At 39.8% G+C, this 288,358-nt stretch overlaps 1 protein-coding gene and 1 long non-coding RNA gene across 4 annotated transcripts; one reads left to right on the top strand and one right to left on the bottom strand.

Annotated features, from left to right (window-relative positions):
• Nucleotides 1-141,597: 141,597 nt before the first annotated feature.
• On the bottom strand, nt 141,598-153,408 carry LOC138848484 (uncharacterized). The gene is made up of 4 exons (XR_016229079.1): nt 153,273-153,408; nt 145,243-145,358; nt 143,049-143,109; nt 141,598-141,936 (listed from the first exon to the last, which is right to left on the bottom strand). It is a non-coding gene; the product is annotated as an uncharacterized LOC138848484 (long non-coding RNA).
• A 1,228-nt stretch (nt 153,409-154,636) lies between these two features.
• On the top strand, nt 154,637-285,635 carry FAT1 (FAT atypical cadherin 1). 3 transcript variants are annotated; one of them, XM_070068424.2, is made up of 28 exons: nt 154,637-154,949; nt 169,632-172,917; nt 213,618-213,932; nt 234,158-234,219; nt 234,425-234,754; nt 235,520-235,730; nt 238,209-238,348; nt 244,739-245,014; nt 245,149-245,359; nt 251,142-255,209; nt 255,692-255,888; nt 258,480-258,633; nt 259,682-259,915; nt 260,962-261,351; nt 262,470-262,684; nt 262,922-263,059; nt 266,063-266,206; nt 266,762-266,959; nt 268,167-268,968; nt 269,103-269,234; nt 271,346-271,503; nt 272,133-272,595; nt 275,014-275,167; nt 275,326-275,436; nt 277,167-277,798; nt 278,470-278,607; nt 283,133-283,168; nt 284,197-285,635. In XM_070068424.2, the coding sequence occupies exons 2-28, from the start codon at nt 169,650-169,652 to the stop codon at nt 284,823-284,825; spliced, it is 13,806 nt and encodes a 4,601-aa protein (XP_069924525.1). In that variant the 5' UTR covers nt 154,637-154,949; nt 169,632-169,649; the 3' UTR covers nt 284,826-285,635. The 3 variants fall into 3 exon arrangements, with proteins under 3 accessions (XP_069924525.1, XP_069924524.1, XP_089181956.1); XM_070068423.2 differs by lacking the exon at nt 154,637-154,949 and adding an exon at nt 156,455-156,861; XM_089325830.1 differs by lacking the exon at nt 154,637-154,949 and adding an exon at nt 157,319-157,457.
• Nucleotides 285,636-288,358: the final 2,723 nt, after the last annotated feature.

The raw sequence follows: 288,358 nt of genomic DNA, 5'->3' as shown, positions 1-288,358 counted from the left end.
TTCCTACCCAGTTCTCTTCTAATACATCTGAGAGAACAGCAGTAGATGGCCCACTGGAGATCCAGGTGGAGTTGCAGGCTCCTGACTTTGGCCTGGCCCAGTCCTGACCATTGTAGCCCTTTAGGGAGTGAAACAGCAGGTAGAAGATCCTTTCCTTTCTGCTGAGTATCTCTGTAACCCTGCCTTTCAAATAAATAAATAAATCTTTAAAAATGAAAAAACCAAATTGCATATTTTTCATTAGTTGTGATGGGTTTGAAATCATTGTCAGTCTTCATACTGTCATATGCTACTTAACATTGCTTTTATAGTTAACTCCTTGACAGCACTCACTGAGAAAGGATACTGGAAAATTCTAATATAATTCTTGATGTATCACGACACTCCAAAATCATACATAGCCACTCTATATTTTGGTAACTAAGAGCTTGGTTTTGGAACTAGACTGCCTTATTTAAAATTCTGACTTTTTTACTTACTAGATTTATGAACTTAGGCAACTTTACTAACCTCTCTACTTCAGTTTACTTAACTATAAAATGGATACAATAGGAAAACCTGTCTCCTAGTGTTGTTCTAATGATAAATAAATTACTACATGTACATTTCTGAGAAAATGGTTTCATACACTGAGTAATACTAAATACTAAGCATTTGTGAACACTTGTTTATTATCTATCATTATATTGGACTATATTCCACTGGTTTTTTATTTAAAATCACTGCTGTATATAGAATTTCATCTCACCACTGTGTTTAAATTAATTTTTCCTAAGGAGAAACTTAAATTTACATTGGTTTACCACATTTCACAAATCCTATAGCGCTGTAAGAAATACAGTGGAAAAAAAGCATTATATTTATTCTGGTAATAATCTTAATTTTACTGGTTTTTTTTTTTCCACAAACACCGTTTACTATCTAAAAGCAATATTACCTTAATTGGTAAACAAACAATTGAAGACAATCAAACCTCAATTGATCTCCAAGAAATAAGACAACAAAACCCATCTTGGATTTCCGGAGGAGCTACATGGGAGACATGAGATCTTCTCTGGATTGTTTCTAGGAAGCAGGTGGAAAATATATCTTAGAATTTCTGCTGTTAGCCAAACATAATGATTCAACAAAGCAAAAAAATGAATGTGCATTACTTATTATGTCATATTCAGCGTTCATATGATTTTCAATAGCTGTTGTCAATGCCCTACGTTTACTACCCATGTGTTGCAGATTGAGTAAATCTGTAATGTATCAATCATCTCTGACAACTATTGAGAAGATATATAATTATTGTATATATATATATATATAACTGGGCAACAGTCTGCTTTATTTGCTGCCACTTTTCATAGTAAATATATTTATATTATTCCTATTTGTATGAATTTCACCATTTTTATACCTGTTAATATTCTTCTGTAGTATAGAAAAAAATATTTTTCAGCTTTATCCATCAGCTTCCTACTGACACCTGATGAATTCAGCAAGACCTCCTTATAGCAAGAATTCAGCATTATCCTCCTAACAGAGTTCATCAGCTCCTAACAGAGTTGATGACAAGATGATAGTTTAGAAATAATTATAGTCTTCTTGGAAGGTCAATACAAAGAAATCTTATAGAAAATATTTCAAACATTGTCCCAGATGCAGATGGTAAGAAGTTTTGGAATATTTGTTGAGCACAACAGTTCTCAAAACTTAATATGCAAGGCATTTGTCTAGGAAATATATTTAAAATGCCAGTTTCTAAACTCCACCCCCTACAGAATTTGATTTAGCAATTTCCAAGACACTGAGTCCCAAATCACCATTTTATCAGACATCCCAAATATCTTTTATAAGTCAGTCTCAGACACACAGATAAAGATTGTGCTAGCTAGCTAGTCACAGTGTTTCTACAACACTACATCACACAGTGTTGATACATGAATCTGTGGAATCGTTTTCTAACTAGGTTCTCTAGGATACTTGGCTGCTTAATGTGTACTATGGTTTGGATGCGGTCTGAGTGTGTCCTTCCAGGGTTCATGGTTTGGGAGCTTGGTCAGCAGTGTGGTGCAGTTAAGAAGCCGTGGCACTTTTCAGAGACTTAATGAAAGGTCATTACTGGCCCCTCCACTCATGTACTGCCTGGCTTCCCATCTTGCCATGTGATCACTCCCTCTCACACTCCTCCTCACCATGCTACCATCTTCCACAATGTGTTGTAGCTAGACCAGCCCTCACCACAGCCAGGGCTATGTCATTTGAGCATTTAGCCTCTAAAACTGAGCTAAGTAAACCTTTTTTCCTGGTGTTACCTAGCCCATATATGGTAATAGTGATGGAAAGTGGACTAAAATACTTGTAAGGTCTGGTGAAGGCACACAGATTCTCTCAGAAGTAATCTTAGAGTTTTTTGGTGGCTTTCCCAGCATCCATTACCAGAAAGAGCAACCTGAATTTCCTTGAAATGCAATGAGTAGGGGATTGATCTTACCTTCAGCTTCAGGATTGGTAGCTGCTTGGCATAAACCAATCAGCAAATGTGGTCTCATTAATCACAGAGATTAATTCAAAAGAAAGGCTAGCCCATAACTCAAGTAAGGCCAATCAGGGCCAGGAAAAGTCACTTATGGGATTTTATTTGAGACAACAGACAAGCAGACTCTTTTTCTGAGTTGGAGTGCCAGGAAGCATGTGGTTAGGAGCTACTAGTGCCCATTTTGGGAATTCTGTCTAAGATTTTTGCCCACACTAAGGAAGCAGGCCTAACACAGAGAGTGAAACCAAGGCCAAGTCACAGGGTTGGAGTTCTGCATGATGTCTTTTATGTGGAACTTTCAGTTTTGTGAGTGCCCGAATTCCCAGTTTCACTTCAGGAGATTTGATTCAGTTTTGTGTTGCACACAACCTAGAGCATCCTAACTGACACACTTGTGTGAAATGAGGATATTCTACTAGATGACTATGAGACGCCTGTGTTGTTTAAAATTCCTCTAGAAAAGAACTAGGTTGAGTAAAAGACACGGTAACATCTGAAAAGTGCTATGTACATAAATTGAATAGAAACTATCTTCTGTTGACTTGTAAATTAATCAGGAAAGTTTTTATTGGATATTTTTGGGCAAATCTTCTTGGAACAGCTTTTAATTGACAACAGAACCAAAACAAGTGAAATGGTGTATTAAAAAAAGCATGAGGCATTAAGGTCAACTCAATGATTAAATTCCTATATCATCTTCACCAAAGGGAGAATTTGATCTTGATAAAGGATTACATCATGATTTGAGTAAGATGGGACAAGAAGGAATTTTAGCAGGGATAAGTCCACTGAATTTAGCACAAGAATATATCTTAGTGTACTAAATATGGTCATTTTACTATAAGGAAAAGACAAGATGTAAAAGCTTTCATTCAGGAAACATAAAATTATTTTCTTCCTTTTTAAAATATGTCATTTCAGTTCAGTTCAGCTAAACTTATTGTCATCTAAGATATGTGACATTTAGAATTTACCAAATTGTCATTGATTACATTTTACATAATAAAGATACAACATTAAGTTACTGGGATTAATTAAGTCATTAAAAATAACACATGTGCCCATACTGCTTTCTAAATTAATGCATTATTACACGATATATGATATATTCTGGTCAACCCTTTTGAATTCATTAGCACTATGAGCACTCAGATTTAGAATCATCATTACAAAAGAATTTGTCCAGTGATATGAAGCGACATACAGTTAGATCTCATAAAACTAACACTTTTCACCTCTGTAAATCATAATTTCAGTGTTTGCAACATTTTGAGTGCAGACACCACAGGCAGTAATAACTGGCTTAAATGCCTTCACGGTACAGCTGTTTGCAACAATACCTCCATTCATAACTCTCAAAAAATGAAATGACAGCTACAAGTGCCTTGAAAGAATATGTGCTCCTCTTTTCATTGTCCTACAGGTTAACTCCCAGGGTGCTCTCAACTCCACACAATAGCAATCATAAAGGGAAGCATTACACCCAAAGTTATTACACAAAACCGTAGGTAACTACAAACACCTCAGTGTTTTCTCAGTGGGAATCCATGTTTGAATTGCAGTGTGAAACCACTTCATGTGTCTTGCCAAATCTGTTCATATTAGCACAAAAACTTTTAAATATCTGGTTATTGGTAAGACTTAAGAAAAAAAAAGAACAAGAAAAAGAACTTACCAGAATTATAGTCATATTTTGTTCTACAAAAGAGATTGCATTAGTGAGGAAGATTTTTGATTGGACGCGTTAGCAACCCAGCTGGCTTAAGGAAATGTAGTGATTTGGTGACTGGGAAGTCCAGCGGTAGATGCATCTTTAAGCCTGGATGATCCAGGGCTAAATAACGTATTCACATCTCTGTTTCTTTTCTTTTCCACCTTTCAATGATGCATATCTCTACTTGTTATATTATGGGTAGACTGTTTCTCTGTGTTTGCTTGTGTCAGGCAAGATGGCCTTCATCAGCCTCAAGTGTGCATTTTCCCAGCTTATCAATCACAGTGGAATTAGATGTCCACCATCCACTGGAAGCCTTGTATCAACTTCTAAAGAAGGGCAATAATTTATCCTTGAGTCATATACACATTCCTGGATCAACACTTGGCACTCCAGTAGAAAGGCTTGGTCACATATTACCCATAGAGTGGGAATGGGCTGTCCTGATTGACATCACCATATGGTCCACTAAAAATGGAGAGCAGTACTGAAGGAAGATGGGGAATGATGCTGAGCAGACAAAAACTATGATTTCCACCAAGCACTACAGATTACCTTCTACTCCCCTGATGAAATTACAGGCCCTAAAGCAAAAACTTCCACCATGTGGGAAGGATCATTCCAACAAAGGAGATAAAAACTATGAGTTCATAAGTATTCTCTTATGAAACTTTTGAACCAGTCAGCAATGAAAGATCATTTCCACCGGAATCAGTGTATGAGTAACAATTAGGATATTATATTATTTATGTGGATGGATGACTTTTTAACATTTCCTAAAATTTTAAAATCATGTCCTTAATATGAAGTCATAAATTCAGAAAATACAATGCTTAAATAGAAAATAAATTAAGTAAATCTTTTTTTAAAGATTTATTTTATTTATTTGAAAAGCAGAGTTATATATAGAGAGATATCTTCCATCTGTTGGTTCATACCCTAAAAGGCCCCAACAACTGGTGCTTGGACAGGCAGAAGCCAGGAATGCAGAACTACATCAGAGTATTCCATGTGGGTGGCAGGGATGCATGTACTTGGCCATTTCCCCTGCTTTCCCAGGTGCACTAATAGGAAGCTAGATTGGAAGGGGAACTCATATGGAATGCTGAAACTGAGGGCTACTGGTCAACCCACTATGCCACAATACCAGCCCCAATTAAGTGGATCTTAATACTTTACATCCAAAGCCAAGGGAGTAAAGTTATTTAAATTTGGTAACATTCATATTATTCTACTTCATCAATTTCAACATAGTCCTTCCGTTTAATTATGAAATTTTACACAACATTATTTTTAATATCAATAGTCACCCTCCTCTCCCCCTCTTAAAAAAGGCATAAATACTTAGGTTCAAAGCAAATTCCATGTCATCCCTACCCTTAAAAGTAGATGATTTATCTCTTTTCATTATTTAAAAATTCTTTAGATAGTCAATTATTTCTGTATATGTTTTCCAAATTCATGTTAAAACAGCCAGTGGGAAAGCAATATGATATTATCAGGGTGAATTTAATTCCTACTGACCAAATGAAGATAGAAAAAGACATAGCTATTCATCAAGATAATTCTCTAAATTTTAATAAATTTATAGACTTTTGGCCAGCACTGTGGCGCAGTAGGTTAATCCTCCGCCTGCAGTGAAGCATCTCGTATGGACACCAGTTCTAGTCCTGGGTGCTCCTCTTCCAATCCAGCTCTCTGCTGTGGCCTGGGAAAGCAGTAGAAAATGGCTCAAGTGCTTGGGCCCCTGCACCCATGTAGGAGACCCGGAAGAAGCTCCTGGCTCCTGGCTTCAGATCGACTCAGCTCCAGCCATTGCAGCCACTTGGGGAGTGAATCTGCGGAAGGAAGACCTTTCTCTCTGTATCCCTCTCACTGTCTGTAATTTGACCTCTCAAATAAATAAATAAATAAATATTAAAAAAACTAATTTATAGACTTACAACTACAGGCTTGAATATACCCACTGAACTCTAGTGCTTAGGAACGCAATTCTTTTAACTGTAAAAAAGAGGGTTTCTTATTTCTGAGGGGCAAAAAAGAAAATTCTGTACCTAAGAAAATTAATTTCCTGCATACAAAGCAAATCTCTATATTTTGCCTGTTATATGGCCTTGATATCCTTGTGGAAAACTTGTCTGGGAGAGAGAAAATAGTTACAAATCAGAAAATAACTATAGAAATAATTAGAAACAAAACATTTGACTATAAATTTAAAATTGCAAGTATCACAATCTGTGTGAAAAAGTACAATGGACAGGTTACAAATTACTATGAAAGAGTGTAACTTAATAAGTTTACAGAACCCAAAATTTTCAGAAATAGGTAAGAGTTTTTACTAAACTCATGTGTCTAGAATCATTCATATGTAACTTGAAAGGTATTTCTTCAGCAAGGGTTGAACCAATAGTGTAGTTTATGTCACAGTCTTTCAAATTCAATTCACGAAATCCTTATAGTACTTTTTTATTATTTCTGAGAAATGACAGGAAACTCTTCTAAGAATCTTAGTCCTGTTTTCATGACACAAGATAAAGAGACTCACACAATTTCTTTCAAGCCTTTGGTTCTTTGCTAAAATCCAAGTGAAATTACAAGGCAGTCATTTCACGTTTGTCTGAAGTTATCCGCCACCCCCCACCAACTTCCTGTAAATCCTTTCTTGGTAATTGGTAATAGTAATTATCTGAACTTTTCTTATTATTTACTAAAATTTTTTCTTCTTCTCAACCTTCCAAGATATAGAAGCTTTAAATACAATGTTTTTAGTACTGTTCTTAAAAAAAAAAACAATTCATTGAGCATTGCCTTATATATAGTTAATTTATTAATATTTACACATATTTTGATTTAAATTAAATTAAATTTAAATTAAAACAGAAATCTAGGATTTAGTTTGCCATATAATTTATTTACTATTAAAGAAAGCATGTTGACTAGCCAAGTTTCATTCAAAACTCTCAAGCATTTTTGATGTATTGAATCAAACTTCTTTAATCTCAGCAGTCTCATCTAACCAAGTAAATATTGTTTCACTTCCTTAGCTTATTTACCAGCAAATCAAACTAAAATACAACTAGAACAGGATATAAAATTTATAATGGTTAACAAGTACAGAAGGTACACTTTAACTACAGAACATTTTGATCTTTAATTTCAGCTTACCTAGAGATTTGTTTTTAGGGTGTAGGACCATGCCGTAAAAAGTGTGCAAAATATGCTATGACTCAGTTTTACTACAAGTAAACCCATTCTGCCTATGGCATCTAGAAGCTAAGTCTGTGCTACATAAGTGAAAAATTATCTTCCATGACTGAACTGCAAGAGATTCTAATCTGTCTAGGCATCTCTATGACACTGAAAAGTGTAGGCATGAAGATGCAGAAGCCTACTGGGAAAGCTTCATTGCTTTGGAGCTCATCTTACAAGTATAAAACAAATTTGAAAGAGGAATTTGTCTTCCTGGATCTTCTTCACCCTCAAACACCTTGTGGCTTTGGCAATATAAAAGGTGCTAGTTACGAAGGCTGGTGGAGCAGCTGCCTGGGTCTTGTGCCATCCAAGCAATAGTAGAGAGTCTGGTGCCTGCTGGAATAGCTGCCGAGAAAAATCCCAGAACAGCGTCAGTGCCAAAAATCGTTGCATCTTTCCAAAGAAACTGAGAGCCATTTTTCTTCTGGCCCATGACCATGAAATTGATTCGATTTCTCTCTTCCCAATGATTGCTTGAAGCCAACTTCTGCTTCTGGCAGTCTGCTAGACCAGATATCCTGAAAATCTCCAACAATAAAAATGAAAAAATGTTGAATTAAGAAAAAAAAATGGATCTTTAATTACATTACTGAACCGGGACAACATTAAAGGAAGAAGAAGAATCATCATCCAGAGCGGCCAAAAGCAAAGTAAAAGCAAATCAGAAACCTAGAAGTTAAACAAGGGCCAATGCCTGTTTTCCACTCTAAGTGCTGTGCTAAGCCCCCAAAATCTTGAGTTTCTACCATGGCAGCAGGGATTAGTGTGAAGGACAGGAGCTAAACATCAGTTTAAGGTGGGAAACAAAAAAGGGAGCTATCCCCATACGTGGAGTTGGGGATGCTGGATGCTGGGTGCATGGTGCTGACAAAAATCAACACGCCCTCAAATTTAAGATAAATTAGAATTAAGTCAACTTTCTAGCAGTGGACAGCACAAAAATTTGCCTTTGTCAAATTTGGAACAAAGTAGAAGAGATCTATAGAATTTACACTATTAAAGCTACTTATATAATTAAGAGAACTTCAAGCAGAAAATTTTGTTGAAAGAAGTCTACCCAGCCGGCGCCGCGGCTCACTAGGCTAATCCTCCGCCTTGCGGCGCAGCACACCAGATTCTAGTCCCAGTCGGGGCACCGGATTCTGTCCCGGTTGCCCCTCTTCCAGCCAGCTCTCTGCTGTGGCCAGGGAGTGCAGTGGAGGATGGCCCAAGTGCTTGGGCCCTGCACCCCATGGGAGACCAGGATAAGTACCTGGCTCCTGCCATCGGATCAGCGCGGTGCGCCGGCTGCAGCGCACTGGCCGTGGCGGCCATTGGAGGGTGAACCAACGGCAAAGGAAGACATTTCTTTCTGTCTCTCTCTCTCACTGTCCACTCTGCCTGTCAAAGAAAGAAAGAAAGGAAGAAAGAAAGAAAGTCTACCTGAAGAATTTGCCTAAGATAACTGAAATAAGTGAATGCAAACTCTCCTTGGAGACCTTTGCTTAAATCTAGATATTATTGAATTTCATAGTTAAAAGAGCATGAGCTCCCACTAAAAATAGTCTTATAAAAGATCAAGAAAACATAAATTAGATCAACTAAAACAGCACATAGCAGAAAAGAACCACAAACACTTCACAAATTGGAATTTTTAGATCCAGAATGTAAGATCATCTTGCTTTCAACCTTCAAGAAATAAAATAAGAACTTGAAAAGAGGAGCCAGGAACATGAAAGTATAAAAAGCACCAAGAATTATTTCTAAAATAATCAATAGAATTTTTAAAATTAAAAACTTAATGAACAGATTAAATAGAATGCATGTTGCTGAAGAGAAAATCGGTATGCTAGAACACAGATCCAAAGAAATCATCTTGAATTCAGTTAACGGAATAAAAGAGAAAAACACCAAAACATGCAAGCGACATGAAGAATAAAACAAGAAGGTCTATCTTATGTTCAACCAGAGTTCCATAAAGGAGGGACTGGTTGAGGAGGCAATATCAAAGTGTTGAGGCTTAGGAAGTTAAGCTACCACGTGTGATGCCAGCATCCTATGGGAGTGCAGATTGATGTCCCTACTGCTTCACTTCCAACCCAACTCCCTCCTGATGTGACTGGGAAAGCAATGGCAGATGGCTCAAGTGCTTGGACCCCTGTCACCCATGTGGGAGACCTGGGAGAATCAACTGACTGGCTTTGGTCCAGCCAAGCCCTGGCCATTACAGCAATTTGGGGAGTAAGCAAGCAGATGGAAGAGCTCTCTCTCTCTCTCTCTCTTTTTCTCTCTCTGTCTCCCTTCCTTTCTCTGTAACTCTGCCTTTCAAATAAATAAATAAATCTTTAAAAAAGAGAAAGATAGAGAAACCTTCTAAATGGTAAGCACCGTGAGCAGAAAACAAGGGGGCATCTTAGTTCTTGTATCCTTCAGAAAGAATAGGAAGGTGAAAGCCAGACTCATTCAAAATTAATCATAGCAAAGAAAGGTGAGGTCCTTATTTTGGTGGCTGGACTAGCCTCAGAGGCAGCAGGTACGGAACTGTGGGCAGAACACTTTAAGTGTAGTAGTTTCTGAGGTTACACCTATGCTATACAGCAGACCCAGAAAAACCCTGGAATAAGTCTGCCAAGGCCTCAGAAAGACACAATGAAACTGAATGCCTACAATTTTACTGCTAAGATTTAGAACTCAATGTCAGATATAGTAACTCAAAATCTCTTGATTATACTGTTCCATGTGGTCAAAAAGTGGCAAGCAAACACTGATATTCTCATTCTCTCTCTCTCTCTTGTTCTCTCTTTATTTTCCTTGTACCTAAAATGCTCCTTGACATTTCCCCTAATAATCATTGCTTTCCAAATGCTGCTTTTATCTGTTCCCAGAGCATTACATGTCCATCACAATACAGAATGTTAATCTTATAACAACCTGGTCAACTCTCCTCTCCATTCCTAACTTCAAACTCTGCAAACCTGCAAGTCACAGACCTGACATTATCTGTGTTCGTATCCTTACATTCTATTAAGTTGTATATAGTTCAACATTCTGTTGATGGTACACATTTATTTATTTATTTTAAAGGGAGAGGTAAAGAGAAAGAGAGATCAAGCTTCCATCCACTGGTTCAATCCCTAAAATTCCCACAAGAACTGCCTGGTGGCAAGGACTCAAGCACTGAGCCACCACTGCTACCTCTCAGGATGGGCATTAGGAGTAAGCTGGAATTGGAATGGATCCAGGACTTGAACCCAGGTATTCCAATATGGATGTGGGTATCCCAACTCGCATTTTAACCACTGTGGGGAGCAACTCGGACTAGACTGTTACTGGAATTAAGACTTATTCTAGGCCGGCGCCGCGGCTCACTAGGCTAATCCTCCGCCTAGCGGCGCCGGCACACCGGGTTCTAGTCCCGGTCGGGGTGCCGGATTCTGTCCCGGTTGCCCCTCTTCCAGGCCAGCCCTCTGCTGTGGCCCGGGAGTGCAGTGGAGGATGGCCCAGGTGCTTGGGCCCTGCACCCCATGGGAGACCAGGAAAAGTACCTGGCTCCTGGCTCCTGCCATCGGATCAGCGCGGTGCGCCGGCCACATCGCGCTGGCCGCGGCGGCCATTGGAGGGTGAACCAACGGCAAAGGAAGACCTTTCTCTCTGTCTCTCTCTCTCACTGTCCACTCTGCCTGTCAAAAAAAAAAAAAAAAAGACTTATTCTATGCATCTGCTCTCCCACAATATGGTGCTGGGAGAGGAGTAAACAGCTTCTACACAGCTGCCTTTCACCAACTTGACAAGCTGCAGGAGCTGCTCCTGATTGGAGGAGAGCAGCGTACTCGGCGTGTGGGTAGCAGAGTTGGGATTGGTGGAAGAGGACTATAAAGGAGGAGAGAGACAACATGCACCAGGAACATCTAAGGGGAACACCTGAGGAACACCTGTGCAGCCCCCGAGAGAGCCGGCCGGCGGTGTGCCACTCCCCCGTGGAAGTGGGGAAAGTGGCAGGGGGAACCGCCCTTCCACGGAGGTGGAAGGGACGGTAGCCAACCCGGGAAGAACCAGCAGCAAACCCGGGGAGGGCCGAGCAGACAAAAGAACAGCACAGGGTCCTGTGTCGTTCCTCTGTGAAGAGGGGGAGCGACAAACCACAGTTCCTAAGGCTCATCCCACAAATTTTTTCATCAGAAACACGCACACACAAACACACACAAAGGGACTTCAAAACTTCAATTCACTGAAAAGTGGAATCAAAAGATAGATTTACCTTAAGGGGCCAGTGTTTTGGCCCAGTGAATTAGGCCACCAGTTGGAATGATGGTATTCCAAATCTAGTGTCTGTTTGAGTCCCAGCTACTTTGCTCTGGAACCAGTTTCCTGTCAATGCACCTCAGAAGCAGCAGATGATGGCCCAAGAAACCCACAGAGGAGAACTGCATGGAGTTCCTGGCTCCTGACTTTGGCTTGGCCCAGCCCTGGTTGTTGCAGGCATTTGGGGAATGAATCAAAAAATGGAAGATATTTCTATCTCTCCTTCTCTTTGTCACTCCACCTTCCAAATAAATACGAATAAATAAATAAATCTTTTAAAAATAAAAGATTTACCTTGAAGCAAAAATTTTTGAAGTTTTTCCATTGTTTCTTCATAATATGTATTTTTGTGAACTTTTTGAAGATTGTTCATTTGCGTGAATTTCAGAATAAACGTATCTATTAATTTTATTTCCATTTTTTTGTGTATTTATTTTCATCAACTTGGAAGGCAAAGGAACAGAGAGAGATATAGAGTCAGAGATGGAAAGAGATCTTCTATCCACTGGCTCACTAGCCAAATGCCTCAACAGCAGAGCTAGCCAGGTTGAAGCTAGGAGTCTTCACCCAGGACTCCCATGTGGGTGGCAGGGGCCCAATCAGTGGGGTCATCATCTGCTACCTCCACAGAGGCATTATCAGTAATCTGGAGCAGAAGAGTAAATGCGAGAACTTGCCACTCTGATATGGAATGCAGGTATCCCAGGCAGTGGCTTCCTCCTCTCTGCCACTACACCTACATCACCATGAAGCTTTTGTAGTTCCCTCAAATAAAATGTGTTTCAATCTCACATGCATACACACATATATTGCTAGTTATTACACCTTAATGGGTCACAAGTCTGATCTTCATACTTTCAAGTGTAACTGAAGTACAACTAAAATTTCATTTAATGGAAAGGAAAAGTCAGAAAACGCTTAAGAATAGCATAAAAGACTACAGCTCAAAAGAATTAAATAAGTTCTCATATTTGTGTTCCTATGCTGATTTCAATGATTTTATGAACTAATTTTACTTCTAAAATTATTTAAGGATAAATAACATCTTTCATTTTCCAGAGCACATAAATTTTATAAAGCTCTTTCTTTTCATTCTCCCAGGCCTCTCAGTCCTCCTCAGTTGGATGTGCCCTGCCTGCATGCCCTCACACATTAATGCTCCTGTGAGCTGGTGCTGACATTCAATCCACATAATCTTCATTCATAATTAATAGTGCACTACTCACATTCCTCATTAGACTTGGCAGAATGTTTTGGAAAAATTGGTGCTCTTATGGTATGTTATTTATACTTGAAGAATAGAGTTAGAAAAATTGTAGATTATAATTTCGTATGACATGAAGCCATAAATCATGCCCTAAAGGAGTTAAATATTATCATGAAATAAACTATACATTTACTATGTATTTTATACAATATAATTTCACTTATTTAAATTGATAAAATGTTATGAAGTCTAATGCAGACTTTATTCATGCTTGCTAATTGTTAATATTTGCCCATGCATTAGTCTCTCTCTCTTCCCCTACTCCTGCCACTTCTCTCTCATATGACAGGTAGCTGGATAGATACATCGGTGATAGATTCCCAAATTGTATGAAATGAAGTTATCAGATTATTCCCCTTTATCCTTAAGTATGTTGGCATGGGTTTCCTAAGAATAAAGACATTATCCTTTGTAACCACAGTGCAGTAATTACAAACCAAAAATTTTCCATTGACATTATTATCAGTATTCTTTTTTAGCTGACACATAGACACATAGACTGTTGTACATATTTATGGAATACAGTGTGATAATTTGATACATGCATATAACATGCATTGGTCAAATCAATGTAACTAGCATTTCTGTCCTTCAACATTTATCATGTCTTTGTGTTGGGAACATCTGAATTCCTTTGTTCTAGAAAATCTGTAATAAATTGTTGTGAACTTAAGACTACAGACACTAGAAATTATTCTCCTTATATAAATATAGTTTGGAACCTACTGCCCAACCTCTCCCCTTCCCCCATCTTTTTACCCTTCCCAGCCTCTCATAACCACTATTATACTCTATACACTATGAAATACAATCTATGAACTTTTCCAGTTATCCCAATAATATCCTTCGTAGTAATTTTTTTCACCCAAGTCCAGAATCCAAGCCAGCATCTCTTTGGTCTCCTTTCTTACAAGATTTATTTTTTGGTTTAAAAGGCAGAGCTAGAGAGAGAGAGAGGAAGAGACATAAATAGACATCTTCCATCTGCTGGTTCATCCCTCAGATGGCCACACCAGTCAGGACTCAACCAGGCTAAAGGCAGGAGCCAAGTACCCCCACCCTGGTTTCCAATGTGGGTGACAGGGACTCCAGTACTGAGACATATTCTGATGCCTTCCCCAGTGCATTAGAAGGAAGCTGGATTGGAAGCTGAAGAACTGGCACTTTGAGATGGGATGCTTAACCCTATGTACCACATTGACCTCGTTTGGTCTTTTTTTAAAAAAAGATTTATTTATTTATTTATTTATTTGAAAGTCAGAGTTACACAGAGCGAGGAGAGGCAGAGAGAGAGAGGAAAAGAGAGAGAGAGAGGGTAGTCTTCCATCCGATGGTTCAATCCCCAGATGGCCGCAAAGGCCAGAGCTGCACCGAACCAGGAGCTTCTTCCAAGTCTCCCATGTGGGTGCAGGGGCCCAAGGGCTAGGGCCATCTTCTACTGCTTTCCCAGGCCATAGCATAGAGCTGGATCAGAAGTTGAGCGGCCAGGACTAGAACCGGCACCCATGTGGGATCTGGTGCTTCAGGCCAGAGTGTTAACCCACTGCACCATAGCACCAGCCCCAATTTGGTCTTCTTTAATCTGGAATGGTTACTTGGCTTTTCCTTATGTTTCTTTTTTTATCTTTTTTGATTTTATTTTTTAAGGAATACAAATTTCATAAGTACAACTTTAGGAATATAGTGCTTCTTTCCACCATACCCACCCTCTCATTCACACTCCCACCCCTTCTCCTCCTCCCTCTCCCCTTCCCAGTCCCATTCTCCATTAAGATTCACTTTCAATTGCCTTTGTAAACAGAAGACCAACTCTATACTAAGGAAAGATTTCAACAATTTGAACACACACACACACACACACACACACACAAAACTAAGAACTACTTTTACAGTTAACTCTTAATACAACTCATTGAGGACAGAGGTCTTGCATGGGGAGTTAGTGCACAGTGACTCCTGTTGTTAATTTAACTAATACGCTTATGTATAACATGAGTGATCACCCAAGGCTCTTGACATGAGCTACCTAGGCTATGGAAGCCTTTTGTGTTCACAAACTCTGTCAGTATTTGGATTAGGCCAAAAGTAAAATGAGAGTTGGCTTCTCCCTTTAGAAAAAAATGCATCCTTCTTTGATGGCCACTTCTTTCCACTGGGGTCTCACACACACACATCCTTCACGTAGAACATGTTTTGCCACAGTGTCTTGGCTCTCCATGCCTGAAAGATCTGGAATATATCTCACCATTCTCTCCAAGCCTGTCAGGTTTCTGTTGAGAAATCCACTGTGAGTCTAACTGGAGGTCCTCTGAAAGAAATCTGGCATTTCTTACACATACATTTTAGAATCTTTATGTTTTACTTTAGTGAGTTTGATTACAATATGTCTTTCTGAAGATCTTTTCTGGTCATGTCTATTAGGAATTCTATGTACTTCTTGCACTTGGATGTCCCTTTCTTTCTCCAAATTAGGGAAGTTTGTTGTGGTGGATTCATTCTGAGAGGAGGAGCACGGTGGGGGCAAGAGGCGCAGAGTCACCACACAGACACCAGGAGTTGGGTGAAAATGGGCTAGAGGCAAGCAGCTCAAAGACTCGTTTATTTCAGTTGGCACAGTAGCTTATATAGCTGAGGCAGCCAATCCAGTCAAGGGGTGGTTTATGCCCTAACCAATCACTGCCTGTTGCCAGGCAGGCTCCTTTGCCAGTTGTGTTCTGAAGCCATTCCTGAGTAACTGATGATCACTTGCCAGCAGCCATCTTGGCATGGCCTTCTCATTCCACCACAGAAGTTTTCTGTTATTATTTCACTAAAAAGGCCTTTTAATCCTTTCTCTCTTTCCATGCCTTCAGGAACTCCTAGAACCAGTATGTTGGGTCGTTTGATACTAACCTGTAGATTCCCAAAAGTTTTTTTTAGTTTTCTCATTTCCTCTTCTTGTTCTTGGTTTGACTGTATAATTTCCTGTTTTTTATCTTCTAGGTCGGATATTCTTTCTTCTGCTTCACCAATTCTGTTGTTGAGGCTTTCCACTACATTTTTAATTTGTTCTATTGAATTCCTCATTTCATTTTGATTTCTCTTTAAGAGAGTAGCTCTGCTGGACAAACAGACTAGAAAATAAGTGTGGTATTAGAAATGGAACAAGAGGGGCCAGCATAGCGAGTAAAGCTGCCACCTGTGACTCCCACATCATATACAGGTGTCAGCTCCCTACTAAAGTGCCTGAATAGCAGTGGAGGATGGCTCTAGTGCCTGGGCCCCTGCACCCATGTGGGAGATCAGGAAGAAGCTCCTGACTCCTGGCTTGGGCCTGGCCAGGTCCCAGCCATAGTGGCCTTTTGGGGAGTGAGCCAGTGGATGGAAGATCTCAATCTCTCTCTCTCTCTCTCTCTTTCTCTCTCTCTCTCTGTGTGTGTTTGTGTGTGTGTAATTCTGTGTAAGTCTTTCAAATAAACAAATCAAAAAAGAAGAAAGAAATAGAACAAGAGAAAACTTATTATGGGGAGGTTTGGCAGATTGGGACATTTGTACATTAAGAAAAACAAGTTGCTAATAGTTTCAGGGAATGGATAATGTATTGAAGGTCTTTTTTTAAAAATTAAGATTCTTCTAAATTCTCTTTCTAGTACATCACTTGTAATTATGATTATAAATCATAACTGATTCATGACAATGGAAAACTTGGTTTGTTTCTGACAAGAAAAGATACATAATTACCTTTCAATTCCCTTTGGTTCAATAGCTTTTAATTTTAAAGTAGTTGAAGGAATCTGTCCCTATGACACAGCATTTAGTAGCAAAATTACACATACCTGAAGAGATTTATAAAAATACATTCAGTAGATGCATATATGTATGTGTTTAATGGTATACATATGCATATTTTTAAGGCATACATGTATATAAAATGAAAAATTTGCTTCTATCCTCCAGTAAATGCCAACTCACAAAGCATTAACTCAGTTAACATCACCTTTATTTGCCACCATTCCCCAGTCCTAGAGTTTCCACGTGTAACTGGAAGAATTCTGGTTTAAGGATAAAACTAAAATCTCCCATGGTAATTTTACTCCATCCTTGCAATTGGATATACTACAATGCTATTTAAGGTAGGAGAGAATTTCAATGCATTACAATGTGCAAACTGTAATTTTAGCCCCAATTTTCAGAAATTGTTCCGTTAGAAAAAATAACTTCACTGGACGGTTCAGCTCTACGCTATATTTATGAGACTCTCATAAACTGAAAACTCACATAAACTGAAATGCTCTGGATGCAATAAGAACTGATTTGTGTTTTGTTTTCTTAAGAACTTAGCCCTCAAGTGGAGAATGAAGACCTCCATTATTGTTTTTCTAAGACGATGCAGGACAAGGAGTTATCCTTTTTGTTTTTCTTCCTTATCATTTTCTGAGACTTACTGAGGATAACTCATGTAAAGGCACCCTGTGAAACTCTGCTATAGGACTCTAAGGAGACATTCCACTGTTCGAGCTATTTAATAGCTCTTAAGGATTGCGAAACACAATAAATATCAACAATTTTTGGATGGTGCTGCCATAAAGAATCATAATAATTCTCAATTGATTCCATGGGAGAAGTCATGTGAAAAAGATGTGTAAAATCATCAGAAGGGGGAGAGCAAGAGCAAGGGTGTGGTTGAGGAGACTTGTGTTTGTCCCCAGCTGAGAATCTTCCCAGACCTTTAATCTTGTGGAAAAGGATTAAAAAAAAAAATAGAGCTTTCTAAGACGTCATTGAACAACCCTCCTAGCCTTTTAAGCTTCTGCCATGGTATCAAAAACATGAAGTTGTTCAAAGGTAAGGAACTAGTTCATGACAGATGAGGAAAACTTCGAACATCCCTGTTCTTTTCTAACAGCTCTTCTTGTGCTAACTCCCTTTTGCACCATTCACTCTGCAGCCTACACAATTCTGCACTTTCTCTTTTGGTCATCTTTCAACCTCTGAGCCCTCATAAGTGTTCCCTTACAAAGGATTTATGGAGGAACAGTTGAAAGTAGACTTGGCCATGGCCCTGTCTTTATAGCTTCTGGCTCCGAAGAAGATAAGGAAACTTGGCCGCTTCTCCTTCATGTCAAATAACTTTATCAGATGGAAAGAATGAGTGGGTTACTCAAAGTTGCTTAGTGAATCATTGGCAGAGGAAGCAATAACTGACTTTTGGACCCTACTTGCCCTTCACATGTGGCCTTTCGTTTCACAGTCGTGAGTCTGTATGGGATGTACAGCAAAATCACTATTCAGAAAGCCAGCAATTCCAGTACCAGCTCATCACAATCCACAGCCACTTACAGTTCCATGGGAGCCATTAAAAATAGCCCTGTTTATACAGAAGGCTTACAGGAGAGTTGGTCATTTTACTCTTTTATTTTTATCTCGATGGAAAAGCAGGAAGTTGTTTATGTGAGAATCACTGCTTGTTGCCATGGGTGACAGTGAGCTTAAAAAGAGGATATAACAGGTTAAATCAGAGCAAGAGATCTAAATAAATACAAAAGATGGAGCAAGGGAAAGCGGCTTTCCCATCTTGCGTTTCTATTCAACGAAGAAATGTTGAAACTGCTATTGGTGGGAAACAAGAGTCTGTTAAAACAATTATTTTTACTTTTAGAGCAACTTCTCAGGATATAAACTTTGGTTTTCACGTACAAGCAGTAGAACTGGAAGAAAACTAAATTCCATGCTGCTTGAAGTGAGCTGAAATAGGTAAACCCTCACAGTTTTAGAATTAAAATATTATTATTTGGGGATCTGTTATATTGTTGCAAAGTGAAAATTATTACATAATATTTCCCTGTGACACCCTTTTCTTCAGTGTCATGAAAAGAACATGGACCTTAATTGATCCACATTGAGTATTAGTAAACAACTGATAGCAACAGTGTGTGGTCTGGGATCAGATATATTTCTGATAATGTACAAGTATAATATATGCAAGTCTCACTTTTCCAATCCAAAATGAAAGCCAACATAGAAAAGCAGCAAAAGACACAACTGAGTGAATTGGACTGAGCTCAGAGTACAAAAAAAAAAAGAAAAAGAAACTTAGACAAGAAGGGTTGGCTTTGAAGTGGTTGTTTCTTTGTTAACCTAAGGGACAGCCTGAATCTCTAGCATATTTTAACTAATCCTGGTTCTTACAAAAGTTTTGGATGTGACTCAGATATGGCAAGCCTGCTAAGCTTAGCATTTCCACAGCTGACATGATTTACTGGCTGGTAAGCTGGACATTAGAAATGTTTGCAGGAAAAACTCATCAGTGGTGAGGCACCAAAAACACTCAGTCTTCTCCCACCCACGCTCCTGGGTGACATAGCTGAGAGAACAGGGACCAGTACGAAAGAGACTGACTCAACCTCCCACTGAAAATTTAACCTCCAAGTCTGATTTTGAGCAAAAGAAAAGCAAGCAAAAACAAAAGCACAGTGACAGAAGCCAGCCCTTTGTGTAGTTTCTTTCAGTAACCCCTTCCCAGCAGGTTTAGTTATAAAAATGAAAAGCTGAAGACAACAAAATTATCTACCTTTGAGAGCTGGTTAAATACTTTATGCTATAATGAGCCCATTGGAAGCTATTCAACAGCTAAAAATAATTTAGTAAATTATATGTATCAATATGGAAAAATAACTAAGACATCACTCGAGGGTGGGAAACACATTTTAGATTAGCAGGGACAGAGTTTATCTGTGCACAAAAAACTGAAAAAAATATATGTATATATATATTTTTTAAAACTTTCTAGATAGATGTGCAAAACAGTACTACAGCCACTATGGGTCAGGACCGTGCAATAGACACTAAAATCACCTTGGGCTGGGTAATTCTTCATGGGGGGGGGGGGGAGTTTGTGCTGTGACCCTTCCACTACACTCAGTAGCAACACTTCCCCACTCCCGCCCCAGATGTGACAATGCAATGTGTCCAGATATTGCCAAGTGCCTCCCACTAAGGTAAAAGCACTCCAACCAAGAACCACTAGGGAGAGAGGCTGGAGGAGGGATTTCATTTTTCATCTCTGTTCCTCTCTGAACTGTTTGATTTGTTTTATGTCTTTGATTCTCCTACTACATTCACTACATCTATTCAAAAAAGGTTGATTTTTAATATAAGGAAAAAAGTTTACAGATCTACATCAAAACATTTATATGAGAAAAAATAAGGTACATAACTACAAAAATACTCTATATACAGCTGTGTTGCCATTTCAGTTGATTTAGTAGCTTCATGCAGTACATTTACTCCAAAGAACTTAGGGCTCTGTAAAATATAAAGATAATAATAATTCAGAAAATACATTCTAAAATTTTATAACCAAAAAATGACAGCAGAAAAACCAGTAAGGAAAGTGGCAGCCGAAATCAAGCTATTTAATGAATGCACTCCACTTTGGAATGCGCAGTGAGGAATTTCTTTTCTGCCTGGTAGAGCCAGCGCTCAGCATCACTGTAATGATATAAAATGTGTCTTCCCTACCAGGTTGTCTCCTCAGCCACTCCCCTCCATGATCAATTCACTCGTTCATGTACTCAAATACTGGGACTATATCAGACACCAGAGTTGCATCCGAAAAGCACCAACAGCTATGGTCTAAATTAATTTATGCTGTTCTCCTTATCAATGAACCATGCACTTTAACATACTCTTCACAGACTGAAAAGTTCTCCTGGGACAACTTCAGAGACTTATGAGTCCTGGCAGGAGCTCGGGGAGCAGAGTTGGCTGCCAAAGCACACCACTGATGCAGCTCCCTGGTGAGTCCAGGGGCAAGGCCTGACAGCTCCTTGGGAACAGATGTGTGGAATCCAGGAGGGGAGAGAACGGCCATGTTGTTTCACTCTGGAAAGACAAACTGGAAAGAGGCAGTGGAACCCAAGAACGTTGTGAAAGTGGAAAAGGAAAGTGTGTGGTTAAATTGGGAGGGCAAAGCAAGCAACAGACAGGAGGAAACAAAGAAGGGATGGGGAAAGATAGAGGGAGAGGGAAGGGTGAAAAAGAAACACCACCACCCATTGAAACTTAAAGAGGCAGACTCTCAGGAAAATGAGGATCAAAAGGAAGGGCCCTGGACGGACTGGGAAGGGGCCTCCAGGCAAAGAGTGTGTTCTTTACGCAGCGAAGTGATGGACTGTAAAGACTGGGTTGATCCTTGAACGTCAGAGACATGAATAAGTAGGTTTTACTTTTTTTGAAAAAGTATTTGTCTTTCTCAAGTCACTGCATTTTAATTTCATGGTGTTTATCCATTATTCAGTCTCTACTTTCAGCCAAGATTTGAATTGCCATTTCCTGGTTCTGTGGGTGGGTAGGATAATGAAGGGTGTTCTATGGCTTTGCTTCACTTCTGGAGCCCCTCCCTGTTTGGGAGCCTGCGCTCCCTTTGCTGTGCTCCATAAAAGATGCTGTCATATATGAACACTGTCTGTGTGTGGCCCTGGAGCCCCTCCAGCCAGATAATAACAGCAGCAGTCAGCAAAGGCAGAAAACGGATTACAAACCTCAGTGTTAATGTTAGGACTAGCAGTGGTCATGGTGCTGTGCTATTTTCTTTTGAAACGGGAACAGAAAGAATCAATGTTCTGGGCTTTATATGAAATGAGTCATCATTTCCAAAAAGTTTTCTTCCTTGGACCGCAAGGCAGTTAGTGTTGACTTTTGAAACAGTTTTTTTTTTTTTTTAACATTTGGAAAATCATAAGATCAAGAATTCATCATTACAAAATAAAAAAAAAAAAAACAAGATTTCACTCCTCTTTTCTAACCTTATTTATGCAAATTTAAATGATTTACCTAAAACTGAAACTTTAAGAAGTTCAAAATAGTCAACTATTTTACATAACTGCTTATAGCAGTGGTTCCTAATCTGAAAGAAATGGAGCTCCTTAAGCTATTTTCAATATCTAAGAGTTCAACAGAAAGTTGCTAGTTCATTTTCAATGCAGTTGCACAGGATAACTGAAATGTCAAGCACCTTTGCTTCTGTCTGAATCCTATTAATGTAGTGTGGCAACACTGTTATCTCTCACTGGTCAGAATTTCTGCTGCAGAGAAAAAGGAAGGGGAGGAGAAAAGGGGTAGAGAGAAAAAAGAGGAGAGGAACATGATTTAACTCCAGATCTGAACCAGTCTTTGTTGTATGAAGCAATTTTTAATTTCAACACACTCTAGTTTCCTTATCTCTAAACCGGACACAATGCTGAGTTCATCATGCTCCCATAAGCACTGAGAATAATCTGGGCCTCACTAAGGTGATGCAGTGTGGAACCACCATTATCTTTTGAGCGTTCACAGTCTCCAGGCACAGTTCTCAGTGCTTTTCATGCATTCATTTGAGAGAACATTATCAACTCAGTACAATTATTATCCCCTTTTTTAGGGTGAGGAAACTGACAGACAGCAGTTTGTAAAACTTGTCAAAGGCCAGACAGTGGACTAAGGTTTTAACCAAGCAATCTGGCTAAGCACTCCTGGTTCTTCATTGCAGATTCCTGCTCTTAACCATTCTGCCCTATTATCTTGACACTTAAAATGAAATCATGTGATCACTTCCATCCTTATTATTATTATGTGTCATTATTATAAAAAATGAAAAAAAATTGCTACCAAACACATTTATCAAGTTTAGTACACTAAATTCTTCAAACCACAGGATCTGGTATACTAAAATGGTTGATAATCGTTGTTCTGTAATGGAGAGTTTGACATTTTTATGATCACCTATAAAAATTATTTCATCACCAGATTCTCACATAAAATGGCCTTCCCATCATTCATTCACTTTTCCAATCATTCATTCACCAACTGCACATCTGACTCTATGCTATATGTAGCTATTTTGACAGATTGCTATATTATGAATTCAAATATTGTGTTATTCTGAAATCAGAATATACTATTTTATGTTTTATACTCATTAAATACAAAACACAGTTTTAGATTCCTAAGCTATGAAACCACAAATCCTTCATTTGATCTGCCTTCCCACTTTTTCCTGTTTCTAATTTTTAATTAAAAATCTATCTTCTCAAACAAATTATAGGTCTCAGCCTTCCTCTGAAAGAAGACTTAAACCAAATTGAATGAATGAAGGCAATATCAATAAAAAGGAAGAAAAAAATAACCCCAAAATAACTTTACATACTATGAATTTTAGTACAAAAGTATATAAGGCAAATAATATTCTTTTCCCCATGTCCTATTATATAGTTCTCATAAATCCAATTTGGAGAAAGTTTTCTTTTAAAAGAAGACTTCTAACTACAACCAATTAGAAAGTAATTAGCTGCAACAGATGACCCATCCCCAGTTGTCCAACAGCAAGTTATTCAGTTTATGGATTAACCATACTCCTGTTCTTCCATTTTCTCATTTTATGCTTCCTTGCATCTCTTCGTATAGCCTTGTACCTGTTCATTAACATGGGAAGATAAGAAGCTCGAAAAGCAGTTTTGAGATAGAGCTGAGAGAGGCTCTTTGGCTCTTCAGTAACAGTTCTTAATGGGAAAAAAGGAAAAAGAGACATCTTAATGAGTTACTTTAGCTCTCACATACCAAAATGAAGTAACCTTTCATTACATGACATCTTAACAACTAGAAATATCCACAGAGATCATGAATTTCTACCTCCTTATTTAACAGATGATGAAACAGCAATCCGGACAAAGTAGGTGACTTGCCCAAGGTCACTCAGTCATGCATCTTGGTCAAGTAGGAACCCAAGCATTAAACCATGGGCTTTGCTAATGCCTCAACCTGTTCTTTTCACTCTGCCATCATAATTTTCATCCAGATTCTTGTTTTCTCAGTATATTTTATTTCTTCATATTTCACTGGAGTAAGGAACTGGGTGAATTCACAGAAAACAATGATGTTAACAATGACAACAAAATTAACTTATTTGAATAACAATTTTGAGTGTCATTGTCCACTGGTCTTATCAATTATTTGCATATAAAGTCCTTCTAGTCACTTTCACAAAAAATAGAGAACCAGCATAATGGTTACAAAAGTTCAGTTTTTCCAACAACACAGTGTCAAGGCAAATAACTTGAATTCCTTTGGAATGAAATAGAAAAGCAAAGGTAGGAAGAGGGAAAAGGAGTGAGGGAGCAAAGATATTAATGTATATTAAGGATTCAATTCTTCAAAATGTATTTTTAAGACGTACTTACATATTTGAAAGGCAGAATTACAGAAAACACAAAGAGAGATTTCCCACCCATAGTTCACTCCCCAAATGGCCACGACGGCCAGAACTGGTCCCATCCGAAACCAGGAACCAGGAGCTTCTTCTAGGTGTCCCACAGAGGTGCAGGGGCCATCTTCCACTGCTTTCCCAAGCATGTAACAGGGTTCTGGATCAAAATCAGGACAGTAGGACTGAAATCAGCGCCCATGTGGGATGCAGACCTAGCAGGTGGCAACTTTATCCACTATACCACAATGCCAACCCCAAACATAATTTTTAATGCTGTAATTGATAATAGCTTTTATTTTATTCTTAGTAATTATCAGGAAAATCCATGATATATGACTATGACCTCCCATCTATACTCAGCTAAAATATGCCAATACATAAAAAGATACCCTTACTAGATATTCAGATAAATTATTATTTGTATGAAACATCAATCCCAAAACAAAATTAGTTTCCTGGAGTTGGACCATTGATTCATTTCTGCTTTAGGGGTACAGTATAAATAATTCAGTATTTTAAAAATTGCCTGCAAAATTAAAACAAGGTAAATGATTAATATAATTTAATGTAATTTAAATTTGAATTATACGGTTAAATATGTACTCATTCATATATTGTCTAGGGCTTTGGTGGTAATACTTTAATTGCTTTACTTTTACTTTTTGCTTCATTCATCCTTGGCCTGCTTTTATTCATTCATTTCAAAAGTTTAATCTTTCTGTTCACTTCACTATGTAATTGCTCTAAATTTTTGACATATGTTAATCTCTAAACTTGTCTTTGGTTGCAAGTTTAATGAACAAACATTTCTTCAAACATTGTATCTCTAGGCTTTTAAATCAATTCTTCTTATACACATGAAAAATATAAACAAAAATTGGAACAAAAGATATGCTTCATTTCTTAGAATAATGCTGCTAATTGTGTTTTCTAGAATAAAAATTTTAGTAACTTCTAAGAAGCCAAAGGACATTTAGTGCATTAAAAAAAAACTTTTTTCTGATAGTTTTTTTTGTGCAGCTGCTTTTAAAGTTGCATAAATCTGTTTCTTATGCAAATTTTTGTTTTTCCTGATCTACTAAACTACCTTAAATTATCATATAAACTAGCTAGTTATTCTGAATATAAGAAAATAAGTGGAGAAATAACTATGATAATACTATGAGTGTTCATGCTTTTAAAAATAAAGGGTCTAAATAGCTCAATTTAATCTGTTGACATAATTTCAAAGATTGATTTTACATATTTATATTTTATTGAAATATTTCTGGGGTCATTCATATTACAAATTCTGTGATAACCATTTTTCTTAAGTTCAGTTCTGATAAGCATAAATAGAACAACTTTTTAAAAATAGTTAAAATAAGTACTTACCACATCACAACCATTCTGCTAAGGACTTTTCATGCGTGTTTATTTCCTCAATTCTATGAAGTAGCTGTTTTCATTCTGCTCATGTGACAGAAGAAGAAACACACTTACAAGTTGAACAATTAGCTGGGATTGGAAGCAAGTTCTGTCTTTCAAGTCTTTTCACAGGTAACAGTGTGGGGGTGCAGGGAACTTCCCTCTTGCCCACTAAAGGTTTCATCATCGAATTTGCTGAAACCAACTGACAATAGACAGACTAACAGGAGAAAAGCCATACAAATGTAGTACACACATGGGGGCATCCTAGGAAAGTGAGTTCCCAACAGACCAACGAGACTTAGAAGTGTAACACTCTCCATAAAGAGACAGAAGTGGGTGGATGTAGACCATTCAGAGGAAAAAATAAATGACTTTTCAGGAAGATAAAGGAGCACAGAAGATAGGTGATGACTTGTGACAAAGTCTGCCTGAGCTTTGAGTGTGGTGTTGACACTGGTCTTCCTTCCTGCAATACGAATCAATCTCCCCAGGTTGATGAGTTATCTGGGGAAGGCACTGACAACAATCGAATATCTCCCGGAGGACCCAGCCTCTGGGGAGATAGAGGAACTTTAGAGAAAACCCATTTCTGCATTTGCTGCTTTCTAAACTCTTTCAGTTTGAAGTTATCATACTAAAGCATCATATTTTAGAGTACTGCTTTCTTAGTCCAACAACAGATACTGTACTTTGTCACTTGACAACACAATATATAAATTCCTTAAAGAATAACTTTATAAAATCTATATAAAGGTCAAAAATTCTTTAGGCTTGGTGTACCCAGGAAGAAAATGGAAAAGATGATCATTTGGACACTTAAAGAGGAAGCTTCTTTCTCCTAAATTGACTAGGCTATTTGAAGAGAATTTTTATATTATCAACTCAGGTGTCATCTTTGACATTTAATCGTTGAAATGATGAAATGAATTGGGTGATAGGATTTTGTATGCATGATACCAGGAAGAACTGGTTGAACTAATTCGATGAAGTAATTCTGGCTTTTTAAAGTTAGTTGACTATTTGAAGTATTTTTCTGATTCTTATACACAGCTTTTTTTAAAAAAAAAATCTGGATTTGTTTTGGTTTTCGTTTACCTACACTCATACTGACACTGTGTGTCCTCCATTGCTTTCGTCTTCGTCAATCATAAACATCCCTCAATTTCTCTTTCCACAAATTTCTTCCTTTTGCATGTCTTCATATTTAATTTTTAATTACTTTGTATAAATTAGGTAAAACAGCTAGTTCTATGTTAAATGCTTTACACATTAGAGATCCAATTTGCTCTGCAATAAAATAGAAAATTGAAAATTGGAGAGATGTGAGTCAGGGTGTGAGTAGGAGGAAAGAGGAAGGAAAACATTACCAAAGGAAAGCAAACTACTTAGAATTAACTTGAGATACAAAGACAAACAAGAGACTTCTCAAGAAATGCCTATAACTGGATTTTTAGGTTTTTCATTGCTGGAACAGTATCTCCAAATTTCCATGAAGTCTTCTATGCAGGAGTGCATTGTAAAATAATAGTGTAGATGAAAGAAAAATGCTGATCTCCATGTTTGGGTAAACAAGAACTCCCAAACCAAAGGGCAAAATAATGAAATGGCCTTGAATGAAGTCATTTGGTAGAGATAGAATCAGAGGAGGATATGAGAACATGAACCCAGAGGAATTCTTAAAAAAATCATAGAAATTGTCTTGCCATTTGTATTTTCTCTAAAAGTAGTGATTACACCAGTGTATCTAGATTTTTAAGGTGCAAGATGTCCCCAACTGACTTTGGGGTTGCTAGTTCTTTTATGAATAATTCATCCGACAATAAATTAATTTTGAAGTCTTTAGGGGGGAAGGGCAAATGAAAACACTGAGGGGATTTTTGTTGTTTTGAGAAGCAAATGTTTGCAAAGCAGTGACAGGAAGGCAAAAGAAATTGTTCTAAATATAGCTAAATAAATATCTTGTCAAATAAATTTAACTCCTAATAAAAAAATAAATGAGTGAATTGTCTCTCTAGAAAGACATTTCAGGCTATTTCCTCTAGCTAATATACTGGAGTTGGAAAAATAACTATTTTTGACAAATACTTTTCTCATTTTTACTACCTCAAAATGAAAATTTCTCATATAACTTGGTTTATTACTTTAAATGTTGCATGTACATCAGGAAACTTTATGTTTGATGATGGATATTCATGGGGTTGGCGTTATAGTACAGCAGGTTGATCCACAGCTTGAGACCTCTGCATCCCACACCAGAGCACTGGTTCCAGTCCTGGCTGCTTTACTTCTGATCCAGCTCCCTGGTAACACTCCTGGGAAGGCAGTGGAAGATGGTCCAGGTACTTGGTCCTCTGACAACTACATGGGAGACTCTGTTGGAGTTCCTAGTTCTTGGCTTCAGCCTGGCCCAGCCCTGGCTGTTGCGGGTGTTTGGGGTATGAATCAGCAGACAGAATTTCAATCTCTCTCTCTCTCTCTCTCTCTCTCATTCTTCCTTTCAAATAACATAAATAAATCTTTTTTGATTTTTTATTTAGTAAATATAAATTTTCAAAGTACAGTTAATGGATTACAATGGCTTCCCCCCCACACAATTTCCCTCCCACTCACATCCCTCCCATCTCCCGCTCCCTCTCCCATTCCATTCACATCAAGATTCATTTTTCAATTATCTTTATATACAGAAGATCAATTCAGTATATATTAAGTAAAGATTTCATCAGTTTGCACCCACACAGAAACACAAAGTATAAAATACTGTTTCAGTACTAGTTATAGCATTACTTCACATTGGACAACACACTAAGGACAGATCCCACATGAGAAGTAAGTACACAGTGACTCCTGTTGTTGACTTAACAATTTGACACTCTTGTTTATGGCATCAGTAATCTCCCTAGGCTCTAGTCATGAGTTGCCAAGGCTATGGAAGCCTTTTGAGTTCGCCAACTTCGATCTTATTCCCACAGGGTCATAGTCAAAGTGGAAGTTCTCTCCTCTCTTCAGAGAAAGGTACCTCCTTCTTTGATGGCCCTGTTCTTTCCACTGGGATCTCACTCACAGAAATATTCCATTTAGGTCTTATTTTTTTTCCAGGGTGTTTTGGCTTTCCATGCCTAAAATAATCTCATGGGCTCTTCAGCCAGATCCGAATGCCTTAAAGGGCTGATTCTGAGGCCAGAGTGCTGGTAAAGATTCATCTCTTCCCTCTACCCCTACTATTACTGCCTATCACACACACACACACACACACACACACACACACCCCTCCATTTATTTGTCATCAGAAACTACTCAAAGACAGAGTGTGGCTGAGACAAGAAGCTGTCAGAGACTTCCTACAGACAGATGGTTGCTACACAAATAACAAGAGTAAAACATGAGCCAAAAGGATGTGAGATAGGGCATGGGAAGGGTCAAATACCACCCACTCCTTGTCTCAGATCCACTCTGACATTCCATTAAAACTAGTCTATCACAGACTATTTTTAAGATATAAACTGGGGGTGAGTGGTTGGTAAAGCTATTAAAATCCTCCTTAGGATACCTGCATCCCATATTGAAGTACCTGGGTTTGAATCCTGGCTCTGCTCCCAATTAGATCACAGCTTTCTGCTGATGCACACCTTGAGAAGAAGCAAGTGATGGCTCAAGTACTTGGGTCCTTGCCCCCGACATGGAAGACCCAGACTGAGTCCTGCGATCTTAGCTACAGCATGGCCAGCCCCAGCCCCAGCCCCAGCCCCAGCTGTTGTGGGTATTTAGGGAGTGAATCAGCAGACAGGAGCTCTCACTTTCTCTCTCTCTCTCATAAATACATAACCTTTTTAAAATAATAATAAAATAATAATAAAAAAACAAAATAAATAAAACAGAGATAGGTATTCCTCAGACCTAACCCAGTAAGAATGCAGGAGGGACAGTGGAACAAGTGGCCCCTACTCCAACTGATTCTTCCTCCAGTTCTCATTCCAAATACACTTTATTCTTTGTCCTCACTTCAGCAGATCTAGCTTAATGATCTATGGGATTACATAATCTTAATCCCTAAGAAATCAAAGTTCCTAGTTGACTTATCCTTATAGCGATGGAGTTCATACTGGAAAGATTCCAAGATGGCAGATTAGGGAACAACATACAGCACTAGGCTAGAGATAAACAGTTAAAAAAAAAAAAGTATAGGAAGTACACTCTCAGAGGAGAATTGGAGAGAAAACAGCCACACTGGAAAACCTACAAAAGGAAGAGGAACACCATGGACCTGTGAGGAGGATGCATGAACATGAACACAAACACAACGTGCAATTGCAGCAGCCAAAAACCAGAATGTGCTCTAGCTTCGAGAAGGAAATAAGACTGGACTGCAGCAACCAGTGGTGACACAACTGGAGGAAGAGTGTGAGGTGAGTCTGGACTGGAGCCCTGGGGGCTAATGGTTGTTACTTATCAATAGTCAACTTGAATGTAAATAGCCTCAACTCTCCAGTTAAAAGATGCAGACTTCCTGAATGGATTAGAAAACAAGACCCATCTATTTGCTGTCTAAAAGAAATATACCTCACCAACAAGGAGGAAGTCAAACTCTCCCTATTTGCAGATGGCATGATTCTATATAGGGGATCCAAAATACTCCATAAAGAGACTATTGACACTCATAAAAGGGTTTGGTAAAGCAGCAGGATGTAAAATCAACACACAAAAACCAATAGTTTGTACACATAGACAATGCCATGGCTGAGAAAGAACTTTTAAGATCAATTCCATTTGGCTGGCGCCGTGGCTCACTAGGCTAATCCTCCACCTTGCGGCGCCAGCACACCGGGTTCTAGTCCCAGTTGGGGCGCCAGATTCTGTCCCGGTTGCCCCTCTTCCAGGCCAGCTCTCTGCTGTGGCCCGGGAGTGCAGTGGAGGATGGCCCAAGTCCTTGGGCCCTGCACCCGCATGGGAGACCAGGAGAGGCGCCTGGCTCCTGCCTTCAGATCAGCGCAGTGCGCTGGCCACAGCGTGCCAGCCGCAGTGGCCATTGGAGGGTAAACCAACGGCAAAAGGAAGACCTTTCTCTCTGTTTCTCTCTAACTGTCCATTCTGCCTGTCAAAAAAAAAAAAAATCAATCCCATTCATAGCTAGAAAAAAAATAGGTACCTTGGAATAAATTTAACCAAGAATGTCAAAGAATTCTGTGATGAAAATTATAAAACATTAAAGAAAGAAATAGAAGACATTAAAAAGTTGAAAAATCTTCCATGTTCATGGACTGAATCAATATTATCAAAATCTCCATAATACCAAAAGCAATGCAATCCCAATCAAAATACCAACAACATTCTTCTCAGATCTGGAAAAAATGATGCTAAAATTCATATGGAAACACAAGAAAACCCAAATATCTAAAGCAATCCTATACAACAAAAACAAAGCCAGAGGCATCAGAATACCAGATTTCAAGATTTATTACAAGGCAGTTACCAAAACAGCCTGGTCCTGGTACAAAAACAAATGGATAGACCAATGGAACAGAATAGAATCAGCAGAAATCAATACAAGATTGATTTCTACATCTACAATCAACTTATATTTGACCAAAAAGCTAAAACCAATACCTGGAGCAAGGACAGTCTCTTTAACAAATGGTGCTGGGGACACTGATCTCCACATGCTGAGGTATGAAACTAGACCCCCACCTTACACTTGACACAAAAATATACTTGAAATGGACCAAAGACCTAAATCTATGACCCAGTACCATAAAATTACTAGAAGATAGGCAAAGACTTCTTGGAAACTACCCCAGAGAGCACAGTCAAAGCCAAAATTGAAAAATGGGATTACTTCAAGCAGAGAAGGTTCTGCACTACAAAAGAAACAAACAGTGAAGTGAAGAGGCAATCAACAGAATGTGAGAAAATATTTGCAATCTATGCAACTGATAAAGGCTTAGCATCCAGAATCTATAAAGAGCTCAAGAAATTCAAGAACAATAAAACAAAGAATCCAGTGAAGAAATGGGCAAAGGACTTCTGCAGGAATTTTTCAAGAGAAGAAATTCAAATGGCCAACAGACATTTGAGAAAATGCTCAGGTTCACTAGCCATCAGGAAAATGCAAAAACAAAAAAAAAAAAAAAAACCAACAACAACAACAAAAAAACAACCACCTCACTCCAGTTAGAATGCCTCTTATAGAGAAATCAACAAATGACAAATGCTGGTGAGGATGTGGGGAAAAAGGTTCCGTGGTCTACTTTTGGTGGGAATGTAAACTGGTGCAGCCACTGTGAAAGACAGTATGGAGATACTTCAGAAATCTGAATAAATACCTACCATATGATCCAGCTATCCCACTCTCAAACCAAACCACTCCCACTACCCAAACCAAAAGTCAGTAGGTAAATGAATTATCTATACCACCATGTTCACTGCAGCACAATTCACAATAGCTAAGATATGGAATCAACCCAGATGACCATCAATTGTTGACAGGATAAAGAAATTATAATATATATACACTGTGGAGTACTATTCAGCTGTAAAATAAATTCAAATCCCATCTTTTGCAACAAGATGGACCAACTAGAAACCATTATACTTAGTGAAATAAGCCAGTCCCAAAAAGACAGATATCATAAGTTTTCAAGGATCCAAGGTAAATAATAGAGTACTTGAAATGTAATATATTGGAGTGAAATAAACATTTTGAGAATCATATATTTATAGCCTTTGTCCCTTCCATTGAGGAACAGTTCTTTTTTTTCTCTTCATAGTATTTGTTGAGCTCTTTTACTTAGTGTAGGACTATCTGTATGATCATTATGAAAACCGAAAATAGATCTTTGTAAAAATTAAGAGGGATCAATTCTAGAGAAAGTCCCATGCCCTGCTGAGAAGAATATATATACTGCAATTGTATGATGAAAAGTTCCGTAGCTATGTGCTAGGTACATTTGGTCTATAGTGTTGATTAAATCAGCTGATTCCTTGCTAATTTTCTGTCTGGTTGATCTGTCCACTGCTGAAAGTAGAGTATTGAAATCCCCCAATACTATTGTATTGTAAGTCTCCCTTTAAGTCTCTTAACATTTCTTTTAAATAGCCAGGTGCCCTGTAATTAGGTGCATATATGTTTATAATAGTTACATCTTCCTGTTGAATTGATCCCTTAATCATTACACAGTGCCCTTCTTTGACTCTTTTAACAGTTTTTGCGTTAAAGTCTATTTTATCTGATATCAGGATGGCCACACCAGCTCTTTTTTGATTTCTGTTGGCATGGAATATCTTTTTCGATCCTTTCACTTTCAGCCTGCATGCATCTTTGTTGGTGAGATGTGTTCCTTCTAGGGAGCCTATAGATGGGTTTTTGTTTTTTAATCCATTGAGCCAGTCTGTGTCTTTTAACTTGGGAGTTGAGACCATTTCCCTTCAAGGTGACTATTGATAAGTAATGACTTTAATATGCCATTTTTCCAAAAATATTCCTATTTTTTTGAATTTCCTTTGAACTTTTACTGAGACATTTTCTTCCATTACCTTCTTTCTTAGTGATGACCATGTTTCTGTGTTTCTGTGTTTCTGTGTGCAGCACATCCTTAAGCATCTTTTGTAGGGTTGAATGGGTGGTGACAAATTCTTTCAATTTCTGTTTGTTATAGAAGGTCTTTATTTCAATTTCATTCATAAATGAGAGCTTTGTAGGGTATAATATCCTGGGATGACAGCTTTTTCTCTTAAGACTTGGACAATATCTCATCATTCTCTCCTAGCCTGTAGGGTCTCTGATGAGAAGTCTGCTGTGAGTCTATTTGGAGATCCTCTGAAAGTAATCTGGGATTTCTCTTGTGCACATGTTAGAGCCTTCTCTTTATGTTTTACTGTGGTGAGTTTGATTACAATGAGTCATGGCAAGGATCTTTTCTGGTCATGTCTATTAGGAGTTCTATGTGCTTCCTATAGTTGAATGTCCCTTTCTTTCTCCAGATCAGGGAAGTTTTCTGTTATTATTTCACTAAAAAGGCTTTCGAAACCTTTCTCTCTTTCCATGACTTCAGGAACTCCTAGAACCCATATACTCAGTCATTTTATAGTATCCTGTAGAATCCCAACAGTGTTTTTTAGTTTTCTAATTTCCTTTTCAGGTCTTTGGTTTGACTGTATAATTTCCTATGCTTTGTCTTCTAAGGTGAATATTCTTTCTTCTACCTCACCAATTCTGTTGTTAAGGGTCTCCATTGCATTTTTATTTGTTCTATTGAATTCTTCATTTCATTTTGATTTCTCTTTAAGATCAATTTCATGGGAGAAATTTTCTTTCATATCCTGTATGGATTTCAGTAGTTTGTGCATTCACTTCTGATTACTTCTATTTAATCTTATGATCAATTTTTGAATTCCATTTCTTACATTTCTTACATCTCATCATCTTCACAATTTAGTATTTAAGTGTTGTGTTCTTTTGGGGGTGTCATGTTGTCTTCCTTATTCTTGTTTCATGAATTGGTACATTTGTTTTTGGCATTTGTGGAGATACTCATTGGTTTCTTCTTATTCATCTTCTTTTTTTCTGTTGTGGCTTTTATCTTTGTACTGTCGCTCTGTAGATAAGTGGAATATCCAATTTCAGTGACTATCTAGAGGCTTATAGTAGGTGTGGCCAGGGAGTTCTGTTCAGTTCTCCAGGGATAAGGGCATGCCAAGGTGACACACCAAGTTTTGGCGCAGTAAATCTTCTCTCTCTCTCTCTCTTTTTTTTTTTTTTAATCAGAAGGGAAATTTATTCTGCTCAACTGAATTCCTCTCTTCAAATGAGACCATTGCCTGAGTGCTAGCCCCAGTGGGTATAATATTCATTCACTCTGTCCCAAGGACCACACAAAGGATTTGTGCAGTCCTCAGTGTAGGTTCAGATTCCCCAGAAATGTCTCTCACCAGGTAACCAGGAAGCCCTGAACACGTGGAGTCTCCCACTGTGACTGCCCAGAGTCACAGCCACACTGTTAGTCCTCCCACACACCCTCAGTTTTTTTCACAGTCTTAGTACAAAAGTCTCAAACAGTCACAAGTTCCTAGCTCCTTGTGAGTTCTCCCCATCAGAGTCAGGAGCACTCTGCTGCTTGCCTGGCATGGACAGGAGCTGGCATAGCTGTTACGTATGTCCAAAACAGCACATGCTCAATTGGCTTGTTACAGGATGCCATTGTAAATTATCAGGGAGAGAGAAACGTGTAAATGTGTCCATCTTTTTTTTTTTTTTTTTTTTTTTTTTTTTTTTGTCTCCTCTAATTTGGCAGGTACACTATCCCCCACAGGGCTCCAAGCCAGGTTCCCTCTAGGCTCTTCCTGCAGCTTTATTGCCAGTGGCTTGGGCTGCTGTGGTCTGGTCTCACCTCACTTTCCAGCACTTGTGTGTAGGCTCTCAGCTGTTGGAGTCCCGATCCATGGGCGCCCACACCCTCCACATAGGTCCACCATGTCTCTCTAATTTTGGTAGAGTTTCTTTGACATTCTCTCCATAAATCTTCCCTGAGACTATACTCTCTCCACTTATTTTAAACTATCTTCTCCTGGACTAGAGCAGTAAGCTTCCTCCCTACTCTGCAATCTTGGAACCTGTCCAAGACTTCTAAAGCAATGAACAAAAGCCAATTAAACTTCTTAAGCATTGCTTCTCCATTTTGCAAGTGCTACGGCTAACACAGAAACCAATGCCTCATCTTCAGCCTACACCTTATCTTAATCCATCATCATGGAGAGTAATTGTGCTGCTCCCACATGCTAGAGCTCCCCTGTTCTTATCACTATATGACCTGTATATGATCTACTTCCTGATATTCATCATGAGGATCTGAATTCTAAGGTCACTTATTGTAACAAACAGAAAAAATATATGCAGGTGCTTTATTTGGGGAATTAATCCTAGGAAACACACTAAGAGGAGCAGAGAAAGTAAAACTGGAAAAAAAAAAGAAAATGCTGAATATGAAGGAACTTCAAAAGGATCTGGAAAATAGAATTCATTGTTAAATTTATTTTAGTGCAAAAAATTTGATATCCATTCATGGTTTTTTGATAGTATGTATTTTTCATAATTTTTTAAAATCCCTTTATGCCTGGATATTAAGTTTTTGCATCAAAATAAACTTAGCTTTTAATTCCATTATCCATGAACCTTTTGAAGAATGTTCATATAGGATTACAGTATCCAGATTGTTATAACTGATGACAGTTGAGCTTTCACAGCTGGGGACTTTGGAGGAGCCATTTGTACTATACCTGATGGAGGAGACCTTTAACATGAACTAACATCTCCACCAGACAGTGCTGTACTGACACATGGATTACATTACATAGGGATATTAACTCTCATCTGCTTCCTAGTTAGACATACATAAGTGTAAACAGCTCAGGCTGTGGTGTCAGAAAAGCTCCAAAGAAGAAAGTGAGATATACCAAGTGCAGTGAGGTGAAATAAATGCATAAAATTATGTAAAGCTGGGGGTAGCAATAATGGTGAGAGTAAAATATGGATCAAAAGGGTGGAAACCCAAGCACAAGAGATGTCCCTAGGCAGATGATTCCAAAGTTATTGTGCTCTGTCAGCGATCAAATTATAACTCACCAAAGTAGAAAAGACCATGTGACATACAGGTTTTGGAAAGAAAATTAACAATTGGGTTTGAGACTTAGACCACCTAAGATGACTCTTGGACATGTAAGTGTGGATGCTGAGTAGGCATTTATGTAGACAAATTGAGTGGAGGACCAACCTGGAGAAATAAATTTGGGAGTTGGCCATCTAGATGAATGTAAAAACTAAATGAGAAGATCAAAAGAGTGAATGTAGATAAAGAAGAGATTCAAGGACTATGTTCCATGATCATGCAATTTTAATGAGGACAAACACAACAAACTGAAAAGGAAGCAGGGTAAGTCGAAAGGAAGATCAAATCCTGGCAATCTGAAAGCTGAATGAAATAGTGTTTCAAAGCAGAGGGCGGAATTCATCTTGTCAAATGTTGAATAGAGGTCAAACAAGATGAGATCTGGTTGGACCCTTGGATTCCACGTGGAATTTATTGATGAGTTGCTCAAGAAGATTTTTCAGTGTACTGTTGGATGGGAGGTAGGGAAGGCCTAAATAGAGTGCAAGAGAAAACTGAGAAAAGGGAAAGCAAAGTCACAAGTACTGACAACTCTTTGAAAGATTTCAATATTCAGGGAAGTTGGGGGAATAAAGCAGTAGCTAGAGCAGAATATAATCAACAGAGCTTTGTTTGTTTTAGGATGGAAGAAATATTTCATATGCTGATGAGAATGACCCAACAGAAAAGAAAAGTGATGAGCGAGCAGAAGAGAGAGGAAGATTATGGGTATTTGATATCCCTGAGTAAATAAACAGAAATAGGATATGGTTTCATTTTCTATGGCTACCAAGGCAAATTACCACACGCTTGGCAGCTTGAAACAGCACAGACTGATTATCTCAGGATTTCTGTAGGTCTGTGGTGCTTGAGAATGTCTCTCTGCTTCCTCTGCTCGGACTGTGGTGTCACAAGGCTAACATCAAGGTACCGGGAAGTCTGAGCTCTTATCTGGCGTTTTTTGAGGACAATATGATTCCCAGTTCATTCAGATTGTTGGTGGGATTCAGTTTCTTGTGGTTGGAGGACTGAGATACCTATTTCTTTGCTGGTAGACAGGAGACTTTCTCAAGTCATTGAGGTCACAAAAATTCCTTATCATATTTCCTGCTTCATGTCAATCAGCAATTGCCTTTTGAGTACTTTGTGGGCATCAAATCATTTTACTTATTCTGCCTCATCTCTCTTCTTTTAGGCAGAGGATGCTCTCTGTTTTAAGGCTTCATATGATTAGACTGAATGCACTTATATCATCTAAGATAATCTTCTTGCTTTAATGCCTATAATATTATTATAATCATAAACCACTTTTTGCCAAATTAAAAAGCATATTCACAGGTTCTAGGGATTAGGTCATGGAAATCTTATGGGAGGCCGTTATGCCTACCACAGGAACAACTCTCATATCTGTTTTAGATAGAAGACAGAGTAGCACATGCAACTATACCATGCAGATAATAAACGCAACAACATAGGGTAGGGTCTACTGAAGTCCCCTTGTGATTACTCCTATTTCCTGATGACATGTCTTAGTCCACTCTGAGTGCCATAACAAAATACTGTAACTGGACTTATAAATAATGGAAATTTATTTTTTACAGTTCTAGAGGCAGGGAAGTCTAAGACCAAGATACCAACAGAATTAATGTCTGATGACTGCTCACTCTCTGCTTCATAGATGGCAACAGAAAAAAAAGCATTGAAATGAGAAGAGATACTGCAAGCTTTAGTGATTCAATGAATTTGTAGAGAAAGGAAAAGGAAGAAATCCTATCCAGGGAATGAGTAATATTTCATTTTTTAAGATTTATTTATTCATGAGCCAGCGCCGTGGCTCAATAGGCTAATCCTCCACCTTGCGGCGCCGGCACACCGGGTTCTAGTCCCGGTTGGGGCGCCGGATTCTGTCCCGGTTGCTCCTCTTCCAGGCCAGCTCTCTGCTGTGGCCAGGGAGTGCAGTGGAGGATGGCCCAGGTGCTTGGGCCCTGCACCCCATGGGAGACCAGGAAAAGCACCTGGCTCCTGGCTCCTGCCATCGGATCAGCGCAGTGCGCCGGCCGCAGCGCGCAGGCCGCGGCGGCCATTGGAGGGTGAACCAACGGCAAAGGAAGACCTTTCTCTCTGTCTCTCTCTCTCTCACTGTCCACTCTGCCTGTCAAAAAAAAAAAAAAAAAAAAAAAAAAAAAAGAAAGCACATTTTGGGACCAGCGCTATGGTGCAGTAGGTTAATCTTCCACCTGTGGAACCAGCATCCCATATGGGTGCCGGTTCTAGTCCCAGCTGCTCCTCTTCCAATCCAGCTCTCTGCTATGGCCTGGGGAAGCAGTAGAAAATGATCCAAGTCCTTTGGCCCCTGCACCCACATGGGAGACCGGGAAGAAGCACCTGGCTCCTGGCTTCGGATCGGCACAGCTCCAGCCATGGCAGCCATCTGAGGAGTGAACCAACGGAAGGAAGACCTTTCTCTCTGTCTCTCCCTCTCACTGTCTATAATTCTACCTGCCAAATAAATAAGTAAAATCTAAAAAAAAAAAAAAAAAGGCACTTTCAAAGGAAAAAAAAAGGATGTTAAACATGTAACAGATCTAATTTTGTGGAGTTTTGGGTAATAATAAATTCCAAAGTTAATGTACTATGTTTAATGGAGTTGTAGAGCACTTGTCAGCAAAGCAGGGAGGCAAGTTTGGAGATCAGAAAAGGGATAGGGCCCAGAGATGCAAAGCAGGAATTTTTTTTTGACAGGCAGAGTGAACAGTGAGAGAGAGAGACAGAGAGAAATGTCTTCCTTTTTGCCGTTGGTTCACCCTCCAATGGCCGCCGCGGCCGGCACGCTGCAGCCAGTGCACCGCGCTGATCCGATGGAAGGAGCCAGGCACTTATCCTGGTCTCCCATGGGGTGCAGGGCCCAATCACTTGGGCCATCCTCCTCTGCACTCCCTGGCCACAGCAGAGAGCTGGCCTGAAAGAGGGGCAACCAGGACAGAATCCGGTGCCCCAACCGGGACTAGAACCTGGTGTGCGGGCGCCGCAAGGCAGAGGATTAGCCTAGTGAGCCGCGGCGCTGGCCACAAAGTGGGAAATTTTGGGTTGCTAATTTGGAGCTAAGGGAAGAAGATGCATTTTATTTTATTTTATTTTATTTTAATTTTCCCTCCAAAGAAACCTTTTATTTAAGGAATACAAACTTCTTGCATTTCATAAGTATAACTTTAGGATTAAAGTGATTCTTCCCACCATACCCGCCCTCCCACCCATCCTCCTCATCCCTCTCCCATTCCCAATCCCATTCTCTACTATGATCCATTTTCAATTAACTTTATACACAGAAGATTAACTCTATACTAAGTAAAGAGTTCAACAATTTGCACCCAAAAAAAAAAAAAAAAAAAAAAAAAAAAAAAAAAAAAAACTGCTCCTGAACAGTCCAGAGAAGGACTGTTCAAAGTCATTGCATCTTGAAGTTAATTTCACTTTTTTTTTTAGAAACTTAATTAACTTTAAAGAAGCACCCAAGAATGATACAACTTTTGGGAACACTTAGACATAATTGTAATACAACTCTTTGAGGACAGAGGTCCAGCATGGGAAGCTAGTACACAGTGACTCCTGTTGTTAATTTAACAATTAAGGAAGATCCACTTTCTAATCATCTACCACATGGGTTTGTGCAAGGACTACAGAATAGATTTTGACAATAGCTAATGTCACTTACATAGTACCTTGTACAAAGGGAAAAATAATTATTAACTCAATATTAAATTATTTCTTTATTCACTCAATATTATTTTCATTATCATAAAATGGTAAAATGAGAATTTAAATTCAGTTCTTTATGACTGCAAATGCTACATCTCTCATCTATGCAAGACTTAGTTCAAACATACCAAGCCATACAATCCATTTCACATTTATACTATTTCTCTTCAGTTCATCTTTTAAAAAAACAGTTTTTGACAGGTAATGGAATTTCAAGATATTACTTATAAATATCAAAAGGACTAATTAAAAATGTGTGTGGTCTAATGAACAAGTTGAAATAATCAACAATCATTTCTAATTCAAATACATTTTGTACGTTTACTATGTGTAGCCTTTGTTTAGCAGAAAACATTAGAAATGTTGATACAGCATGGGCAAATGCTCGGCTCTCCATTCTACAAGCCATTTGAGTTTTTGTTCCTCAATAACTTATACAAGACATTATGGTAAGCAACGCCTTGGCTGAAGGATATACGAAAGCATGCTTTCCGTGGTCATCTTAAACAGCACAGGCACCAAAACATTTTTTTTCATTCTGAATTCCTCTGGCTGAATACTAACCACTGACCCATTATTCTCAAAAGGCATGAAATTGGGAATTTGTGATGCCCAAGCCAGCTGTGACATCACAATTTCAAACAGCCTGAGCATGAGCAGATTGAGCTCATTCCTGCTGAGTGTGCCAGCTGGCTTCCATCATGACAGCCAGCCTCTTCTCCATGGTCCGCTGTCATTCCACTTGCTGGCCCTTCTCTACTTCTACAGAGGTGCCCGCCAGTCCAAGACATCTCAAACAATCCCATCAGCTTCTGTATGCATGTGTCTTTCCCCTCAACCCTCTTAGGGGCAGATACTTGCCTGCTTGCCTGACAAACATCTCTTGGTTTAACACAGAGGTATTGTTTCAGACTTGCTAATGTATGGGAAACACATGGAGTTCAACACATTTGCCAAACAGATTAGAGCTTGCTTCATCCTGTGTGTTTGTGTATTTTTTCCAAATACCACTCCACCTGCATTTAATGAATTTCTACTTGTGTCTTTGTTTTTTATAATAATATTAAGAACATCCTACTATTCGTTCCTAAGCATTTCAGAGCCCATCTGGAAACAATTTATTATAGACTACTGCCAGGTGGATGGGCTGAGATTCCTCTGGCACCAAGAGAAAAGCAAGGTATCTGTATTCTCCAGAAGTGAAGCCTAGAACATTTTAGGATCTTCTTTTATTCTATCAGTCCAGGAAGTCCACCTTTTCTGTAGGAGCCCATTTTATCATTTTTATATGTGATTGATGATGGGGAAGAGAATTCAGTAATAATAATGAAGATGCCCAATGTCTAAAAGACCAGCCCAATTTTTGTAAAATATGTTATAAAATCTTATAGATACTATGAATTGTTTCTTTTCTAATAGGTGATTTTTTCATTTCCTTAGGATGTGTGTATGTGCATGTGATCTTAACCTCTAATATCTCAACATTGTCATATTTTTCTCTTATGTATACCAACTTAATTTCCAGATAAAATTAATACCATAGGGGTTAAAGTGAAAATGCAAATTAGAATCCACAATACTCTACCAAATGCATAGTGATTATAACACATGATTATAATGCCTTATGATTTACAAGGCAATAAAATACATCCCTATTTGATGCCTGACAGCCAAGGCAATATCTTTATTTTACAGAGGACAAAACTGAAGTTCATGAGAATAAGAAACCTTCCCAGCATTAGCGGATAGTATGAAATAGGACTATATGTAATTTACAACAGTCAACCATTTGTGACCTGTAATTTCATAGGGTTCAATTTAGTGAATTATAGTAGGACCCCAGTAGAGGGCACTTCCTCTCACACCTCCATGCTTGGGTCTTAGTATATGTGGGGTATTTATGCTATAATAAAGATAATGATTATATAATTGCTATAAAGCACTTAAAATAATATCTCTGGTAACTTGTTACCTACCTCATTTTTTTTATTTTATTTAATGAACATAAATTTCCAAAGTACAGCTTATGAATTACAATAGCTTCCCACCCCCATAACTTCCCTCCCACCCACAACACTCCCCTCTCCCACTCCCTCTCTCCTTCCATTCACATCAAGATTAATTTTCAATTATCTTTATATACAGATCAATTTAGCATATATTAAGTAAAGATTTCAACAGTTTGCACCCAAACAGAAACACAAAGTGTAAAATACTATTTGAGTACTAGTTATAGCATTAATTAAACACCTAAGAGCAATTGTGTATTTTTTTTTTTTTTTTGACAGGCAGAGTGCACAGTGAGAGATAGAGACAGAGAGAAAGGTCTTCCTTTACCGTTGGTTCACCCTCCAATGGCCGCTGCGGCCAGCACACCGCGCTGATCCGATGGCAGGAGCCAGGCACTTATCCTGGTCTCCCATGGGGTGCAGGGCCCAATCACTTGGGCCATCCTCCACTGCACTCCCGGGCCACAGCAGAGAGCTGGCCTGGAAGAGGGGCAACTGGGACAGAATCAGGAGCCCCGACCGGGACTAGAACCCGGTGTGCCGGCACCGCAAGGCGGAGGATTAGCCTAGTGAGCTGCGGCGCCGGCTTGAGTAATTGTGTATTAATTACAGAGTTCAACCAATAGTTTTAAGTAGAACATAAAAAATACTAAAAGGGTGAAATATTAAGTTCTTTTTTTTTGTTTGTTATATAGTTTTTTTTTATTTAATAAATGTGAATTTACAAAGTACAACTTTTGTATTGTTGTGGCTCCCCCCCCCAACCTCCCTCCCTCCCGTGGCCCTCCCCTCTCCCACTCCCTCTCCCATCCCGCCCTTCATTGAGTTTCATTTTCAATTACCTTCATATACTGAAGATCAACTTAGTATATACTAAGCAGATTTCAACAGGCTGCACTCACACAACTGCACAAAGGTATTGTTCGACTAGTAGTGTTGTTTTTAAGTTTCATAGTAGAACACATTAAGGACAGAGATCCTACGTGGGGAGCATGTACCCAGTGACTCCCATTGTTGATTTAACAATTGGCACTCTTATTTATGACGTCAGCAATCACCCAAGACTCTTGCTATGAGCTGTCTAGGCTATGGAAGCCCCTTGAGTTCACCGACTCTGAACTTGTTTAGTCAAGGCCGTATCACAGTGGAGGTTCCTTCCTCCCTTCAGAAAAAGGCACCTCTCTCCTTGATGGCCTTCTGCTGGGGTCTTGTTCACCAGGATCTTTCATTTAGATTGTTTTTTGCCACCGTGTCATGGCTTTCCATGCCTGTGAGACTCTCATGGACCTTTTAGCCAGATCCAAATGTCCAAGGGTTGATTCTGAGGCAGGAGTGCTGCCATTCTATGAGTCTGCTGTGTGTCCTGTTTCCCCTGCAGGATCATTCTCTCCCTTTTAATTCTATCCTTCATTATTTGCTTACACTGGTCTTATTTGTGAAAGCTCATCGACACATACCCTATCTTTTTGATCGGTTGTGTATTTATACTTATCACTTTACCAAGTGCGCTGGCATTGGTACCTGCCTCCTTGACCTACCTCATTTTGAAAACATGATCATAAGTTAAGAAGCTTTACACATTCACAAAAGCAAACAGTAAGGAAAAAGGAGGTAAAAAAAATCATGAAAGTTGTACAAAACAGTACAAAATTTTAAATATGATGGAAACAGAAATATCATGACTCATATTTTCATAGGAATGACAACTAAATAATGGAATTTCAGTACAGTGAAAAGGATGCTTGTATTGAATGGGAAAGACAAGAACTGAGATGCCAAACATTGGATTTATTAAATTCTTTTTTTGTTGTCTACTAGTACCTGCCACATACACCTTCCACAATAAAAAGTAGTAGAATACGATTTTTACATAAATTCCTAAGATATTCCATTGTTTTATAATTGTATTACTATAACCCTTGTTTATTATTCATGTATCAATTTGGAAAAAGGTATACACACACTAGAAAAATGCATAAAAAGTTTTAAATGAGTAATATAAATATGACAACATACACAAAGTATAGTACCAATACAGCCTGGGCTATAGTGATAATGATTAAATTTCAACTCAAGTTATATAACCACCATATCTGGAAGACAAGAACAGTAACTTTTTATAGACCCTGCAAGGCAAAAGGTTTTAAGTAAAATGATAAATCACAGTAATAGGCTATATTATTTCCCATGGATGAAAAAGGAACATTTATAAATTAAAATAAACAATTTAAATTGTTAGTTTAACAATGGATGAAGAAGATAAAATTTACTGGAATCCTAATCCTAATATTATTTGTAAAAATCACTTTTGCTGATTTTAGAGAGGCACCAATACGGCAGAATAAGGAGGGAGCTTACTGCTGTAGTCTAGGGGAAGATAGTTTAAAAAAAAAACGTGCAGAGACTGTAATCTCAGAGAAGAGTTAGGGAGAAAATGGCAGAGGAAACTCCACACAACTTAGAGGGACACTATGGATCTACGTGGAGGGTGTGGACACACACAATTCAGGATCCCAGCAGGTGAGAGCCTCAGCACCTGCTTTGGAGAGTGAGGTGCAACAGTCTGCAGCAGCCAAGCCACTGGCAATAAAGCTGGTATAAGTCTGGCTTGGAGCCCAATGGGGGACAGTATACCTGCCATTCTAGAGGAAAACATGAAAGAACTTTCCTCTCTCCCTGACAACCCAGCACCATGTCCTGTAACTACCTTAGCCAAGAGCAGGCAGGTGCCATTTTGGACCTGTTACAGCTGCACCAGCTCATGTCCACACTCACAGCAACCAGCCTAGAGGAGAAGCTTGAGTCTAGCTGGGAGAATTGGCAGGGAGCTGGATGCTCATGATTGTGGGAGCCTTGTGTACTGGAAATGCAAAAACACTGTGGCTACCTGTGAGGGTACAGGGTGTGTCTGGGTCTTTGGCTCCACATGCTCAGGGCTCCCTGACTCCCTGGTCAGGGTCACTGGTGCAGGATCTATGCTCACATCAAGAGCTACACAGATCTTTTGTGTGGTTCTTGTGCAGTGAGGATGAATATTGTACCCACAGGGCATTGTTCTCCTTGGAGGAGAGGAGGTAAGTGTGAGGCTATGTCAACAGAGTTGAACAAACTTCCCAACTAATAAAAAAAAAAAAAAAAAAGACAGAGACCGATTTACCACACCCAATCTGTGAGTCACCTTGAACACTCCCCTCACCCTGGAGCACTGAACAGAGCACCCAGGCCACACCCAGCACACGCATCAGGGTATTCACTGGAAAAGTAGACACTCCACTAATCCACAGAGGCATAGTCCAAAGATAAAAGCCATCACGGAGCGGGGGGGGGGGGGGGGGACACAACAAATATCTACAGAAATTCCTAAAAATAAACATCAATTCAAGAAACAAGAATAAGGAAAACAATATCATGCCCCCAAAGGAACACAACAACACTTCAATACTAGAATGTGAAAATGAAGAGAATGAAGAAATGCCAGAAACAGAATTCAAAAAATTTATCATAGAATTACATAGAAGTAATCAGAAGCAAATGAGCAAACTACTGAAATTCATACAGGACATGAAAGAAAATTTCTCCCATGAAATTGAGATCTTAAGGAGAAATAAAAATGAAATGAAGAATTCAATAGAACAAATAAAAAATACAGTGGAAAGCCTTAACAACAGAATCGGTGAAGCAGGAGAAAGAATATCTGACTTAGAAGACAAAGCACAGGAAATTATACAGTCAAACCAAAGACCTGAAAAGGAAATTAGAAAACTAAAAAACACTGTTGGGACTCTACAGGATACTATAAAATGACTGAGTATATGGGTTCTAGGAGTTCCTGAAGTCATGGAAAGAGAGAAAGGTTTAGAAGGCCCTTTTAGTGAAATAATAACAGAAAACTTCCCTAATCTGGAGAAAGAAAGGGACATTCAACTATAGGAAGCACATAGAACTCCTAATAGACATGACCAGAAAAGATCCTTGCCATGACACATTGTAATCAAACTCACCACAGTAAAACATAAAGAGAAGGCTCTAAAATGTGCACAAGAGAAATCCCAGATTACTTTCAGAAGATCTCCAATTAGACCCACAGCTGATGTCTCATCAGAAACCCTACAGGCTAGGAGAGAATAGCATAATGTATTCCAAGTCTTAAGAGAGAAAAAGCTGTCAACCCAGAATACTGTTCCCTGCAAAGCTCTCAGTTATGAATGAAGGTGAAATAAACAACTTCCATAAGAAATAGAAATTCAAAGAATTTGTCACCACAAATCCATCCTTACAAAAGATGCTTACAGATGTGTTAACACAGAAACACAGAAACATGGTCATCATTATGAAAGAAGCTGAGGCAGTTAATCTCCCAGTAAAGGCACAAAGGAAATCCAAAGTAACAAAAAGATATTTATGGGAAAATGGCAAGGCCAAGTCATTACTTATCAATACTCACTTTGAATGTAAATTGTCTCAACTCTTCAGTTAAAAGATAAAGACTGGCTGAATGGGAAAAAACAAAAACAAACAAACAAATAAAAAAACTAGACCTATATATTTCCTGACTACAAGAAACACCTCTCACCACCAACGACACATGCAGACTGAAAGTGAAAGGATGGAAAAAGATGTTCCATGCCAACAGAAACCAAAAAAGAGCTGGTGTAGCCATCCTAATATCAGACAAAATAGACTTTAACACAAAAACTGTTAAAAGAGACAGAAAAGGGCACTGTGCAATGATTAAGGGATCAATTCAACAGGAAGATGTGACTTTAATAAATGTATATGCACTTAATTACAGGGCACCCAGCTATGTAAAAGAAATGTTGATGGATCTAAAGGGAGACTTAGACTCCTACACAATAGTAATGGGGGACTTCAATATCCCACTTTCAGCAATGGATGGATCAACCAGACAGAAAATCAACAAGGAAACAACAGTTAATCAACACTATAGACCAAACAGATATCTACAGAACTTTTCATCCTACAGATGCAGAATACACATTCTTCTCACAAGTGCATGTAACTTTCTCTAGGATAGATCACAGGCCAGGCCATAAAGCAATTCTCAGTAAATTCAAAGGCATTAAAATCATACCATGCATCTTTCAGACCACAATGGAATGAAGGTGGAAATCAAAACTTGAGAGTCTCTGGAACATATGAAAACACATGGACTGAACCACACGCTCCTGAATGAACAATGGGTCATAGAAGAAATCAAAAAACTGTTGAAAAACATTTTTCTCATACTATTTATTGAAATATTTACTTAGTATAGAGCTAACTTTCTCTGTATAAAGTTAATTGAAAATAGATCTCAGTACAAAATAAGAATGGGAATAGGAAAGAGAGGAGAAAGAAGGGTGGGAGTGGGGGGTATGGTGGGAAGGATCACTAACACTGTGTTCTTAAAGTTGTATTTATGAAATGCAAGAAATTTGTGTAACTTAAATAGAAGGTTTCTGGAAGGAAAAAAAGATCAATTCATCAGAAATATATAAACAAAAAATTGCTGATTTTAAACACTGAAGAAAAAGTAGAAAATATTCTATACTTGTTCTTGATTTTGCATATGAAATAATATAACTGACCCTAAGAACACAGATCAAGAGGATTTTTCCAGTTCAAAAGTTTACCATGTCTTCTACCTTGATTCTTTATCTTGTAGCCTCCTGCATTATCAAAGTCTATCATCATTAAAGCTTGTGCCAACTAAATAGATATTAATGACCAAAATTTCATGGTTACGATTACTCACTTTTGCACTTTTTATCCTTTCTTCCATCCTTATCCTAAAGATAGGAAGAAAGGACCTTGGGAGAAAACTTCTATATCTCAAACTATTGCTAAAGGGATCCAAAACATTATTTCTTATGAAGAATTCATATGAAATATTTAAGAGTGTTAGGAAAAATATTAATATTACTCTTAGAATTAAATCACTGAGCTTGGGAAACAAAACTAAGGAAAATCCTTTAAGATAAGAAATGAAGCTAAAAACAAGAGTCCTGGAAAGTAAACAAGGAATTAAGCCATCAGTTGGCCTGGACACATTTATGAATTTCAGGTGATCTTGAATTTTGGTTTCAGGTAGGTGCAACGTCTGAGATCCCTGCATAATACCAGGATCCAGGGGATGGAGGGAAAGCCAACTTTTCAGAGACAGACAACCAGGCAACTCATAATCTTCTGCTTTCATTCTAAGTGAAGGCCAGAGGATTCAGATGAGTCTGAGAATTCATGTGGACCACATAGGGATCACAAGTTAATTTCATTTTTGACTGAACAATACACACAGAGAGAAAAGGGCACAAACACTAGACAATAAGTTGGTGAATTTTATCAAGAAACAGCCTCCGCAGCATTCTGGAAGCCAGTTGTGCAGGCCTTCTGCACCCCTCCACACTTCACAGCAGAGATCGGTTCTGCTAGTTTTAAGCTTGAGACCAATGGAATCATTCAGGATTTACTCCGTTGATTCTAGCTTCTTTCTCTAAATTATATTTACTTAATTGATCTCAATTGCTATGTGTGGTAAATGGTCTTTCATTCTCATCACTTTGTAGTTTTCCACTGAGTAAATGTATCATAATGCTTTGACCATTCTACTTCTGCTGGATTTTGATAAGTTTATGTTTTGGGACTATAAGAACAGTGCTGCCATATTTTTTGAGCATTTGTATGGATATATCCTCCATCTATGAAAGAAAAATCTGGGTCATAGGAAATATACAAGCAGCTTCACTAGTTAGTGCTTATACCAACTTAGACTCACACTGGCAAGGTACGAGAGATCTGGTTGGTCCACATCCTTGCCTACACCATATTTCCATCTGTTTTGTTTTGGCCACTCTGGTAATTAGATGATATTTTAAATTTAAATTGTAATCCTGTTTGGTAATGTGTCTAGATAGCTGGAGGAAATAAATCAAACATACTTTGAAGAAACATGCTCTCAAGAACAGCAAACAACCAGAAGAAATACCATGTAATTATCTTCATTGAAAGCAAAGTGCTTTATAAGTTAACAAAGCATTCTCAGATAATAAGAAGATCTCTGTATTCTGATAGGAGCAGCAGTATGCAGTAAATTCACACTTTGTGGGGGCCAGCACTATGGCGTACTGGGTAAAGCCACTGTGCTGCCTGCAGTGCTGGTATCCCATATGGGCACCAGTTCGAGTCCTGGATGCTCCACTTCTGATCCAGCTCTCTGCTATGGCCTGGAAAAGCAGTGTAAGTTGGCCCAAGTCCTTGGGCCCCTGCACCCACGTGGGAGACCCAGAAGAAGCTTCTGGCTTCCGATTGGTGCAGCTTCAACCGTTGCAGCCAACTAGAGAATGAACCAGTGGATGGAAGACCTCTCTATCTTTCTGCTTCTCCTTCTCTCTCTGTGTGACTCTGACTTTCAGATAAATAAATAAATCTTTTTAAAAAAATTCACACTTAGTGGAATGGTGATGAACAGTCTTGATTTGGGTCATTTGCTAATTTCCATTGAATAAATTACACCACACTGGCCAATTTCCAGATACCAAGGTGAGGTCATTCAACACACAGGAAGAAATGTGAAATCAGCTCTCATAAGCCCATGTGAGCAGGCTCCAGACCACGATTAACAGAAACTACAATTTATCAGTGGCATATATTGATTCTAATCTTATGCACCGAATAGTGTAGCTTTAAACTACTACAATTGGCAAATTCACTATCGTAGTAGATTTTTAATACTCCATCCTTAGTATCAGTCAAGACACAGAAGATACTTAATGGGCCTACATAGATTCCTCCACCTAACAACTGAAGAATACTTACTCATTTCAGGCACATTTACAAAAATTGTCCATAAAAGAAATTGCCAGGAACCACCGTAACACAAACTACATTTTTCTAACCACAATTCAATAAAGATAGCAAGTGCAAGTAGTAACAACAAAAAGGATTGAAAACCACAAGCATTTGGAAATTGACAACTGATAAAATTTCTTCTGAATGGCCCCTCCCACTCCATAAGAACAAATTTTCCTAAATACCACATCTGAAATTTGATTACACTGATTAATCTGTAAATTTGTTCTGAAGGAAATGTGTGGCATAAGCACAACACGTGTCTGCTTATGATTTCTCCAGTTCTAATGTTCTTTATGTGGGAACAAAATAAGCGTACTTCAAAATAGTTGTGGAAAATGGAATTAAAAGGTAAAGTTATGTCCATGCAAATATTTTCCAAATACATGCATAGTTTCTTTGTTATGTGTATTTTCTATGAGCTCTAGAATTCCTCATCTACATGCATTTCAAAAATTTTTGCTCCAAAAAACATCTTTGAATTATATTTCTGTGTGAAATTTGGAAGTACCCTCATGTATTTAATAGGTATGAATATTTTTCCAAGAAATGCAAATTAGTGTGTGAGCTTGACATTGTTTTTAGAAGACAAAAAGAGCAAGAACAATCATGCAGCATTAAGCAAAGGAAATCCTTGTGTCTCACCCAATCATACATATTTCTTTTTCCATCAACCTCCCCTTTCTTCTAATTCCCCCCAGTTTATTCATAGAAGTATTTCTACTTTCTCTAATGTTCTCCCTGAACTGTCTTACCACTATAGACTTTCTTGAAAGATTAAATAGTATAGTTAAGCTCTACTCAGCAAAGATAACCCATAATTTTAAACACTGTAAAAACAAAATCACTATTTTCTGCCAACATATCATCCTTTGCTCATTTCAACAATTATGTAATCACCCTACCCAGCTAGGTCAGTTATTTTCATTCAATCATTTACTTCACAAATATTTAATGATGTAAAGTATATGTTAAGTACCTCTAGCCACAAAAGACACAACAGTGAAAAATATATGTCTGACATATGATAGGGCTTACTTTATAGCAAGCAAACCTTAAATACACTGTGTATTAAATAAATATTTACTGAGGTGACTAAACATGATAAATCTGTTTTTAAAATTTCTTTTTCATTAAAAATTACAATAGAGAGAAATGGCACATGCATTGTATCAAACCTTGCCCAAAATCTATATTTACAAAGAATTAACAAATTTCCTTTGTATAGGAATAACTGATAGCCTTTTGATTTCACAATATATAATCACAATCACACAGAATAAAGCTGGAAACCTTTACTTGCTTAGCACAAATGGAGAAAAAGTTTCCTTTTAAAACACATACATTACAACAGGCTTTTGAAATATGATCAGCTAACTTTATAACTAAAAATGAAGTGCCCAAAGAAACAAATGACCCATTCTACTCAGAAATGTATTGTGCCCTTGTGACAGTTGTTATATGCTGGTATAATCCCCTTAGAGAAAACTACGAGGGTTGCTTTTTTTCTCTAAAAGAGAAAAATCAATTTGCACATAGTGGTTATTCAACTATGACCTATTTGGATAGCATAATTCCCAAGATATTCAGCTCACAAATGGGCCCACTTGTTGGATCTGCTGGTTGAAGCCAGTCTTTTAAAAGTTGAAGAGGGAAATCCTCCGGAGGTTTTTGTAAAAGGGAGAGAGGCAGAATCTAATCCTTCATAGCACACTGGCTGCCTGCCAAGGAGCTCCAGAGGAATTCAGAAGCACAGACCCCAGAAGGTAGCCCCATCTGGGGAGCTTGGCTGATGACACAGATAGCACCCTGGAGAGCCGCTGCTGCTCTGTCCACTGCCCCCAGTTACTCTAGAGACACTGAGGCCCAGGCTGGCGCAAGTGCCGTTTCTCCCTGTCCACTTCAAGGCACCCTGCTTTAGACACTAGAAAGGAGGGAGAGAAATGAAAAATGGCTTGTCTTTCCCAAGCAACATAAGCAAATGATTTATCTTAATTATTTTTAGATTGCAATATGTTGCCTCATATGTCAAATGTACATTAAAGAGCAATTAGCTTAAATGTCAGCATTAAACGATTCACTACTTAGCATTTCAAAAACAGAAGCAAAAATAATGAAAGCAAGTGTCAGTGTACACCAATCTGAAAAGTTTTAATAACTACAGACTCTTCTCTCAGCTTTGAATTTGGAATAATGCTATATCAAATCCCACACAAGTGATAATAACTACCAAACATACATCCCCCAAATACACACACACTCACACACACACAATGTCATAGTCACCAGTAAACTAAGGAAATAATAACTACTAGACATACATCCCTCCAAATACACCCACATATACACACAGTCACAGTGACCAATAATCTAAGGCCCATGGCCTACCACTTGCTTTGGTGTATAAAGTTTCATTGACACATGGCCACACCCACTCATTTACACATTATAATAGTTTCAGGCTATGATGGCAGAGTTGAATTGTTTCAACTCTGAGAGACCATATGGCCTACACATCCTAAAACATGTACCATCTGGCCCTCAACAGAAAATTATTTACCTACCCATGGTTTGTAAACTGTGTATCATCCTTCAAGGTGCATCTTTTGCACAGATGCCAAATACTGCAGCAGAGAAAGAACTATTGAAAACTGTAGAGTGCCTCCTTGAGTATTCAGCACCGTGCTGATCAGTGGCCAAACTGTCCAAGATTGAGAAAAAAGACCATAAGAAGAATAGAAAGAACAGTACCAAACATCACACAGATGCCAAAATAGTTGCTGTTTCTACAAGCCATACTGGAAAACGTCATAAATTCAAGGCACTGGATAAAAGGATGTTGCCTCAGTTGGGGGGAGAAAGGGAAATACACACAAAATGATATTAACAACGGACTAGACATTGCCAAAGAAAAAATTAGTGAATTGAAGACAAAGAAGCATAAACCATTGAAAATAAGACTTGCAAAGGAAAACTGAAAGAGCATCAGTGAACCAGCAGGCAACGTTAATACTATAATGAGTACTTGAAGAGGAAAGGGAAAAGGGAAACAGAAAACTTGAAGATATTTACAAATTTGATAAAATCTATAAAGCCATGGATTCAAGAAACATGAAAAAAAAAAAAAAAACTCTGCTAACGTCATCTGTTATCAGCATTTCCAAACACCATCATACCAGAGATTCTAGCCAGTGCAATAATGAAAGAAACAGAAGTAAAAATGTATCCAGATACTAAAGGAAGACGCAAACCTGTGTTGACTCAGAGATGACAAGATTGTCTGTATGGAAAATCCAACACAATCTACAAAAGAGGGCACTAGAACTAATAAGTAATTTTACAAAGTGGCAGGATGCAAGCTCAATATACAAGATCAACTATACACTGGAGATCATCGATTGGAAACAGAAATATAACAAACATTACCACCCATGAACAGTAGCTTTAAAAATAATAACTAGAACTAAATATCTTTCACTGCAACTATGAAACACTACTCAGAGAAATTAATGAAAACCTAAATAAGAGATGTACTGTTTTATGCGTTAAAAGGCCCAATATTACTAACATTTGAATTTCATCCACATAGAACAATAGATTTAAAATAATCTGGGAAAAAATTCCAGTAGACTTTTTGGAAGAATTTTAAAAACTAATGAAAACATTTACATAAAATTAAAAAGACCTAGAATAATCAAAACAGCTTTGAAAATGAAGGACAAAATTGGAATATTTACACTGCTTAATTTCAAGACTTCTTAGAAGTTACATTGTCAATGTGCTAATAAGTAGATCAATGAAGAGAATAGAATGCAAAAATAGACCCCTAAAAAGATATGCAATTTTTCAGAAAGGTGCAAAGGCAGTTCAGTGGAGGAAGGATGGTCTTTTCAATAAACAGTGTTAGAACAATTGGGATACTCATATGCAAGAAATTAACTTTAATTATTATACCACATAAAAAATTAACTCAAAATGAACAATAAACCTAGCTAGAAAGCCTAAAGCTAGAAAGCGTCTTGAAAAACATGAGAGACAATCTTTGTGAACAAAGACTAGGCAAAAATTTTTTAAAAAAACCTCCCAAATTGGCCAGAGTGACCACATCAAAATTAAAACTCCTGCCCTTTGAAAGAGACCAGTAAGAGAATAAAGAACAAGCTCTATACCAGGAGCAAATATTTACAAAGCATGTACCTGATAAAGGATTTATATGCAGAATACATAAAGAATTCTCAAAGCTCAAAGAAAACAAACAACTGAATAAAAACTGTGCAAGAAGTTTCAATAGACACCTCACCAGAGAAGATGTACAAGGGACAGAGAAGCCTATGAGTAAAAACAACATCATTAGCTGTTAGGAAAGTGTACATTAAAACCTGGTGAGAAACTAGTATACACCAATTAAAGTGGATAAAGTTGAAAAGTCTTACTATTCCAAATGATGTAGGATGTGGAAGAACTGGAACTACTATACATGATTGATAGAAATGTAAAATTAAATAATTAATTTGGAAAACATTTTTACAGTTTCTTAAAAAGCTAAACATATACATACTATATGAGCCAACCACTCTACTCTTAAGTATTTACCCAAAAGAAATATAAACCATATGTTCATATAAGGACTTTTGAATACTCATAGCACCTTTATTTTCACACCTCCAAAACCTCAGTGAATAAACAAGCAGTGGCTTGTTCATACTCTCCATACAGTGGAATACAATATAACAATAAAAATTAATGAACCAGGAACAGGTGTTTGGCCTAGCAGTTGAGATACTAGGCAAGACACTGGCATCCCACATCAGAGTGCCTAGGTTTGGTTCCCAGCTCTCAGTATTGAATTCAACTTCTTCCTAATGCAAACCCTGAAAAGTAATATTAATGGTCCAAATGATTGGGTCTTGGCCTCCCATGTGGGAGACCAAGCTTGAGTTTCCAGCTCCCAGGTTTGGTCCCAATCTAGATGGGGGAAGTGTTTCAGGCATTTGAGAGGGGAAACCACTGGATGGGAGCACACTCGCTCTTTCTCTCTCATTCTCTCTCTCCCTCTCTCTGTCTCAAATTAAAAAAACAAGTAAAGGAACTACTGATACCCTCAACAAGTATAAACCCCAACATCATTATATTAAATGAAAGAGCCAGGGGCCGACACTGTGGCTCATTTGGTTAATCCTCCACCTGCAGCGCCGGCATCCCATTTGGGCACCGGTTCTAGTCCCGATTGCTCCTCTTCCAGTCCAGCTCTCTGCTGTGGCCCAGGAAGGCAGTGGAGGATGGCCCAAGTGCTTGGGCCCCTGCACTCGCATGGGAGACCGGGAGGAAGAACCTGGCTCCTGGCTTCGGATCAGCATAGCTCTGGCCGTAGCTGCCATTTGGGGGCTGAACCAACGGAAGGAAGACCTTAAAAAAAAAAAAAAAGAAGAGCCAAACAAAAATAGTATATGTTGCAAAATCTCATAATATAAAACTCAAAAAGGTAATCAGTAGTAACAGAACACAGGCCAGGGATTGCCTAGGGCAGCGGACAAGAAGAGAGAAGAAAATGACACCTGAAAGACAAAGAGGCTACTTCTCTGTGAGAACTGCCAGGGCCCCTGCCTCCAAGGCCCCATTACCCTCCAAGGGTAATGAATGCATTCACCACTCTTGTGGTGGTGCTTTGATAAGTCTGTCTGTAGGTCTTAACGTACCAAACTGCACACTTTAAATATATGCACTTAAAATAGCAACTGTACCTCAATAAAGCAGATCTAAAATAGAATATGTGAAGACCTATATCATAAAAATGAATTTTGCCTAAAGCCAAATTAGTTGTAAGATAAACTAATACTTATTAAGTCCTTTTTTCTGTCAACTAGTTTACATAATATCACATTAAATCATCATAACATATCCTACAAGACAGGTACTATCATCTTCAACTGACAGATAAAAAGCAAAGTGCATAGTAGTTCGACAACTTCCTCAATGTTAAGCAGCTGTGTGGTAGCAACATAATTTTGAACTTCAAAAGCCCAAGAATATTCTCTCAATACTCATTCCACCACCAACAATCTCCCCTTAATAAACAATTATTAAATAATACATTAATTTGCTACATATGCCAAAATGTACTAGCCTCTCAACTGCAAAAGAAGACAAGTTTAAATTTCAAACCTACTTCTTGGAAATATTTACCATGACATTAAGTATGCTATATAGCAAAATGTTAAAAAGAAATTTGCTCATAATTATAGAAATTTAGAAAAGGAATGTCTTTGTTACAAGGCAAAAGGTTAGTTTTCTTGCTCTGTATGATTGGAAGCAGCAAAACATAACTGGATATCCATTTAAAGAAGGAATAAAGTTGGAACCATGTGCAAGCAATATGTAAAAATTAACTCAAATGGGCCAATGTAAAACTCTAATACTCTTACTAGAAAACACAGGGGTAAGGGCAGGGGAAGGACATTGTGGAGCAGCAAGGAAAGCCACCACTTGGGATGCTGGCATCGGTACTAGAGCTCCAGTTCAAGCCCCAGCCACTCTACTTCCTGTCCAGCTCCCTGCTACTACTGAGGTCTGAGAAGCAGAGGATGATGGCTCAAATGCTTGAGTTCTTCCCACACATATGGGAGACACAAATGGAGTTCCTAACTCCTGGTTTCAGCCTGGCCCAGCTCCAACTGTTGGGGCTATTTGGTGAGTGAGCCTGCCCGTGGAAGATCTGTCACTCTCCCCGTCTCTTTTTTCTGTCATCCTACCTTTCAAATAAACAAATCTTTAAAAAGAAAAAGTAGGGATAAATCTTTGTGATCCCAGGTTTGGCAACTGAATCTTAGATGGCATCAACTTAAGCCTACTTTATGGAAACATTTATCACAAATTCAAGCTCCTACATGTGGCAATGTGTTAAAATGAAATTTGACAATATTTATAGCTGCTTAGAGAAAAGAATGGCTGTCTCATGAAGCGATGTTACTGCTCTTATAATATATTTTTCCTGTAAGAAACTGGTAAATAATTTGGAATTCTATACTGTATTTCATGATCTTTGATTTACTGAAGAATTCATACTAGAGGACTGATACCATCTCTTTCTACTTGTCCTTTTTCCTGTCTAATCTGCTGTATCAGTTTAGGAAAATGAACTACAGAAACTTTGAGCCAAGTAAGTAGTTGCCTCCAAATTATAGAAAGTTTGCAAACCACCTCTTATTGTTGGCACATTATTTTAAGAAATGATATTTTCTGAAAATGCAATTAACCTGACCATATTGTGTAGCCTTATGGATCCCAAAATGTTTCAATAACCGAGGAGTTTCAAAAGAACAAAATTGTTTTGTTTCTATTTCAAAAAAAAAGAAAATAGAATGCAAACAAAATCCTTTATTTCCACTTTTACATTTCTTTAAGTATATATAAAATCCCTTGAAAGAAATCTTCTTTCTCATTTGATTCTGTGGCTACAATCTCTGTCCACATTCCGGAAATACTGTACTCACACTATCACAGCCTCCTGGAATACAAGTCTTCAGAACGATCTGGAAAGAAGTCAGAACCCTAGAAATTATTTCATCAGGCTATCTCATCATCTCACACATTAAATCAAAGCTGATAACAATATTATTAACTATTTTCCCCTTTCAGTTCATTCAAAAACTTTATCCTTTAATCCTGACAATCTTCCTGGATAAGACTATATCAGTTATCATGTCCTGATCTACTGCTATAACCTCAACAGCACCTAATATACCACATTAAACAAACATGTAAGTGTACAAAAAGTTTATATGTTTCATGACATACAGAGGTAAAGACAGACAAACAGGTAAAGTTGGACAGTGCCAGTTTGGGAAATAGATGGGTTCAGATTTAGATTTGAATACAGTTACCACTATGATGCTGAATTTATAAACTATCCAGATACAGACCAGGATTTATACACATTCCTTACATTGGAAGGAGATCTCTAAGTCAACCTTTCATCAAATGTAGGAATTTCCTCTTCAGTATCCCTCACTTTGGATTGAGTACTTTCAAGTTCAGAGCTTGCATTTCCTCAAAACCAAAAACTACTTGTTCCTTTTTGGAACAACTAAATTATATAGAAAGTTAATCATTATAGTTAGGTTGCAATCAACTCATTTTTTAGCCGTTGGCTTTAGATCAATTACTGGAAGCCAAAATGCCTGTTCTTTTATGGGTGAAGGAAGGAAGAGTCAGTCTGGTGGAAAGAAAAGCATAAAAAAAGAGTGTTGCACAGTAAAATACCCAGCGGGTAAACTAATTATTAATAGGCTGTATGCTAATGTGAAGGGGCGGTTTCAGGGAATAATGACAAGAAGGATATGTTTCATTAAGCTCATCGTGCTACTCTCTGGACTCAGGAGCTCAACTACAAAATAAAATGATAACTAGTCAAGGATTCTAAGATCAAATAGCTTTAAGAGGCAGAGAGGAAAATCAATTAACAAAAGAAAAGAAGAAATATTGGGGACTACATACAACCAAAGAGTCAGTATCCTTCTAAAGACCTTCAAAATCAACTTAGAAATCTTCCCTACTGAGAGCCAAACACAACAACCACGTGATCTGGCTCTCTGGTTGCCAGTTTTCTCCCCTGGACTAGACAGCTTTTCACCTTATCAGGTTTCTTCTACCTACAGGTTTCCGGTTAACTAACTCTTTGCCATTTTGGTTTTCTCTGAGCAGCCTGCTGTTTGCAGGTTACCTACACTACGATTTGTGTCCTGATATATGTTGAGATTTTGTCTAATTACTCATTCTTGTGCTCTTGTATACTTCAACATTCTAGATCACTTCTTATAGCCTGTTGCCCCCATCCTATAGGAACCACATAATGTAAAAACAGAATCCATTTTTCCGGGAATATCTAGTTCTGACATGGTATCTCAGGAGAACACTTAATTCAAAGATACAAAGCAAAAAAGATGACATTCCCTGTATATCCTATGCCAGTAGAATGTACTGAACATGGCACGGCAGAGTTATAGTTTTTTTTGTATCCTGAAAGTCCCAATATGTATGTGACTTCCTAGTTTTTATTTATGTACAATATAGCACCCAAAAAAACACATATAAAATTATTCATCTCAAGCCCATATTCGGTATGTAATTATCTGAATATTTGTCTGTGACTATGCATGTATTTATTTGTTAAATGTAACTGTGGCACACAATAAATATATATAATTTTATTTATAAATTTAAAAAACTCTTTTGAATGCAATGTGCTATCCAACAGATTAACATTGGGTTTTAGAGAATTAAATGACACAAGGTCTATCTCTGCCGTTTGACACACTGATCTTTTTTTAAGAGATTGAATTTATTGGGTCCTAGTTTCCTAACCCATAAAATAGAAAGCTTGTTGCACATCTCACTTCATTCATTGAAATGCTGTGAGAATGCAAATTAAGATATTGTATTTACTTTCTAAAATATAAGGAATTATATAATGCAACATGATTTAAGTTACCTGACCTCCACTTCTCTGAGGACATACCAGCTCGTGAGAGGCCAATGCTTCTGCTGCAAAAACAAAATAGAATTGTAAATTTTAAAAGAATATGCTCAGAAAGATGTTAACAGATCTATGGGAACCACAAAGGTAGCCAACTAACGTTCTAGGAAAGCAAAAACATCTTAAATGGATCTGGCGATCGTCAGCCATGTTTGCTCCTTCAGGGCGTTTGCTGACTGGTTATGGCCCAATCAGAGGAAAGGAAAAAACAGAAAAGCATTTAGCAGTTGCATTGCGTTAGCGGACAAACCGGAAATTTGAGGAGCTGCAAATAACACTCTGGTTTACCTCACGGGGGGTTCGCAGGAGGCTGTGAAGCTCTGCCTAAAGTTTCCAAAAAGACAGGATGACATTTCCTGCAGTAACACAGGTGCTTAGGACGGACACACACACACACACACACACACACACACACACCCCAGGAGAGACTGCCTCAAGCACACGGTTAGTGTCTCCCTTGAGACTTTGACCATGGCTTAAATGTGCTTGGGAAGGGTCACCTGAGAACTGTATTGGGAAATTCCAAAGTACAATCTTGATCCCTTACGGCCCCTTAGGACTGAAAAGACGAGTAACTGACAGGTTTTCAGCCGGAGTACCAGGAGGACCACATTCGAAGAACAGGAGCTAGTGACATGTCGATCGAATCCTACTTATACTGCCACCCAGTTCAACCTCTGAGTTAACTGAAATAATGATCCCTTTCCCTGTCTGTCTGCCTCCTCTTTGGTGGGAGAGAGAGTTATCTGGAACTTCTGTGATTCTCTTAATCACAAAGTACAACATAATAATCAAAACTTAATAAATATTTAACAACAAAGAAAATATGACCAATTATTAAGAGGAAAAAATAAGATAATAGATGCAGTCCCACAGATGATTTCAACATCAGAACGGGCAAATGCTTTTATAATCACTGTAAAAAAAAAAAAAAGAGACTTTCTAAAAAAAAAAAAAAAAAAAAAAGGAGAGAGAGAGACAACCACAAAAGAAATGCATAGATATAGCGGCCAAAAAAAGTCTGCTCATGTCTATAATACTATTCATAATCATTAATATGGAAATTATTCTAGAAACACAATGGATCAATGATTTGTGATATACTCACACAATAAAATGCATACTGCAAAGAAAGTGAAAATCTAAAATTACTCAAAATAATATAGACGGATTTAATAAATACAATGTCAAGCGAAAGAAGTCAGAATCAAAAGAATATATTCTTTATGAGTCACTTGGTGTAAATTTTTAAAAGTCAAAATTAAGGGGGCCGGCATTGTGGCATAGTGGTAATGCTGCCGCCTGCAATGCCAGCATCCCATATGGATGCCGGTTCAGTCTTGGCTGCTCCACTTCTGAACCAGCTCTCTGCTACGGCCTGGGAAAGCAGTGGAAGGTGGTCCAAGTGCTTGGGCTCCTGCACCTGTGTGGGAGACCCAGAAGAAGCTCCTGGCTCTTAGCTTCAGATCGGCTCAGCTCTGGCTGCTGCAGCCATCTGAGGAATGAACCAGCAGATGGAAGACGTTCTTTCTCTCTCTCTCTGCCTCTCTAACTCTGCCTTTCAAATAAAGGAATAAATAAATCATTTTAAAAATAAAAATTAAGCTATATAATAGAAATGAGGACAGTGGTTACTGTATGGTGTGGAGAAATGTCTGGACAGAAACACAAGCAGAGATTCTTAGATACTGGCAATGCCAATTTTTTTATGTGGGGCTGCATACTATGGAGAAAGTTGTGAAAATTCATCAAACTGTATATATTCAGAATATGTGTGTTTTTTTGTGTAATTCAGTAAAAATTTTTTTTTAACTTTTATTTAATGAATATACGTTTCCAAAGTACGAATAATGGATTACTATGGCTTCCCCCCCATACCGTCCCTCCCACCCACAACCCTCCCCTTTCCCACTCCCTCTCCCCTTCCATTCACATCAAGATTCATTTTCGATTATCTTAATATACAGAAGATCAGCTTAGTATACATTAAGTAAGGATTTCAACAGTTTGCTCCCACACAGAAACATAAAGTGAAAAATAATAGATGATTTTTTTTAATGATGATGAAATCAGATCAGACCTATTGTCATGTTTAATCCCAGTGAGAGTCAAGTTGGGAGTTGATAGTTTCTATTCAAAATTTTTAAAAACAAAAAAGTACCTGTAAAAGGCTATAAAAATCCCCAAACTGACTATATATGATGGTGCAAAGTAATTTCTCAAAGAATTTACATCAACCTAATTATTCTATGAAAAAAAATTGATCAACAACAACCTTTCAAAGGCAGCATTAGATGTTTTAATGTACCAATCCACCATTTCTTCAAGCCACAATGTCCTGCCTCCTTCGCAGTTCTTTATTATATGATAAAAATCTTCCTCTCCTAAAAACGTTTTCTTCTACCAGAGCATTTTTCATTCCTTTTAAAAGGATACTCCTTTAAAACTCTTAAGATCTTAAAGAAAATCCCAGCCCATGGCCAAATTTGTCACAGAGCATCTTGAAGGTAAATGGCAACACAGAAATGAATTTTTCTCCCAAGTATTTTAACTTTGTCATTTTGCCTGGCACTGTGATCCTCAACTAATAGCCTCTAACTGAAAATCATCCATTCAAAACATCATGAAAGGATTCTGTGACTGCAGTTGTAGCTGGCTTGATCTGGACCTGCAAGAAGTTGTTGACAGGGTGACAGCAATTCCTTCTATGGGGATACATAACCCTTTACAGGCTCAAAACTCACACTTCCTCACTTGTAAGTAACAGTACAGTTAAACTTGAAATGATTGCCCACTGCAGTAATCAAAAATACAAGTATATTTTGTATCTATTTATACTTATGTATTTTATATCTATGAGAGTCCTTCAAAATGTTCATGAAAAATATACATTCTCTTTTAGTTCCTCACATATATTCTACCAAAAAGATATTTACTACAAAATAAAACACATTAACAATGATAGCTGTCTCATAGACATTACCACATACTTGTTTTTTCAGAAAATACTTTATGCATATCAAAAAGGAACACTGTATGTTTAATTAAAAAATATTAAAAATCATGCTTCCACAAAAACCACACACAAGACTATTATCAGACTTAACATGCATATGAGCCACTTTTCATTACACTGCTCTAAAAGTCGTATTTCCTAAGCTGGTAACATTTTAGAATAAAATAAACTAAATAAATGTAAGGGCGACTACACTGCATCATGTGCTGTAGAATCTGTATTCTATTAGCAGGGTCATTGCCAAGATTTTTTTGTAATTAAAACTCTATTGACCTATCTCTTTTTGTTCCAAAGCTGAGGAAAATAATTTACTAGGCCATAAATTTAAAGGTCATCAGATCTAAGATTGTACAAATGAGCAGAGGACGCCAGAAATTTTCTCAAAACAAGCACAGCTATGATGAGATCAGGACACACAAGCAAGAGAAAGTACCAGGAACGTGTTACATATTTATAGCTTCATCATTAAATAAAAATAGTTGCTTACCTCCAGATTCAATTTTGTGCTGAAATAGTTTGAGGAACATTTCTGTGACTATGTAAATATAATTAACAAACACACAGTTGTCCATCAGTGAGTAATCTATGATGCTGCTTTTTTCCCCCCCAATTACAAAAACTGTAGCTTAGGGACTGAATGCCAAAATCATAACTCTTCTTTGTAGCTGCCACAGGGTAAGTCTGTGGCAAAATACATTCCTTAATCTGGCTCCCATTAGCAGGATCATTAGCAGATTTTATAAACAGCAGTTATAAGCTTGTTTACCAATTCCTTTTCTTCCTTCTGTATGTAAAAGGATCATTTATCTATGTCGTCAATCTTAAAGTTTTCAAATGTCAAGCTCAGAAGTCAAGCCTCACTTGAAAGAAAAGACACACATTGCAAAATCTTTCCTTATGTCTCAAAGTTTAATTTTCTCAAGCCAGAACAAAATGCCTATGGACTATAGAGCAATCTTCAATCCTTGACACTTCATAGAATTGGGGAAAATGCAAACTGCAAGGGTTAGGTAATTTTGTTGAATGTTTGCAAGTTATCTTTGTAACACTAAAAAAACAATTTGGACAACCTTCTAGAAAATGTTCTTTGGAAACAATCTAAGCCTAGAAGGATTTTTTCCTACCCAGCAAAGAAAACAAAGAGTTTTACCCTGAGAAGTAGAATTCCATTGATATATCTTGGTTTCAGTTAGCCACAACTTAAAATGTAGTCCCTTGTATGTCCATGATTGAGTTTACATTATGTTCCGCTATGAATTTTAAAGTATAATTAAAAATTGCCTTGACTTAGGCTCTGTGTGATTCATCTTACGACAAAAACTAATCTTAAGACAAATTAGATACATGGTTTTTGAAATGTAAGGCTGAAATTATCTTTTCTCTTTAGAATACATTAATCTGGGTTTATAAATTATATATTTTAATATAGTATTTTAAAATCCTTAGGATTGTGGGATCATCTTTGTGAGAAACAATTATTTTATGCAACTGAATAATGTTTTATAACAGAAATTAATTGTAAACAAATGTAGTATACTTTGAACATATTTATTTTTAATTTCAGACAATGGAGCAACTCACACAGCTTCTTTTAAGTGAGTGTCAACTTCAAATGAGTTGAGAGTTTTTGTTGTTGTTGTTTGAAGCAACAAGAATACAAAGTTCATGTGTAATGTTACAGTTAATGATTGATTTCTAACCCTGACAAATAAATTATTTCTCTCTCTCTCTCTTTTTCTCTCTCTCTTCTCTCTGGTATTGAACTTCAACTTTGAAGTGGTAGCTTTACAAAACCAAGTAAAACTGCACAAGGCCTCATTCAAGCACTAAACCTCCTTCTGGAACATTTCTTTTGTTTTACATAGGGTAATCCTTTCTTATCTCTCATTAATTCTAACAAACTCAGACAGGTGGCTGGCCTTCCAAAGGACTTGCTTTAGAAATATAACAAAACCTGTGTCTACACATATCAAGTAAAATAGAGAATTAAACTACCTTCTGTTGAACTCAATTAGTATGGACTGCCAACCTCAATTATGGAGAAAAAGGAAAAAAACACTTTTTTCAATAGGCAGTAAGATTTGGCTTGAATTATCCAGTACAGGGATCAGCAAACTATGACTCACAAACCAAACCTGTTCCTCTGTCCGTTTTTGTAAAGTTTTATTACAACATAGACTTACTTCTTCTTTTACATATTATAAATGTTTTCAAGCTATCATGGCAGAGTTGAATAGTTGCAACAAAGGCCATATGTTTACGCAGCCTAAAATATTTACCATCTAGACTTTCTACAGAAAGTAAAATTTCTGATGCATAAAAATGGATCTCAACTCTTCCCTTCATTTTGCCTCCATAGAAATAGCCAAAAACTCACTGATCAGTTCAAACTAACATTTTTGGTTGTCAAATTTTTACACCTTTATTTTAAAGGTGCAGAAGCAAATTATTTCAATCAGAACTTATTTTAATATACATGTATTTAGTATACATATATATATATGCATGTGTGTATCTGACTCCAGTTTTGCTATAGCCTCAAAGCACAGATGAAAATATTCTCCCTGAAAACTGCATCCAACTCATTGAAAAGGATGTTCTGGCTTGATTTGTGTAGTTTTTTCTTTAATTGCTTCAGGGATTTTAGTTGCAGGTGAATCAGAATTTAAAATTCTGAGCATTTTGCCAACTTGTCATTATGCATGCTATAGGCAAGTTAGTAGATTTAGTTATGCCAATGATTGCAAAAAGATACATTATTGCTGCATTATAATGCATAAACAGGTTTTATGTTCTTCTGCATAATATTAGAAACTCAAATTTATGGAGTCAAAGAGCTGTTATCATCATACAGCTTTTAAACAATGTAGCAACTGGTGATTTATATCATACATAAAGAAGTTTCCTTGCCAAGGTGCTTGCTGATCCATGGTATAATTTGAAAAAGTAGTATGAACCTTTGAAGGGTTCATTAGTAATTATTTGCATTCATGGGTTTTTAAAAAGTGGGATTTTTGCTGTTGTTAATATCAGGTGATACTCACCTGTTCTTTCTCAACAAACTGTAGTTGCTCAGAATATCCACTTGAATAATTTTTACAAGAAAATCCTTAAAATTAGAACTAGGAATGGCGCAGCAATAGCCGTTAACTTTATAATAAGACAATACACTGCAAGCTGTCTCCCAACTAAGGAATGTATTTTCACCTAAGAAATTTTGCTCCTTCTGCTACCACCATTTTTTAACCTGGATCTGATCTAATTATCAATTCATAGAAAATAACAGAAGGCAAAGCAACACTTTAAAACACACTGTAGGACTGCAACTGCCCAAATCCAGATTGGTGAAAATTTTAAAAGATAATAAACAAGGCCGGCGCCATAGCTCACTAGGCTAATCCTCCACCTGCGGCAGCAGCACCCCGGGTTCTAGTCCAGGTTGGGGTGCCAGGTACTAGTCCCAGTTGCTCCTCTTCCAGTCCAGCACTCTGCTGTGGCCCAGGAGGGCAGCGGAGGATGACCCAAGTGCCTGGGTCCCTGCACCCACATGGGAGACCGAGAGGAAGCACCCGGCTCATGGCTTCAGATTGGTGCAGCGCTGGCCATAGCGGCCATTAGGGGAGCGAACCAACGGAAGGAAGACCTTTTTCTCTGTCTCTCTCTCTCACTGTTTATAACTCTCTCTCTGTCTCTCTCTCTCACTAACTCTGCCTGTCCGAAAAAAAAAAAATAATAATAATAATGACCCAGTTTCCTAAGAAAATGAATTTCAAGGAAAAAAACTGAAGTGGAGTGCACAGCTTAATAGACAAGCATGTTAGGCAATTACTATGTGTCTTATTTGGGTCCAGACCCAAACAAACAGTTAAAAATATATTCATGACATTAAGACAATTAGAAATTTGAGCCTTGGGTAAATATGAAAGAATTGTTATTTTTAAAGTGCTACAAAGATATTGTTGATGTTAAGATTTTTGTAGCATACTGATTAAAAAAAAGAATTTTGGGGGCTGGCATTGTGGTGTAGCCTGCAATGTGTAGCCTGGCATTGTGGTATATGCCTGCTATGCCAGCATCACACATGTGTACCAGTTTGAGACCCAATTGCTCCACTTCCAATCCAGCTCCCTGATAATGTGCCTGGAAAGCATCAGAGGATGGCCCAAGTACTTGGGCCCCTGCCACCCAGGTGGGATACTTGGAAGAAGTTCCTGATTCTTGGCTTCTGTCTGTCCCAGCCCCAGCCATTGCAGCCATTTAGGAAGTGAACCAGTGGATAGAAGATCTCTCCCCGCCCCCACCGTGTGTGTGTGTGTGTGTGTGTGTGTGTATGTTTGTCTTCTCCCTGCATAACTGACTTTCAAATAAATAAATAAATCTTTGAAAAAAAGAATGTTCATCTTTAGAGACACAAACTGAAATTTTGAAGATGAGATGATATAATGTCTCAATTTTCTTCAAAATATTAAAGGGAGAAAAAGCAATTTCAGAAGTTAAAATTTAAAAACAAGGGAAGGTGTAGGGAAGGTAAAGTAAAATAAAATTGTTGTGAGGTAATAAATATTGATACTGAATTATGGGTACCTTTGGGATTATTATGCTATTTGTACTTTTGTATACACTTAAAATCTCCATAATAAAAATAGGAGCAGGCATTTGGCACATACCTGCATCCCATGCCAGAGTGCCTGATTCAAGTCCCAGCTACTCCACTTCTGGTCCAGCCTCCTGCTGGGAGGGATAGAAGTAGTGAACTACAAAGGATGGGTAACTGTCCTGATCCTGTTACTATTGCTCGTTAACATGTCTGGGTCAGTATTCATTCTCATCTCAACATATATGAATTTTGCAAAGGGAGCTTCAGAAAAGGCGACATAATCCGTTATATCTAACACCACTAATGTTTCCAGGGTTCCCTTCAAGTATCTTCAGTCACGGTGTCTTTGATGAGATGTGTGCATCCACTTGTCATCTCCAGTGCTGAGGCAGAAACGAGGTAGTTTAAGGAATGGCTTACTTCAAACATCTTATTTTTGACTGGACTCAGATTTAGAAGTAGACATCCTCAGAGAAGACAGCCCACGTCTCTTGGTAACCTGTTCCTGGCATTTTTCTTTGGCCTCCTTCATCCTCTTAGCCAAAAGTAGAGCATATTCTGCAGCTTTTCCCTTATTCTTCGTAGCACAGTTTCTTCAGAGCAATACACCCTGCATTGGCGGTGGAGGGCACATGGAGTAACAAGACACTGAGCCGTGGGTGCTTTGGTCTTAGGTTTCCTTCCTTCATTGTTTAAGAGCTTTCTTTAAACATATTGGTGCACATCTTCTTTAGAGATATCTAAAAGTTTGCAGATTCTGCCGGCTCTTCTGGGGCCTAGGTGCTGAGGCACCATGGTGTCGGTCAATCCAGGAATATCTTTCTCTCCTTTTTTACAACTACCAAGTTGAGAACACTCAAGCTGTCATGGCCAATGCAGCCCAGAAGATATTCACACCCTTCCTCCAGCTCTCCTTGGTCTATAACAGGAATGTCCCTTACTCAGCAGGAGGCAAACCCAGCCATGGATCAAGATACCTTACTTCATGGGAAAACCTTGTTTGTCATTCCCACCACTGATTCTGTAGCTGCTCATAAAAAGTACAAAATTTACATTCATCGTCCACTTCATTGAGTTTCTGCCAGTCAGTAGCTAGGAAGATCTTCATCTTCATTTTGAGGCAGCTGATCAACACATAGGTACCACCAGACAAAAAAGTGCTCCTTTATTTTTAATTCATAAATTACTAATTATTGGTCACAAAAGTAATAGGTAAAATTAGTTTAGCTACAGAATTAATTCTGGTACTACTATAAGAAGGAAAATAACTCGCTACTTACTGGATGATAGAATTTTTTTAAAAATCAACCTAAGTAGGGCCAGCATTGTGGCACAGCAGGTTAAGCCACCACTTATGAGACAAATATACTATATCACAGAGCCGGTTTGACTTCCTGATGCTCTGCTTCCAATACAATTTCTTGCTGATGTGCCTGGGAAGGCAGCAGATAGTTCCCCAATTATTTTGGCCTCTGACACATGTGTGGGAGGCCAGGATAGAATTCCTAGCTCCTGCCTTCCACCTGGCCCAGCCCTAGTTACTGCAGCTATTTGGGGAATGAACCAGCGGATGGAAGATCTCCCTGTCTCTTGCCCTCTCTCTGTCTGTCTGCCTATCAAAAGAATAAATAAACAAATTAACCTAAACAATTTTGTTTAATAAAGTTTTTTTTAAGATTTATTTTATTTATTTGAAACATACAGATACAGAGCGATGAAGAGACAGAAAGAAAGGTCTTCCATAATCCGCTGGTTCACTCCCCAGATGGCCACAACAGCCGGAGCTGCGCTGATCCGAAGTCAGGAGCCAGGAGCTTCTTCTAGGTCTCCCACACAGGTGCAGAGGCCCAAGGACTTGGGCCATCTTCTACTGCTATCCTAGGCCATAGCAGAGAGCTGGATCAGAAGAGGAGCAGCCGGGACTACAAACAGCACCCATATGGGGTGCCGGCGCTTCAGGCCTGGGCTTTAACCCACTGCGCCACAGCACCAGCCCCTCATAAAGTTTTAAAAGCATGGGGTTATCTATTTATTCCCAGTATGTTTTTATATTTTTTTCCTTAAAACTCAAAATCCTTCTCACAATCTCACTTATGTTTTATTCCAACAAGACTAATTGCAGGGCTGAGATTTGAAATCCAAATTTGCTTGAACTTAAATGGACTGAGTTCTATGCCTTCCTTCTCCATTACTTCCGCAGGAGGGGGAATATCTCTTTGCCATGGATTCATGGAACAACCACAAAGAACATTTATACAAGACTGCTTCAAAAAGTCTGTGGGAAAAAGTGGAACTAAAAGATAACGCACTTTTTTCATGAATTTGTTGGAAACCCTTTGTTTGCATAGCTCTATGCTCCACTTTCCCCACTGCATTTTATTTTCAAATCTCTAAACATTGCTCCCCACTCCCCTGTCAGGCTGCCTGTTAAAACCTACCTACTATGTATATGCACCCTGCCTCCCAGAATAAAGGTTTTAATGAACATTACTTCATATAGCCACAGGGCAAAATTAATCTGTAGTAAACCACATACACACACACGCCAACAAAATTGTGTTGATATTCATAATTCAGTTTTGTATCTAATAAAGTCAACCAAATTGAAGAGGAAGATATGTTTAACTCTTTCAGAAAAATTGTATCATGACAGTTAGACACATGTAAATACTAAGAAGAAGCCTTTTCGTCATACTCTAAAACCTAATTAACAAGGATGTGGTTTTCATGCCTTTTTTCCCCAATTATATTTCCCTCTTTTGAGCATGACTTTTGGACTTCTCCATTAATCCTCTTGGCCATAACTTTTATTGGTTAAGTTTTAAATGCTTTTCTGGAAAGATTCCATACAAGTTAACACAAGTGCTCATCAGAGCCATGAGCAGCTGGGTAGCCACCTGTTCCCCTCCATCACCTCTGACACCCGTGGAGTCCCAGCCCTCGTTCTCTCTGGCCTGGACGTTTGTAATGGCTTCCAAAGGACATCTTCCCACCTCTGGAACCTCTCAACCCTAAACCATACCCCACAGTGCTACTGGAGTAACTGGTAATTTCCCTGTTTAAAATCTGTCACTGTCTCCTCATCACTTACAGCTATTGATGTGCCAACAGCTCCTCAGCCTCGTCTCCCACCACCTCCCTGCCCAGCCCTCCAGTGGGCTTCTGTCCTCTCGTCCAGCATGCCAGCTGTTTCTCACACTCTGAGGGCCTAGATCTCTCTCTCTCGCTCTCTCTCTCTCTCTCCCTCCCTCCCTCGCTCTCTTTCTCTCTCACAGACACACACACATACACACACACACACACAGGGATTCCCATGCAAGCACACAGGCTATGCTTCAAGAACATGTGCAAATTCTTCAATATCTCACTTAGAAATAACACCTTCTAGTCTAGGAAATCTTTCCTGTCATCCACATACCATCACATCCTATTCACATCTCTGAATTCAAAATACAAAATACAAAATCCTATATATCCCATGAAAAAATGTAAGCGAATTTTCCTGCAAATTAGAGAAATAAAAGGGAAGATTTCATGGGAGAAGTGAGATAGGAGACTTGATCCCATGAATTGTTCAAAAGCTGTTGAATAAAATGCATATTTTGGGGTAAACCTTTACTAGTTTTGATTTATTTTTAATTTTTTATTTATTTATTTATTAGTGGAGCAGCCCAGACTCAAACTGGTGCTCATATGGGATGCCAGTGCTGTAGGCCTATGCTTTAACCTGCTGTATCACAGTGCAGGCCCCCAAAACTTTTTTTTTAAGATTTCTTTTATCATTTTAAAGGCAGAGTTACAGAGAGAGGGATAGATACAGAAATCTTACCCCCACTGGTTTACTCCCCAAAAGGATGCAATGGCCAGTTCTGGGCCAGGCCAAAGCCAGGAGCCAGGAGCTTTATCCAGGTCTCCCAAGAGGTCACAGGGGCCCAAGTACATGGCCATCTTCTGCTGCTTTTCCAGGTGCATCAGCAGGGAGCTTGATCGGTAGTGGAGCAGCTGGGACCTGAATCAGTACTCATGCAGAATGCCAGCCTTGTGGGCAGTGGCTTCACCAGTCCTGCCATAGTGCAGGCCCTACTTTTACTACTTTCTACTATCATTTTAGCTAACCTTCAAAAAAATTTTTTTGCACATTAAGAGTTTATTTTTAAATGCTTTAAGAATAGGATAGAGTTATACCATAAATTTAAAAATTACTTAGAGAATTAACAGATTTATATTGTGTATAGTTCTAAATTCAAAGAAGAGGGGACTGTCTACATATTATATAAAATAAAATCAAAATTAAAAAATGAATTCAAGCTCAAAAGATGAAGTCATTTACTTAATTTTAAAATATGAACATGAAGACCTCTGACCTATGCATATTCATTCCACTGCACTAATGGTGGAAAATACAAAGAGCGCAGCATTTCCAAAGAACCACAGATATTTTGACCATAATTATTTTGTTATTATTGTTTCTATTTTGTATTTGGAGACTTTTTTATGACAATAAGCTTAAGAATATTTTCAGGCACTAAAATTTGAGTAATCACAATGGTCTTCTTATGGGTCTACAGTGTTCAGAGATTCAATTCCAATGCACTTCGGGGTTTTCACATAAAACAAGAAAAAAAAGGAAATTTGGTTGAGAAGTAACAGTGATTTTCTTTTTTTAATTTTATTTAATGAATATAAATTTCTAAAGTACAGCTTATGGATTACAATGGCTCCCCCCCCCCATAACATCCCTCCCACCCGCACCCTCCCATTTCCCGCTCCCTCTCCCCTTCCATTTACATCAAGATTCATTTTCGATTCTCTTTATATACAGAAGATCAGTTTAGCATATATTAAGTAAAGATTTCAACAGTTTGCTCCCACACAGAAACATAAAGTGAAAAATACTGTTTGAATACTAGTTATAGCATTAAATCACAATGTACAGCACATTAAGGACAGAGATCCTACATGAGGAGTAAGTGCACAGTGACTCCTGTTGTTGACTTAACAAATTGACACTCTTGTTTATGGCATCAATAATCACCCTAGGCTCTTGTCATGAGCTGCCGAGGCTATGGAAGCCCCCTGAGTTCACCGACTCTGATCATATTTAGACAAGGTCATAGTCAAAGTGGAAGTTCTCTCCTCCCTTCAGAGACAGGTACCTCCTTCTTTGACGACCTGTTCTTTCCACTGGGATCTCACTCGCAGAGATCTTTCATTTAGGTGTTTTTTTTTGGGTTTTTTTTTTTTTTTTTTTTTTTTTTTTTTGCCAGAGTGTCTTGGCTTTCCATGCCTGAAATACTCTCATGGGCTTTTCAGCCAGATCCATGTGCCTCAAGGGCTGATTCTGAGGCCAGAGTGCTGTTTAGGACATCTGCCATTCTATGGGTCTGCTGTGTATCTCGCTTCCCATGTTGGATCATTCTCTCCCTTTTTTATTCTATCAGCTAGTGTTTGCAGACACTAGTCTTGTTTATGTGCTCCCTTTGACTCTTAGTTCTATCATTATGATCAATTGTGAACAGAAATTGATCACTTTGACTAGTGAGATGGCATTGGTACATGCCACCTTGATGGGATTGAATTGGAATCCCCTGGTATGTTTCTAACTCTACCGTTTGGGGTATGTCAGCTTGAGCATGTCCCGAATTGCACATCTCTTCCCCCTCTTATTCCCACTCTTATATTTAACAGGGATCACGTTTCAGTTAAGTTTCAACACTTAAGAATAACTGTGTATTAATTACAGAATTCAACCAACAGTATTAAGTAGAACAAACAAAAAAAATACTAAGAGGGATAACATATTAAGTTGTTCATCAACAATCAGGGCTATGCTGATCAAGTCACCATTTCTCATAGTGTTCATTTCGCTTTAACAGGTTACCTTTTTGGTGCTTGGTTAGTTGTCACCGATCAGGGAGAACATATGATATTTGTCCCTTTGGGACTGGCTTATTTCACTCAGCATGATGTGTTCCAGATTCCTCCATTTTGTTGCAAATGACTGGATTTCATTGTTTTTTACTGCAGTATAGTATTCTAAAGAATACATATCCCATAATTTCTTTATCCAGTCTACTGTTGATGGGCATTTAGGTTGATTCCAGGTCTTAGCTATTGTGAATTGAGCTGCAATAAACATTAATGTGCAGACAGCTTGTTTGTTTGCCAATTTAATTTCCTTTGGGTAAATTCCAAGGAGTGGGATGGCTGGGTTGAATGATAGGTTTATATTCAGGTTTCTGAGGAATATCTAGACAGACTTCCATAGTGGTTTTACCAGTTTGCATTCCCACCAACAGTGGGTTAGTGTCCCTTTTTCCCCACAACCTCGCCAGCATCTGTTGTTAGTTGATTTCTGTATGTGAGCCATTCTCATTGGGGTGAGGTGGAACCTCATTGTGGTTTTGATTTGCATTTCCCTGATTGCTAGTGATCTAGAACATTTTTTCATGTGTCTGTTGGCCATTTGAATTTCTTCTTTTGAAAAATGTCTATTGAGGTCCTTGGCCCATCTCTTAAGTGGGTTGTTTGTTTGTTGTTGTGGAGTTTCATCATCTCTTTGTAGATTCTGGTTATTAATCCTTTATCTGTAGCATAGTTTGCAAATATTTTTCCCATTCTGTCATTTGCCTCTTCACTCTCCTGACTGTTTCTTTTACGGTACAGAAACTTCTCAATTTGATGCAATCCCAATTGTTAATTTTGGCTTTGCTTGCCTGTGCCTCCCGGGTCTTTTCCAGAAACTCTTTGCCTGTGCCAATATCTTGCAGGGTTTCTCCAATGCTCTCTAATAATTTAATGGTGTTGGGTCATAGATTTATGTCTTTAATCCAAGTTGAGTGGATTTTTGTGTAAGGGGTAAGGTAGGGGTGTTGCTTCATGCTTCTGCACGTGGAAATCCAGTTTTCCCAGCAGCATTTATTGAATAGACTGTACTTGCTCCAGGAATTGGTTTTAGATTGGCTGTAGATGTTTGGATTGATTTCTGGTGCTTCTATTCTGTTCCATTGGTCTATCCATCTGTTTCTGTACCAGTACCATGCTGTTTTGATAACAAATGCCCTGTAGTATGTCCTGAAATCTGGTATTGTGATGCCTCCGGCTTTGTTTTTGTTGTACAAAATTGCTTTAGCTATTCGAGGTCTCCTGCCTCTCCATATGAATTTCAGCATCATTTTTTCTAGATCTGAGAAGAATGTCTTTGGTATCTTGATTGGTATCACATTGAATCTATAAATTGCTTTTGGGAGAATGGACATTTTGATGATGTTGATTCTTCCAATCCATGAGCATGTAAGATTTTTCCATTTTTTGGTATCCCCTTCTATTTCTTTCTTTAAGAGTTTGTAATTCTCATCGTAGAGATCTTTAATGTCCTTGGTTAAGTTTATTCCTAGGTATTTGATTGTTTTTTGTAGCTATTGTGAATGGGCTTGATCTTAGCAGTTCTTTCTCAGCCATGGCATTGCCTGTGTATCCAAAGCTGTTGATTTTTGTGCATTGATTTTATATCCTGCCACTTTGACAAACTATTCTATGAGTTCCAATAGTCTCTTAGTAGAGTTCTTTGGATCCTCTAAATAAAGAATCATATCCTCTGCAAAGAGAGATAGTTTGACTTCTTCCTTCCCAATTTGTCTCCCTGTAATTTCTTTTTCTGGCCTGATGGCTCTGGCTAAAACTTCCAGAACTATGTTAAATAGCAGTGGTGAGAGTGGGCATCCCTGTCTGGTACCAGATCTCAGTGGAAATGCTTCCAACTTTTCCCCATTCAATAGGATGCTGGCCATGGGTTTTTCATAAATTGCTTTGATTGTATTGAGGAAAGTTCCTTCTATACCCAGTTTGCTTAGAGTTTTCATCATGAAAGGGTGTTGTATTTTATTGAATGCTTTCTCGGCATCTATTGAGATAATCATATGGTTTTTCTTCTGCAGTTTGTTAATGTGGTGTATCACACTGATTGATTTGCGCACATTAAACCATCCCTGCATTCCAGGGATAAATCCCATTTGGTCTGGGTGGATGATTTTTCTGATATGTTGTTATATTCTATTGGCGAGAATTTTATTGAGGATTTTTGCATCTATGTTCATCAGGGATATTGGTCTGTAATTTTTTCAGTGCTGCATCTTTCTCTGGCTTAGGGATTAAGGTGATACTGGCTTCATAGAAAGAATTTGGGAGGATTCCATCTTTTTCAATTGTTCTGAATAGTTTGAGAAGAAATGGAATTAGTTCTTCTTTAAATGTCTGGTAGAATTCAGCAGTGAATCCATCTGGTCCTTGGCTTTTCTTTGTTGGGAGGGCCTTTATTACTGTTTCAATTTCTGTCTCAGTTATGGGTCTGTTTAGGTTTTTGATGTCTTCCTGGTTCAATTTAGGTAGATTGCATGTGTCCAGGAATCTATCCATTTCTGATAGATTCCCCTGTTTGCTGCCATAAAAGTCCTTGTAGTAATTTCTGATGATTCTTTTTATTTCTGTGGTATCTGTTGTTACATTTCCTTTTTCATCTCTGATTTTATTGATTTGGGTCTCCTCTCTTCTTTTTTTCATTAGTTGGGCCAATGGGGTGTCAATTTTGTTTATTTTTTCAAAAAAACTAGCTCTTCGCTTGGCTGATTTTTTGTAATGTTTTTTTGGATTCAATCCTGTTGATTCTTCTCTGATTTTAATTATTTCTCTTCTCCTACTAGATTTGGGTCTGGTTTATTGCAGTTTTTCTAGATCCTTGAGATGCATTGAAAGCTCATTTATTTGGTGCCTTTCCAATATCTTGATGTAGGCACCTATTGCTATAAACTTTCCTCTTAACACTGCTTTTGCCGTATCCCGTAAGTTTTGATATGTTGTGTTGTTATCCTCATTACTTCCAGAAAGTTTTTGATTTCTCTTTTGATTCTATGGCCCAGTGTTCATTCAGGAGCATGTTGTTCAGTCTCCATGTGTTTGCATACTCTCTAGGGATTCCTGAGTTGCTAATTTCCACCTTCATTCCACTGTGGTAAGAAGCTACATGGTATGTTTCTAATTCTTTTAAATTTGCTGAGACTTGCTTTATGGCCTAGTATGTGTAACCGTGATTTTCAAGGATGCACAGTCCCTTCAAATGCTGCATGACATACACAGCTGGACAGTCACCTCTATTGGTACTACACTTGCTTCACCAGTACATTTTTATCCTACAACCACTACAAGAGCACAGTAAGCAAATATACAGGAAACTGAAAGAAAATAAAAATAAAAAAAACTAAATATCATTACCATGCAATTTTAGCATGGACATTTTACTTAGAATAGAGCATACAAAAAAGGATGGCCTGCTTTCAAGATTTCTCTCTGAAGTTTTACATGGCAGCCTGACATCACACACACACACACACACACACACACACACACACAATACAATAATACTAGAGCAGGTAAAGGAGAAAGGCCAATAAATTTTATACATAGACTCATGTCTTGTGTTGTCACAAGTCCCATGATAATTTTGGAAATGAATGTTGAATTCCTAGAACAAGGAACCAACATTGAGATAACAGAAAAATGCAAGCAATGCATACAGATCCCAAGATACATGGGCTCGGGAGCAGAATTAGTCACAGTGTCATTAAGTGTGGTATTAACAACCAAAATAAGTAAAAAAAAAAATGGGGTGGAAATGGAAAAATAACAAAAACCCTTCCTCTCCCCCTGGCCTTAAAGGCAATCAACAGAACCACGATTTAAAACATCATAATTGCCGTCATCAATGTTTTCACTGTCCTTTGTATTCCTCTGGAGACTGGGAAGTCATGGGTTTATTAAAGTCACTAAAGTTACTTGCAGAAAAACCACAGTGCAAGTCATCAGGTAATGCCAGAAATGTTTCAACTGACCCAACCCTCAGGATACTTCAAAATGAAAATTATTTTCCAGCCCAAAGTCACCACGGCCTGGTCTGCACCCTGCCTGCATGCCATACTGTTCACACTCGTGGCTCTGATGTGACACATATCAATGTGGGCTGTAGGAGCCAGGCTCAGCTTGGAGCCTGACACACGGGACTCCTGAAAGTCACAGAAAACACAAAGCAGAGCTGCAGAACGACACTGCTCACACACAAGAGGCATCTGTGACTTGGGGATCATGCTGCTTTGAGAAGATTGGCCCTGGCAGCCTGTGATGAAGCCCTGCGTACAGGGCTCAGGTGCTGACAGAGACTGTGGATCTGTGACTACAGGAAGGGGATCAGAGGTTCCTGTCCAATAGCATGAGGCAGAAGCCTTCAGGAAGGCTAAAACAGGCATAAAGGAAACCATGCAGGGCCAGCGCTGTGGCCTAGCAGGTAAAGCTGTCGCCTTCAGTGCCAGCATCCCATATGGGCGCCGGTTCGAGCCCCGATGGTCCTCTTCCGATCCAGCTCTCTGCTATGGCCTGGGTCTGGGATAGCAGTAGAAGATGGCCCAAGTCCTTGGGCCCCTGCACCCACGTGGGAGACCTGGAAGACGTTCCTGGCTCCTGGCTTCAGATTGGCACAGCTCTGGCCATTGCAGCCATCTGGGGAGTGAACCATCGGACGGAAGACCTCTCTTTCTCACTCTCTGCCTCTCTCTCTCTCTGTGTAACTCTGCCTTTAGGTAGGTAGGTAGGTAGGTAGATAGATAGATAGATAGATAAGGAAACCATGAGGCCTTGAAATCACACAACCTCTTATCATTGGGAATGGTCCCAAGAGAGGTCACATAGACTCTGACTCAAATATCTAGGTTCGACTGACAGCCTGCATCCTTAGGTTTTGCTCAAACTGCAGCAAGATTCATACTCTCCAAATGAGACTGGTTTCACATTTGGCCTTTCTCCTGGCTGTGAAACCACCAGGGTACCTCCAGAACAGTGACCAGCCACGGTTGCAGTTCTATTTCAGCTTAAAATGATCTTGTAGGAAGAAACCTCAAAAGGACTCTAGTTAAGGCTGTTTTCACACCCACAGCAAACACGATGACTGGACCTTCTAAGGTGATACATCCCTGCTCTGCAATCCCCAGAGGTCACGACAGGGAGTGGAGCCACAGAAACAGCACGCTTGAAGCAAAAACTACACCACCACCACAGATGTTATCTACCCAACATTCTTTATGAGGAAAAGTGGGGGGCAAGGGGAAAGAGGCCTCGGATCATAATAATATTATCAAGAATAGGGACAAAAATTAAAAAGTCCTAGAGACCTTATTGAAGGCAATTCCATTTTTAAATCTTACATTTCTAATATAAAATCACTGTTCTCCCATGAACTTACCACGTACACACAAGCCACACAAGACACCAATGGACATTGCCTTTCAAATCCAGCAAGGGCCTGCACCCCCGGAACCCGCCCAGGGGACCCTCTACCCCTGCCCCCCTGGGATTATGCAATGCCCCTCACCACCCGGCCCATGAGGACCACCCCCACCCGGCTCCAAACAAAGAGCGCACTGAGGGGCGGTGCCACGTCCCGCCATATTGTCCAGATGCAGGGCGGTAAATATGTCTTTTTTTTTTAAAGATTTATTTATTTAAAGACAGAGTTACAGAAAGGCAAAGGCAGAGAGAGAGAATGTCTTCCATCCACTGATTCACTCCCCAATTGGCCTCAACGCCTGGAGCTGCACTGATCCAAAGCCAGGAACTTCTTCTAGGTCTCCCACGAAGGTGTAGGGGCCCAAGGACTTGGGCCATCTTCTACTGCTTTCCCAGGCCACAGCAGAGAGCTAGATTGAAGTAGAGCTGCTGGGTCTTGAACAGGTGCCCATATGGGATGCAGGCACCACAGGCTGCGTCTTTAACCCACTGAGCCACAGCATCGGCCCTGGCAAATATGTCTTACTTATAACATAGGAGTGAAAAGCTGAAGGAAAACTGGAGTAGTCTGACTGCCTCTTTTTAAAAAGAAAAACAAGATTAGAGCTCAGTTCTTTTCCAGTTTTACAACTCTTTCCAAAATGAGCTTCTGCCCCAGATTTTCAAAACCAATTCCAGAGATTGGTATTTGGTGGTAACTCTAGACACCCTGAAATGTGAATGGAAAACAATATTGAAAGACAAAAGCTTGCCTGCCTCTAGGACTGTATAGTATTATCATAAATTTGCTTCAAAATTTTCTATTCCCTATTGCTATTTTTAAAGAATTATTTATGGATGAAAATTAAGGTGAATATCAAACTATGTATTCCTTAACTCTGACAGTAAATGACTTGAAAATTGTTTAAAGTGTAGACAATACATAATGGTTTATTTCCATATGGCATTCTAAGCATTTGGCAAATTATAGGCTCATATTGGCACAACGTAACGTATGATTTTGGGGCCAACATTGTGTTGTAATGGGTAAAGCCACCACCTGTGGGGCCAGCATTCTATTAGGGTGCCAGTTCATGTCCCAGTTGTTCTGCTTCCCATCCAGCTCCATGATAATGGCCTGGAAAAGCAGTAAAAGATGGCCCAAGTGCTTGGCCCCTGCACCTGCGTAGGAGACCCAGAAGAAGCTCCTGGCTCTTGCCTTTGGCCTGGCCCAGCCCTAGAAATTGCAGCCATCTGGGAATGAACCAGCAGATGGAAGATCTTATCTATGCTCTCTCTGCGTCTCTCCCTCGCTCTGTAACTCTACCTTTCAAATAAATAAGTCTTATTTTTAAAAAATGATTTTGTATGATACAACTTTATGCAAGGTTTGAATCAGTAAATAAAACTAATGTAAACAGAATTCATCCAATCAATTAAAGACGTTTAGTGCCATCCATATATATGGCACAGTGGTACAGAAACGAAACAATCTTTTTTACTTTTAATACCTAAGTGAGGATTGAGATCAAGTGTTACATTTTATATTTGCAGGTAAAAATTATTTATCTAGAATACGACTCCACTTTGTTCATGTCAGAAAGTCCTGTCCCATAACTAGAATTTGGTAAAACTGTACAGTTTCTCTGTTTCATTGTGCATTACACTCAACACCTAGGTAACATTGCCATCCTGAGATGCTTGGAATTGAAAAATCCTTTATCTTCCTGCAGATGGTTAGATTTGTAAGTGATCTTCTGATGAAAACTTTAGAGAAAATTACATCTCAAATTCTTCATAAATCATACTCAAAACCAAACTTTGTGATATAATCCTCCAATTCTTACTCCAATTCAGATGAGTATTTAAACATTGGGAGAAGGTGTTAAAAACTTCTTGAGTCTTGGCTTTAGTCACACCCAGGTTCAAATAACATCATCTGCAAGTCACTCCTTGACATAAGATGGTAACCACAAGAGGAAACATACCTGACAATTTTCTTTCCTTGAGTTTTACACAAGTGGTGACCGTCTTCAGGGTAAAGGAAAAGTACTAAGATTTTGATGTATCACCAGTGTACCAAGCATAAATGTTGGATAGAAAATAACAGCCAGGAAGAAACTTGACGGGTGGTGAATTATCACCTATTTAATGTCAAAAATCATCTGTCGAATCTTTGAAAATATTTCTAATCTCTGTAGCCAAAGGTGCTCTTTTTCAGGGAATTCTGAAAGTAAATATTACAACCAACTTACAAACCATTTAGATAATGTCTATAGTTGTGGTAGACAGATTTTGAACTTCATCAATCAATACAATTTTAAATATAAACTTTGGAATTAATGAAGGGCTTCCAGTCTTTAAAGTTTTTATCAGATAAGAATATTTTGTAAAGAAAAAATCGTTATAGCAATGATCATATTTACAAACAAAATGTTCTAAAAGCAAAATAGTGGAAAGAGCAGATAAGTAAATTTTTCATGTTAAAAACGTCATCTAAAATCCATTGTAGTACCCTAACTGTCCTCCTCACTTCAGAACAGATTGATGAACAAGCTTATTCCCTGAAATTCAGAGTTAGTTTCTTCTGGTGTGACTATAATATTTCCCCCAGGAGCAATTGTTCAGTATTCACTAAATTAGTGCTCAAAGCACTTTGTATACTGTAACTGCCATGGGTAACAAAAATGGACTGAATCTGGGGTTCAGTTTAAGACCTGTCACTCTCCCATCTCTGCCATTCTGGGAATGCTTCCTAATCTCTGTGTGTCTTATTTTCATTGAAGGTAGAGTGGGGATAACAATAGGACCTAAAATAAAAGGCTGTGAGGAGAGTAAACTGAACTGTTCACAATACAATGACTGACACATAGTAAATGCCAAATATGTAGGAGATGTTATCTTTTAAATTTTCTTGTTTATTTGTTTCCTCATTGGTACAAGACGATAAAGTGGAGCAACCAACTCACTGGGTTCCAATGAAATCCTCACACTTAGCTTAGTTTTAAAGGAACTTCCAAGTATTTATTCTTACATGGTGTTCACTGTCTTAGCAAATAATAAAACAGGACCTAAGATATTTGGAACTAGATAATGCTGTGCTTTCTTTAAAAGAGTCTTTTGAAAGACATTTTAAGTGGCCTTCCTAAGGTATATTGGAGAGGAAAACCCCTGGCTTTTCATACTACTTGATTCCAGGGCATCAGTAATCATGTTCTCGGCTGAACCCAGGTCTATACAGTTTTCATGCATTCAGTACCTAAGACACCAAGTAAGAGGCAGGAGCCAAGTCCTGGGCATTGTCAATACCAAGAGGAGTCCTGACCTGCAAGTGACTGGAAGTCAAACGTGCACAGTGAAGTACAAGAGCTCAGAGTGACTTACTTAAAGCATGATTATGAACAGTCCTGAATAATACTGCAGAAATGTATCTTTGAGATTTGAATCCAAAAACTGTCTTTACGTTGGTCATTACTGTAGTGTACCCGAGACACGTTAGGTAATGAAATCAACAATAACAGTTACCCTGTCTAGCAAACAACATGCCAAAAGAAAAAGAACATGATCGCATATTATTGAAAAACATTTGAATACAGACAAGATTCCTTTTGTACTAAGCTTTCCTAAATATTGTAATTGTCTCCATATCTGTCTCATGAGACTAGTATTTAGCAATGCACAGGGTTAGGGGAGTAGTTACATAGAAAAATCTGCACATATCTTTTTAAGATATCAAAATGAGGACGATGAATAATACCAACCAAAAGAATACTAAAAGTTTATAGGCCACGCACCTAGTCATATGTCTGTATGTACACAAACCAAATTGTAAGTGCTATTGTTAGCAAATTGTGGTTTATATAATTCAGTAAGTAATTTTTAAAAGATTTACTTATTTGAAAAGCAGAGTGACAGAGGATAGAAGAGAAGAGAGAGAGGGAGAGAGAGTCGGAGAGCTCTCTCTTCTGTCTGCTGATTCACTCCCCTATTGGCCACAATATCCAGGGCTGGACCAGGCTCAAGCCGGGAGCCTGGAACTCCATCTAGATCTGCCACATGGGCAGGGACCCAAGTCCTTAGGCCATCATCTGCTGCCTTCTCAAGAGCATAAGGTGGGCGTGGATAGAAAGCATAGGGTAGCCAGGACTCAAACTGTCACTCCTGTATGGATGCCAGTATCCCCAGTGGTAGCTTAACCCACAGGGTTACAATGCCCACCTTAGCAATAAGGAATTCTTGAATTTTAGAGAACAACCATGGTATAAATGTTAAATATGTGTTACTGAGAGATCTGCCTTCACATCGAAGCACTTTGGAGTAAATGATAGTGGCTATTACATACCATATATAATGTAAATGTCTCAAGAACACTTTGGCAGAAATAGTACCATTTAACTTAGCAGACTTTTTGTCCTTCACACATCCACTGTTAAGAAATAAATTATTGTGCCAAAGAAAGGAGTTTGTGATATTAAATTAACAGACACAAGCTAAGAACTTCAGTTAAAAATGCCACCTCTGGAGTTATATTTTTTATAAATTGATATTGGAAGTTTTGAAAAATCAATTTAAACCTTGTACAGGAACTTGGAGCAAAATAATCATGAAGTATGAGAAGAAAGAAGGGAACCATATGCCAAGGAATAGAAAAAATGTGGACTTTAGGTGGTGAAAACAATAAATCCAGCTATATTGGTCCAATTTCCATAATAAATCAGCTTTTGATTTTTTACACTGTATAGACTTTCCCAGTATTATTACAACAATAAATAATATCCAGGAACAGAAGCAAAACTTGTGCCTTAAAAAATCCAATTTTATTAAGAAGAAATAAAATCTTGCTATTTTGGAAATGCAGGCAACTGTTTCACTCACATAAACATGTAGTGTTTGATGCTTAATGCTAGTAATTCACTTAGCCTTCAAAGGAGAATTTAGTGGTTTTATAAGAGAAATTAGTGAACCATTGGTCCTCCCTTAGTTTTCCAACAGACAGAAACATGTTGAAGCCAAATCATAAACAGAAGATTAAATTTCATCAGGTAACTTTGGGCACACAATTTGGAATCTCATTTTCTTCTCCCAAATAATTCAGAGACTGTTCCTAACCTCCTGGCATTGATCTAAGGATTAAATGAAACAATGTATATAAATGACTTATATAGTAGGCATTCAATAAAAGATCAATAGTAGTACAGGAGTAGCAACAGTTGTTCTAGCAAAGAACATGAATCTGAACAAGTAAAAGAACCTGAATTAAAAGTTTCATGGCACGAGGCATAGTACTGCGATTCACCTTTCTCACAAATATTATGATCCTGCCAATAGGATCAAACAGTCTGTGCACGGAGACATCCTGCAGTCTGTCCTCATTAAGGATGTCCTTGCTAATAGAATAGGAATAATTGAAGCCTGTTGACCAAAGGCTCTTCTGTTTCCAAGTGTGACTGGCTGACTCTGCCACTATTTGATTCTGTCATTTTCCTCTTTCTAGTCTTCCAGTGTTTTCCAAGCTCTCTTTCGCTGGCATCCTTGCTAGTCTTTCCTTGGGTATGTTAATATCTTCAAAGGACTTACACTCTCACAAATCCAAAGGTCATTTTCCTCTCTCCCTGTGATAGGAGTCATCAACTGAGGAAATGATTATATAGTTTAACATCATAAAAGGGTGTATTTTTCTCCCTATTCAAGTTATGAGGTTCAGGACTTGTTACCCTAAAACATGGCATGTCAGCACATGAGAAAACAGCAAAATGAGGGAAGGTCTCTCTGGCCTCCCACCCTTCTGTGAAGCAGACCACAAAAGAATTCTCTGACCTTCCCCCAAGGTAGATTGCTAAGACCCTCATGAGGGAGATACCCTCGGGACACTCAGAAGACACAGGGGCACAGGGAAGAACCTGAGCAAACAGGCCTTGCTATGTTCTCTCCCAGTTGATTAACAGTTGATCATGCCCCCTTTGTCCAATCACACTACTGTCTAGGTATAAAAATATACAAGTTTCTCTTTCTTTTTGCCCTCATATCCAAAAGCTCCCATGACACCTAAAACACACACTAAATAAATACGTATTATTTTATTTTGTTAATCTTGATATCCAACTGCCCTTTTTACTGGGTTTCCTCTTATTACCCCAAAGCAACAACAAAGAAAAATCAGCTTATGAGTCTCTCATTTTTTTCCCTAAAGGTTTGTTCATTTTATGCTTCATCAATGGACCAGGTCATCGTTTTTAAGCACCTGCTTTTTAGGACACAGCCGTGCATGCTTAGAAACCTGAGAGAGGAGCTGTAAACCACACGGCCTGGCCTGGGCAGAGGAGGGCAGCTCTGCCTGGCGGAACCAAAGGAACCACCACAACACTGGAACTTGAGAACGCTGGGCCTGTTTCAGAAGGGAGAGGTCCCTCAAACACAGAAATTTGGAATTAAAGTCCATCTGACCATGCTTGCTGCTTTCAGACTGCTTCAATCAATACTTGCCCTGCAGGCATTTCTAGCTACCAGCCTTCTCCTACTACATCCATTAAACTCCCTGACTCCACAACCAAGGAGGCACATTTGAAACCTACATCTCCCGCTTCCTTACTTGAGAGTAATAACAATAAAGTTTGTCTCACCTCAAAAGACTGGCCTCACAGACCACGACCAGGTGATAGGCAGAAATCCTAGAATAGTGTATTTTGTTATAGGGGCTTCAGCCATGATCCCAACCATGAGCGAGACAAAATATTACCTTATTTCCCATATGCAAGTTTAAGGGGACACCACCCTGGAAACCCCCAAAACCATCAAACAAGAATATCTGCAAAATACAATTACTTTTACTTTTCTTATATTTGATGTTGGTGTAGCATGACCCACAGTTTGAACCTAAGTTACACTAAGCTAGGATTTACCATGAATGCACATTCATAGAAGACGAATTAGATCAGCCTTGCATACCTCTACCCCAAGGTCAGAGGGGAGGGTTCCTTGAGATATGCTCATATTAAGGAATTGTAGACAGCTTTAGTATAAAGAATGGGCTGTAGAGGTAATTCTGAGTGTAAGGTAGTTTCTGTCACTCATGCTGTTTAGGACAAGTCCATGGACCAGCGCTGAAGTCCTAGAGAAAAGAGCTGCAATAAAACAGTGCATAAAACCCAAAAGAGCCATTTATTACAATCCCATTAAGAACAAAAGCGCTACTAGACAGCACTGCTCTATCATTTCTGCAAGAATGTAGCTCAAGTTAGGTGTCAGAATTATGGATGCAGGAGGCTGAGGACGGTAGCCGGGAACCCCTCTAGAAGAGCAGAACCCCTTGACAGAATGAATCGCAACAAAGACAAGGAACTACCCAGGAGAAAAATAAGTATATAAATAATAAAACCTCATGGAGTTTTCTCCATAGAGCATTTTCCAAGTGAATCTAAAAGAATTGAGCAGGCTGGGATTTTCATATAGCACTCTAGGGAGCCAGCAAAAACACTGTCAGTTCTGCAATTATAATGTTTTTACCTCCAGCCATTAGTGAAAGTAGATATGGGTTATATTAGCATATTATTTCAGACAATTTAAACCATTAGGCTCAGCTTTTTAAAACCATTCCCACATCTTTCATAGTAAAACACAGCTTGGACATAGAGATGGAGTCCACCAGTCTACAATGATTGAACACAATTTTCCATTCTTTCAAACTACAATTTTAATACATATTCTTAAACCAGGTAATAATTGTCAAGAGCAGAGACAATGGATATAAATTTGTGGGTTCAAATACCACTTGAAGCTCTTATAGCTAAATGATATTGGCCGGCACCATGGCTCGCTAGGCTAATCCTCTGCCTGTGGCACTGGCACCCCAGGTTCTAGTCCCGGTTGGGGCACCAGATTCTGTCCCGGTTGCTCCTCTTCCAGTCCAGCTCTCTGTTGTGGCCAAGGAGTACAATTGAGGATGGCTCAGGTCCTTGGGCCCTGCACCTGCATGGGAGACCAGGAGAGGCACCTGGCTCCTGGCTTCGGATCGGCGCAGCGCGCCGGCCGCAACACACTGGCCATAGCGGCCACGTGGGGGTGAACCAACGGAAAAAGGAAGACCTTTCTCTCTGTCTCTCTCTCTCTCTCTATCTCACTGTCTAACTCTGCCTGTCAATAAATAAATAAATAAATGATATTGAACACATTCTTTTTTGCTTTGAACACATTCTTTAACTTCCTTTGTGTCACTGTCCTTATATGTAAAGATACTTGTAGCTACCCCCAAGTGATACTGTAGTAAAAGTGTCAACTCATTTAAGTGCTTAGGAAAATAACTCCTTTAAGTTTAGCTTCATAAAAGTGGGCTAATAATAAACATGTATTTATTACACAATTTATGGAGAGCATACACATGAAAAACATTTCTTGGTACTTGGGATGCAGGAAGGAATAAAACATATCAGATTACCTTTTCAATGAGCTTATATTCTAAATGTTCTCTAGTCATAATCAATAGCTAAATACCCCAGGATACAATAATTAAATACATATTAGAAGGTATTCAGGGCTCATAGATTCTCTCTGTGACAAATAGTGCTACAGTGGTCAAAAGTTGGGCTCAGATGTTGAATACATTTTGGGATGGAAATCCAGAAATTGAAATATTAGATCAAAAGCTACTAACACTGTATTTTTTTTTATTTGGCAGGTAGAGTTATAGACAGTGAGAGAGAGAGAGACAGAGAGGTCTTCCTTCCATTGGTTCACTCCCCAAATGGCCGCCACAGCCGGACTGCACCAATCCGAAGCCAGGAGCCAGGTGCTTCTTCCTGGTTTCTCATGCGAGTGCAGGGGCCCAATCACTCGGGGCTATCCTCCACTGCCTTCCCAGGCCACAGCGGAGAGCTGGACTGGAAGAGGAGCAACTGGGACTAGAACCCAGCGCCCATATGGGATGCTGGTGCTGCAGGCGGAGGATTAACCAAATGAGCCACAGTGCCAGCCACCAACACTATATTTTTAAAAATCGTTCTTCAAAATAACTCAATTATCACCTGTAAAATGTAAATCTATGTAAATGCATTTCAAGATATAGTACATAAAATAGAGTTTAAAAAATATTCACTTTGGAAAGTAGATGAAATTATGACTCCCACCACTCTAATTTTGACCATGTTAATAATAAATTTAGTCTTTACAGAAGTGTAAAAAATCATATAACTAAGCTAAGTTTATATAGTTCAGTTATACTGTATCCTAAGAAGAGTTCTGCATAGTAAAATATTTTTTGGAGGGTGGATTTCATCTAGAAGTTATGCACTCACTGTGACTAGAAAAAATTCTGTGAATTTTCACCATTCAATTATACTTAAAGTCTTCAATAAATAATGTTTCAAAGCATAAATGACCAATATTAAGATAATTTTCAACACCTTGCTCAACTACAGACAACTTAGATTGGGAACACCATGTATTCAGGGGGTCAGAAAACTGATATTATTAAATCAGGTAGAAATTGAGTCATTTGAGCAATTATTTGGAGTAAGTAATTGCTCCCACTTGGAGTAAGTTATTTCCTTATATTCTCAAACTTTTATATTCTCAAAATTCTAACAAATACTACTTTACTAAAAAGTCTCCCCATGTCAAATATAAAAAATACTTGGTTAAAGACTATTTCTGTTTGCAACTCTAGAGTTTGAGGGCATTGTCTATTATTTCAGTTGGTGTTCCCTTAGAGTGCTATGATACATCACCAGTAGTTTGCTCTCCGGAGGTTACATGGTTCTGTTTAGGAAGAACAATAGAAACAACAGAACTCTGTGTTTTGTTTGTCAAGAATTAAGAGCTGGGCCTGCGCTGTGGCATAGCAGGTAAAGCCACTGCCTGCAGTTCCAGCATCTCATATGGGCACTGGTTCAAGTCCCAGATGATCCACTTCCTATCCAGCTCCTTGCTAATGCTCCTAGGAAAGCAGCAGAAGATGGCCCAAATCCTTGGGCCCCTGCACCCATATGGGAGAAGCTCCTGGCTCCTGGCTTTAGATCGGCCCAGCTCCAGTTATTGCAGCATTTGGGGAGTAAACCAGTAGATGGAAGATCTCTCTCCCTCTCTTTCTCTCTTTGCCTCTGCCTCTCTGTAACTCTTCCTTTCAAATAAATAAAAAGACTTTCACTGATTTGAAACTAGGAACCAGGAGCTTCTTCTGGGTCTCCCACATGGGTACAGGGGCCCAAGGACTTGGGCCATCTTCCACTGCTTTCCCAGGCCACAACAGAGAGCTGGATTGGAAGTGGAGCAGCCGGGACTTGAACCAGTGCCCATATGGGATGCCTGCACTGCAGGCAGTGACTTAACTGTACACCACAGCACCAGCCCCCATAAATAAATAAATCTTAAAAGAAAAAAACTTGGGCCTCAATTTGGGACTTACATGATATTATGATAATAAAATATATAATATAATAATATGGATATATTGTCTTTCTATTTAACTAAATTAACTTCTTATTTTCTTTTATTTTGTTAATTATGCATTTGGATATTCAAAGCTGTATTCATCACTTTTGGAAGATAAATGAGCTTGGAAGTCACATAATAGATAATATTGAGGCCAATTAAAATACTTATCAAGTCACACCGGTGAGTCTAGTCATTGTCCAGGACTTCTTCTTGACCCTCAGTATATTCTGACACTTTGTTCAACTAAACATGGCAGTAGAACTATTGGAGAATCATTTGCCACCAAGAAAATAATGACTATAATCTAGCCCCAGTGTAAAACAAGGTAAAAAATATGAGGGGAAGAAATTAATCTTTGCACTGTATATGGATATAAATGTGAACTGCCTAATTTGAGTTCTAGAACTACTGCCAAGAAAAAATATTTCATTCCTTAAGCAAGTAATTGCTCCCACTGAACTAGTAATTTAAAAATGGAACTAATATCTCAGGTTGGATACAATGCAGGGAAGCAGAAATTCTCTGATGAGTGTCAATTAGCACAACCTTACCAAAGGCCCCTTGTCCTAGTGGTTAGTAGTAAGTAGTTAACTCAAGAAGGCCTGCATTTCTGTTCTGGTTTTCTTACTTACTGGTTGTGTGACATTGGCCGATTTCTTAAATCCTTGAAACTTCATTTTTATCATCTTTAAAATGAATATTAATGATAACACTAAATTTGCAATGCTGTGAAGATTGAGTTACAGGACCTAGCACAATGTGGACATTCACATGCTGGATTGTATTATGAATTTTTTTCTTTAATATATATTATTTATTTGAGAGGCAAAGAGACAGGGAAACAAACAGAAAGAGAGCTCCAATCTGCTGATACATACCCTGAATGCTTGCAATGGCCAGTGTTGGGCAAGCCAAAGTCAGGAGCTAACAATTCAACCCATGTCTTCCACATGGGTGGCAAGAAAGGAATTAATGGAGCCCTCGCCTGCTGCCACTCAGAGGAACTAGGGCCAGGAGCCAGAGTAAAGTATCAAACTCAGCTACTCCAATATGCAACACGTCTTATCTTAACTTTCTTAACCACTAGGACAAATGCTTGCTCCTGTTACTAAGCCTTTAAAGTAAACATTACCTTTGGACCCAGAAATTCTGCTTTTAGAAATTCAGCCTAAGGGAATAATTAGAAACACCCGTGATGATATAATGCCAGAATATTGTGGAACTCCAGGGTTATAATTCAGAATACTAGTTGTATATGAGTACTGGAGATAAAGCTAAAAGGTACAAGGAGAGCCTAGAATGCCTTTAGAAATAGTCTCTTAGGTAAAGATGACTTTACCTGCTGCTTTCTGATTGTGAGTGAAATATAAAATTAAAAATTTTGATAGAGAATTTTGTTATTTGACAAGTTGGTGATTTTTATAGTATAAATGATACAACATGGAAGAATGGTCTTGAAATTTAAGGGGAAACATTTAGAAAAACAATCTTTTGGGTGAGCATTTTATGCTTTAGTTAAGATGACACTTGATGTACCCACATCATGTACTGAAATGCCTGGGTTGGAGTCCCAGCTCCACTTCCAATTCCAGCTTCCTGCTAATATGCACCATAGGAGGCAGCAGACGATGGCTTAAGTATTTGGGTCCCTGCCTGCCATTCATGTGGGAAACCCAAATGGAGTTCTGGACTCCTGGCTGTCCCAGCCCTGGCTGTTGTAGGCATTTGGGAGTGAATAGCAGATGGAAGCTCTATCTCTATTTCTCTATTTCTCTCTCTCTCTCTCTCTCTCTCTCTCTCTCTCTCTCAAATAAAGATAAATCTTCAATTTGAAAGTTTTTTTAAAGCTCTAAGTTTGGATTTTTTTCTCATCTCCAGTGAAGAACTGTTTTTAGCTGACAATAATTAATTAATAACAAGATTAGCTCTAGGGCAGTGTTTACTTGGTAGGGTTCCCTAAACCCTCTATAGTAAAATCCACTGGTTTGTTTGTTAAACATGAAAATTCTTGTGTCCATCCCAGGCCAGCTAAATCAGAATCCTGGCCAGGGGCTTGGAAATCCACATCCTTTGAAAGTACCCGGAGGTTAAGCTTTTGTTCCACTGCTCTTGTGAGAAGAAGAGCAGCAGTCTGTGTAGGACAGCAGTCCCAGGTCTTCTCAGGAGGGTCAAGGTTGAAGCCTGACATGGCATTGTTTGAAAACAGAAGCAAGGAGATAAATGACCTTTTAAAGAAAATTTTCAGACTGCATTTTTAATGCACTTCACTTGCTTGAAATGATGTACAGGATAATTTTAAAGAGTGTGTCATTTATGCCTGCATCTGTTTCTGTGCATCTGTGTTTGTAGTATATCCTATCTGCGGGTTTTTCCTCAAGAGTTTCATCTCCCAAGAATGTACATATAAGCCTTCCATTCTTTGAGGGGCACTTTCTTATAAACTCTCACATTCCTAACAAAAATATAACAGCTGTCCAGCTTATCTGGCAAAGGGTTTCATTTTTCTCTCTCTATTCTCCTTGTTGGTATAAACCTTAAATTTATTGTCACAGACAATTGCAGCTGAAAGATTGACTTTCAAAAGGCAAACACAAGGTCCAATCCATGGCTACCACTCTGAGGGCCAGAGGAATCCCCTCTGCATTCTTTCCACATTGTCAATTGTTTCTCATTTAGGTTGTTTGAACTAACAATGAAGAATTCAATAATTCATCTTTAACTCCTATTCAACTTTAAAAAAGGTGAGAACCCCAAATCATAACCCAGACTCTATGATGATGGACCCATTAATAGGAGGTGGATATTTGCTTTGGCACAGTCCATGTACAAGCATACCTCAAAAAGTTTACGGAAAGTGGAATTAAAAGATAAGTTTATTTGCCACAAAAAAATCCGAAACTCCCACATAGTTTATTCTTAATTGCACTTTTCAGGAATACTTTGAAGGTCTCTTAGGCAATATCACGGAAATCAGATGTTTAAGGATAAAATTGACTCCAGGAAACTGCCAATGGATGACAAGTGAAGGAGATAACAGTTCCAGCAAATATGAAATTTCTTAATTGACCAAAGATCTATATTATGTATGTGTACACAATTCATATTTGCCAGATATATGTATATATCTTCCTCTACACAGTATGTATACATATTATACCATATAACTATTCTGAACATATCCTTAAAATAGCCACATTAGTGACAAAAATAATTACTTTAAGCAGTTATATTTTTCTATATTATAGTATCCAGAATCTGCATCTAAAATGTAAAATATGAAATCATGTACTTTTTATTCATCTCAATCAATCTGGCGCCAAAGAATCCCATCCATCCCACCCTATCTCCTGGTTTTCTCGTTCACAAACACACACACAAATTCTCAATGCATAAACAGAAAAAAATGTCCAATGTAATTTCTCAGCAACTGGAATTTCCTCTATAAAGAGGAAATAAGCTATCTTATCCAGATGCTCCAAGGCTGAGTTTCCTGTGCTTTATAAAGAACTTCAAGATTCTTTCCATACAGCCAAAGCATCCTTAGAACAAGAGGCCAGTCTCCAAGCCTGGAAGAAAGAAAAAGCCTGGCCAGGGCTCAAGAGAGCAAAGAAAAGCCTAGAAGAATGTTCTCTGAACCATGCATCTGGCATCTTGAGGCAAAGACCTGACTTGTAAAAGGAGAGAACAGGGAAAGCAAAGGTGGAGGAGCAAGAGGGAGATAGTCTATAGGGACAGCTCGATGTGTAGCCAAAGCTGTCCAGATGTGTCCACAGGCTTCAGCATTAACCTCCCAGCACCTGCATCTGGAGATCATCCCTTCTAGGCAAGTGGGGAGTTTAGGAAAGAACATTTATCATATGTCTTATTCATCCCTTGAGCATGTTTTGAAAGATACATAATTTTTAAAGACCCCAGTGTCCCCAAAACCTGAATTTCTCATTTACAAACTTAAAGAAAATTGGAGATGGTCATAGGGTCTAGTGGTTAAATTGTCAGTTAAGACACCACCTGTGTCAAGCATTTGAGTACTTGGGTTTGTTGCCAGCCTCCAGCTCCTAATTCCAGCTTCCTGCTAATGTAGATCCTAAGAGGCGGTGGTGATGCCTCAAGTAACTGGTTCTCACTACCCCTGTGGGAGACCTGGATAACATCCCCAGCTCTAGGCTTCAGCTCAGCTCAGTTTTTGTCTACTGTAAACATCTGGAGGACTGAATCAACAAATGGGAGTTCTGTCTCTTTCTGCCTCTGAAGTACATTTTTAAATAAAAATAAGTAAAATAAATTTTAGTATTCAATTGGAAATTTAAGGGTTAAAAACAATAAAATAAACCCTTGGCCATTAACATATATTCTATGAAGAGTAAATAACTATTTAGAGCCTGCCTTATTTTAATTGAGAGGAAGTTCTGTCACTAAATACAAAACAAGAATTAAAATAGGAGTGCAGAGGTATGGAAACAGAAAGAGCAAGCCAAAGAAGAAAGATACTATCTCCACTTTAGTTCAGGATTTTACCAAGGGCCTACCTATCTCCTTACTGATGCAATGTAAAGATAGGTAGATGCAGTTTCGAAGTTTAGTGTTCTGCATGGCTGGGAACCCAGTGTCTTGGTCTGAGTTCTGCTCAGCACTGGCCCGGCACGACAAATTCCTGTACCCTGGGACATTAATACTGCCTGCTAATTCATGAAATCTCCTGCAACATTTATGTTCCTTCACAGAGAAGAGTAACAAGATGCTGTTATATTTGCTATTCATTTGGAAACTCTTACATCTCTATTCTCCCTCTGTTCCTCCAGTAGCCTACTTTACTATTTCCTCAGTCCAAAAACAGGAGCTCTGTGTTAGACTTCTCACTGATGCACTCTCCCAGGCCAATCCCATCTATTCCCATGGCTTCAGTTATGATCTTTATATCCAAGGCATCCTAAACCAAGTCTACGCTTACTGCTGCACTCTCATTAGTTACCAGACCCTGCTGTCCAACTGGGCCCCAGACAACTTCTTTTAGACATCCAGGAGATGCCCCAAATACTAGCATATGAACGCATCATGATTCCCTCACTCTTAGAGGCTGTGCTGTCTCAACACATGGTAAAGCTATTACCGCACTCTTACCCCAGAATCACCTGGGCTTTCTAACTTCATTCACAAAATCTATGCCTTTCTCTATGCACACTCAAAACAACCACTTGGTGCTGTCATTCTGCAGAATTTTGCAACTCTCCATGCTTCTGCCTCTAGCCTGGTCCAGGTTAAAATCATCTCTTTCCTCTGTTGAACCCCAAAATTTGTGTCTCTGTATTCCTTTCTGCCCACTTTGGCTTCCACTGGAAAGATTCAGAGTGTTCTTCCTAAAAATGCAAGAGGGTCCAGTGCTGTAGCCTGCAGTGCCGGCATCCCATATGGGTGCCAGTTCTAGTTCCAGCCACTCCACCTCCAATCCACCTCTCTGTTATGCCTGGGAAACCAGTAGAAGATGGCCCAAGTCCTTGGGCCCCTACACTTGTGTGGGAGACCTGGAAGAAGCTCCTGGCTCCTGGCTTCAGATTGGCTTAGCTCCAGCCATTGAGGCCATTTGGGAGGTGAACCAGTGGATGGAAGACCAACATCTCTCTCTGCGTCTGCCTCTCTCTAACTCTGCTTTTCAAATAAATAAATAAATCTAAAAAATAAAAAAGACCTGATTTTGAAGGCAAAGATAGCAGCTTTCTCACAACACTGAACGCTGACACCTTGATCCTGGTCTTCTCATCCTCTAGAATTATGAGAAAATAAATTTCTGTTCTTTATTGAATACCCACTTTCAGATGTTTTGTTATAATAGTATGAACATACTAAGACAACAATTAAACAAGACAGCAAATAATCCAATTAAAAAGAGAGTAAAGGACCTGAATATCAGACATCTCTCTAAAGAAGACATATAAATGGAAAATATGTATAGGAAAAAATGCTCAACATCATTAATCATTAGGGAAATGTAAATTAAAACCACAATAAGCTATTGCCTCATACCTTTAGAATAGCTATTAATTACCAAAAAGAAAAAAGTGCTAGCAAGGATGACAAGAGAAGGGACTACCTGTGCATTGCTAATGAGAACATAAATTAGTACAACCATTATGAGAAACAGTATAGTAGTGCATCAAAAATAACAAATAGAACCACTACATGACTGGGCAATTCAATTTTGATTATATATTTAAAATAAATGAAATCTATGTTGAAATGAGAATTCTCATGCTCACTGAAGCATTATTCACAATAGGCACGATAAGCAATAAATCTGAGAATTGATCAATAGATTAATAGATAAAGAAAATGTGGTGAAATAGAATATATAGAAACATAGATATATAGTATATATATATATACTATATAGATATATAGTATATATAGTATATATATAGAAACATACATATAGAGTAAAATGGTAGTCACCAGGGGTAAGAGAGCGGGAGAAATGAAAACCAATGATCACAGGATACAAAGCTCATTATGCAGGATGAATAAGCCTAGAAAGCTACTGTGTACCATGAGGACTGTGGCGAATAATACTACATTGTATACTGGAAGTTTGCTAGGAGAGTAGATTTTAGATAAAAAGAAAGGTAATTCTGTAGGAGAAAGGATATGTTAATCCAGTTGACTATAATAATTATTTCACTATGTATATGTATATCAAAACATCAAACTGTACATCATATATATATTATACAATAAAAAAGAAATGAAATATCAGTTTGCCATTTATGACAACATGGATGAACCTGGAAGCATTATGCTAAGTGGCAAAACTCAGACAAGAAAGACAACATTCTATGATCTCCCTTACATGTGGAATCTAAAAAAATAAATCAAACTGATTGAAGCAAAGAGTAGAACAGTGGCTATCAGAGCTTGGGCTTGGGGTGGAGTTTTAGGGAGGGGTGGGGACTTGATAGTGGAAATAGGGAGATGATGCTCCAAAAGTACAAACTTCTGGTTAGACAGCATCAGCCCCTCAGAATGGCTCCTGCAAAGAAAAGTGAGAAGTGCTGTTCTACCACTGATGACGCTACACCATCAAGTTAACAGGTACATCCAGGGGTGAGCTCCAAGAAGCATGCCCCTCAGGCACTCAAAGACCCAGAAACTTGCCACAAAGGAGATGTGGGCTCCAGGTGTGCACATTGACTGCTGGCTCAACAAAGGAGTAAGGAATACCTATACCACATCTGTGTAGCCATCCAGAAAATGCAGTGAGAATCAGGGTCAGCAAACAAGCTCTGTACCTGGGTTACCTTCGTACCTATCATCACTTTCAAAAATCTACAGTCAATGTGGGTAAGAATAAGTTGTAAAACTGCAAGAAATGTTTCAAAATAAATTCTGGAGATCTAGAGATCTATTGTACAACATGATGGCCATAGTTAATAATAGCATATTGAGAGCTTGAAAATTGTTAAAAGAATAGATCTTAAATGTTCTCATCACAAAAAAACATAAGTATGTGAAGTGCTAGATCTTTTAATTAGCTTAATCTAATCATTTTATAGCATATATACAAACATACACATTTTATAACATATATACACAAATACCAAAACATCACATTGTGCACACATTAATAAACACAATTTTCATTTCTCAATTCTACTTTAATAATGCTGGGTGTGTGTAGAGGGGTAGATGTGTCTTCCCAGCTTTCAGACTAGCCACATCCCTGTGGCAGATGTGACTAACTCCCTAAGTCAAATGCACTCTCCCTGTCTTTCATAATAACACAGCATAGATTTTGCTTAGTGCAGCAATGTAACCCACCAAAATACTTACCCTCTGCTTAAGAGTGGTCACGTGACCCAGACCTGGCCAATTAAATTTCATTGAAAGTCTCCCAGTGAGGTTTACAAAAAGGGTTTTTTTCTTTTTCCTTCTTTCTTTCTTTTTTTTTTTTTTTTTTTTTTTTTTTTGGACAGGCAGAGTTAGACAGTGAGAGAGAGAGAGAGAGAGAGAGAGAGAGAAAGGTCTGCCTTCTGTTGGTTCACCCCTCAAATGGCCGCTATGGCTGGCGCACTGCGGCGATCCGAAGCCAGGAGCCAGGTGCTTCCTCCTGGTCTCCCATGTGGGTGCAGGGCCCAAGCACTTGGGCCATCCTCCACTGCCTTTCTGGGCCACAGCAGAGAGCTGGACTGGAAGAAGAACAACCGGGACAGAACCGGCACCCCAACTGGGACTAGAACCCGGTGTGCCGGCGCCGCAGGCGGAGGATTAGCCTAGTGAGCCGTGGTGCCAGCCACAAAAAGGGTTTTTTAAATGGACAGACTCAACTGACACATTTCATCACTCCTTTGCTTTATGTTCTTTGCCTGCTTGTCTTTCTCTATTCCTTTTGCTTGGATTCCTAAGTAATTTGAGGTAAAACTGACATTTAGAGCATAAACTTACATTATGATGATGGATAAGGAAGATAAGAGGAACTCGGGCCTAGATATCTCTGGATCCTGAGATATTACGACAAACACATTCTCCTTTTAAAAGTTTACTTTGTTATTAATTACTATATGTTTCATCCAGCCAGACAGAAAATAAAATAATTATTGAAAGAAAGGAACACAAAAAGAGAGGAAGAGAGGAAGGGAGGAAGGGAGGGAGGGAGGGAGGGAGGGAGGAAAGAAGGAAGGAAGGAAGGAAGGAAGGAAGGAAGGAAGGAAGGAAGGAAGGAAGGAAGGAAGGGAAAAGAAAAGAAAAAGGAAAGATAGAAAGAAAGAGAGAGAGAGAGAAAGAGAGAGAGAGAGAGATGCAGATCCACAGTCCATAGAAGCAATACTTCCTCTAAGACTGTTTCTTCATTCCTTTCAAAAGTGTAGAGTTCTGAAGGTTCTGTGGATATGTAATTATAAATATCAGGATATAATTAACTAATATTCTCTCATTGATCATTCAACTGATTTGAGACCTTTAAAACCTTGGTTAAAAATGCAGACATATTACATGCATAGAGAAACAAGCTGGGTCATTAATATTAATGTTCACATCAGTTTACATAGTCTATTTATAATCTGCTTACCAGTACTGGGGAGAATAGATAAATGTTCCAGCAAACTGCAGAGAATAGGAAGGGGATGCCAAAATACAGATTGGAATACTATGAAAGGCTTCTGTAGTAGTATCTATATTAGACACAAACAGCAATGTTTCTTTAGCTCACACAGGACAAGGAGCTTTGGGTGTACATTTTGATCTCCTTTTATACTTGAAATGTTTGCAACACTGGCTTAACTACCAGAGGAATTTTATCATTTTAATTAACTGAAATACAGCCTTACAACTGCATTAAGAACTGCTATGAGATAGTGGTTCAAAGCTGTGGCTAAAGTGTTGGTAGAAAGGGAAATATTCTGTCTGTTGTAATTCATATCATTCATGGAAGTGACAATGAGTGACTGTCATATTGCAACTTCACATGGGACTATTTTTTGCATTACAGTCATCAATATGTCTAATGTGTCTTAGTCCAGGCTGCTATAAGAAAGTACCATAGACTGGGTAGCTTATAAACAAGAGAAGTTTATTTCTCACATTTGTGGAAGCTAGAAGTTTTCACCAGGGTGCCAGAACCATCAGATTCTTGGTTCACAAAGGGCTACTTTCCTTCTGTGTCCTCATATGACAGAAAAAGAAATAAGAGCAGTCTCAAGTTCTCTATTATGAGGACTCCACTCACGACCTAATCATCCGCAAAGACTCCACCTCCTCCACATCACAGTAGAGTTTGGATTTCAACATATAAATTTGGAAAGGGCATAAACATTAAACCCGTAATAATAAGCACAGTAGAGGAAAGTTAAACATAATAAAATAGTATCTTCTGAGAGACATTACTTACAAACCAAAGTTGATTATTAAATCAATCAATTTTCATGAAATGAATTCTTAGATTCTAAGAAGAGAAATTGGGCCTTACTGAACTTCCTTTGAAACACATGTCACTGGGACCAGCATTGTGCAACAACAGTTTAAGCTGCTGCCTGAGACATTGGCATCTCATATGACTGTATGTTTGGGTCCCTGCTGCACCACTTCCAATCCAGTTCCCTGCTAGTGTGCCTGGGAAAGCAGTGGAAGATGGTCCAAGTGCTTGGGCCCCTGCCACTCACATGGGAGACCAGGATGGAGTTCCTGGACCCTGGCTTCAACCTAGCCCAGAACTGGCTATTGCAACCATTTGGGAAGTGACTCAGCAATCTCTTTCTCTCTCTGTGTGTGTGCAACTCTGCTTTTCAAATAAACAAATAAAAATCTTTTTCAAAAAAGAAACACGTCACTAAAAATGTAGATAAGTAATAAGAAAAACAATACATATAGAGAAACAAAATAGGAAATAGTTGTAGAGTTTTCTCATCCTTTGATGCCATCTACATTTTTAAAAAAATCAAAATATACAAAAAGAATATCTTAACCCAATGACTAAAAAATACCAACACAGAGAACAATAAATCAGAGAGTTGACAGTTGACACATTTTAGAAATCATACATAAATCAAAGTAAATAAAATATAGGTTAATTGGGGGCACAATTTTTGGAAGTATTTGTTTGCCTTTAATAAGTGAAAAACCTCTACATGCAGATATTTCGATATCCTGGTTTTTATGTTTGGTTATTTATTAGCTTTCTCTTCTTAATGAAAGGAATTTCACTAATGTCCCTCATTTCCTGAACAATACAACAGTTTTGTTACCATGTTAAACACTATAGTCTGTGACTCAAAAAAGGCATGTAGAAACATAAACCTCTTTTTAACAATTGAAATACTGTTAAGTAGGAAAAAGGACAGGTTTAGACAAGACAGGCCATGTGTGCCATTTCTCTTCATTTTGGAGAAAAAGAAACAATTGGGATTGGTTGGGGAAAGAGATTGAAAATGTACGGAAAGGCAAATGGAAGGCTAAACGAAAATGAGATTAACATTTGTCCTTTTTATGGAAAGAAAAACTTGTATCTTCCATGGGAGAAAATTCAGCTCAAACTCCGGCTTCAGCAAGCCACAGTAGGTGTCAAAGATTGCTGAGAAGCAAACATTTGGAAAACTTTCTGAGATTTGCCCCTGAATCAGCTGGAAGTGAGCGAGTACAAGCCCTGGGGCCTGGCTCGCACATGTGTAACCACATTCTCTTCATGAGAAATGCTAAAGAAAGAGTCTCTCCAGAAGTTGTTTGCAAAATTATATTTCTATCTTACCAGCCTAACTATGCATACTTTACATTGACTTCAAAAAGGGATCTGTACAACTAAAGATGATACAGATTGATGGAATCATTCATGATTTAGCAATCAACAAATTACCTTCATACGCACTGCAATGTTATAGGTCAGGTGTAAGATTTATCTGGATGGGTACAATACTTTGAAAAGACTAATTGAGGAAACATCACCGACAAAGAAATATGTTGGGTTGGTTTTTGTTTTTTTGTTTGTTTGTTTGTTTTAGATTAGAAACTCCAGTGAAAGATTGATGATGCATATATTGCAAATTTCTAATTCTAGCAGGGAGTTGAGGCTCACTTGTTAGTCTAAGTCAGTCACCTCAGATGAGCCTTGAACACACATCCAAGCACAAAAGCAGTTGGAAGGATTCACCAGATGGATGTTCCCTGCCTTCAGGAAGTGTGCTGTTCTCTCCAATTCTCCAAACTCTTTCCCAGATCCCCACCCAGCAGAGAGGGAGAGATCTCTCTCTTGATGCTTCATCTCCAAAGGCCTCCCTGGGCATAAACTTTCTCTTGTGCAGTCAGGAGGTACAGAAATCTAACCAAATTAAGGTGGGGCAGCAGCCCTGAGGCACAAGCAGGGCAGAAGCAGTTTCCGCTTCACTTTCCTTTGTCATCTTCCCCAGGGAGAGCCACAGGCAACAAAACGATTAGGTCATATAGACTGGGCTGGGCATGACTCTTAAACAATGGTACAAAGTACAGCAGAATCATTCTAATTATTAGGCTCATCTACGAGGAATTTCCTGATTCCTTAGGCCCACAGTTGGTCATTCCCTACTAATTACTACCTCAGGATTTTATACCTACTTTTATTACAACACTTAATGAGTTGTAGTAAAATGATTTATTTACACGTCTATCTCTTCCCTCTGATAAATTATAGTCTGTTAAATTATGAGTCCTCCACTGCACCGCTAATGGCTTCTAGATGATATCTTCCTCTTAAAAGCCTTCCCTTGTCCCTAAACCCACAGTACCTAGCTCTAGTCTGGCGCTGAGTACAAAGTAGGTAAACATTTGTTTATTGGACAAATAAGCTAATGACTTATAATCTGAGTCAATACACTCAATGGAGAGAAATTTCCAAATAAAAGATCAAGAATGATCCTGACCCATTTTTGTCCCCAATTACTGGGATTTATTAACTTCTAAGTTAGGAAATAAATGAGCTTGTATTAAAAATTTATGGGAAGAAGCCGACGCTGTGGTATAGTGGGTAAAACCACTGCCTGCAGTGCCAGCATCCCATATGGGCTCTGGTTCAATTCCCAGCTGCCCCACTTCTGATCTAGCTCTCTGCTATGGCCTGGGAAAGCAGTAGAAGATGGCCCAAGTCCTTGGGCCTCTGTACCCACGTGAGAGACTCAAAAGGAGCTCCTAGTACCTGACTTCGGATTGGCCCAGCTCCAGCCATTGCAGCCATTTGGGAGTGAAGCAGTGGATTGAAGACCTTTCTCTCTCTGCCTCTGCCACTCTGTAACTCTGCCTTTCAAATAAATAAATCTTTAAAAAAAAATTATGGAACATTACAAGGACATGTGGCACGTGTGTATGCATTTTCCTCCTAGAATCATATTAGTTTGAGATGAAACATGCTTCTGAACAAAATAAAATACTATATTCTTGCTTATGAAATAATTTTTCACTGCATTTTTAATGGACTACAACACTACAAAACGTGCGTGTGATGGAAGACCCAAACCAAGAGCTAATGCTGATCTGAGATCAGCAGGGCAGCTAGAGAGCAAGCAAACAAAAGTCAAATAAAAAACAACAGAGAATGAAAATGCTCAAATAACTCTTAAAAGGAAAGTTGAGGGATCCAAGAGTGATTCAAGTCCAAATTATGCTACTCCTGCAAAATGGGTACGTGAGGGTCTTCGGCTCTCTCTTTACTTGGAACGGGAGAGAACTACTTTTAGCCTTGCTCAAAGAAATAGACACTCATCACACATCCTCAGCCTCCCTCCGCCCCGCCCAAATAAGGTAAAAACCACACAGCTGGGGAGTTGAGTCCTAAGAAACTGTTTTAGAAGATGGTATTGCTCAGAGGAGAAGACAGAATCTTACATCAACGCTGGAGCTTGGGATGGGTACAAGAGAGACTTGGTACTGTGTGTCACAGGGTGGGGATGTAGGGTTGCACCTAATCTAGTAGGTGGGAAAGTGACATATAGAAAGGTAACACCCAAACTCCCGTCTATGTGGGTTTCAGGTTCTGGTGCTCACATTAGCTTCTCTAACCTTCTTTCATCCTGGTTTGTACCATCATGTCAACATGTTTCCTTAAACTGCTGACCTGCTCTTTCCAGCTGTGCATTTGGTGCTGCCAAAATGAAGGATAAAGCAGAAAAGGGCAGAGGAGAAAAATGGAAGGGTCTTGCTGATAGCAGCAATGCACAGACAAGATTTCAGAAAATCCCAAGCCTGGTACAGAAAACCAGAGGAAAGCTCACGGGGCAGAGGTCATCTTGTGCAGGAAACACAAGGATTTATATAATTGGTGATCCTCATGGCTGAATGAAAGCGTGTCTACGGGGTTCTCCTGCAGCTGGCTTTGTGCCCATCAGAAAAGAACAGGATGGGGTAAGGTTGGGACAAGACGTTCGGGGGAATCTGACTCCCATTGCCATTTGGAAATTGTACTATACACCAATAGCCATTTACCCATCCTGAGTATTAAGAGTTAATATAGTCAAAATTTTTAGAAAAATATAGTCATATACAGTTCTAAGTTTTTATAAAAATATATGCTCCTTTGAACAAAATGCATTCTTTATCATTTAGGGAGACATAGATCAATAACTTATTTTGTTTGAAATGAATCTATTAGTGAAACAATTATAGATAAATCACTTGGTCTTTGATAAGATGATTTTGGCATTTAATTTTTAAGCCCCTTAGCAGAGATCAGAACGCCTGTTTCTTCTTGTTCATCTACCTCTTATTCATCCCTAGAGAATGCTAATGAATGCATTTTTATATGTCAGTTTGCCTCCTGCTGAACATTGTCTTCTAATCCTCTTTTAAAATTCCCTTATCCTAATCAACATCTCAGGAAATTTATTGTCTGAACAGAGGTGTTCTTGTTTTGATTTATAGAAATCACTGTGCAATATCAACAAATGCTTGGCTTATGATTTCAGTTGCATAAATTTGTCTGGAACTAATGAATACCATCCACCTATGCTCCAGAGGAAGTGACATGTTCTCTTGTGACATTCTCACTTGCACTCATCTTTGTTCTTTTCTAAAAATGAGAGAAATCATTTATATGTATCAAATATTTTAAGTACTTCAACATGAGAAACCACACACTTGTCTCCACTTCATTTCCTTCTTACTGTAGACTATTGGATTTATCATTTGAATATTAGGCAAAATAACAATTATCATTTTAATTGTTTTTGTTCTAATCAGTTAACAAATACTTATTGAGCAAATTCTATGTACAACTTCACTCCCATAATCTTTACAGCAAAGGATATAAGGCCATTATTCCTGTTTCTAAAAAGATTAAAACATATTTGGGAAAATAAGATAGTAATAATAGTAATGTTTGTAAAGGATTACTAATTTACAAAACTATCACATACTTAATTTAATATGGTCCTTTGAGAACCCCGAGATAGAATAGACATTGCTATCTTCATTTTAAAGATGGGGAATGAAGATGCAGTAGGCGAAATAACCTCTTTACCAAGTGATAAGGACTAGATTGGAGCCAGTGCTACACTATGTTGTTTCTATTACACCAAATAACAATAACTCAAAAGCATTGAAGAGTAACATAAGAGTACTTCAGATAATGTGCTGTAGTGTTTAGACAGGGTGACATTTCATCTGATTAAAGAGGTGGCATTAAAGCTAAACCTGAAGATGAAGTAAAAATTCATCCAATGGAGACAAGAGGAACAACATTCCAGGAAGTAAAATTGCCTAAGGAAAGCCAGAGAGATGATAAAGAATAGGGCATGCTGCAGAAAGATCAAGGGATCAAATTTGGCTGAAATACAAGTTACATTTTGTGCATAATAGGGTTGGAAAACATCTTGAAACCAGAACGCAAAGGGCCTTGGAAATCTGGCAAACTTGTCTTTAGTAAGCAATGGGAAACTATTGGAGACTTTTTGACTGGGGAAATGAGATGTTGAGATTTACATAACAGGAAAATTACTGTGAAAGCAGTATATGAATGGGGTTGAAAGGAAAGCATTGCAGTTGAGAAGGACAGCACAAAATCTCAGGAGAAAACAAGAAGGAAAGCTTACAATAAAGGGTTGGTGGAGGGTAAACACAAAAATCAATAGGGGGGCCGGCATCCCATATGGGCGCCGGTTTGAGTCCTGGCTGCTCCACTTCCAATCCAGCTCTCTGCTATGGCCTGGGAAAACAGTAGAAGATGGCCCAAGTTCTTGGGCCCCTGCACCTGCGTGGAAGACTTAGAAGAAGCTCCTGGCTCCTGGCTTCGGATTGGCACAGCTCCAGCCATTAGAGCCAATTAGGGAGTGAATCAGCGGGTAGAAGACCTCTCTCTCTCTCTGCCTCTCCTCTCTCTGTGTAACTCTGACTTTCAAGTAAATAAAAATAAACCTTTAAAAAAATCAGTAGGAAGATTATGTCAAAAGTAGAAACAAAAAGGCAGAAAGATTAAAGAAATAACAAATAGCTAAATGTTGGGAAAAGAGACTTGTTAAAACTTTTTCTAAACTTTCAAATATGGATGTGGGGAAAACAATGTTACTATGAACAGAAATGTGGAATAAAATGAGTTAGTGGTGGTTAGTGGCTGAGAGAACGGTGAATTCCATTTTGGATACATGGAACCTGAGTTGCTAGTAGGACAGTTATGTAAATTTATGAATTAAATATGTGACAGTTTACAGTTCAGCCCAATGAGAGAAACCTTATAGAAGAATCAAGGGAGAGAAGGAAGAAAGCAAAGAGTTAAAAGACAGATCTCAGGAATTGCAGAGTTGTTGAGCCAAGGAGGAATGAGATGAAGCTGAGACACGGTCACTTCACATGAAAGGGAATGGTCAAAGGCAGGAAGGAATGGACAAAGAAGAACACAGAGGTGGAACACAAAGATACAGCAATCAGTGCTGTACAATTCTTTGGAAAGAACACTCACAATAACACAATTGGGTCTGTGGTGAGTAAATAAGGAGAGAAGTTTTTGTATAAAACTTGGAGTTGACAAGCAAATTGTATGAAACTGGAGCAGGTGCAGCTGATACTTCTTCAAGAATTTTGAGGAAAATAAGGTAGGATAAATGAGGAAGAAAAGAAAAAGAAAAAATTTCTTAAGTTAGTAGCTTGACGTGGTGGTATAACTAAAGGAAAATGCTTTCCATAGTGAATGACAGACCTCAGTATATTTCAGGGCAAATAGAAAAAGACCAAGAAAGAACATATCCAAGACAGAGGAAGGGGAAAAATGAGTCAGGGTCTGAAGGGCATAGCACAAAGATCCAGGGTGAAAACAATTTATAGGGATATCTACTCACATTTAGAGAGATCTTGAAGTGGAGAAAAGTTAAGGATGCTTACAAAAATTGGCCCTATTTTTATTCTTACTCTTCCAACATGATATTACACATAGCAAAGAGTGTGGTACTTCACCAAGATTCAGTTCTATATGTAGCTGTCACTTACTTCACATTAATAGAATTAAATGGATTAGGTTGCATGTTTTGGGTATGGTTTGAGTGTATTCCCAAAGATTCATGTATTGGAGGCTTGGTCCTTAGTGTGGTAATGTTGGGAGGTGGCATAGGCCTTTAAGAGGTAGAGCTCAGTGAGAGATCCTTAAGTCACTGAGGATGCAGCCCTTAGAGGGGATTAAGGTAGTTGTCAAGACAGTGAGCTCTGGCACCATAGTATGGTGGGTTAAGCCACCGCCTGCAGTGCTGGCATCCCATATGGGCACCAGTTAGAGTCCCAGCTGCTACACTTCCAATCCAGCTAAGGCCTGGGAAAGCAGTAGAAGATGGCCCAACTCCTTGGGCTCCTTCATCTGCATGGGAGACCCGGAAGAAGCTCCTGGCTCCTGGCTTCAGATTGGTGCAGCTCTGGCTGTTGAGGTCACTTGGGGAGTGAACCAGTGGATGGAAGACCTCTCTCTCTCTCTTTCTTTCTCTCTCTCTCTCTCTCCCTGCCTCTCCTTCTCTCTCTGTGTAACTCTGACAGTCAAATAAATAAATTAATAAAAAAAAAAAAGACAATGAGTTCTTAAAGAGTAAGCTCAGGCTGGCGCCACGGCTCACTTGGCTAATCCTCCACCTGCGGCACCAGCACCCCTGGGTTTTAGTCCCAGTTGGAGTGCCGGATTCTCTCCTGGTTGCTCCTCTTCCAGTCCAGCTCTCTGCTGTGGCCCAGGAAGGCAGTTGAGGATGGCCCAAGTGCTTGGGCCTTGCACCCGCATGGGAGACCAGGAGGAAGCACCTGGCTCCTGGCTTCGGATAGGTGCAGCACGCAGGCCACAGTGCGCCGGCCATAGCGGCCATCTGGTGGGTTGAACCAATGGAAAAGGAAGACCTTTCTTTCTCTCTCTCTCTCTATCTCTCTTTCTCTCTCTCTCTCACTGTCTAACTCTGCCTGTCAAAAAAAAAAAAAAATGGCTTTTTGGGGCTGACATTGTGGCATTACAGATTAAGCTGCTGCCTGCAACACCCGCATCCCTTATGGGCGTCAGTTTGACTCCCAGCTGCTCCGCTCCCCTGCTAATGCTCCTGAGAGTGCAGTAGAGGATGGCCCAAGTCCTTGGGCCCTTGCACCACATTGTGGTGCAACAGTTACGCTGTCATTTCTAATGCTGGCATCCCATGTCAGAGCTCTGGTTCAAGTCTGGGCTGCTGTGCTTCAGATTCAGCTTTCTGCTAATACACTTGGGAAGTCACTGGAAGATGGCCCAAGTGCTTGGGCCCCTGTCACTCAAACAGAAGACCCTGATGGAGTTTCAGGCTCCTGGCTTCAGCCTGGCCCAACTCTGGATGTTGCAGCCACTTGGGGAGTGAACCAACAGATGGAATCCCCTCTCTCTCTCCCTCTCCAACTCTGCCTTTCAAATAAATAAAATAAATCCTTAAAAATAATAGCATTCCAGGTTGCTCTGGGCATGACCAGGACAGGAAATTCTCTTAAGGAAGCTAAGTGGAAGTAAACACATCTCTCTATTCACCTTCCTTTGATGTTGTCTATGGACGTACTTCATTGCTGGGGGCTGGGAAAATGTAGACCCCCCCCCAGGCAGTCTCCTCTGAGCTACAGTTCTTTTTTATTTATTTATTTATTTATTTGACAAGCAAAGTGGACAGTGAGAGCGTGCTGTGGCCGGCGCACCGTGCTGATCCGAAGCCAGGAGCCAGGTGCTTCTCCTGGTCTCCCATGCAGGTGCAGGGCCCAAGGACCTGGGCCATCCTCCACTGCACTCCCGGGCCATAGCAGAGAGCTGGCCTGGAAGAGGGGCAACCGGGACAGAATCCGGCGCCCCGACCGGGACTAGAACCTGGTGTGCCAGCGCCTTAAGGTGGAGGATTAGCCAAGTGAGCCACAGCGCCTCTGAGCTACAGTTCTATTGCTAAGGAAAAAGAGAACAGATGTTGGTAGCGAACAACAATAACAAAATTTTGCCACAAGAATCTTTAAAAAGAAAGTCTTAATTGTGGCTTGTGTCCTAGAACACACCCTTCTAAACCAGATTACTGAAGAGGCTTTGCTCTTGAGGAAATCTCTCTAAGAAAGAAGCCTGCAGAACAGCATTAAACGACAATTTTGTTTCCTACTAACTGAACTGTAGATAAAACTTTCCCTCCCTTGGAAGGACAGATAAAAGCCCAATAGATCATAGATACGTATTAATTATTTACATACCTAACACTTACAATCCCTCACTTATGTGATCTGAGTCTTCCCCGGGTGCAATTAATTAGAAATGAGATCAAAGCTACATACGCCTTTTGATGTCCTATTTATATAACTTATTTCTGTCAGAAGAGAATAATCATAATGTCATGTGCCATGTGAATACATGCAAGTGCTTTCAAACATTGTTGTTTTGAATTTCTTAGCTTTTTCTCACAAAGGCTATGTTCTGTGATGTGACATCTTGTCTGTTCTCACTGCGTCCTTTTATATATACAGACTTGGTGGTCTCTATGTAAGTCTTCTGACTTATTTTTACTCCATTGACGTAACTTTCTGGGCTTCACATTGCTCACTTATGGCTCCCGGGCCTTGAGACTTTTCTTAGGTAAACAGCACAGTTAAGGAGATCGTGGCACTAATTGCTAATGTGCTGAAATTGTAATTCTAATGATTATTACTTATATTCTCTGCCCATATATGTCTTGGAATTTGTGTAAGAATGAAGTATACATTTAAAAAGCTATTTAGACATACTATTGAATATTTGGAAAACCAGTTATTTCTAATCTAGTAACAAGGTAATAACCTACCAAATGTTCTGAAAGCAGTCAATTGTGTGTTAACAACAAAAACACACTTTTTGAGTCCATCAGCATGAAATTGGTTTTTGGCCTGGCCCTGCCAACAGGTAGTTTTAACATTTGAGCTAAAACTCAGTTTAAACTCAATTCTGGCTCCAAGGAAATAACGTTTTCCCCAACTTTTCTTATCAGGTGTTTAGATATAAAATAAATAATGGCTGGCGTTGTGATGCAATGCTTAAGCTGCCACTTGTAATGCTGGCATCCCAGAGCAGAGCTCTGGTTCAAATCCAGGCTGCTCTGCTTCTGATCCAGCTTTCTGCTAAAGCCCCTGGGAAGGCAGTGGAAGATGGCCCAAGTATGGGGCCCCTGTCACCCAAGGGAAGACCCTGATGGAGTTAAACACTCCCAGCTTTGACCTGGCCCAGCCCCAGCTATTGCAGCCATCTGGGGAGTGAACCAGCAGATGTCCCTCTCTCTCTTTCCCTGTTCCTCTCTCTTTATGTCTCTCTACCTTCCAAAGGAATGACCGAATATTTTTCGAAAATAAATAAATAATCAGAGTACATTAAAAGATAAGATCATAGGCATCATTACTTTAATTCCTTAAAGAGATTTCAAGTGCATTGATATACCCAAAGAAGAGCTAGAAATAATAGAAGAATTAACAGTAAGAGATTGCATACACACACACACACAAATCACTGAAAAAAATTCTCTTGTCACTCTAAAGATTAGGAAAGTCATATTTAAAGCTCTTTTTCTTTCTTCTAAGGCATAGAAAAGAATATATCCATATTAAAATGAAGCAGGGGCCAGCGACGCGGCTCACTAGGCTAATCCTCTGCCTTGCGGCACCGGCACACCGGGTTCTAGTCCCAGTTGGGGCGCCGGATTCTGTCCCGGTTGCCCCTCTTCCAGGCCAGCTCTCTGCTGTGGCCAGGGAGTGCAGTGGAGGATGGCCCAGGTCCTTGGGCCCTGCACCCCATGGGAGACCAGGAAAAAAGCACCTGGCTCCTGGCTCCTGCCATCGGATCAGCACGGTGCGCCGGCCGCAACACGCCGGCCGCAGCGGCCATTGGAGGGTGAACCAACGGAAAAGGAAGACCTTTCTCTCTCTCCCACTGTCCACTCTGCCTGTCAAAAAATTAAAAAAAAAAAAAAATGAAGCAGGGGCCGGCGCCGCGGCTCACTAGGCTAATCCTCCACCTTGCGGCGCCGGCACACCGGGTTCTAGTCCCGGTCGGGGCACCGGATTCTGTCCCAGTTGCTCCTCTTCCAGGTCAGCTCTCTGCTGTGGCCAGGGAGTGCAGTGGAGGATGGCCCAGGTCCTTGGGCCCTGCACCCCATGGGAGACCAGGATAAGTACCTGGCTCCTGCCATCGGATCAGCGCGGTGCGCTGGCTGCAGTGCGCTGGCCGCGCCGGCCATTGGAGGGTGAACCAACGGCAAAGGAAGACCTTTCTCTCTCTCTCTCTCTCTCACTGTCCACTCTGCCTGTCCAAAAAAAAAAAAAAATGAAGCAGGATTTAAGAGGGAAAAGATACATTTTCCTAAATCTTTCAGAAGTACTCTGGTATCTGTTAGCATTGTATTCAAAATGAAAACTGAGAAATGTTAAAATTCTTTACTTTTTTAATTATTTACTTATTTTCATCTACTTAAAAGACAGACCAACAGAGAGAAAGAAAGAGGCTAAGAGAGATTTTTTCACCTGCTGCTTCACTATCCAAAATGCCTACAACAGGCAGGCCTGAGGCAAGCCACAAGCAAGAGCCCAGGACTCCATCTAAGTCAGCCAAGTGGGTGAGAAGGGCACAAGTACTTGGCCCATCATTCGCTGTCTTCCCAGAGTGCATTAGCAGGAAGCTGGATCAGAAGCAGTGTAACTGGGACTTGAACCAGCACTGTGATATGGGATGCGAGCATCCCAAGTAGTTCTTAGCCACTGTACTGCAAACCCCTCCTCTAATTCTTTTTGAAACGACATTTTATTAGTTTTCTATATCTGTTGTAACAAATAATCCTAACAACACAACAGTATTAATTTGAAGTTCTGGAATTCAGAGTTCTAAAATCAAGTAATTGGCAGGCTGTCTTCCTTCTGCAGTCTTGAGGGGAAGAATCCATTTCTTTGTCATTTTCAGCTTCTAGAGGCTGCCTACGTACCTGGATTCTGACCCCTTCCTTACACTTCAAAGAATATCATTCGATCTCCAATTTTTTCATTACTTCCCCTTTTTCCATGGGACACTCCTTTGTCCCACTAATAAACATGCTGGTGATCATACTGCAGTCACCTAGACAATCCAGACCATCTTTCCATCTTAAGACTCTTAATCACATCTGCAAAGTCTCTTTTACCACATAATGTACTTATAGATTCCAGTGATTAGGATGTGGATATCTTTGAAGGGCCATAATTCAGCCTACCTCAAACATTAGTAAAGCCATTAATGTTAACATAAATAAAATAGATTTCTATGTAAAAGTCACTGTGTTTTCCCAAACACAAGTTTAGTGAAAAGAGTGACATTCTCTTACACTATGCAAATATCTTCAATGACTACAATAAGAGGAGACAGCTGAATTATCATACCTGATTCTGCATTCAATATAGCATGAGGTATTGTTTTGGTTAAAGTTTGTGAAGAAAATCCATCTTCACACAGTCACATGTTTGTATACAGGCTGATATTTCAAAAAGTTCTAGTATAATCACAGCTATCCTTTTATTTAATACTGCACCAAAACTTGACAAGTGCTAGATTTTTGAGTGTTGTTTGCAATACAGAACCTGAAACAATATCTACAGACATTCTCTATTTTGTCACAGAGAAATTCACCGGTCTGTGTTGCATTGAACATATCTTTTACAAATGAAAGTTTTATAGCATTATGTATTCATCATTTTGAAAATATTGATTTACTAAATTGCACATCCTTTAGATTTTATAAAGTATTATACAATACTGAAAAAAAATACATAGGCCCTAACATTTAAGATGGCAGTTCAGAACCTGTGTCCCACATCAGAGTACTGGGTTCAATCCTCAGCTGTGGCTCTTAACTCTAGCTTCCTACTAATGAGGACCCTAGAAGGCAATGGTGATGTCTCCAGTAACTAGGTCCATGCCACTCATCTGGGAGACCTGGTTTGCATTTGTGGGTCAGTTTCAACCCTGGCCCAGCCCCAGCAGTTGATGACATTTGGGGAGTGAACAAGCAAATGTTAGACTGTCTAACTGTATCTCTTAGTCTCTCTGCTTGTCAAATAAATAACAAACAGTAAGAACACAACACTAATATGCAATCTCATCAGAAAAGTTTTCAAATACTGGGAAGCTATCAAGCTCATAATGACAGTGTATTTAGTCAGCTTTGTGTTACTATAACAAAATACCTGAGACAGCTAACCATACAAAGAGAAAAAATTCATTTAGCTCGTAGTTTTGGAGACTGAAGTCCAAGACCGGGTGGTCCATTGGTTTGACCTCCAGTAATGACAGCAGAAGAAAATGGTAGAGCACATGTTGGGGCCAGTGGTCATGCCTTGAGCCGAGAAGCAGCAACTAGTCCCAAATTCAGGCTTTGATAACAGCCGTCTCACAGGAACTCAAGAGGTAACAGCATGACCTTCCAAGGACACATTGAGTAGGTCCTCCCACAAGGCCCCACCTCCTAAGGGTTCCACCATCTGCCAGTAGGGCCACTCTGGAGACCAAACCTTTAACAATGGGCCTCTAAGGGACACCCAAACTAATATCCAAACCGCAGCAGACAGGTGCACGTTTTTCAGTTCTTATTTTCCTTATGGATCCTGAGTTTTATCCCTGGCAATACACACTGACAGTTGTTTGCCTTGAATCAGCAGGCTTATTTCATTCATTTTTAAGAAAACATTTGTATTTTGACACAAGTATTCATATATCTTTAAAAGAACCATGGATTTTCCATGTTACTCATTTTAGGGGTTGAGTTCTACTGACAAACTTCCACTAAGATGGTGCACATATGAGATTGGAAATAATAATATTAATATAGTAGAGGCATCCTTACAGCTAGGACTTACTCTGAGCAGTGATTGTGGGGTAAGGAGAAAAGAATGGGGAGGGCGGCAGAAAAATCACACTTTTATATAGATACAACTATACTAAAATAAAACTTTGAGAAAAAAATGAAATTGTATGTATTTCTACCTTATCCTCTCCCAGTCTTCAAGACAGAAGCTAGCACTACCATGGAAAAGAACATGGGCCTTCACACAAGAGAAAGGCCAAGTTCTTTTCATAGTTTCCTCATTTGTAAATGATGATTTTAAAAAAATCCACCTCACGATAATATTATGATAAATTAAATATTCATAAAAAATCTGTGTGATACTTTCACAGGCTAATTCAGCTAATTCACAGCAATACAAATCACTAGGTAAATATGTGAATTTTTGTTGTTATTAGGAATAAAAGCTAAAGCTGTTGTCTCTGGCTTCCTAGTTCCAGCTCTACTGTTCAATGATTAATGACAATGCCCCCCACCCAAAAAAAAAGTCACTGCCCAACAGGAGTTAGGCAAATATCCCTAAGTAATTAGGTGAACAATAGACTTCCCAAGGTCAAAATTTTCTGTGCCAAGGTAGATTCCATTCCCAATTTGTCTGAATCCTGTGCCTTTGCAGGCAAGTTTTAACAGCCCTTTTAGGTCATGTCCCTTGACACACCCTCCAATCTTTCCTTATGGGAGAATCAAAACAGTGGCTGGTTAGTTAAGGGACAGATAGGAGGAGAATCTGACAAGTGCTCACTAACCAGTCCCTGAGAAAGTAAATACTAATGTCCCTGAGTTATTTACTTATCAGAGGTCTGTCTGCTTAGCAGTTTTCGTGCTGCCACAGAAGTGGCCTGGGGCAGCTCTACTGCTGCCCCAGGTGCTTATCAAAGTCCAGGCAGGCTCTACGCCTTTTGTTAGTGTCAATAGAGGAAGTATTTACCACCTGTTCCATTGTTGCAGCACACTAGGAACCACAGGGATAAAGAAGAATTTCTTCTCATTTGCTGGGTTAGTTTCTGGATTTAACAATGAGAAAGTGACTACTTTGATGATTTAAGAGAAGCGGGTCTTTTTATGAGCTTAGATGCAGGGATCTGATACCGTGTTCTCTTAGGACTCCTGGCAAGGGCAGAGTGCAAGGGCATACAGAAGGCACCCAAGACAACACCTTTCATCTGGGTGATTGCAAGAATACAGGGAGGGTGCAGAAATCCTGGAGCCTCACAGCCTGCCACAACCACATTCTAGTACATCCAAGGGAAGCCAGAAGGGGCAGCATCTGTGGGCCTGTGGTGTAGTAGGCTAAGCCTCCACCTGCAGTGTGGACATCCCATATGGGCCGTTTCTAGTCCTGGTTGCTCCTCTTCTGGGCCAGTTCTTTGCTTATGAGCTGGGAAAGCAGTAGAAGATGGCCCAAGTACATGGGCCCCTGTCACCCGAGGGGAGACCTGGAAGAAGCTCCTAGCTCCTGGCTCCTGGCTTCAGATCAGCCTAGCTCTAGCAGTTGCAGACAACTAGGGAATGAACCATCAGATGGAAAATCATTCTGTCTATAACTCTACCTCTCAAATAAATAAATCTTTAAAAAAAGAAAAAGGTGGGGTGTTGGAGACAGCATTTGAAGGAGGCGAAGGGCTGACCAGGTTTCTGTGATGCCACAAAAAAACAGCAGGGGAGGGAGTAGAGACTAGGGTTGGGTGGGTTTTGTGCAACAGTAAAGCCAAGGCTTGAGATGATCACATCCTGTATCAGATCACCTGTTAATGCACAGAGCCAGCAGGTAATGGCTCAAGTATGTGTGTCTCTGCCACCTATATAAGAGACCTGGATGGCGTCTGCGGACTCCTGGATTTGGCTTGGCCCAGACCTGGTTGTTACAGGTGTCTGGGGAGTGAACCAATACATGGAAGATCTACCTCTGTCTCTTTGTTTCTCTGTCTCTCTCTCTCTCTCTTCCCCTTTGCCTTTCAAATAAAAGGAAAATAAATAAATATTAGCACAGAGAGAGAGAGAGAGAGAGAGAATTAGTCCAGCTTAACCTTGAGAGCCTTCAGAATGAACAAACAGGCCATGGAGTACTGTCAATCATGTAGTGATTCATACTAAGCATTTATAACAGGAAAAACTACTGTTTCTTGTGTGCTATTAAAAAAAGGCAGCACGAGGTACGAAAGGTCAAAAATAATTTCTAAAAGGAAAAAAGCTTAAACTTATAAGATAGTGGAAGATGGCTGTCCCTCCTGAGTTACATGGGGTGTGTTGGAATGGAACACACAGCTCACATAAATGCCAACATCCATAGCTTCTTTTTGAAGCCTCCTTCCTAGATGCCATAGCTCCATTTCTCTGTGCAATCAAAGATGTGAGGCAGAGCTGTAGGCAGACAAGCCACCCATAGACTCAGTAAATTCGCAGGTGTAACTATTTTCATCAGCCAATGCAAAGAACCCCTCAGGAATCCATGTGTGCTGGCAGCTGGGCCCACTTAGGATTGTTGAAGTACTAGGCAAACAACAGGACGTCAACTTTCTCCATTGAAACTTCCTGCCTTTACTAAAAACGCTGTAGTATGCCAGCAACAACCAAAGGAGAGCTTATTATGGTATACGTCATCTGTTCAATGATACTATTTATTCATTATTTCATAATGTAGAGAATAAAAATAAAGAGGTTATAAAATCGAAGTTTCTGAAAGCAGAAAAGTCAGAGTACACTAGAAAGCACAAATACTTTAGAAGTGTTTACCACTTGTTATACATTCCTGCAAAGTTTTAAGAGAGTCATGTTTCATTAATTAGTCCTATTTAAAAAAAAAAAAAAAAAGAAAAGTTGAAAGCTGGAGAGAGAAAGAGAGAGAGAGGGAAAGAGAGAATCTTCTATCCTGTGGTTCATTCCCCTGAAACTACAAAGGCCCAGGGCTGGGCCAGGCCAAAGCCGGGAGCCAGGAGCTTCCTCCAGGTCTCTTACATGGGTGGCAGGGCAGGAGCCCAAACATTTGGGTCATCTTTCATTGCTTTTCCCATGCCATTAGCAGGGAGGTGGATCGGAAGTAGAAAGCGGGGACTTGAACAAGTGCACCTGTGGAATGCTGAGGTTGCAGGCAGCCCTGAAGCCAGGACGCCAGTCCCGATTTCTTTTTCTGCTATTACGTTTTCTCCTACTTTCCTTGGCGAATACATCTAGCTTGTTTTAAAACATTGCAACAAAATGAAGGGTCCTTTCCTTCTGGCTGAATTGAAAGCTTTCAAACTTTTCCCCTCTTTTTTTTCCTATTGTTTAAAAACACTCACTTAAATAGTAAACTTAAGATAAGACTCACTGACAGTTCTGAACCCACCAGATACACATTGATCTGTAACAATTATGTTTGGATTTTTCCTGCTAAACAGTTATGTTTTCTGGAAATGTGAATCCTATAATTTCTTTTCATGCTCCTTCTCACAGGTGTTCATTTCTCTGATTAGAGATCAAAATGCTTACTTTATTCAGCCCATTGCTGTCAAATTATTGGTACTCAGAAGCTTATTATTCACAACTCATGCAGAGAGAGTACCTCATTTTTACCTTACCTGAAATGGAAATCACATAGTTTGAATGAAATTTTCATCAAGATTAGTAATTAAGTCAACATGTCATTATTTTGGATTTCAAAACTTTTTTCTTTTCTTTTGAAACACGATCTATAACTACTCTATGAAAATCTGTGAAGCAGTTGAAATTACACCCAGACGTCTCACTTCCCACTGACAAATTAGGAGTCCATGACTCCGCACTATTTTTCCTGGTCTCCCAGATACCTTAGAGTAAGTCTCCACCAAGTCCAGGTCCACAGAGTTTCCCATTGCCAGTTATACCTTCACTTGAAGCTGGTAAGCACCCAATTAATGCCAGCCCATTATTATTATGATCATAATTATTAGAATTAAATTACTAACTCCATCCCCTTTCTCCGAGCCCCAAAGCTAGGAAGTTTGCTAGTCTGAGAGTCAAAATCCAGACTAATTAACATTTCAACGGGTGCTATTAGGATCAGTAGTTTGTACCTTATTCCTACCATTAAAACTACACCCTATTATATCTTATATGTCCTACATTTAAACAGTAGGAATTTCAAGTTCACTCACAAGTAGGAGTTCTACCTTGGCAAATGTCCCATATATCTAGGAATAATCATGGCAATTGTTAGTGAACCACTGTGGTCTTTAAGGGTCATGCAACATTTGTAAGACCTCTGACAGGTCTACAAATGCTTCTCTCAAAATACTGTTCAGTCCCTAAGTGACACAAAGGGCATCCCCTTGTTTTTCATGGCCTAGAACATACGTCTACTAGCTTTCTTATATTCTCTATCAGAATAATATTTGTCTCTCAGGAAGAATATATTAAACATTTGTAATTCCTTTCTTTGACATACTGCATATACCTCATGAATAATTAAGTAATGATTCGCAACTGACTACTTTTTCTTAACTCTTTTATACTTTGTAGACTTTAAAGGGCATTTGTATAGGTCGAAGGTGAGGCTGATGGTAAAAATCAGTCAAAATTATTTAATCACTCAATATATGGTTTGGGGGGCTGGCACCATGTCATAGTAGGCTAGGCCTATGCCTGCAGCATGGGCACCCCACGTGGGTGCCAGTTCATGTCCAAGCTTCTCTTCTTCTGATCCAGCTTTCTTCTTGTAGCCTGGGAGAGCAGTAGAGGAAGGCACAAGTGCTGGAGCCCTTGCATCCATGTGGGAGACCTGGAGGAAGCTCCTGACTGCTGGCTTCGGATCGACCTAGACATTTTTGTCTCTCCCTCCTTCTCTAACTCTACCTCTCAAATAAATAAATAAAATCTTTAAAAAAATGGTTTTGCTAGGGAGGAATTCATTCTTCAGTCATGGTGACAGAAAGCCAAATCTTCAGCTTCAAATCTTTGAAGGTTTTTTAACAAATCTTTATTCACTTCAACTCATAATTCTGAATTCTCTCTGTATGTGCTAACTCATCTAAGTCAAAGTGTGCGTGCAGTTACTTCAGTTCATTCCCCTCAGTAGCCAACGCTGCGTTCTCCTACTGAGCAGTGCTGTGTAAGTGGAGCTCAGATTGCCCAAGATTGAAATACATATGTTATAGAGCAGCAGTACAGTGTATGCATGCATAAGGAAATCGAGTCAGTTTGCTTTACAATAAAATCTATAGTTCATAATCCTTTCTGAATACTTGGTTGAACTACTTGGTTTTTAAAGCAGAAACCAACCTATATGAAAACAATCATGAGAACAAGTCTTCGGTACATCAATTCCTCTTATTAATAAAAAAAAAAGTGAATCAAAGTACTGAATTGAATCTAATTCTAGTGGTTACTAAAACAGAGCACACTTTAGAAATGTGTAGCAGATATTTATTTATTATTCATTATAACAGATTTGGCCTTTAGTAGGTCATGTTCAGTATGTAATTATTTTATGAGACTTTTGGATCTGACTTAATTTCCCGTGTTTACTTACTTAACCCATTGTTCTTATTAAAGCAAATGCTGTGTTCAGCCTCCATGAATAGGATTAAGTTAACTCTTCTGCAAAACCATGCTGGCTCAGGCTCCCAGGTCACACATTGGGAGGGATCTGAATAGGGATTGACATGGAGACTTGGTTCCCAGGAAACTGTTCTTAAACTAGTGCAAAGGTATCTTAGATAAGTCTAAGAATAGCAGAGGCGTTGGTGCTTAGCCCTTATGAGTAAACTATCAGGACTTTTCTGCTAGGATTGTCATACAAATTAAATGCTGAAGCTCCAAAAATGACACCCCAAAGTATGGTGCTCTTGTGTGCAAAGGACTTTGAACCACAGGACAAGCAGATTCAGAAAGCAGTCTCTTTGACTTTCTCCTGCCCTCCCGCCTTCCATTTTTTTATACGAAGTCAGAGAAATCAGAATTCCTCTTTCTCAAGGTGGGTCACACAAACAAGAACCCCCCCCATCACCTCCCATCCCCGCAAAGGAAGCCATAAAGTGTTCCTTCTCTGCCTTCTCCCTTGAAGACTCCCATTCAAGAAGGCTCCTGCCCCATACCCAGAAGGAAGGAAAGTTAGACTGAGAAGCCACAAAGAATCTGCCCAGACAGGACTGGCTGGGTTTCCTCCTTCAACCTATTATCGTTACATCACGACCTTCGTCCTTAGTCTTATCTCTGCATGGGTGTCCATTCTTCATTGAACCTAAGCCCAAAAAATGCATCCGTGGTGTTCCCTGGATCTTTCAGTTTTTGTTTCTGACGGGTTCCCATGTCACAAAAAATTTTGGTTGAATAAATTATACTTTTCTTTTGTTAATCTGTGCTATAGCAGTAACAGCTCTGACCCTTATGATAGATGAGAAAATGTATAATGCCTTTTGCACCTCAGTGTTATGCAGATTAAATGAGTTCATTCACATAAAATGATAAGAATGGTGCCAGGTCTCTGGACACCATTCTACAAATGATAGCTGATATTTGATTCATGTTATTGTTTTGGCCCCAACCCATGGAAGAACAATTAGAGAAAGCAATTTCTAAGCTTTAGCACTTGCTGAAACTAAGGTCCTATTTGGCAAAAATACTTCCAATGAATTGCACTTAAATAAAACATTTGATTTTTTACCATCAGTTTTACATAAAGATCTCAAAGCCTTCCTTATAGCATAAAATAATATTGTATAGTAATTATATGAATAAAGATAGTACATAAAGAAGTTCCTATGCCAAACTCAAAACATAACCAAGAAAAAGTATTTCAGTGTTGGTGCTGTTTTTATTCTAGATGACATTTTGGCCAAAGCTGATGTAAGAAGCTGCAGAGAAGAAAAGATGGGGAGAAAGAAAACTGATATAAATTTAAGGAGAAAGGAATCCATATAATTTGCAGTGGTACCTTGATAGGACAATATTGCTGTGTGTATTGCATTTCAATACCATTCACTCTGTATTTTCCAAGAAAACCAATTCTGAATACTAAATTCAATTTTTACTGTCCTCAAAATTGCTCAATGCATCAAACCATGTATTCAAATATTGACTAAATCTACGCTTAGTCACTTTATCATCAGGAGATCCAATTTCCCACCTTCTCTTCCCCACCACCCCAATATAAAATATAGATGATCCTGATTTACAATGGTTAGACTTATAATTTCTCCATTTTATGGTAGTATGAAAAGCAATATGCATTCAGTAAAAACTATACTTTGAACTTTGAATTTTGATCTTTCCCCAGGTATTGTGGTATGAGGACAGCACCAATGAGCACAGCTCCCAAGCAGTCCTGCAATCTCAAGGGGAAATAATTGCCAGTCAGCTGTGTTGCTAAGTATGTTTGGTAGCTTAGGTGTATTAAATGCATTTTCCACTTGCTATATTTTCAATTTAGGATTAGTTGATTGGGATGTAACCCCATGTGAGTCCAGAAGCACCTGCAATTTTGACATTCAATCAATGGGTGGAAGAAACTTTCATTTCACAATGAATAATATTTGGGTCACATGCATATTTGAGTACCTCTGATTATCTCAGACTTTAAAATTAAAATTAAATTATACATTTCTATATTCGGACTGTTTGCAGGATCCAGCAATGAATAGCAGTGAACAGCACAGATAGGCTAGGACTAAGTGGTGGTAGAGTAGGGGTGATCCACCACAGAGCGGGTAATGGGTCAACAAGAAGCATAATCTTAAAGGGCAGGGATCCAAGACAAGGTTGTCCAAACATTGGCCCTGAACAAGAGTGGTGATTGAATAGGAGTGAGAAGGTTTTGAGACTTGAAAGTAGGTAGTCCTTAATCTGTATAAGACTTAAATTAGAAATCCAAAAGCAAACAGAAATTTCTATACTTAATGTAGAACAAAACATTCTTCAAGATAAAAATTTTAAAACAGATAAAGAAAGTCACTATATAAGGATCAAAGGTCCGGCATTGTGGAGAAGCAGCTAAAGCCACTGCCTGCAGTGCCGGCATCCCATATGGGCTCCAGTTCGAGTCCCGGCTGCTCCACTTCCAGCTCTCTGCTATGGCTTGGGAAAGCAGTGGAAGATGGCCCAAGTCCTTGGGCCCCTGTACCTGCATGGGAGACCAGCCAATTGGGTAGTGAACCAGCGCATGGAAGACCTCTCTGCTTGTGCATCTCTGTAACTCTGTCTTTCAAATAAAAAAAAATAAATAAACCTATAAAAAAAAGGATCAAGAGACAAATGCAACAAATTGGAAAATATTACAATTGGAAATATATATGCAGCTAATGCCATAGCACACAATTTTATAAAGCAAACATACATCTTAAAATAGATGCTACATAAAATGGAGTTTTATTTAGTAATCTATTCTCTAGGAATATAATGGATGAAAAGGTATAATGGAGCCGGTGCTGTGGCTCAATAGGCTAATCCTCCACCTTGCGGCGCCGGCACACCAGGTTCTAGTCCCGGTCGGGGCACTGGATTCTGTCCCGGTTGCCCCTCTTCCAGGCCAGCTCTCTGCTGTGGCCCAGGAAGGCAGTGGAGGATGGCCCAAGTGCTTGGGCCCTGCACCCACATGGGAGACCAGGAGAAGCACCTGGCTCCTGGCTTCAGATCAACGCGGTGCGCTGGCCGCAGTGCGCTGGCCGCCACGGCCATTGGAAGGTGAACCAACGGCAAAAGGAAGACCTTTCTCTCTGTCTCTCTCTCTCACTGTCCACTCTGCCTATCCAAAAAAAACAAAAGGTATAATGGATGAAAAAGGTATCCATTCCACTACCTCTTCACAGCGAGAACAAAATTGTGACCCGAGAGCAAATCCTGTTGGTAATCAGTTCACAGAAGTCCACGGAAATAAAAAATCTTAACTGCTTTCCTTGGACTAGGCCTAAGAGCCAATCCCATAGCCTCCCCTTGGTGAGTGACTAATGGAAAGTGAGGAATTGAGTTTCTCTCTGCCCCAGTGAGTATAAGCCTAGGTGTGGAGAGGATAAACAGGGCTTGCTGCAGCTTGTTCTAGAATGTTGGTAAGAATGAAGGATTTACTACCTAAGTGTCCTTTTCCCCCTTCACTGCACCAAATTCCTTGTTAAAGAGAACAAACTTCGTTTAGCCACCGGCAAATGTTGAAACCACTTGGCAGATATTCTAGCATTAGTATGCATGTCATGAGGGGGTTCTTTTGTCAATATGTTTTTTTAAAGATTTATTTAATTATTTGAAAGGCAGAGTTACAGAGAGGCAGAGGCAGAGAGAGAGAGGGAGAGAGAGAGGTCTTCCATCCACTGGTTCACTCCCCGCTGGCAGCAATGGCTGGAGCTGCACTGATCCGAAGACAGAAGTCAGGAATTTCTTCCTGGTCTTCCACTCAGGTGCAGGGGCCCAAGGACTTGAGCCATCTTCTACTGCTTTCCTAGGCCATAGCAGGGAGCTGGATCAGAAGTGGAGCACCAGGACTCGAACCGGCACCCATGCGGGATGCCAGCACTGCAGGCGGCAGCTTTACTCACTGCACCACAGCATCGGCCCTGTCAATGTTTTTTAAAGTCCTAATTAATACCAGTGCAACATTTAATTAATATTTTGGTATCACTTTCAAGAATACCTTTGGTTTGTAATATCTGTGGACATTCTTCATTGCCACATTTTTCACTCCCATAAAAATTTAGCAGTGTGTTCGGCAAGAAAATTGGCCTACATATAAATAATTGAAATTCAAATATTGGCTGTTTGTGTGTCACTTCCTTCCAAATTAAAAAAAAAAAATACATATCTGACTACTCATTCTGTGAAGAAGAGCATTCCTGTTCCCCAACTGACAGAATCAGAAATAAAGCAGCACTGAGAAATGACTTCTGCTGTGGGCAAGTCCCACAAGAGTGAGAGTGAGGCAAGTGGCTGGGAAGACCTGCAGGCAGAGTAAAGGGCCTGCAAGACACCTGGTGTGCATGTTGATGAGCACAGTGAATCAGCATTAGGGGGAGGTGCCAGTTACTAAGCAACAATATTGCAAACTCAAGTTCCCAAGTTCAATGAGATCTGACTGTCAGGTGGTTATTATTTCTTCAGTTTTACATATGAGTAGACCAGAGCTCAGGAGAAGGGGTGATTTACCTATGGTTCCGCAGTTAGTAAGTGCATCACAAGGGATGTGTTCTAGGATGTCCAAGGATACACAAATCCTTAGAAGCTCAGGTTCCTTTTATAAAATGGCATATTTCCATACAACTTACACACAGCCTCCTGTAGGCTTTCAATCTTTCTCACATTACTTACAATGCTTCATAGTACGTAAATATTGTATACGGTGTTGTTTAAGGAATAATGACAAGAAAAAAGTCTGCAAAGATGCAATTTTTCTCTCAAACTTTTTTTTGTAGTATCAAATATTTATTTTCCTTCCTGGAACTTTCTGGTATATTTTTTATTTATTGGGTTGAATCTGTGGATTCAGAACTAGCAGACGTGGAGGGCCAACCGCACTGGAAAAAGATAGGCACTTGGGCCTCACTGGCTGTAAAGGCATGCGTTACTGAAGATCAAATGCGGCTTCTCTGGTGACTGAATTCAGCTTACTTTAGGTTGTAGGTGTTCCATTCATATGTTCATCCCCCTGCGTATTATGTCCTTTGTCAAGCTTTGTAAACTTATAGGTGGATTGAGAAGAAATGTTTATTGTAAAAGATCCTTGTAATAAAAGGGGCTGCAGTCCATATTTGTTGACAAACTACAGCCCCATTGACTTGTACATTTGGTGCCATGCTCCAGAAATAATATGAAAATTAATTTGTGTTTTTCCACCTTATTGTTTTTATTCCTATTCCTAAGTGTTCTTCCAGAATAGTAGCAGGTAAGGGTTAGGATCATGATGACACACTAACCCAGGAATGTCTTCCATGGTACCTGAATTAAGTTTGTGGTGGTTTCTTAACACACTTCTCCCAGAGGCTCCAAGTGCAGATCTTGGTGGAAAAAGCAAGGGCACGAGAGGACCACCAGTTCCTCAAATGAGGGAGCGGCAAGAGTGCTTCCCAAGCAGTGAGCTTTCAAAGCCTCTGTCACTGGATTAGAGAATTTAAACCTTAGCAATGCAGCTTTTTCCCCTTTGAAAGCATTATAGGCATCTGGTGGCCTCATGTGCAGGCAGCTGTACTCGTGCCTGGGTATCAACATTCTTAATGTCAGGGCGTTGTGAAATTTTGCTCTTGTGACAAGAAGTCTTCAGGGCCGTAATTAACAGAGTAGAGAATTTCAACCCAAATATTATAACTTCTTTAAAGCTCTGCCCATCTGCTAGCCTTATGTTCTCCATTTCATCTTAGTCCTGAAAGCAGTAGTGAAAAAAGATCTCAAAAGTTAATTTTTATTTCAATAAGTATTTTTTAGGGAGAAGAGAGGGTGGAAGGTGGGAGTGGTGGGGGAGGTGAGGAAGGAGGGATGGGTATTGTTCATAATTTATCAAGTTAGAGAAATTTTTAATTTGAACTTCTGGTCTGCTGTTTAAGATGCTCCCTGCAGATATGGGGTTATTCATGTGGAAAGTGCTGGTTTAAGGATATACAATGAACAAAGCTTATGCTGCTTGCTGTGCCCTTCTCCTCTTTCTTCCCCTTCTGTTTATTCCTTTACAGTCTTTCCAAAAATTTGAAAAGCAATTTTACTTTCCCTATTTAATGTATTCATGTGAGTAAGCCTCATACGGGTACTTCTTAATTGCCAAAGTGAAAGGAAGTTCCAATGAAATGTCAGGAGCATAGAGTCTAGCCATGTTACATGGGTATACTTTCAATCGTTTTTTCCCCTCTATTTTTATATCTAATTTGCTTCCCCAAATCAAGATCACACCAACCATATTTTTTGAGCACCTATGCTAGGGTTTAAGGTTATAAAGCTCAATGGGACATAGTCTCTGCCTTTGTGACCAACCACAGAGCCATGAAATAGATGGTTTCAACCATGAGGGATAATGCTGCCATTAAAGAGGGCCTGGACCTGGGAAAGCAGTAGAAGATGGCCCAAGTCCTTAGGCCCCTGCACCCACATGGGAGACCCGGAAGAAGCTCCTGGCTCCTGGCTTCGGATCGGCTATTGCAGCCATTTGGGTAGTGAACCAGTGGATGGAAACCTCTTTCTCTCTCTGCCTCTCCTTATCTCTCTGTGTAACTCTGACTTTCAAATAAATAAATAAATCTTTAAACACACACACACACACACAAAATGAGGGCCTGGAGTACTAAAAGTAAAAAAGCTACAGAGCCAGGATGAACAGGTCTGACAAGGCTTCCTGGAGGAGGTGTCATGTGAACTGAAAGGATGAAGAGTCTGTTCAGCACTAAGGGTAAAGAAAGTATTCCAGGCCACAGGAACAAGTCAATCACATTATAATAGCTGTTGAGAATTACTAGAGGGAGAAATGCCAATTTGTGGTCTCCAAGACTGAGCAGAGGTCAAATTAGGGAAAGGCCTAGATGCTATGCTCAAGATCTTAGATTTCATCCTTTAGAAAACTAAAGCATTTTCATATATTGTGAAGTTACTAGTTAGCTAAATGATGTTGGAATCAACAGAGTTTGGATTTGAGAGAACAGATGCCATGCTCTGGAAGACCGGTCAGGTGGCTAGAACCAGCCCAGTGGAGCAGAAAATAAAAAGGAGGAAATGAAACCCAAGCTATTTGGTGGTGATGTTAACTGGACTTTGCGATTATTGCTTGTGAGTAGGAGTTCCAGGAGAAAGTTATCTAGAGTAGCATCAAGAATCAGGTGGTAATTATCTAATTCATTTAGATAAGACAGGAAATGGAACTTGTCCTGTTGCAATGGAAGTAAAGCAAAAGCTACACATTTTGCACTTAAGGTGTAAAATAAGGGTTCCTCAAAAGTTCATGAATGTGAGTTAAAAGATAAATTTATTTGAGGGCAATCATTCTTGAGATCCATGTTTAAGAGGGGTTTCCAAAGAGTTCACAAAAATGTCTATTATAAAAATACTATGCATGAATTTCAAAATGGTTTGCACCCAAACAGCCTTATCTTTTAATTCCATTTTCCACAAACCTTTTAAAATATTATCCTCTATAGCAGACCTGTAAAGTCACAGCCTACATTCAGTCAGAGGTTGAGGATAAGAGCCAAATAAAGAATTTATCAACCTGTAATTGAACACTATGAGAGTGGATGAAATGAACTAAAGAGTTATGTACAAAGTGAGAACAGTTGCAAACAATAAACTCAAAGCTTTATGCTTTCTGTAGCCTCCATAGTGTCTGAACACTATGATCCACAGGTTGAAAGGTTGGGAGCCAGTGTAGTGCCTTACTGGGTAAAAGTCACTGCTTATTATGCCAGCATCCCATATGGACACCACTTGGCATCTCAGCTGTTCCATTTCTGATCCAGTTCTCTGCTGACGTACCTGGGAAAGCAACAGAAGATAGCTCAAGTCCTTGGCCCCCTGCAGTTAAGTGGAAGAAGTTCCTGGCTCCTGGCTTTGGTCTGACAAAGCCCTGCCCATTGCAGCCAATTGGGGAGTAAATCAGTGGATGAAAGTGCGCCTTCCTCCTTTCTCTCTTTCTTTGTCTCTCCCTCTCTCTCTAAGTAACTGTGCCTTTCAAATACATAAAATAAATTTTAAAAAGAGTTGAAGGGTCTCACTCAACATCTGTTGAATTGTAAATCAAGAGGTACCCACACTCAAAGTACTAAAGATAAGTTATTAATCAATCATCCACAAAAGGTTAGTCCCAGTGTGTTGACTGATTGAATGACTCATTCATTTATTCAATAAATCTTTACTAAGCACTATAAAGCAGGTAATAATTCAACATGATGTGGGGTATGGTAGAAATTTAAGTGGTATTCAAATGTTGAAATATTGCTGTACCCAATGGTATATAACAGTGGTCCTCAATTAAGGTGGTTTTGCTCCCTAGGAGACATCTGAAAATATCTGGAGACTATCAAGCATCATCTAGCAGGTAGAAGCCAGAGGTATTCCTAAGCATCCTACTTTAGGACAATCCCCAACAGCAAAGAATTATCAGTCTCAAAATTGTCAGCTATACCAAGGTTGAGAACCTGGGTAGCAGTCAGGATTATAAGCACACTGGGAGCTTCCTTACTCTTCTTCAGCCTTTCCCTCCATCCATCTCCTCCCTCCTTCTCACCATCCAGGAGCCAAAGGGTTATTGTCTGCTCCAAAAGGGGACTGCAGGACTTTGTTCAGTGTTATTGCTGGTGTCTGCTGATTGGTCAGAGCCTCAGCCTTATCAGTTGATAAATATTTGAAATTTTTTATAAATATTTATAAAATATGGCATCTCTGTTTAATGAATTTTCTAAAATCATCTCAGTGATGAGTTTGAGTGAAACTGCTTCCTTTAAGAAAGATAAAGCCTTCTACCAAGTAATATGTATCACCAGAAAAATGAAGATTTGATAGACCAAGCTCTTAGTAAGGAGTTGTGAAAACATAAATGAGTGGCATTTGGTAGCGCAAGACAGTGATAATAACTTGATTATCATCAACATCAAGGAAAACTTGAAAAAAATGAGAAGCTTAAAAGGAAATGACCTGGACTTCAGTAGTTTATTCAAAAGTATATTAAGGTTTCAAGATTTAAACAACACTCAAAAACACATTTTTAATATGCAAGTGATAATAGACAAGACACTTTCCTTACACAGTTGTTGAGCCAATAATTTTCCAACCTTAAATTTTCATATAAATTTTATGAAATGTGAGTTACTATAATGTAAACATATTAAAATGAAATATCCCTAATAATTTCATAGTGAAGAAAGTCTGTTTTGAATATGTTATTTCTTTCAGAGCATCTTCATTTATTGACATGTTAGTTGCTAAAGACAAATACAAAATATTAATCAGCCACCCACAGTGATGCTTTCTGTTCCTTGCTACTGGGAATTAGACAACCGAGCTATGCTTATTAAAATGCACTGTAAATTAGAAAAACAGTTTTGTAAAAGCTTTTAATTTTCATGGTCTTACAAGTTAAAACAGGGTGCCATGCCTTTTAATTTAACAGCCCTCAAACTTGCCCTCCAGTTCAGTAGAGCATTCTAATCTAAATAAGTGGCTTCAGTGTGAAAGAAGCTTTCTCCAAAGACTATCTTTTTAGCCAAGAAGTTTAGCATTATAACTATGGACTGCCTGGAAAATGTGAGTACTGTCTCCAAAGTACTCTTTTATTTCTCTTGCTACTTTCTGTTCTTTTGTTATACTTTTATTTCTTTCACAGCCACTATTTTTAGCACAAAAACACTTTTCCCAAAATATGGAGTTTCTCCATTTTCCATATGTAGGCCAATGTTTGCATACAAGTGTTTTTCAACATTTATCTTAAAAAAAATGAGATAATGTAATCAAAGTGATTTTAAAAGCATGACATGAGAAAAAAAATATTTTCACTGTTGCTAAGGGAATTGAACCTTAAGAAAAAGAAGTTTGGTTGCACACAGAAAAATTACAAAAAAACTATATATTTATTGTCATTGTGAAATTAACATAGTTTATTGACACCTGAAATCTTACTGTAAAATAGCCTTAGAGTTTATTTTGCTAAAGCTGTATGCTTTCATGTTAGCTTTAAGTTGATGCTTACTTACAGTACCTGTTTTATGAGTAAGATTCTCTGTTAAGCATCACACATAGTTTAGCATTTTGTCCTTTCTCATGAATGCCAAGATGCTGCTTACAGGATCAAAATGCATTCTTTGTGGTCTACAGGGCAATGGCCTTGAAAATCAGGGAGATAACAGGGTCTGTTTCAGATCACCTAGCTGGAAACTGATCCTAATCCCATCCAAATACTTTTTCAAGCACAAAAGATTCAAATTCACTTGGAACAAAGAGGTCCATAGTGGATGGTCAAAAAATGTTAGATGAATTAACTTGACCTTTTAAAATTTATAAATCTTCCATTTATCTTATGACATCTCATACTTAAGACATTCATTCATTTAATTCCTTTGGAATTTGAGGAGACTGATTTTTATACACATACACACATGTACACACACACAAACATCTCGCTGGAATTTCTTACAGAAATGCTCTTTTATTTTGCAAAGGCTAGTTTGTAGTGATATGCAAATTTCTCATAATCTTTTGAGAAACCAAACTTTTCTAATGTTTCAGAGCTTCAATAGACCTCAAATAATACCAACTACTAACAATAAATAACAATAGCATATATGCTAAGCTAATTGCTGGGTATTTCTATGAGCAAGAAAACTGGGTCACATCTAAACTTTCCTTGTTCAACATCTGTTGGGAATCTGATTCATCGGATCACTCATTCTCAGGTCTGCATCTGTTAACTGTGAATAATAAAATTACCTCTGTCATAAGATTGTTGTTAGGCGTATAGACTAGTACATGGAAAGGAGTGAGTGCAATTTTATTCACAGACTGATAGAAAACAAAATAGGAAACATCTCATTTTTGTTTAGAACTGAAAAAAATTAAGACCCAAAGATAACTTGAAGAAGAATATAGCTTGTCAATGACAGATCCAGAATCAAAACTTGGGTCTCAGGGCATCCAGCATGGTTCTATTGCCATTGCCTTGTGCTAGGGCACAAGCTATACTAACTCTGAAATAATTAATAGTGCATTTTGTGCCATGAAACACACCACAAAGGTCTATCCTTCAAAAAATGTATCTTATTTTGGACCGTAATGCAAGCCCTCAGCAGCAACTAATTTGATTTATTTTCCAGATTAGTTACTATAGATGCTTTTTAAAAGTGTTTTTCCACAGGCTTTCTCATGGAAACAGAAGCTAAGTATTAATACTCATTAATCTTTTTTCTTATATCCGAAGAGGAATTTTAATAGCACTACAGGCTGGGACCTAAAGCAGGTCCTCTTGTATACTGAATTCTTCTGCATTACCTGCCCTTCTTTAAGATTGAGATCCCAGAGGATAATCTAGGAGTGGTTAAGCAAGTGGGAACACTGGGCATTGCTGGGGAAAAGAGAGTGGTACCAGTTTCTCTGCACTTGCGCCTCCTTCATTCCATGTTGCCTCTACCTAAGTGATTTCCAAAGTTGGCTGACTTATCACAGCCAGTTGGAGAGCTTCCTTTGTCAGTGTAGATACAAATTGTGTATCTAAATTTTTTTACCTTTTGGGGTGAGCGTCTCACACAGAGGTTAAAACGCTGCTTGGGATACCTGTATCCCATGATTGGAGTGCCTGGGTCTCAGTCCCGGCTCCACTTTGGATTAGAGCTTCCTGCTAATGTATACCTTGAAAAGCAGCAGGCCAAGTACTTGGGTTTCTGCCACCCGTGTAGAAGGTCCAGAATGAGTTCTGGCTTCTAGTTTTGTGAGCATTTAAGGAGTAAACAAGCAGATGGAATCTTTCTCTGTGTCTGTCTCTCTATCAAATAAAATGAAGATAAATAAATAAGAATTTTAAAATTAAATATTTTGACCTTTTATTATGGGCATTTCCAAGCATGCACAAAAGTGGAGAGTGTGGTATAGTGCTATGTAGCATGGCGAACTTCAACAAACTAGCAACATTTTGTCTACATTTTCCCACACTTTTTAGCTCTCTTCTGAATTTTTGAAAGCAAATCTCAATCACTGACTTCATTGATAAATTACTCATATGACTAGGGGTTCACCAAAGGTTTCATGAATATACTAGATTAGAAAATGCACATTTTCCACGAACTTTAACTTTCCCATGTGGCGTCGGTTTGAGTGCCGGCTGCTCCATTTCCTATCCAGCTCCCTGCTCATGTGCCTGGGAAAGCAGTGAAAGATGGCTCAAGTGCTTGGGCCCCTGTCACCTGCATGGGAGACCCAGAAGAAGCTCCTGGCTCCTGGCTTCAGCCCATCCCAGCCCCAGCTATTGTGGGGAGTGAACTAGCAGATGGAAGATCCATTCTCTCTCTCTCTCTCTCTGCCTCTGCTTCTGCCTCTCTGTAGCTCTGCCTTTCAAACAAATAAATAAATCTTTTTTAAAAAATCATTTGTTTTGTCTTTTAGGTTTTCCCTTATTGTAAATGCAGCAGATTGCATCTTCAGGGGATCAATTAATAGATTCTTCTATCCTTAGTATTTTCTATAAGCTGATAGGTCAAGTTGTTTATTGGAATTCAGATTCAATTTTCAAGCACTAGCTCACCTTAAGAGGTACTTAATGTCTAGTTGTGTACCTTACTTTGGGTGACAAGATGTATCAGTGGGTTCCGGTGTTGCCAGGCTGCTCCTTCTCTTGTAAAACAATGCCTTCAACATTTTACCTAATGGTCATAAGAGACTGATCATTAATGTGCACATCCATTATTTTATTTAAACTTATAAATTAAGTATTCTCCCATTCTGCCATTCCTTCTGCATTTATAAGCTGGAGTTTTACTAAAAGGAAGAATTTCTGCTTATCAATTATTTAGTTACCCTGAAGAAGTCAGTAGATGGAAAGCAATTCAGATGCCTTTTTTCTTCTTTATAAAGTTTCATTTTCTGTGGCTTTTTTGAGTATCACTATTATGAATTTTTGTTTTACGTATTTGACATGCTGTAGTCTGCTGAATTCGCTTTTTCTGTTGTATGATTATCCCATCTTTGGTCAGCAAGAGTTCTCAGGTTGATGCTTGTGTTGTTTTGGCCAAGTTTGGCATCTCCCTTATTTTTTGGCACAGTAAAATGACTGAGAATCATGTTATATATTGTCTGTACTGCAGACTTGGTATGCCAGACCCAGTTTATGTACCTCCCTGGATTTGCTTGGCCATAGTTTTTTGCTCAGTGCTATTGAAATCCCACCAGGAAGGCCAGCTGGCACCAACCAGAGCCATAGAGAAGTTTGGTTAAGAAAGGCTCATTAAGTTTCATCACCACCTTCACAGTGGAGGCCAATCATTGTAGCACACTCCTATTTGGCCAGCAAGGCTCATTGAAGCAGCTGCTTCTAGTCTTCTAAGTCGCTTTTGGCATGACCCTACAGCACCTCATTTCATGCCTGAGAGGGTAGGCCTCCAGCCTCCCACCTGGAGTTTTTCCGTCACCACTGAAGTGCACCTGCTCCCCAGCTAGACTCCAGGCTATAGGTTACCAATAGGGGTGCCATAAATTGCACCTGCTCACCAATTTGCCTTGCAGGCAGTAGCTTTCTTACTCAGGATATCTAAAGAGCCTCAAGAAAGAGAACTGAGAAGTGAGGAAAATTTTGACCAGCGAGAGAAAGAGAAGGGAAGGAGTTAGTAAATTGCTGATCCTTTCTATTTGTTGACATTGTCCAAGATGCAATGGTTCCATACAGCCTTGCAGAAGGTATCCCTTGTACCAGGCAGTCAGCTGTGTTTTCTAGAACTGCAGCTAGTTGGTGAGGTACTCCTTTATATTTGCTTCCCTCCTTCTCTTTCACTCTTCATTCTTGCTTCCTTGGGGTACCTCCACATACATATACATTAATAAAAAGTTAGCATATAAATTTTAATGATAATGCACATTAACATTTCAATAACAGCATATTGATGTCAATTTAGGGTATGCTGGTGTGTTTAAAGAAGACCTGTAAAGACTTTATTGTTATAACAATTTCGGTTAGAATACTAGCTGATAAAACAATGCTCTCTCAAACTTTGCAATTTCATACTCTCACCTTGAATAGGTAGTTATGGTGATCATTTAATTTTTTAAAATTTTATTTTACTTTTTACTTTGAGAAGCAGAGAGAGAGAGAGAGAACTCCCACCTGTGGGTTCATTCAACAAATGCTCACAACAGCCAGGAGGGCTGGGCAAGGCCAAAGCTGGCAACCAGGAAATCATCCCAGATCTCCCATATGGGTGGCAGGGGCCCACATCATCACCCGCTGACACCCGAAATGCACATTAGCAAGAAGCTGAAATCAGGAGCAGAGCTGGTACTTGATCCCAGGAACTCTGATATGGAACACACGTGTCTCCAATGATGATTTAAACATTAGGCCAAGTGCCTACTCCGGTAAGCAATTTTAATAGGACTTAAATACCCAGAGAACACAAACACTCTAAGCATAGCCACAAGAAATTTTTCTCATATACAACTTTAAAAAAGAAACTTCAAATCCAACACTCAGTAGGGTAATTCTATAATTGGGTTGCTCTCTCTTTAACAGAGTCACATAAGTTTATAATATGTGCACAAATCAGCTGATAGATAATGTGTTTTTTTTTTTACATTTTTCGTGTCTGCCTATCATTTTATATAGGAGCTACAATGGACAACACCCAGCAGCAAGTGGCAAGTCAAGAAGAGGAACTGAGTTGGTGGATGCTTAGGGAATTGTGTTACTGTGTTAAGCCTTTTTAAAAATACAATTACAGTGGTAAGCCTTTTTTAAAAATAAAAATTCTTGGAGTCAGTGCAGTGGTGCAGTGATTAAGCCATGGCTTGCAATGTCAGCATCCCATATGGGTGCTGAGATGAGTTCTGGATTCTCCACTATGATCCAGTTTCCTGGGAAAGCCGCGGAAGATGGCTCAAGTCCTGGATGGAGCTCCTGCCTCCTTGCTTCAGCCTGGCCCAGATCTGGCTGTTGCGGCCTTCTGGGGAGTGAACCAATGAGTGGAAGACCTATGTGTGTGTGTGTGTGTGTGTGTGTGTGTGTGTGTGTGTTTGTGTCTACTTCTTTTTAATTCTTTCAAAATTAATCTTAAAAATTATATTTCCCAACACATCCTTGGCTTCTTTAAAGTACCTCATGATTTTCTACTCCAATTAAGCCATGAAAACTTTTTCGTAATTGTGCATTAATCAGGATGAGACAGAACCAATAGGATATGTAGAGATATAGATACATGAGAGGGAATTTACTAGGGAAGTAGGTTCATTCAACTATGGAGGCTGACATCCCAACCATAGGCTGTCTGTGGTCAAATCCAAGGCTGAAGGCTGGGAGCCTATGGAGGCTACTGGTGAAAACCTCGAAGATCAAGGTAGTCCTGATGTCCCATGGTAGGAGAATAAGAGGATTCTGTGCCCCCACGTTTTTGGATCGTGTCCACCCACACTGAGAGTGTATCTTGCCCATTCAGTCCACTCCTCACATGCCAGTCTCCTCATAGATACACCCAGAAACCACGCTTCACCAACTGTCTAGGCACCCTTCAATCTAGTCACCTACAATCTAGTCACCATCACAAATCATATGCTTAAAATGATAAGTTTAGGGCACTAGGCCTTGAATAGTGATTTTTAAAGCCCGGGGCCTGTGTGAACCAGCAGCACCAACATCACCTGGACCTTGTTGGAAATGCAAATCCTCAGTCCCCAACCCAGTCCTCCTAATCCATAAACTGTGAGGTGAGAGACAGAGGGGCAGGCAGTAATTTGCATTCCAAACAATAATAAGGTGATGCTGGTGTCAGAAGCACTTCTACACTGGACAGCATGAGGGATGCAAGAGGAACAGTAATTGATATCCTAAGATGACTAAAGTGAGGATATATCTGCTCTTTCATGTTTCTCGGGTAGGTAAATGGATATTTATTGAACAGTAGGATTCTTTGTACATTGCAAAGTGTTACACTGTGAAGTGTTTGCAAATTATATAAACTGTTAAACAGGAAATCAAGAGATACTACACTATTTATTGACATATTTATGAATAATTCTGATTGAAGTGATGACTGAATATTGCGGTGATTTGTGGGAATATTCTACTTTGATTTTTGTTTTTGTTTTATGAAGATTGACCTTTGTGTGATCCTATTTTCTGAGGAAGTTCTTTGGATCAGAGTATCACAATATTGGGCTCTAAATGAACACTTCGACCAGAGTTCATTTTCTGGCTAATTTGCATCCAAATAGCCCTATCTGAAACACTGATAACAGGGCTAAAGATAGTTTAAAGACTCACATCTATGGAAGAAAGCTTATTAGAGTTCAGCTTGAAGAGTTGTATTGTGCTAGATCAAATTTCCTATATAACAATTTTGTAATCTATGCTTTTTAAAAGATATAAAGCAGACTTCTAGATAACCCTTCAAGTAGATAGAATTTGAATACATTTTACAGTAGTCAATGAAGTTGTATACTTGCTAAATTTCGCACTCTGCTAGGTGTTCAAACATGTTATTTCAATAACATATTGGATAAATACTAAGCCCATTTTAGACAAGAAAACTAAGTCTCGGAACTGTTATGTGACTTGTCTCATGTCACAGGTGCAGCCTAAACAAGGTTTGTCTACTGCAAAACTCACGTTCTTGCCGTCATTTGCATGAAGCACTCCAGAAAAGCAATCTACATGAAGTTTCTGCAAATGAAAAGGGACTCTTGTCACAGGGAAAGCACAATATAGACTTAGCAAAGGGTCAGGTCTGAGCCTAAAATAGAGCTAACTGGTACACAATTTCATAAAAATCTACAAAAGCTTTCACCATAGATCATTCAGGTTTTGTAAAGTCAGTGTTCAGATTAGCTTCTACATTTAGCTATGCAATTGTGTCCAAGATGAGTTAGTCAGCTTGCCAAGATAATGATCACAGTGGCACAATTAGTTATAAAAATGCTGCTTAATGAATATAGCAAGTACTCATGGCCCTTCTCCCATGTCTGCCTTGTCCTTTTTCAAGAAGCACCAGGATCAGAGTCACCGTGTCCTGCGTTAGGTGCACAGCCTGTGTGGGACAGCGTATGTAAGAGACAGTTGTGGAAATGGTGTGATGTTAATAGCACTACTCTAGCTCCTATAGCTAGTGATGAAAATGCTTAAGTTTTATAGAATAACAGTTTAAAATGAAATGCCAATACTAAATAGAGGCTGCCTGTATAGTGAAACTCAAAAGCTAACTTTTCATCCATTTCAGAAGGACATTACAATTAACAGCATCGCATCCTGAAGATTTTCAAAAATGGGTTTACTTGAATTGGTAGAAGACTAAGGTCTACCAAAAAGTTATCCCTTTGAACAAAATAACTTTCTACATTTATAACACTCAGTAAAATAAAACCATTATTCAAAAATAACCATTAGCAGGAAATAGCTGGACCTGAAGGGAATCTAGAATGTTCCGACAGCTGATCCTCTTCAAAATACATATACACTGTCTAAACGGATACACACACACACACACACACACACATGTTCACTTAAATAGGACATCTCAAACCTACAAAAGTTCTGAGAAAATGGGTACTTTTTAAATATGTATATGTATATGCAATCTTAATTTTAGTATCTATAATTTAGAGTATTACCTCGACATTGCTTCTTCAATGAAAATAAGTAGATCACAGAGAACAAATGTACAAGTTCAAAGAAGAGACACCAAAAAATAAACAGAAGTAACCCAGTTATTTAGGCTTCGGTAGTCAAAGTACTCACTTCATTTCCAGACCCTTTCATTTCTCATCCAAGCAATATGAGAGCAGGGAGTCAGTGCCAAATGAAGCACATGTAAACGCATTTTATGGCTGACTATTTAATCAAAAATGTGCTTTACCTCGGAGAGTCATTAAGAGACACGATTACAGAGGCTTTCAAAAAAACCAAGAAGTGTTCAAAGTGAAGAAATAATAACTTTTATGAAACTAAAGATTGAGCAGTGAGGTTTTCAGAGGTTATCTGCACAGGTGCTATGCCCATGGAGTTGGTATTAAATATTGACCCCCAAGAAGCCCTTTATTCCTGGGAGCTGACCAGGTTGGGGGGGTAGCAGCAATCTTGGAATATTATACTATAAATAATTTATGGGGCCCTGACAAAACTGTATTTTTATAGGATCATTTTAGCCATTATCTGAGATGTATAGGACTTTAGGGAACTCTTACTGCAGCTCTTATAATATCTCCCAAATACGATGATGTCATCCACTCTCACCGTTTCTCTACAAAGTACTGAAAGGCAGTAGGAGCCTCTGAGGCCCCACGAAGCATCATCTCAAATGGCAAATCCTATCAGAAGATTGTCCCAGTTTCACCTACTTGGTAACAACACACCCACAAAATTAACATAGTGAACTCTTATCTCCTCAATGCGCTATCAAATTCTTTCTTGAACTCATGCTATCAGACTCTGGCCTACTTTGGCTGTATCATTGCAACTAGAGTAAATTATTGCATATTGAAACCATTTTGGTTTTTTCCTCTCATTACCAAATTCAGGGAGGGCATGGGCTGCAGAATTAGATGATGATCCTCTTAGCACAATTCTCTTCAACAGATCCCTCAGTTCATTAATCCCCAATAACGTTATCTATTGAAGATACTGTTGAAATAGCCGGGAGTCACTTCACATGATGGTATAACAATCCCCTGAGTTGCACCCCATATTAAATTCATCTCAAGAAATGTTTTTCTTCCTAGTCTTTAAGCTTCCTTCCTAATTTCTTCCACTTCTAAGTATTGGAGAATTCTATTAATCTCAGTGACCTGACTCGTGATACCCGCATGATACCAGAAAACAGCACAAAAACTCAGAATCCGTCCTTGGTACTCTCATCTCCCCCTCAGCTTTCAGCCTTGCAGTGAGGGCTGCTAGATAAAAGACGCAGCATGGCGGATACCTGATGCCTTTCAGCAGCACCTCTGTCATTTCCCCCCTGCAGCGTGCTTGGTGCTCTGCAGATTGAGTGCACGGAGCAGGCTTCCCCGCTCCTTAGCTTCAGTGACAACCCCAGAGGGAAGATGGAGTCAGGCAAGTGAAGACAGGGTTTTTTATCGCCCTGGTTCCTTCCCTGTGAAGTTTGGTTAGACTGGCTGTGTCCTTCAACAGCATGTCACTGCTTTCTCAAGGAGACTAAATCTGACTCTTTCTCTTGGGTTCCAGGAGCCATCCTTTCCCTCCTCCCTACAGGCTGAGTTAAACGTTCAGCCACTACTGGCATCGGGATTGTGCACCATGCCTTGTGATTCCCTTATACTAATGGTTCCCAGACCTTAACACTTGTCAGGATCTCTCAAGGATTTAATAAAGCAGATTGTTGGCTCACTGCCAATGTTCCAGATTCAGGTGGTCTTGGGTGTGGCCTCAACAACTGCATTTCTAAAAAGTTTTCAGGTCACACTGATGGTGCTAGTCTGAAGGCACACTTGAAGAATTACTGCTGTGTGCAGACACCTTTGTTTACAAGGAATCTAGGCAGATAGTGCATGGCATAGCTGCCAGGAAACCACTCCCACAATAGCCAACAGCTGGTTTGAGAAAGATAATTAATAGGCCTGTTTGTATCAGTTAGGGTCCCAACTGGAAACAGATGGCACACTTCAAATAGGATAATTCCCTACAGCCAATCAGTGAATGTGCAAACCTTTCTAGACCCTGGGGTTTTGTATGAAAGGCCTAAGAACACAGATAAGAAATTGAACTCTGCCCATGTCTGCACACACTCATTTAAAACGGATGACATAAGCTCAGGTTATGAGGTTCCATCCCTCTGAAAACTAAAGTACCCACATTGGTCTCCTGGCTGCACATGCCACAACTTTGGGTTCCCCGCTCCAAGGGCACTTGGTGGCCTTGCCCTCTTCATAACACTAATTCATCTTTGCTCAAAGCACGACTTCTATAATTTTAAGTATCTAGGAAAGCTTTTGTGTATGAGTGATGGATTGGACTCTTATCTTTGCTGCCCTAGTTCTGTCCTCTCATCTAAAGCCCATTTCTCTACCTACTATAACAGTTTTTTTTTTTTCACTTCAACACGACTACAGAGCATTTTTCCTTTCCATTTCTACTGTGGACGTGAATCCACTCTTGCTAGCCTTCATTTCTTCAAATATTTGTCAAAAGCTTATTAAACTGACACACTGATGGCTTGCAGATGATCTGGGAGATTCTCTAATTTCCTAGCATTCTCTGTGTAATTACTTTTTGTTTTGTTTGTATATATTTTAATAGTAATGATTTTTAAAAGTAATTACATATTTTTCAATTAACAGACACAAAATGCAGGCAATCAATTAGGAGCTCATTGCCCATCTCAGGACTAGAATGAGTTTTCTTTCTTTCCAACACCGAGTAATCATGATCCTTTGAAAAAAAGAATGTGTTGTATTTTACGTATATTTCTCTAAGTAATAAATTATTCAGTTTTGCCCATTTTGAAGAAATTTTGTATAGCTTATATTTCTTCTTCCTTATTATGTTTCTTATTTTTATACTGTTGATTGATTAATTTATTTGGAAAAACAGAACAACAGAAAGAGGGAGATAGAGAGATCTTCCACTTATGCTCTGGTTTACTCCCCAAATGCCTACAACAGTTGGGGCTAGTCCAGGTTGAGGCCAGAATCCAGGAACTACATCTGGGTCTCCCAAGTGGGTGGCAGGGACCCAAGTACTTGAACCATCATCTGTTGCCTCCCAGGGTGTACATTAGGAGGAAACTGAGTTGGAAGTAGAGGTGGAACTCAGTCCCAGGCACTACAATATGGGATGCAGGTGTCCCAAGTGGCAGCTTAGCCTGCTGTGTCACAAGGCCTGCCTCTCTTTATTGTATTTCTAAGAATCATTTATATGTTACATGTAATAGTAGTACAAGGACACTTCAAAAACTTCATGACAGATGGAGTTAGAAGATAAGTTTATTATACTGTAAATTTTTTTGAAAACCACGCACAGAAGCAGTCTTCAAAAAGTTCATAGAAAATGGGATATTATAGAAAAACTATGCATGGATTTCATTTATGTTTTGTACCAAAGTAAACATCTTTCAATTCCATTTTTCACAAACTTTTCAAAATATTCAATTTTCTTTCTTTTTTTTTAAAGATTTATTTATTTTATTTGAAAGTCAAGTTACACAGAGAGAGAAGGAGAGGTAGAGAGAGAGAGGGTGTCCTTCTGCTTGTTCACTCTCCAATTGGCTGCAATGGCTGGAGCTGCGCCCATACGAAGCCAGGAGCCAGGAGCTTCTTCCGGGTCTTCCACGTGGGTGGAAGGCAGGGGCCATCTTCCACTGCTTTCTCAGGCCACAGCAGAGAGCCAGATCAGAAGCGGAGCAGCTAGGATGCTGGCACTGCAGGCAGCGGCTTTACCTGTTACACCACAGCACCGGCCCCCTAAAAATATTCAGTTTTCATGGGATGGGTATACTATAAATTTCATAGTATGTATATGCTGTAATTTATTCATGCATTCTTGCATATTTGTGTGTTTTCTAGTTTTTTTATTATAAATAATCCTTCCATGAATTTTCTTATATTTACTGCAGTACATGTTTTAGAGTTCCTCTTGAGTGTATTAAGCCTAGTAATAGAACTGCTAGATTATAGGATATAGACAGTTCATGTTTACAAGGTAATACCAGACTTTCTCAAAGTAGTTTTGCCCATCTATAAGTCCACTGGCAGAGTGGACAGTGAGAGAGAGAGAGACAAAGAGAAAGGTCCTCCTTTTGGTTGGTTCACCCTCCAATGGCTGCCGCGGCCGGCGCGCTGTGGCTGGCGCACCACACTGATCCGAAGACAGGAGCCAGGTGTTTCTCCTGGTCTCCCATGGGGTGCAGAGCCAAAGCACTTGGGCCATCCTCCACTGCACTCCCGGGCCACAGCAGAGAGCTGGCCTGGAAGAGGGGCAACCAGGACAGAATCCAGCGCCCCAACCGGGACTAGAACCCGGTGTGCCGGCGCTGCAAGGTGGAGGATTAGCCTATTGAGCCACGGTGCCAGCTGGCACATTTCCTTAACACCGCTGGTGTGATCAGGAATCAAAACATTTGCCAATATAGTTCATGTAAAATAATGTCATACTGACATTTTAACCTTTGTTTCTCAAATACCTAGTGAAATCATCTCTTCGTATGTCCTGTATTAGTTTTACAGGGCTGTCATAACAAATTACCATAACCGGGACCCCTAAAATAATAAAAACTCTATCCTCTCACATTTCTGGAGGTGAGAAGTCCAAGACCTGGTGTTGGCAGAGCTGTGCTCCCTGAAAAAGCTGTAAAGAAGAATCCTCTCTTGCATCTTCCAGCTTCTGGTGGCTCTAGGCATTCCTTGGCTTGTGGTCGCATGATTCAAACTCTGCTTCTGCTTTCCTATAGCCTTCTCCACCATGTGTCTCTTCCCTGATTGTCTCCTGGAAGTACACGTGTTATTGGATGTAGGACCCAGCCAAACAATCATGACAATCTCATTTTGAGATTCTTAATTTAATTATATGTGTGAAGAAAGACCTTTTCCAAAAAAGGCCATAATCATAGGTTCTGGAGATTAGGTCATAAACTCATATTTCTTCTTCTTATTTTTTTTTTTTTGACAGGCAGAGTGGACAGAGAGAGAGACAGAGAGAAAGGTCTTCCTTTTTCCATTGGTTCACCCTCCAATGGCTGCCGCAACCGGGAAAGAATCTGGTGCCCCGACCAGGACTAGAACCCGGTGTGCCGGTGCCGCAAGGTGGAGGATTAGCCTATTGAGCCATGGCGCCGGCCAATATACTCATATTTCTGAGGCCATGATGTAAACCCACATGTTCCCATTCATACTTCCTCTTCCTTAAACATGGGTTCATGATTTTCTCCATTTTTCTATAGAATCTCTGCCTACTTCTCTAAGTAGTCTTTCTGTTGCTGATTTGGAAGACTTTATGTTAAAGATATTTATTTTTCACATCAATTATATTTATTAAATGAGTATTCTCTGAGTATTTACTTTTTAAACAATGTCTTTTGATTAACAGAGGTTCTTAATTTTTATATAATTGAATTATGAAATGTTCAGAACATTTTATGTCTTATACAAGCTGTTTTCAAACAGTTCACGGAAAACATGCAGTATGAGAAAATTATGCATGAATTTCAAAAGTTTTTTGCATCAAGATAAACTTGTTGTAACATGACTGAATAAAATCTAGTTTGGAGCACTAAGAAGGGTGAGATCAGTTTACAAACAGCCTCTATCAGAGGAACATAAATTCTGCTAAAATCGAAGGAAGAACAAACATCAAATTCATGGTGAAACTTGGGTGGAAGAATGGTGAAATTATTGATATTTTACAACTACTGATGCCTTACAAAACTTTATGGGCACAATACCCCTTTAAAAAGGATAAGACAATGTCAAAGTTGAAGTTTTCAGCAGCAGACTATCCCGTACCATTTTTTTTTTTTTTTTAAGATTTATTTATTTATTTGAAAGAGTTACACAGAAAGAGAAGGAGAGGCAGAGAGAGAGGGGTCTTCTAACTGCTGGTTCACTCCCCAATTGGTGGCAATGGCTGGAGCTGTGCCAATCTGAAACCAGGAGCCTGGAGCTTCTTCCAGGTCTCCCTCGAGGGTGCAGGGGCCCAAGCTCTTGGGCCATCTTTCACTGCTTTCCCAGGCCATAGCAGAGAGCAGCAGTGGAAGTGGAGCAGCCAGGACTTGAACTGGTACTCATATGAGATGCTTGCACTGTAGGCAGTGACTTCACCTGCTACACCATAGCACTGGCCTCTCCTATATCAGTTTGAGAGGAAAAAATTAATCTTGTCTATGTCCTAATTGAAGTGGACAGACAATTAACAGTAGAAGCAATAGCCACATCAGACATCTCAATTTGTTCATCTTACACAATTCTGACTGAAAAATTAAAATACAGCAAACTTGCTTAGAGGGTACTCAGACTATTGTACCAATATCTGCTACAACAAGAGTAAAGCTTTCAATGGAAATTTTAAACAAGTGGGATCAAGATTCTGAAGCCTTTCACTAGTAGATATAAGGGGTCCATCTTCTTGTGGTGTTGCCCAATAATTAGTCTCAAATGGCAGTTGTGACAAGTAAAGAGATAGTGGGAATGTACAGTTCTCTAAAGAAACTGCCTATGGGAGCAGCCGTTTTCCAGGGCTTTTGCAGCCAGGGTTGGAGGAGTGTCCAGAATGTATAAAAGGAGCAGGGGGAGGACCCTTCCTGTCTACACTTTACATCCAGGATATAGATAAGGGGGCATAGAAGACGCTCGTCTTGTCAAACAATGGGCATTGTCATACATTTTATATATATATATATATATAGAGAGAGAGAGAGAGAGAGAGAGACAGGCAGAGTGGACAAAGAAAGAGAGAGAGAGACAGAGAGAAAGGTCTTCCTTTTCTGTTGGTTCACCCCCCAAATGGCTGCTACGGCCAGCGCCCTATGCCGATCCAAAACCAGGAGCCAGGTGCTTCCTCCTGGTCTCCCATGCGGGTGCAGGGCCCAAGCACTTGGGCCATCCTCCACTGCCTTCCTGGGCCACAGCAGAGAGCTGGACTGGAACAGGAGCAACCGGGACAGAATCCGGCGCCCTGACCAGGACTAGAACCTGGTGTGCCGGTGCAGCAGGCTATACATTCTATTTAAAACTCTGACTCACACCGGTTTCTTTCAGGGTTCATTGGTTGACTGGTGGTCTGTCTCTTCCAATTACAATGTTGCAAGTTAAGTTTTCCTGGTACAGTCTGAAAAACAAGCTCTGGGGAGTAAAGCACTCTGCCCTGTTCCTGTTCTGCCCACCTGCCTAATCTGTTCTACCCACAATCTTAGTTACATTTCTTTGAAGAATCATAACAGGAGATGAAACATGGCTTTACCAGCACAATCCTGAAGACAAAGTACAATCGAAGTGAAGGCTACCAAGAGACGGAAGTGGTCCTGTCAAAGCAAAAGCGAACCAGTCAAAAGCTAAGGCCATGACAACAGCGTTTTTAGGATGCTCAACGCGTTTTATCTGTTAACATTCTGGGGGGACAAAAATGATAACATCTGCTTATTACAAGATAGAGAAATCCAAGCAGAAGCAGAAAAGTGCCCTGGAAAATTTCACCAGACAGTCCTCTTACCACAACAATGCTCCTGCTCATTCCTCCCATCAAACAATGGCAATTTTTGGAGAGTTTTTGACAGGAGATTATCAGACATCCATGTTAAGCTTCTTATGTGCTTCATTCTGGCTAATCAAAGGGCACCCATTTTTTCCTTCAGTCAGTGATGTTCAAGACTGTATGACTATGGCTAAATCTCTAGGACTTTCTATTCTTTAGGGATGCATGAAATGGTTGGTAACACTGCTGACAAAAGTGTCTTGAATTTGATGAGGTTTATGTTGAGTGATAGAGCTTACATTTTAAATATTTTTTTATCTTTTAACTCCATTTTTCCACAAAAAGTTCCCTTAAAGGTCGCTTACATGGAAAATCTCTCCATAGTCCCGAATAAATTATTTTTAAAAAATATTTTAACAATTGACCTTATGGCTTTAGTTCTTTAACTTCTCAAGAGAAAATTTTTGTGCATAGCATAGAAAAAGGATGCAGTTTTCCTTTTTCTTTTTTTTTTTTTTTATAGATGGGGATAACCTATTCTCCTTCTACCTATCTTGGTCTCTTGGTCAATGTCTACAGTAGCTTCAGTCATCTTGCAATAACCTGACTGTAAGCTTGTGAATGAAATCTATGATGTAACTTTACAAAGGGACTTATGTTGAGGATACAGTCAACATTTAAGTGACGATTAGCTTTACAACAGAGCACAATTCAACACACAAGTTGAGCATCCTCAATCTGAAAATCTGAAATTCAAAATATTCCAAAAACAGTTCCAAATTTTGGAGCAGTTCAGATTTTGAAAATCTGAGACCCAAAATACTGCAAAATAGTTTCAAATTTTTGATTTTGGGATTAAGGATGTCCTGCTGGTAAAGTCCATCCAAATACCATCACCACTATCCCAAAAGCTCTGAAATCTGAAATACTCTGGTCCCAAAAATCTCAAAAAGAGATATTAAATATGTACCATTTAGAAAACCCAGATCAACCTCCCTACTCTACTAACAGCATGAAATACATGATATTCAGTAGTCCTAATATACAATTTTGTGTACATTGAAGTCTATCAATAATCAGTTTTAACTCTAAACAGAAGTAACAATTCAATTCACTGTTCATTTTGAGTTGCAAATTTACCAAATGACATAATTGAATAAAATGATGCCAAGAAACACTCAGGCTTTAACCCTCTCTCACCTACCAGGTGATAAATCAGCAGTTCCCCTTGGATTTTAGGAAACTGTGGCAGAGCTGGTTCATTGCGTGCTTCTTTAATCAATCATGCAAATTAGCCAGTTGAGTGAGACAGTCAGTTGAATCCGTAGTTTCATGTCTGATAAATTGCACATGTACACTCAAAAAGAAATCTATCTGAGGCCTCATAAAACCCAATTTTATAAACCACTGTTCTTTTTTACACAAGGAAGAAAATAATTGCTTAACTTAGCTTAATCCATCAATTCTGGATCTCATAAATAACATCAGTCTCCTTTTAGAAGACTTTTCTGTCTTCTAAACGATTGTAGAAGAAAACATGCTCATGATTTTTATGTACTGTGTTCTTTTTGAATTGGTTTTCAAACAGTACTTTATTGGTTTAGAAAGTCTCAAGACCTGCTCTGTCCAAAAGTGGGGCCATTAGTCACATTTACCAAAGTTTATATAAATTAAAATCAAATAAAATTAAAACTGTTTTTCATTTAGCAGTAGTCAAATCAAGAACTCAATAATGCTGCACAAGGCCCAGAGATAAAGCATTTCCATCATTGCATAGCATTCTTTTGGACAGTGCTGGGCTGGATATTTTCTTCCAATATATTTACATGGTTCAAACATTTATATAGTCCTTTATGGTTAATAAACATTCATTATCACACATATTTTTTCAGGGTCAAGAGTCTTGGAGAAGCCTGGCTGGGTGATCTGGTCCAGGCCCCTTCATTAGGTTGCGTCAACACACCTCCTGGAGCAGCAGTCATATGAAGGCATGCTGGGGACTGGCAGATCCACTTTCAAGCTCCTTAACGTGTCTGTGAGAAGTCTTCCGTTCCTCCCCATGTAGTCATCTGGGTTGCCCTAGAGTGAATAATGAGAAAGAATATAAGAGACACAGAGACATCAGTGTCTTTTGTGATCATTATAATGTAATCTCGATAGTGACATGCCATCACTTGTGAATTATTTTATTGTTACATAGATTCTGATTGGTAAGAGAGAGGAAAGAGGGGCTAGTGCTATGGCTTAACAGGTGAAGCCACCACCTGTGATGTTGGCATCCCAAGTGGGTGCTGGTTCGAGTCCCAGCTGCTCTACATCTGATCCAGCTCCTTGCTGAGGCATATGGGAAAGCAGTGGAGGATGGCCACAGTGCTTGGGACCCAGCACTCACCTGGAAGACCTGGAGGAAGCTCCTGGCTCCTGGATCTGGTCTGGCCCAGCCCTGGCCATTGTGGCCATTTGGGGAATGAACCAGCAGGTGGAAGACCTCTGTCTCCCTCTCTTTCTCTCTCCTTTTCTCTAACTCTGCCTTTCAGATGAATATAATACATCTTTTAAAAATTATTAAAAATAAAAATAAAATAGAAAAAGATATGGGAAGGAGACTACAAAAAGGTGTGAATATCAGAAGTTGGAGATCATTGGGTCCATCTTAAAATCTTAGCTAATCATCTCTTAGGTAATCACATTATCATTTCAGTTGCTAAGTAACTTTCCAAGCTCCCACAGGCAGTAAATAAACATAAGTAGCAGAGCTCTAACCTAAATCCTCTGACTTTTCACTGCTTTATTCCACAACACTCTGACTTCACACATCTGGGTACTACTCTAACCTTACACAATTTGACTTTTTATAAACCAGTGGCATAGACCAATAATGTTAACCTACAAACATTACAGCTAAGGTTCAAAGAGTCTCAGAAGCTTGATTAATAACAAATGTTACTCCCTTTTTCTTTGCTTTTCCAGGGGAAACAAAACAAGACAGAGGAGTACAAAGAACAGAAAGAGCCTGCTACTGACAAAGATTCTCTTCTTGTCCAGGCTCTAATCAGGCGCCTCAAATCCCTCTAGGCCTTGACCTCCATGTGCGTCCTTGTCAGAACGGCATTGCCCAGCTGTAGCAAGAATCCTGTCAAGTTGGTTTAGCCAGAATGCCCTACCTTTATACACGATCAAATTTCTCCACCCTACACCATCCCCCCGGGGAATATCTGATCACCTTGCCTGCCTTCAGCAAGAATCCTAAAGGTGATTTAGCCAGAATCCCTCCCTTACACATCTTGTCGCATCCCAGTGATTTTCCATCCACTGACACCCACCTGGCTCTTTGGCTATAAATCTCATTTTTCCCGTATTTGGAGTTGAGCCAAATCTTTCTCCCCCACTGCAAAAGTCTATTGCAGTGGTTCCTCACACCAGTCCTTAATAAAGTCTGCCTTACCATTTCAACAGTATTGATCTTTTTTCTATAAAACATTACTTTAGAAGAGATACCAAGTGGGGGGGGGGTTAAGGGAAAGATTTCTTGTTCACTGTCTTTTGAACACCTGCCTACATGGGAGAAGGAACATTTTATGAACTGTTGCATAGAAAAGAAGTGGGATGGAGCAGAAGCAAACTTATCTTCCTTTGTAAACCTACAAAAAAAGAGACAACCTAGAATCTTATCTTCAACATCAGCACAAGTCCTAATTTTTTTTTGGAGAGGAGATTCTATTTTACTTAGATGAAGAAGTGTGGACAAAGTGGGATACAGAGACTATAAACTGATTTCACTTTTTGGCTTGGCATTTGATATTGGCAATTGGAGATACAAATAAATGCAATTTCCAAATGGCATGGATTTGCTAACAGTGGGTGCTTCCATTGACTTGTTTATCTTCTAGTAATTATTAAATATGTGGGTTTGGTTAACATTCACTGTTGGTTCTAAGAAATTACTTCTGAGAGGTCTCTTAAAATATTGGAAACTATGCTATGATGTTTTGACTACTTGAGAGGAAAGAATAGTACAAGTGGATAAAAATTTTCTGGTTTAAGGGCTGGCACTATGGCGCAGTAGGTTAATCCTCCGCACGCAGCACTGGCATCCCATATGGGCGCCGGTTCTAGTCTCGGCTGCCCCTCTTCCAATCCAGCTCTCTGCTGTGGCCTGGGAAAGAAGTAAAAGATGGCCCAAGTGCTTGGGCCCCTGCACCCACATGGGAGACCGGGAAAAAGCACCTGGCTCCTGGCTTCAGATTGGCGCAGCTCTGGCTGTTGCCGCCAATTGGGGAGTGAATCAATGGAAGGAAGATCTGTCTCTCCCTCTCACTGTCTATAACCCTACCTCTCAAATAAATAAATAAAACCTTTAAAAATTTTTCTGGTTGAGCAAATAAAATTTCATGTTCTTGTTTATGACTGCCATTATGGTGGAAAAAAAAGCGAATACCCAAGATTGAATTACCTTGTATTTAAAACTTCTCCCTATTATGGACTAACTTGCGTTCCTCTCTCCCTATCCCCTCCTCACCACTCAACACCACCAAATTCTTATGCTAAAGCCTTAACCTCCGAGGTGACTATATTTGGCACTTGGGCCTTTATGGTCTTTAAGGAGGCAATTAAAGTTAAAAGAGCTCATAAGGGTGGGGCCCTAATCCAACTGAACTGGTGTCCTTATTAAAAAAGGAGCCAGTGTTGTGGCACAGAGAGTGACACCTGCATCCCATATGGGTGCCTGTTCCTGTCCTGGCTGCTCTCTGATCCAGCTTCTTGCTGGTGGCCTAGGTCCCTGTCATCTGCCTGGGAAACCTGGCCCAACCCTGGCTGTTGGGGCCGTCTGTGGAGTGAATCAGTGGATGGAGGATCATCTCTCTCTCCCTCTCTCTCTCTGTAGCTCTTTCAAATACATACATAAAGCTTTTTTTAAAAAAGGGGTGAGGAAAGTCTAGAGCTTGCTCTTGCTTTCTCTGTACACACAGAGGAAAGGCTAAGTGAAGACACTTGAAAATGTGCCATTGACAATCCACAAAGAGAGCTCACCAGAAGCAAAACTGTTGGCTCCTTGCTCTTGGACTTTTAGCTTTCAGAAGCATGACAAAATAAATTTCTGTTGTTCAAGCCAACAAGTTTATAGTATTGTGTTATGGCAGTAAAAGCTAGCTAGTACACTTGCTACCAATGGTGTCAGTTGCAAGTCATGCAAATCCTAACACAACCAGTTTAAATAATCTAGAAATCTATGCTCTTTCATTAAAAAAGAAAAAAAGTCCTGAATTAGGATGACCTACAGAGATGGCTGAGTCAATATCATGGAGGGCCATCACCTGCCTGCCTTGGTTTGGCCTCATCCTAACCAAGCAAGACAACTGCTGCAATTCTAGGCATGATAGCTTGACCTGACAATGCCTATAGAGACAGATAAAATCACTGATGGATCTTAGGAGGGAGACATTTTCTTTTTCCCAGAGGCCTCCAGCAATTTCCGCTAGCAACTCATTGGCTATAAATAGATCCACACACCCATAACAAGGGTATTAGAACTACCATGATGGGCTGAGATAACCCATTAGAGAAGGGATGTTGGGGGACTATCACAATACCTCATTTCCTAAATGGATCCTCTGAGTTTCCACATCAGATTAGCTTCTGTGACCAAAAAATTTTACCTAGAAAAAGAATGAGACTTAGTAGTTTAAAAACGTTGAGATAGAGGGAATATTACAAAGGTAGAACTACATGTGGTGATATACAAAAGCATAAATAAAGGAGAGAAAGAAAAATTGGATAAACACCTCTAGAGGTTCTGGACCAGGAAAGGGAAAAGTAAGGTACAAGTTGCAATGCTGATCATGAAATCCTGGGAGATAGTCCTCATCAGAATTCATTGGGAATCATTGATGTGTATTTTTCTGCTGTTCGATCCAAATAAGTCAAAAGCCAGACAATGATCTTGAATTGAAATGTTTCAAAGTACATGTACCTACCCAAGAAAATGTGTAATCAAACAAATAAGGACTGTTTTACATACAGATTCCTCAAGATAATCAATAATGCTTTCACACTGGGATTAAAAGACCCACTTTCAAGCAAATGTCCACACTCAGTGCCACTGCTAGAAAGGAGTATTTTACCATAGCTATCTTTGGATGAGTAGGTTTTTTTCCCTCTCTCTTCATGGGCTGATTCCTACGCCACAACATTGCTGCCCCTTCATGTAAAACACCTATGGTTTGACAAGGGTGTAAAGGAGTTGCAGGCCATACAGAGATAATATAATATACTAGATAAGGATAATGGTTTTGCAGACAATTGGCTTTTTTTTTTTTTTTCACTCTAAAAGATAACCTGGTCTGACTATCCAATCTACCTTAAACTTCAGTGTGTCATCTGTAACGTAGGGGTAGAGTATTCACTGCAAATACCTTCTAGGATTTTGCAAGATTACATGAGTTAATGCCTGTAAACAAATTGGAAGGGTCTGAAGCACAGCTGGGGGACATCAGAACACAGAACACTCTGGAGAACATAGAACATAAAACAAGAACACAGAACTCTCTGAAGAACATAAATGTTACTTATTACCATTGGTTCTACACAGCTTTGTATTTGAGATGGGATCCCAGGTGAAATAAAGTGAGTAAGTTAGAGAATAAGGATATGATATTGCAGTCACAATCATCATTCTTTACTGGTATCTGTCACAACTAGTGTGTTAGGGTCCCACACCTCCCCCCTCCAGTCCATTTGAGAGATTTGCCTCTATAGAAGGAAGTGAGATTCCCAAAATTCAGTAGCAGCCAAATAAATTTAGATTTTTACGCGTCACAATCAGATTTTCAGACATCAAGTCTAATGCTCTTTCTAGTACTTCTATTGAGAAATTATTCTAACGCTTTCTGAATGACTTGTTGCGTACTGTTCAAAAGATAGACTTGGAATCCTTCAATCACTGAGCTGGGAAAATGTCACAAGAATGGTATTTATCCTGCAAGGGCTGTTCTCAAACCACACACGGATGTTGGTCTTAGCTATCTGGAAGGACAGAAAGACTGCAGCCACCTTGTTCCTTTATGCACATGGTCCCAAATGAAGGCATATTAAGTAATGCCTCCAAGTATTTTCTAAACTGACTGCTTATGGCATCTGAATTTTTTTTTTTTTTTGACAGGCAGAGTTAGACAGTGAGAGAGACAGAGAGACAGAGAGACAAAAAGAAAGGTCTTCCTTCTGTTGGTTCACCCCTCAAATGGCCACTGATCCGAATCCAGGAGCCATGTGCTTCCTCCTGGTATCCCATGAGAGTGCAGGGCCCAAGCACTTGGGCCATCCTCCACTGCCTTCCCGGGCCACAGCAGAGAGCTGGATTGGAAGAGGAGCAACTGGGACAGAATCCAGCATCCAGACTGGGACTAGAACCCGGGGTACCGGCACTGCAGGTGGAGGATTAGCCTAGTGAGTCGCGGCACCGGCCTGCATCTGGAATTTCATCATTAGAAGAAAAAAAAATTTGTTTTTTTTTTTTTTTTGACAGGCAGAGTGGACAGTGAGAGAGAGAGACAGAGAGAGAAAGGTCTTCCTTTGCCACTGGTTCACCCTCCAATGGCCGCCGCTGCAGCCGGCGCACCGCGCTGATCCGATGGCAGGAGCCAGGATCCAGGTGCTTTTCCTGGTCTCCCATGGGGTGCAGGGCCCAAGCACCTGGGCCATCCTCCACTGCACTCCCTGGCCACAGCAGAGGGCTGGCCTGGAAGAGGGGCAACCGGGACAGAATCCGGCGCCCTGACCGGGACTAGAACCCGGTGTGCCGGCGCCGCAAGGTGGAGGATTAGCCTATTGAGCCACGGCGCCGGCGGAGAAGAAAAATTTATCCCTAAAGTATAGCTTTAAGAAAGCCATCGTTATACTGCACTGGGGAGGCAGGAAGAATATTAAGATCCTTGTGCCTATAGTTAAGTGTTACTGATTCTTGTCTGATTGACCAGTCTCTTATGGTCTCCTTTGAAAGTACAAGCAGATCCCAGAGGGGTGCAAGCAGATCCCAAATGACAGTGATATCTGAATGCAAAAGGGGAAATAATTCCAAAGCACAAGGAAGTGGGGAGGACTGACACTTCCTGTCACCTTCAGGAAGCGTAGGCAGGGAGGTACAGGAAGATGTGAAAGCAATGAGAAAGAACAGAGAGGGTGGGATGTCAGAAGTCAGTCAAGTCTACTTATAATTAGTTAGTCCTAGGGCTATTCCTAAAAATGACTCGAAATTCTTGCTTGAAATTTATGATTTCCCATAGTTCCGGTATTTGGCAGACATAAAACAAGTGTAAGACCTTGTTAAGCCATGTCAATATTTCTTCATCACTAAACATACCTAACTCATTAAGTTTTGAATCCTACATAATTTCACAAAGCATATTGTTGGAACTTGATAAATATTTGCCGAATGAGTGAATCTCTCATTATTCTGGGTTTCCCCCACCCCTTATATTTTAGAAGTGACTCAATATTGGATGTATTGGAATTTTAATAACTGATGTAGGCTTCTAAGAAACAATAGCAGTTTTTAAAGGTCTACAAACCATGATCCAATAGAACTCCATCATGATGAAAATGTTCTTTAATCTGCCCTGACCAAAACTGCAGCTACTAGTCATACATGGGTGTTGAATATTTGAAATGTAGCTAGTGAGACTAAGGAACTAAATTTAAATTTAGTTCAAATGAAAGCAGCCACATGTGGCTAGTGGCTACCTACTACATTGGATAGTGCATGTCTAGAGGTTTAATCAGAAGTTTCCTGCTGCCTCTCTTAATTTTTAAAACCGTTTTGATCAGTTCTATCAACTATCATGCTTCTATCCTTCTCTGTGTGTGTGTGTTTTAAGAAATAATTTGGTTTACCTATAATAACGCTAAAGACTAGAAGAGCAAACCGAATTGAGCTGCACAGCAGCATCTCAGGGCAGATTTATGGGTATCATTTCTAGGACCTGTAATGTGTGGTCAATTTCTAATTTCAACTATTGACATAAAAGGAGGGAGCTGTGTAGTTGAACTAGTGGAGTGGAGAAGTGCACAGCAACACTGGCAGGCTGTCTCCTCCCTCCTCAGGAATCTGACACCTTCTGGCTGCCCCTGGGATGGGCTGGCTGGGGCCTCTAAGGTCCTTTCCCTTAGCCCTCCATCTCCCAGCCCCAGGGAGCTCTCTCCTCCCTTCCCAATCAAAATGCAGTGTGAATCATTGGTGATAGCATGGTTTAACCCTTCCTTATAGATAAGAAAACTGAGCCACAGCAAAGACTGGTGGGAGGATAGGACAACTCATAGTTGATTAAGCACCTGCTGTGTGCTGGCTAGAGACTTTATATGTTGCCTGCATGAATGAATGTTATCTTCCTGACAAATGACTGGCATTCATTAAGCTGTATTTTTCGAATGGATGACTATATGAATCCATGTTTAACACGTGAAACAGACACTATTCCGTATCACAGAGCACACTGAACCAGAAACTGTGACCTCAGGCTCAACACAGATGATATGCCAGTCACTTATCTTTTTCTCTCCTTACTATTTAACTCCTTACCCTGCTTCCTGCATCCTCCGGGTTTTACTGTCTTTCAAAGCGAACGACCAGATAAACTGACCAATAGATTCACACCAAAGGACGCACACACGTTCACAGAACACGCCCCTGCTCCCTCCCCCTCTCCAGGGATCTTCTAATTTTAAGGCCAATCTTCTAAGGACAGTGTCAACTTACAGAAATGGCTCCCTCGGAATTTCATGCTGCTCGGGAGATATTTTATTTTGATATTTTAGTGACATTAATAAAAATATGCCACAGCAGATATTTTCCTGGCGTATGGATGCTTACATAGAAACGATGCGTTCATCTATAAATTAAACTTAAGCAGTGTTTGCACTTAGCTAAATCTACATGGTTCGGAGATGCAGACGGCTGCTTTGTGTCCTAGCCCCTACTGCCCACGGACGACTGAAAGGCACCTTAGAGATCCGCTCCTTCTCAGTCTCTTCTCCCACCCTTGGAGCCTTCGGTGCTTCCGAGGCTGGTCTCAAGACGTAAGAGCACTGGGAAAGGATGTGAAAATTAAAACACGACTCTGATTTTTTTCGACACAAAGGCCGCAAACAACGCTAGCTCACAACGACTTATAAAATATTTCATATCCAGAAGTTGGAGGGCTACAAAGTCCAAGCCGTCCAGGCCAGCCTGCAGAGGCTGCGTACGCTTCCGCCTTGCACAAACCGGGTAGGCGCCGCGTCGCGACGAAGGCAGCTGCAGAAGAGGAAGAGCATCACCTGCAGTCCGAGGCGTGGGAAACGCTGCCCGCGGGCTTTGGAAGCCGAGGCGCGCGCGCCGCGGGGCCCCGGGGCGGCTCCGGTGCTGAGTTCGAGGAACGCTGGCGCTCGGCGGAGCCCGGGAGAACGCGGCGGGGTGGAAAGGGGCAGTCGATTCCCCGTGGGGACGGCCGAGGCCGCGGACGCCGCTTCAGCAGGGCCGTCCGCCACAGCCTCCGGGAGCGCAGCCGCGACTGCCGCCGAGGCCAACCCAGCCGGAGAATCCCGGCCGCGCCGGGGAGCCGGGGGCGAGGCGGGGCGCTGACGTCACAGCCCCTCACCCCGCCGTCCTCCAAGAGGGAGGGAGTGGGGAACGGAGGCACTGATCCGCCGCAGCTCCCGGCCGCAACTCCTCAACTCGGCGGCTGGCTGCCTGGACATGTCCTGACAAACTTGGCTTCTCCTCGGCCCTCTCCGTAGCCCTCGTGTGCTCTCCTTCCGCCTCCTTTTGGGGCTCAAGTTTCATCGAGGTCGCTAGCCCCAGGAGATGCGACCACCGGGGTCCGGGCAGCGCAGACGGATCGCACTCTGGTTGGGGATATGCTGAAGATCCGAGGGCGGCAAAGTTGGTACTTCAGCCACGGCTCGTAACACACAGCCAAACGCGTGGGCATTACGGGGCGGCCGGGGACTTTAAAGCGCACCTCCGAGGACTCGGCTGGACGGTGAGTTCTTTGTTCAGTGCAAGCCTTTTAGTATTTAAGTTAAAGTGCATTCAGGACACTAGGAGAGGTGTTTGGCAGGGCTGCATGTGCATCTTAGGGGCTCTTGGCCCAGGGAGCTACGCACCCCTGGTTGCGCACGGCTTGGGGACGGCAGATCCGTGTGCATGGCTTTTGGAAAGCATAAAATACACACAGAGCACTGCTCACAAGAACTTGAGAGGCGATGCTGTTGGTGCATTATTTGGAATGTAACTTATTATAGAAATGGTGCCTTGGGAGGGCGCATCGCGGGCCGCGTGATCTGCAGTGGCGCAGCGCCCTCTAGTCCGGGCGGCCGGGGAGGCGCGCTCTCTGCCCGGTGCCTGGCGGACAGCGAACTTGGACCTGCCGGGTGCTCCAGGGACCTGGGCGCAAGCTCTGTGGCCATCGCCGTGGCTCCCGCTGCCACCCACCCGGCTCGTTCCTTAGACGCTTTCCACAATTTAGCTTGGGCGTGCTGGGTGCGGAGGCGGGTGCTAGAGGAAAGGATTGTTGTGTCGGGAAGCGATCCCTCTGCCCCTGCATTTCCCTGGGCCCTTGCGGACAGAGTTAGTTGATGGTCGACTACTTAAAAGGACAGATGTGGAACCTGAGCCACGTTTCTCTCTTCCCTGCGAAGGTAATGCGATCGCTGCCGAAAAGGCATCTCCGTGCCGTGCTGTTGGGGGCTGGAGGGTCAGTGAAATCGTGGCAGAGCCAGTCTGAAATTTCCATCCCTGGCCCCAGGCGGTTCTTGTGGCGACGAAGCGCAACTTCTTCCAGGCAACCGGACTTCTCACCCTGGAAAACCGAGATTCCTAAACAGATATTTTAGTGTTAGTAAGCGCCTTTCTTTCCTCACGACCAGCGGTCATTTTCTCCAGGAATTCATTTGCGCGATTAAAAAAAAAAATCCTGTGATTTTCTCGGTACGGACTGGCACCCTTGCACTTTTCCCCCCTCCGAACTCTTACCGTCTCCCCAGCCCCCCACCCACGGCCGGCGGTCTTTTGTGGTCGTGTTGTGCCCAGAGTTGGTATTCGGCACAGGGCGCAGACCGGCAGATCTTGGAAGGCCGCTCGCTTTCCAGGCGCTCCAAGCGTGGAATTGATCCGTAACTCCAGGAGCACTTTGCGCAGTGGCGGCCTGGGGTTGGTGGTGTTTGTATTGGGTGGGTGGGTGGGTTTCTGTCTATATTCTCCGTAGGGCGCAGGGACTAGAGCGCCACGTTCGAATCGGCGCAGACACGCCGCACGCATTCTTTCTTCTTCCTAGCCATAACCTGCTCGAGGTTACAACCTTCTTTAAGATGGCTTAAGAAAGAGGCCGCCTCAACTTGGGAGCCGAGGGAATTCGCTCTCGCGCCCCCTCCGTCGGCCCCGAGGGAAACCGGATCTCTTTGTGCTCGCCGTGTGAAAATGTTCCAGCCGCACAAACTTTGCTAGGTCGTGCCCGCCCCGCTCTCCGGGCTGCGTCCCCCGCCGCCGAGCCCCCCGGCCGCGCCGAGCCGGCGTCCGGAGCGCTGCCCGCGCCCGGGATGGGCCCCGAGCCCCCCGAGACGCGCGGCCTGGGGAGGTCCCGGAGTGGGGCGTCCCCCTTTCTCCAGAGACCTGCTGGTTACCCTGGGCGCGCGGTGGGCCGGGGCCATCGGGGCGCACTGACGGACAAAGTACCCGAGGCGGCACGAGCTCCCAGACGCGGGGAGCCTTAGCGCCCGCGGAGGCCAGAGTTGGGGTTCGCTGCCGGGGGTCGAGCGGCTCGGGTCTAACCTGGGCTCTGCACCGAGAGGGTGAGGAGCAGCGTTTGTGTTTTTCCAGGCTAGTCGTGTAGACGGAATGACGGAGGAAGTGGATTCCGATCTCCCCGCATTCCCGTGGAGACCTAGTGGAAGATTCTATTCCGCCAAGTAACTGCAGACTCAGAACCAAGGCATTCAAATGCAGATTGAGGAATTCCCTAAAGATTCTGGAGAATCTAAAGTGCTACCAGGAAAGCTTTTTCTTGAGGCCTTACCCTTTTTTTTTTTTTTTTTTTTTTGGAACTGCACTGTTTTCCCTTTACTAGCAGAGAGCATTCCATATTAATTCCTCGCCCCCGCGACTTTGTGCTGGCCATTAACTGTCCTCAGCCACAGAACAGGCCTCCAGCTATTGCTCAGGGTGTCGCACCGGGCGCTTGATCGCATCCACCCCGCCTCTCGGAGCCGACTTCTACAGGGACCCGGGCCCTGCCGGCGACCCCGGGCAGGCAGCCTCCGCCCGCGACCCCGCCGCAGGGAAAGTGGGCTCGAGTTTCCGCGCCGCAGAAACGAGCGCCGGCGCTCGCAGGCGTGGCCGCGGGCGGAGGGATATTCTCGGCGCGCGCAGCGTGAGGCGCCGGTGCCGAGCCGGGGCGGCCGCGAGCGGGGCGGGCAGGCGGCGCTGGCCGGCGACACCATGCGGACGTGCGGGCCCAGTGAGACCCCCGGCGGACCCGTCCCCGGCTCGGGGGCACGCTGAGGCCGCCGAGGGTGCGCCCCGAGGGAGCCGCCAGCGCTTGGGAGCAACTTTGCTGTAAGTTTGCAAGTGAAGTGAAGTTTGGGGGTACGAGCGAGCCGGCGAGGCGAGGGGCGCAGCGCCGCTCGGCGGGCCGGAGCGGGGGTCTGTGTGCAGTCGTTGGGAGGCGTGCGCATTGCTGCTCTGGGGCTGCAGGCTTGGGGGTCGGTGGGTGCCTTCTCCGGACTGTCCGGACCAGGACTGTGCTGCTCTCGGTGTCCCGGAAAATCGAATGAAAAAGAGCCTGACTGGAAGGCGGTGCCGGTTCGGCCGCTTGCCACTTGGAGAGTCCAGTGCTGGCCTTGGCGAGGATGAGCGAGCGGGGGGTCGTGGGCGACGTGAACAGAATGGCAGTTCCCGAGCTCGGTACGGCTGCCAGCCGGCCGCAGGCGGCGGCCCCTGCCTCGCGGGGTCTGGTCCTGGCGTCGTAGCCAGGAATGCGAGCGGCGGCCGGGGCGCGGAGCTCCCGGGCGGGCGAGAACTTCCGCTGCGCCCCGGAGCTCGGAAACTTGCAAGCGCGCCGCGCCGTCTCCTCGCCGGCGCAACTCCTGCCTGCTAATGGCTTAACCGATGTGGCTCCCGGCTTAGTTCTTTCCAGCTGAAATATTCACAGGGTAGGTGAGATGAAAGCAGGGCCGGTAGCTGGGAGCGGGATCTTTGAAATGGAGTCGCGGAGTTGGCTCGGAGGTCGGTGCCCCGGAGCAGTGCCTGTCTGCGGTTTGCTTGCAGCTGGTTGCACGGTGCAGAGGTGCGGTGCATGAGTTGCGGGGCTGCACATTTGCAAAGGGTGCGGGTTAGCAGACGTTTTTGTCGCCTGTGAAAGAAAAACTTCTATTTTTTTTTAACAGGTTCTATTTTTTTCTGATTTTGCTTTTTCTTGTGGGAAGCTGACTCTGGTCTCTAAGGTTTTTCTGTTCTCACTGATGTGGATTGCGAGGCTTAGGAAACAAGGACGCAATTGTATGTATTCGGAAAGTAAACTCATAAATATTTTCTATGCAGTTAACTTTTTTTTTTTGCATGTGTCTGAACTGTGGTTTCATTAAGTGGCTTTTGTTAAGCAAATCCCTAGTGCTTGATGCAGGCGATTTTTTTTTTTAAACGTTAGGTATTTACAGTGCCTGTTGAAACCGGGAAAAGATTTAAAAGGCAAATGACCTGCAGTTATTCTTTTTCAAGGTAAATGCGTGTTAAACTAGGTGATAATGTTTGTCATCATACTCCAGAATTTGGATTGTGTTACTAAGCACAATCAGTAGCAGTTACAGCCACTCAGGAAAAGATGTTGCTCCAGTTAATATCGGTTAATTCTGCTATTTGGTTTTGGCTTTGTGTGTTAGAAGGACATCTCTGATTAGTATCCCCTTTTCTTATGTATTTAAACTTCATGATGTAAAAATTAATCATTGTATAATTTTTAAAACAAAGCAATTCATGTAACTCTTAGCTTATCCCAGAGTGGCATTTAATAAGCTCTGTCTCTAAGTTACGACTTGAATAGGTTTGCATTTGTGTACTTGTTTCTTGAAAAATTAAAATCTCAACTTAGCCAAATTCTTTGTCACTGTGAAGGGAAGCAGGGTGGTTAAAAGGCTTCCTGGAATCATTTTGGCCACCTGTATTTTCATTGGCATCCTTTAAATGGTCACAAGAAGTGTCCCTGTTAGTTCTCATCATGTTAGTGCATAATTCAGATGTCAAAAATAGTGTGCAAACTAGTACTCTTTTCATTCACCTAGTCCCCTGCCTTTGTAGTGTTGGTCATGAGACTCAGCTTCTGAATGACCTTTGAAATACTCCTTTCTTGAATGGAACAGGTAGAGGTGATCGAAGAGATAATCTGTTGTAGTTCTCATATCAAGTCTGCCACCTCCTTGGCTGATTTTGCTTAGAATCAATAAACAGAATGAAATTAGTACAGTACTTTGTTGTATTAAATACTGTCTCCATGGTCTCATTAGTAGCTTGAAGGACCTAGTTTAATAGTAGGTAGCCATAGGGCTTGGTGTGTTTTAATCTTTATGAGTGGGAATGCTTTTGACCAAATTGCAAATATGATGGAGCCAAACTCATATCTTTTTGGCATCACTTAATTATGCAATTTGTAAGTGTCATTTATCATTAGATATTGGAAAGAGGTTTTTGAAGTAGATGATAGACATCATTTAAGATGAGAAAGTTATCTGATAGGAGCTTTTTATTTAAAAGATGTTCAGTCAGTTGAAGAATTTATATTTCATGTTTCTAAAGTTTGTTTTAAATTGTCTTTTCATGTCAGTTCAAGATTTAAATATATTGCCTAAATTTTTGCTTAATTCTCAGAGTTTACCATGTATATAGTAATGTTTGTAATTAAATGGCTTGTAAAAAATACTTAGGAAAATCAGGGATTGTTTAGCCTTTATCCTTCATAGACTGTTAAAGCACAGAGCTTCATGATAAGGTCTCCAGTACAGTAATCAGACAGCACCTCACCTGTCATCAATTTAGAAGCATTTTGAGGTGGAGGTGACCTCTTTCTGGGCTGTTGGGAATTAGAATGTTCTTCAGGGCTGTCACTGGCCTATAGCTTGCACCTGGATTTTCTGTTAATTGGAGGAGGATAGATGTGGGGCCAGCTCTGTGGCATAGTGGGCTGAGCCTCTGCCTGCAGCGCCGGCGTCCCATGTGGGTGCTTGATCATGTCCCGACTGCTCCATTTCCAATCCAGCAGAGAGATAATGGCTAGAGAAAGCAGTGTAAGGTGGCCCAAGTGCTAGGACCCCTGCACCCATGTGGGAGACCTGGAGGAAGCTCCTGTCTCTGGCTTCAGATCTGCCAGAATTTGGCCATCTGGGAAGTGAACCAGCAGATGGAAGATCTCTCTTTGTTTCTCCCTCTCTGTAACTGCTTCTCAAATAAATAAATAAATATTTAAAAAAAGAGGATATCTGTGTTATTTTACTTTGTTATCCTTCTCTGTCTCCCCTCCCCTACTGCATCATGCCCTCCATTCTCCATTTTTAAACCTTCATCCATCTGTCTGTTCACCAACCAACAACTGGATCTCCTCTGCCAGACACAAAACAGAGAATCTTGTTTCTTGCCCTCAAGGAGCTTACATTCCTGGAGGGAGAAGGGCAAGTAGACAGTTAGAGGCAGTGAACTAATAGATCCTTTAAGGTCAGGATAGTTTGTCCTAGCACCTCAGTGGATTTAGGCTAGGGTTAGCTCTGAGGGAGGAGCGGATCAGGGGACTCACAGGAGGGGGGTTGTGGGTGGATGATAAGAAAGGAGAGGAAATGATATGTACACAGCAAGTTGTAGACATATCACAGTGTGGCTTGCTTGTGTGATGGAGAGAAATGAGATCAGAGACCTAAGCATGCTGTGTGATCTCTCAGAAAAGTGTTGGTTGATTATCTGTGCTTCTCTAATCCTGCTTTGACTTAGGACTTTTGTTTTGATCTAGTTATAACATTCAAATCTGTGACTAATTGAAGTTATTTTCTAAGACAGGGAGGATGATTTCTATGGAGCAGGGGTTAAGGATAGAAGAGAAGGAGATGTTGAAGAGAAACGTGAAAATAACAGCTGCATGTGAGGGATGGAAGGCAGGAAAAGATAAAATACTGTAGTTACGTTTGCATTATCCTTCCGAAGGTAGGGGGCAGACATATTACATCAGTTTAAGGCTTCTACCACTGGGTGGTGGCGTTGGCTCAAGACAGCTTGGTTGTTGTACTTGGTGCAAGCCTGTAAGGATATACCTTTTTGGGTTTGAAATAGGAATTAATAGTGGAAATAGATCAGGAAAGTAGAAATCATATTACCAAAGATCTTTAATATAAAACTAAGAAGAATATACTTCATAAGCCAGTTAAGGGGCATTATTTTCAAACTGGGAAACACACTTGAATCAGATGTGTCCCAGAAAGTAGGAATACCACAAGACTGTTAAAGTACAGTACCCAAACAGATTACATGAACTACATGGTAGCAGCAGAAAATGGAAAAACTTTGAGAAATTGAGAAAGAAAAAATATTAACACTAGATAACTGGAGGTTTGGCAGGTAGGAATTAAAGATCGTAGAAACTATGAAGTTTGAGAGAGATGTGGGGATGGTAGGAGGCTGTGAAGATTTTAGCCCAGCTTTCAATTTCTCAGAGAAGTAGAGTTCACAGGATTAAGTAAGTTCCTTGAATTTATATGGTTGATTAGTGATAAAGCAGGACTGGGTCCCAGGCCTGTAGTCTCCCAGCTCCCTCCCTTCTGTCGTCTTAGGTTGAAAACTTGAGTGATTTGGGAAGTAATAAAACCCTTCACTGGAGTTGTAGAATACAGTGGGAGAGCTGTTATTTTGCTGTAGAGAATTGGGAGAAGTGAGGTTGTTATAGGATACAGGGAGGGTACAGCTGGGATTGGGATTGGGGTTGGGGCAGAGTAGGGGAGGACTTCCAGTATGCATGCCCAGGAAGAGGTGGAAGTCAGAGGTTGGTCAGCACCAAACTTGATGGAGAAGGAGCTTGGCTAGAGTATTGCAGAGATCCTGGAAAATGTAGTGCCATTCATTCTGTACAACGGTGTGTTTGCTTCTTTGTTTTTAGGTGGTCTCTGACAATCGACACGACCGGAGGGTGCTGGGGAAGGGAGTGAGTTGTGTGGACTGTGGTGTCCAGTCAAGGAGAATGAGCACAGAGCACGGGTTGTGTGAGCTGACGTTAACTTGTGATACCAGAGCACAGCGGCTCTTGCCAGGGTGGAGCTGAGGCGCTGCCTGGAGGCGTTGAGCCTGGAGTGTTTTCAGAGGACAAGGAGCTCTAGGAAGTAAAAGTGGTGCTGAGAGACTCCGGTTTTTTTTTTTTTTTTTAGATCTTTGCCAATATTAGAAAGAGAAAAATAGAGTGTTAGTTTGAAGGAAATCACAGTTTGAATGTTTATTTTTAAGTAGGGAAGAACTTATTGTGTGTAGACTCAGCAGAAAGTGGCAGTAGAGAGGGTTGCTAAAGTTGTTTGAGTTTGAGAATGATTTAGAAAAAAGCTGCAGGAGAGGCCGAATTTTGTGGCACGAAGCATGTCTTTATTTATAGTGAGGATAGAGGTAGAAGGCCAGGAAAGAATAGATGAAAAGGCTATTTTAAGGAGAGGAAGGAAGATGAGAGACTTTGTACCTGTTGACTTCTATGTTCTTACTATACATGGACATTCACATTCCTGATCCATTATTTAGTGGAATGGTTATTGTGTACTAAAATACACAGGGAGCATAATTTGACCTATAATAGGACCTTACTAATTTGGGCATGGAAGAAGTGGATAGTGTTTTTTTTTTTTTTTTTAAAGATTTATTTATTTATTTGAAAGTCAGAGTTACACAGAGAGAGAAAGAGAGGCAGAGAGAGAGAGGTCTTCCATCTGATGGTTCACTCCCCAACTGACTGCAGCGGATCTGAAGCCAGGAGGTCCTTCTGGGTCTCCCATGTGGATGCAGGAGCTCTAGGACTTGGGGCATCCTCTGTTGCCTTCTCAGGTGCATTAGCACGGAGCTGGATCAGAAGTGGAGCAGCCGGGACACAGATGGGCTCCCATATGGGATGCTGACACTGCAGACATCAGCTTAACCCACCATGCCACAGTGCTGGCTCCTCTTTACCTGTCTTGTCTTTTATGTCACGAGACTGCAGAAAAACTAAAAACAGTCATCTTCATCATGTAGGTGAAGTGTCCCTTTCCTGAAATGCATGGGACCCCAGAAGGTTTTCAAATTTCAGATTTTTTCTGATTAGGGAATATTTGCGTGTATGTAATGAGAATCTTGGGTATGGGACTCACATCTGGATACCAAATTTGTTTCAGAATTTTATATAATATGATTAGTAATTTTGTGCATGAAACGAAAGTTTCATGGTTGTAGAATTTTCCACTGTTGCGTTATGTTACCACTCAATAAGTTAACAGAGTTTGGAGCATTCCAGGTTGTGGATTTTCAGACTAGGGATTTTCAACCTGTTGTAAAAGACAAGTTTTATAGGCTCATGTAGTAAGTAAATTAGATTTTATAGAGAGATAATTTAGAAATTAGGACAGAATCAGGTGTCATGGCACAGCAGGTTAAGCCACTTGTAATGGAGCAGCATTCAAGTTCTGACTCCTCTGTTTCCAACCTAGTATTCTGCTAACGTTCCTGGGAGGCAGCAGATGATGGCTCACGTATTTGAATTTCTGCCCCAACATGGAGAACCAGATATAGTTCTAGGTTTTTGGCTTTGGCTTGGTGCGGCCCTGGCCAGTAGATGGAAGATCTCGATCTCTGTCTCTTTGTAGTAGTGCCTTTCAAGTAGACAAAAATAAATAAGTAAATAAAAACTATTAAAAAAAAGAAATTAGAACATTTAAATTTCTTAGGAGCGAGAAAGCCTTTAAAATTTTATTTTGGATGGATGAAATCACGTAGATGTTTGCATTTTAAGTTCTGAAAAAGTCAGATTTGTAGTTCCCCACTGTTGGTATCAGTTGTGTGAAAATCGTTTTTAGGGTTAACTCTGAATCAGTTGTTCTGTCCAAGGCAATATATAAATTAATCCTGCTAGAGTCATCACACTTACTGCAGTTCCAATCAGAACTAACAAGACATAAATGTAGTTACCAGAAGTCATTAAATGATATATCCTAAGTCTAAGGCTGCACTTCAGTTTCTAGGTTCATGGCTCCACCCTGTACTGAAAATCCTATTAAGATGGGTTAAAAAGAATTGCTATGCACTAATGAAAATGGGCAGGATCTGCTCATTAGTTTTTCAGCATGGAATGAAAGCTCTTAAAAGTGCTGGCTTGGTATTGTAATTTGCTAGAAAAATGAAAGGTTTTTTTTTTTTTTTTTCATTTGTTATCCAGAAGTTATGAATTAATTATGGCTGTAACAAACAGGCTTAGGAAGATACAATAGTTTTTTTTTTTTACTTTTATTAAATGATTTTTAGAAGTCATTATTTATTTGAAAATGACAGAGAGAGAGAGGAGAGACAGAAAGAATCTTCCATCTGCTGGTTCACTCCCCAAATGGCTGCGACAGCTGTGACTAGGCCATGCAAGCTGTGGCTAGTCCAGACTAAAGCCAGGAGTCAGACGCAACATCTGGATGGCAGGGACTCAGCCTTCATTTGCTGCTTCCCGGGCACATGAGCAGGAAGCTGAAATAGAAGTGCAGTGGGCATCCCACGCTGTGGCTTAGCCTGCTGTGCCATGATGCTCACCCCAACACAAAGTTTTTTGAGATGTGGTCATTTTTATCATGTGGAGTGAAAAGTTGTGTGTTTCCCTTTTATGTAGAGAGGTACAGTGACTACTTATGACCTAAAATTGAAAAAGCGACGTGTAACAGAATCGATCCATGCCTCGCAGGATGCTGTGTGCCACCTACTTTCTCTCTGAATCATTGAGACACTTCTAAAGCTGAAGCTTTAGATCTGAATGCTGGGCTGTATTGTGTTTGTGAAGAATGTGCAGTCCCAGTAATTGGTACATTTTTCATGAAGGTCTCCGTGATAAAGAAATATGAGGGTATTACTATCTGATTTTTGTTAGAAAAAATGTTTTTCTCTTGAATTTATGAATTTTCAGAAATCTGTGCTAAAGATGTTTAAGCTTTTGACCTGAGGCTGTTTTTTCCTTAAAGACTGAACTAAGTAAACACTCTTTGTTTTCACTTTGGAAAATGTATTTTAGAAATTCCAAATTACTCTTGAGTTAAAAGGAGTGTGATCACCTTCTAAATATCAAAATGTAGCTCTTGGCTAAAGTGGTGTTTGGAGTTTCATTTTCATAAGCGTGAACTCTAGATAATAACAGTTTTTAGATGAAATGTTGTTAGTGTCTTCTCTTTACTTGAGCTGTAGTGTTGGTTTTACATAGAGTAACAGCCTTAGTTCTGGTCATGATGTTTTCTGGTGAAACCTGAGTTCACACACTTGTTAGTTACATTACTATACAGTTAATAACTGTCTGTTAAAAAATGGACTTTTTCTAATCAAAAGAATGCATTTACTAGTTCTAATTATAGTGTCATTGTGTTAGCCAAGTTTGCAGAATGAACTCTGAATTTTAAGAGGTTTTGGTTATGAATGTCACCCAGGGAGTTTGTTCCAGCTGTGATGTGTCCCAGGAGGACTGTGTTGGGTGGATTGTAGGAGGTGGTTGGGGTGCTTGGGAATCTAGTTGTGGGGGACACGTGGTGGTGGCAGGAGCTGTGGTTGGAAGCTGCTGTGATCTGAGGCGATGGGCGTTTTCTTTATGACTGGGGAGGTGGCTTTCTGGGGCCTTTCTGCAACCAGTATTTATGAGTCATTTCCAACGTCTGATGTTAGGCTTTTCAAATTACTTGCTGTGCCTTATCACACCCCTGTCCCCTCACCAGGCTCAGGGGCTACTCTGTCTCCCCTCCTCTTCTGCTTTCAACTCCTGGAGAACAACAGTGGCCTGTCCTTGGCTTCCTTTTCTTCTGTGTGCTCTCTTCAGTGATCTCATTCAGTTTCATGGTTCTAAATATCATCATCTGTATTCTGACAGCTCTAAAATTTATATCTGCACGCTGGAACTCTCCCACCCATCTAACTGCCCACAGAGTCTTCCATTGGATATCCAGTATGCATTTCTAGCTTATCTTGTCCTAAACTGAACTCCTGTTCAGTCCCTACAACCTGGTCCTCCTGCAGACTTGCCCTCAGTCCCTGGCAGCAGGATTTTCTGTGTGAGCAGCCCTTCCCTCTACAATCTCTATTATTGCAGGTTAGTCTCCCTCCAGCATGTGCCCTTGCTGCCCTGCACTTGTCTTCTCCACACAGATACCAGACTGACCTTTTCCCACTTCAGGTAGATAATATCCTTCCCGTTCAAAATCCTCTAGTGCTTTCTCATTTTATTTGTACTAAAATCCAAAGTCCTAAACATCACCTTTCATCTGTGAGTCTGTACCAGTCTTTAAGAGATGTTTGAGTCAGTGGAGAGACTAGACAAGTCAGCCTTGTAAAAGAGTTCTGAATAATTTGTGTAGCATGAGTCCGCAGCTAGTGACTGCCTTCTAAAAGAGTCCACTGCAGAAGGGAAGGAAGCGGGGTAACTTGACTGTGGAGCAACCTGACAGACAGTACCTCAGTCAGGTGATCAAGGTCAGGGTCTACGTGATTCCTGTTGATACGTCTATCCCTTGATGGGATGAGATGCAGATGACACTTTACCCCTCTGATCTTCCTTCCCCAAATACAGTCTAATCCTGAGAAAGAAGACAGATTCCAGTTGAGGGGTATTTTGTAGGAGGAACCTTGTACAGAGTAGCTGCTTAGCACTCAGACCTGGCAAGCCTGTTGAAAACAAGGGAAATCTCAGGAATTTACAATCCAGAGAAGTCTGAGGAGATGCAATTACTAAATGCAGTATGGTATCTGGGATGGGACACTGAGATGGGAAATGGGTATTAGGTAAAACCTAAGGAGTCTGAGTAAAGCTTGGACTTCAGTTAGTAATGTATCAATATTGGTTTATTGGTTTTCACACATATGTATGATACTAATGTGTTAACAGTGGGGGAGACTGCAACTTTCTGTAACTGTAAAGCTGATCTAAAATAAAATGACTTATTTTAAAAAGAACCCCCTTCATGATCTGTCCTGGCCTCTGTTCCCCATCCTTACTGCTCTCCCCTTCCCTGTTGTTCTCCAGCTTCTCCAACCCGTTGCTTCTCCGCTGGGGGGTGAGTTTGAGCCTAGAAGACATTTGGCAATGTCTGGAGACACTTTTAGTTGCCACAACTGGGGCAAGGGGTAGGGGAGACGTTACATGCTTTTACTGGGTGGAGACCAGGAATAATGCTAAACATGCTACAGTGTTCCAAAGCATCTAAGAAGAGTCTGCCACAAATACTGGTGGTGCTGGGGTTGAGAAACCCTGGTTCTTTTGAATTTGGGGTTCTGTCTTTTTCCTGCAGGCTCCTGACCACAGCCTCTATGCCCTGCTTCATGTTTTCTTCTTCACTGAATCTTCAGAACTCCTGCTCTCACCCGCTACAACCTGATCCTCGAGCAGACTTCCCCTCGGTCCCTGGCAACTGCATTCTCTGTGCTGAGCAACCCTCGCCTTCACAGTCTGTCCTCTGTATTATTGCAGATTAGCCTCCCTCCAGCTTTTGCCCCTGCTGCCCTGCACTTGTCTTTTCCATGTAGGTGCCACAGTGACCTTTGCCACTCTGATACAGTGTCAGTGTGTGTGTATGTCTGTCACCAGAACTTGTTGATGATTTAGTTCATTTTTGAATCTCAAACATCTAGAATGGTACATAGTGGGTGGTCATGAAGTGTTGAAGGAATTAAGTAATTGATGAAAGGAGTGAGTGAATGATAAAGGTAACACATACTTTGGCCAAAAATTTCAGATAGCAAAATGCAATATAAGCATTCCTCCAACCACCTGTTACCTGTTCCTGTCTTCTGGAAGCGACTGCAGTTAATGGGTCTGTTCAGATTTTGCTGTCCATGATTAAATAGATCCAAATATTATGCACATGTGTGCACTATTTTCAGTGCTTGCAAGAGTCTTGTGTAATAGTTTGTTGTGAATTGGACAATAGTAATAATATCCCTTAAAACATCTGTCACTCCAAGGAAAAGGAAGTCCTTGTTTAACATCATCTTTATAAAGTTCTTTCAAACATTTTCTTTTTTTTTTTAAATTTATTTATTTGAAAGGCAGAGTTACAGAGAGTCAGAGAGAGAGAGAGAGAGAGAGAGAGAGAGGTGTCTTCCATCTGCTGGTTCACTCCCTAGATGAGTGCAGTGGCTGGAGCTGTGCTGATCTGAAGCCAGGAGCTTGGAGCTTCTTCCAGGTCTTCCAAACAGGTGCAGGAGCCCAAGGACTTGTGCCATCCTTTGCTGCTTTCCTAGGCCATAGCAGAGAGCTGGATTGGAAGTGGAGCAGCTGGGACTAGAACCGGCGCCCATATGGGATACAGGCACTGCAGGTGGTGGCTTTACCAGCTACACCACAGCGCTGGCCCCCAATAATTTTCTTATATGTATTTTCTTTAACTGTATGTACCTAGCAGGATGCTGAATGATAGCAGGTTCTTTATGCCTGTTGGCTGAAATGAACTGAACTTTTCCCTTGTTAAAATTTTCAGATCATTTTAAAATACTCAAATTTCCTTGCATATTAGAACTTCTGACCAGCTTGAAATATTTATAGAGAAAGTTTTGGGAGAAAATTTTATTTTAAGTGAAAATTGTTCCCCAAGAGGCCTAACAAAAATCTGTCCAATTTTCTGACTTTTATTTCCTTAGGAAAAAGCACGATAGCCTAAGAACAAATTAGGGTGCCCAACTTGAATGTGATTCAGTATCAATTAAGCTTCTGACTGCTTTAAGCATATCAGGTCTTTTCCCCCCCTCTAATGAAATGACTAATGGGGCAAAGTTGGCAGTAGCTGAGTTAAGATACTGTAAATTAATGTTGCTGTTCTAATTTCAACCTGGCTGTTAAACCAGCCCTCCAGTCTGCTGTTCCCTTCACCTTTGGTAGTTTCCACATTCAGTGAATATTAATTTGAGAGTCGCTTTTGCAAGGGTATGGTGCTGTCCTCTGCTGACAGAGCTGGGAGCTTTGTGAAGCTGCAGTTGATTTATAGGATGAAGTGTTTGGCCTTAGAGAGGACAACTGGTGTGAAAGTAATTGGCCCGCTCCTCTGGCCAGGCCTCAGCCGGGTGGACTTTGTCTAGCATCCCACTTGTTAAAGGAATCTTGCTCTTTAGTCTCCCACTTTCCTTCCCAAGCCACCTTCTGACTTCCTGCAGTATCTGCCTCTTTTCTACACAGGTTTGACCCTTTATGTATATTAGCTTAATGATTTAACTTGTGTGTGTGTCTGTCCCATCTTCTAAAGGGGGTAGGGCCTGGTCCAGGGTGACAGGTTGTTCAGTGCTCTGAAGACAGGGGACTGTCCCTGTGCAACTGGTTGTTGACAGCAGTGGTGTAAAACACTGATATCGTTGGTAAGATTTGCTTGACTTAGAGGGCAAAACTTTGCCATCTGACTGCAGACTTCAGGTTTTCCTATTGTAAAATGATGTGTTTGGGGAGAAAGGGTTCATACTGATGTTTCAAAAATTACTTCACTGTCAAACAACAATAGGCTTATTATAATACCTTTAGGTAGTTATATCAAGGGCTAATGAGACAGTACACCTTTATGTAGAAAGTAAGCTTAATCGTTCTTACAAAGAAATAATAAAACTGCAGGAAAAATTTTGAAATGAGATTGTAAGTTTTTCATTACAGGGAGCCATATAAAACCACTGTTGAGTTTTTATTTCTCCCTCAGTTGTTTGTTAGAAGCTTTGGATGCTCATAGTACGGTGGTGGTCTTAAGTTTGTAAGCTCTTGAGCATTTCATTGTAAATAAGGTCGTTGTCTACAGCTCTTCAACAATTGCTGTTTACCTTGAAGATTTAAATATAAAAATACAATTTACAGTGGCAGTTTTTGCTGTTTATTATGATTCTTCAGTTATTCAGATTTGGAAAATAGGAACTTGAGTCCTTTAAAAAAGAAAAAAGGATTGTATTAAACTTAGTAATGTTTAGATATGTTAGTACTGAAAGTTATATTGGAAACCAGAAAAAAAAACCCCAAACCATTTCAGTTATTCATATTCTATATAAATGGAAAATGTGTTATGAAAATGTAAGCTTTAGAACAATTTGTTCCTCTTGTGCTTGCTTTATTTCCCCAAAGTAATAATTCTCATTTCTTTCTTCTGTTTCAGACTCCTGAGAGTTGAGCAATGGGGAGACATTTGGCCTTGCTTCTGCTTCTGCTCCTCCTGCTCCAACATTTTGGAGACAGTGACGGGAGCCAAAGACTTGAAGAGCCTCCTCCTCTACAGTTTACACATTTTCAGTACAATGTCACTGTGCATGAGAACTCCGCGGCTAAAACCTATGTTGGGCATTCTGTGAAGATGGGTGTTTACATTACAAATCCACTGTGGGAATTAAGGTACAAAATTGTTTCAGGAGACAATGAAAACCTGTTCAAAGCTGAAGAGTACGTGCTCGGAGACTTTTGCTTTCTAAGAATAAGGACCAAAGGAGGAAATACAGCTATTCTTAATAGAGAAGTGAAAGACCATTATAACTTGATAGTTAAAGCAGTTGAAAAAAATAGCAATGCTGAAGCACGAACAAAGGTTAGGGTGCAAGTGTTGGATACAAACGACTTGAGACCATTATTCTCACCCACCTCTTACAGTGTTTCTTTACCTGAAAACACAGCTATAAGGACCAGTATTGCAAGAGTCAGTGCCACTGATGCAGACATAGGAACTAATGGAGAATTTTACTATAGTTTCAAAGACCGAACTGACATGTTTGCTATTCACCCAACCAGTGGTGCAGTGGTCTTAACTGGTAGACTTGATTATCTAGAGACCAAGCTGTATGAGATGGAAATCCTTGCTGTGGACCGAGGAATGAAATTGTATGGTAGCAGTGGTATCAGCAGCATGGCCAAGCTAACAGTTCATGTAGAGCAGGCCAATGAATGTGCTCCCGTGATAACAGCAGTGACTTTGTCACCATCAGAGCTGGACAGTGACCCAACATACGCAATTGTAACAGTGGATGACTGTGATCAGGGTGCCAATGGGGAAATAGCTTCATTAAGTATTGTGGCAGGTGACCTTCTCCAACAGTTTAGAACAGCGAGATCCTATCCAGGGAGTAAAGAATATAAAGTCAAAGCTGTGGGCGCCGTTGACTGGAACAGTCATCCTTATGGCTACAATCTGACGCTACAGGCTAAAGATAAAGGAACTCCTCCCCAGTTCTCTTCTGTGAAAGTGATCCATGTGACTTCTCCACACTTCAGAGTTGGGCCAGTCAAGTTTGAAAAGGATGTTTACAGAGCAGAAATCAGTGAATTTGCTCCTCCCAACACACCTGTGGTCCTTGTTAAAGCGATTCCCAGTTATTCGCACTTGAGGTATGTTTTTAAAAGTACACCTGGGAAAGCTAAATTCAGTTTAAATCACAACACCGGTCTGGTTTCCATTTTGGAACCAGTTAAAAGACAGCAGGCTTCCCATTTTGAACTTGAAATAACAACAAGCGACAGGAAAGCCTCCACCAGAGTTTTGGTTAAAGTCTTAGGTACAAACAGCAACCCCCCTGAATTTACCCAGACGGCATACAAAGCATCTTTTGATGAGAATGCTCCTGTTGGTACCACCGTCATGAGCGTGAGTGCTGTAGACCCTGATGAAGGTGAGAATGGGTATGTGACTTACAGCATTGCTAATGTAAATCATGTGCCATTTGTGATCGACCACTTCACTGGTGCTGTGAGTACTTCCGAAAACCTGGACTATGAACTGATGCCTCGGGTTTACACTCTAAGGATCCGAGCATCAGACTGGGGCTTGCCATACCGCCGAGAAGTTGAAGTCCTTGCTACGATTACACTGAATAACTTGAATGATAATACGCCCTTGTTTGAGAAAATAAATTGTGAAGGAACGATTCCCAGGGATCTAGGCGTGGGCGAGCAGATCACCACTGTTTCTGCTATTGATGCTGATGAACTTCAGTTGGTACGATACCAAATTGAAGCTGGAAATGAACTAGATTTGTTTAGCTTAAATCCCAACTCTGGAGTTTTATCATTAAAACAGTCACTAATGGATGGCTTAGGTGCAAAGGTGTCTTTTCACAGTCTGAGAATTACAGCTACAGATGGAGAAAACTTTGCCACACCATTATATATCAACATAACTGTGGCTGCCAGTCGTAAGCTAGTAAACTTGCAGTGTGAAGAGACTGGTGTTGCCAAAATGCTAGCAGAAAAGCTGCTGCAGGCAAATAAATTACACAGCCAAGGGGAAGCTGAGGATATTTTCTTTGATTCTCATTCTGTCAATGCTCATGCACCTCAGTTCAGAAGTACTCTTCCAAGTGCTATAAAGGTAAAGGAAAACCATCCCTTGAGTTCCAGTATAATTTTCATGAATGCCACTGACCTTGACTCTGGCTTCAATGGCAAACTGGTCTATGCTATTTCTGGAGGAAATGAGGATAGCTGCTTCATTATTGACATGGAAACAGGAATGTTGAAAATTTTATCTCCACTTGACCGTGAAACAACAGACAGATATACCCTGAATATTACTGTCTATGACCTTGGTATACCACAAAAGGCCGCTTGGCATCTTCTAGATATCATAGTTCTAGATGCCAATGATAATCCGCCTGAGTTTTTACAGGAGAGCTATTTTGTTGAAATGAGCGAAGACAAAGAGGTCAACAGTGAAATCATCCAGGTTGAAGCCACTGATAAAGATCTAGGCCCCAATGGACATGTGACATACTCTATTCTTACAGACACAGATAAGTTTTCAATTGACAGCACAACTGGTGTTGTTAAAATTGTGCGCCCTTTGGATCGTGAAGTACAACATGTGCACTACTTAAAAATTGAAGCTAGGGATCAAGCCAAAGAGGAACCCCAGCTGTTTTCCACTGTGCTTTTGAAAGTCTCACTAGAAGATGTTAATGACAACCCACCTAAGTTTATTCCCCCTAATTACCGGGTGAAAGTTCGAGAGGATCTCCCAGAAGGAACCATAATCATGTGGTTAGAAGCCTATGATCCTGACGTAGGTCAGTCTAGTCAGGTGAGATACACTCTCATGGACCATGGAGAAGGACACTTTGATGTTGACAAGCTCAGTGGAGCAGTTAGAATCATCCAGCAGCTGGACTTTGAGAAGAAGCAAGTCTATAATCTCACCGTGAGGGCCAAAGACAAAGGGAAGCCAGTTTCTCTGTCTTCTACTTGCTATGTTGAAGTTGAGGTCATTGATGTGAATGAGAACCTACACCCACCAGTGTTTTCCAGCTTTGTGGAAAAGGGCATAGTGAAGGAAGATGTTGCTATTGGTTCGTCAGTAATGACTGTGTCGGCTCACGATGAGGACACAGGAAGAGACGGGGAGGTCCGCTACTCCATTAGGGATGGTTCTGGTGTTGGTGTTTTCAGGATTGATGAAGAAACAGGTAAGCTCTTATTTTCTCTGGTTAATGCTTCCTCTCATTTTTCACACACCTGACTTGTTAGTATATTCAGAAGTCCCACTTGGTTTCTGATAGGGCACGGTATAGCAATGCATGTGCATGCTTTTCATCCTGTTGCTCTATGGAGGATGTTTATTGGTAGGAAGCCATGAAGATGGAGCCAAAGGAACATGAATGTTAAGTGGGCATAAAATGTATAAAATACCAGGGAAATTTGAAATTATTACCACGGGTGCTAATCTCTAAGTTTCTACTTTATGTTATCAGCAGCACTGTGGTTTGATTGAGAAGTCCTGGCATTTTTCAAGCCAGATGATTTGCAAGCTTATGCTTGTATCAGTCACGACCACCACCTGGCAGGCCGTCCAGAGGTTATTGCACACCTGCAAAATTGGGCAGTGCACACAAGAAAAGGTTATTTGCTAAAACTTCAGTAATATGATCTGTTTTACCTAGTACCTCCTTCAGGTTTTGTTTGAGAGGCAGATGTAGGTTAAGGGATTGTTGAACTGAAAAATTCTGACTTGAATCCTGGCTCTTTGAGTTGTTAACTCATGATCTTGGACAAGGTCAATACTTCTTAAAACTTTCTTCATCTATAAATGGGGATACTCAAAATTACTCTAAGTGTATGGAGCATAAAATGAAGAACCATGGGGGCCGGCGTCATGGCTCACTAGGCTAATCCTCCGCCTTGCGGTGCCGCCACACCGGGTTCTAGTCCCGGTCGGGGCACCGGATTCTGTCCTGGTTGCCCCTCTTGCAGGCCAGCTCTCTGCTGTGGCCAGGGAGTGCAGTGGAGGATGGCCCAAGTGCTTGGGCCCTGCACCCCAGGGTGACCAGGAAAAGTATCTGGCTCCTGCCGTTGGATCAGCGCAGTGCGCCAGCCGCGGCGGCCATTGGAGGGTGAACCAACGGCAAAGGAAGACCTTTCTCTCTGTCTCTCTCTCTCTCACTGTCCACTCTGCCTGTCAAAAAATAAATTAAAAAAAAAAAAAAAAAAAAAACCATGGGAAAACTCCTGGCACATGTTAGATTCATATCTTATGGAAATGGTAGTACTACCTTGTTATGATACTGTTTCACCTAGAATGGAGTTGTAAAACTAGGACCTCCAAGAACACCTCTCATGCTAGAGTGTGTGATGTTTTCTACTTTGTGTGCATACCTTACGCTAGTTGCACAGATATTATAGTTACGTGTCACTTTGCTGGATGGAATGTGAGCTTTCCAGGGCAGGCTTTTAGCTCATGCATCATCTATTTTCAGCAACTAGCAAAAAGGGGATGGCACATCGAAGCTGTATAATAAATGTTTAAAGAAAAAGATAAATTAATGCGTATTAATTTATGTGAATAAGGATTTTCAGCAACAGTGTCAGCATAAAGAGAAATACCCGAAATTCAGTGACTGAAGCTGAAACTATACTATATTTTGGTAAATTTTCTAGGAATAATTAGTCCTGCTGCTTTTTTTCTTCTCTTTTCCAAAGTAGGTTTGAAAAGCTTACAAAAAACTGTTACAAGTTAGACATGAGACAGAAAATAGAACCAAAAATGTTAATTTACATTCCCTTCATGACAAATTATATGAACACTGCTTTTTGGTTTTTTTCTCTCAAGTGAAGAATGCTTTTTTTATGGTTGCTTTCTGAGGAATCATTTAGAAGCTAGTATTTTTTGCCTATAAATATAAGGAATTGGGTTATTCTTACTGCTAAGAAAAAACAAAACAACCAACCAAAGAAGGCAATGTCCTGAAATAGATCTATGGTGGTTTTCAGAGCTAAAAGGGAGTACCAGACTTTTCCAGTAGCAATTTTGGGGGGGTGGGGTGGGTGGGTGTTAGGATTATAGGCAGTGCAATAGGAATATGTATAAGGAACTGTCAGGAATTTGTAAAAATAGTGATATTTAAAGGTGAAAGAGAAGCTAGAAGTGTTGAGATCTTTATTCTGTGGACCTTGCTTTACAGAGGAAAACATGTAGTATATGGTAGGTTTATGTTTACATAGTTTTCGAAATTGAATAAAAGTGACATATAGTGGGCTGGTATGCACTGTGAGATGATTTCTGGCAGTGGAATTGTCAGCCCGAGTTATCTTAGAGAATCTTGGCAGGACAGTTGGTTGCATAGTGAAGAATTGGTTAGGAGAAATCTGTTTTGTGCAGTAGAAATGCTAAAATCAGGTATGCTTATTTTTTTTTTTTTACTTGAAGTTTATCTAATGTCTCGGGCAGTGTGGAGAGGTGTCTGTAAGATGAAGAAAAGTAGGGACAGTTCAGGAACACCAGTGGGGTCCTGCAGAGGACAGCACTAAAGCACCCTGACTTGGAGTTGGCCTGGCTCGGGTCTGGTTTGCAGCTCTCGGGAACTTCACTCCTTGCCTGTTGGCCTTTGTTCCTGCTTTCCCCAACTGTGACACACTTCGTGGTACACTAATTGAGACCAGCCTGTGCAGGATTACTTTATTCTTGCCTTTGATTTCAAGCCACTAGTGTTGATGAGTAATGTAACCAGATTTTTGTGATGCTTTAACTTTCAACATTGTCAAATATGTACATCATTCGTGTACTTTTCACAGAACAAAGAACATATTCCACAAGCTGAATTTAGTTCTTACTATTTAAAGAAATCTTCCTTTTCCTTAAATCTGCTAAAATTTTAATCATTTTCAGAAAAGTAGTGTTTTTAAGAGAAAAATTACCCAGATTAGCTGAAATAACCAAAGGTGTAGTCTTATTAGCTGTGTGTTTTACTGGCTGTGTAGGAAGGTGACGTGTTATTGTCAGGTGGAGGTGACAGTCATTTGACTCATCTGATAGTCTCTCACTGCATCACATGCTCTTTTTCTGGAGAGGGCTCTGGGTATTAGTGAACTGTGCCGAGAAATCTGCGTTCACATGACTGCTCCTCCACTTGAGTTTTGGAAGGGTACAGTGTTCTGTGAAAAATTATTTGGAAAGTTGGTCTTGTTAGGGAGCCAACCTCCTGAGTGCTAATTAAGATTCTCCCCTTCTTAATTCTCACGTGAAAAATCAAGAGTGCGGATTATGGACTTAGCAGAATTGTTCAGCGGCATATTGCTTGAAGCATGTTTAGTGTCATGTTTAGGTTGTGGTTTGCCTGATGTTATACATGTCCATGTTGACCTCATTTTTACTTCATGTAAGTTTTTGGTAGCTGAATATTGTGCTTGTAAACTTGTGGAGCAAATACAGTTCAGTTTTTTTTTTTTTTTAAGACTTATTTATTTGAAAGAGTGATACAGAGAGAGCGAGTGACTGCGGGGGTGGGGTAGGGAGGTAGAGTTACCTTCCATCTGCTGGTTCACTCCCAAATGGCCACAACCGCTGGGGTTGGGATAGGCTAACGCAAGGATCCAGGAACTCCGTTTGGTTTCCCATTTAGGTGGCAGGAATTCAAGTTCTTGAGTCATCATATGCTGCATCCCAGGTGCATTAGCTGAGAGCCACATCAGAAGTGGAGTAGCCAGGTCTTGAACCAGCAATTTGATATGGGATTTTGTCAGGTGGCAGCTTAACTCCCTCTGCCACAGTGCCTGCCCTGTGTGTGTGTGTGTGTGTGTGTGTGTGTGTTAAAGATTTGTTTTTTTTGAAAGAGAGAGGGAGGGGAAGAGAGAGATCTTTCACTGGTTCACTCTCCAAGTGCCCACAACCCTGCAACAGTCAGGTCTGGGCTAAGTCAAAGCTGGAAGCCAAGAACTCTGTCCTGGCCTCCCTCATGGATGACAGGGACCCATGTACTTTGGCTGTCATCTGCTGCCTTCTCAGGCACATTACCACGAAACTGATTCAGAAGCAGAGTAGCTGGGACTTAAACCAGGCACTTTGATGTGGGTTGCAGAAGTCCCAACTGGCTGAACCCACTGGCCCACAGCACCCACCCCAGTTTAGTGTTCCTGACTGGTGAATATCCATCAGGTTAATTATTACTTGAGGACCCAAAAATATTGTAACTCTTAATTTTTAAAGTCAAGGTAATTTCTAGACAATTGCTTGTCTGAAACATTTTTTGTCAGTTGAAATTTGTGTTGAAGCAGTGTTTTCTTGAGGTCTCTTTCCCCAGTGTGATTATTGTAATGGGAGGCCCATAAGTATGTTTTCCTTTCAGTGTCTGGCCATTTGTATAGTGCATCCTTGTAAGAATAGTTCCCTTTTCCAGCTCTACTTATTTGGGGAGACCATATTTTTCATTAAGATAAGAGCAAATTTCTGGACTTATTAATGCTGTGTTACTCTCAGAATCCCAATCATGGTTTCAGGATTGACATGTTTGTTTCTGTAGAAAGACTTGGGATGAGTTAATGCAGAAGTACAGCTGTAGCAACAAGATAAATCATCAGTCATGAAATATGGAAGAGAACATGAGGATTGCATTTTTCTTAAGAGAAAATGGCTACATGTTCATTAACGGGAAGAGTTAGTGCACTGTTCCTGTCCCAGCAAGTGGCTCTTAGCTTTCTTTAGTTAGGTGGACACAGGAATTGCCTGTGGACGCCTGTGGTGTAGTGGAAGCAGGAGGGAATTCCTATCCAAGGGCACCTCACCATTGACTTCAGTCAGTGTTCCTGAGTCTGTGTGGTTTGGCAGAACTCTGAATATTTTGATTATTATTTTAGTCACTCTTTCAAATTTTAGAATTGCTTTTTTTTAAATGTAGGATCTTTCGCAGGCAACCTGAGACCTACTTGTTTTCCTACAGTCCATTCTCATGAAAGGAAAAAGAACGTAGAGGATACTAACGGTCCCAAGTTTTATGACTAAGGAGGTTGTCAGGGTGGCAAGCCTGGACAGCCGTTAGAAGTGAGGCAGCCCTGGTAGGACCAATAACTTCCCTTGGAGCTGGGTCAGAATTCCTGGCAACAGGAACTTAAATAGATACTGGTGGGAGGCCCAGTTAGGGAGTTAAGAAATTTGCTGGTGAAAGGGCTTTTGTACTGCTGTCTCCTCCCTTAAGTGGCAGCAGCTGCTGTCCTCTCCTGTCTCTTTGTTCTCCTCCTAGGAAAGTTTGTGAGAAAAGCAACTTGTTTCTTAGCCATGGCAAGGCTGAAAGTCAGGCTCTGGCAGAAGTTGCGTTATGCTGAGGTGCTGTGGCTGTGGTGGAGAGTGGAAATCTGCCCGAGTGTCTGCGTGGTTCTGAGTGCAGGCAGGGAGGGCGTGGTAATCATTGCTGCTGGGGAAAGGATCCTCCTCTGAAGCAGGAGGATTTTTAAGGTGAAAATGGGATCTAATTAGAAATCCTAAGGAAATTCCATTTTGTTTTGAAAGGAAACAAGGGCAGCTTTTCTTTAGTGACTTATGTGATTTATTTTTAAGAAGTTGATGGTTTAAAAAGTGATTGAACAAATCTAGTTAGGAGAGGGGTTGGGATATAAAACTGACCTGTAATTCAGGGCCATATTATGTTGTAAGGCAGAACATGGTAACATTGCACAGTGTACTTTCATAGTTGTAAATGATGTGCAGGAGCCAGAGCCTGGAGGGTGTGGAATAGAAGCTACTTAAAACATGCTCTCTCTGACCTGTGCTTCCCACAGTAATGATAAAGTGCATCTGTATAATCATAAACCACTGACACCGAGTGTTATAACCAGTGTTCTAAGCACTCCACGTGTATTAATTTATACTACATGTACCAGCTAGCAGGTAGATAGTATTATCCCTGTTACAACTGAGGAAAGTAACTTGCCCAAGGCTGTGTGGCAGAGCAGTGGTTACTTCCCTTTCTTTCAAGAATATATCTAGTGGGGCCAGGCCGGCGCTCTGGCATAGCAGGTAAAGCTGCTGCCTGCAGTGCCGGCATCCCATATGGGTGCTAGTTCAAGTCCCAGCTGCTTCACTTCCAATCTAGCTCTCTGCTATTTCCTGGGAAAGCAGTAGAAGATGGCCCAAGTCCTTGGGCCCCTGCATCCGTGTGGGAGACCTGGAAGAAGGTCCTGGGTTTGGATTGGCTCAGCTCCTGCCGTTGTGGCCATTTGGGGAGAGAACCAGTGGTTGGAAGACCTCTGTTTCTCTTTCTCTCTTCTCTATCTCTCTGTAGCTCTGCCTTTCAAATAAATAAATAAATAACTATTTTAAAGAAAGAGTGATCTAGAGGTGTGCTAAGGGAGTTGATTTGAAAACTATCAGTTGAGTGGGACTCTGCACTAAGTTGGAGCTTTGAATGCTAAATTTGAGATATAACTTTGAAGAAGCCTTGAATCTAGGAATTTTTTTCTAACATTTTTTCTTAGAATGATATATTGCTGTTTAGTGAATTTACTTATGTATTTGAGAGAAAAAGCTACAGAGAGGCAGGAAGAGAAATCTTCCATCAGCTTATTTGTTCCCCAAAGACCAACAGCCAGAGCTGGGCCAGGACCTGTCGCATGGGTAGTCATTAAGTCATTATCCCCTTTCTTCTCAGGTGCACTAGCAGGCAGCTGGACTGGAACCAGAGCAGCCAGGACTGTGATAAGGGATGTTGGTGTTGAAACCTGCAGCTTAACCACATGTGCCACAGTGTCAGCCCCTTTGTGTATTTAGAGTACAGTTAGTAGAGATAGAGCTTCACTGTGGAACTGGAACAGGGAAGGAATGGACAGGTGTCTTTACCCCACTTGCAGTTGGAAAAGTATGATCTTCCCATCAATAAAAGTGCTGTCTGTCTGACTTTCCAGGATGGTGTTTGGAGCCTTTTCTTGTGGAACATTGTTTTAGATGGTTGTTAGGATCCTAGCTAACCTTCAAAACCAGCTTAACCCCCACAGTAGCTGGGGCTAACCTAATTTGTACTAACTCTTGGAATGGAATTACTTGTAGTCATTGTTCTGCTGCATTGTCCTTCTTGGTGCCTTGCCTTCCCCAGCTGTCGTCAGCAGCCATCTGGGACATGGTGAGAAAGGCAGAGTGACTGCCTTCACCTCCTCTTCCTTCTTGGTAGTAAACCATTTTTATGTTCTAAGAATGACTACAGATTGGGCACTTAGAGTTTGAATTGTGGCTTGTATGTACAGAGATTTAACATTGAGTTCATATCCAGTCTTTTCTTCCCAGATTGTCCATCTTGCACAACTATGAAAGTTGAATAGATTTTAAAACTTTAGGTGTTTATCCATGTTGCATTTATTTTCTTAACCATTTAGTTCTTGTTGTTTTGATTTGTGTATTATATAGGTTCATAGGCTGAATTTGTCAAGCATTTATTTGTATTTTGTGCCTTGTGTTACTCTGCAATTACCTTTATAGCATTAATTTTGTAAACACACACACACACACATCATGTTGGTTAGAAAGAATGTATGCTCACCCTATAGCATATGATGCCAGGAAGCACAGTCCTTTGTCTTTGTTACTGGGAGTGAATGGACTTGGGAAGATTGCTATTCAAGGGCACAAGCCTGTGCTTGCTGAATTGGCAGTTCTCCAGTTTAACAGCAGTGATAGTAAGTCTAGGAAACAATTCACATATATACTTCAAGGGCCTGTCTTATCAATTAACTTGCTCTGCCAGCTACACTCTGTGCTATAATCTCAGGATACCCGATACTGTATTGAACTTCTTGCATTGGAAGGTCTCCAGGGCACTGAGTGAACAAACCTGTTGAATGGGATTCTTTAGAATTATTTATTTTGTGGTGGAGAGAGTCTACACAGTACAATCTTTTTAAATTTTAAACTAATTGATTTTTTAAATAGAAATTTACATAGCCATTTTAATAGCTTCTTGAAAATCTAGTTTGTGATAATTTAACTACATTCTTATTACCATTAAGTTTTTTATTAGTCATCAGTAGTTGATGATTATAGATAGTATTTATTGAGCACTTACTGAGCCCCAGCCCTATTTAAAATTTTTTTTATGTAGAATGTCTTGGATCATCATTAGTTCACAAGTAAAATTACATGTATTGTACTCAACTCTTCTCGCATAGTTCATGTCTGCATTAAGTTATGAAAACCTACCAAGGGGGATTATGATATACACTAATTTGTGTCATTGAGTTCCAAAGTTTTTACCTTTTGAGAGGCAGAGAGAATGAGAATCAGACTCTCTCTCTCTCTCTCACACACACACACACACACAGTGTATTCCATCTTCTGTGGGATTCACTGCCCTGAATACCACACTTCAGGAACTGTGCCAGACTGAAGCCAGGAGCCAGAAACAATCCAGGTGTCCGTACATAGGAGGCATCACTTGCTGCCTCCCAGAGTCCCCATTAGTAGAAACTGGAATTGGGAGCCCAGACCTGGGCTTGAACTCAGATACTCTGATACAGGACACTGAGTTTCTTAACCATTGGGCCAAATGCCTGCCTCTGACTTTTTTTTTTTTTAAAGTTAACTAGTGTAATAGAAATCAGTGTGGTGTAAAGTATGATCTGTTTGAGGGTATTCTTGTAATCCTAAGGTAACTTGTGAACAGAGGTATTTCATCTTTAATGGAATTCTCAAGCTCCTTCATTGTCACCTTGTGTAAATCCTTTATAGGAGGGACTATATTGCCCTAGTAAACTTGCCTGCCTCTCCCAATTTGCTTTTTGTGTCTCCCCTCATTAGCTTGCTTTCACACCCTTGAGCTTTAGCTGTGTAGAGCCAACCCCTGCCCTAGTGTTTCCTAGCTCTCTCCCATTGGGTAAACTTTGACCATTTGAGCAGCCCTTACTATGCCTCATAACTCTGCCTAATAAAGCTTTCTTGACAGCTTTTTCTTCATGTGTAGCTAATTGTTCTTGTATGTTTCCCCCAAAACCCCTTTTTTACATTATTTCAAGGACCACTCTGCTTCATTATTTCTATATTCTTTTCCTATGGGTTGTCCACTCATTGTGGGTGGATTCTAAATCTTTGGCCATATGCATTCAGTAAATATTTGTTAGGTTGGCCTAATAAACCATTGTTGCCTCTCCTGGGGAATCTTTCCTAGGAACCAGGTAGTAGGTCTTTGCTTCTTTTGCTTTATGTGTTCTTCTGTACGGAGTACACTGTAGTACACTGTAGTACTTTCTGTCTTTTGTGGCCATCTCCCTGAACACATCAGGGCAGATATGCAGCCTTAATTGTCTCTCTGCCCTATTCTGCGCACAATGGCTGACATGCAAAAACATAGGTGACAAACAGACCAACCAATTGAACATTTAGTAATTGTAGTGAAGGTTGAGTGGGACTTCTGTGTCACCCTGATACCTGTTTGTAGACTCCCAGGACTGTGGCTCTTAGTGTTTGCAGTGTTTCAGAAGCTTTGGAGAATCTGATGAGGGGTGTGTATTCCCTGCTCCAAGATACAGCAATTTGATTACCAGAGGGATCATGAAGTAGACTTTCATTGCCTTTGGGTCTTTGCTTTTAAGACCCTCTGTTCTAGAGGTTCCAAGATTGCCAGTCCTTATAAGTTCTCCTAAAGGAAGACCAGCGGGTAAGGATAATGAAAACAGTGACAAACATCAATATAATATTTTACAGTATAAGTCTTTCCACATACGTTATATGGCACTTAAGCTAATATTATGACACTTATAGTATACTTTTTTGTTTCTGTTTTATAAATGAGCTCAATAAACCTTTACACTGGACAGTTCATTTTTCTGTGTATTTATATGTGTGCCTAAATTGATTCAAGAGAAATTGTTGGTCAAGGCTGTGGCCAAATGAAATGCTCTGTACTCCATATACCTGTTTCCCTATTGAGGTATGCAGGACAAACAGTTGTAATAACATCACAAATAATATATTTTTGTCTTTTCCAAATACTTATTTATTTAAAAGGCAGAATTAGAGAGAGAGAGGAAGACACACAGAGAGAGATTGTCCATCTGCTGGTTTTCCTCCCAAATGGCCACAACGGCTAGAGCTGAGCCAGACTGAAGCCATGAGTTTCTTTTGGATCTCCCATGTGGGTACAGGGGCTCAAGCACTTGGACCATCTACTGCTGTTTTCCCAATTGCATTTACAGGGAACTGTATCAGAGGTGGGGCAGCCAGTACTTGAAAAGGTGCCCATATGGGATGCTGTTGTTATAGGTGGTGACTAACTGCTACACCACGGTGCTGGCCACCTATGTTTTTTGTTTAAATTAAGCAGTTCTCTAGGCCAGGATTTGGCCTTTAGTTTTGCTAGCTTACTATGGAAACCCTTTGTTGCCCCAGTATTAATATTCTTTCATTGATTACAAAAAATAATCTGCAAAAAACTCAAACTTCTAGAAATAAAATTAGCTTTCTCAATAGGCTGAAGTTTTATTTAAATGGACTTAAAAATTCTGGTATTTAGAATTTGATAAATTGTGTTAAGTTTGTGAATAGCTTTCTTATTCAGTGCAAAAGAAAAACATGAATCATGCTTCATTTTAAAGGTTACTGTTCGTTATTAGAGGAGCATTAAACAATTTTTTTAAGGGTTTATCTATTTTATTTGAAAGGCAGAGTTACGGAGAGGCAAAGGTAGAGAGAAAGGTCCTCCATCTGATGGTGCACTCCCCAAATGGCTGCAACTGCCGGAGCTGAGCCAATCTGAAGTCAGGAGCCAGGAGCTTCTTGTGGGTATGCCATGCGAATGCAGGGACCCAAGGACTTGGGCCATCTTTCACTGCTTTTCCAGGCCATAGCAGGGAGCTGGATCGGAAGTGGAGCAGTTGGGACTCGAACTGATGCCCATATAGGATGCTGGCACTGTAGGCGGCGGCCTTACCCACTGTGCCACAGTGCTGGCCCCTAAACAATTTTTTTTTTTTTTTAAGATTTATTTATTTGAAAGGCAGAGTTACAGAGAGGCAGGCAGAGAAAGAGGTCATCCATCTGCTGGTTCATTCCCCAAATGACTGCAAAGACCGGAGCTGGACCAGACCATAGCTAGGAACCTGGAGCTTATTTAGAGGCCCCACGTGGGTGCAGGGGCCCAAGGACTTGGGCCATCTTCAGCTGCTTTCCCAGGCCATAGCAGAGAGCTGGATTAGAACTGGTGCCCATATGGTATGCTGGTACTGTAGGCAGTGGCTTTACCTGCTATACTGCAGTGCCAGCGCCACATTAAACACTTTTATAAGAAAGATGAAATCCTTGTGTTTGTGGCAGAAATCTTCCCATGTCTGGTTTAAGTATCGACACTCACATCACTTCAGGCAGTGTGCTTTTTGACCTCTATTGGAAAGCAGCTGTACCATAAATTCTAAGTTGAAGGATTCTCCAAAACTCATTTATGAGTACAGCTTTGTTTTTAACCTCTGGATTAATTTTTTCCCTTGCTTTTTTATTCTTAAAAGCTGCTTCACATCATTCTGTCTCAAACATCTGTGTTTTTCTTATCACCATGATTGGCATATAGTTGGTACTCAGTAAACACTTGTTCCATGGTGTTCATCTTTTGATAAGCCCAATAAATATTTGTGACATGATGTTAGTCTTCTTTTGATTTGTTGCCCAGTTGAAGGTGTTTACATATTTAAATAGAAAAAAAGATGTTTTCCATGTAAATGCCAAGTTAGTTCCTTGGCTGAGGCGACAGAATAGAAATGAGTTATTTTTAGAGAAACTAAAAAACTTTAGGAGAAGTATTTTTCTTAATGGCGTGATAGCCATATATAGAAGATGGAAGCTGACTGGGAAAGCATGAACTTGAGTGATAGCCATGTTTGATTTTAATTAGCTGAATGCTGTTGGTGTCTGAAATAATGGAATAAACATCACATCTGGGAAGTCTGAAGTGTTAGAATTTAAGGCCAGTGATTTTATTTATTTATTTGAAAGGCAGAGTTACAGAGGCAGAGGCAGTGAGAGAGAAGGAGAGGGAGAGGGAGAGGGAGAGGGAGAGGGAGAGGGAGAGGGAGAGGGAGAGGTGTAGAGAGGTCTTCCATCTGCTGGTTCACTCCCCAAATGGCTGCAACAGCCAGAGCTGTGCCATCCAAGCCAGGAGCCAGCAGCTTCTTCTGGTTCTCCCATGCTTGGTGCAGGGGCCCAAGGACTTGGGCTGCCCTCTGCTGCTTTCCCAGGCTGTAGCAGAGAGCTGGATTGGAAGTGGAGCAACCGGGACTCGCACCGGCGCCCATATGGGATGCCGGCACTGCAGGCAGCAGCTTCACCCACTACATTACAGTGCCGGTCCCAAGGCCAGTGATCTATAAAGTGTGTTCTATCTGTAGTGTAGATCAAGAGTTATTGTAAGGTTTTATAAGCACTTGCTTTTGTCACCTTTCTTTTTCTCCCAGAATGTGAACCTCCTGAGGGCAGAGTCTGCTCTGTTCATCTCTTTATCCCTTGCTTAGAAGAACTCCGCTTGGGGCCTGTGCTGTGGCACAGTGGGTGAAAGCTCTGGCCTGCAACGGCAGCATCCTGATTGGGCCCTGGTTTGAGTCCTGGCTGTTCTGTTTCCCAATCCAGCTCCCTGCTAATGCACTTGGTAAAGTAGTGGAAGATGGCCCAAGTGCTTGGGCTCCTGCACCCATGTGGGAGACCTGGAAAAAACTCCTGGCTTCGTATTGGCTCAGCTCTGGCATTTGGGGCCATTTGGGGAGTGAACCAGCGGATGGAAAAATGAAAGACCTCTCTCTCTGTCTCTGCTTCTGTCTGTAACTCTTTCAAATAAATAAAATTAAAAAAAAAAAAAAAACTTTGCCTGGAACATAGGCACTGAGCAGGCATTTATGGATAAGCAAATATTTGAAATTAGAATGGATAATTATAAAATACTAATGGGAAACACTTTTTAAAATAAATATTATTGGGGAAGACCCTTTAAGTTTGTTCTGTAGGTTTACCTGTTCTCTTAATGTAGTCGAGTTCTCTTTCACTGCAAATGCTGTATTTCCTATTCCCTCCAAAACAATGAGAATTAGAGTAGCAGCAAATGAGTTCAGTAGCAGTGCAGATTCCCTTCTGTTTGCATTATACCTGGAGACAGTTTCCTTTGTCAGATTGAGCACCAAAGGGTAGGGTGCTTCTGAGCTATAGAATGGTACTGTTGCCTGCCTGGGTTGAAAAGCTTTTCTTCAGATTTAAGTATGCGAGATAAATAACCATTTACATTGTACATTATGTGATAGAAATGAGTTCTTCAAAGACTTTCAGATTAGTAGGGGTAGTTTTTATTTGCTGTTACCATTACTGATGAATTTGTTAAAACTTAAAAGGCAAAATTAACTTCTAGAAGTACATAGAGTATTTTTGAAACTGTCAGTTTCCTGGATTATATTGAGCATATGTAGTTATATCAGCTTAAAATGCCATTTGTTGTGTATTATAAATTTCTGGGTTATTTCTGTTGAAGGAGGCTATTTATTTGTAAGTAATCCTCTAAATTTAAAGCTTGGTTGAGTGGAAGGAAATATAGTGACAAGACCATCTTAAGCAGAATAAGTACATATAAAAACTAAAAGTAGTTTCTTCATTTGAGTGTCTATATCTAAATAAAAACATTTTTAAACTCATTTTTCTCCTTGTCTAGTTTTCTTATTACTTAGGGCTTCTGATTCCCAGTCTTGCACTTATGTGAATGGAAAATGAGCATTTCATTTTTTGAATTTATTTGTTTGACAGGCAGAGGGGCAGAGTGGGTTGGGGAGGGTGGTGAGATCTCTATCGTGTCATCTCCCACACTCAGTTTGGGTCTCCTGCTGGGCTGGCAGGGACCCACATACTTGAGCCATCATCTGCTGGCTTCCCCAGTGCCCATCACGACACAGCTGGGTAGGAAGCAGAGTGGGGACTTGATCCCAGAGACTGCTGGGATGCTGCTGTCTAAAGTGGCAGCTGCTGCATCAAAACACCCGCCCTTGTCTTTCTGATTTAAAAGTAGCTTCTCAGGTTGATGAAAGGAAAACCAGAGGACCTTGGTGGAGTTTTTCACTTTGAAGTTGGTTGGAAATCTGTTTAGAAGTGAATTTAGTGTTGATAAAGGATGGGCCTTAGGAGAAATGAGGAGAGAATGACTAGGTTAAATGAGGCTGCATCAGAGTAGAAGATGCAAGTGGCCCCAGTGTAGGCAAATCCACAGCTGTACTCACATGTGTTGTCTGTGGGCTGATACTAAGCAGCGTGAGGGAAACTATGAAGAACCATATGAGAAACCAAGCTACCTAAAGCTTAGTGGCTTAAAATGAACACCAACTTTAGGTCACAGTTCTGTGGGCAGGTAGCTTGTGTTGGAGACGGTGGAGCCCTTCCTTTGCTAGTCTCAGCTGGCTTTACTCCTGTTTGATCAGTTGTTTTTTAGCTTGCTGGCTGTGCCTGTAGGAGTCAGCTGGATGTTGGCTGTGGGCAGGGGTTTCAAGGCTCTAAGTTTGTCAGCAGCAGCAGCTCTTCCTGGACAGCTCCTGTGAGGGTCTCAGGGAGACAAGAAGTAAGTCTTGAGGCTTCCCTTGGAGTTCAGACATTGTAACTTCCCCCACAGCCTGGCTCAATTCATTAGAAAACAAGCAGGAAAGTAGACTGTATGTCTTGTTGGGAGGGTTGCATAGTACTGTGTTCATTCTCTAGTCTATCAGAAGCTCTTTTACCTGCGTTTTCCCTTTGGGGAAACTTTTCTTTGAACTGTAAATGTGCATAAGAAGTTAAAGGCTTTTGAAGATTGTCTCTGAAAATATCTGTGCCTTAGAATGTTTCTTTCTTGCATAGTCAGCTACACTTTGGATTTTTAACACTGTTATGTTAATACAAGTAACAGTATTAAAATGCATCTTCTACTTATTTTTAATATATTTCTATTTAAGCTAGAACCTCAAGATTCCAGGGGTATGCATGCAATCTGAAGATACCAAAGTGACACTCTTCGAGTCTCCTTCCCTCTTTCACTGTATATCACAAGATTTCTGATGTTTCTTACCCCCAAAGAAATTTAGGAATCCCAATTGTACATAATCCTGAAGTAAAAGGAAGAAATACGTGAGGTCTAATAAAAGCCAGCAAGGAATTCTTCACAATAGTCTTTGTTCATGGGCACCATTTCACTTGCTAATTTAATTAATTTGTCACAAATTTTAGTTCATTTGTTTACTGTGGTCCCTTAGAGGATGGAAGACATGGGAGGAATGGAACTGGAAGAACATGGAAAACTTTGGGCACGTGAACATAGGAAGTGAAATAGGAAAATAATATAGGAGGTAGCTTTGATAGCATAGACTTTTTACACCTCTGGTAGCCCTGCTTAAGTTTCAGCTTAAATGGAAGTGCATTAAAATGATTTAAAGTTGTATTTTAATACCATTCAGTATTCTGCTAAATTTAACCTATGTAAGAGTGCTGCTGTTCTTCCCCTCAAAGAGATGAGAAAACAACCAAGAAAAAAAGTCATCATTAAAGAGAAAAAGTAATGTGACCATGATGAACCATGGGTGTTTATTCATTATTTGTTGGGTGGAGAAGGTTCAGTGGCCATAAAATGTCAAAATGGGCTTGTTTCTAACAAAAAATTCTTTCATAGGTGATGGAACAATGACATAAGCCTCAGCCATTCTCCGTTATTGCCCAGAATAGATAAACAATGGAATGTATTCCTTGACCTTGAAACTCAAATGTGTCTCATACCCTATTAACTTCATACTACACCACTTACAGCCACCTGAAAGACCAGTTCCAGGAATTTCCCTCTGCCTGCTGTCCCCTATCCCATCCCCACCCCCAGCCCTCCTAAAATATAAAAAGGCCCAGCCCTGGGAGGTCAGAGCTTTCTGCCATGTGTTCCATCATGGGCACATGGGCAGTTGGTCACCCACCTCTACAGATTTATTTTCTCTGAATAAATTCGGTCTGGCTGTACATTCGTACACTGCCTCCTCTCTATTCTGTGCCTCTTTTCCTAATATTTTGGTGCCCTGTGTGAGGAGGCAGCAATCTACAACTCTTTTCTTAACAATAGGATGCAGGATGAAATTAAGATTCTGGAACAAAAACATATAATTGACAAACTTCATTAGAAACCTAATCTAGACATGCTAACCTAAAATTTGAATACTGAATGTAGTGGTAAGAAGATCATTTTATCTAAGAGAATAACAGTTTAATAAATTCTGCCAGTATTTTTTTTCTCAAATTAAAGGAGTTAAACAGATTAATGTAGCACTGCTCAATTAACAGACAAGTGACATTAATTTTAATACTACATTTTATTTAATCCTGTATATGAGTATCATTTCAGCATATAATCAGATGAGTGAAACCTTTGTTTCACATGGAGGCTTGTATCCCTGTGTATTTCACACTTAGAGCACAGTTCTACTTGGCCCGGCCTCATTTTAAATGCCCATCAACCACAGCTTAGGTTTAGTGATTTGTGTAGGTTTCAACTACAGTTTAAATTTGGATAGTGGGTTACTTCTGGATAGTGGGTTTTCTTCTGTGAGTGGCATTCATGAAATATTTGACCCAGAGCAAGTTTTCTGGCCATGTCACTCACTTGGGGACCATGTAATCTTCTGCCAAGAATCTATGCTGGATTCTTTTTTTTTTTTTAACTTTTATTTAATGAATATAAATTTCCAAAGTACAGAATATGGATTACAGTGGCTTCCCCCCCATAGCGTCCCTCCAACCCGCAACCCTCCCCTCTCCCACTCCCTCTCCCCTTCCATTCACATCAAGATTCATTTTCGATTCTCTTTATATACGGAAGATCAGTTTAGCATACATTAAGTAAAGATTTCAACAGTTTGCTCCCACACAGAAACATAAAGTGAAAAATAATAGATGATTTTTTAAATGATGATGAAATCAGATCAGACCTATTGTCATGTTTAATCCCAGTGAGAGTCAAGTTGGGAATTGCTAATTTCTTCTTTTTTTTTTTTTAACAGAAGATCAGTTTAGTATACATTAAGTAAAGATTTCAACAGTTTGCACCCCCATAGAAACACAAAGTGAAATATACTGTTTGAGTACTCGTTATAGCATTAAATCTCAATGTACAGCACATTAAGGACAGAGATCCTACATGAGGAGTAAGTGCACAGTGACTCCTGTTGTTGACTTTACCAATTGACACTCCTGTTTATGGCATCAGTAATCTCCCTGTGCACCAGTCATGAGTTTCCAAGGCTATGGAAGCCCCTTGAGTTCTCCGACTCTTATCTTGTTTAGACAAGGTCATAGTCAAAGTGGAGGTTCTCTCCTCCCTTCAGAGAAAGGTACCTCCTTCTTTGAAGACCTGTTCTTTCCACTGGGATCTCACTCACAGAGATCTTTCATTTAGGAGTTTTGTTTTGTTTTGTTTTATTTTGTTTTTTGCCAGAGTGTCTTGGCTTTCCATGCCTGAAATACTCTCATGGGCTTTTCAGCCGGATCAGAATGCCTTTAGGGCTGATTCTGAGGCCAGAGTGCTGTTTAGGACATCCGCCATTCTATGAGTCTGCTGAGTATCTCGCTTCCCATGTTGGATCACTCTCCCCTTTATTTATTCTATCAGTTAGTATTAGCAGGTACTAGACTTGTTTATGTGCTCCCTTTGACTCTTAGTCCTTTCGTTATGATCAATTGTGAACTGAAATTGATCACTTGGACTAGTGAGATGGCATTGGTACATGCCACCTTGATGGGATTAAATTGGAGTCCCCTGTTATGTTTCTAACTCTACCATTTGGGGCAAGTCACTATGCTGGATTCTTTTGGAGGGGACAGGGTGAGGGAGATGGTTTGCTTTTTGATTGATTTTACTTTTCCAGCTGTCTTGTAATCACTCACATAAAGAGTAGTAACAGTGAGAGAACCGTCTCATGACTCATGTATATAATTTATCTCCCTAGTGTTAAGTATTTTTCCTTTTTTAAAAGAAGCTTTTTAAAGACAAATAACAGCTTTAAATTCTACCACATAGTTGTGTAATACCCTGCCATAACTCATGTTTCTTGGAATTTTTATCTATAATTCTGAGTTTGAGAAAATGTAATTGAATCAAAACTGAAAAGTGACTGCTAAAATCTGGGAAAAGGAATTGAGGAAAACTACTTTCCCTTCATTTGGGTGCATGTTGTTTCTGTCTCTCCCCCTGGAGGTTAAGAGGTGACCATCAATTAAGCAAGGCCCAGATGGTCAGGTGAGGCAGTGGGCCCCCCTTTTAAGTCCCCTGGATTGGTTGGTGTAGCCCCCCACCTGCCTTGGGAAGAGGCCTTGGAAAGAGTTAAGCAGTTCTGCATGTTGAGTGTTGTGTGGGTGCCAGATTCCCTGTTCTAATGGCATTCAGTGAGGACATTAAAAGCCCATTGTGCTGGTGTTGCAGAAAATTTCTTTGTCAAAGATGCTGATGGCCTAGATCCTGGCATGGCTTTTAAAATATTACAGTGAAGCAATTCTTGTGATGTTAAATTAGTGTCACATCTAGATGGAAACTTATTTTGCAGTTGTTTGACTTGGGCTCTCTTGCGTTTTTGTTAGTGAATGTGAAAAAGCATTCCAGCACCTAATTTCAAAGGAGAATTTTGTTTTCAATTAAAAAGTACCCAGTGATGACTTTGTAAAATTCTGAATAAATCAGATGTCCATTCTTAGTAGAAATATTTGTCATTGAAGTTGTTCCATTCAGATCTCTCTTTTGGGCATGTTTTGGGTTGATAGAATAAATCTAATTTGGTTTCACCTATGAGATATAAATATTCTCTATATGAAAATATATGATGGCTTAAAATTATATTTTACAGAGTAATCTTCCAGAAGATTTATTTAGACAAGATCCACTATTTGCAATCGAAAAAGCAACCTTTAGTAACTGACAAGGTCCTGTTTGCTTCTAGAATTGTAAACTTATGTAATTAATTAAAATCCCATATTTTTTATACTTTTCTTTGGAAATAAAACACATTAATGAAAAGTAGCTGCTGTTCCTTAAACTTGCTTTGTGTTGTTTCAGTGGTCTGCCTTTTGTTTCCCGAGTTGAATGGGTCCCCTTTTGAGCTTGAAGGGATTTTGTGTGTAAATTTTGGGAAGTGCACTCTGGGATGATTTTTTTTCAGTTAGTATTTATTCTTCTTATGGTGCTTCTCATGACATAGGATTCACATGAACACAGAATTACATTTTCAATTCTGTGTTGTTGCTCCTGTGCTTGTATCTCAAATCTACTTGTTTCCATTTTGGCTTCTGCAGTTTTCACATCAGAAGTTGTGAATGAAGCTTAAGTAAATATGTTTATTTTGTGTTGGCTGCTAGCCAGGAAATCTGCTGTAGTAGCTATATGCTTTAAAAAAAAAAAAAAAAAAAACAAAAAAAAAAACAAAAACCAAAAACTCCTGCTGTGTGAGCCATCACTGTGACAGGTAAATAGCATTCCCCAATAATGCTTCAACTCCTTCCCCCTTCATTTCTTCAGGGCTGTTGAATGTAGGGATTGTCTTGCTTGGAACCCTATTGATTAGGTCACTGCCTGGTCTGCTGGAAACAGAGCTGCCCAGGGGCCATCTCACTGCAGGGGATTTGCTAAAGCCCCTGTGAAAGAGCCACGTGGGGTCTCGCGATTACCTTATGAACAGGAATCAGTTCAGGCAGCAGAGTACATATTAAGGACCTATTAACTTCTACAGGCTTCTCTTTTGAGTTGAAAAGCACTTTGGAGCATAGGAATAATTAAAGGAAATTATTGCTAAAGCCACTGTAGGTGCATCTTGCCGTATCTCCCTGGGTACAGCTGTTGAATTGCAAATGTATTTCCTGCTGGGGCATCTGCTTAGCTTTAGAAGTCTCCTTTAAAGGTGGTGGAAGGGGAGTTTGAAAATGATTATATCATGCAAGTTCTCAAGAGTCCACTCCATAACATTTTTGCAGAATTAGAGAACCATCTTCATTTAAAAAATGTCCTTGGTTTTCCCATGGAAAAGCAATACAGTTAGTTACGTAGAAGTCTGGGAAAATGTAGAATACTAAAAAGCGAAAAAAAAAAAAATGCTAAAACTACTCTCTAGAGCATCTTCAAATTGAGTCCTAACCTGTGTGTGCCTGTTAACAAACATATCTCTCCAGCACTGGGTGCTGGGTTTTTTTTAAAAAATGGGCATACTTTCTGTAGGTGGTTTTGTTGATTACCTTTTAATATACCTAGAGTCATTTCTGATTTGAGAAGTCTTCATAAATAATATGATTTTTGGTAATTTGATATGCATCACAGAAATCAACTACAGTGATTATAAAAATAACTGATTCTTTAGCAACTAAATTATTTCCTGATTTGTTCTGAATTTGTTGTCTTAGCATAAATTCTAGGAAGTGAAATTTTTCATTCAAAGGAAATTAGAAAAATTAAAAGCTTTTGATACATTTTGACCAGTAATAAAAGTACCATCAGCAATTTTTTTATTCTTGCTGCCACTGAGTATTTGGACTTAAAAACAAAATCCAAAATGACAACAACTTTTAAGTGAAAATTTTTTTTTCAATCGGGGAAATATAATTAAAGCAGCACTTGTTAACATTTTGTGGCTGTAGGTCTAGTTGTGTGTTTGAAAGTTCTGATTTTTGTAAACCAACTTTTGGTGACAGGACTTTTTAACTTTCCTTGTTTTCGATCTTTGGCTCAGGGGCATCTTAAGCCTATTTCTTCACATTAATTTATTACTTTTGAAAAAAAGATCTGTGCCAGATAAAGGTTCTGTGGAGATACTTTTCATTTCATGTAGCTGGATACTGCTTACTCCTGTGTTGAGGATGAATTTCTAGTTATAGCTATGAGGCTCTTCAGATTTAAAAAAAATGTGATTTTGCTGATAAAACCAAGAATGTAAGTTCTTCTTTCCCTCAGTGCTTCTTTTAAATTAATTCACCATCCTGTGTCCATGGTTAATATACTCAGCTATTTAGCAATTGAATCAAAACAAATCTTCCTTGGGTTGCTTTGAAAACATGATCCAAGGTCTGTTATCAGTCAGTAAGCAATTCCTTGGCCACCTATTAGGAGCTTGGGAAAGACTATGAAGCAGGCAAGGCACAGCTTTTTCTTTTGCAATAGCATTGGGTAAAGAACAGTTTAAAAAGACAGAACAAAAGAACTTACAAATAAGAAAATTTTAAGTCTGTGATTTAGACAGTAGATTCAAGAATTCAGTATTGAAATGAGATTTTTAATTGAGGCAGAATGCTATATATGAGCAAATTAGTCCCAAGGTTTATGAGGTTATTCTATTGATTAGAATATACTGAGGTGATTTGAAGTGATCCTGGGAAAAAGAACATTCATTCAGAAATTCAAGAATATTTTCTTCATTAGCATATGTAACATAATACTGGCAACCCACAAAAACCGATGCGCTTAGAGTCAGTCTACTAATAAAATGATAAAGGTGGAAGGAAATAGTGAGGAAAAAACAACCCCTGCCTGTATTTTTCAGAATTTGAGTAGAGAAATTCCTTCGTAATTGTGGTACTCTAGCTACCTGCCTTCCTGCGCTGTGGGGGGCTCATTCTAGAGGCCTGGTACTGAATGGTTACATCTTTAATCATCTGGAAGTAAGAAATCCATTGCTTTTCTAAACCAAACAGTATTTGTCTGTTTTAGTGGAGCAGTTGGTTGATTACACCTCTTCAGGGCTTTATTTCCCAGTGCTTACTTCCCAGTGATATTTGAGTTCTGGCTTTAGGGATTATCAGAAATGTCACAGAGTCCAAGAATTTAGAGTAAGAGTCTGAGGTTTATTAATTTATTTTGGTGGTTTTTGTAACATCACAAAGTTTAAAAGCAGTGGATTTCCGTACAGCAGAATCTCACAGCCTGGGTGCCAGTTTGTTGGCTGGTTAGAAACTGACCCTTCCCTGTATGTAGGAGCAAATCTGAGGTGTGTTATGGTGCAGCCAGCAAAATAGAACTGAGATGTAAATAGCTGCCAAGTTTTAAGTAGAAAGAATAGTGCTACTTACTTCAGTCCAACGGAATGAAAGTCTCTAGTAGAAGATAACAAAACGTCTTTACCTTCTTTTTATAGTTACCAGATGTGTATGGGCTTTATACAAAACAGAGTTATGTTTTAATTATAGGATCTCACGGTAGAAAGCATTATGTGGATTGAAAATAATTTATTGGCTAAATTCTTTGAAAAGCTAAAGAAAGGAACCTCTGAGATGCATTCAAAGGAAAAATTAACTGGTTTGAAAAAAGTGTTGGCTGCATTGTCCAGACCAAGGAATAATTAGAAGCGCTAAAGCAATCAGAGACTACTGATTATAAAAATCTGTGATTTTAAGAATCTTACTGAAGAGTTTTCATTTAAAGTAGAGGTTTCAGGCCTTCATAAGTATTTCATGTTCTCATGCCAGTGGCCAAGTTGCTGTCTCACCGTAGTGGTCATTGCACTTCCATACACCATCACGATTTCAAATTTAATTTGAGGACACCTGCAGAAACCCTTCATTATAGTATACTCATTCATGAAATTTGAGGCTTGTCCTTCCCTTACCTGTGAGAAGAGCTTCATGTGAATGCCTTTGCCTTTTTGGAGTGATTTGTTTGATCTCCCTGTTTTGCCCTTGGAGTGCTCTTCCCCTAATGAAAGAAAGGTGAAGTGAATTAAAAAAGTGCTAGATAAAACAGGAATGTGCTCCTCAGCCACCTCTATCATTTACCGTTTGACTATGGCTGTATACTTCTACCTTCGTTGCCCAAGAGATTATGGAGGGCACTGGTAGACTTTTTTTCCTTTTAGATCCAGTGTTTCAGTGTACAAATGGGGCTTGCCTGTTTAAATCCTGAATCCACGACTTCTATTTTGGACATTAAAAAGAGTTGCCATGATGTTTAGAGATGGACATTTCCAGTTAGTCAAAGCTGAACACAGAAGTAGTAAATGAAAACCACACCTCCTTAGCTTAGTATGTTACTCCATCTGGAGGGTTACCCTGTTTGTTTACATGTGTTATATTATTGGTTAATTTTGTTATTTGATTTCATACTATTTTTTCTGAAAGCATTTCATTGTGCTGCCCTATTAAGATATAGGTGGAGTACAGGGACATGTGTTATTTTTTTCCAATTATCCTCTCCCCATCCCACCCCATCAAGTTAATGATCAACATATGGTCTTTGACTTATGGGAGGAATGTTGATTGCTTTGGAAAATACATGGTAATTATTTAAAGTTTACTAAGTGTCAGTTCCACACTTGTGCTTTGGAATGTTGAGGTGTGGAAGGGAGGCACTTTTTCTTAGGGAGAAAGCATAGTTAACAGTAGCTAGTGAGTCTTGTATGAAAGCCAACAGGAAATTTATAAAACACTTTCTCACAGCTACAGCCCTGGCCTTTCTAGACCACAGTGTCCAACTCAGGATCACTCAGGATGCTGTGCAGTGGAATGTCAATCTGAGATTAGGTGTAGTTATAATTGGATGGGAGCTTCAGACTAGATTATACAATTTTAGGAAAAGAAGATGATAGAGTATATTATCAAATACACATAGCTCATAATGGCTCAATTTGAGTCAGCCGGTAAGGATCCTATGTAATGAAGTTTTTCTTACAGATTTCATACAATCTTAAATACTTTAAGCACGGATTCCAGTTTATTTTCTTAGAGTAGGTAAGAATAATTCTATCTAATCTGTTCATTTGTTTATTCAATTGTTTGTGTAAGTAAATTATGTAATGCCTCTATGTGTTAGCTCAGTAAAATTAATGAAATGGCAGTCCTACTGTGTTGTAACTATTTAAAACAACAGGGAGACCTAGTTTTATTAAATTTTATGTAATTTTGCACTTAAAAATTTTTTTTCTATGAAGATTTTGGGGATTTGAGGGAATTAAACAATTTTTAAATTTCATGTTGAGATTCCTGATACCTTAAAGGATTAGTAACTGCAGAGAGTGAGTAGAGAAAATGAAGACGTAAGCTACAAATTCTGATGATACTTGGTGGGTCTGCTTTAGGAGAAGAACCAGTTCATTAGGTTGGCCAAGAACTCTAGAATGAAGATGAGAAAGTAGGGAGGTGAGAAGTGTGGGTGCTCATGGGGCTGCGTGTCTGTAGTCTCCAGTCCTGCTGGAAGAATTTCACAAAAGCAGGATTCCAGAGGATGACAGAAGGTTGGGAAATCAGTCGTTCATTCGGTGATGTGAACATGCATTGATTGTTCTTTTGTGCCACAACCTGTTGTGAGTGCTGAAGATTCTGCAGTGTACAACTTGGACAATGCCATGCACTTCACAAGAGTTTTGTTTCTGGAGCGAGGAGACAGCTAATAAACAAGTAGACAAGAAGACAGATGTACCCACACAGTTTCAGTGCTGTATAGAAAAGAAACAGAGCACTGATGGTGGGGTTTGTGTGGTACGGGTGGCCTCCTTCTGGTTGAGTGGTTAGGGAAGAAATAGGAGCTGAGATTTGAATGGCCTGAAAGAAGAGCTTGCCATTTGGAGGCAGTTTTGGATCAGTGGGAATTGTAAAACACCATCTTGTGTGGCTGGAAGTCACAGATGAGGTAGGTGAAGTGAGAATGGGCCCAGGACATGAGGCCTGTGGTCCATGACTGAAGGTGGCTGGTGGGAGTGCCTGGGAAGCCAGTTCCAGAGGAGGGAGTGCTCAGCTGTCCTAGGACCCCCCACATGGGAGTGACCCTGCCTCACAGAGGAGAGGACTGATACAGTGTCTGTGCTCCCTGTTCTGTTGCAAAATTGCCTGCCTTTTTCTACTGCTGACTTGCATCCCAGAAGTGCCATTGCGCATTTTCATCCCAGTCTGAGCTTTACTGCCGGCTCCTGGGCATACTTACCCTGTGTTGTCTGTAGTTGCTGATGAGGAGGAGGAGTGAGGGCATGTGCTCCTCTGTCTTACCACTCCTTTCCATTTTGATAGGGAGCCAAACCAATTTTCCTTGGAATATAACTGCTCTTTTAACTACTTAAAAATAATCCTTAAAAGCAAATTGCTGGGGTGAGTGTTTGGGGTGCAGCTGGTTAAGCTGCTGGTTGGGATGCCCCTACCCCTTGTCAGAGTGCTGGTTTCAGGCCCTGCTCTCCACTTCTAATCCAGCTCCCTGTTAATGATGTGTCTGAAAAACAGCAGTCCATGGCGCTCAAGTAGTTGAGTCTCTGCCACCTATGTGGGAGGCCCAGATGCTGTTCCTGGCCCTTGGTATCAGCCTGGTCCAGCCCTTGCTATTGTTGCCATTTGGGCTATGAACCAGCAAGCAGAAGATCTCTGTCTCTGTAACTGCTTTTCAAATAAATGAATAATAAATTAATACATTTTAAATAATGTTTTCTCTCAGAAGCATGTATTTATTTTATTTTCAGAAAGTCTTTATGCATACTCTATAGAAAATCATGCTAGAAGTATTTATAATTTTAAGCTGTTCATAAGATCAGGTAATAAGATATTGAAAAAAAAAGGCTAAGAGATGTGATTTATGTTTTCTGCACATGAATAGGAATCTAAGTTTTCTTCCCTGCCTTTAGAGGAGATCCCCAGCGTACTTTTATCCTTGTGATAGTAATGCATTTATATATATGATGGCTGAAGATTAGTTATTATTTAGGTATAAAATTTGTGCTTTGCATTGTTTTAGTAATTATAGTATGTTTTAAGAATGACTTCTGTTGAACTTAGTTTAACTTGGGAATTTGTAACTTCTGAAAATATATGTCTAAAAATGTAATTGTGACCAAATTTGATGAAAATAAGTGGGGAGAGAGAAAATATTGGTAACAAAATTGGGTTGGTATTCTTTTCTTTGCTCCAAAAATTTCTCAATTTGATTTTGCATACTTGTGGTTATCATTTCATATTTGGTATGAAGCTTTATCATTGGTGGCAGAGTTTTTGACTTGAACTATTATTCTTACAAAACTGATGTATACCTTGCATAGTTAACATTTTTATACTGCCAATTATAAAATACCTTATTTGTGTATCTCAAAATGTTCTAGTGCTGTAAGTTTGTTTTGCTCTGCATTTCAGTTTAGAGCACTTGTTTTATTTTTTTGAAGATTTATTTACTTGAAAGGCAGAGTGACAGAGAAAAAGGAGAGACAGAGATACGGAGATCTTCCAACCACTCATTCACTCCCCAGATGACTGCAACAGTCAGGGTTGGGCCAGGTCAAAGTCAAGAGCCAGGACCTCCAACCTGGTCTCCCACATGGTTGGCAGGGACCCAACTACTTGGGCCTTATTCTGTTGCCTTCCCAGGTGCAACAGCAAGAAGCTGGATCTGAAGCAGAGAAGCTGAGACTCTGATATGGGATGCCATCAATGGCATGTGGCACCTTAACCCACTGTGCCACAGTGCTGGTCCTGAGCATTTGTCTGTTTTAAGTGACAGTCTGCTAGTCTTTAAGTGATTGTAATAGTTATGTTTGAAATGCTGCTTTCAAAATAATGTGATTTCCATTAGCCAGTTTTCTCTCTCAAATAATAGTAGCATGTTGTAATTAAGGGGTTAAGGATTAAGGTGCTATGCATCTTTAAATAACTTTCTAAATCTTGATTTTGCTTTAATTTTTCAAGCATCAAAAGACACTTAGTGGTAATTACTTTTCTTTTTGTGTTGATGAATTAATACTTTTAGTCTATCTGTGCTCCACTTTTATGTACATAAGGAAAACTGAAACAAAATAATAAATTGCTATTCATTCATTTGTTAGAATGCAGAGTTAGGACAATTAATGGGCATGCTGTAAGTAGGAGTGATTATTGCTGGAGGAGTAGTACTTTAACAGACTTGGAGAACAAAACTCCAATTTTTTCAAAACTGTTTCCTTCTCCAGTTCTGAAATAATCAGTAATATTCTTGAGTAGTGATTGGGATGGCTGATTAAGTCAAAGTCATTGATAAGATTGAGCTGGGAGTACTTTTTTAAACTTTCTTAGAACTTTGTTGGCAAATCCTTAACTCTGGGATTGCAGCACTGACTGTTGCTTTTTAGGATTGTATTTCACTTGGCTGGAATGTGGGTAATGGGGCGTGTACTTGTATGGTAGGTGCCACTCCTGACCAAAGCTGAGATTTGAAGCTACTTGGGTTTCAGTTATGGCTTTGATTCAAGCTCTTGAACCTGATGACCCTGGCTTTGTCATCTGTAAAATCAGAGGGTTGGACTGAATGTTTTTTTATTGCTGTCTTAATTCTTGTTTTTTTTTTTTTTTTTTTCCCTGCTGTTTTTATTTGATCATTTAAGATAACTAAATGCCATGCTTTAGCACTTATCTTGCACTTGGAACTTTATAAAGTAATGTTCACCTAGGAAGTCAACTGCCCATGTATGCATTTGCAAATGTGGGCTTGCAGATCCAGGTATGTTTTTTTCTGGTGGTGGGGTAGGGTGCGATAGGAGTGGTAAGTAAGGAGAGGAACATTACAGAAATCACTGCTGTAATGTAAAGATACTGCCCGAAGTTCATGAAACTTTTATTTTGGTGCACAGATTTTTTTAAATCCAAGCTTAGGTTTTTCATAATGTAAATTTTCCATGAACTTTTGGAAGTACCCCTGTAGAAGCCTGGTCATTGTTTTCATGGTGATGTTTTCAACAGTTGCAAATGTATACGCAGTCACATTCAGACTTTGTGGTTATATTTTTTGCTATATTTGAATATTTGAACCCATTTCTTTTACCTTAAAGTACATCAGTTCCATTAAAGATGTCTCAGCCTTTGTCTTTTGCTGTTACTGTCCAGCACACCTCTTCCTATGAACAGACTAGATTAGGTTAGTCTGTTGAATTTCTTTTTAAAATGCAATAATTAAATCCATATGCTAGCATTTTTTCAAAATAGGCTTGTAAAGGGAATAATTTTAAAGTTCCTTCAAAATTTGGGCAAACTAATTGCAACTACAAATTTGCAGACTTTTTTTTTTCCTTTTCTAGTTACATATTGAAGTCTTTTAGAAAATATTAATCTTATATTAATAGGTATAGTTGATAGGTTAGTTTACTGGGTCTGTAGATTTATGGTTGGTTGAATTTACCAAATTATAAGGTGATCATGCAAATTATACTTTCAGGTTTGTTTTTGTTTGAGTTTTATATCTAACAAATAGTCTGTTAAAACAAACCAACTGAAATAGTAAAATAACTGAAAAAAATACATAATGTCTTCACCTTCTCTTTCATGATTGAATGAATAAAGAGGTAAGTCCTTCCAAAAGATTAGAATGATCATTTTAAAAACACTTGTTTTTAGAACTACAGACTTGATGACAAACCATCTGTGCTATTTCTTTTGAAACTGTATATCTGATTTTCTGTGATGAAGTAGAGATATGTGAGGTTCTTTGGAAATGCCAACAGTATTTTAAGTACAATGTTAATTTTTCTCTCCTTTTGAGTTTGTGTTTAGTGTTTTGAAAACGTATTTTGGAAAGTGCAATTTTCATAACAAAATGTGAAATACTTCTATTTTATTGCGTTTCCATTTACTCAACTATTGAGGAATATAAATGTTTTTAATATTTTGCATTTTTAACCAATCATACTTTTAATCAAGAAACTTTTGCTTTTCTTTATATTTTTGTCTTTGACACGTGTTTTAGTAACTGTTTTACTAGGTAATTATAACTAGTCTGCTGTGATATTGTAGACTTCTGAATGTTTCTTTAAGTGTTTGATTTACTTAGAAAGTTTTCAAATATTTGTGGGCTACATGATGTCCTTGTGATGTTATTTTCATATTCTGTGTCTTCCAGTATCACTTCATTTTATGAATGACTAGGAATATTAATAAAGAAAACAATCACTTTTTAATGAAATATTTATTATTCCTTTGTTAAAGAATAGCTTTACTAATGAATAATCTGGCCCAAAGGAGGGAATTGAGAACCAGGATGAGAGTTGCTGCAGTTATTCTGTGTTTTGAAATTTTCTGAATTTTAGCCCTTTCCTTTACTATTTTAATGTAAACATGTGACAGTTTGAGACTTGTGGAATTCTTAATTTCTCAAGAAAGAATTATGTTTTCATGTCCTCTAAGCCGATGAGTTAGCAATAGGCCTTCTCTTAGAACACAGGTGATTTAAGGGGTTATAGGTATTTACAAATCTATATTTTTACCTTATTATTAGCAAGATTGAAATAAAATCTTGCAGTGCATTCAGAACAATATTTGAGGGGTGTTTGAGTTATTTTGAAGTGCTTTTTAGCATAAATCAGTTCTTGACTAGGTTAGCCTAATCTAGCTTAAGTTTCAGAATTTTTATAGGTAATGGATTTGGCAGTGAATTGAATATAAAAATAGCTGAATATTCCTATAAATTACTCTTCTGTAATTTGCAAAATAATTTGAATTCTTGAAATTTAAAAACTAATTTGTGGTTAAAATAGAATTTACTAGTGAAACAGGTTTTCTTAATTCACTGAAACGCAGAGGTCCTCATAAAGGAAAATGTTGCATAGAGTGGAAGGGAAAAGGGGAGTTCATGCAAGCCGGTTATCACAGGTGTCAGAACTAAATGGGAGTTGCATGCGCTTCAGTTGGTATTCAGAAGTTCATGTAGAACACACCCCCTTTATTTTGCATACCTGAATTGCATGTGAGTCATAGACTTTTTTAAAGAAAAGTAGTGCAATTTTCTGTATTTAGAATCTGTTCTACAGAAGCCTAAAGAAAGCTTAGGAAAACAAAGACATGCTCTTCTGCCAGCCTTGTGCATTCTAGGACTGAAGGCAACTGTCTCTTTTGGAAAGACCTCTGTTTATCCAGTGACCAGTGTCATCCTGGACTGCAGCAGGAATCTCATTCCATTCCTTCTTTAGCAAGGGAGTGCTTTAAGGAGTTTGGCATGAGGCTTAGTCATTTCAACTGACATTTTCATCACTGAATAGTGCCTTGTCTTTCTATTAGAACATACTTTGCAATACAAATGCTTTAGGCAGTTGTTATTCAGCTTATGAAAACCTGTAAGTCACTCTTAATTTTTAAAGGTTCCTTTTACATTCTTGAAATTTCTTAAGTTCTGTTGATATGCTTTGGATTAACCCTGTATTCATGATGGCTTTAAAAAATGTTTTTATACAGTTTATAAGATTCCTTCTAGAAAAATTAGAACATACCAAGAAACTAAAATTCACTCATCCTTGTAACCCATCATGTTTTCATATATAGCCTCTTCTTGCTTCCCTTTTTCTACAGAATAGGATTATATCCTAATCTATTTCTAAAATCACATGTCACCTGATTAAACTGAGTTAGGAGCTCACTGTTTCCCCTGTATCTAAGAGATTTTATAGAATAAGTGGAAATGGTTATCAAGATAACTAGTTGTTAAAATGCTGTGTTGTCCTTAGATCAGGTGTCTATTCTTTATTTCTCTCTTTGCTGCTCCAGGGATTGAATTAAGTCTTTCATTGAACAGTCTTTCCCATGAGACTGCATTTTTATTCTGTTTCTTTAGCACCCTGCACCATTCCTGGCACATGATATGTGTTTGTTGAACGAATAAAAGCATGTATAAGTCAATAATTCTAGGTTCCAGATGAATTTGTAACAACATGTAAGCTATTACAAACCACATGGTATCATGGTATTCTTGCTGATAAAAAGGATATTATATGGTGGAGTTTTTTAAAAGTGTGCTATTTCAGTATTGACAGTTAGGTTTTGAAAAGTCAGTGATTTCTTTGCTAAAGAGAGGTATCCCTTAAAGAATCAGTTTTAATCTTTCAAAATGCTTTTCTAACTGTTTTGCCATTTATAACTCAGGACCCACCACCTACTGCTCAGTATTTTAAAGTTAATAGCAACTGTGTTCATAGCTCAGTTACGATAGTCTCCCAGTGATACTCATTTATTTCTGTAATGCTTTGTGTTCATTATAGATCGGCCTGTGAATTTTTACATAAGAGGGTGATAGGATCAATACAGCAACTTTCTGAATGTAGAGCAGTGTTGGATTCCTTCATATCTGTTTTTTCTTTTCGTACTATGAACTTTGTACAAGGGTCTATGTGCTTTACTTTTAGTTGGGCTTACTTAAGTTTGTGTCATTCTTCCCACCACCAACCAGTGCTGGTAAACTCTGGTAGACATTTTGGCTGACCTGCTCCCCCTTTGCAGGGCTGGAGCCAGGTCTCCAGTCTGACATGACTGCTGACGTGGAGCCTTGCAGCCCCCAGGAATAGCACCCTGGTGGCCCCAGGTGAGGACCCTGAAGCTCAGTCAGCCAGCTTCTGAGTTCTGCTTCTCTGCTTCTGAAGTTGGGTGACTGAAGACAACTCATTTAACCTTTGAGGCTTAAGTGAGTTGCTGTTTGTAAAGTGCTTACATGACAAACTGGTAAGGTAATCCACTGGTTAATTTATTTCTATTCTGTTGATGGATAAATACCTTCCTACCAGTGATATTTCAGCCCAAAGGCTCTGCTTCTCATTTTGGAAAATGGAGGAAGATGATCAAGTTTACATAACAACAGTGGCAATTAAACAATAATGACATATATAAAAAGCATTCAAGTGTGTATCTGGTAAACACCAGCTGTGAAAAATGGTAAATATTAAAATGGTTTATTTTCTAAAATTTAAACCAATAGAAACACTACTGTAAGTATGTGTAATATATCCATTTTAGTTAAATGCCTCCAAAGGCTGTCTTGTGTATGTAGTTTTATCCAATTAGTAGGTGTTCAAGCGATAACTTTTGATACACATGGATGATCTGCTTATCCATGAAAACTCTCATTAACAATATTAATGATTCTTACGTGGAAATCAGAACCCGGAATCATTTCTCAACAAAGCATGAAAGCATGGTTTAGCAGAGCTTGCCCTGGGAATGACTCTTTGCAAAGCTGAAGAAATCCCTAGGCTTACAACATGATGCTTAAAATCTGATTATGAACTTAATTAATACAAGTTTTAGTAAGTGTGCAAGGAAAAGGCTTCCTCAGCTAATTTTAAAGTTATTCCAACAATTTTAATGGAAAGAGTTGATAGAGATATTTTAATTAAGATGATTTAAAAGGCAGTCTAAATAATGGGAAAAAAACAGATTGACAGTTGTTACATGAAAAGCTTTCTGTTTAGTCATTAACTTACAGTCTTACTCTGGGCAGTGTAATTATAGAATTCCCTAGACTTAAAACTTTGTAAGTAGTCTCATATATGAATACTTTCAAATATTAGTTGCTGAAGATACCCTAATAGCCATTGTTACACATCTACTTGGGTTAAATGAAACAGATCCTACATAGAAATGGTTTAGCTACTCACTTCTAAAGCAGCAGATGTGTAGGATGAACAAATCTAGTCATCTCATGTACAGTGTGAGAACTGTAGGATATAAAATTATATTTGGGATTCATGTTCAACATGTAGATTTCAGTTACTGTTGCCATAGAAATAAAACAAAAAAAGTAGGCCGGTGCCGCGGCTCACTAGGCTAATCCTCTGCCTAGCGGCGCCGGCACACCGGGTTCTAGTCCCGGTCGGGGCGCCGGATTCTGTCCCGGTTGCCCCTTTTCCAGGCCAGCTCTCTGCTGTGGCCCGGGAGTGCAGTGGAGGATGGCCCAGGTGCTTGGGCCCTGCACCCCATGGGAGACCAGGAGAAGTACTTGGCTCCTGCCATCGATCAGTGCGGTGTGCCGGCTGCAGCGCGCTGGCCGCGGCGGCCATTGGAGGGTGAACCAACGGCAAAGGAAGACCTGTCTCTCTCTCACTGTCCACTCTGCCTGTCAAAACAAAACAAAACAAAACAAAAAGTAATTATGTGAGATGACCAATATAGTAATTTGTTTCACTGTAGTAACATTTTTACTATTTATCTGTATCTAATAACATGTTACATGCCTTATATATGTACACACACAATAAAATTTACAAAAAATATATCAAATAATAGGCGGAGAAATAAGAAAGGAGGTTCTAACAAAAAGGACTGCTGGCAGTTAACATTTTATTTGACTTTACAAAGTTATTTATTTATTTGAAGTCAGAGTGATTGAGCGAGAGACAGGAATCTTCCATCTGTTGGTTCACTCTTCAAATTATTGTGATGGCATATGCTGGGCCAGGCGGAAGCCAGAAGCTGGGAGCACCATCCTGGGCTCCCATGTGGATGGCCGGGGTCTAAGTGCTTGGCCTATCTTCTGATGCTTTCGCAGGTGCATTAGCAGGGATCTGGATTGGAAGTGGAACTGCCTAAACTGGTGATCACATGGGATGTTGGTATTATAAGCAGAGCTTAACCTAGTGCACCACAACACTAGCCTCTATTTGATTCTTTATGCATTTTATAGATTTTAAATACATCATTATAGAAATTTACAGATTTAAAAAATAGTTCACTGGATTTTCTTTGTCCTCCAATCACCTTGTTTAGTCTAGACCTTTTTCCTCTGTACATATAGTTGTGTGTATATTTGTGTGTGTCTCATTTGAAAGACATTTTCTGAACAGAACTAAGATATTTTATATAGCTTAATACAGATTTTTACAAATTTTTATGAAACATTCTTCCATGCACACATCTCCTTTTTAAGAAAACTGTGTAGTGTGTATTAGTTCCCTTCCTACCCATGATGTTACAGAGTGTGCTGTTTTACCCACATTCCCAACTATTGGGAAAACAGCATAACCCATTTTTTTCCATCTGGCCACTGCACTTTCGCATTCCACTGAAGTCAAAACTGGCCTGGTGAAATTTGTAGTCTGTGTTTAGAGTCCCCTTAAGCTTCCCTCCAGTTCCACCACTGGAGAACTGTGTGACCTCGGGCAGCGTGTTTACACTGTAGAAGCGTCCTCATCTGTGACACGGGGATGGTCATACTACATAGGGCGCAGGGTTGCTGTGAGGACCAAATGAGTTAACAGATAAGAAGCGCTGCAAGTTGTGTCTGGCACATCATGAGTGCTGTATATACATACTCTCATTCTCATTCTCATCATCAGTGTACTAAGTTTGCTCTGTTCCCCAAATACAGATGGGCTCTCAGAAAGTGACAAGTCATTGGTTTTGAAAGGTTGGGTTATGGTAATCAGCAAGTAGCATGCCCTCCGTTAGGCTGGAGAGTTATAAATTATACATGACATGCTCTATATTTAACGATAAGAGCAGAGAGGTGTCTGTTGAGTTGTGCGGTACTTCAGGACACCTAGCAGTTTGCGTGGCTCGTGAAGGATGCTTCTAAGTTGAACTACTTTCTTTTGCTTCTTTTGATTTTTTTTTTAAATCAAAAGTTATGTAAACATTTACCCTATTTGTGTGGTCTCAAGCAATTAAAATTTTGATTAGTCATATGTATACACACAAGAAATAGAAATGGAACATTTGGCTTTGGGCGTGTTAGAATTTGGCCTTTTCTTTCCCTGCAAAAGTCATTAGATGTCGGTCTTTACATTTTCCTTGTGTTTTATGCTTCCGAATACCAGTGAGGTAGAATATAATGTGTACTTCAGGTGAAAAGAAGTGTTACATTTTTTATTTTAGTACTGATGTTATTTCTCATATGTCATTTCCTGACGAAGTGGACTAAGCAGGCATTTTAGAATCCTAAATACCTTCAACTTATCAGACTCTTTCATTTCTTCCTCTATTTTAGTCAGCAACAAAACAGCTTTGTGAACTAATGGAAAAAGCAGGGAAAAACATTAAATTTTTTTTCCACATATGTGAGTGTACATGATCTATGTAATGTTCCTAGAAGAATTCAGGAGCTTTGATTTATTGGATGATCTTTCAGGTCAGATTGGTACAGTTGTTTTAAAAATGGGTTAAGTTTCAGAAGTTTTGATTTTTAAATAAAGCCTATTTTATAACTCTTTGCACATTATCATAAAAACAATGTTTTTTACTGTAAAAATTTCTATTAGTATCCTTTTAATTATGTAACCATTTGTAGATTAATTATAGAAACAGATTTTGGGTCTCCAATGTGCAGATGGTACCTCTGTTCTTAGTGAATATTATTTTTATATTTGGGAAAATGCTTATTTCCAAAAGAGCTAATCTGTTGAAGTAGAGTCATCCATCCACTGTTGCCCATAGGGAAAATACCATCAAAAATTATATTTGGTGGTGGGTGTTTGGGGCCCCTGCTTGGAATGCACACATTCCCTGTCTGAGTGGCTGGGTGGGTACTCGCTCCCCTTTCCATTTCAGCTTCCTGCTGATGCACATCCTGGGAGGCCGCAGGCAGTGGCTCAAGTAGTTGGGTTTTTTTGCCACACATCTGGGAGACCTGGAATGAGTTCAGGACTCCCAGATTCATTCTGGCGCAGCCTTGGCTGTTGTGGAACATTTAGGGGACTGAGCCAGCAAATGAGGGCTCACGCACACGCTCTCTCTCACTCGCTCGCTCGCTCTCATCTTTATGTGTCTCTCTGCCTTTCACATAAAAATCTAAAGATTTTTTTTATTTATTTGAAAGGCAGACTTACATTGAGAGAGAGAGAGAGAGAGAGAGAGAGAGAGGTCCTCCATCTGCCGGTTCACTCCTCAAATGGCCACAATGGCTGGAGCTGCGCTGATCTGAAGTCAGGAACCAGGAGCTTCTTCTGTGTCTCCCATGCGGGTCAGGGGCCCGAGGACTTGGGCCATCTTCTACTGCTTCCCCAGGCCATAGCAGAGAGCTGGATCCGAAGTGGAGCAGCCAGAACTCTAAAGGGCACCCATATGGGATGCTGGCACTGTAGGTGGCAACTTTACCTGCTATGTCACAGCATGGACCCTTAAACATAAAAACTTAAAAGAAATCATAATTCATATTTAAGTTTTTCTTGTGTTTGACTAAAACAGCTTTCATAATTGCTGCCTTAGTTTGGTTCCAGAAATGTTAAAAGACAAAGAAAAGTATGTGATGTACTATATCAGAAAGTAGAGTAGGGTTTGCAAGTTTATGTTGCCAGGTTGTTGCTGACTGTAGATATTCTTGGGGTAGAGTAGTGGAAGAATCAGAAATAACAAGGTGTTGTTGAAAGCTTTGCCTTAGAATTTGATAGGGGACCAAGGCGCATTAAAGAAAATAGTAAAATTCCAGGAAGAAAGGTGTTTGGCCATGGAAATTTGAATCAGTTAACTTATTTTTGGCAGAAATTACTACACTGTAGCTTTATTTTTGCTTTAAAATTACTACATTGCAAGCCTGCTCCACCTGTGTGAGATGGAGGGCGTACTGGCTCTTCCTGTGGAAGGCCAGTACTCAAGTTCACAGCAATGTTAGCCATTACTGATGGCCAGAAGGGTTAGTTACTCTTAGAAAACTTTACATTTGAACCATTTACTTGGAGCAGCTAATACTATATCCTATAAATGTTGCATAATCAGGCAGTGGGAAGTCAACACCAATGCTTGCTTTATATGGACATTTATAATGAATCTTTCTAGAAAGAAATTTTGCTTTGGCTGTATTTTCAATTACATTAGTCAAGCTCTTTTAGTAATTGCATGGTCTTTTCGTTCCCTTCAGTCTAGTTCTTCCATAGTATGCATATTTAAAATCAGTTTCCATAGTGACATCTGGTGGTGGTTTTGAAATCCTAGAGAGTATGTTTGGAATGATAAATATTTTACTTACTACCTCCAGATTTCTGGCTTCTTTTAAATTTTTTAGCTTATTAACCACTTTTCCAGAGAATGTCTCCATTGTATTCTTGAGGTTAGAAAGCCAGGGATTTATTACTTCTGTAGTGCTTCATTACAGTACAGACAAGGTTCCTAATAACACTGCTGAGTGAAGCTTGTCTCAGTTGGTCTTTTGTGTTCAGAATATATATATATATATCCTAGCATCACTGCCTGGTACACTGCTACCTCATGACATAATGGTGTTGTGTCTCTGTCATTCTTCCTGCTGGCTTTGCTACTCTGTGGATGGATGGATGGGGGGTATTTCATGGAAGGCCTGGGCTGCCACTGCTCTGTCTTCACAGCCTGGCCTTCCATACCCTCTGGATGCAGACAAGTGAATGAGGAAATAGAGAAGAGGAGCAGAGATGGATGTGAAAGGAGGGAGCTGAGAGAGGGAGAGGTATTTAAAGGCAGGAGGGAATCCATGTGAAAGAATCTGTGGATGGATGGGTGGATGTTTCAAAACTCCTTGCAGCTTTTCATCAAAACCCACCATGGCTCCAGCACTCCTGGTGCTGTGCAATGTCAGATGATGATGCTGTGGATCATGGCAATGGCACAGCCTGATGGTGAAGATCCTGAGGTCAGGAATCAGACTGTCTGGGTTTCTTAATCACTCTATTGCTTAGTAAGTTACTTAATTTATCCAGGCTTTTCTACCCTATGTGTGAAGATGACATGACAAGAATACCAGCTTCAATGTTCTTTAGATGATTTAATATATGCAAAGCCCCTCTAAAGTGATTGGCATACAGTGAACACTTGTTAATTGTCCTTATGAGTTTGAGGATCGGGTTAGAAGACATTATTCAGTAGGCACTTCTTTCCTACTTACAGCTGAAAGTCACTATAGTTTTCTGTAAGTTGTATTAAAGGTGTTCAGTTTTTATTTCACAAGGAAGTAATTAAAATACACAATCACAAGATGGTAATAGAAGAAAAAGTACATGATCCATGAATTCATGAAATGAGGGCACTGAGCATCTCCTTAATATTTAGTATTTCAGTTACTGGTTAATAACAATCCTAGTTTTATGCCGTATTTGAATAGAGTCACTTTGTTGTCTCACATTTAACCTTTCTTAATATCCAGAGATTGCTCGGGATCCTGAAATCCCTTCTCTGACTGTGGCTGGGACAGGTGGAGGGGAATATCACATTAGAAAGGCAGTGGTTGCCTGTCCGCCTGAGGGGGAGAGAGGCGTTTCCCGGCAGAACACATCTCATAATTATGCACTGCAGTCTGAACTCTTACAGACCAGACTAGAAATAGAACATGTTCGAAAATAAATACCTTGAGTCCTGCACTGTGGTATAGTAGGCAAAGCTGATGCCAGTGTCCCGTGTGGGTGCCCTTTCGAGTCCCAGCTGCTCCACTTCCAGTCCAGCTCTCCGCTAATGGCATGGGAAAAGTAGCAAAAGATGGCCCCGACTGGGCCGCTGCACCCATGGGGAGACAGGGACAGAACTCCTGGCTCCTGACCTTGTCGTGACCCAGCCCTGGCCTTTGCAGCCAACCAGGGAGTGAGCCAGCAGGTGGACTTTCTGTCTCTCCCTCTCTCTCTGTAACTCTGCAAAAGATTGACCAGAAAGATAGTGATGTTTGAAAAAATGGCTTTTAAAATCTTAATTTTAAAGCTTAATCTATTTTTTATTTCTTATTTCTCTTCTTTTTCAACCCTAGAGAAAACCATTATATATGAATGAATGTTTAATATACTGCTTCTGAATATTGACATAAAAAACTGGTTGAAATAGGAAGTTTGACTTGTCTTTTCAGAGTTACCACATTCCTTTTTGTTTGCTCTGCTTTTGTAATCCTAACAATAGGACCGACAGGGAATTTTGCTGGCACCGGAGTCAAGGATTTGTGATGTCTGAACTCCAGCTCTGCCATTTACTGTGACCCTGGGAAAGTTCCTCATGTCTCTGAGTCTGAGTTTCTCATCAGGGTAGACAGGTTGAAAGTAAAGATTAAATAAGAAGTTGGAGGTAATAACATTTATCACAGTGCCGGGCATGTGGGAAACATTGATCAACTTGTCTGCAATTACAGTTTTAAATAACGTAATCATATTTAGAGGGGCACACTCTTAAAAAGTGGCTAGATAGCTTGAAGTGTTGGAGGGTTAGAACTAAAAAGAGGTGAATAAAAGCACCATGTACCTTTCTGCTAGGATTTTTCTAATAATACACCTGTCAAATGATTTTTACTGCATTTTAATGAAGTGAGCAAACCCAAGAGCAGTGCCTGTGCGTTTTGTTGATGTGTAATTCCTCTGAGAGAGCGCCTGTTATCCTCTCCTTCCTTGTATCAGGTGGTGGGAGCAGTGAGTAAGAGAACCTAGCAAGAATTATTCTTTTAGACTACAAACTGATAGAGTTTTGCTAATTTAGTGAAAGGACTGAGTATGCATAGATATGTCTGGATCAGAGAAAAAAAGAAGCATGTTTGAAGTTATCTTCAGTTGTAGGATGCTTAGAGACCATTTGGCTCCTTTGTTTGAGTTCAGAAACTCCATTTTCACTTTCTAAAAGTGAGATTGTAGTTTCTTTTTGAGGGTTTAAAAGAATTAATTAAGCAATAATAGATCATTGTAATGCTTTTACATGGCAGTAAACACTCATGATAATATCTCTCACATTTAATTATTTAGTTTTCTATGTTGTAAGCCTTTTTCTGATATTAATCTCAAATAAGGAAATACTTAAATAATGGTCAAAAATATAGATGCAGAATAGTGACTGTATGGTTAATGACACCATATTATGTTTTTGAAAATTGCTGAGAGTGTGGATTTTAAATGAGCTTACCATCAAATATAGGTAGGTGAAGTAATGCATGGTTAGCCATTTTACTACTCATATGTACCTCAAAACATCTCATATATATTACCAATTAAAAATCAACAGATACATACAAAAATAGGTTTTTGATTGAAATACATAATTTTGTAACTGTCCTTAGAAGAAGATACTTAGTATTTTACATCTAATGGGAAACTTAGTTGTGGGGTTTCCAAAGTCCAGTCTGGACTGTGGTGTTGTGAACATTAGAAGTATCATTAGTTTAGAATGATCAACCCAGAAGAAAAAAAAAATGTAGTGATATATTTTGTAAATGAAAGAGACAAGATTATTCTGTTGAATAATTCTGTGGAATTTGCCTAAGAGAAATTGGTATTTCTACTTATAATCATCCTGAGAGAAGATTAATTTTGGGATTAAGTTAAAGCTTGACAGATTTCAATAGCTGGGCCAATATGTTGCAGATAATGTTACCTTTAACTCCCATCTCTTCTAGCTATGTTAATAAAAAAATGTATCCTAATTTGGGTCCCGATTGAGGATTTTTTGGTTCCAACCCATTAAGGTACTTAAGCATTTCCTTCAAATCATTTTATAAATAATTGTGCTTTGTGTGAGGTGCTAGAGATAATGGTATTTAAGAGGGCTGTGCCCTTGGAGTTTACAGCATAGCTGGAGAATTTATACTTTTATAGCATACTGGATATATTGTCATTTGCTAAGGCCACTGAACGAAGTAGAAGGACTTCATCATATAAGAAGTATGAGTAAGCCATCTCTTACTGTGGACTTTGAAAGTCATCCTGTTTTCTTGGCCACTTCAGAAGAGGTGTGTTTGCCACAGTGGGATGTGTAGAGGAGTCACTCCCGGCCTCTGGCCTGCCTCCCTAGACTGTGGCAGGGGTTAGAGGAATGCAGTTGGGAAGCACGGACAGCTGGACAGTGGGGTTGCAGATCTGGGCCATGGCTATGACTTTGTTGCTGGCTTCCTAGTTGGCCTTTAGTAAAGTCAGCTCATCTAAATCAAGTGTACATCTCATCTTTGGTAAAAGCAAAGTATTCAGCCATTAGATGATCTCGTAGTAACCATCTCTTTTGAGACTTATGCAGGTAATGTGTGTTTTTTTTTTTTTTTTAGTACTGTATATATTGCCTGAAGCTAACTGTATTTATACCTACATTATGTGCCAAATAATGATGTGTGTATTCATTCAATCAGCATCACAGTAGCATGCCATTATTATTAACTCCATTTTAAGGGAAACAAAACTGAGGCACAGGGAGTTAGATAACCATCCCAAGATCATGGTAGTAGGGGGTGACAGCCCTCAGTCTGTGAGTTTTTATTACATTGGCTCTTCTCAGAGTGCCAGGTGTTGTTGCTGTCTACGCACTGCTTCATGTTTCCCTCTTCTTTCTCTGCAGGTGTCATAGAGACAGCAGACCGGCTGGACCGTGAGTCGACCTCCCATTACTGGCTGACAGTCTATGCAGCTGATCAGGGTGTTGTGCCTCTTTCATCATTTATAGAGATTTACATAGAGGTTGAGGATGTCAATGACAACGCACCACAGACATCAGAGCCTGTTTATTATCCAGAAATAATGGAAAATTCTCCCAAGAATGTTTCTGTGGTACAGGTTGAGGCATTTGATCCAGACTCTAGCTCTAATGACAAGCTGACGTACAAAATTACAAGTGGAAATCCTCAAGGATTCTTTGCAATACATCCTAAAACTGGTATGTTATACTTTGCTTATACTTATGCTTAGTCTTTGCTGCAAATTAGCATTTATCTGTTGCATACTTTTCTTTTTGATAAATATTATTCCATTTAATTTGTTCAGAGCATACCTTTATTTCTCAGATGAAAATTTAGTTCAAATGTACTTTTCTTCCCTCTTTAAGTTTGTTTTTGCCAAGTTATTTTATCATTTTGCTCAATAGAGGAATTTGCATCTTCAGGTTACAAAGCAGATACTGTGTCAGTGATAGCTCCTAAATTAGTGATATTCCTTAAAGTTGTAGAAAATTCTGCAGTTTAAACTTACAGCAAGTTCTATTAGCTGCTAGGTATTTGATTTTTTTATATTTATTTATTTGAAAGAGTTACAGAGTGAGATCTTCCATCCACTAGTTCTTTCCTCAAATGGCAGCCACATTTGGGGCTGGAGCAGACCAAAGCCAGGAGCTTCATTTGGGTCTCCCATGTGGGTGGCAGGGACCCAAGTACTTGGGCCTTTGTACCCTGGTTTCTCAGGCACATTAGCAGGGAGCTATATCAGAAGCAGAGCAGCTTAGACTTGAACTGGTGCCCATATGGGATGCCTGAGTTGCAAATGGTGGCTTAACCTGCTGCGTCACAGCGCCACCCGCTTCAGTTTTTTTATTTTATTTTTAAGGTTTTTATTTAATGAATAGAAATTTCATATGTACAGCTTTTAGGAATTCAATGTTTCTTCCCCTCATTCCTGCCCTCCTACTCCCACTCCCATTCCAACTCGTATTCCCTCTCCCATTCCGTTTTTCATTAAGATTCATTTATTTTTATTTTTTATTTTTTTTGACAGGCAGAGTGGACAGTGAGAGAGAGAGACAGAGAGAAAGGTCTTTCTTTTGCCGTTGGTTCACCCTCAAATGGCCGCTGTGGCCGGCGTGCTGTGCTGATCCAAAGCCAGGAGCCAGGTGCTTCTCCTGGTCTCCCATGGGGTGCAGGGCCCAAGCACTTGGGCCATCCTCCACTGCACTCCCGGGCCACGGCAGAGAGCTGGCCTGGAAGAGGGGCAACCAGGACAGAATCCGGCACCCTGACCGGGACTAGAACCTGGTGTGCCGGCGCCGCAGGTGGAGGATTAGCCTATTGAGCCACGGCGCCAGCCAAGATTCATTTTTAATTCACTGTATATAAAGACCAACTCTATACTAAGTAGAGATTTCAATTTTTTTAAATTCTCCTTTTGGTAAAGAGTATTAGAAGAGTCTGTTCATAACTCACTAGTTTTTAAATGTCATTTTAAATTTTTTCCATAGAGCAATGCTGTAATCACACATAGTCAGGGATCAGAAACAGTTTTCAGACTGAAAGCGGTTACTTTTTTGAACTGATATGTAAACCTTTTCTTTCTTAATTTTTCCTTCCTTTCCATGTCAGTGGCCCCTTACTTCTAAGAATATAGCTCCTTGACGATTAAATGATCTTCCAAAAGACTTACAAACTTCCGATCTTTGCTGTTTTATGTTTAACAGTATATTCTGTTTCTTGCTAGTTCTTTTGTATTATTTCCTTAAAAAGATGTTCAACATAGTTGTCACTGGGTAATGAGAACTTAGCTGTCCTCTGTGAAGGGAAAATTTTATATGTGACATGTAGTATCCTTTGATTTATTAGAAGAATTAAAATAAGAACCACTGTAGGACTTAAAGGGGCGATTTTATTAAAACGTCTTATCATACAGATTATTGACCTTAAACAAAAAATGTTATGCTGCTATTCAATACTTGTCGGTAGAATCTAATTAACGGAAAATTTTGAACCGAAAGATTTATACAGTAATTTATGTAGCTCTTTCATGCCTGTGCTTATTAGGGCTTTCCATATTCTAGGATAATTGGCCTGCTCAGTTACTGGGTTTCATATTTGATACATCAGGAAAATAATAGGCAAAAATAAAAATTAAGGAAGCATCCTCAAATTCCTTGTTAGCCTTTATTATCTTTTTTATTTGTGTCATCCTTAGTTCTTAATTCCTTTTTTTTTGAACTAGGAAACAGTTCTTAAGTTTGAAAGAGGCCTGAGGTTAAGATCTGTGTAGCAAATGTATATAGAAAGATAACCCAGTAGAGATTATATATGTCTGTAGTATTTTGCCTTTGGAAAAGCGTATTCAAATGTTAGTTTCCAACCTGGCTTTTATAAAGACTGGCTTTTGTGGTTGTTAGGAGTAAACATCGTTTAAGATTTATTGCATATATATTAGCTTTTACTTTTTGCTTTCAGACAATTCTGCTGTGTTCCTCTGATGGGGAAAGGAGGAGGGATTTGAGTTCTTAGAACACTGGTAATTAATTACTAAGTCTCTGTGTTAGAAAAATTTAGTTATATAGGAGAGATATTTACAGAATCTGAGACTTAATTTGAAAGCATTAGGGATATAGGACCCTGAGCCCAAGCAAAAGGGCCGGAATTAAGACAGTGCATGCAGACTTGAAACAGCCTCTGTGAATGATTAACAAAAGGCTTTTATTAGCAGTGTGGCTGTATATATACTGTTTTTACTGCACTAGTGGCAATTAATTGTTCATTTTCCCTTTTGTGAAATAAAATGAAAGGGAACTAAAAGCTAAAAATTAGAAACCATGTCATATATAAAAGAAGGAAGCTAGAAGTTTATAAGAAATTTTAGAGGAGGGTTTTGAGGTCTGGAGGTATGCCTGGAAGAGGGTTAGTCCCAGATCTGAGCAAGTGAGACAGTGAAATCTGTAAGTGAAAACCTTGAAGTGATGATGATCCCAATCTAAAACTGTTAAATGAATTAGACCTTATGGATGTTTTCATCCTTCTTATGTCTTCAGTCTGTCTTGGATTAGATTACATCCTCTCTGAAGAGACAGGCAAGCAAGCAATCAGTAAGTGTCCACCTAGATATCTAAATAGATGCTGTAGGTCTGAACTTTTTTTTTTTTTTTTTTGGACAGGCAGAGTTAGAGAGAGACAGAAATATCTTCCTTTTCCATTGGTTCACCCCCAAATGGCCGCTTCGGCCTGCGCACTGCGCCAATCTGAGGCCAGGAGCCAGGTGCTTCCTCCTGGTCTACATGTGGGTGCAGGGCCCAAACACTTGGGCTATCTTCCACTGCCTTCCTGTGCCACAGCAGAGAGCTGGACTGGAAGAGGAGCAACTGGGACAGAACCCGGTGCCCCAATCGGGACTAGAACCCGGTGTGCCAGTGCCACAGGTGGAGGATTAGCCTAGTGAGCCGCAGCGCCAGCCTGTAGGTCTGCACTTAATTGAAGCGAAAAGATGAGGAGAAACAAATTTAAAGAAATTATGTAGAGTTATTTTGGAGCCTTGAAACCTGGCTTGTTCCTGGGGCCCTTTGCAATGATACCACTGGGGTTGTGTATGTCTTCTGTGGAAACATGATTAATACAGTGTTTCCACTCCTTTTTAAATCTCTTTATTCTGAAGTCTCTTAGAAGAAATATCTGCAGAGACCTCTCTGCGCTTCCTTATCTGCAGCAGGAACAAACTCCACCAGGAGTCCACAGCTGATTCCCAGCCCTGGGGTGAGAAGTGCATGCAGACTGCTAGCAGGACAACAGAACGCTCATTAGGTTTACCCAGAGGTTTTACATTTTGTAAGTTGAAGGCTGATACCAGTGGAAATGTTGTGAAGTATATTATCCACTGTATGGTTGGTAAAGAAGTCTGTTAGAGTCTACAAGTCACCTTAAGTCTGTGAAATGCAAGAAATAACCATGTTTTATTTAGCAAGGACATTATTTAAGAACCTAGTAACTATGGCTGCACGGCTCCATCTCTAGAATATTCTGTTCCCTCAACTAAGCAGGAAGTTTAAGCTTGATCTCCAGAGTTCAAAATATTTGGGCTTCATCTTCCTCAGAGTCTTCAAAGCAGGCTTATTTGTAACAGGTAGATGAGTTGTATGAGTAAGGACTGAAGAGAGGGGTTAGATTGTGAAAGCTGGAGGGAGCAGTCTGCTAGAAGAAAGTCCTTGTGATTTACTTAACCCTAAGCACCACCTGGAGACTCTAAATCATGTTACTTAATAGTTAATGACCGAGATAGAAATTCAGTGGGCTGGAAATCAAGAGATCTGGGCCACAGGGAGGATTTACCTCTAGGGTCTTAGGAAAGACTTCAAGATTTACCTCTGGGTTCTTAGATTTTGTAATTAGTGGTAAGCATTTTTGCACTCCTATTAAGGTTTGCATATGCCAAGTGCAGAACACCGCCTCTTATCATGCATTACAGTAGCTCTGTTCATGTAAGCCAAGGAGGCTTTTAGTAGGTGGGTTGTATGTCTCCTTGGGATAAATATTTTTGAAAGAATATGATGGGTCTGTTTGCTTCTTAGTGGCAAAGGTAAGTTTGGGACCCTGGTGATATAAGTCCAACGGACTAGAGAAGACCTAAATTCGTCATCATTCAAGATATTTGTTTCTGTGTGAAGTATTGACTGTTTCTGCTGTGTATGGCACCTAAAGAGATGCTTGGAAAGTTTGTTAGTCTACAAGAGTGAAGCAGAGAAGAGAAATAGATGGTACAAGGTAGTGTGGCACAAACACATCTGGAGGAAGTGGGAAACTGACTGACATGGTGGATATATTTAGGAAGATGACATCCCTTTGGAAAAGTTATTGGACTGATTTTGAAGTTGTTATAAATAAGTGGAGAGGAGGTAGGGAATGTTTGTCATGTTGGGGAACAATTCAAAGGAGTTATGAGTATTGGCAACTGAAAGACAAAATTATGTGAGTGTATGGGAGTGTGACTGTACTTGATGGAAAACCTTGAGTACTAGAATAAGGGTTAAAATCATATAGCAGAGAGAAGATGAAGAAAGGTTAGGGCATGGGCGGAAGGGAGGGTAGGATGGGAAGTAGCACTGTGTTCCTAAATCTGTATATAAGAATTACATGAAATTTGTATAACTTAAATACAATTTAAAAAAATATATATTTTTTATAAATAATAACTTATTTTTGAGAGTCACTGTGCAGTCCCTTGGAACATTTTGTGTAAACTTGAATTAATCTCACTAAAAGTCATTTTGGAAAGAAGGACCACATCTCCTCATTGCCATTTTTTCCTTTTGTCAATGTGTGACAAAATATTTTAAAATGCAAAACAAGCAGCCATTTATCTCAGCAGTAAAGACATCACTTGGGGGCCTATATTCTTTTTTTTTTTTTTTTTTTTTGAACAGGCAGAGTGGACAGTGAGAGAGAGAGACAGAGAGAAAGGGTCCTTCCTTTTCCATTGATTCACCCTCCAAGGCCGCCGCCAGCGTGCTGCGGCCGGCGCACCGCGCTGATCCAAAGGCAGGAGCCAGGTGCTTCTCCTGGTCTCCCATGGGGTGCAGGGCCCAAGGACTTGGGCCATCCTCCACTGTACTCCCTGGCCACAGCAGAGAGATAGCCTGGAAGAGGGGCAACCAGGACAGAATCTGGCGCCCCGACCAGGACTAGAACCCGGTGTGCCGGCGCCGCAAGGCGGAGGATTAGCCTAGTGAGCCGTGGTGCCAGCCAGGGGCCCTGTATTCTTATCACAGTACCTGGCTCAAGTCCTTGGTCTTCTGATTCCAGATTCCTGCTAATGTTTACCTTTGTAAGTAACAGATGATGGCTTAAGTACTTGGGTTTCTGACACCCATGGGAGAGACTTGGATTGAGTTTCTGTCTACTGGCTTTGAGGAGTGAACTAGTGGATTCAAGATATCTGTCTGTGTCTCTCACATAAAAAAACAAAAAACATACAAACAAAAAAACTAAAACCGAAAAACCTTTTAGGACTGCTTTCAGCAATCTTGAGCTATAAATGACAACTTTGAATGAACATTATTGAATTTTTTTGTCTTCAAAGTTTTCATACTTAATTATGATGTCAGACACTACTTTCTGAACCTTGGTCTATTTTTTCCTTTTCAGATACATGGTTTGTTGACAACATACATTTTTGTAGCATTTTTTCATTTGATTATGTTCAGTATCAGGGTAAATTTGCTTCTTTTAGTGCAAATTGTGCAGCTGTCAAGGTGGCAGAGATACAAGAGCTCATGATGTTAGATTGCCTGCTGTGCTGACAGCCCCAACTCCTGCACACACAAGGGAGTACCACAACGTTGTGGTCTGTGAAGGACGGTGGGGGGGGGGGGGCTGAACACAAGGGACCAGTGTACTGTCACAGGTTTCATTATCCACAAGGAGCCTCAGAAACTGACACCACCCTCACAGTATCTTTTGAGTTAAAGCTATCAGTCTGAACTTTTTAGGGAGTGCTAGGCAGCTTATAATTGGCAGATAATTTTGAAGGTTACTTTTAGATATGTTCATGCTTTAAAAAGACTACAGTCTTGTCTTTTTTGTGTTTGGTATTGTTCAAATTTTCAATATAAAGCAAGTAATGCTTTTTTTCCATTATAAAAAGCTTTTTTTGAGGTATAATTGACATAGAGTAAATTGTACATATTTGAAGGATACAGTTTGGTAAGACATCTTGCATGTAGCATATTTTGAGATTCATGCATGTTGTGATGTGTATCAGTACTGTTAGTAAATTCTTTTTATCTCTGTCTTACACAGATATATTGCAATTTGTTTATCCATTCCTTGTTGATGGACATTTTCATTATTGACACTTTTTGGTGACTGCAAACACTATGAACCCCCTGATACAGGTTTTTATATGGTCGTAGAGTTCCATTTTTCTTGGGTTTCATGTAGGAATAAATAACTGTCTGGAATCCATCTCAATGTGGTAATGCAGTCATAGGTTTTTACCTTCTTTGTCTCACGTCTCAGATATCACTATCTTCTGATGTCTAGTAAACTGCTATTTATTTTGTCTGTTCTTTTGGTGATTTTATGTAGGAGTATAAATGCAATCCACAGGCTAGAAGTAGAAATTCAACTACTGCTTTTCTTTTAAAAGATTTTTTTTTTTAACTTTAAAAAATTTATATATTTATTTAAAGGTAAGAGCGAGAGAGATTGATCCCATGGCTGGTTCAATTCCCAAATACCAGCAATAGCTGAGGCTAGGCCATGCTGAAGTCTGGAGCTTGGAGCCCAGTCTGGGTCTCCCACATAAGTGCCGGGGACTCAAGTACTTAAGCCATCACCTGCTGCCTGTAAGGGTCTGTATTAGCAGGACACTGGAATCAGGACAGAACCCAAGACTTAACTTGATAATGGGATGTTGGTGTCCCAAGCTGTGTCTTAACTGCTGTACCAAGCATCTTACCCCAGTTACTGCTTTTTAAACAGAAAAAAATATTTTTCAGAAGTATCACTTAAATTTATAAAGCCTTGATAAGTATTGAATCTTCTAAACCAAGGTTTTTTGTGTTTCTAAGGAGTAATAGTGGATTTATAGATTTATTTTAAGCAGAAGGTTATCAGTATTCTGCAGTTTATGGAAACACACATCAGCTTATACTTTGGTTGTCTCCACAGTTGTACATTGTAGTGTATGAGATGCCCACAAGGGCAGTCCTCATGTTCTTACTGGTCCAAGTTCATCAAATGGTGATCACATTAACAGTCCCACATAAAACCACCAAATTCCTTAAAATACCATTCATTATCAGTATACTCTGCCTACCAGCTCTGCGGAGTGTTTGTGATGTATGCATGCTTGTGTGTGGGTAACAGGTTTTATAAATCATATTACTTAGATAATGTGTTTATCTAGTTCAGAAACCCAAAAGACATCCAGTGAAAAGTTTGCTTCTCCCTACTTTGTCACTCACTTCCCTTCCTTAGTGCATTGACTATACTTTCCTACTCTCTAAAGGAGTATTCTCCATGCTCTGGCATCTGAGGCCTCACTGGTGGGAAAGAGGGCTCCTCCCTGGGTCAGTGATGGCAAAAGACTCACCCAGAACTGGCTTTTCACCTGCACCCCAAGCCTGAGGCTGAACTTGCCACCACCTCTGTGGTGCTAAGCTACTACTATCTTTCTGCTGAAATCATCCTAGAGCCATGTCCCAGACAGCCAGCTTACCCTCCTTGCCCCAGAGCCCACCGAAGCCATTCAGAGCAGCTAAACCCAAACCTGCTGCCACCTTGCCTGCCCTTTTCTGGGCAAACTACAGTGAAGGAAGGATCTTGCTCACGCTTTGCCCTTCTTCCTTTTGCCTCTTGACCCGACTCAGGTGCTACTCTGGGGGACAGGACATGCTTGTTCTTGTGGACTGTAACACACTTTTCAGTATCTCTCAGCTTTCCATCTCTTGATCTCACCATACCTGAATAATAAAATTTATATTTTAGAACACTTAGTGGCAACTGATGTTTGCACTTTCTTTCACTCATACACAAGCAAGTAAGAATACATGTAATTTCCCCCCCTTACACGTGGTTGTATGTTATATGTATGAAATAAATCTTGGGTTTTTGTCATAATGGTATTAGGTACTGCGCTTTAGAAAAATCACTATATATTTTAGTCCTTGATGCATTTGCCACATTTGTATAGTCATATATCTTGTATCTCTCATTGCACATTTCACTGATCTCTGGTTTTACCTGCCTCTAAAGGTACTGTTGCAGGTAGCCACAACTTGAGGCTGACGTGGGTGGTGACAGAGTTCGGCAGCAGAGAGACAGTAAGCAGTTAGTTTTATTGCATGCACTGTAAGAGAGTGGTGAGGGGAGCAGGCAGTCAGGATAGCTAGCTACAATACGCTGCCAAGGAACAGCAGGCAGCAGGACAGCTAGAAGCTGACTGCTGCTGCAGCATGGATTATAACCTGGGAGATACGGATCTGAGGCAGACTGCCGCTGGCTAGGGGCTTTTCCATCACTGGCGATTTCCTTATCGCCAGGGATTTTCACTAGAGACTTCCTTAATACCAGGTGCCCAGCTGACCTCCACAGGTATTAGTTTTGCCTTTTTTTCATTCATTGATATACATCTTTCTGTTCTGGAACAGAGCAAGAAAGGATTTTTTTTTTTTTTTTTTTTTTTTTGGCTATAAGGAAATTCAGCAGAAATGTACATTGAGTAAAATATAGCGGCATCCTTTTTTAAATATATGCATATGGTTGTATATGTGATTGGAAAGTTGAGCTTGAAGACAGCCAGAAAGAAACTAGCATATCCTAATTTTCTTCTTTACTGCCATTCTGTCTTGTTCTCCATCTTTTGTACATCACTCTCGCACCCTTCTACCATCTCTTGGTCTCATTTTTTGATTAAGGCTGGAACAAAACTCAGTAGTAGTTAGGAGAACATTAACAAGTCTGTCTTTTATATGCATTGCACTTGGTATATTACAAGCACCTTTCAGATACCCTCTGAGATGGTTAGAGAATATAAACACCAACAGCCTGTTTATATTTTCCCCAACTTACGAATGGGAATTCAGGGAGGTTAAGCCTCCTTGTGAAAGTCCAGGCCAGAAAGACATGAACTTCTTAACTGCTGCTGCTTGGTACACTGTACCTCTTTCCCTGCATGTGCCTTTGGGTTTGGAGTATTAGGCTAATGTTATTTTTATGGTTCTTTGAGACCAAATACCATGATGCTTCTAAAGAACATGAGGTGCTTAAACTTAGTTTTATTAACTGTGTACTGCAAGGGTCATTAAAGTTTCTCTATAAAGTACCACATGGTATTTTCAGCTTTGCAAACACTGTCTCTGGTGCCTCTCAGCTCTGTCACTGTAGAAGGGCAGTGATTCAATCAAATTTTATTTATGAAATTGAACCTTGAATTTCATTTATTTTTCATGTATTCATACAAGGTTTTTTCTAGTCATTAGAAAATAAAAGTCATATAGAAAAGTTGATTAGCTGTAGCTTCCTGACTGCTTATGTGCTTCTTAGTAGGGACTAGTTAAGTTGTTAATGTTTATGCTGAGGTGGTAGACTGTTGAATATTTCTGAAGGAGGAATTGAATTTTCCCCCACTATTCTAACCAGACATGCTTAGACAAAATCATCTGTATTTTGCTTCTTCAGGTTATTAAAAGTTCCTCTTTAAAGAACACCTAGATTATTAGTTATTGAAGCTGAAATAAAAATTTTGGGAGTTGATGGTAGACAATTAGATCTCTACTAGTTTAAGAATTAACTTTATTTCTTACTAGAAGATAAAATATTCCTCACTTTTGAGGTTTTCATGATTTGATTGGCAGGCAGATTCTCAAATTCTCTCTCACACAGTTGACTGTATATATGCTTATCAGTTCTTTACTAATACCTTCATTTTTTCTCCATTCCTTTATTCTTGGTTGATATATTCATGCTCAAATCACTAGTTTCTTACACTGTGTAGAGGACAGCAGCATACAGTGGTCTGGTTTTGTTTGCATCTAAGATCATATTTCATAGAGAATTACTTTATGTGATTTGATTGCAGATGTGTTTGTTAGAGATGTATAATTTATATGTAATAGTCTCTAAAGCGTGGCTAAGTCAAAAGATGCTGTAGTAGTAAGTATATGAGTACTCATCCATGTTCTAGTCCTCTATCACGTTGCAACTATTTTTTTTGGAACATAGTAAATGGCATTTTATTGTGGCTGGAAGGGAGACTGAATAAAGTGCAATAGGAAGTGGCTACAGCTGCAAACAACTTCCAAGGGTTTCCGGTGACATTTGATAGCTGTAAAGGAAGGAAATGAAGGACCAGACACATTACAATGGCAGGAATTCATTAAAAAAAAAAAAAAAAAAGGTTTACCTATTTGTAGTCTTTTTCCCAAGATATGCACATATCTAAAGGCCAGATCTACAGATTTTTCTTACCTGTTGCTCATGCTCATTTTTATTTCATAGTGAAGTATATTGTTCCTAAAGCCAAATTTTATTCAGTGCCTCTTCTCCACATATTGATGATGATATGCTTTTCCTCCTAAATTTGGTTAGTCTTGATCCTTAGAAGAAATTCTGTCAAGTAGGAATTCTGTGTTTTCATGACTTGCAGAATATCATTTGCTAAAATTCTGTGTGTTAGATTTTTGCATTTAAGTGCCTAAGTGAGGTTAGCCTTTTTATGTCAATGTGATGTTAACCTTATAAAATGAATTGGGTGCCTTCCCCTCTGTGTCGCTGCTGTAAGTGACATTTATAGGAATGCTAAAGGCAGTTCCCTATAAATTGAGTTGGGCTTTTTGATCTGGTGTTTTAATACCACTGGTTCCCAACCAGAAACAGCTGGCAAGATAGAATTAAAACCAGAAGTCCGGAGATTTTTCAGGTCAAGTTCTCGCTCAGCCACGAGTGCCTTGTGAGACTTTAGTCATTTGATTAATGTCATTAGTGTTTTCTCTGGACCTCTGGAAATTTGAACTAAATGAGTTCTGAGCTGCTTTCCAGCCTTGACAGTCTATGAATAGAATTCCATTTTTGGCCCCTCGCCTAATCCTGCCGGCACCAGTACTGCAGTGACAAACAATAGCTGCTCAGATGGCCTCAGCTGCCAAAAGCCCTCTGCACAGCCTGCAGTTAAATGTAGTCCTAGAACACCACCTAAACAAGGACAGCGCAGCCCTGCAGAGTGCCTGTGAGCTCACAGTTTAAAGCTCCAAAGGTGTGGATGCTGAGTGGTCACTGTAGGAAAAGTTGAACATTTGCACGTGGCCTTGGGCAATCTGTACTTTTAGAGGTGGAGGGTGGAGGAGAGGAAGGCCCTGTGCTGCCTCCCTGCCAGTCTTTACACTCAGCTTTGCCTTTGCAGTGTTTGTTCTGCTCTCATCTGTGTTTTGTGGGGACCCAGTCCTGGTTCAGGTCATGAACGCCAGAACCACCTGTTACTCATTTATTATTGCCGCCATTGAATGAATACAATCCTGAGAATGTGGTGGTTGTTTAATACTTGTTTTCCAGTTGAGTGATGCAAGGTTTTTAAGATTAACCAGATTTGAATGATTTTCCCTTTCTTTTGTTGGAAGAAGAGTCTTGAAAGTCTGAGCAGATGAACACCGTTGCTGGTTTAATTCTTGTTCCCTGTTCTGTTCACCTGTGTTGCCGTCTGCAGTTCAGGACTTCAGCCGTGCTCTCTGTAAATTGCAGTAGACAGCCTTGTTCCGAGGCTGCTTTCATTTTATTGCACCTGGTTTGGTACATATCTGTAGACAAGAATGTCCTGTGAAAAAAGTGCTGACAAAGTGACAGTCACATGCCGCAGGGAGCGCCACACTCACTGTTTTCATGTTTCTTTGTCTCACCAGTCCTCTATTTTGCTTTAATACTTCATCTTTAATATGGAAATAATTTGTAATCACATTACCCTCTTTATTTTCCATACATTTGAAAAGTCCCTGTAGTTCTTTGATAGCTAATTCAGTCATGTACTTGGAAATTAAAAACAAAATTATTCAGGAGCCTGAGGTTTGAAATACATACATATCCCATAAAGTTCTTTTTTTTTTTTTTAAGGTTTATTTATTTATTTGAAAGTAGAGTTACACAGAGAAGGAGAGGCAGAGAGACACAGAGGTCTTCCATCTGCTGGTTCACTCTAATTGGCTGCAATGGCCAGAGTTGTATCAACCCGAAGCCAGGAGCCTCCTCTGGGTCTTCTCATGCAAGTGCAGGGGCACCAGGACCTGGGCCATCTTCCACTGCTTTCCCAGGCCATAGCAGAGAGCTGGACTGGAAGTGGAGCAGCCAAGACTTGAACTGGCACCCATATGGGATGCCGACACAGCAGACATGGCTTTACCTGCTGGGCCACAGCTCTTGTACCTTTTTTTTTAATTTTTCTTATTTAAAAGATTTATTTATTTATTTGAAAGGCGGAATTAAAGAGGGAGGAGAGAGAGAGAGAAAGAGAGAGATCGATCTTCCATCCATTGGTTCACTCCCCAAAAGACCATAATAGCTAGAGATTGGCTTGTCAGGAGCCAGGAGCTTCTCTGGGTCTCTTACATGGGAGCAAGGGCCCAAGGACTTGGGCCATCCTCTGCTGCTCTCCCAGGCACATTAGCAGGGAGCTGGATCACAGGTGGAACAGCTGGGACTTGAACTGGCACCCATTTGGGATGCCAGTGTTGCAGGCGGTGGCATTACCTACTGCGCCACAACGCCAGCCCCCATAAAGTTCTAAGACACTTTTATTTAAACTCAGACCCCTCATATTTCCTATATTTATTTAATAATTTCTGTTAATTTTCTCTAGCAGTAGGTATTTCATTGATTTTTCTTAGCTTCTATATAAATAGAAGGAGAAATATGGCTAAAATAAGAAAGGATGCTTTTGGCAAGTGTAATAAGGTGAGAACAGGTAAATCTGTCTCCTGAATATTTTACTGGGAAAATTATTTTTGAAAACAATTTTCCTGTTTAACAGATCAATCTCTTTGTTCCTTGAAGCCATGTTGCTTGTTAAACTCTTAGGACATTAGCTAGAAATTGTTTTGATTTATTCAGAATAAAAGGGTTTTTCCTATCTTGGTTCTTAGTTGAACAACTTACAATGGGGATTTTGAGTTTTATAGGCATTAATCTAGTGTGCATAATTATTGTTGTGGGGTTACTGAAAAAATATTCAGGCATTTGTTTCTTCTATATGGGAGAGAAGGAATTTGAGAATATATTCCATGTTATATCTAATACTCAATTTATGGGATATTTTACATATTAATAATTTGGAAAATTCATGAAACAATTCCAAGCTCATCAAATTGTATTCATTAAGAGTGCACAGTTTTTTTTGTGTATCAATTCTATCTCAAAGTTATTACTTTACAAAGAAAGCATGGGGATGAGTGTTGGGATTTGCTTAGAACCCTGGCATACCTTATTAGAGGACTTGGTTCCTGTCTGGCTGCTCTGCTTCCCATTCAGCCTCCTGCAAATGGACACCCTGGGAGGTAGCAGGTGATGACACAGGTAGTAAGTAATTGGGTTCCTGCTACCCACCTGGGAGATCGTAATGGCGTTCCTGGCTTCAGTGGCTTTAGCTTGGCCCAGCCCTGGTTGTTGGCAGGCATTTTGGGAAGTGGAAATGGGAGATATCTCTTTCACTGTGTCTGCCTTTCAAATAAAAAAATACCAATTTTATTTACAAAAAAAAAAAAAAGAGATTATTTTCCTAAGGCTGTGCAACAAATTACTACCCATGGAATCCCTTCAAACAAGAGTTTTATTATCTCCTAGGGTCTCCAGACCCCATGGTGTTGTTAAGGCTGCTCTCCCTCTGAAGTCTGAAGGGAAAGGATCCCTTTTCCTTCTCCAGGCTTTTGCTTGAGGCAGCATTCTTCAGGAGGCCTTCTTCCCTGAGTCAGTGTGTCTGTGTCTCCAGGCTTCCTCTGCATTCCTTCGAAAAGGACACTTGCCATTGGATAGGGCCCAGTGTTAAGTCCAGGGTGATCTCGTCTTGAGGTCTTTGACTTAATTACATCTTCAAAGACTTCTTTTCTAAATAAAGTCACATATCCACAGGTACTGCCTATCATTTGGTCTGGCGCCACCACTCAACCCACCACAGTAATCACAGGTAATAATTTGGGATTTTCCCTGTCACATATACACATATAGAGATACACATCTCACACCAGAACCTTGCATTTTTGATTTTTGCAGTATTCTTTGTATAAAAGTTATCCATGCTCTTGATATAAAAGGTATTCTTTTGTATATTGAAATGTCTTGTAATTTTTTCTTAATGTTGCTGAATCTTAAAGGAGACTAAATATCCTGAAAGCAATGCTTATCATATACCCTCAGCAGCCAGGTCTGTACCAGGCTAAAGCTTGGAGCTGGGAATTCTAGCTGGTTTCCCACCTGGGTAACAAGGACCCAGGTACTTAAGCTACCACTACAACTTTCCAGGGTCTGCTTTAGCCCAAAGCTGAACTTGGGAGTGGAGCTGGGACTCAAACCCTAGCACTCAAATATGGGATGCAGGTGTCCCATCCAGCTCCTTAAATGCTAGACCAAGTAGCCACTCTTCCCTGCTTTTTATGTGTACCATGTACACTCACTCTCATTGTTGCTCAAATAGAGTCTTTGCCAACTTCCGAAGAGTGCCTTAATCATCTCTACATTCTGAGTAGATACTACTGCTAAATAGTTGAGTGGATGTATGAAATAGTTGCAGCTTTGTGGACTGTCTCACACTATCATCTCCACCTACCAGTCCTTTCACCAGGGTTTGCTGTCTGCTCTGGGAAGACCATTTCCTCTCTAGAGTTTTGAGGTGAGGAGATGGTTTTTGCTATTGATTTGTAATAATTACCAGTAAAATTTTGCTTTGAAACATTGCAACTCTTGTCTTACATGGTGTCTACACAGCCTTGAAAAAGTCTGAATATTTTTAAAATAATGCCTCTTAAATGTAGTAAAGCTTGGTCCCTTAAATTTTGCATGTATTTATAGAGTAAATTTGTAACTGCTGATTGGTGAGGAGAAACTGTGCTACCCACATTTATGATAGTATTGGTGTATAGAAAATAATGTTCCAGTTTTCATTCTGTTTCTGTTTTTAAAGTCCTTGCAGAAAAAGAAGCTGAAATACAGGTTACAAAATGAAGCACTTGCATATGCTGTTTTCTGCTTTTGATTTATTTTCTAACTTGCTTTTTTGAACCTATTGAATGAATAATGTTTAATCATTTTTTTTTTTTTTGGTTGAACTTCATGGAGGTCACAGTTCAGAATTTATGGAGTCTTGAAATACCATAATGCAGTAAGTGCAGTGTGGTGTAACAGGAGGGAAACAACTCACATGATCCTCAGGAGAACTAAATCCTAATCTCAGTTTTTTCAGTGAGTCATTGGTGGTATAGGAAAAATGTAACTTCTCTTTGGCCCAGCCAACTCAGCTTGATAATCTTCTCTCCACTTCTGAAATTCTGTACTATTTCTATTAAGTATATATCTTTCTGGGATTCAGCAAGAAATGGTTACAGATGAGCACAGATGTTTTAAAGATTGGATTTAGCACCCACAAGGTTAATGAGAGGTAGTGGATGTATGGAGGAGGTGTACTCTGGGTTCATTTTTCAGGCAGGTGTCTGTCAAGTCCACCAGGGATGGCATTAGCGGAAGTGAGATGTGCAGACATACCGAGGCGGGAGTAAGTTAACAGAAGATGCTCACAGGTCCAGCCCACGCTGTCTGGGCAACGATCCTGGGGTATTAGCTCTCTAGCTAAAAAGGAAGTGTTTTTCTGTCTCATTAGATATTTTCTGTTCAGAATTCATTTTCCATGAAAATGCACAGAAAGCACAAGTTTTACCCCATCTCTCAGAGGAGGTAGCCCTCCATATGCTGCCCCCTTGAATGCACAGGCACAGCCTTTCCCTGGTGATGGCGTTCGGGAAGAACACAGAGACTTCCTTGGTGGTATTCATTTTGGAAGGAGTGTTGTGAATTTAGAATTTGTGTGTGTGTGTGTATGTGTGTGTGTGTGTTTGTAAAATACATTCTGCATTGAGTAATCAGCCGCACCTGTAGGGTTTTCTTATCTGATCTTGATTTGCAATTGTTATTTCATGTCTAGATCAGTGCTGCTCAGTACAGCTGCCTGCCACAGCCAGCGGGAGTTCTCTGCATCTACCTTATTCCCCTAGTCACTAACCCCAGGACTTGAGTGAAAAAATAAACTTTAAGTTTTATTTCATTTTAATTATTTTAAATTTCAGCAGCCACAAGAGGCTAGTGGCCACTGTTGGGTCATTCAGGTCTTCATCTTCTCTCTTGTTTATGGTCGCTTACTACTTAGCACTCTGCTGACATATAAACAGTCTCTTCATAAAGTAGTACCTTTCCCAGAAATACCATCCTGCCTGACTTTCTTTCACCTCTTCTAAGTGTCTCTGGAATACCTGGAGGAGTTATTTCCTCTTAAAATTCTCTGCCTTTTCTCTTCTGGGACACTGGGGTTTCCGTTTCAGCAGACTGCTTCTTAGGCTTCAGATTGCTTCTCTATTTTTGCTGCTTCTTTTTTGTCTGTAGGCTCAGCATTCTGTTTAGCTTCATAGTCTCTTATGTACTTAAGGTATCACTGCAGTCTGTCTGTGCCTCTGAGTGCTTCCCTGTGCCTCAGATTTGTGCCTCAAAGGTCTGTTGAATATCAGTGGTACCTGACATCTTGCCTATAAATATGAGAGTACTTTAAAAAAAATTGTGGAGGATGCTTATTATGAAACACTAGGCACAGATTTCAACTTTTGTGAACCAAAATAAAATTTTTAAAAAATATTTGAGAGGTATAGAGAGAAACAGGTTTCCTATCTACTGGTTTATTTCTTAAAAACATGTGAGTCAGGAACTCAATCCAAGTCTCCTGTGTGGGTGGCAGGGTGTCAGCTACTAGAAGCATCACCTACTGCCTCCCAGGGTGTGTGTTAGTAGGAAGTAGAAATCAGGAGCAGGGTGGAACAGAATTTGAACCCAGGCATTCTGATATGGGACAAAGGCATCCCAACCATTGTCTTAACTTCCGCAAAGGCCTGCTCTGCACCCCAACCCCCCACCCTCAAATAAACTTTTAATTTCATTTTCCATGAATTTCTTCAAATACCCTGATAACATGTTAAATGAGTGTTAGCTCTTCTATAAGTTACAAATTTACTGAAGAGTAGTTTAGAATGTAATACACATTCTAAATTCTGTTATAGTTTTGCTTCTCAATTTTCATCTACTTGAAAGGCAGACATATATATATATAGATAGATAGATAGATAGATAGATATGTATGTATATATATAGAGAGAGAGAGAGAGGAGGAGAAGAGAGAAGAGAGAAGAGAGAAGAGAGAGAGAGAATGAGAATGAGAATGAGAATGAGAATGAGAATGGATATGATCCACTGTTTCACTACCCAAAGCCCATAGTAATGAAGGCTGAGCCAGACCAAAACCAGGAGCCCAGAACTCCATCCAGTTCTCCCATGTGAGTGAGAGGGGTCCAAATACTTTCATCTCCAGTCTCCCAGGATGCATTGGCAGGAAGCCGGATCAGAAGCAGAGTTGCCAGCCCACAAACTAGCACTCTGATATGGCATGCAGGTATCCCAAGCAACAGTTTAACATGCTGTGCTACAGTGCTCACGCCCATAATTTTAATGTTAGCTTCTTAACATTTTAGAAAGAATGTATACACATTTTTTTTTTTTTTTTTGGAAGGTGATAGAGATACAGTAGTGGCTTAAACAAGCTAATAAGAAAGACAAAGTCCCTGTTCTTATGGCTTTGCAACATACAAAGGACAACTTTAAAATGAGTAACTGTAGGACTGGCATTGTGGCGTAGAGGATAAAGCCGTCGATGGCAGGATCCCATATGGGCGCCTGTTCAAGTCCTGGCTGCTGCGCTTCTGATCCAGTTCCCTGCTAATGCTGGGGAAGCAGCAAAAGACAGTGCAAGTATTTGGGCCTCTGCCACCCATGTAGGAGACCTGGATGAAGTTCCTGGTTCTTGGATGTGGCCATCTTGGGAGTGAACCAGCTGATCTAATCGCTCACTAACTCTGACTTTCAAATAAGTATTAAATCTTCGAGGGAAAAAAAAAAAAAAAAAAAAAAACGAGTGACTAACACTGTGGGCTGATGTGTTTTCTCATTGAGGACTCCAGAGTTCAGAACCAATGGCCTTCTCTGACAGGTCTCTAGTTGGAACTAAAAGTGAATAAGTGGTAGGCCTAAAATGGGTGGGAAAAGTAGCATGTCAATTCATTGCATTTTAATGGCATTAATGAGTCTCACTTTGAAGTGTATAGAACATGCAGAGGATTTCAGACCTAGGCAGGAGATGGTCTCTGGTTCCTCTTTGGCTTTGTATTGAATTGGTGGTATAGTGGCAGGTAAGTCTTTTGTTAGCAGTCTTGATGGACACAGTAGGACAGTTCCGCAGCACTTAATCACATTTCTTGTCATTCTTGAATTACTCAAACCTACAAAGTGGGCGGCAAACTTTTGATAGGAAAAAAAAGGAATTAGCTTTAAAAGGTTTGTGACTAATGAAAATCAAACTTGTGCTACATTAAGCAACACTTTCAGGCTATTATTCAGTGGGAAGCATTTTTTGCTGAGCTCCCTTTAATCTATAGATACTATGGTTTGGGAAAAGTCCCAGCCAGCTACCATATAGTCTTTTGTTGTTCTTTGTTAAAAAGAGAGGGCTGTTTCATTGAATTGAGAAGATAATGTTGATTTAGGTTCTTAGTAATTGTTTAAGGAAAACAAAACTTTGAATTAAATGAAAACAGATCTTTGATTTACAAGTTCAGAGGAATGTTTGAATAACTTTTAATTAGTAGTTCTGTGAAATTGGTTACGATTATAAAGAAAATAAATTAGAGTGCTGAAGTCAGTTCTTACTTGTACATTATTTCAAGTATTTCCCTAAGGGGGAAAAAAAAAACCTCAAAATGTGGGGGAAGAGAAAGGTTAGCCCCAGAGTTGTCTTGCTAGACCCTGCTTGATTTTCAGGTTTAATGACCACTCAACATGCACCTGCTGGTTACCAACACCAGTTGCAGAGGACATTTTAGTGTTAGGGGATTTTTTTTTTTTTTGGTGAAGTATAAAAATATATTCAATCAATTTTTAACGATCCTCGGGGATCCTAACATATGGTGACAATGTAGCAGACAGTTATTTAAAGTTATTGAGAGAGAGTGAAGCTTTATAAGGTAACTCTAGCTTGAGAGAAAAATCCAAGAAATACAGAATATCAGATTTCTTTGAGAATTGTTTATTTTCTTTTATTGGAAACTAAATGTTGTTTAGTTTGAGCCACAGTGATTACCTAGAAAATTGCATTACGTTTTATAACAATTCTTTATTTTTGAAGGCTGGTGATTTAAAGGTAATAGATTTTGGTCTTCATTATGTTTTCCAGTGATCTTTCTAATGTAGTTACAGGAGTTATTTCTGTCAATTCTCACTTATCTCTGCAGCAATTAGAGATAGAAATGAAGTTGGAATCCTTGATAACTTTATCTCACTTCTAAACAATATTTTCTTAGAAAATGTATATTGAATCTACTAACAGATATAGAAAAATATAATGGCTTTGAGTTTTTTCTCTTTGTCAGTATTTCTATTATTTATCCAGTGTGTATAAGGATTATTAAAATATGGACATGTAACATGTTGCTATTTTGTAAATAAAACAGTTATTCCTGGAACTTAAGTTTACTAATCATTTTTTCCTTGAATACATATTAGAGATTTTTCTGACTTTTTTTTTCCCGAATTCCATTACACTATTTCGTAATTGCTTATATTTGGTGAGGATCAACAAACTGTTACCATTTTGCAGGTCTCATCACAACCACATCAAGGAAACTAGACCGAGAGCAGCAAGAGGAACACATTCTGGAAGTAAGCATTCTTTTGTTTTAATTACTTTAAAAATGTTATAATTAAAAGTGCAGGAAGGAAGAGTCTTACTTTGTTAACCAGTATTCATAATTAGTTTATTTTGTTATCACTTTTTGATCATTAGTAAAGAGATGATTATCATTAGGAACAAGACACTTTTTATGAAATATGATCTGAAAAACACTTGTATTACTTTACCAAACAGGTTACTGTGACAGACAACGGTATTCCCCCTAAATCAACCATTGCCAGAGTAATTGTGAAAATCCTTGATGAAAATGACAACAAACCTCAGTTCCTGCAAAAGTTTTACAAAATTAGACTCCCAGAGCGGGAAAAGCCAGAACGAGAAAGAAATGCCAGACGTGAGCCTCTCTATCGCGTGATAGCGATGGACAAAGATGAAGGTCCCAATGCGGAAATATCCTACAGCATTGAAGATGGCAATGAGCATGGCAAATTTTTTATCGAACCAAAAACTGGAGTGGTTTCATCCAAAAAGTTCTCTGGAGCTGGAGAATACGACATTCTTTCAGTGAGTTAAGACAGAAGTCTTTAAATTTCTTATGCTTTCGTTAGGAATTTGGTCTTGTATTTCTCTCTACGGAGAATGGCTTCAGTGTTTGGGACTTAACAGTCAGGTGGTGCTTGATCATGGTTGAGAAGAGCAGAGTTGAATTTTCCATTTTCAGTTTTTACTTTACTGGCTGCTTATTCATATTGAATTTGGTCACAGAATCATTGTCCTTTCTATCAAACATTAAATGTGGTATATTCGAATACAAATGTTAGATGTTAGAAATTGGCTAGATTTAAGACTGACCCAATCTGCTGTAGTTACAGAATGTAATTTCTGGCCGGTGCCGCGGCTCACTAGGCTAATCCTCCACCTTGCGGCACCAGCACACCGGGTTCTAGTCCCGGTCGGGGCGCCGGATTCTGTCCCGGTTGCCCCTCTTCCAGGCCAGCTCTCTGCTGTGGCCCGGGAGTGCAGTGGAGGATGGCCCAAGTGCTTGGGCCCTGCACCCCATGGGAGACCAGGAGAAGCACCTGGCTCCTGCCATCGGATCAGCGCGGTGTGCTGGCCGTAGCGCGCTGGCTGCGGCGGCCATTGGAGGGTGAACCAACGGCAAAGGAAGACCTTTCTCTCTCTCTCTCTCTCTCTCTCTCTCACTCTCACTCTCACTCTCACTCTCACTCTCACTCTCACTCTCACTGTCTACTCTGCCTGTCAAAAAAAAAAAAAAAAAAAAGAATGTAATTTCTGCTTGGGTGTCTTACCCACTCTTCTCTTTTATAGATTAAGGCAGTTGATAATGGTCGCCCTCAAAAGTCATCAACCACTAGACTCCATATTGAATGGATCTCTAAACCCAAGCCATCCTTGGAGCCAATTTCATTTGAAGAATCATTTTTTACTTTTACTGTAATGGAAAGTGATCCAGTCGCTCATATGATTGGAGTCATATCTGTTGAGCCACCTGGTAGACCTCTTTGGTTTGACATCACTGGTAAGCATTCCTCATAGTTTCCACTGCCTTATATAGGTTACACTGAGAATAACTTGTATGTGGTTTTCTGATTTTTGTTGTACATCTCAGAATTTAAAATCAGGTATATGACCTGCTGGTGGAGAATTTGCTTTAAATTATAATAGTTGGGTTGAAAATTTTTTTACAATATGCAACATATATTGTTTGGAATAAGTACAGTATATTCATCAAGTTTTGTAATATAACAATCAGATTTTTTTTAAAGTGCTTCACATAGTTTCAGGGAATCCTAAATGTTTAGATAGAAAAGCACAGCTTCTTAATTTTTAATTCTTCATTTGTGTCGTATGGCACGGTATTATTTTTAGTGACAATTAGTAGAGTATTTAAAGTGATTGTCACAGGGACCAGCATTGGGGTGCAGTGAACTAAACCGCAGCCTGCTATGCTGACTGGCATCCCATGTTAGAGTGCCCATTGGAGTCTTTGCTGCCCTCCTTTGTATCCAGCTTCCTGCTAAAGTTCCTAGAAAGGCAAAGGAAATGGCCCAGGTACTGGAACCTCTGCCCATGTATAGGAAACTGAAGGAGTTCTGGCTGCAGGCTTCAGCCTGGCTGAGACTTGGGCCAGTGTGACCATGTGGGGAGTGAACCAGCAGATCAGCAGATGGAAGAGTTCTTTCTCTCCGACTACTTCCCCTTCCCCCAACCCCACAGTGGTTCTGCCTTTCAAACAAATAAAACATTTAAATATATATATACACACACACACATACATAAAGTGACTCACATTTCAGTATTTTATAGCAAATAAATGAGTTTTGTATGAGTAAACCATTACAGTGTCAGCTGTGGCTTTTTAATTTTATTCACCTCACTTTCAGTAGGAAACAGGGTTCATTAGATCTCATCCTGTAATATAATGTACATGCTTAAGCCAATCCCCCTCCCTAGCACTTCCCCTTGTTTAATTTGGTTCAGGCATTGAATGTAAAAATACCGTATTCAACTAACTGAGAAAGATTCGCATAGACTTGATATTTATAAAACCAAAAATACATGCTGTGATTCATCTGTAGTCAGAATTTCATATCCTTTTCCCCTGTTCTACCTCACAACCAAGTTACCCCCAAATACTCTTTCAGAAAGTTGAGCCTCATGGAAATAGGGTGGCTATACTACATGCTTTGCCTCTTGAACTTTCACACTAGGCAGTGGACTATTTTCCTTGCTTTTGGTCTTTGCATGAAATTATTAATGTCATCAACACTTATGAAACTGTTACAGTTTACTTTAAGGAGAATAAGATTGTTTTTGTAGTCTACTATAATCAGAATAGTCTGTTTGCCTTCTCTTAACTTTTATCACATTTCCAGATTAACAGGCTACTGTTGTATAGCATCTGACATTGCTGACTACTACCTACCATGTTTGGAGCTGGTTTGATTGATTGTTCTTTCTATTCTGTGCTTGCTTTTCATGCTTGCTTCTTTTGGCTGTGCCAGGAGATACACTTGCTAGAGAAGTTTTTTACATCTTTCAGATGACTTGTGACCTGAACTGTACAGCAGAAGGTATCTGCTGAGATCACATAATTTGCCTCAGATTATGAGATCTAAAATAATAAAAGCATTGATTTTCTTTATTTTTTTTTTTATTTCCAGTGCTTCTCATTGCTCTTTTTTTCTTAGTATGCACGTGGTCACCCATTGCAGTTGCAATACATCCCTACACCTGTAGTTTTGGATTTGATTTAAAACCATGAATGTGTGTATCTGTGTTTTTTTGCCTTTTGGTTAGATTTAATAGTATAACTTCATCATGACATTAAGCCTCTCCTTTCTTTCCATTTCATTGATAGAAATATCTAAGCTTCAATGGTTTTGAAAGGTTTTTATCTAAAATATAGTTGGGGATACCTTTGAGTAGTATTAGTAAGACAGAAACTTCTGCATCATTAAGCTTTGTGTTTGACAACAATAGGAATACATTTATTTTCACATTGTGTGTAATAGACAGGAATGATTAAAGTTAACTACCATTATATTTATCAGAGTTAACATTTGTTTGTAGTAGTTATTTTATTAGAGCAGTATGCTCAAAGTACCATGAAATCTTTTTAATAATTCTGCTTTTAAGTGCTCAGTGATATGTCATACAGCTACTGCAATATAAATTAAAGAAATTTTAAGAACCTCTGAAAAAAGCAAATAGAAGGTAGTTCTTTGGCAATATTACTGGTTTTTTTTTTCTGTTTTTCAGAGTTATTGTTTTGCTTCTTCTCAGTAGCTACCTTAACATACAGGATATAATTTTGCTTTTAAAACACTCTGTCTCTCTAATTGGCCATGCTTTTCTTGTCTTCCAAAGTTCTAGCTCTTTGGAATCATTTTGATCAGTATATCAGAAGTCTTTTTTTTTTTCTCACTGCCATTAATTGATATATTTTTATATTGTGATGTGTTTTTAATCTTCTGTCTATTCTAATTTAAACTAGGTGGCAACTATGATAGTCACTTTGATGTGGACAAGGGCACTGGAACCATCATTGTTGCCAAACCTCTTGATGCAGAACAGAAATCCAACTATAACCTCACAGTCGAGGCTACAGATGGAAGCAGCACTATCCTTACACAGGTGAGTGAGTTACTAATGATGTGCTGTCTGGGTAGGGTGGAGATAGCATTCTAGTTTTAGGGCCTGCAGGTAGTGTGAACAGTTGAGTTGCCCTCTGTGGTTCTGACAACAGAAGTTAGTATGTTGTCACAGTTTTTATATCTACACATACCAAGAATTTTTATGGAGATAAAGAAAGTTAACTACAAACCATGATTTTGGGTTTTATGTGTAGTAAAGCAGTTTTGAACATTTTGACAGGAGACTTAAAACTAAACCACATTGTTATGCCATCAAAATTTCCTACTCAGGTTAATTTAAAGCATATCACTGTTAAGGATGAATTGTGCAGGTCATTTTCATTAAAGCTAGTTAAAGTGATTCATCTTCTAAGTCACTTTTCTTTGGGATCCCACCCTTCCCCCTTTGGCTAACAACCAGGGCTATGTAACAGTGACTGATAAAAGTGTTTTAATAATCCTTTTATTACCTTTATTTGTTCCAATCTGATGATGAAGAGGCGGTCAAATGGCTGGGATTTCTAACTTTAAATTGTAAAACCCTATAACGCAAACTTCTCATTTCCTACAAATTCTTTTTCACTGTGACTGTGGGCTGTTTGAGTTATACAAAAGGAACATTTCCTGGATGAATAAACATTATGGGATTTGGGGAAGAGGCAGAGAGCTATCCATTCATTCAACAGATACTTGTGTATTTGTTATAGGGCAGTATATTTTGGGAAGCTGAAAAGTAGGAAACAGAGCAGACAAAAATCCTGCCCACTTGGAGCTTACAGTAGAATGGTAGGAGCTAAAGGGTTGTATGGACTCTACCATATACTTAAGGAAGAAGTTAGACATTAGAGATTCTTATGCTGCTTAATTCATTTTCTAGCTTTAAATTAAACTATTTTAAATCTTATGTGTGCCTTCCTTTCGCTATATCTTTTAGTTGGATGAAGGAATAAAGATTTCTTTTCAATTAAGAAATACATAGATAATGCAAAGCCAGTTGTGAATATATTTATTCCTCTTTCCAAATGCCCCTGATCTTTAATGCAAGTAGAATTGATCCATATGCTATACTGTATGTTTATGGGGTCATTTTGAAATTGGTACATGAGAGTTCTAGTATATTGAACTTTCAATTTTGTCCATAGCTGTTCTCGTTCTAGAGACAAGCAGAATCAATTAATGTTCTCTCTTTAAAAATCAGCCCTTGGAATTTCCATACACTGTTGTTGTTGGTAATGTAAATTTGTATAAACATGGAAAATAATGTGGAAATTCCTCAAAAACCTGAAAGTAGAACTACCATATGATACAGCAGTTCTGCTGCAGGATGTATATCCAGAGGAACTGAAGTCATTATTGTTCCCAGAGAGAAGGCTGTGGAAGCCTTGGGATTCTTGTCTTCAAGCAAGAAAGAATTCAGGTGTGAGACAGAGAGCAGAGTAATAAGGCTTTCTTGGGGATAGGGCATCCATCAGAATGGAAGGGACAGAGAGAGAGCACCCAGTCACTCGGACTCGGGGAGAGGGAGGTTACATGGTTGAATGGAGAGAATACACCTGGGCAGGCCAGAGGGGGCGGCTCAGCAGAAAGGCAGAGGGCTGAGCGGGAAGTCCCGAAGTCTGGTTGGACTCCTTAGGTTTTTAAGGGAATCTGTTTACCCACTCCCCCTCTCCTCCAGGACGAAGGATGGAGAGTCCTGGCAGAAGGGTTTGTTGCGTGAAAATTAGCAAATTCCTCCCCAGATTTGCTGGGCCCAGGCAGAGTAGGGAGGCTTCCCTTAGGGCTTGTCTAAGAAGGTTTTATTGCCCCATGTTATCAGGTAACCCCTTTGGTCCTGAGGAGAGAGAATTCTCCTGGGAGCTTTCCTTGGAGAAAGGGCTGGGACCACCTGGGAGGTTATCAGGTTCTGAGCAGGACTTTGAAGTGCAAGATGCTGGGCTTCTGGAGCTTCTGCAGTGGGTGCTGGTCTTCAGGCCTTTCTCGTACACACATAGGCTCAATTTCTGACTTCCTGCCTAACAAGTATGTCAAAGAGACATCTACATTCACATGTTTATTGTAGCACTATTCACCACAATTATAAAATGGCTAGGAGTCCTTAGACATATGAGTGGCTAAATTAAATATAATTAGTTGTATCATTTAATATAAGTAAATTAGTTACACATATACAGTGGAATATTACTCAGCCCTAAAAAGAACGAAATGCTGTAATTTGCAGCAACATGGAGGGATTAGGTAGGCATTACATTAAGTGAAATGAGCAAGTCACAGAAAATAAATACTGCATAGCTCACTCATACATGGAAACTAAAAAATTGACTGCATAGGAATATAGAATAGTGGTTACCAGTGCCTATGAGGGACGTGGGGGTGGGATGGGGAGAGGATGGTTGATGAGTAGAAGATGGAGAAGGAATGCCTTCTGTTGTTCTGCAATCTACTAGGATAACTAAGATGACAACAGTTAACTGGATATTTCAAAAGAGCTGGTGCAGAGGATTTTGAACATTCCCAGAACGAAGAAATGAAAAATGTCTGATGTGACAGATACTCCAGTTACCCCTATTTGTTCACTACCTGTGTACATGTATTGAAATGTCACATTGTACCCTGTAAATATGTACAATTACTGTGTGTCAAAACATCTTTAAATTTTTTTAAAAAATTAAATTTTAGAGCTTGAAAGTAAGAGTAAGAACATCAAGAATGGTAATGAATTCAGTGGGATAATTCTGAGAGAAAGGGTTAAATAATATAAACGGCATTGTACCAGTTCACAAAGTCCACTGACCAGAAATATAACAAAGGAAACTTAATAAGCAGTGAAACTGGCCCTGTGTGCCAAGCATTCTCATTATGAAAGATAATACATATACCTGCAGCATTTGTCATTCACTACATAAGCTAATTAGAATATACCTCTTTCCCAATAATTGTATTTTTAGTTAATGCAGTTGAAAAGTTAGTATGAAATAGTTGTGCATTAACTATAATTTCTTTTAAATCCAGGAAAAATGTATATATTAATTTTCTTTTCCTTGGGGACACAGAATATCTTAAATTTCCATACTTTATTTAAATTCATTTCCATAACTTATTTTGAGTCATTTTCAGAAGGTCTTGTTATCCCAATGAATTGCTGGCAGGGGAAGGTAGTCAGAATACAAGAGAAGAGATTACAGAGCCCAGGGTGACCTGGTAAGGTGTGGGACAAAGGGAACAATCAGTAATTAGGTTTAGGTTTCCAGTCTGGGACTGAGAACAGGGTGATAGGGATCTGGGAGGGATAGAGCAGCAGATACCACTTGGAGAGGAACACAGGACTCCAGCCTGTGTTGATAAGGTGCTGGAACACAGCAGGGTGAATTTCAGTTTGTAAGTAAGACTCAGGAACCAGTAGAGCAGGTTTTGTGCATCCAGGTCTGTGTCTAGAGCTGCCAGATTTGAGGGGGTTTAAGAGAACACTATCCGCCATCGGCCAGCAGAGCAGCAGTGAGAGGGGGCCATCATGCAGTGCCAGTGTTAATTCAAGTCATATCACTTCACCTTTACCTACAGAGAACTTAGCAAATCCAGTTAACTTTTTTTTTTTCCCCACTTTCTCCGGAGCATCAGCACTGTGCACTCAGGAGCAGACAGCTCGGCTTGAGTCTCCTTTTCTGCTTCCGCTTTCTCATCTGTGACAAGACAGTAGTGATAATCTCCCTTCTCTTCTTCTTATGAGTAAGATGACACACAGGAGGCTAGCTCATAAAGAAAACTCTTAGAGCCTGTCTCACAGCATGCACTCAGACAGGTGCAGCTGTTGCACATCAGCACTGGTCTGGGCTCTTGTCTCCCTGTTTGACATTTGATTTACTGTCCTGTCTCTGTTCTCCATTTCTGCAGTTCATCTGGTACTGTCTGCCACCAGAATGATTATATTCTGGTAAAGGTGACGTCCCTCTGATCAGAAGATTTGAGGTCTTTCACCAGTCTTAGCTCAGGGATCGTGATTCCATGTTTTTTTATTTCACTTTCTTCCCGTTCCTTTCTTATATTGTCCCTTAGTTGCAATTCCATCTCTCTTGCCTCTAGAAGAGAGAATGGTTGATTACCTCTCTTGCCTCATGATTTTACCAGGCTCATGATTTTACCAGGCTCTTCTCAATACCCATTCATCTCTCCAACCTAAAACCTGCTGAAGCAAAATGTTGTCCTCAAGAGCTTTCTGAATGTCCCAAACAATATCCAGACTCTTAAAAACTTATGTGATAATGCATGAGACAAAATTAGGCTTTCTGTGTGGAAGATGCTGTCTAGTGAGTTTGAAAACTTCACAAAAAGAGGCAGGCACTGTGACATAGTTGGTTAAACCATCCAGCTTGGGTGCCTGCATCCCTTATTAGAGTGCTGGTTTGAATCCTGGCTACTCCGCTTCCAATCCAGCTTCCTGCTCATGCAACTGGGAAGCAGCAGATGATGGATCATGTTCCTGAGTCCTTGCCACTTATATAGAAAACCAGGATGGGGTTCCTGGCTCCTGGCTTTGTTTTTGGCCAGCCCTGACAGTTGTGGCCATTTGGGGAGTAAACCAGTGAACAGAAGTTCTCTTTCTCTGCTCCCCTCTCCCTCCGTGACTCTGCCTTTCAAATAAGTAAATAATTCTTTTAAGAAAAGAAAGCTTCACAAGACAGGTACTGTTAACATATTTATTTACAACCTCAGTCCTAGATAGGCAAGTGATGGGCATTAAGTGCTTAGTATACATGTTTCAATGGAATCACCTTCTTAAAACTGATTGGTTTGATTTTCAGCTGTCTGTTTGATAGTGATTAATTCATCTTGGTATAAGATTAAGCTTCCCTGCCCAGTGCTCACTCTGTGGGAAAAGTGATTTTTAAACGTATAGTGGAAATGAGTAGATAGTAATTTAATTTCGATTACCACTGACCTTTAAAAGTGAGGCGATATTTAGAGTTTTAAATGTTTGTATAATTTTCACATAAAACCCTTGTGTGGCATAGTGAGTGCAGTTAGTATTCATAACAAATTTTTTTTTTAATCACTGGGATGATTTAATGTTCACTATCATTATTATTAAAAATAACAATAATAATGCAATAATAAAAGTTTATATTGACAGGGCACTTTAGGATGTTCTAACTATTTTAATACCTTCATTGAATCTTTTTTTTTTTTTTTTTAATGAGCATAAATTTCCAAAGTACAGCTTATGGATTACAATAGCTTCTTCCCCCCCCCCCCATAACTGCCCTCCCACCCACAACGCTCCCCTCTCCCACTCCCTCTCCCCTCCCCCTTCACATCACAATTAATTTTCAACTATCTTTATATACAGAAGATCAATTTAGCATATGTTAAGTAAAGATTTCCACATTTTGCTCCCACACAGAAACACAAAGTAGTATTCATAACAAATTTAAACTTACACAATCATTGAGAAACACCAGAATGCTCTTCATGGAAAGGCCTGTGTTCATAGTTTTGGCTAATGTGGTTAACAGCTTTGCCTATGCCTGCCTAGGACTTTGGCCTCCTGTGCCATTTGCACTAGCAAACCCCTTTGTTCTAATATGAACCAACCGTGTTGACTTCTTGTTCATAAACAATAACCATCTTTTATCAGTAAGGATTTCTACTGTGCCTTACCTATTTGCCTCCTTTCACTTTGAAAATTAATGTACTGTCAAAATAATTTTTTGTATTTTTTAATGTAGTTTAGGGCTGAGTTTTAAATTTATATTAACATTTATGAGGGTTTATCTTTTCAACCTCTTTAAATTGGTTTTAAGAAATAAACATGTTACTACTTATACATGTTTTAAAGCAATAGAAATATGATTTAAAAACACATTTGTAATTTGCGTTATTAAGGAATTTGAACTCTCAAATATTTGAGAAAGTTAGATAGTGTAACCATCTATTTAACTCTCTTCAATAGCTTGGTAGTTACAGATTCAAATTCAGTATAGGGAATTAGTCTTTTGTTAATCCTAGTGTTATAGATTATCTCATGTCTTTACGTGAGTAATTATCTCTAGTCTTTACATGAGTAATCTATAGATTTCTTCTCTGTGGAGACCTGAGGAATGAAGCCAACATTTTAGAAAAAAATTTTAAGTGAGCACAGTATTATACTTGTATCACCAAAGTTAGTTTCAAGGATTTAGAAATGTCTTGATTACTCATATTTAAATAAATAATAGGAAGTTTTAAAAGATATTTTTGCTTCTAGATTTTTATTGCTTTTATTTCTCATATTTACACTTCATTTTGCTTTAATGCAAAGTTTTTTTCAATGTACTAATGATTTTTTCCTGCCAATTTTAAACTATTATAGCATCCTAATATGGAATAGCCATATGAGTTAATTGTTAATTCATTGTAGGTATTCATCAAAGTCATAGATACAAATGACCACCGTCCTCGGTTTTCTACATCAAAATATGAAATTGTTATTCCTGAAGATACAGTGCCGGAAACAGAAATTTTGCAAATCAGTGCTGTGGATAAAGATGAGAAAAACAAGCTAATTTATACTCTGCAGAGTAGTATAGATCCATTGAGTCTCAAGAAATTTCGTCTTGATCCTGCAACTGGCTCTCTGTATACCTCTGAAAAACTTGACCATGAAGCCATCCACCAGCATGTTCTCACAGTCATGGTAAGGCGTTCAGCTCATTCTGCTACTTTTTGGTTACTGAAAGGTTTTTTGTGTGTGTGTGTGTTTGAGGGTGATTTTTAATCAATTATAAGGAAAAATCCCAACAGGATTAACAGTGTGTTGATTTTTTTTAGGTACGGGATCAAGATGTCCCTGTAAAACGCAACTTTGCAAGGATTATTGTTAATGTCAGCGACACGAATGATCATGCCCCATGGTTCACCAGTTCCTCTTATGAAGGGCGGGTTTATGAATCAGCAGCTGTGGGTTCAGTTGTGTTGGAGGTTACCGCTCTGGACAGAGACAAAGGAAAGAATGCTGAAGTGCTGTACTCAATTGAATCAGGTATTTTAGGAGCACTCATATTGAGTTTTAACTTTGTACTTGTTAAAATGCATTTTTTATTTCCTAAAAATAATTCTAGATGTTGAAGCTTTTCTATGTATCACTACAAAAATTGCTTAAATTGTCCTGTAGCTGCCGGGTAAACTTTTAACCTATTAGAGAGCAAAGATAGAGTTCTAATTAAGTTTGGATAAAGTTCTTTGGAATTTACTATGTTAGCATAACTTGTAGTAAAGAAAATCTTTATTTGACTGATATATTTGAAATAATAACCATACAGTCATTTTCCTCCACAATGTTGATTAACTGCAAAACACACTTGGGAAAATGCTGGCTTAGTAATTTTAACATTTTGCTTTGTAGTCAGAGTATTTTCGGCAGAGCAAGAAATACCATGAAAAAGACCTTACTTTACTCAATTCTAATTGAATCAAATCTAGAAAGAGGGTGTCATGTTCCTCTTACCTCTTCCAGGTTTAGCTTTTAGTTCGTTTGTTTGTTTGTTTATTTTTTTCATCCCCAAGTGCCTTTAATAGTTGTGTTTCTTTCATGGAATTGGGTTGTTGCTGTGGATCACAGAGTTAAGAAGAAATACTGGAGAGGTTAAGGGCCCTGATGGGTTGGGCTTGAGTAGCAAAGGCGAGGAAGACCTGGGCAATCTTTCTAGGTATGAAAGGACAGGATATCCAGAGTCTTGCTATTGATAATGAAGAGGAATATCATCAAGAAGCTGTCATGGCAAAGTGAACTGTTTTTTTTCCCTCTTCTTTATCCTGCTGTTCACCCATTCTTTTGTCCATTCAATGGATTAATTAATAATTTAGCTCATTTTATGTGCCAGCAATCACATTAGGAGCATTCATATTTGTGCTTGGTAGGTGGAGGTTATTAACATTAGTCCATTCTTATACACGAGTCCTGCCTCTGACTGGAATAGGGAACTGGTTTAGAGCGTGTGATGTTTGCAGTCAGAAATCATGGCTTTGCTTTGGGATTTCCCCAGCTCATGCCACATTGAGATGGCACTTTATAGTTTTCCTCAGTGACAGTGGTAGTAAAAGGAATATATTGTCTTTCATTCCTCTGTATTTGGAATAGTTTTAGAGAATTGAGATCTTCTCCTTAAGTTGACTTTTTTTTTTTTAAGTTCATAACTACATATTTAGAAATTACTTCTAGATATTAGAATTGATAGAAGTATAGATTATCTGTAGATTATATAATCAAAATCTGAAGAAATGAAGGATAATTCTAAAAAACTTACTGTTCTAAGAATTTAACAATTTTTATTTATTAACATGCTTGCTATTGAATTTGTTTTCCTTAAAACTACCAACTTGAGTTCATTACTCACAAATAAAAATCTCATCCAGTGCCCATGATTGCAGAGTTAAAATGTAGTATAGTTAGTGTCTTGGATAAAGATAACTTTTTTTCCCACTGGTTTAGAAATTTAGCATTTAGAAAAACAGTACATTCCATTTGTGCATGCCTGAGCATTTCAGTAAAATAATTTTTTATAGACAAACTGGCTGAGTTTATGTAGGAGAAAATGTTAAACTTTCCCTTAGCTTTCACATAATTTCAACAACTGGGTGGTTAAAATATGATTGTTCATGTCTGAGTAAAGGCATGTGCATTCTTTGAATACTTTCAGTGACTGATGGGATTAGTAATTTGGTATTCTAAGAATGGAACTCTGTCTCCTCTAGAAATGGATAGTACCAATGGCCTTTTCAAAGGGGAGTAGCATTTCTTTGACAATAATTTTAGAATTTTGATAATATAAAAATTATGCTAATAGCCACTTTATAGGGAAACACTACCATTAAAATGCAGAGCTGTGGATCTCTATTCGTCTGTTGGATGAATGTCAAATGTTCATACTGCCTTTTTTTTTTTTTTAAAAAAAAAAAAAAAAGGATTTATTTATTTATTTGAAGGAGTTTCACAGAGTGAAGGAGAGGCAGAGATAGAGAGAGTCTTCCTTCTGCTGGTTTACACCCCAATTGGCTGCAATGGCTGGAGCTGCACTGATCCGAAGTCTGGAACCAGGAGCTTCTTCCTGGTCTCTCACGTGGGTGCAGGGGCCCAAGGACTTGGGCCATCTTCCACTGCTTTCCCAGGCTATAGCAGAGAGCTGGATGGGAAGTGGAGCAGTGGAGGCTACGGCTTTACCCACTGTGCCACAGCGCCAGCCCCTCATACTGCCTTTAATAACAGCTCATTGATTATCACCTGCTTCTGATTCCTGTCAGATTAAATTTAATAAAGTTCCAAAGACTAGTGATAAATTCAGTGCTTAACACTGCATGTTTAATTAAAAGCAATTTATTGAGTAAAACATTTGGTTTGATTAGTAGTCTTGAAGGACAACAGAATTCATTAAACGATTTTCAGTAACAATCAAGTTATGCACTAGTGACACAGTACTGTACATCAGGCCGTATGATGCTTTCTTTATTTCTTTAAAAATTACATGGTCAGAGCTCTACTTTGAAACAGTTATAACTGGAAGTGGAAGGCACTAGGTAAATGTATTTATTGATGACAATTGGATTTTTCCACCAAACTTAGGTTAAGTGTTATTGCACTTGAAACCTAATAGAACTGGCCGTGCTATTTTTTTTTTTTTTTTTTTTTTTTTGACAGGCAGAGTGGACAGTGAGAGAGAGAGACAGACAGAGACAAAGGTCTTCCTTTTGCCGTTGGTTCACCCTCCAGTGGTCGCCACGGCCAGCACGCTGTGGCTTGCGCACCGCGCTGATCCAATGGCAGGAGCCAGGTGCTTCTCCTGGTCTCCCATGGGGTGCAGGGCCCAAGCACTTGGGCCATCCTCCACTGTACTCCCGGGCCACAGCAGAGAGCTGGCCTGGAAGAGGGGCAACCGGGACAGAATCCGGCGCCCCAACCGGGACTAGAACCCGGTGTGCTGGTGCCGCAAGGCGGAGGATTAGCCTAGTGAGCCGCGGCGCCGGCCGCCATGCTGTCTTGTCAGCAGGTCCTCACTGCACATGCGCAGCATGTCTACCATGGGAAGAAGCAGACTCCTGCACAGCTCTTTTTTTTTTTAAAGGTTTATTGATTTTGAAAGGCAGAGTTACAGAGAGGAGAGAGAGAAGAAGAGACAGAGAGAGGTCTTCCATCCGCTGGTTCACTCCCAAATGACTGCAAAGGAGCTGGGCTTATCTGAAGCCAGGAGCCAGGACTTTCTTCCATATCTCCCAGGCAGGTGCAGGGGCCCAAGGACTTGGGTCATCTTTCACTGTTTTCCCAGGCCATAGCAGAAAGCTGGATTGGAAGTGAAGCAGCCAGGACTCGAACTTGCACCCACACACCCATATGGGCTGTGCCCCAATGCCAGCCCCTGCATAGCTCTTTTTCATAGGCCCTTTGGGAGATACTTAAGTATATAATATAGCAATAGTTTAAGAGCCAAACTAATTAGCTTGTTTTCGAAATAATTGCCCTTTTGAAAAATGAAGTGGAATTTTAGATTATTTAGAAGTTACTAATATTTCAATTAAAGTGAATGAGTAACCCCCCCCTTGCTAGTACTATCTCTCAGATTCATTCACAAGTTCTGCACATGTATTTCGCTGTTTGATGAATGTACCTATTCGCAGGGTCTTATTCATGCCACTCAGTGGCCCTCATAGCTTTCCACAGACATGATGTTGCTCTCTCATCTTCGGCTCTGATGGTTTCATCTGCATGTGTGTAGAATCCGTATATTACATCACCATCAGGATTCTTATTTAACCTTCTTGTTATCAGTGATAATCCCAGAGCCATTTTTATCAGAATCAAGATACTCCAGATAATAAAGACTGTGTCTGAATTTCACACGGCTGGGGATGAGCAAAATTGGAAAGAAAAGACAGGTGAAGAGACAGAAATGACCAGGCTGGATCGGGAGTTCCAGGCAGGCATCACTGTCGCAGTCACACTCAGTAAGCAGGGCTGTTTAGGTAAAGCCTAAATGAATGAACAGGTGGAGAAACGGTGAGAACTATTCCAGGAGAGGACACACCACATACAGAAGCCCTAAAGTGAGACAGTGCTCTCCTGATTGAGGAGCAAAGAGGCTTCCAGTGTGGCTGGAAGGCAGCAAGAGAACAAGTTGTGTGGAAAGTCGTGTGTCCTAACGCTGTCAGCAGTGTGGCAGGTGGGCTCTATCCATCCTTCATTTGATGCCTTGTGTGTCTGAAGCTTCACTAGCAGCATAAGATTTCAGTATACAAACTATGAGAAAAATACATGTAGATAAGGGAATGTGAAACATAGATCAGCTGCTTCATTGTTAGTATAGACATGGGGAAGTCTGAGGGGCAGCGATGAAGACAGTTGCCAAAGATTACACAGTCTGCTGTCAGGCCAAACAGACAATCCGTCACAATTTTAGAAGGTGGGGATGACGCATAGGTAGGATGAAAAAGGGCTCTTCAAATTCTGATGACTGCCTAAAGCACAATGACAAAGAATCTGAACTCATTGATTCTCACAAGTACAGACAGGCCGGAAATTAGTGTCTGAGCAGCCTGGCAGAGGCAGTGGGACCTCTTTCACAGGCTAGGGTTCAGTTCAGAGCTTCCGGGCCTGGAGAAAGCCTGTGCCTCATCCCTGTGCAGACTGAGGCACTGCCCTGGGGCCTGGATGCAGAGCCAGGCAGACTTAATGAAAACCAGACTAGGTCTGGCCTCAGAAAAAATTGTCCTGGATTTTTGGAAAATGTATTAAAGGAAGGAAAAGACTGTTAGAGGAAGTGTTTATTGTTAATGATGTAGAGGAAGAACTGCTTGGTTAATCTCCTGGATTGCAGACCACACTAAGTAGGTTTGGTCTGTGCAGTGCCATACTGATTGCAATGCTAGAGGAAGGAGAATTTGAGAATACAGTTAAAAGGCAAGTGAACTCTGTTTTGGGTAAGTGTAATTTTTCACATGGGAAAAATAAATTCAGTGCATGCTTGTTTATCAGACAGGAAAAGGATTGAGGGTTCTGGATCTACCAAGTCTAAGGACCCTCTGATTGCTGTGTTCCATCCAAAAAGGCTGTAGAGAACTGCTGGATTTCTTCCAAGAGATTTCAGTTGATACATAAAATGGAATTGTTGTGGAGTACATTTGCAGCTAAATATGTGGTATAGCCTGGAAACGTTAAAAGAAAAGCAAGTAAACAATGTAGCCTACATCATTGTCAGCTCCAGCACTGCTGACATTTTGGACCAGATAATTTTTTTATTGTTGTGAAGGCTGCCCTATGCCTTGTAGGATGTTTATCAGCATCCAGTACATCCTCTGCCTCTAAGCTTTGATAATCAGAAATGTCTGCAGACATTGCCAGATGTCCCCTTTGGAGCAAAGTTGTCCTATTTAAGAGTCTTTGTCCTGACAAAGACTAGGAAGGCAATATTGTTGAAATCTTCATAACTGGGGTGGGTTACACAAACTTACTCATCCTTGAATATTTAAAATAAGGAAGAATTTTTTGAAGCCTAATTTAAATTTTGTTAGTGAATTGAAATCTTCTCCTTCATAGTAAATAAGAATTTTGAGAATTAGCAGATGATACATGCTGAAAATACGAATGTATTCCAGAAAGATTTTGAGGTACTCTTGGGAAATTAATAACTGAACTGGCTAAAAATGAAATGAGTTGAAAGTTTCATTCCAATATTCTTATCCCATGAATTTTTAAAGATATTTTTACTTGTTTCTGTTTGTCCTTCTATTATTCCTTGTATTTTTCTCTGATGTGTATTTTTTTCTCCCCTTCCCAGGAAATATTGGAAATTCTTTTACAATTGATCCTATCTTGGGCGCTATAAAAACTGCTAAAGAATTAGATCGAAGTAACCAAGTGGAATATGACTTAATGGTCAAAGCTACAGACCAAGGCAATCCACCAATGAGTGAAATGACTTCTGTGCATATCTTTGTCACAATTGCTGACAATGCCTCTCCTAAGTTTACATCAAAAGAATATTCTGTTGAAATTAGTGAAACCATCAGCATTGGGAGTTTTGTGGGGATAGTTACAGCCCATAGTCAGTCATCAGTGGTATATGAAATAAAAGATGGAAATATAGCTGATGCTTTTGATATTAATCCACACTCCGGAAGTATCGTCACTCAGAAAGCTCTGGATTTTGAAACTCTGCCCCTTTATACATTGACAGTACAAGGAACTAACATGGCTGGGCTGTCCACTAATACAACTGTTCTGGTGCATCTACAGGATGAGAATGACAACTCACCAGTTTTTATGCAGACGGAATATATAGGACTCATTAGTGAATCAGCTTCAATTAACAGTGTGGTCCTAACAGACAAGAATGTCCCACTGGTGATTCGAGCAACTGATGCTGATAGAGAATCAAATGCTTTGCTTGTTTATCACATTGTTGAACCATCTGTACACAAATATTTTGCTATTGATTCTAGCACTGGGGCCATTCATACAGTACTAAGTTTGGACTACGAAGAAACAAGCATTTTTCACTTTACTGTACAAGTTCATGACATGGGAACACCACGTTTATTTGCAGAATATGCGGCGAATGTGACTATACATGTAGTTGACATTAATGACTGTTCTCCTGTGTTTTCTCAATCCTTATATGAAGCATCTCTCTTGTTGCCAACATACAAAGGAGTAAAAGTCATCACTGTAAATGCTACAGATGCTGATTCAAGTGCATTCTCACAGTTAATGTACTCCATCACCGAAGGCAACATTGGGGAGAAGTTTTTTATGGACTACAAGACTGGTACTATAACCGTACAGAACACAACTCAGTTAAGAAGCCGCTATGAGTTAACCATTAGAGCTTCTGATGGCAGATTTGCCAGCTTTACTTCTGTGAAAGTTAATGTGAAAGAAAGCAAAGAAAGTCAGCTAAAGTTTACCCAAGATTTCTACTCTGCAAAAGTTATGGAGAATTCCACTGAAGCCAAGACATTAGCTGTCATTACTGCTATTGGGAATCCGATCAATGACCCTTTGTTTTACCATATCCTGAACCCAGATCGCCGATTTAAAATAAGCCGCACTTCAGGAGTACTGTCGACCACGGGTATACCATTTGATCGTGAACAGCAGGAGGCATTTGATGTAGTTGTAGAAGTGACAAAAGAGCATAAACCTTCAGCTGTGGCCCACGTTGTTGTGAAAGTTACTGTAGAAGACCAAAATGATAATGCACCCGTGTTTGTCAACCTTCCCTACTATGCTGTTGTTAAGGTGGATACTGAGGTGGGCCATGTCATTCGCTATGTGACTGCTATAGACAGAGATAGTGGCAGAAATGGGGAAGTGCATTACTATCTCAAGGAACATCATGAACACTTTGAAATTGGGCCGTTGGGTGAGATTTCATTGAAAAAACAGTTTGAACTCGACACCTTAAATAAAGAATACCTTGTCACAGTCATTGCAAAAGATGGTGGAAACCCAGCTTTTTCAGCTGAAGTCATCGTTCCAATCACTGTTATGAATAAAGCCATGCCCGTGTTTGAAAAACCTTTCTACAGTGCAGAGATTCCAGAGAATATCCAGATGCACAGCCCAGTTGTCCACGTGCAGGCCAACAGCCCAGAAGGGTTGAAGGTGTTCTACAGCATCACAGAGGGAGACCCTTTTAGCCAGTTTTCTATTAACTTCAATACAGGAGTTATAAATGTCATAGCTCCTCTGGATTTTGAGTCCCACCCAGCATATAAACTGAGCATCCGAGCAACTGACTCCTTGACTGGGGCTCATGCTGAAGTCTTTGTTGACATAATAGTGGAAGATATCAATGACAACCCGCCTGTGTTTGTTCAGCAGTCTTACGCAGCAACCCTGTCTGAGGCATCTGTAATTGGAACATCTGTGATTCAAGTTAAAGCAACAGATTCTGATTCAGAACCAAATAGAGGAATTTCATACCAGATGTTTGGAAATCATAGCAAGAGTCATGATCATTTTCACATAGACAGCAGCACTGGTCTTATTTCACTAGTCAGAACTTTGGATTATGAACAGTTCCAACAGCATAAGATTTTTGTAAGGGCTGTTGATGGCGGCATGCCCCCACTGAGCAGTGACGTGATTGTCACTGTGGATGTCACTGACCTCAACGATAATCCACCACTCTTTGACCAACAGGTTTATGAAGCCAGAATTAGTGAGCATGCTGCTCATGGGCATTTTGTGATGTGTGTGAAGGCCTATGATGCAGACAGTTCAGACAGAGATAAGTTGGAGTATTCCATTCTGTCTGGCAATGATCATAAGAATTTTGTCATTGACAGTGAAACAGGGATTATCACACTCTCAAACCTGCGCCGGCACACCTTGAAGCCATTTTACAGTCTTAACGTTTCTGTTTCTGATGGAGTTTTCAGAAGTTCAGCTCAGGTTCATGTAACTGTAATTGGAAGCAATTTTCACAGTCCTGTTTTTCTTCAGAATGAATATGAAGTGGAACTAGCTGAAAATGCCCCCTTACATACCCTGGTGATCGAGGTTAAAGCAACCGATGGGGACTCTGGTATTTATGGTCAAATTACTTACCACATTATAAATGACTTTGCCAAAGACAGGTTTTACACAAATGAGAGGGGGCAGATATTTACTTTGGAAAAACTTGATCGGGAAACCCCAGCAGAGAAGGTAATCTCAGTTCGTTTAATGGCCAAGGATGCTGGAGGAAAAGTTGCTTTCTGCACCATTAATGTTATCCTTACAGATGACAATGATAATGCACCACAGTTTCGAGCAACCAGGTATGAAGTGAACATAGGATCCAGTGCTGCAAAAGGGACTTCGGTTGTCAAAGTTATTGCAAGTGACGCTGATGAGGGATCCAATGCTGATGTCACCTATGCTATTGAAGCAGAATCTGAAAGTGTTAAGGAGAATTTGGAAATTAACAAACTCTCTGGTGTAATAACTACAAAAGAAAGCTTAATTGGCTTAGAAAACGAGTTCTTCACTTTTTTTGTTAGAGCTGTAGATAATGGGTCTCCCCAAAAAGAATCTGTAGTTCCTGTTTATGTCAAAATACTTCCACCAGAAATGCAGCTTCCGAGATTCTCAGAACCATTTTATACCTACACAATTTCGGAAGACATGCCTATTGGCACAGAGATAGATCTCATCCGGGCAGAACATAGCGGCACCATCCTTTACAGCCTGGTCAAAGGGAATACTCCTGAAAGTAACAGGGATGAGTTCTTCGTGATTGACAGACAGAGTGGGCGGCTGAAGCTGGAGAAGAGTCTTGATCATGAGACAACTAAGTGGTATCAGTTTTCCATACTTGCCAGGTGCACTCACGATGACTATGAGGTGGTGGCTTCAGTCGATGTTAGCATCCAAGTGAAAGATGCCAACGACAACAGCCCGGTCTTGGAGTCCAGTCCGTACGAGGCATTTATCGTTGAAAACCTGCCAGCAGGAAGCCGTGTCATCCAGATTCGGGCGTCTGATCTAGACTCGGGTACCAACGGCCAAGTCATGTACAGTCTCGATCAGTCACAGGGTGTAGAAGTCATCGAGTCTTTTGCCATTAACATGGAGACAGGCTGGATTACAACTCTGAAGGAACTTGACCACGAAAAGCGAGACAATTACCAGATCAGAGTGGTTGTGTCAGATCATGGTGAGAAGGTTCAGCTGTCCTCCACCGCCATTGTGGATGTTACTGTCACAGATGTCAACGACAGCCCACCACGATTCACAGCAGAGATTTATAAAGGAACTGTGAGTGAAGATGATCCCCCAGGTGGGGTAATTGCCATCTTAAGTACCACCGATGCTGATTCTGAAGAGATAAACAGACAGGTTACATATTTCATAACAGGTAAAAAAAATTCAGATCAAATGGTTTAATTTAAAATTAAACTTTATTAGAAATACAAATTCTGCAGTATGAATTTTATGGAAATTGGAATGGAAAGTGGTGATTTTTAGTTACAATATCTAAAATAAGTAGAAATGATATCTTATATTTCAGATTCTTAGCAGAGTTAACAGTTGTTTCATTAAGCATTATTTTTTATGGCTCTGTTGAACTTTATACTTAATATATAGTAGCAGCACTAAAAAGAAATAACTGTAGATTAATAATTATTGTTGAGTCTTTATATTTTATTTGCTGTATATTCTATTTACCTTTTTTGTAAATAGCAGCTAATCTATGCCAAATTTAAATTAATAATTTTAATACTTAATTTTTTGAAACCATAACATTGTGTTTCTTGTTTACAGTTTAATTTTCTTGTTACCTGTTTCTCCTTTTATTTCAACAAATTTGAGTGTCATATTCTGTCATTGATTTAATAGGAGGTGATGCTTTGGGACAATTTGCTATTGAAAATGTGCACAATGAATGGAAGGTCTATGTGAAGAAACCTCTAGATAGGGAAAAAAGGGACAACTATCTTCTGACCATCACAGCAACTGATGGCACATTTTCATCAAAAGCTATAGTTGAAGTGAAAGTACTTGACGCAAATGACAACAGTCCAGTTTGTGAAAAGGTAGGCCCCTCTTTCCTAATGTGTGTGTAATAAATTAAATTTCTGTCTTAACCCTTTCAATAGGACTGTCACTTGATGCTGTGCTGTAATTAAAATGTGTTTCATGTTATAATTGCTTACTGTTTAAACAGAGGTGTTAAATGGGTGAAGATTTGAAAAAACTTAACTTTTGAGGAATGCTAAATAGGGCAAAAAACTCATTCTAAGAAACTGTAGATTGTGGTCAAGGTTACATGGTATCTGACCCTAAAAGTACTTTATAAACTCTTCATGAAGGGGTTTTCTATACCTAGGGAAAAAGTGACTGGGGGAGAGAGGCGGGATATTATCTCTAACAGATCATTTTGGGGGTACTTTTTGTACACACTAGAGAAACCGAGAGGTTAGTGATACGGCTCCTGCTCCTTTAAAGGAGCGCCTCATTTAATGAGAGAACAAAGTATAGAGCAAAGAAGGGCTCTTTCCCTCTGAAGCTTAAGTTGAGGATGTGACGGGAGCAAACGTGGTCACTGGAGCTACGGGGAGAGGAAGAGCCATGCAGAGACAAGGCTTAGGCTGAGGTCTGAGAGGGAGTGATTAGATGATCAAGAGGAGAAGTGAAAGGGCAGGCGGCGTGAGCCATAGTTGCAGATGTGGGAATGGTAACTTGGTTTGCCAGAAGTGGAGAATATGTCATGGGAAAGAAATTTGGGGAAGAGAGCAGTGAAGGTTCATTCCAGGGAATGTTTACTCTGTCCTAAACAAAATAAATTCTTTGAATCCTTTTACAATTCAGAGATGGAGATAACATGAACCAAGAGTTCCTTAATGAAGTTCAATTGGTGTTATTGTGTCCATTATTTAGATAAGGAAGAGTGAAAGATAATAGGACAGGCAGAAGTGACAGAAGGAATAAAAGGAGAAGCTGGTAGCGTTCAGTCCCTGCCCTGTGTGACAGGCTGGCAAGTGTACTGAGTTAAGGCTGATTTTAATATTGTTGGAGAAAGACCCTGGCAATGACAAAGATAAGCCTGGAAGGGAATTGGTTTTAGAGGAAGTATATTGAGTTTCATTTCAGATTTGTTCTTTTTAAGGTAATGAGATAATGAGTTAAACTGTTTTTTTAGAGATGGTAAGATAAGGATGGATATTAGGGGGAAATATGTAAACTTGGCAGTTTCTGTAGATAGTTGATAATGGATTTATTTGAGATGTTATCAACAAAATGGGGGAAAAGGGGAGATGGCTATTTCCAAAGGGAGAGGGAAGCAGAGACGGAAGACAGACAATGACACTGATGCAGTGCCATTGAGAGTGAAGGAGAAGAGAGTTTCTATGAGCTAGGGTGACAGGCAGAGTTGTGACATCACTGGAAAAGATGGGTGAGGCAGGTGGCAGACCATTTGGGTTCTGCGACTGACTTGGAGATGGTGGTGCCAGGATTGTGATGTGCATGGACACTTGAGTGGGATTCAAGAGGATGCATTAATGAAGAGTGATCTTGGGCTAGCCAAGAAGGTGGAAAGTGAAGGATGGAAGAAGAATGGTGAAGACTTGGCCAGGTGGAAGGGAAAGTGATGGTGAAGAGGGACAGAGGAGCTGGAGAAGGCTGCACGGTGAGGAAGCATGAAATAATATTGTAGCTGTGGGAAGTAACAGCTGCTCTCGCCGACATGCCTACTGAAGATTCAGCCATGAAGGGGAGGGGCATCTGAGGGATGAGGAGCTAATTTCAGATGTGAATATGTACCTCTTGTGAACATGGATTATGAATGGGAATAGATTACCTCTTCTAAAAACCAAATGTGTATATATTGTCACTTTTCACCCCTTTCATATTATTTGGAACTGATACAATAGTTTTGGGAATAACAAAAGGACACTAGATACTTGAAGTCATCAGTGTTGCAACATGTTCTGTGTCGTAAAATATAGCTCACCTGTAATTGAACTTCTGCTAAGAAAGTGAATTCAGGAAGCTGTTAATCTATTGCTCTTCGGGTTTCATTTATGGCATGGGTTCCTGAATAATTGGAACTGGAAACAGTAGTTGGTTAAGTTTGAGAGTTAGGGCAGGTGTGAGGAAAGGAATCAAACAGTAACAGCAGGGCTTGAGCCTTGCCTATCCTCTAGGGAGTCAGAGAATCCTTGTTTTCTCTCACAACACAAAGATTTCTTCTCTTCCAACCACAATTATTTGGTGGTACATTAGGAATAATCACATGCAATAGATTCCTATATTTGAAAATAAGTGGAAATGATGTAACAGGTATTTATTCTGTCTAATTTCTAGGTAGGTGAGGAACACTACTTAAATTTTGTCCTAAGAATTAAAACTGAGCTAAAGATGAAACCGACTCAGTGGCATACTCAGTGTTGTGTTGGTTAAATGTCCTGCCAGTCTCCTTCAGGGATATAGTGTTGGGAACTGTTTGCGTGGCATTTCCTTGTTTTACATGTGTACTGCATGAAAATTAGTTTTAAAAACTCTATGGTTTTTAATTGCCCGGGTTTTCTGTGGCCTAAGTTAAATGTCTTTTTCATTATTTCTTTGACAGCCAGGCTGATTTTTAATGTTTTTACACTAATGACATTGTTTGGAATCTTTCTAGACTTTATATTCAGACACCATTCCTGAAGACACTCTTCCTGGGAAATTGATCATGCAAGTCTCTGCTACAGATGCAGATATCCGTTCCAATGCTGAAATCACCTACACGTTATCTGGTGCTGGTGCAGAAAAATTCAGACTAAATCCAGACACAGGTAGTGATGTGGACTGACACACATAACTGTGTATTTTAACAAAATTATGTAGGGGGGTGATTTTAGATCATATATAAAATCTTAAATTACATTTTATCTTTTTCAAATTTATTCTGATGCTTTGGAATTGATATTTTAGAAATCTAAATAGTAATCGAGATTGTAAAATTTAGGGTGAGGTGGAAAGTCTAACATTGACAGTATTGCTACTTGAATTGAGGAGTTGAAATTTAGAAATAGCTACTAAATTTTTTTAAAAAGATTCAGGCATTAAAATATATCACATACTTTCTGTTTTATCCATCATGCTGTCTACTCTTAGCATATTTTCTTGAATTTGTGAACATAAATTTATAGTTTTATTTTCATAAGACAGAATTCCTCATTTTTATTCATTTTTAAATTGACTTTTGTTTCTCCTGCAATTTTGTTGAAATTGGGATCAGTTTTCTAATATTAAGCCTTTTAATTTTTCTTCTGAAGAATTAACTGTGAACTTATGAATCCAATTTTGGAGAATATTAAAAAAATTATTTGTTAACTTAGGTAGTTGTTTTTCTTTTGCAACACTATATGTAATATAAGAGGCCCCTGGCCTCAGATCTGTATGGCTTTAAAGAGCTAGCCTGGCAGGGTTTGAAAAACTGCTTGTAGTCCTTGTCTGTAAGCCTGCTGAACAGGGGTCTTTCTGTTTTCTACCTGTCGTACTCTAGTGGAGCAGTAAGCCTGTGGCTATAAAATAAATTAAAAATGTGTTATTTCAAAGGAAGGAAGGTAGAAAGGAGGATGGAGAGGGAGGGAAGTATCATTATATTTTTAATATTCTATCTATGAACTATGTGTTCCCTTTATATTATTAAAAAAGAATAAAGGAAATAAAGAAGAAACAATGTAGACTCAGTGTGCTCCTGCAGCTGTGAGTCTTGACACTGGTGACACTGTGCTCTGGAGGAAAGCCCTCACTCTGAAAAAGGGAGGACATAAGATGCACAGTTGCTGTTCACATCTTAGATTTCAAGTGAATTCACTTACTTTTGTTTGTTTTTAGGTGAACTGAAAACATTAGCCCCCCTTGATCGTGAGGAACAAGCAGTTTATAATCTTCTAGTCAAGGCCACAGATGGAGGTGGAAGATTTTGTCAAGCCAATATTGTGCTCACACTAGAAGATGTGAATGATAATGCACCTGAATTCTCTGCTGATCCATACACCATCACTGTGTTTGAGAACACAGAACCTGGAACACTGTTGACAAGAGTGCAGGCCACAGATGCAGATGCAGGTACCCTGTAGAAGTGTGGATCCTAACACTGCCCACTGAGATCTTGGGAATTTCTGTGTTGACACATATCCCAGATTCAGCCTCTGTAACTCTTTGTGCATGTTGAATAGCTCATCATGTGGGTAGAATGAAGTCATTAGGATACTCAGGGTTTTTTTTCTTTTAATTTATTTATTTGAAAGACAAAGTTAGAAAGGGAGAGACAAAAGAGATAAAGAGAGATCCTCCACTCATGTGCAATGGCCAGTTTGAAACCAGGAGCCTGGAACTCCATTCAGGTCTCCCTTGTGGATGGCAGGGACCCAAGTACTTAGGGAGGACATCTTCTGCTGCTTTCCCAGGCTCATTCGCAAGGAGCTAGATCAGAAGTGGGGCAGCTGCAGCTTGAACCTGTGTACGTATGAGACGCCAGTATCACAGGCGGCATCTTCACTCACTGTCCCTCAACACCAGCCCCTCAAGTCAGCTTTAATGAGTGTTTATAATCTCGAAGTTGCTCCTAGTGACCATACTGAGTCAGGTATTTATGGTGGCACTAAAATCAGTGGCTTTATTAATTAATATGGAGATTAATTATTATTTTGTGACTAAACCACTGGTTACATAAAGAAGTTTTGATATAATAGAAACATAACAAACAAATACTGTTGTATAAATTTCATAAATCTTTCAAAATTTTTTATGGGGAAAATAAGACTAGGATATACGTTCATACCATTTTGATAACAGAATAAAGTGACTTCTTCAGACATACTAATGCTGAAGGAATCAGAAGAATGGTAGAAATGTTGCTTTTCAAATAATTATCACTGAAGCTCAATAGTAAATTTCAGTTTAAAAGGTCTGTTAGGTACTATAATGTGGGCACCTGTATAAAATCTGTGAAATAATTGTTTTAATTCAGTATGTTGTTAATCTAAAACTTCGCTTTTTTCCAGATCATATTCATAAGAATTTTTAAATATGTGTACTTGCACATTCCCTTTTTAAATTAAGTTTAAATTCAGTGGTACAAACCCTTGTGATGTGATTTCATGTCTCAACAGGATTGAATCGAAAGATTTCCTACTCACTGATTAACTCTGCTGATGGACAGTTCTCCATTAATGAGTTATCTGGAATTATTCAGTTAGAAAAGCCTTTGGATCGAGAGCTACAGGCAGTGTATACTCTTACTTTGAAAGCTGTAGATCATGGGTTGCCAAGAAGGTTGACAGCTACTGGCACTGTGGTTGTATCAGTTTTGGATATAAACGACAACCCACCTGTGTTTGAATACCGCGAATATGGTGCCACAGTGTCTGAAGATAGTCTTATCGGAACAGAAGTTCTGCAAGTGTATGCGGCAAGTCGGGATATTGAAGCAAATGCAGAAATCACCTATTCCATAATTAGTGGAAATGAACATGGAAAATTCAGCATAGACTCTAAAACAGGTAACTACTAAATAAATGAGAGGAAGCCCTTTTTTCTATACAAAAGTAGATTTGCCTTATTATTTTACCTTTTATGAAGTGACAGTTCACATAAATATCAGTAGATGTCCTAAAAAGGTAGAAGTCAAGTTTTCTTTTTTGCTGTTATTTAAAGTGGGATTAAAAGTGATTTTAAAGACTTAAGACTATAGACCTAGTTAATAAAATACATTTCTGGCATATCCCTTATAAGCTACAAGCAAATTAACTTAAAATATAAAACTGCAGTATTGCATACCATTGGTTGAGTAATGATGTGTGGTGTTGCAAGTTAGTAAAGATAAGAGCAGGTGATAGTAGGGGACTTGCATAAAAAATGTCTTTGTTCCCCCGTATCAAATTCCTCTGAAGGAGCTTCCCAAGTGAAACAGTGGGTTCGCCTCTTTGATCTTGGTTTCCACAGTGGATATCTGATAGCTGATTAAATTGACTTCTTTATAATAGTTATGTATGTAACAGTTGAGATACTTCAAATCACACAGAAAGATTATCTACAAGGTCGAAAGTGATAGGACCTGCTGACTTTTGCTGCACAAGTACTTTTGTAGTCTAAAATAGCTGTGTCTTTGAACATTGTAAAAAATTGTTGCATTCGGATTTTGTGACTCCTGTGTGTGTCATGTAAAGAATAAATGTCTGGTGATGTTATTTTAAAACATTTTTAATAGATATCATGCAATTACTATTTTTAGGGCTCTTTTACCCCCTTCTCTTTTTGATTAGGATGAGCATAATGAAGTGAATTGGAAAGACATTAAAGGGATTGTGAAATCAGAAATTTCTAAGAATAAGACACAATAAGTAAAGGGATTTTTTAAAAGAGATTAAATAAAAGGATATATATCCCTATTTTAAAAAATATGGAAAGAAAAGGAAACTAAAAGGCACTAAAGAATTTTTTTGTTTTTTGTTTATTAAACTCTAGTGAAATGTTGTTTAGAAAAGATAGGAGATAAAATACATAAATGGTAAGTGAACTTTGGAAGTAAGAACTGAGTTTGTTTAGCAGTTTCAGTTATGATAGGAAAAAGTGTTGCCTTTATAAAGTATTGGGGAGGTAATTTTGATTTTCTTTACAGGGGCCATATTCATTATTGAGAATCTGGATTATGAAAGCTCTCACGAATACTACCTGACTGTAGAAGCTACTGATGGAGGCACACCCTCATTAAGTGATGTTGCGACTGTGAATGTCAACGTAACAGACATCAATGATAACAGCCCGGTGTTCAGCCAGGACACCTACACAGCCGTGATCAGTGAAGATGCCGTTCTTGAACAGTCTGTTGTTACAGTGTGTATTTTTCTCTCTGTGGTTTTCTGGATAGTTTTAAGAGCCTTGAATAAAATTGATCCAGTTTTTAAATTGACCTTATTTGAAAAAATTTGGAGATGAGAAAATAGTTTTTAGTCTATCAACTACTGACTTCATTATAATTTTCTCAAAGTAGACGCTATATTGGAAATTTGTCTTAACAGACTCCTGTGCCACCTTTAGCCGTCTCCTAAACAGAAGTGTGACATTTTCTAGGTTATGGCCGATGATGCTGATGGACCTTCAAACAGCTATATCCACTATTCAATTATAGATGGCAATCAGGGAAGCCCGTTTACAATTGACCCTGTGAAGGGAGAAGTAAAAGTGACCAAACTTCTAGATCGGGAAACAGTAAGTGATTAAATTTGGTTTAAATTGTTTACAGGGGCTAAGTGTGATCGTGCAGGAGGTTAAGCCACTGTTTGGGATGCCTGCATCTCATGTTGGTGTACCTGGTTCATGTCCTGGCTACTCTGTTCTTCTGATCCAGCTTCCTGCTCATGCATTCTTGGAAGCATTGGATGATGCCTCAAGTACTTGGAACCCTGCCACTCACATAAGAGACTCAGATTACTGAGTTCTAGGCACCTGGCATCAGCCTGACCCAGCCCTGGTTGCTGTTACAGGCCCTTAGGGAGTAAACTAGCAATAGAAGATGAACTGGCCCCTACCCCTCCATGTCTCCCTCTTTCTTACTCTCCCCTTCTCTGCCTTACAAGCAGATGAAAAATAAATAAATGCTAAAAAAACATTTTAAAAGCCTGTTTACAAATTCCCAATTTAGTAAAATAGAAGGGCTTTGTGTTCGTATATGTTGGGTGATTTGGTGAAGACCAATATGATGTTACCAGTCTTCTCATGACTGTAATTACTTGAAAAGAAATTACAGTATGAGAATCTCAACAAAGAACAGAAGCAATATATTTCATACTGATGAAGTTTGGGTAGTAAAAGTTTGTAGAAAGGGGCCGGCGCCGCGGCTCACTAGGCTAATCCTCCGCCTAGCGGCGCCAGCACACTGGGTTCTAGTCCCGGTCGGGGTGCCGGATTCTGTCCCGGTTGCCCCTCTTCCAGGCCAGCTCTCTGCTGTGGCCCGGGAGTGCAGTGGAGGATGGCCCAAGTGCTTGGGCCCTGCACCCCATGGGAGACCAGGATAAGTACCTGGCTCCTGCCATCGGATCAGCACAGTGCGCCAGCCACAGCGTGCCGGCCGTGGCGGCCATTGGAGGGTGAACCAACGGCAAAGGAAGACCTTTCTCTCTTTCTCTCTCTCTCTCTCTCTCACTCTCTCACTGTCTACTCTGCCTGTCAAAAAAAAAAAAAAAAAAAAGTTTGTAGAAAGGAAGAAGTTACTGTTGGAACCAGCATTCTCAGACCCTTCATGGAGCTAGAAGCTGAATTATAATTAATTGCAGAAATTTGGAAAACTAGAGGTTGAGAAAAGTGAAATTCTCTGTAAGGAATTACATGAACAAAGGCATGGAGATAGAACCTGTGGGATATATTTAGGGAGCTTCACCCAGTTGTATTGGAGTAAAGAAATCGTATAAGGAAGTAGAGAGAGAAAATAGAGAGATGTGTTAGGAATAGATGATGGGCCACAAAGAAAACCAGGATCTGAGGTTCAGAATTGATGCCCCAGGCATCAGGGAATTATTAAATATTGGTGAAGTAGGTCACAGCATGACGACATTATAGAAGATTGGTACTATAGTAGGTCTACGTACTTTTTAGCATAGTAGGAAGGCTGTGGACAATTGATCTGTTTGGAGGCAACAGAAGCCTGAATTGGGAAAACAGCGGTGAGCATTGAGTGAAAAGGCAAATGAAGAAACTTTGTGCAGGAAAAGTTAGAGTCCCAAAGCTGTGATACGGCCCTGCCTAGAAAGCAGTGAGTCAGAGGTGGCTTGATTTTCTCCCGTCTTGCTGTTCCTGGGTAGTACCATGAAAGAGAAGCAGGAGCGCTATGAGGCAGAGACTCGTAGGGGCTGGGAGAGATGAATGAATGTGGGCTTTGGTAATGCTGCTTTTTACAGGAAAATAGCATTCCAAGGAGGATCAGTCAGCCGTATTTGGAGCTGTTAGTCAGACTTAGGCACCTGAAACCTGGAAGTGTAGGTGTGGGCCATAGCCTGGAGAAGACCACAGAAGTGGCCTCAGGGATTGAGATGGATGTGAGCGGGTGAGCTGAGGTAAGCCCTGCTGACCCTCGCCCAGCCCGCTACCGCTGCCTGCACTCAGACTCTCCCAGAGGAAGGAAGAAACCGCCTCAGAGCAGCAGTGCGCTGAAGAATTGAAAGGAACCTTGGCTTTAGAGAGTAAAGGAGGTTGACCATAATGAAGCAGATGATTTCAGCAAAGATTAGAGGAATTTGGGCAGATGGTGTTGAGAGACCTCATTAAGGTCTCAATTCTGTCATTTCCTTTCAGGCCTGTTTTTGAGTAGGGACTTGCCGAGAGGTTAGGAAGCATGACTGCTCTGCCTGGCGTTGCCTGTGCTTCTGGGCAGAGTAGTGATTTTGGATGAAGAGCGGATCCTGTAATAGACTTGTATCCATTGGGGGATTGCTAAGGAGATAGCCTGTGGGCTTTCCCAAGCTGCTGCGCCCTCGGAACCCCCTTTGATTGGAGTGATTTGCAGGGCTAATGTTCTGCAGTGCATGCTCTGGGATTTAGCCATCGTTTTGACTTCTTCCACCACTCATTCTGGAAGAGAGCTGCCCGGGGAACTGCCCTGAGAAAGAAGCGATCTCACTTGTCTTCATTTCTTTTGTAGAAGATCATAAAGAGATAATCTTGAGGGATTTAGACAGTGGAGTTTGGTCCAAGTGCAGAATCAAGACGGGTCTGGAGTATCCTGAGGTATTGGAAATGAGTCACCATCCGAGAGAGAGAGAGAGACCGAGACAGAGACAGCTAACGTCTGTCTAGTTCTGGCGAAGAGTGTAATTTAGTCCCCGGGGAAAGCTGCCTTCCATATTATTACTCATCTCAAATGCTGAAGCAGCAGCCTTTGAGATAGTAGTGTTAACTTTTTTTCAGATACTTAATATTACTTTGTGGCCTTAATTTCTGTTAATATGCAAAATTTTTAACATAAAGCACTTTTAACAAAATGAGCATGTTTTTTAGAGGCATCAGAGAATCTCATCATCACTGGTAACTTTTTCTTTTGAAAAAATGCCTGCTCTTTTCAGTACACTTGGTTGTAGGGAATGACCTACTTTTGGGACACAGCAAACAGTGGCAATTAATTGGGATCTGCCTTCCAGATTGTCAGGCAGACACTTCTGGTTTAAACCCTATGCATTGCTTGTGAAACGAACATGCATTCTCTGTCTTTTCCCTGGAAAGATTTCCGGTTACACACTCACGGTTCAAGCTTCGGACAATGGCAGTCCACCCAGAGTCAGCATGGCAACGGTGAACATCGATGTGTCTGATGTCAATGACAATGCCCCAGTCTTCTCCAAGGAAAACTACAGTGTAATCATCCAGGTGAGCCCGGGCTGCTGCACGGCTCATGGGACGCCTTGGAAATGAGCCCTTTCGTTGTCCTCGGTGGCTTGTGTGCAATAGCTTGCTTTTCCAAAGGCTGCTTTTTAGAAAAATAGGAAAAATAAAATTAAAGGCGTCTCTGTCAATATTTAACGATGAACATTTTCTAACAGTTCCCAAGCTTATATCCCTTCTTTTCATGCTTTGGTTTCGTGCTTTTGATTTCATGCTCACTGTCCTGGGAATCGTAAGCTTGTTTCCTAGTCATATGTTCTGCCCCTGTCGCTTCCCCTCCTTGCGACTTCTTCCCTCCCCTTCTCATCACCACCCCTGCTGCCCAACATTGCTCTCACACACATACCCTCCTCCCTGGCCCTGTCTTTTGTCCTAGCTCCTGCTTGCCCACCAGCCATCCCTTTCCCTCCACCTCTCTTCTCTTTCAGGTGGAGCAGCTTTGTTTCTGTGTATTTTTTTTTTTTTTTTGTTACAGAGAATGCACATGTGTCTCTTGCCATTTGGTTGTGTTGATTTTGCCTTGTTTTTAATTTTGTGCAGGAAAACAAGCCTGTGGGCTTCAGTGTGCTGCAGCTAGTGGTGACAGACAAGGATTCTTCTCACAATGGCCCGCCCTTCTTCTTTTCCATTGTAAGTGGAAATGATGACAGAGCATTTGAAGTGAGCCAGCAAGGGGTCCTCTTGACTGCAGCTGCCATCGACAGGAAGGCGAGGGACCACTACCTGCTGCGGGTGAAGGTATTTCAGCTTTCTTTGTGGGTTTCTTGTGGCTTCCTGAGAAGAGCTGCTGGGTGGCAGCTACCTGGTCACCTTTGAACATCTCACCTTTCATGAAAAAACAAACATTTATAAAGTGGTGGCCTGTGTTTTTGTCCCACTGCACTTTGAGGGGGCTCACTCATTCATTTGGTTGCTTTGTCACCGACATTCAGAGAGCTGGGCTTCAGTGGGAGTTAGTGACAGAGCTGTAAACAAATGATTTGTCCCTTCTTGGATTTGCTTCTGCTGTGGAAAAATGCATTGCTTAACACTGGAAATGCATTGTCAGGTGATGTTGTCGCCATGGAGACACCAGAGTGCACTTACACAAATCTAGATGGTGTAGGCACATCACTCAACTTGGCCTCTTGGTGCAATTAAGAAATGTGGTAAACCGGCTGTGAGGAAGGCCGGCACTGTAGTGTAGTAGGTTAAGCCTCTACCTGTAGTGCCCACATCCCAGATGGGTGCTGGTTTGAGTCCTGGCTACTCCTCTTCCGATCCAAATCTCTGCTAATGGCCTGGGAAAACAGTGGTAGATGGACCAAGTGTTGGGGCTTTCTGCACCTGTGTGCGAGATCTAGAAGAAGTTCCTGGCTCCTGGCATAGGATTGGCCTAGCTCTGCAGTTGCAGCCATCTAGGGAGTAAACCAGTGGATGGAAGACCTTCCTCTCTGTCTCTCCCTTTCTCTGTCTGTGACTCTGCTTCTCAAATAAGTAAATAAAATATAAGGAAAAAGAAAGACTATAAGGCTAGTGCTGGCATAACATGGTTTAGTATTTTACAGACAACTTTTTTTCTATATATAAGACAAAGGAGTATTCTGAAATAACAATAAAAACATTGTAAATACATAATCCATTAACATAGTCATTTATCTTCATTGTCAAGTACAATGTACTATGATTGACAGTACAGAAATTTTGCACCAGTATCACCACAGTATGATTAATGTGAATACTGTGTTATGTTGTGAGTGTAGCTACAGCATCACTAAGCAATAGGGATTTATCATCTCCTTTATAATCTTATGGGGCCATCATCATATTTTCAGTCCGTCTTTAATGGAAGAATTGTTACACATGACTGGAATCATCTAACAATGGTGTTGTTTTAGAACTTGAACACTGTAAATATATTTATTAAGACATAGACAAAAGTGATTTCCTGTTTCTTTTCTCATAGGTGGCAGATAATGGAAAGCCACAGTTGTCATCTTTGACATATGTTGATGTTCGGGTTATTGAGGAGAGCATCCATCCTCCTGCAATTTTGCCACTGGAGATTTTCATTACTGCTTTTGGAGAAGAATATTCAGGTGGCGTCATTGGGAAGATCCATGCAACAGACCAAGATGTCTATGACACTTTAACCTATAGTCTTGACCCCCAAATGGATAGCCTCTTCTCTGTTTCGAGCACTGGGGGTAAGCTGATAGCACACAAAAGACTAGATATAGGACAGTACCTTCTCAACGTCAGTGTAACAGATGGAAAGTTTACAACGGTGGCTGACATCACAGTGCATATCAGGCAAGTGACACAGGAGATGTTGAACCATACCATTGCCATCCGCTTTGCCAATCTCACTCCGGAAGAATTTGTTGGTGACTATTGGCGCAACTTCCAGCGAGCTTTAAGGAACATCCTGGGCGTGAGGAGGAATGATGTACAGATTGTGAGTCTGCAGGCCTCTGAGCCTCACCCACATCTGGATGTCTTACTTTTTATAGAGAAATCAAGTAGTACCCAGGTTTCAACAAAACAACTTCTGCACAAGATTAATTCTTCTGTGACTGACATTGAAGAAATCATTGGTGTTAGGATCTTGGATGTATTCCACAAGCTCTGTGCAGGACTGGAGTGCCCCTGGAAATTCTGTGATGAAAAGGTGTCTGTGGATGACAATGTCATGTCAACACACAGCACGGCCAGGCTGAGTTTTGTGACTCCTCGACACCATAGAACAGCTGTTTGTCTCTGCAAAGGTAATGCACGTATGTCTATGAAAATAAGTGTTATAGATGACTTCGTGTGTGGCCTTCAGTGGTGTACATGGAAGGTCATTTTCTTGAAATTCCTGTTGTCTCCCCTGTCACAACATTCTTTTCTTTAATTAAAGAGGGAAAATGCCCACCTGTTCACCATGGATGTGAAGACCATCCCTGCCCCGAGGGATCTGAATGTATCACTGACCCCAGAGAGGAGAAGTACACCTGTGTCTGTCCTGGAGGCAAATTTGGTCAGTGCCCAGGTGAGAACGCAATGATTAAGCTTACATCTATTTTTTAAGAAGTCACTTTTCAAAGTTTTTCATAATTTTCTTCTTTATTAGAATCAAAAAGCATTGTATAATATGTTATAACAAATCAAATGTAGAAATGAAGAGGGACAGCAGTAACTTTTCTTCCTGACTCAAAATGACACCCTTGAGTTCGAGGCTTGTGTCCTTGTTCTGCATCATCCATGCTTACATAAACGTGTAGATAGCTAGATAGATAAAAGATATATATTTAGATAGATTATCTATCTATATCTGTCTATTTATCAGCTTTGTTTATTTGAAAGTAGAGTAACACAGAGAGACTTTCCATTTGCTGGCTTACTTCTCAAATACCTGCAATAGCAAAGGCTGGGCCAGGCCAGAGCCAGGAGGCAGCAACTCCATCTGAGGCTCCCACATAAGTGGCAGAGGTCCAAGCACTTGAGCCTTTATCCATTGCCTTCCAAGGCAGTTAGCAGATAGCTATATTAAAAGCAGAGTTGCTGAGACTCGAACCAGCAGGTTCCTAAGGGATTTGGAGTTCCCAAAAGGCGGCTTAGCCTGCTTTCCCTCAACACCTGCCCCAATTGGGCCCTATATTAAAGGGCTATTTTTTTCTCTCTCATTTGCTGATTTCTTTCTTTCTTTTTTTTTAAATGTCTTATTTATTTTATTTGGAGGTTAGATTGTGAGAGAAACTTTCACACCCCCAAATGCCTGCAACAGCCAGGCCTGGACAGCCAAAGGCAGGAGCTAGGAATTCCATCCTAGTTTCCCATGTGGGCAGCAGGGAGCCAACTACTTGAGCCATCACGTGCTGCCAGATAGCTGGAGTAAGGAGCCAACTCGGGACTTGAACCTTGGAACTCTGATATGGGATGTGAGCATCCCCAGCAACATCTTAATCATTGTACCAGATGTGCATCATTTCCTCTGCTTACTGAAAAAAAAATCACAACTCAAGAGTGATTATATGTCACACAGTCCTGTATCTCTTGTATTTTGCCTTCAATTATTGGTATATTAAAGGCATCCTTCCAAGCCCCTGCACATAAACCTGATTCTTTTTAATAAGTATATACTATTCTAGCATGCCTAGCATGATGATGCCATTATTAATTCAGCATTTTTCTTATATGTAGAGATGCCAGTTGTTATACTGTTTTCCATTTAAGAAAATCCTTGTATATGTACCTTTACATCTGGTGCTTTCATTTTTGTATAATAGGGACAATAAAAATAGGATTTGCTTTGCTATAACTAACTATAAATTTTTATAGATACATAAGTCAGTTTCCCCCAAACTGGTGCCAATTCCTATTTCTTCCAGTCACATACAAGTTTCTCATTCCCCATTCTGTTGCCAGTATTGGAAGTTTTCAATTAAAAATGAATTATCCTCATTCAGTGAATTATTCTCATTCAGAGAATGATATCCAGTTATTATTTTAACTTGTATTTCTTTGACTACTTGTGACCATTGTCTTTTCTTTTGTTCTTCGAATATTAGCGCTTATCTTGTGTGGCCTTGTCTGTTCATATTGTTTGATTGTCTCTTTCTTTTTCAGTGTGTAGAGGTCTTTGTGTATTTTGAGTCTTAACATTCCTAGCATTCCAGTTTCTCCCATCTATTTATTAATGGGTTTTTGACTTATTAAGTAGGCCTTTTATCTTTTTGAAATTTAATTTTTGTTTAGTCCTGCATAATTTTACATAGCAATTCCATCTCTGGAGATGATACCATTTCATCACCTTTGGGGAGTGAGGATTTTTATATTGTGGTTGGAAGTTTCCCAAGCCACCTTGAGATAAGTAGGTATTTTCAGAAATTGTATTCTAATACTTTTATACTGAACAGTTTTCTGTTTAGAGCTTTCATTGTTTTAGAATTCTCTTCTCTGTGGTACAGTAGTCTAGCTTACTCTCTTCAAATGGAGAGCCAGGAAAGCTATGCTGTTTATTTAACAACATTTCCCATGGAGTTGAATTTGATCATGTTAAACTTTTAAGTAAGAACTTAGTGTCTTAGAGGGAACAATTATACATTAAAAAACATGCTTAAATTTGGTTTTGATTTACTTATTCTTCTTTGTGATCCACAGGAGGTTCATCTCTGACATTTACTGGCAACAGTTTTGTGAAATATCGTCTAATGGAAAATGAGAACAAATTGGAGATGAAATTAACAATGAAGCTCAGAACCTACTCTACACATGCAGTTGTAATGTATGCCCGAGGAACTGACTACAGTATCCTAGAGGTATGTATTTATAGAGTTCTGTGGCTCAGGTTGTGGAAGACTTTGAAAGTATAAACTTCATCTTAGGTTTAGATTGTTGTCCATTAACAAGAGTGAAATGGATGAATTCTACATTTAAATAGTTTATTCATACCTGTATAAGTTTTTGATTTTGAAATGATAAAGGTCTTTTTGCCTTGCAGTAACAGATTTATTTTTTTTAGCTATAGATTTTGGTACATATGACAGTTAATCTTCAAACTCTAGATAGGATCACATCTTACTAGTTTTACAGAGAGTTTATAGAGATCCTACATACGCTTGATGTGTTGTACCTTCCTGTTTTTTTTAACACGATTTGGTTTTGGTGTTACCTGATGCTGCGTATGTGTGTGTGCTAGCAGTCAATTATTTGTTACTTCCCTGATGCCTTGGGGAGGTATGGTTGGCACTTAAACTTTGATATCCCTAAAATATCCATTTTTTTACTTGTACAATGGACAAATGAGTATGTACCTCTATAGTATTTAAATACAAGGACTTCTTGCTACCTCCCTTTGCTAAACAGACCTCTCTCGTAGGTTCTTGATCAGAGATTATAACTGACGGTTCACTGAGAGCAATGTGAATAATAATTGTTTTTATCTTAGATTCATAATGGAAGACTGCAATACAAATTTGACTGTGGAAGTGGCCCTGGGATTGTTTCTGTTCAGAGCATTCAAATCAATGATGGGCAGTGGCATGCAGTATCTCTTGAAGTGAATGGAAACTATGCTAAGTTGGTTCTCGACCAAGTTCACACAGCGTCAGGCACAGCCCCAGGGACTCTGAAAACCCTAAATCTGGATAACCATGTGTTTTTTGGTGGCCACGTCCGTCAGCAAGGATCAAGGCATGGAAGAAGCCCCCAAGTTGGTAATGGTTTCAGAGGTTGTATGGACTCCATCTTTTTGAATGGACAGGAGCTTCCTTTAAACAGCAAACCAAGAAGCTATGCACACATTGAGGAGTCAGTGGAAGTATCTCCTGGGTGCTTATTAGCAGCTACGGAAGACTGTTCAAGTAACCCATGTCAGAACGGAGGTGTTTGCCACCCGTCACCTGCTGGAGGTAGGCTTTAAAATGTTACACAGGAATACATTTAAGAGGGAGTTTCCCAAATACTTTTCTTTTTTATTTAAATGAGATTGGCAGATTTGCCCGCCGGCCGTGTTGGAGTTGAGTGGGGTATTTTGTTGGAGAGCTGAGCAGGGCTTGTGTTTCTTCCCAGGGCAGCTCATCTGCCTGCTGAGCATGCGCAGTCCTGTCTGCAGCCCTGCTGTGGCACTTGAGCAGGATGTATTTCCACGCTCATTCCATTCTGCACCAGCAACCACCGGCTCTTCTTCCAACTCCATAGGCATTGACCCTTAGGCAATTTAGAATTAGTGCTGTTGACTCTTCTTTGTTCTTTCTTTCTTTCTTTCTTTCTTTTTTTTTTTTTTTTTTTTTGACAGGCAGAGTGGACAGTGAGAGAGAGAGAGAGAAAGGTCTTCCTTTTGCCGTTGGTTCACCCTCCAATGGCGCCGCGGCCGGCGCAACTGTGGCCTGCGCACTGCACTGATCCGAGGGCAGGAGCCAGGTACTTCTCCTGGTCTCCCATGGGGTGCAGGGCCCAAGTACTTGGGCCATCCTCCACTGCACTCCCGGGCCACAGCAGAGAGCTGGCCTGGAAGAGGGGCAACCGGGACAGAATCCGGCGCCCCGACTGGGACTAGAACCCGGTGTGCCGGCGCCACAAGGCGGAGGATTAGCCTAATGAGCCGCGGCGCTGGCTCTTTGTTCTTTATTTCATCTTTTATCCAACAGCCCAGTGCAGGGGACATGCCAGTGCTAGCAATAACAGATGGGAGTATGATTTTCTAGAAGGCCTTGAATGCCTCCAGAAGTGTTGCCATACCGTTCTGTCTTGAAGCTTGAGCATCAGGGGTCCTCTGTGCCTTTTGTGTCCTGGACTCTTGCTAGACCACTTGCAATAGCAGAATACAGTTATAAAAATGACCACCATCATGCTTGTTGTGGTTAATATGGCAGCAGTCTAAAAATAATTCTTCCAAGTGGGATCTCAAAGATGCGGTTTTCTTCTGTTTCTTTGGAAAGTGTCTATGTGTACTCTGTGCAGAGTCAACCAGGTGGGCCCCACATTAACACTGAAAAATCTTACTGGCATAACATGACAGAAGTGTGTGTCATGCTAATGCTAGTTACAGTCCAGATCAGGTCAGCAAGGAGGCTGTCCTCATGTGTCATAGGGACAGGGAGGCAGAGAGAGAGGCATTTTCTTGTAATGTACTACTGTGATCACTGTAGCAGAAAGAATATGGCAACTGTGTATGGACTGTCTATGCTCCTAGCCCAAAGTACCCCATTTCTTTATCTAAAGATAAACCACCTATAGTCAGCTTTAACAGGGGCAGGAACATATAGCCTTACTGTGTCCCCAAAGGCAGATAATTGGAAATAGCCTGCCTGACCACCTGTCACAGTGTTCATGAAATAGAGTCTCACACGGGCCAGCGCCGTGGCTCACTTGGTTAATCCTCCGCCTGTGGCGCCGGCATCCCATGTGGGTGCCAGTTCTAGTCCTGGTTGCTCCCCTTCCAGTCCAGCTCTCTGCTGTGGCCCCCGAAGGGCTATGGAGGATGGCCCAAGTGCTTGGGCCCCTGCACCCACATGGAAGACCAGGAAGAAGCACCTGGCTCCTGGCTTTGGATCGGCACAGTGCCGGCTATTGCAGCCATTTAGGGGGTGAACCAACGGAAGGAAGACCTTTCTCTCTGTCTCTCTCTCTCACTGTCTATAACTCTGTCAAAAAAAAAAAAAAAGAAAAGAAATAGAGTCTCACATTCTCTTTAATCATATGTACAGATCTCTTCAATTTGAAGGGTAATTTATAGCCTTAAAAGTTCCTTTCACATTCATTATGATACCATTTAATCCTTGAATGCTCTGAGGAGCTAATTAATTGGGACATTAAATAGCATTAACTGTGTGTATGGTCACTCATACACAGGGCATTTTTTTTCCCGTTCCATATGTTTGATCCAGTAACCACATATAAATTATGATTAACCAAACATAGTTCTTTACTTGTTTATGTTTTTGTGTAGTTTAAGCATCTATAATCTGTAAATTTCAAATGCTTTGAAATTTAATACTTTCTGAGTACCATGAATTTTGAATTTCAGTTTTCAGATTTCTGCATTAGGGAGTTCTCACTCTGTAGTCTATGGAAATAATTCTGACAGCTGAATAACTCTGTAATCTGAAATACTTCTGGTTCCCAGCGTTTTGTATAGGGATATCCAACTTGTACCAGCCGTGTAAGGTTTGTCCATACAAACCTTTTTACCTGGAGACAATGGATTTTACTAGCTTTTATAGATCTTGAGGAACTGAATCTTCACTTAAACTTAAAAGCAAATGTAATAAGACTTTTTGTGAGTCACTGAATGACAGTACTGTTTATTCCTTTTTTTGCTAATTTAGGTTATTACTGCAAATGCAGCCCCTTACACATAGGGACATACTGTGAGGTGAGCGTCAATCCTTGTTCCTCCAATCCATGCCTCTATGGTGGCACGTGCGTGGTAGACAATGGAGACTTTGTTTGCCAGTGTAGAGGATTATACACTGGTCAGAGGTATGTATAGTTTTCCTAACTTTCATAATTCATTATACTTATAAATTGTTCTAATGTCATTGTGCATGTTTAATACTTTATTTGTTAATATTTTCTGTGTGCTTTATTTATCTGAAATAGAATTATAAAGTTGATGCTATTTTTCCCTTATTCTTTAGGTGCCAGCTTAGTCCATACTGCAAAGATGAACCTTGTAAAAACGGTGGGACATGTTTTGATAGTTTGGATGGTGCCGTTTGTCAGTGTGACTCAGGTTTTAGGGGAGAAAGGTAAGTGATTTCCCTCAGGATTCATATTTGCATTTTTCTGTGCTCTCATATTTAATAACAGATACAGCAAAACTTCATTAATTGGGACTATATTATTTCAGAATTAGATAATCTTCACATGGCTCCTAACAAATTTCTCTTCACCTTTGAAAAAAGATACTGAGCAGAGGAATATAATATATATAATTCTGGAAGAATCCTACACTTTAAAGATACGATTTAAAACAAGGCCTGGATGGGTTGTTGCAGGCAGCAGCTGTTTGTGGAATCAGTGAGATTCTAAGGTTTTTTGGAGCAAACATACATTGGAGACGACTTCTTACTATATAACATCCAGAAACCTTTCTCAACTCTTGTAATCTTTGCTATAATCCTTAGATAGAGGTGGTTCTTTTAGGTAAAGAAAAGGAGGTGCAGAGGTGGATGAGAGATAGTAGTTTCAGGTGGCCTTTTCACCTTAGGCTTTTCATCAGTTGTTAGAAACCCTTGCCGAGTGCTTAGCTCTGCAAGTGCCTCGCACAGCACGCAGGGCTTCATTGTTCGTCGTATTAGACAGCTTTTAACGTCACTGCCTTGCAGGCATGCCATAGTTTTGCTCTGTTAGAGGTTATAATCCTGAATTTTGCCATTGGTCACATGACCTTAGTTCACAAATTGACTTTCCTAATTCTAGTCAACGAGTACTCCTAATGTATTAGACAAAAATAGATCTGTAATGTAGTAAGTATAAGGGATAGCAAGCAAATACATTTTATTAAAGACAGAAGAGCAGGGTTTGAGAAGTGACGGAGCTACACAGACCCTCTGCTTGGCAAGATGATGGAGGATTGCCTGGAGTTATTCTGTCAGGGTGAGGAGACTGGGAAGGCTTTAAATGTGCAATAACTTTTTTTTAATGTGGGCATCTGACTGGTCTCTTAATCACTGTGCCTAATGTCCACTCCAACTGCGTGTTTGTTTTTTACCATTTTTTTCAATTTACTTATTTTCATTTCATTTGAAATTCAAAGAGACAAGATGGGAGGTTCCATCTGCTGGCTCATTTCCCAGGTCCCCAGAACAGTCAGTGCTAGAAGCCAGGAACCCAATCCGGATCTCTTATGTGGATGGCAGGGACCCAAGGACTTGGAACATCCTCTGCTGCCTCTCATGGTGCAGTTTAGCTGGAAGCTGGATTGGAAGCTGGGGACCCAGGAATTGAACCAGGCACTTTGTTATGGGATATAGGCAAACAAAGCAGGAGCTTATTTTGTGCCAGACTGCTACCCCAGAATAATATTTAAAAGTAGAAAACAGAGGTTTTTTTGGTCCTTTCTTATTTTTTATGGAACTGTCATATTTCCAAACAGGAACATTTTCTTAGAAATGTAATCTAGTTTATTAGAGAATTTATAGCATATCTTTTATCAAAATGCACCTCTTAGATTTTTGAATGACAGCTTAGCTATTAGAACTAGAAAGAAACCAGTGTTTAGCCTACTTGGTTGATTTAGGAATCTGTTGAATTCTAGAAAAATGGCAGTTAAATCTTGGCTTGATATATTTGTCTTCCAAATACACCCTCAAAGCATATAACCAAATTAATTATTCCACAAAATAATTGTAGTAGTTGTTGATATTATGTTTTTTGGTTGTTTCATATTTGGTTTTTGGCATATCTTACTAAGGAAAGATTAGTCTCCAAGAAGTATAGTTCTGGCACATTCTGACATACATTGCTTTTTTGGCAGGTGTCAGAGTGACATTGATGAGTGTGCTGGAAACCCCTGCCGGAACGGGGCCCTTTGTGAGAATACACATGGCTCCTACCACTGTAACTGCAGCCAAGAGTACAGAGGGAAGCACTGTGAGGACGCCGCTCCCAATCAATACGTGTCGACCCCATGGAATATTGGATTGGCTGAAGGAATAGGAATCATTCTTTTTATCGTGGGGATATTTTTACTTGTGGTGCTGTTTGTTGTCTGCCGCAAGATGATCAGTCAGAGGAAGAAACGGCAGGCTGAGCCTGAAGACAAGCACTTGGGACCAGCCACGGCTTTCTTGCAAAGACCATATTTTGATTCAAAGCTAAATAAGAACATTTACTCAGACATACCACCCCAGGTGCCTGTCCGTCCTATCTCCTACACTCCAAGCATTCCAAGTGACTCTAGAAACAACCTCGACCGAAATTCCTTTGAAGGATCTGCTATCCCAGAGCATCCCGAGTTCAGCACTTTTAACCCTGAGTCTGTGCATGGGCACCGGAAGGCAGTGGCTGTGTGCAGTGTGGCCCCGAACCTGCCTCCCCCACCCCCATCCAACTCCCCTTCTGACAGTGACTCAATCCAGAAGCCTAATTGGGACTTTGACTATGACAGTAAGAACTGATCTTTTATTGTTACACTGAAATGTCACTGAGATAAACGATGAGATTATGAATTTTGTCACAGCTACTGGTGGTTCAAGTCTCAAAATTTGTTGTCCTGATTATGGAGATAAATATGCTCAAAATATGAAACTCTTAGGATCTGTAAAACCTTTTTGGATGTCTCGTGCCAGCTGAGCTTTGGCGCTATGATGTCATTTCAGTTAAGGAATGATAGCAAGACTTGTTCTAGTTAATATTTGGGGGAGGATAATTTCAGTTTTGTAATTGCTGCATGTTCTCCACTATAATTTTTTAGACTTGATATTAAAAAAAATAGAGGGCATTTCCATGTCAGAATTTTCTTCTAATATGACTGGAGGATGTGGGGTTATTTATATTGGTGAGCTGATACCTTTTTGATACTTTAAAAAAGCTACTTGTGCCATTTTAAAATAAGATTTTAATACTTTTTATTGGCCATTAATATCCTTAGTCATGTTGATGGAAAATTTCTGTGGATCTAAGTATATTTATAGGATTTTTTTCTTTGAATTGTCCATTTGTTGAAGCCCAGGCAGTCATTTATTTGGTAATGCTTGCTCTGCGTCAGGATAGAGCAGTGAAGAAAAAAAACAGTCCTGGTTCTCAGGGAACTTACTGTGTGTCATTTCTTCCTTTAGCTAAAGTGGTGGATCTTGATCCCTGTCTTTCCAAGAAACCTTTAGAGGAGAAGCCTTCTCAGCCCTACAGCGCCCGGGAAAGCCTGTCTGAAGTGCAGTCTCTTAGCTCCTTCCAGTCTGAATCATGTGATGACAATGGTGAGTAAGCGGAATGGTGAAGTGCCGCCATTTGCTTGATTATTGTGCACAGTGCTGCTCGTTATGGTATGCAATGATTTAGGTGTACTTAGACCACTTTTAAACAGTACCTTGTGCATAGCTTGCATGAACATCTGGGGGAAGTATTTAGAGTCTTAGTAGGAATTTGAACAGTAGCAACTTGTTGGTAATAAGGAAGAAAATATATTTTGTTGAAAGATAATTGCTATCTGATTAATCTTATATTGACTCTTTTTATACAATAGTAAATGTTATGGAAGTTTGCTGGGTTTTTCAAAACCCCTTGTAAGAACTTTTTTGACCACGCAACACATGCACACATCAAGAAGAGATGTGATAGTCTGAAATGTTCAATTTCAGTAGCACCATTGGTATTACAAGGTTTTATTTGTCTCTTCCTCAACCCCACTGCGGCCCCAGCTCCCATTTGGATCAGAGCGTACTGACTGAGAGCACAGTGTAAGAGATTGCTAGTAAGTTTGATTATATTTCTAATGAAGAAAGTTTTACAATGAGATCTGTGACACCAGTTATGTATATGTGATTTCCCTAGAGTAAATTGCATTAATAAGCAGCTCTATCACATTAATACATGTAAGTAGAGAAAATTGTCATCATTCAATAGCACAAAAAAGTGTAATTGCAGAGTATACTTGTGTTTGTTAGGCATAGAGTATATGGACATAGCTTTGCTTGTTCAACCAACCAGAAGAAGGTAGAATCATTTCTTTGCCGTTTATGGAATAATTTTATCTTGGCCCCTAAATATTTTTCATAAATACTCTTTAGAATGTTGTTAAGCATTTTCTTTCATTTTCCAGTTCTTTTTTGTTGAAACAACATTCTTCTTAATAATTATCCTAAATGTATTTAATATGTTGTGGTCAAATGAATTATGAAAGTTAATCTCCAGATAATATAGTGTGAGAAAAAGACAGACATACAGAACGCCTGTATTTTAGTCATTATCATAATTTAATCATTAATCATAAGGTTACAGTCTGTTCCAAAAGCCTGTACTTAAGCATTTTATTACTAGTTTTCTAAGGATGTTATAACATCCTTTCCCAAACTTAGTTGCTTAAGTCAGCATCCATTTGTTATCTTATGGTTGCAGTTGAGAAGTCCAGTGTGACTAAACTACAAAAATCACGGTGTCTGTAGGCTTTCTGAAAGCACTAGAGAGGACCTGTTTCCTTGCTTGTTCCAGTTTCTGGAGATCATAGACATTCTTTGGTTCGTGCCTTCTTCCATCTTTCAGAGACAGCAACATTGCATTTCACAAACCATTTTTCTAGCCATAGCTCCTCCAACTGCAGTTGGGAAAGATTTCCCTCCTTTCAAAGACATTTGTCAAGTCATTGGGCCTACCGAGATAATGTGGGAAAATCTCCCTATCTTTCAGTCCTTAACTTAACCCCACCAGCTAAATATCTTCTGCATGCATGGTGGCATAAGCACAGGTTCCCAGGAGTAGGATGTGGCATCTCTGAGGGACATCCTTCTGCATACCACATGTGTACACAGTTATCTTGGCACAGAGACTTTAAGACAGACTGAAACTCTAACAAAAAGGGAATTTGCATAGGAAATAGACAGTACTTCTGTCTATACTTCTCTGCTGGTATGTTGGCTCAACAGCTGTTAGTACATCTGCCAAAAGACCAGAAATTTGGGGTCTTTTTTTTTTGTATTTGCATTGCATATGTATCTCCTAACATTTTTTTCTGGGGACAATGTATAAATTCATTACATGGAGCCAAATGAGTGGAGTGTATCCCCAAGTATTTTACTCTGAATATTCAATCTGTTGTCCACAAGATGTTAAAATAAGTAAGAGTTGTTTTTTCCCAAATTGCAAACCAGAAATAGTGGTACTTTATTTCTTTGACTAATAACAAATACAGAGCTTGCTCAGAAAAGTCTCAGGACATGTAACTCACAGGAGTACAAGAGTCCCTTATTGTACTGTACAGCTGAATTAAAGCATTAACTTCACATTTTTTAAATTATGAGCTAGAAATTATTTGATATAAATTCTGTTGTATGCATTGTTTCCTAACTAACTGAAGATGTTCCTAATTGACTCCTTTTGTACCTTTTTACAAGCTTCCATAGTGACTGTAATACACCTTGTCAATGCTGTAGTTGACACGGTGAATAAAGAAGGTACAGTCATCAGTGCTTGTGCTTTGTGTCTGTGTTTTCAAGTGACCATGTCACTGGGGTACTGTGCTGTTGCCTATTCTAATGTTGTAAGAACTAGTTTGTGATTTTGAGGGATTTGAGTCCTTTATTTTGTGCCCATGTGTATATTCATAATACAAATGTATTGCAAAAATATTTCTCTCTGTCCTATCTCTTTGTTATGTTTTACCATTTGTGGTGATTTATACAGACATCAGAAGTATCCCAGAGGATCTTGAGAACTTACTGCTTTGTGGTACCATGTTGAGAAATTCAGAACTAATTTTAACTACCTCAGAAAAAATTTAATACAAAAAATCCTCTTCATGTGAGCAAGAGTAGGACTAAATCCCACAAAGCTTTTATAATTACCTAGAACTGATTCTTCACCTTTGGATTTTTCCTTGAGTATGATAAATGAAAGTGGCAGAACATGGTAGAAGGTATATTTCCTATTTGATTTAGTGGAAAAGCATTTAATTTGTTGAAAATTACAAAAAAGAATGTTGACCACCTCCTTCAAATCACCTTGAGTTAAATTAGCCTTTAATTTGAGCCCTTGAGTAGAGTAACCATGTGTGCAAGGCACATGCTAGCAGTTTTCAAGCTGTAAGGTAAGAAGTCAGCTTACCTGGAGGATTGGTTAGAATCATAATAAATAAATTAAAGGCTGATCCCCAACACCAAAGTTTCTGATCACACAAGTCTGGATTGAACCTTGAGAATTTGCAATTTCAACAAATTCCCAGTTAATTCTAATGTTGCTGGGGTTGCACTTCGAGAACAGCTTGCTCAGGCCAGCAGGAGTACACAAATGGAATCCCCATAAAGCACAGAGGATCCCTTGTGGTAGACCACATGTGTTCTCAGGATCTGAGCAGGTAGGGTAGCATCATGAAGATTTGATAGTGCAGGGGTGGAGTTTCACAATTAATAGTTACGAGTGTAGACAAGACTTAGACTTATTTTCCTAAGATGTGCCAATTTTTTACTTGAGGAATCAAAAAGTTGTTTGTATTTTGCCCAGTAAATATTGTTTTTAGCATGATAATGTTACAATATTTCAAACATGGATGGCATTTAAAGAAGCAGAGTTTAAACAGTTCTTTTGTTACTATCTCCTTTCTCCAATATGTTATTCGGCCCATCTACGAAGTTGAAATGAAATCTAAAGTTGAAACTTGGCTTAAATTTTAAGGATTATGGATTACCTGTATAGGTACAAAAGTTGTTTAAAGGATTTACTATATTGTTTTGTAAACTTTTAAAAAATATGCAGATATATATTCCCTCAAAACTGACTTACTCATTTTTTAGAACCATCACATTTACTTACATTCCTAGAAGAGAACTTCTGACCAAATATTATTTGTGCCAAATTAGCTTATTAGCTGGGTTTTCAAGAACATGACAAAATGTATAGAAAGCATGGCCTTGTTTAGAAAATCACTAAGGTACATATTTCTGCTTGATTATTACTGTCCCCATTATCAGTGGTCCCTAACACATAGTGCTTGCTTGATCTCCATGGAATAATCCTCATAAAAACTCTGAAGAATTTTCACCCCTGTTTCAAACAAGAACCTGAAGCTTAGCCAGGTTGTGCATCCCATGACCCTGTCCGGCAGTGAGAAGTACAGCTGCTTCCTTTCTCTTAGTCCAGAGCTTGGTGTATGGGTATGAGAGCCCTGACAGAGCTAGTGTGGTTACAGGTGTGGAGGAGAAGGGCAGAGGGTAGTTGTAGCCAATGATCTCCCTAGGGAATGACTAGCAGTGTCAATATAAAATCCATTCACAGGGGATAAGCTTTGGAGAGATTCTCAGCTTTTAGTGATCTCTGTTTGCCTATGAATTTCTCTGAACTTAATATACTTTTGAAGGTTATAATATGCTGCCAAGTAGATGTTCATTACACGGCTTTAGATGTCTTTGCGTTGTCACCTAAGCAGCCTAATCAGTTTACATATGATTGCAGCTTTTCCTTTGTATTTCCCTCATTCCTGAGAGAACTCTTGTTAGGTGTAGATTGTCATAAACAAGGAAAAGAAAGGGAAATCATATTTGAGTTTCTTGGCAAAGTCGTCTCTACTTCATCATCACTCATCTTTTTCTTCCCCTCCCATATTCCATTTTATTTGTGCCACGTAAATTTCTCCACCGTAGTTAATTTTCTTAGATAAAGGCTTAAAAATATGTTCTGTGGCTGACTGGGCCTTTGTAAACGGTGTACATTGTATTATGTACTGCATTGCCTCTTCAGCCGTCTATCTGTTTTAATTATAAATGTTTTCTTTTCTTCCTATTCTACCACCAAAAGAATCTTTGGCTGCTCCTGACCTCAGCAAACCAAGAGGTGACTTATGCATGCCAGTTGCTCATTGATAATCACTAAACACATGGGAGAAGAGTTGGCCCCAGTGCTGACTTGCTTCACATGGTTGCTCAATGTTTGCAGCAGTAACTAAGTACATGGTCGTTTATGCACTGCATTGTAAACACGTATTGCCTAACCTTGTCCTGTCTTGTCAAAGGATTTTTAAAATCCTAAGAAGAAAAAAAAAAAAAACTGTCCCTGAATTGGGGAGTTTTTTTTTTTTTTTAAATAATGTATTTTTATATGGTCTAAAGTGATGCTTAGTTTTTTTTGAAGTAACAGAGAATGGTTGCAATTTATCAAAAGTTGTTACTTTTTTTAGTGTTTGTGTTTTGCTTGACTTGGAGGCATGCTCTGATACATACCTATCATGAGATAATTCATTGCTTTAGTTAGGGCTAATGAAAAAAATAGCACAGCTTTTAATATTAGACTTACATTAAACAGGAAATTTATATTCTAAATTACAGCATGGCATAGATTACTTTTATTTTTAAAAGTTATCTTAGTTTTTCTTTTAGGGACAAATAATTAGATCATAGGGCATTAGTTATTTCACTCAGTAGAAAGTCCTCCTTTCTGAAAGAAGACACTTCTGTGTCAGCATCTTGAGCCTGAACTAACGCTTTTCTTCATGTTGAACACTGGGCTCTAAATTGCAGAAGCAAAGTGGAAAGGATGACTGGAATTAATTTGTGGAAAAGTGCATATAACACAGATGCTAGCGTTCCACTTCTGTTAGAGCTCGGTTGTGTCCTTGCAAGTTAGGTACGTACATGAAGCGAAGCCTACGTTTTAGAAATGGAACCTAGTTCACAGAGGTGCTCAAAGCTGGGTCGGGGTGGAGGGCCGTCTTCAGAGCAGACGTGAAAGCTTTCCAGGGTGCTGAGCATGGAATGAATGCATAAATGTGTTTGCATCTTTGTGTCTCTACTACAATGAGCTCTTTTTGCATGACCTCAAAGCTTGAGAGGACTCACTGAAATCGTGTTTCCTTTTCCACGAAGGGTATCACTGGGATACATCGGACTGGATGCCAAGTGTTCCTTTGCCAGATATACAAGAGTTCCCCAATTACGAGGTTATTGATGAGCAGACACCCCTGTACTCAGCAGATCCAAATGCCATCGATACAGACTATTATCCCGGAGGTTACGACATTGAGAGTGATTTTCCACCACCACCAGAAGACTTCCCTGCGCCTGATGAACTTCCACCCTTACCTCCAGAATTCAGTGATCAGTTTGAATCCATACACCCTCCTAGAGACATGCCTGCTGCAGGCAGCTTGGGTTCCTCCTCGAGAAACCGGCAGAGGTTCAACTTGAATCAGTATCTGCCCAACTTCTACCCCGCTGATATGTCTGAACCTCAAAAAAAAGGCACTGGTGAGAATAGTACTTGTCGAGAACCCTATGCCCCTTATCCCCCAGGGTATCAAAGGAACTTTGAAGCCCCCACTGTAGAAAACACGCCCATGTCTGTGTACGCGTCCACAGCTTCCTGCTCTGATGTGTCAGCGTGCTGCGAAGTGGAGTCGGAGGTCATGATGAGTGACTATGAGAGCGGGGATGATGGCCACTTCGAAGAGGTGACGATTCCGCCGCTCGATTCCCAACAGCACACGGAAGTCTGACGCTCAAACTCCCCCCCAAAGTGCCTGGACTTTAACAAACCTAGAGATTATATAAGTCATCTTCTGCATTGTTCTTTGCAGCAGTGCTAAAGCGCTTTCTTTCGGTGAGCTAAAATTGGCATGGCTGCACTGAATCCCGCGCCTCTTGACAATGTTAGCCATTTCCAGTGTCCTAACCTACTGTAATTGGATGAGACTGTCCTTGGCTGTGCCATTTCCAAACATCTTTGTGTATTTATATTTGTCTGTGTTTAAAAAATGGAACGAAAGTAAGTCCTACCATCTTGTTAGCATGATTCATGTATTTATATAGATTTGATTATTTTAATTTCCCGGTCTCTTTCTTTTTGTAAATTTCATGTACAGATTTGATTTTTCATAGTTTTAACTAGGTTTTCAAAAATATTTTGTGCATTTGTTTTCAACTGAATCTTGGTGGTGTTAGTGTCATTACCTAGCACCCTGATTTTTAAATATAACCAGGGTTTCACTATATGTCTTTTTCCACTGAAGTATGACATTTCATTACTACATTTCAATATAGTCATTTATTTCTAGCTGTACATAGGATGAGGAAAGATCTGATACATGGACATGTCTTAAATGGGTTGCTGTATTTTAGAATAATAAACATTTTTCATTATTGGAAAGTGTAATGGGGACCTTATGCATACCTGTTTAGAACCAAAACCACCACGACACAGTTTTTATAGTGTCTGTATATTTGTGATGCAATGGTCTTGTAAAGGTTTTTACTGAAAACTACCATTAGCCAGTCTTTCTTACTGACAATAAATTATTAATAAAATACTTTAGCTTTATTGCCTGTTTTTCCTCTGTGTTCAGTTGGTGAGTTTTGAGAGAAGGATGGATGATGAATGGATGAACGGAAGGATGGATGCATGTAAATGGTTTTATTTTGCGTCTTTAAAAAGGTGAGCCAAAGGAAAGCCAGGTTGTACTTACAATTGAAGCCACTAGGTGGCAGTATGGGGCTACTCGACACCGGTCAAAACTCGACTTGTGGGTAAACAGGGTACCGCTTTTGTAGTAAATATTTTCTAACTAAAACTTTAAGAAAAATTTTATTTATATAGTTTTAAATTTATCACAATTTTTGGCAATAATTTAAATGCATCTGTAATTTTTTACGTTTGTCAATGATTTATATCAAAATGTGTTGGAGTAGTGTCCAGTGGAGTCCTTGGGTGTGTTTCCTGGCTCTGGCTCCTGACTCCAGCTTTCTGCTAATACAGACCTTGGGAGGAAGCAATCAGGGCCCAAGTAATTGGAGCCCTGCCACCCACTTGAGAGACCTAGATAGAGTTCCCAGATCCAACTCTGGCCTTGGCAGTCATTTGAGGAGTGAACTCTAACAGATGGAAATTCATGCACTTTCTCTAACTCTCGCTACCTCTCCTCCTCACCCTCCATCTAAAATCCAGAAATGGTTTTCCATCTTCTGTTATTTACTCAAAAGCCATCTATTCATTGAACAGATATTTCTTGAGTACTCACCATGTGCCAGCCACTGTGATTGGAACTACAAACAAAATAGGTTTCTTGGAACTTTGGAAATACATTTTTCCCTTGAAGTAGATTTCTCTTTTTAGCAAATTATATATGATTATAGAGAGGTAAACTATTTACAACAAAACACAGCAACCCCAGACACTTTAGCTACTTTTTAAGCTGTTTTTCTTTCTTCCTTTCATATTTTCAGATGTACATATTGTAACTTCTTGAGTCATTAATTTGCCAATTACCTGTTGATTCCATATGAGTTGAAGGAAGAACACATAACCTAATAAACCCCATTGTATTGGTCACCTGTGCTATGCTGTGTGAACAGACAACCCAAAATTCTCTGCCTTCTTAGACCTTACTTTTGGGGGGACAGATGGTGGGAAGAGATGGACAACTGAAAAACAGGTAAGAGCATATAGAGTGATGCCTATCAAGGAGACAAGCTGGGATTTGGGAAGGCTGGCTTTTTGAGCAGTTGGAAGGCCTCCGTGATAAGCTAGCACTGGGGTAAAGTCCCACAGTTGATGGGGGGAACCATGTGCCTGGGGAATGAGCACCCCAGGCAAAGGGAATAACTAGTGGGACGGTCCTGGGGCTAGCGTGCAAATAGACAGAAAAATGTGTCCTCCTAGGTAAAGTGCTGTTAGAAGTGGTCAGAGCTACCAGAAAATTTGTCAGTTCCTTCGTTTTCTCTTGATCATTTGTCCTGTGGAGCCTGCCTTCAGCTGACCCGTCTCAGTAATTGGTTCCTTGAGCAGCTGCACAGCGGTTGGCTCTGGTGTTTCCCTGTGTTGTCATGTAAAGACCCCCTCACTGTGGACTCTGTTTTCTCTCAGCTTAATTCCTGTTTTGATAGAGTATTCCAGTTATTTCCTGAGAAAGCATGCATGGGAAGTAATTTTGTGACAGTTTTTCTAGAAATGTCTATTCTGTCGTATTTGATGAATTGTTGGTAGATTTCTACTGTGGAGGCAAATTTCATTCTTGATTTTGAAGTCATTAAACATTGTCCTCTGGCTTCCAGTGTTACTATTGAATTGTCTGTTTCTATTCCCAGCTTATTGTTTGTGACCTAACATGACAATTCACACAAATCTGTGGGACAGTGAAGATTGGCTTTCTGACATTGTAAGATTCCTGGGTAATATGTCTTAGAGCGAGCCTTTTCCATTGGATTGGTTCAATTATGGAAGTCCAGACCTTGGGGGGATATTGTTATGTTAGCTCTGAAATAACTTCTTTCCCCCCTTTTCAGTTGTCTCATCACCACAGGCAGTCTGACTTGTTAAATTAATCCTCATCTATTTATTGAATTCCTATTGTTCATTCTTGTTTTATTCTACTTCCTAAGATTCATTCCACATTTTGTTTCCATCCTTTCTGTTAAAACTTTTCTTTCGGCCATCATACTTTAAGAGTGTGGTCATGTTCTGGTGGTTTCTTTTATATAATGGAGAGACAGTTTCCTAGCTCCTTGGCGCCCTTGTCTTTGTCTTATCTTTCTAATTGTAGCGTTTGCAGTCCTCCTGTTTTGAGTCGTTCTCCTCCAAACTGCATCTTACTATTCCTTTTGGGTGGCCTTGGTCTTGTTTTCTTTGTCCTTTGGAAGCTTTCCTTTTTCCTTTTTATTTAGGGAGCCGCGCACATGGATTGAAAGCCGCTGGTGGTGGTGATGAATTCATGATGCCCCCTGTGACAGCTGGGACCATCAGCTTGCTTTGTTGATTTCTGTTGGTCTTTCCTTGAAGAATCTGTGTTTCCAGAGGAGGGACCTTCTGTTTCCAGTGTGAGAAATATTGTTCAGGTTGACCAGCCAAGGGGACTGAGGATTTTATCACTCACTCAGTCCTCCAGCTCCGGGTGATAGGGACATTCATGCTCCAGTCTCTGCCTCTCGTCACTGAGTCTGCTTGGGGTAGAACTGAGCATCTGGAGTCTAACAACTTGAAGATAACCCAGACAGACAGTACCCCTGCTGCACGTCCTATTCTTCACCCACTTTCCAA

This window comes from Oryctolagus cuniculus, chromosome 2, assembly GCF_051225735.1.
Source record: "Oryctolagus cuniculus isolate XC-2025 breed Fujian yellow rabbit chromosome 2, ASM5122573v1, whole genome shotgun sequence".
Lineage (NCBI taxonomy): Eukaryota > Metazoa > Chordata > Mammalia > Lagomorpha > Leporidae > Oryctolagus > Oryctolagus cuniculus.
The sequence above is the reverse complement of the archived record's forward strand: the minus strand, read 5'-3'. Positions and strand labels throughout refer to the sequence as shown.

Bases quoted from the DNA above. Each gene is read 5' to 3' on its own strand.
- FAT1 (XM_070068424.2), top strand. From the start codon at position 169,650: ATGGGGAGACATTTGGCCTTGCTTCTGCTTCTGCTCCTCCTGCTCCAA. The intron at 255,210-255,691 runs GTAAAAAAAATT...TTGATTTAATAG, and splicing joins GGTTACATATTTCATAACAG to GAGGTGATGCTTTGGGACAA. The intron at 255,889-258,479 runs GTAGGCCCCTCT...GAATCTTTCTAG, and splicing joins ACAGTCCAGTTTGTGAAAAG to ACTTTATATTCAGACACCAT.